Source organism: Semicossyphus pulcher, unplaced genomic scaffold (assembly GCF_022749685.1).
Source record: "Semicossyphus pulcher isolate SPU_LCO1_2020_fin unplaced genomic scaffold, fSemPul1.0.p SCAF_20, whole genome shotgun sequence".
Taxonomy (NCBI): Eukaryota; Metazoa; Chordata; class Actinopteri; order Labriformes; family Labridae; genus Semicossyphus; species Semicossyphus pulcher.
Genome location: NW_027211694.1, coordinates 12493106 through 12781463, shown reverse-complemented (window position 1 = coordinate 12781463; position 288358 = coordinate 12493106). Strand labels below are relative to the sequence as shown.

Here is a 288358-nt window from a genome sequence, read left to right as displayed (position 1 = left end):
GATCTCCGCCATCTTCTCACTGAAGGCTTGATATTCAACTGTCATAGTCTTGAAAACTTGCTGGTTGTCCAACACCATGTCTGTATGAGACTTGACTTCCTTCTCAAGTTCAATGGGAAGGTCATCAATGTCCTGTGTGACATCGAGGTACTCAGTATCATACTCGGTGTCAGACTTTTGGCTGACTTCATTGCATGAAACTCTGATGCTCGCCAGTTCTTCTTGGAGCTTCATGTTCCTCTAAGAAAACTTTGTCTTTTTCAAATGCAGTTTGCTGCAGGATGTTGATCTCCTCCGCCGTCTTTGACGGAGGTCTTACTGTTCAGACCTCAGGTTAGAGATGATTTGCTTGTACTCCAAAACCTTGTCTGCATGAGTCTGGACCCTTTCAAGTTCTCCGTTCAGGAAGTCAACTTGTTGTCTGACAGCGGGGAACTCTGTTTCATACTTCAGGGCGAGGCTATTGTATACATCTTTAGATTTCTCCAGTTCTTCTTGGCGAAGCTTGGTCTTTGTTCTCTCCTGTTGCAGCTCCTTTGTAAACTTCTCCTTGCTGTCTAAATGTGCCACAGGCAGCTTTTCACCTGATTCGTTGTTTGATTCAGACCAGTTTTTTTTTTTTTTAACAAACTAAATACAAAGGGGCGGGCACTCAGTCACAGATCAGCAATTAACATCATTTCAATTTAATGTTGTCGGGAAATGCAACGATCAAAATGTGTTATTTTAACCAAATTCTTGTGAAATAGTGTTACCCACTGTAGCCTTAACATGGGGGAAAATGGCTGGTTTGGTTGCCATTATGTAAAAAATTTTGGAAATGTCAACAACATTGGTGACGATCACACATTGGCTTGATCAATCCTGCCTGAGTCTAAATGTTAACAAGACAAAAGGTATGTTTTTTACTAAAACCACAGTACAACCTCCTCAAGCTGATATTCTCATCAAAGGTGAAAGGATTGAAATAGTCACTGATTTTAAATATCTAGGCCTAATACTGGATCATCCAAACCTGAACTTTAAGAAACATGTAAAAAAATGGTTAAAACAATAAAGTACAACTTGGAAAAGACATATTAGAAACTGTCTCTCTTTGGATGCAGCCAAGATATTTATGCATGCGACGATCCTTTCCCTTATGTCTTATTGCATTACATGTTGGGGGCAGGCTGGTGAAACAGCCATAAGACCTCTTGAGTTATTATAAACAAACTCTAAAAGCTCTGGACAAAAAGCCATTGCATTCTCATCACTGTAGGGTACTGGAGAAATACAATTTACTGAGCTTTGAGAATTGTAGATTATTTTCAAAAGATTTTAAATGGTTTGGTCCCTCCCCCTCTACGCGACTATGTGTATACTCGCTCAATAAATTCTATTAGATCCTCAATAATATCCTCTACAAATGATTGTACGATACCATTTCGCCGCACTGCTTTTGGGCAATCAGCTTTTTCTGTAAAAGCCACAAATCAGTGGAACACCCTGCCTGATGCTGTGAGGACCTGCAGCTCTATCTTCTTCTTCAAAACCAACTTAAAAAGTCTGTTAAAAGCTGCTCAGCTCTGTACTCATTGACCTTGCTTCCCATCTGATAGTCTTTATGGCTTGATTTTATTTGACAAGCATGCATTTAGGATGCGCTACTGTGTGTAGCTTTGCATTGTTGGTGTGCTCTTTCTCGTGTAACTTTATTGTATACTTTACTATGTACTTTTTGTTATAGTCCTGTTTTTCCTTTTGTGTTGACCTGCCAAGGGACTACAGATGCGAATTAGCTTAAAGCTATAATCTGGTATGATGCATCAAATGGTGACATTTATGTTTTAAACTGTACATGGTCCCTTTTAAATAAAATAAAATAAATTAAATACAGCAACATGTAAACTTAACAGTTTGAAACAGTTATAATTTAAAGGAAATGTGTAGGTTTAACAGCCCTTTTTGGCTGAAATAGTATAACCACTGTGTTATTAAACATATTCTTTCAGTGAGATATACATGCATTTGCCCTTAATTGTACACTGGATGCTTTTTCTGTATCAAATACTGAATGTTGTTTAACAGTAAAAACATCATGATATGAATGTCATGTAACAGATTTTTTCTGATGTATGACTTTACCAGGAATGTGGGAAATGTAACCCAGGGTGCAGATGAACTAAAAAAAATCCAATCTAAGACTTGATTTACTTAAAAGCATCAAACATCTACCATGTATATATTTAAAATATGCACTTTCCAAATATAAGAGTGGAGCATTTGACAAATGTATTATCTTATTGGAACTAAAAGGGAGAGGAAAAGGGGGAAAAAGTTTTGTACTATTTCAGCTTTTTTTTTCTGTTTTATTAATTGATGGGACTTCTTATTATAATGTGTCTTTTTCCTGCCTGACCGTGGCTCTCTCAATTTACTGCTTCTTCTGATCAGTGACAGGAAGCGAACAAAGCACATACAGAGCCTTGTCCTCGGCTCGTTCATAGCCTGAGCTGGCCACCAGCCCGTCAAAGGTTTCGATAGGCAAGGCAAGTTTATTTATAAAGCACATTTCAGCAACAAGACAATGCTTTACACAAGACATTAAAAAGCAAAGTGAAGATAAAATATAAACAGAGAAATGTATTAAGATATAAGTTCAGATCCGGTTAGAACACTACAACAGTATATGCAGATTTGCGTCATGTGGTGTAGCGAAAGCAACATCGAGATTCTCCTGATGTCGTTGGTAACCATGGAGATAAGCCCCGCTTCCTCTCCTCCATTCTGGAAGTGAAGGGCGAGTATTCGCCCTTTATTTAAACGCCACTTTTGATCCGGGGGTAACACGAGGCAAATATTCGCTTCGCATTCGATGTGAACGCAGGGGTTGCAAAACCCTTGGAGTTGTTACAATCACGCAATTTTTGAAAGCAAAAAACCAGTTTGTTGTGTTTCTCACTGCCCCGGAAATGTTATAGTATTACCCGGTCTCTTTAGTGTTCCCCACGCTTTATTTTTAGCCACTTCCAGGTGCTTCCATAGCACACTTGGGTGTTGTGTAACATAAGCAGCTTTGGCAACTGAACTTAGAAGGTAAGAATTCATTTTGGCTTAAGTTTTGAATGAGGCATGTCCAGATGCATAAAGGACAAAGATACTCCTCGCACACTGAAACATGTATACTCAACATGTATACTCTGTGCTCATCAAAACTCAACACTAAAAGGGGCCACATCTTTTAAGTGGATGTTCTCATATTCTGCACAGGTTTCACATTTTTGGTGTTTATTGTTCACAGTTAAAAAGAAAACTTCATAATTCCGTATTTTTCCAGAATTACATTTTTAAGAACAGCTACTGGTTCCTACGTAGAACATTGCTTTCGCTGAAATCGACCAATCGTCATTCACCATCATTCACCTCCGGCTGCCTTCTTGCACTAGCTTGTAGTCAAATCAAGTCAAGATTTCAGCTTACCATTCTGATACCTCCTGCCAATTCTGGCTCGTAGAAGGCCAACTTACTGATCCTAGAGCAGCCATGTTTTCATGTTTTCAACTTTGGAGTGACAGTGCAGTGCGGGCGCTCCCCACGAAGGATCACACACGTAGGGGAGGAGATGCTTCGAAAAATAATTGAATTAAAATATGTATTTTTAAAAGGAAACAAACTTTACCAACGTGGAAAGTGATTGCATAGCTATAATATGTCCCCTTTAATAGTATTGTTAAATAGAAACAGAAGAAAAGGTCGTTTGCTTCAGCAGGTTGCTCCGAGAGCACAGCCTCCAGCTAAATGTTGTTACTTTTGATTTAACCAACATTGAAAGTTGATGTAAAATGTGAATTAGGGATCCACCATAATCCTCATTGATTCTTTTGATAGCCCCTTAAAAGAGCCAAAATTGTCTTTTCCTGCTACATCTGTAATCGTTGACATACAGTTTGTATCAACCACTTAATTAAAACCAGGGTTACAGTCATAGACTGTATAAATAATGGACGTAGTCTCAGTGACGTCACCCATTGGTTTCTGAAGAAGCGTTTGGAAGCCCGAATTGCGCCGCCGCTGGGGGTCGCCATATTGGAAATGCCAGAGACGGCTAATCTAGAGACGGGCAAAGAGGCGGAGCGCGACCGAGCTACAGCCTATGGCTGAGCTCTATGGGCGGGCCGCATGAATCAGCAAGCTACGGCTATGAAGCTAGGCTATATGCTCCTCAGCGTAGCTAACGGTTATTATCCATAGACTGTATAAATCATGAATGAGCTGGTTTGACTTTCCCAGGAGGAGATTCTGTCTGTGACTGACTGCAGGTGTTTAGTTATCAGACTAAAGAAGTAGCGGACTCGCTGCTCGCTTGCCCGGTGAGAGAGCGGCGAGCCGACACGTAACGGGAAACGTAAAAGAACCGGTCTCTTCATCACTACGGTCCGCTGTAATCTCTCCGGGGAAACGCCAACAACTCCTGACTCCTATTTACTGACCGACGATTAAATAAATAAACACTGCACAGGCTAACAAGCAGCTAAAGGGAGCACAGTATACCTGCTACTTAGTGCTAAAAATATTTCAATACAATAACACTAGCATTTAACTCACCGAAAAGCTGGAGCTCAGACTTCTTGCACAGCCATAAAGTTCCATAAGAGACAGAGACAGATTATTTGTCCAAACTTTGAATGAAAAAATCCACAAAAGTCTCCAACAACTCAAACAGGTGAAGTTAAGCTCAGTGTCTGTGTCTGTGTTGACGTCTAGCAGACAGCCAGCAGGATCCACCTGTCAATCAAGTGATCCGACCCCTATAATTTAAGTTTAATATAATTAAAAGGGGTGTGTTATAAAAAAATTCACCCCCCGTACAGTGATCTTGAACAATAAAATTAGCTATTTATAACAAAACCGTTTTTTGTACCAGGCTGTAAACATGTATATTTCTACTGTAAAAATGGGCATTTTCCCACCTGCTGTAATGTTATTTCTTGTTTTCTGGAGCCAGCCTCAAGTGGCCACTCGAGGAACTGCAGTTTTTTGCACTTCCGCATTGGCTTCATTTTTCAACACCGGAGGTTGCCGCTTGGTTATAGTACACAACTAGCTTCTTTTTCAAGTCCCAGAGGCATCGTGACATAGTGTCTCCCACAAGCGTCATACGTCCAAGATGCAGTAATGATGTATCTAAACTTTCTCTCTTCCTTTTGTCGTCATTCTCGACAATGATTGCCTGACGTTAGCGTTATAATGCCAAGTTAGCAACTTCAAACAAGCTACTACTGCCTTGGAATCCAAATAATTTTCTAAGGGGAACTTTTTCTGTCACAGTCATTTAATCTTGGGTTTATGCAAGTTGTTTTATGCCTACATATGCCTTATTAGCATTTCTTAGAACATGTTCTACGACAGCTTGCTTCCAGTATAATGAGCGAAACAAAAGGCTTGACTTCTCCTACCTAACATTACACATCATATGACAGTGGACAGGACAGAGCCAGCGGAAAGCACTGAGTCAATTAGGCCCAAATACAAACCTTCAGCCTGCATTTAAATAAAAAGAGAAAGAAAGCATGTTAAGCGAGTCTTGACCAAAGTCATGGGCGACCCTTCCTCGAGCTCCACATCATTAGCTAGTGGTGTTTCTCCTCTGGTTCTGAGCCTCACTCGGATATACTGCATAACCCTGGTGGCACGGACGGACTAATTGCTCTTAAAATTGTCCAAAGACGACAAATTGTGCGTATGTATGTGTACGTCCATGTGTGCGCATGCATGGTCATGTCTTATATCTTCATGACTGTGCCTGAGATGTCCAGTCATTTCTAATAGGTTCAGTTGCCAGCTAGCAGCCTGTGTGTCTGTGTGTGTGTGTGTGTGTGTGTGTGTGTGTGTGTGAAGAGTTCAGAGCATAGGGAGAGGTCAAAACAGAGACAGATGTGAGAACAGGCTCTTTGACAAGAACCCCCATCACAACCCTCTGATGTCTGAGCTGCCTTTGCTGTGAAACTCAGGTCACTTCACAGTGTGGCGGTGTGTACAGGTAGCTGAAGGTGTGTGTCTGTCTGTGTGCGGTGTCACTCAGATGCTATGGATAGTTCAGGGGACATAGTTACCTGTGGCGCAGTAAACAGAGACAGGAAGAGACAATGAAACAGTGGGATAGAACACACTTGAGGTTGTTTACATGTTTGAATCCATGTGTGGGTGAGATTGCATGCCTCCAAACACGCCTGTTTGCCAGGATGTTTGAGTGGGTATGAAAGGTCAGAAACATCTGTGACATTTGCATTTGAGTCTATTGGGTTTCTGCTGAACAGGAAGTTGCTATCTCTTTACGTCTTGAAGACAAGGTCACTAACATTACATTTCTATGTATTTTAATACGTTTTTATGCATGCCTCACACATGGGTTCAATCCAAAGGACGCCAATGGGAGATTTTCCCCCTTAAGATATAAACGGTCCAGTCACTGTTACCCTCCTTGGCCCAACTGACCTCAGTAAAATGAGTGGAATCAAATCTCTCAGCAGGCTTCTTATTTTTACATTTTACATGCTGTGTTAACATGTATTAAGTGAGTTAGCTATAAACTATGGGTTGTTGACTGGTAAATTTGCATTGTAAACCAATGTCAGTACACTATGGCAAAAGTAAAGATGGAAAAACCCCTATACATCTAGAAAACTTACCTGTGGTTTACATGTTCTTGGTGTCCAAAAAGAACTAGCAGAGTGATTACCCTGTTGGTCAATAAACAATCTTTTATTAGTAGCATACACACATTATAATCTAGCTAGGTTAGCTGTACCTAGATAGCAGATAGCTTTTAAGGAGGTCACATCAAATTTGGAGTTACGTTAATAAGTACAGTTGGACATTTAGCCCTTAAGCCAGCTCCAAGAGCAGGGAGTTTTATCAGTCCGTGTAGTCATAACATTAGCTTAGCCACGGAAGGGTAGACAGCTGTTACCAGGCTTCATTTAGACAGACCTACAGCTCTAACTGTAGAAAACAGGTTGTACCGTAACTGCCGGCAACAGCCTTGTTTTTTTTTGTAAATAATTTCTATATATATGGGTTACTCTTTTATAAGAGTTTATTCATAGTCATTGTTAAAAGCCGTGTTGTAGACATTCCAGAATGGTGCTCCTGACTAAGGGGAGAAGTAAAGTGATCGCTGGCACACTGAGGAAGTAGCTTTCCGGTGCTGCCATGTTAGTCATTCAAAGCAGACCATGAAGAAAGTCAGGTGTACTGTCTGTATCACTGACTGTGACATTTTTTGCTTTTCATTCAAATTGATTATTTAACTGAACTCAACATGTTTTATTGATTTAAATGTTTGCAACATAATAAATAGCCCAATTTTTTTTAATGTAATGTTTAATATTATCACAGTAATGTAGCCATTATCTGAGTTAAAAACAGTTGGTCAGCTTTTCCTGACAGAGACAAATTGTCAAGTTGTTTTGATGTTGACAAAGTAAACAGTGATAAACATGATTGTGTAACGACTCAATTAAACCCCCAATAAAACACAGGCATGCACTTGATTACCTTAATTATGATTCAAAATTCAAAAGCAATATGTCTAATATAATTTCTCATTTCATTTCAATATTGTTTGTAGCACTAAGTGGGTATTGTGTTTTCATTGTATTGCTGATTGTCCCTCTTGAATAGAGCAGTACATGACCCCTAGAAAATGACTACTGGTCCCTTTTTACCCCCTCCCAGACAACCCTTACCTAAACGATGCTCCCATAAAAACTTTGCCTGAAGATAATTTCTTTTTGTGAAGATGTGTATCGTGACAGTGTGTTAGATGCCATCAAAATCCATTTTGCTGTTTAAACCAGCGTGATGTTCATTATTAATGAGAAGCGATGATAATGAATCTAATTTTTTTTCTTGATTGTGCTCCCGTTATTGAAGAACAAAGGCAGAATCTGTTACACAGAGCGTATCATCTTCACTCTGCGTTGGTACAGCGTGTGCATTCACCCAGTTATCACACTCATTAGAACATTTCAGTGCCTTCTTGTTTCTTATCTTGTCGCAGAGAGAATACACATATACCACGCTGTTTATATCAGTTATCTTTACATGGTAGTTTAGAACAAAGTCAATTTCAAATGAAATTGACACATTTCCTTCTACAGGGATAAAATTACACAGTCTATAGATGCAAGGAAACCCAGAGGCATTTGTTTGTATGGTACTATGAAATCCTGAGTAAGTCTACAGTGTTGCCAGCACTTTATAAAAAACACAGGCTCTGCTGTGTAAGTAGAAGCAGGATAAACATGTCCCAGTTTTGGTGAAACTCAGCTTATTTAACAAAAAAAAAATCCTGTCAGGTCAATATTACTATTTATCTGCCTGAAATGTAAGGCAATTAACAACAGAAACCTTTTTCACCTCTCAGTCCCCAAATGTAGCATGATGATTGGCCAGTGATACAGTGGCCCTGAGAGTGCAACACACAGCAACTTAAAGGATAACTTCGGAATTTTTCAACCTAGACCCTATTTTCCCATGTGTTTGTGTGTAAGTGACTAGTGGAGACAACAATTATTGAAATCGATCCAGTATTCAGTGAGGGAGCACCGGCCGGCAGCCGCGGAATGAGATACAATGTAAGTCAAGGGGGCACGGGGCATACGCCAATATACAGCCACTACAAGCGCTTGTTTTTGCTACTGACAGGCTCAGATCGTTATAATAAGTGTCTGACAACACTGTAGCAGCCATGCTACTTTACCTTATGCTCTCTATTGTTGTCTGTAACCAAGTCTCGCTCATGGAGAAGTCTCTTGCTGAAATCTCGAGCGAGACCGTAGTTGTTGCAGGAAGAAGGAGAGAGGAGTGAGAGAAGATGAAGACGAAGAGGGAGAGAGGATCTTCAGCCATGACAATCTTTTAGATAGCACTGAGCAACACTTTCTATACTCCAACAAAACAAACGGCACTTCTCCCTGAGGCATTTTTGTATTTGCAGCGTGTTTGTATTTTCAGCGTTTCTGCGTTTGCGGTGTTTTTGTATTTGCAGCGTTTTTGTATTTGCAACATTTTTGTGTTTGCTGCATTTTGTATTTGCAGCGTGTTTGTATTTGCAGCGTTTCTGCATTTGCGGCATTTTTGTATTTGAGGCATTTTTGCATTTTTGTATTTGCAGCGTTTTTGTATTGTAGTATTTTTCTGTTTGCGGCATTTTGGTATTCGCAGTGTTTTTGTATTTACGGTGGTTGTCTGTTTGCACGTGTTTCTGTTTGCAGTGTTTTTGTATTTGAGACGTTTTTCTTTTTGCAGCGTTTTTGTAGTCGCTGTGTGTTTCTAATCGCTGTGCCTGTGTAAAATTGATAATGTTTTCTTCATTAGCGATTGTTTTGAGTATTTGTGTGTGTTTTCTTAAGATGCTGTGTGTTGAGCTCTCAGGGCCACCACATGCACCACATTTCTCAAATATGAGCGGCGTTTGATGCCAATTGGTATATAATGCAACCATAACTCGTTGACCTCACCAGTCCCCTGTTGTTTATTTCAAGTGTGTGGGATCATCCATCCACCATAAAGCTGACATGTGTCATCAATAACTTCTGAGCAAATTATAACACTGGAAAAAAAACACTATTAATGAAATAAAAACGTTGGTTTTAGAATGATGTAGGCCTATTTTCCTTTCCCAAATGTCGAACTATTCAAGAGCAAAGAAAACCAAACATGGATACTTCTACTCTTGCGTGGTGTCCAATCACTATGTTTCACTCACTTTTCATAGAAGAACACAGTAGGACACATACTCAACACAACTCTTTAGAATTTCGAAGAAGATCGAGACCCATCTTTTCAATCTTGATGCATTTTACTTTGCAGGGACTGCGATTTGAGAACAGCTCAGAGAACCAATCTACACATAGAAAAGCATCAGTTTTTTCACTACACAAAAAAAGGTAAGGTGTATAAAAGAGTTCCCAAAAAAAGTAACAAACTGAAGACCAGCAACAGTAAAATCACCAAAATCAAACTAGATGTAACAGGTTACCAAGGTCGTACACAATATTATGTATTAATGGAACACTTAATTATGATTGGATATTACAAACTCGCTTTCCCAGTCACTTCAATGTTCTTAGTGACACACAGAGCAGCACGAACATGCAGACTCACATTGTCAGTGGAGTTCAATGTTACAATAATACCGCAAAGACTTGCGTCAGTCAGATTAACGAGGACAAATATCAAATCTAAACAGTCCCCGAGTGAACAAACATTGACAGAATGCATTGTTTCAAAGAGAAAAGGCACATACATAATTAATTACAGTAAATAAAGGCTGTGCCTCCAATTACATTTGTTCAAAATGATCAAAGAGAAAATTCATTTTGTCAACCTGTCAAACATTAGGGCTTAAAAGGAAATTTGGATCATAGATAGAAACATGTATTAGATACATAATGAAGCTTCATGTTTTCCTCTTTGTGTGTGTGTGTGTGTGTGTGTGTGTGTGTGTGTGTGTGTGTCTTTGTGTTTGTGTGTGCTTTGCTCTTGAGGGAGACAGATGGGACAGACCTCTACCACCCCACACTACTTTCTCTCTGCATGAGTTCTCACCACAGTCTGTGGGTTGTTTTAGTGCCAGAGCCTCTCTCTCTCACACACACACACACACACACACACACACACACACACACACACACACACACACACACACACACACTGGAGCTCATGTGACAACAACCACTGTTTCATTAATCATCTGTATGTGTAAATTAGGCATGAAAAAAGGCGTATTTGGAGCATAAAACCTTGGACATACTGTCCTCTGCTGTGTTCTGTGGTAATAAATGAGATGATGGAGTGAAGTTAAAGAGCCGCAGTCCTGCTACTTTTCTGATCAACCAACCGTAGTGAAGTTTAAATGACACCAGGAGCAAATGTGTAGGTTATGTGTTTTTTGTTTGATCTTGCCAGTCTATACTTCCATTGTGTTAATTCCAATGACTGTACATAAAGATGGATGCACTTCTCCATCTGCTTTCATTGGACAAAATTGAAGTTAAAATACCCCCAGTGACGGGTGCTGCCATCTTGTGCTGGTGGTGTCATTTGGAGCCAGAGCTGCGCAGTAGCGACCGGCTGGTGGACCAAAACATGCTCTTAACTCATCAGGAAAAAAACAGCAAAAATCCGTCACAGCAGCGTATTTAACAGCTTCTTTGTGTTGGTCTGAAGCTAACGTTCATGTTGTCATTGTTTTAGTAACTTTTCCTCTCGCCGTTCCTCCTCTGCTCTGCTAATCCAGAGCAGATCGGCTGCAGGAGCCATATTTGTCAACAGAGCTGTCAATCATCATTTTTACAGCATCAAATAACTAATTAAAAATGTATTTGTTGTGTATTTTGATTTTATAGTTTGACTCATGTCCCATCTGTTAACATGGAGGAGGTGGGCTTTATGACCTATACTGCAGCCAGTCAGCAGGGGGCGCTCAAAATGTTTTGGCTTCACTTTTAGGGAGCTGTCATGTTGTCCATCTTTTTCTACAGTCTATGGTTAATTCCTTCACAGCAGTCTTTTATGCTGTTATGTATTTCATTAACACAAGTTTTTACTCTATTTAGTAGTATGCATAGTTTTATATAATATATGTACGTATGTGTGAAAAAGCACTTCAAGTCTGAAGCACCTGAAAGCTCTGAAATACAAGGACTGGTATGTATTAAAGAGGTCCACAAATACAGGCTTATAAAATACATGATATAAACAGAATTATCATAACATTAGTTTTAAAAGCGAGGGTAAATAAATGTACACAGAGGCCATATAACAGAATGCATTATTTCACATGAGGTCCAGAGGTTAAAGACTGTTAGCTAATCTAACAGATTTGCGTCATGCTAACGGAGAATAAGTAATCCTATTTGTAGAAAATGAACACAATTTACTTCCCACAGTCATAAATAGACTTTCATTTGTCCTTACATTCTAAAGAACATATGATTTCATAAGCTTAAAAGCCTTGTAATTTGATTGTCAGAGAGAATTAGCCTGCCTCCTCATGTGCATTTGGTCTGTCAGCCATGGTTAGATAGCAAAGGTAGAGAGTTCAGATAAAGCTGGCAGTGAAGGTAAAGTCACTAATACAGATTTTTTGTTTTCACTACTATAGCTCCCCCTGAGCCGAACAAATAGACAGATAGAGGGAGAAAGAGAGAGAGAGAGAGAAGCTGAAGAGTTGACACCTGCTGGACTTCCCAAATCTGTGCCAGTAGGCCGACAGCAACTTTGAAGGAGAAAGCCTTTTCCAATTGGAGAAAAGAAACAGAGAAGATTAGAGAGCATCAGATTGGCTGCACTGAAAACAACCCCAATTATTGTGCTGCTATCTGACTCCACGGCACAAGAACAGAGGACCACCCGGAAGATGCTGGAACTTGTTTTTTTTTTTTTTTAGCTGCAAAGGAGTTTTGGGGCGCAAGGGACTCCCACTGAGAGGGGCATGAAATCCGGATGGGGTGTTATGACAGCTGATGACAGAAAGGCTGCACAGTGATGCTGAGTGGAATAACTGGCTGAAAAGGAAAAACAACTGGATGATTAAAAACATCCAAAAAGGCATTATGTAGCCTCTTTTTTTTGGCCTAACTGCTGATGGAACCACTGATAACACTGGCATAAAAAACAGTTCTTATGCAACACAGTACGTCAATGACAAGCTTGGATTTTACAGTGTCCCTGCAACAGCTGAAATGTTATTTTTGTGCACTAAAGATGTCCTTGTGCAATCTACAAGTTGACAGGCTGAATGTCTACCATTATGATGGAGCCAGCAAAATGTCTGGGAGGTTCAAGGGGGTAGATGCTGGATTAAAGAACACGTGTCCCAACTCTGAGTTTGTCAACGGCATAAATTACTCATTGGATTTAGTGTTTCAAGAATGGGCAAGAGAAGTGCTTCTGTTTGCTGATGTCGATGAGAGGTACGAGTTATAGTCACATATTTGGGAAACAGACAGGCCTTGTAAATTCGGATGTGGGGATGATGTACACCTGCTTGCCTGTTGCATCTGCCTGCTTGCAATAGGAGAGTGTTACGGAACTTCAGGACCTTGGAGAGCGGCAACACTGTCAAGGGGGAAACGCGGGCCAATGAGACTACCCTGGTATTTGCGAGGTACAAGAATAACAGCCCTGAGGTCAAAGGCCACACTGGGACAGGATGCACCATTGACGACCTTCTGGCCAAAATGAATTCATAATAATGAAGTAAAATAAAATATAGGATCAATGAAAGAATGCCATAATTAATGTGACATATATATTTTTTCCTCATCATATGAACATGGCACAGAAATCGATATGAAAAATTTAGGGCTTTGTCTATTTGTCCTTATTGTGCAGTGCAGCACAGTCCTGATCCAAGGAGCTGGGGTCCTCACTAGCCACTCCATGCAACAACAGAACAGTAATTCAAACCCAACCTGAGAATATATCTTCTTAGTTTATTTCTAATTCCAATTCTAATTACTTTTTTGTATGTGCTGTCACTTGCTCAATATGTGTCCATTTATGTTTTGTTAATCATTGTCTTCTGTCACCTTTGTTCTGTTACTGTATTTATGTGTTTTATCAGTAATTGGTGAAGAGACTGAAAAAATAGTGCTTCAGAGCATATTCCTTTGACTTATTCACTTCTTTCATAATCATACTTATTTTTCTGTCTTCTTTTTCCACATGTTCCTTTCACTTTCAATGCACGTAATTATGTATATTATACACATGTGTTGGCAGTGCTAAAAGACTTTCTTAACCCTCTGTCTTCCCCCAAAGATGAACAATTCACCAAGAGGCTTATTAGAGCAATTCATCAAATCAGCAGGCAGTGCTGATTAAATCAACGTGGTAATAAATGGAATGATCTAAAGCCTTCTGATGCCCAGAGTCCTCGCAGCCCACCTGCCCGATTAGGAGGCAATTTATCCACTAGCTTTCCACAGAATCTCACTTTAATTGGGGAAAAATGTGAATGTCATTCTGTTTGCCTGATGGCAGAAACCGCACGTTCTTGAAGAATCGCTGTGAAAAACTTTGGCTCCATGATGACAAATGTCTTCCTGTTAGTTCGTAGCATCACCAGGCCTATTTTAGCAAACTTTACCTCACTAAATATAATTAGCCTTCTCTCTTCTGAGTGATTTATAATGCAAGACCACATAGGCCCAAGATTTTTGGCACAAATGTGTTAAATGCATATAGGAGCCAACAGATACTGGGCAAATGTTTATTTTGCTAAATGGGTGAGAAATATGGGATTGCATTGACGCACCAAAACTCCGCTACATGTGGAGGATTGCAGTTATAAAAGAGAACAAAAGAAAAGTCTATAAATATTTCTTACCTATTTCTACAATGTATGTAATATTTTTCTTTTGTCTTAATATTCTAAAACTGTTTGATCAATTAAATTCGTAAATTCAACTTAACCTGACATACAAAACCAACGTGGAAACCAACCTCACCAACAACAAAGCAGCATGAAACTAGCTGTACCAACATAAAACCGACTATTTCGAAAATACACACAATTCTGCTGTGGTCAGTTTCATTTAACTTATTTATTTATTGAATTAGGACAGTGCACATTAATCAACCTATCAGCAATATGCTTCAAAGTAAATATGCTGGAATTAGCACAATAGCTAATTTTCATCCATAGTTTTAAGGCAGGTACTTAAAAAAAATCACATACAACATATTTTACAATTACAGGACACCTGACGAGACGGCCCATTGGATGGCACACAGACATGCTCACAAACAAATTTCCATATAGAATGGACACATTTGTCACATGACAAATAACATACCCACATACACTAAGTTGGTTATAATGCAAGATGATCCCAATACCCCCAGGAACGGGCAACAGAGTAGGAGACAGATGTTGGTTAGTTTTTAACCAATGTTTGTTTTTTTAAAGGTAAAGTAGTTGTCGCAGTCTCTGATAAGTGCTGGTCATTTTTTCCAGGAGTGTGTGCCTCGAACAGATACGCCTTGGTACATTACAGTCTCCTCTAGTTTGTGCTCTGCTATTTATAGTATTGTTTTGTTTTTTCTGCATAAAATCATTTAATGGTGGGGGATGTTGTATTAGTGGAAGGCAGGCATTGTGAGTGGGAAGGATGGAAAACCAGGAGTCAGTTTTCTTAGTTGCAAAAAAAAAGAATTTATTCAGGCCGGCCACACAACAGGACAAAAACCATGTTCACCACTGGACCTCAGTGACAAATACAGACCAAACAGTCTGCTGTTCCCCCTCACCTTTTATACCCTGGTATCTGCTTCTGCAATCAGGTTGAAGCTCTGTAATCAGGGCCAATTTGCTTTAGGTGGAATCAATAACCTCTCACCTGTTGTTCAATGAGACTAACAAATGTTTAAACAAAATACAAATCAATATTTGTATATGTATGTATATATTTTTGTATATTATAATATTGCAATAATGGAAATGAAAAGTTTTCCCGTCCAGAATTTTGACGACCTTCTTGAAGAGAATATTGGTATTGTTCTGATTATAGTTGTCTTTCAATAGGAAGGTTGGCGGTTTGATTCCTGGCGGCTGTAATGTAAGTCAAGGTGTCCATGAGCAAGACACTGAACTCCAAAGGCGTAACTGTGCGTGATTGGTTAGCTTCCCATGGAGTTTGGCACTTTGCATAGCAGCCTCTGCCATCAGTGTGTGAATGTTTGTGTGACAGGGTGAATGTGACATGTAGTGTAACAGTGCTTTTAGTGGTTGGAAGACCAGAAAAGTGCTATTTAAGTGCATTCCATTTAACATTTATCATAAGACAAACCACAAACCATACCATCAAAAAAACAACATAAACAGACCATCTTAAACCAACACTAAAATCAACCAAAAAAACAACAACCATGTGCCTTAAAAAGAGCTCTTAAAAGTCGACATCACTAAACTTTTTTGTCAAAGTGCTTCACAAAATATCTGAGGTCACATCAAGCACTCATGACTTAGAAATTCCTTTTCAAGTGGACAAGGAGAGACCTTAAATGCACCACTTAATGTGGAAGAAAAAGAGACATTGAATAGGACGACATGGGTGCTCTCATTCTACTGCTCAGGAGAGCAGTTAGATAGAGGGTCAGTTTGCCGCAGTCTTGTCTGCAGGCAGAGAGAACATTTGGTAGGTCGTCCAATGTTTGACAGAAAAGGTCCGAATATAACAGTTTACAGTCAAACCTAAACATTTCTTAGGCAAAGATAATGTTCCATCACTCTATCAGTTCTTATGTGCAAAAGGCAGGAACACAATCTGCACTTTCTCTGTGACGGTTTTTTCAGCTTCACTTTTGTGTCTTTGATAGAGGTCACACACCTCTACATGAGCCATGTAGCACCACTTTGTTATTGATTAATTTAGCATTGTTTACCACACAATCAAGCTGGAAACTCACTAAATTAGTAGCTACCTCGGTATGAATGTTGATGAGCTGGCCTATAGGGGAATGCTAATGCTAATGCACATGCATGCCAGTTTCTGTGTTTGTACTTGTGTTAAATCCTCACTGTGAGCCTGCTTGCTCATTCCCACCTTCGTGTAACTGTATCAGTATGCAGGGATGTAGAAGTGGAGAATGTTGGCTTTCACCAGCACTCAGCAAGCATCAGATGGCTCGTGATGAATAGTCAATTAACTATAAACTTGTTCCAGGAATGACCAGTGAACGAGGGAGGAGAGGATGGCTGTTGGGGAAAAAAGGCATCCATTATCTAGCAGCTAATTATCTAGCCACTGCCATTTCCATCCTCGAGATAGCTATGTGATTAAAGGGTTTGGTCAATCAAATAGATAACAGGGATTAGAACTGGGAGGACGGGAGAGGAAGAGAAAGAGAGAAAGAAACAAAATGAGTCAGAGGAGAGGTGCAGCCTCAGGCTCAACTTTATCTTTTCAACCTTTTTAACAAAAAATCGAATTCTCTTAAATACCCAGGCAAGTTTTGTTTTTAAATCCTCTCACATTACTGTCATTTCTTAGAACAGCGCGCCTGTACAATTGCATCATGTACCCGGCATATTTTCAAGTCATTCTTAGCAAAGTCAAATGTTGAGAGCTCTTTAGGGATAAGTGGCTGTGGATTACTTTTGATAGTGATGCAGAGTTGCTACCTGAGTTTTTCATGACCTTATTTAAGGAGAATTCATATTTGTAAAGCTTTTTGTTTTCCTTAAAAAAACACTACTGTTTTCCATCAATCCATCCATCCATCCATCCATCCGTGCATCCATGCATTATCTATACCGCTTATCCTGTTCAGGGCCGGCGCCAATCCCAGCTATTCACTGGGCGAAAGGCGGGGGAACACCCTGGACTGATCACCAGTCAATCACAGGGCTGACGCATAGAGACAGACAATTACTGAGTGTAATGTTGTATTTCAGCCTTACAGTGTAACTACTGCTCACCGTATTTAAGGGGATGACTTGGATGTCATTTGATAATTAAAGAATGCGATATTTCATGTCTTGATGAGAGAACGTTTAAATCTGAAATGACAAAAACACTGCATGTTTAAAAATAAGTTTTAAAAAGTTATCTTACTTTAAATAACTTTAGATAATGATGAAGTTCAGGCAGAACACTGCTACACTTAGCTTGGCTGACTGACATCAGCTGTTAATCAGCTGCAATATGCCTCACATTGACAGTTCTTTCTGGTTCTATCATAAGTCTATAGTAAGGTTTCCATCAACTGTAGAACAATTGGAACAAATTTCATTAAAATCTTGAAAGAACATGAGCATCAATGTAAATTTGCATGCACTACCGCTGTTTATATATTAAGAGTTTGCACAAATTTGCTGAATGAGTGCCAATAAAATGTTGCAGAAGAAGAGGGTGCAATGAGATGACTTAAAGGAGCAATTCACCCCTGGAAAAAGCTGGTGTTCTCTCTGATCAATAGAAGCAATAATATTTGAAATTGGAGCCATAGCTGTGGAGAAGGTTGTACAAACAGCTCATGGTTTCGCCCATTCTACATTCCTACAACACCCAGCGTGCATTGCGCCCCTCCATCTGAAAGGAACGTCCCAGCGAGAGAGACGCTGCAGTGAAATACTACCGTTTTCCAGTCAAGGACATTGACCGCTGCAGGCAATGGCTCAGAGCGGTACAGAATCCGACGAGAATATACCGGTGGATCGTCTAAAAAATCTTCGGGTCTGCAGTCTAAATCTGCGAACTGGCATTTTAATGGGATTATTTTTTCTTTCATGCTAGATTTTAAGAAATGTTAGTTTTACTCATTACTCCACAGAAATTAGATGCAGAGATTAGTTACATTTTTTCAAGAGCAAAACCTTTAGTGAGTTTAAAGTTACATGCTTCATGTAATCACTTAGTCTGTTCCCATTGCACCTTGTGCTTCCTGTTATGAATTCATTAACTTTTCCAACTCAGCCAATATGAAAAACTTCTGATATTTTGACCTTTTAAAAATTTCAGGCACTTTAAATCAGTTTTCTAAGCCAGATAGAAGCCGGTGAATGTAAATGCACTTGCATGCAATGATTCCAGAAATGTTAGGCAGAGGAGGAGGATAGCCCGTATATGCAAACAGGAAGATCAACAAACAGCATGTACTGCAGGGATATACCTGTGACTTTATTTCTTTTTCCTGCACATTCAAACACACAATCCCTCTCAAACAGTTTGATCACAGTCTGCATGTGTGTTTGATTGTGAGATATATTGTCTTTGATCAGTGGGCAGCTCAGGGAGGCTGATTAAATCTCTGCTCAGCAGGGGCTCGTGATTGGTTAGTCCCCAGAGGGCTTCGTCCAATGGGGACATGAAAGGTCAGGTTGGAAATCAAATGATGTGACAGCCAACTAAGACATAGCTTCCCATGACAAACACAGCTCCTTAACATGTGTGTGTATGTTTGTGTTCGTACAAAAGCTTGTGTGTACATGTATGGAACCACCCAGACAGAGAGCATGCAATATTAAAGACCGATATCACCAACAAACAATAAATGGTCTTTGCTTGAGGAGAAGTGTATCAAGGGGAGAAATGCGGTGAGAGGAATGTGAATAATCTGCAGGATGGAAACTCACTCCTTTCCCCGTAGGACATTAATACACATTCTGCTGCACTGTGGGCCTGGAGGGACAATTATGTTTGTCTCATTTACAACGATATCACAGCCAGACAAATGCAATGCTGTGACACCTGTTGGAATCAGTCACACTGGGAAAAGTCACATATCCATCATTCCAAATAGTGTTGACAAATAAGTTCAAATATTTGCACTTTTCTTTCCCTCTACTTTATTATGTTGCACACACCAAGGCATTTTTCAACTAGCCTGGTGTTCAAGAGAAGGGAAGAGAAAAAGGTCTACCAAGTGTTTTAATCCTTCAAGTTAGCATCCATTGCATAATAAAATTATGTTTTGATTTATTGCCTTTTGTAGGTTGAGTAATGGCAGTGGCTGGCACTGAAGCCTATGTATTTGAAAAGGGTGAATTTAGAGTATCTTACTTCCCACAGTTTAAAATTATTCTCTCATTGGCCAGCCTTCCTGGTGATTCTGGCTGATTGAATGTGCGTATTTGTTCAACTCAAAAAAAGTTTTTTAAAATACCAAAAGAACTACTTGTTTTATGACGTGTGTCACATCGGAAAGAGATAAGGGGCGGAAGGGATGTGTCTCTATAGTATGAAATCAATCAATCAAATCACAACAAAGGTAATATCTCATCACACTAGACCTTTGTATTATTTTTAAGAGACCATACATCCACCAGTGAGCAAGCACTTGGCAAAAGTGGTATGAAAATTGTCCTTATAGCAGAAAACTCATGCAAAACCAGACTCATGGGTGAGCTGCCCTCTGCTGCGACCAAGGAGGCCAAGAAGCCAAAACAAGAGACTGAAAGATGCTAAAATGCAGTTGAACGATGCATGAAGTCAGACTTTCTCTACAAGTTAACATAAGACATTCTCCTTTTGATCCAGCAAAAAAGGTTAAAATATGTATAACAGCAGTTAGCTTTAGTTAATGTCTAATTGCGGTAAGCATACATTTAAGAATGTTGGCGCTGGATGTAAAACAAAATTACAAAAGACATTTTCACAGCAGACATTTGCTGATTATAAGACGACCCCCCCATATCTTTTACATTAAATTGTCACATTTAAATTATATAAAATGCCTTTCAACATTTCAATATTTCATCTATTTGTAGAGCAGTCCTGAAACAGCTGGATGACAGATGTGGTAACGGGCATACTTTCATGTTTTTTTCAGTAGCATACTCAATAAGCCCTCTTGAGCGCAAGACGATGGGGCACGGAGCACCAAGGCTAGCCGCCGGGCAATGCAGCACTACGGCGGCCTGTGATCTTTGTGGGCCCACCATTTATGGAAAGTACACTCTGTGACAACAATTATCTTAAAATTGAGAGCAGTACTCCGTCTCCATTAACATGATCTACTTTTAAGTCATTTTGTTCCAGACGATCACCCAGTCTCTCCAGTTTTCACCCCCCTGGCTCTGGCTGGCCTCAGTCATGAGGGGTACACTCGCTTTACAGATAAGTAGCTGCAACTACTTTTGTGAACGTATATTGGCATGAAAAAGTCCAGACACTGAATATAAGACGATCCCACTTTTTCAGATGTATTTCAAGGGGGAAAAAAACCTGTTGCACATTTGGACCAAAATGGTATTTTGAAATGTATGTAACTATAGCTTTAAACTTTTTGTAAACAAGCTACTTTTAGCGTGTTGCAGTAGCTTAACTTGCTACATTTCTATGGGCTGAAGCTTCAGTGTAGTGAAGCTTAATTTAATATACAGTAACTGGTAGCGTAGCCCGCTACATTACATTAGTGGCTTGGTAAACACTGAGAACTACTTACGTTATATTAACTATGGCTCAGTTCCATTTAAGAGTAACTGCACACTTAAACATGTTTTACGCCTGCCAATCAGAGGTGGGTGGTACACTTAGAGCATTTTTCAAAATTGTGCAATCCAGCTTGTACAATACCAAAGGTTGGAACTGGCTCACCTAAATGGAATACAAGCCATTAAAGGTATCAATTAGAGCGGTGCTTTTCTTGCCGTGAAGGTCAAAGTACCTGCTATTACCAGCTCTATAGGGTTGGATGTTTAAGCTTGTATACCACAGGTATGAGGTCAAAGTGTCTGATATGGACTGGAAATGGAAACTGTTAAAACAACTGTTTAATACAATGATTGCAAATACAGCGACAAACCTACCTTTGTGCTTTATTTTTGTAATTGTTAACAACATATTCCATAGTGCTGTTTTAATGTCCAGGTGTTTCTTCCTATAAATTGTGTCCGCTCCTGTATATGCAAGGTTACAGTTTGCCTGTGCATTGCGTGTGCCTGCGTCAAACCTTGATGAAGTAATGCACGGTGATCAGTATGAGCTGGTCACTGGGATGTGAAGGACAACAGTTGACCACCCAGCTGCTGCTGCTTCTGTTTTTCATTACAGAGAAAGAGAGCGAGCGCGTAAGAGTAGAGAGAGAGAGAGACAGAGAGCAGCAGAATGTTTCCTCTGTGATTGCTCAGGCACACAATTTAAAACCATCACCAACAACCCAATGATGAATCTTTGTGGAAAATAAAGAAATAAAGATCTGAATCAGGAGAGTGACTCGTTTATTGGGTGTAATGGTTACTCCGTGCACCGCAGCTGCAGCTGCTCTGCAGCTCAGATCCACCATGACTTTACAGTTACAATTCACAGTGAAATGCAAATGGCAGTGCAACATTAAAGGCTGCTCCCCTTTGAGCTTCGTGTGAGGACTCGGTGCCCTGGTGTAATGCGAGTCTCTTTGTAGTGACCTGTATCGATATGTTTCTGCATCAATGTCACAAAGTCATATTGCTGCAGTTATTGTACTTGAAGATTGAGGTGATTCTTTTTTTAGCTGCAGAATGTGGCAGGCTGCCATCTTTAAAGGGACATTTATTCAGCCTTATGCTGTCTGATTCTCCTACTTTTACAAGTCTGAATGTTGTGTAGATTCAGAATTTAAATCAGTTATTTAGCCAAATTATGTTTTTGTGATAATCCCAGTGATTGTGTTTAGGTAGTACAACTAAATGAATGAAGAAAGAAGAATAAAAGAAAAGAAAAAGAAACTATATGGCTGTTTAAAATGAAAATGAAAGGAATTTTACAACCTGTAAAGATGCTCAATAATTGAGACAAACAAACAGTAAAAAGGTGCAAGTGAGACGAAAAGATGAATTCTTCTTCTCCGTCTTTTGCCCTTTACCTCACTGCTTCTTCTCTTCTATTTAAATGCACTTCCTGTTTTACTCTTACAAAGGTATTTTAGTCGTCTCCCTGTTCTAACACACTTAGAATCTATAAATCATGTATGGCAAACCTCATTGTTAAACAAGGTTATACAATAGAAGTCATTGTGAAATTCTTGCTTCTTCCATTTGTTCTTCATGTCACACACTCGTTCCACAGGGAGTTTCTTAAGTATTATACAGTGGGAAGGAAATTAGTTCATTCCAGCCGAAACTCTGTGTTTCCAACCCGAGTAGTAACAAAGCCATTCCTTGTCATTTCTGACAGCGTGATAAATGCACAAATTGATTTTCCTCTAAACACTGACTCTTGTGGATTGTGCCGAAACACTGCAGCAAGGACGCTTCTGTTTCGGAATGAAATATCGCCCCAGTGTTCTGGCATTAGAAAAATATTATTGAATAAATTATCTAATAGAACAGTTTTATAACAGAGAGCTAAAATTAGAGGATAGATGGTTTAAATAGGCTGAGATGGCAAAAGTACACATTCTTTACTTGAAGAGAAGTGCAGACACTTTTGAAAACTCTGGTAAAAGAAGAACTGATTAAACGTCTTACCAAGGTTTAAGGAAGTAAAAAGTAGGCCTTCAAAGGACATTTTCACGCACAGTTTCTGTGCTAAAGTAACTGAACCTCTGTCCAATGTACATATTAGTTGGATAGGGAATCTTACTGCTGCATTCGTATAGCTAATTTCTCCCTGTCACGGGCATTGCATTCACTTGACCCCCTCTTCTTCGGTCCTCATACCTCTTGTATGTCGTTTTGGCCCTTTTACATCTTTAGTGTATGCTATGCACTGCAGATAAACCCAGGAGTCATTGTCTCAATGTGTTTTTGTCCCATGCATTTAGGTCGAAATCGGTCTTGATGTTGGGAAAGCAGCATGCAGTGATGCAAACTAAAAATAATCAATAATTCCCCTTAAAGAAATGATGAAATAACAACTATGTTTTGAGAATGTAGGGAGTAGAAAGTTCATTTACAGCTCTGGAAAAAAAATTGTTTTCTTAAATCAGCATCTCGCTCTACACATCATGGCTGGCCCGATCCAGATCTGAATCCCATTGAAAACCTCCTGAATGTGATGGATGGATGGAAGATGGATGGTCACAAACTGATGACTGTAATATAGATGGACGATGCATCTCCATCTGCTCTTATTGTATGAAATTGATGCCAAATAGCCCCCAAGGCGGGCGCTGCCATCGTACGATGGTTACGTCATTTGGAGCCAGAGTGGCGTAGTAGTGATCGGTGGGTGAAACCGGCATAGCCGACACACACTTAAATTATCAGCAAAAAAACAGCAAAGATCCCGCATGTCGGCGTATTTAACAGCAGAACAGCTTCATTGTGTTGGTCTGAAGCGGACGTTCACAGGTATGGAAACTTCAATGACTGTAGTGATTGTTTTAGTTACGTCCCCTCTCGCCGTTCCTCCTCTACTCTGCTAATCCGGAACAGATCAGCTGCAGGAGCCGGATTTGTCAACAGAGCTGTCAATCATCCTTTTTACAGCATCAAATAACTAATTAAAAATAAACTTGTCAGAAAAACGAACACTTGGACTTAAATCAGCATGATAAGAACTAACTATAATGACAGAAACCATGTTTGAGAAAAAATTATTTGGTGTGTATTTTGATTTTATTGTTTGACTCATGTCCTATCTGTTAACATGGAGGAGGCAGGCTTTATGAGCGATACTGCAGCCAGTCTGCAGGGGGCGCTCGAAATGTTTTCTGGCTTCACTTTTAGGGAGCTGTCATGTTGTCCATCTTTTTATACAGTCCGTCACAAACCATCGAACAAGCTAAGCTTCTTGAATTTTTTCTCCAAGAGTGGCATAATGTCACCAAGAGCAATGTTAAAGAAAGTGCAGAGCATGCCGAGATGCTAAGAATCTTTGCTATATTCGAGGTCTGAAAAACATCTTTTTATCTTAAGCCGTTATTATTTTCTGCGAATAAAAGACCTAAGTTAGAGTATTGTATTTGGAAGTAGGGAGAATGTTAAAACTAAAGCTCATTTTACACAAAGCTATAAAGAGTAGAACCAGAGAAAAACATATTTTTTCAGTGGTCTCTTAATTCCTTCTTGAGCTGTATTTGTGCCAGGGTTAAAAAAAGATGATAAGAAACATAAATATTCAAGTTAAATATAAGATAAGAAGAAAAAACTGTACTTCAGTATAGTGATGAAGTATTTGTACTTTGTTACTTCAAACCTCTGTAAATATGTCGCTAAAACGAACAGGTGATGCAAGCCAAGTATTTATGTCAGACAAAGTTTTGACCAAACTTTTGCTCTTAGACGAGTCAATCAGTGTCCCCCAATACACCTCCATACTTTTATCTCCTGTCACCAACTAAATCTTTATAAATTTAATCTCACATCAACTCCTTCCTAACTCTCCCTTTCAGCCCTTCCAAATCACCGAGGCCGAGCCCAAGGACACTTTGTTTTTCTGCCCATCACTCCGTTCTGTCCTCAGCTGCCTGCTCAAAACACTCCCCTGGCCTTTGCCTTTCAGCGCTTCCCTCAGCCTCCTCTTCAATTCCAGGGCTGCTGATATCTTACAAACTGAAGCTACTTGCCTGTCGATGGACTTCACCCAACTGATTTGATTGACTCTCCTTAAGAAGCACAGATCAATGCTGCGCCCCTGGAAACTACACTCTTCATCTGCTCCCGAGCACCGTAATTCCCCCCACTGGTGTAAAAGTATCGGATAAACAGTTAGAAAAGCTATAAGTGCTGGATAAATGGTTGACACATCCAGCATCTGCCATTTTAAAGGCGATAGTATGACTGTTAACTTAACCAAACACTTTCAATTGAACTGTTTAAAATACACTTTATGTCAATGAGGTTGTGCATAAGTTATTGTTACCGGACTGTGGCGGTAGATCAGATAAAAAAGGTCAGGAGTAGCTGCTATAGAAGTAGCATTTTGCTAACTGAAAGCATCTATTTGTATGATGACATGGCATTATGGAAAAGATAAGGGAATAATGCTTAATTTGCCTCAAGCTACACTTTATTTTTTCAGCTTAACCAATCACGACTAAAAACAGATTCGATGTTTCATCTTTGCCCCCTTACAGTGTCGGCCATGTTCAGTATGTGAATTAAGCTGGTTCACTGCGGTGATGTTCAGACCATGAAGCCTTGATCCCTGCTCCTCGCCTCTGTGCAGTGACCTTGTCAGTGGCACAGTTCATGTTTGCAAAACGCCCTGTGGCTGCGTGAATGTGATAGAACTACTGATCTGGGGTCAGAAGCTGCTGACGCGGGCCTTAAATTACTGCGGTGGCGACGTGCCCCGGGACTATTTTATACAACCGCAGAATCAAGCCGCTATTGAGACATCACTTTTACATGGTCTGACTCTCAAATTGCCTTCCTTATAGCACCCTATGGCTCTGTAGCCATTCATCAGAAAGTTCGAGACAAGATTTATGTTTCCTGATGGTAGTGTTGGGGTGCAGATTTAGACTCAAACTCGCAAGTTTTCTCCGTAAACTTTGAATGTATTCCATAATTGATGGTTCAATTTGTTCATGCGGAAAGGACAGAATTCAAATCTTGATAGCTACCATGCTGAGCTGAATTTCAGGTTAAGAATGTTTGGTATGTCAAAGTAAAAAGGCTATGAATGGCCGACAAAGACTCAAATTGTTGTTATTCCTCCAAACCATGGACAGAAAAATACAAATCACTCGTTTTCTTCATCCCAGAAGCATGCCTGAGGTACTTATAAAGCACTCTTTTCAAAGTACTCTAACCTGACCATGACACCTTGGTTTTCACTGGAGTTTTGTTATAAAAAATATTTGAGTGCTATTGATTCCTTTTGTTGAAAAGGCTCTGCCCTTACAACATCTTGTCTTGTCTACATTGTAAAATAATCCCTCTTGACTTGAACACAGCACCGATCTACAATCAAGCACTTTCACAATAATGCAGCATCATCTCTTGCATGCTCTATCGTCATTCGTCCCTGTTGTTTGCACATCCGCACACACGCCTCCGGCTGTCGCCGACGTTCGTCCTGCTCTATCGCGTGATTTGATTTTTGATCTGCATTGACAGACAATTATTCTGCACTCCGAGATGAGTGCTGAACTGTTTATGAAGAAGCGTTGTGATTGGTTAATGAGTCGGAAAGGGAAAGCTTCTTGATCTCATTTCCAGTGCTTAATTAACCTTGGAGTTGGAGATTTCCCCTGGTGCTGGGGACAAGGCAGGGTTACCTCGCTCGTCTTTGTCTCCGTCTTGCCTCTGTTGCGCTCTCGGATGTATGACTCCCCTCTGCAATGACAAAAGGATGCTTAGCTCTCTCTGCGTGTGCCCTTCCAGAGGCAACAACCCCTTTATTGACTGATTTATGAGGGCAAATATGCATAAACAGTACTTCCACATGCACAGATGGCCAAACATGTGCACAAAAATCTCTGAGTGTATCTCATTTTCCAAAATAAAAGTCCTGAATAAAATGATAAAAATAGCACTACTCCTCTTCCCCCCACTCCTCTCTCTCGCTCTCTCTCCCTGGGCCAGCCCACTTCTGTGGCCCCCGGGGTATGAACCCAGTTCTGACAGAATTGATCTCTGTTTCCTACTCTCCCTCCCTTTGTCCATCTGCACCCTTGGGCCCGCAGAGACCAACCCGACACCCAGCCTCCCCTCACCAGACCAGTATGTCTTACTATGTCCTTCCTATATTCTCCTGTCTCTCCTTCCCTCCTCCCTCCCTTCCTACTTCTTTCCCTCCATCTGGCCCTCTGTACTCTATGTATTCTTTCCTCTCCATGTTGTCCACCCATTCATCTTTCAGTTTCTATTCTCTTTCTACGGAAAATTGCTTTTTCCACTTTTCTCCTCTCTGTCCATTCCAATCCTCCCCTGATATTTGAACCCTATATCTTTTCAGCTCTTCAATCCTCCTCCTTCTCACCTTTAAAGGATAACAATGTTGCTGTTCAGGCTGTTTTCTTATTTGGATAAATTCAAGTTAAAGTGATGAAGGATGAATCCTAAAAAGCTCTTATCGGATTCAGCCCACAATTAGTTGTAGATATGCTGTATATATATTAGTCCCGTCCCAAGGATGGGGTGTTGGGGAATCTCCCAGCATGCAACAGACGCATATACCTACGTCTTATTTTCAAGAGGCAACCTCCGGTGTTTAAAAATAAAGCCAATGCTGAAGTGCAAAAAACTGCAGTTCCTCAAGTGGCCACTTGAGGCTCCAGAAAGCAAGAAATAACATTACAGCAGATGGGAAAATACCAGTTTTTACAGAAGAAATAAACATGTTCACAGCCTGGTACAGAAAATGGTTTTGTTTTAAATAGCTTATTTTACTATTCATGATAACTGTACAGGGGGGTCGGAGATTTTTATATAACACACCCATTTTAATTATATTAAGCCTTAAATTATAGTGGTCACTTGAGTGACTGGTGGATATCAGCTTGACATCAACACAGACACACAGTCACTGAACATATCACAGTGTTTGTGTTGTTGGAGCCTTTTGGGGATTTTTCATGCAAAAATTCTCTGTGTGATTTAGGAAACTTTCTGGCCGTGCAAGAAGTCTCTGCTCCAGCTTTTCAGTTAATTAAATTCTAGTATTGTTGTATTGATATACCTTAAGCACTAATTTGCAGGTGCACTGTGCTTGCCATACCTGGCTTTTTAGCCTGTTTAGTGCTTAACATATATTTATTTATTCATGGGCCAGTAAATTGTTGTCAGGATTGTTGTTGGCCTGTCCCCGGAGAGATTACGGCAGACCGTAGTGATGAGAAGATTGGTTATTTTAAGTCATTCACCCAGCGCTTTATTACCGGGCGAGCAAGTGAGTCAGCTCCTTCTTTAGTCTGATAAATAAACACCTGCAGTCAGTCACCACCAGAAAAAGAATCTGCTCTGTGGGAAACACAAAGTTAAACTAGCTCATTCATGAGCTAATGGATCAGCCACAGACACAGACTGTTTAGCTTTGATAACGTGGCGTTAACCGACCCCTCACCTCCCTAGCACCACCCTCTCATCCAAATATGGCCACTTGGCTCCTGTAAACCAACATGGCGGCGGCTATATTTCAGCTACATTTACGCTGTCAAGACACCAGTGGGTGACGTCCATTATCAAGGTTTTCTACAATGACCCTACTATATATTAAGAAGCATGCTAATGGCCTATTACAGTTTACATACTTATGACACTTTTTTCAACAACATTTATTGATTAATTTTGTATATGTCCTTAAACAGAGGGAAATGCTGTGTGCATGTAGAAAACACTAAAGAAGGCCACAAGTGTTTGGATGCATAGAATGTGATCGAACATGTCAATCCCATTGATGCTAGTATCAAATTTAAAAGTCAAGTTTCACTTATAACTAAATGTAATAAAGTCCATTCAAGTTAAAAATGTTAATGTGAATTTTACTTTTCTTTGTGTCAAGGTTAAAGTGTTTTCAGCCAACACCCTCTTCCCTTCTTCTCCACATTTCAGCCAGATGTTCGTTAAGCTCTTTTTCTTTCCGTTTCCTCCACTCCCACCTCTGTGAGTGAGCTGGCATTGATCCTGCTCTCTCTCTCTCTCTCTCTCTCTCCTTCCCCTTGTTCTTTTGAAGCTCCACACTTCTGCCAGGTGAGCCAGAGCCTCTTCTGCACCTGCGACCATCGCTCCCTCCTCCACACTCCATCCTCCTCGCTGTTACCTCCAGATTAATGCCGGGTAATTTGCTCTTCGCCGCGCTCCTCGCTGTTCCTCCTCCAGGTGAGAGAGAGCCACATTTACTCTTCTCTTTACTCTTGTTCTTTTTCATTCTGCCATGTAAGCTTTCCTCATCCTCTCCATCGTTCTGTCCTCCCCCTTCATCCTTGCCCCCTCCCTCTGTTTCTCCTTCCTACCCCTCCACCTCCCTCTTTCAGAGACACAGCCATATGGCCGGGTGCGGCCCAGGCCTGCCCAGCTCTCAGCCTCGTTTAAATTCACAGCCTGCGGGTCATTCTGCCTCTGCGCTGGGATGGCAGACACCGCCATGGAGGAAGGGCAAGTTAAAGCTTTGGCGTTGAGAGGAAACAGGGAGGAGGGAGGGCACAACTGCAACAGGAGAAAATTCAGTTTGAAATGTTCTCTTTTTTTTTTTTAAAGAATGCAAACAAATTCTGCTTGTTAAAATGAAACAGAAGGTGGACTCACATGGCTGAAACAGGTGTTACTTTGAAATTGAAATAATGGAGTGGAAAGTAAAAGGGGGTGGATGGATTTGTATTAATTTGTGTGACCCAGATTCTGTCCCTTATGTATGACAGACTTTGTAATTGTCAGTGAAATGTTCTTGTTTTTTTGAACCATAACCAAACCCTGTGCTTACATGCAATATATAGTGCATATAGCCCCCCCCCCCCCCAAAAAATGTGAAAAAAAAAAAGGATTTAACCTTTTTTTCTTTTCAGCTTTTTCCCCATTTAAGTGACTGCTAGGTAAAGAGACACAGCTGTAAATATTGTATAACATTTTTATTTACATTTTAAAAACCACAAAACAAACAAACAAACTAACAAAAAAAAGAGAGTGAAAAAAAAAACAAACACACCCTATACACTGCCCGTTGGCACCATAGACTGTATAAAAAGATGGACGACGTGACAGCTCCCTAAAAATGAAACCAAAACATTTTGGGCGCCCCCTGCTGACTGGCTGCAGTATAGGTCATAAAGCCAGCTTCCTCCATGTTAACAGATGGGACATGAGTCAAACTATAAAATTAAAATACACGCCAAATAATTTTTTCTCAAACATGGTTTCTGTCATTATAGTTAGTTCTTATCATGCTAATTTACGTCCGAGTGTTTCAAGTTTATTTTAATTAGTTATTTGATGCTGCCAAAATGATGATTGACAGCTCTGTTGACAAATTCGGCTCCTGCAGCCAATCAGTTCCGGGTGAGCAGAGTGGAGGACGAACGGCGAGTGGAACCGTAATTAAAACAATCACTACAGTCATTATAGTTTCCATATCTGTGAACGTTTGCTTCAAACCAACACAAAGAAGCTGTTCTGCTGTTAAACACGCCTGCGAGCGAGATCCTTGCTGTTTTTTTGGTAAGTTAAGTGTGTGTTTGGGTTAGCTGAAGTGGCTACTGCCACTTCACTAGCCAATCTCTACTGCGCAGATTCTGGCTCCATATGACATCACCATCGCAAGATGGCAGCGCCTATCACAGGGGCTATTTTGCCATCAATTTCGTTCAATGGGAGCAGATGGAGATGTGTTGTCCATCTATATATACAGTCATTGTTTGGCACCTGTTTCCGATCGCACTTGAAGCTGTTTTTTTTTTTTTTTTGCCACTTCTCAGCTGTACGTCGCTTTGGACAAAAGCATCTGCTAAATTAAATTGTAACATTGTGTAACAAATGTAACAAGACCCTCCCCTGCTGTTGTAAAAAAAATACAAAATAAAATAGACCACAACCTTTGCCTTAATAGAAAAACGCATAACCCCTCAAGTAATTTTCATACACTCCCTAACCTTAAACACAGTTGTTGTTATGCAGTGATTACAGGATCCTGTACAGTGTTGCAATACAAATCCAGGTTATGACACTTTATGTAAAATGACTGAAAACACTGCACTTCATGAGCCTAATAAGAAAAGGAGAGCCAGAGGGATCACTAAAGATGAGGGAAAAAAAGAAAAAAGAGAGAGAAAATTGGCACAAAGGAAAGGAATAACAGTAATGAGACTCGTCGACGAGGTGAAAATGAGGCAAAAACCAGCAGGAATCAGAGAAGGAGAGCTGAAGTGAAGCTGAGCAGCAGGTTGGAGACGAGAGGAGAAGCTGAGAGGAACGTGCACAGGAGAGGAGCGGAGCGAAACAGCGGGCATTAAAAGAGAAGAGGTGTGAAATTGAAACCAATAAATCCAGAACAGATTCCTACAGTCGTGGGAGCCACAGTGGCCGTGACACGCGGCCTCACTTGTGTTCTCTTTTTAATTTGAGCTGAGCCTTTTGTTGTCTAAGTGGATTTCAACTTGTGAAACATTCTTGTTCAGTGACCCAGCACCCGGGACCCGAACAGGACTGCACAAACTACAGTTAGAAAGACATTGTTTCTTTGAAAATTAAACATTTTGAGATGTCACACTTTCAGTTTAAATAGGCATTTTAACAGGCAGCTAATCTTAATACTATAATTGTGTTATACTTTTGACAGTCATGTTCCAAAGGTACTCTGTGTGTTAATATACTAAAGAGTGGGTTCTCAACTACGTGGAGAACACCCATTAGTATATTAACATGCTAACAGTTTAAAGCTGCTATGAGGAACTTTCAGTTTGTGTTGATTTTGGCGACCCCTGTTGACAAAGCCGTGCCTCATGTCTCTTTGCTTATTTGGTCTTGTAGGCTGCATGCTTAAGTGGTGTATTTGAACAAAAAATCTTATCCTGCATTTTGTAACATTCATATGTATCACTCACTTTAAATTTTTGCCCTGGAAAATGTATAAATAGGCAGCGTGCAGTTCAATACTTCGTCTGACACCTCCGCCCCGCCAGCAGTTTCAGGCATTAAAAATATCTATAAAGAAATAATCAATTTTGTCTCTGATGGTCTGGTTTGCTTTTGTAGGTCATATAGAGTAATCAGAATTAATTTCAGTCAGGTTTCATAACCAGCGAAAAACTCCTCACAGGAGCTTCTAGCAGCATTCTCTGACTCGTATCTTTGTGGACCAATTAGGAATTAAATTCATTAAGAAGTCTGGTATAAAACTAGATATAGTTTTCAAATAATCTAATAATAATAATCATCAAATGTACACGCACAATATCAAAGCAATTTATTTACATTTTCAGTCCATAAAAAAATGTATTAAAAAAAACAACATTTATTTCTATTAAATCATCACTTATCACCACATGTGTGAAGCAGTGTCTATATCTATATAGTCTATATATATAAGAGTGTCTGTCCATATTTCCCAATTTGACGTGTATGGGAAGTCCTGGTTGTCAATTTTTGGGTAGTGCTGCGTAGCCATTAACAACCAATAATACATCTCGTAACAGCTACCAGATCAGGCCTCAATTACTGAATTGACCAGGTTACCTAACTGCCCCAGTCTCTCACCTCTCAGAGAGGCCAAAGCAGGCAGACGGGTGGATGAATTAACTCAAAATCCAGCACTGGCAGGGTTATATGGGGGCATGGGTGTGTTTATTTTTGCTTTTGCACCAAACCACTTAGATAAAAAAAACAATACCATGTAAATCCTGATTCGGCCACCTCACATCACCCAACCACTCCCTCTTGCTTATTGAGTGATGTCTTGAGTGAAACTTTGAATAGTAAAACAGCAAGCAACAAATCCAATTCTTCAAGTATGGCCCATAAAGAAGTCTTGCTCTGGGGCCTGATATTACTATCTGATGCTACTGGTTATTAAGCCTTCTGTTATTCTAGCTATCAATCACTTATAATAAAGGCTGTCACTTGCTATTTTAAATATGACTGTTAAAATGCCCAAGCACACAGTACCATGGTTTAAAAATTTAAGGGGCATCGCAAACAGCATTTAGCCACAAAACTAAATCTTTAGATTGGTGTTAATGGTCTATACGGTATAATATACTGTTTTACTCAAATAGAAATAATGAAGAACATGACAGCAAATGTATGCATAATAATACATTAATAGGATTGCTGTATATCTTGACAATGCAGGGACTTTATACAGGGGAACATTGTAAGTGGGAATGTGGTTTGAGCTGCTTGAAAATGTCATCACTTTGGCAACGTCAGATTTTCGATTTAAACCCTCTCAGATGATGTATGAATGCAGCGCAGCAACATGGCACACGCTAATTGACTGAGGCATATTGTGCAGATATTTCCACTCATCCACTCAAGATCTTGAATACAAATCTTCGACTCAACCCCCACCCTGCTGCTTATACCCCCACACATACACACACCTCTCTGTAAGGAGCCAAAAAAAGTACAGCACTAAGATTTTTAGACTTAAACTCCGCCAAATATTCCTGTTAATATTCCCCATCTGTAGATCTGTTAAAAATCTGATAAATGATAGCCGACCCCAGCGCTGACAGTGGGCTCTGGCCGGCATACATCAGAGTCCAAAGCCCCCCTCCTGCTTTATAGAAGGCTATTAGAAGGAGCTCCCAGGCAACAAACCATACATAGCAAATGTGCCTCTTTAGTAATATGATAATTTATAAAAGGCACAGAGTGAGACTGAGTGAATATTCTGCAGAATTCCCCCACATACTTTGCGATTAATAGATGGTGTGTGTTATGCCTACTCTCTTCAGGACTGCACCAAATGTGGGAGCTCCTGGGGATGATGGAGTGAAGGCCAAGTTCGTCCTGACAGCTTTTAATAACTAATGAAAATACCGGAGGGTAAATTTGCAAAGAGAGGATTAAGGAGCTTCGGGTGTATGGGAGGAAATGCCAGACAAAAGGAAGAAACCAGTTGAGAGAAGGGATAAGAAAGTAGAACTTTAGTGTTCCTATTGCACCTTGCTGAAGCAAAAATCTGCCATATGCAGGCACACCGCCATGTTCCCAGCATGCATCACTCTGGGAGCTGATTGATCAGTGCTATATGTGTCGAGTCGCATCTTGTTCCTTTCATATAAACAGCAATCTTTGTCTCCATCTCTCCTTTTCCCTCGCTCTCTCTCTCTCCTGCTCTATTAACACAGGCTCCCTGCTGAGCTTCTTATCTGGATGGAAAAGAAATGCCGTCAGGATCAAACACTCGAAAAACATTGATTAGGTTAAAATACAAAAAAAGCCTCTGTGGGAATATACCTTCTGTCATCTTTGATGCTGTGTTTCAGTCATCTGTGGCCACCGATGAAGATATACTGCCTGTGTGTTTATCCATGTAAGCTTGTGCCCATTTATTTCTCTGTAATCACAAAGCATGTAGTTGGTGTACACTTTGTGTTTGGCTCTAACATGCAGAAAACCTGGTATGTGAAGAGAGGAAACATGTTCTGCTTTGTAGAATTGATCATTAGCAGTTTAATGTATGTTTGTATTTCTATGGGGGAACCCGTTGATCTGTCAAATGCCGTGTATTACGCATGAGACACACACCTTTACTAACCTACAAACTGTGTACAGGTGTATCAACTGTTCAATGCTAAAAGGCTATAATTATAATTTAAAAAGTGGTCAATTTTAAGATCTATAACAAATGTCTTAGGTTTTTTTTTAACTAACTAGACACAGGTTTTTCTTGCCAGCACCTGTTTGTTGTTGTCTGCTGCAGGCAGATTTTAGCCGCTGCGACTAGCTAGCTAGTCTAGATAACCTGGGCTTCATTACTTGGTCGAAACATTGATTTTGGATGAATTTGTAATGTTTCCAGCTGAATAACTTTAAAATAAAAACAATTTTAAAAGTGTGTAAAATAAAAGCTTGATGGCAACATATATCTTACTGCTGAACTGCTACAACTACTGCTCCTGAGGCTAAAGCTACAGGCAAAGAGTTTGCATCTTCTCCAGTTGATGTTCCATGTAAAATGTATAAACATAGCATAACAATTACATTGAGCTAGGTTTATAGCCTGAGAACTTTTTCATTATATCATCCTCTTTAGTTGGTTAGCTTAAAATAGCTATACTTGCTTGATATTTTTTTTTGGACTTTATGTGTTTAGCATAGCAAGTGTTATGCTTGACTTTCCCTAATGGAGAAAGATCAGGGCAGAGCTTCTAACATTACCTTAAACTCTGTTAGCATCTATGCTTGGTAGTGATTGTGCTAATGTGCTAACTCTACCAACTAGTCAGCAAGTAAGTTAATGATAAGGTCCTTGGCTATGAACGTTATGTTTGGTTAATACTTAAGGTAAGGTAGTTAATCAAGCAAGGTAAATAATGCAGCGTACATTTGACAAACATACAAACTGTAACCTATTTCACATTTTTGCTCTTCTGTTTGTGTGTTTTGAAAAGTACAGAGAAGCTTGAAAAAACTGATGTGCTGCTCTGAGGGAGAAATGTAGCTGAACGTCAACAAATTGATCAAAGGTAATCCACTAAAAGGAAAATGTTCTTCCCTCTTTTGTTTTAAAAATACAAAGCTCCCATTCATTTAGTCTGACATTTGTTTCTCTGCCTCCGTCTGAATATGTGTGTTGGTCTTTTACATAAAGCATGTTTTCCCCCACATTGCAATGTCCCCTTTCTACATGAAAAGATCCCAATCCTGTGTGCCTCTATGTTGCAAAATCATCATAATAGGCTCTGAAGTCAGCAAAGTAGGTGACTAGCCTACTTTCTCTGTAGAATTGGCCTTTAAACAGCCGTAATTTTGCAGACATTACATTTTTGTCATTGTAACACAAAGCATATTTCAGCTACTGAGAAATCAACTGATTCTGCTCTATTTGCACTTACCTGCCCAACCTCTGAGTTCTTCATCCGACCTGGATCCCACAAGTATACTGACTAAAAACTGAAAAAGAGTTGCAGGAGGATATTTATTTAGTCACTTAAGAATTTCAAAGTTATACTGTCACACGCAGAAACACATACCTGAGCGATAGATGGAGAAGAATGGTAGGACTGTAAATGGTCTGCACTTACATAGAGCTTTTCTAGTCTTTATAGGCTTTTACACTACAGGCCACATTCCTCATTTCACACACACATTCTGTGGCAGAAGCTGCTATGCAAAGTGTCAATATCACATTCACACTTTCATACACAGACGCCTGAGCCTCCAGGCGAAATTTGGGGTTCAGAGTCTGCTCTGCTACAATGTTCTTCTATTTGTCATTAATATCTTCCTTGTCGCATTTCTAGCATCATAATCATGACATCATTACAGAGCACAGGCTGCAGGGTTGCACAGGTATGACGACGGATTTGCAAGTGTGTTTACTGCTTTTCATGCTTATCAAGAGGTTATGTAAACTTCCCTCACATGCTGGCGCTTGATACTCTCCGCGCTGGGCTGCGTCGCTCCTGGGGGACGAGACAGACCCAGAAAGGCATTATCACCTTTCTGCAAAGCATAGGAATTCAATGAATTATTTACGTTACACCAGGCGGGCCCCCCTAGACAGCTCTGAGACTGAACAACACAGGATTCAGTTAGGGAACCTTGGGGCCAGGGGCCAGCTGAGGAACCGGGGGGAATCAGTGGGAATCCCGAGGTAACGAGCACAGGGAAATTAAATGACAAAAAGCAGAAAGGAGGTGTAGGATCAGGGGAATTTAGCATGTGATGTGTGTATGTTCACGCAAGAATTTACCTTGCAGATCGCACGCACATACATGCACCGATAAACCCACTAGAAATACACATTTACAAGACCCTCATCACTGATTCTCATGAATTTCCTGTAAACATACCCAGCTAACACACATAAACAGATATCTAAGAATACATATAATAAGTTGCTGGATTCCGCACACACTCATGCACACGAACGCACACCCTAACTATCATCAATCTCAGGCTTCAAAGCCGCTCCCCCCCTTGAGTCCGTGGCTCTGTTTTTGGCTCTGTCTCTATGCAGGTAGGAGGTCTCCTGATACTCACCACTGGGTTAGCTCACTACGCATTAATGCAACATACTCCCCCATTAAGAACCCTATATGTGCCTCTGTTCCTCTCCTGCAGCACCACAGAGCCCATATATAAAACTGAATCCATTCTTTGCAAGTACAACTCAAAGACTGATGGTGAATCACAGTTTGAGCTGCAGGTCTATCTTCCCCCCCATTTTTTTGAATAAGAAATCAGATGTATTGTTTGTGACTGTGTTGCGTTTTCATTTAAATTCAGACTGACTCAGAAGCCAGTAGAAGCATATTTCATGTTCCAGGACCTCACTCGATATCCCTGTGGGACTTTTCAAGGGGTTTCTTTTTCTTTTTCTGTGCAGGGTTTTACACTGCTGGCCCATCTTCAAAGCTCTCACAGCCCAAACAAACATCAGGAATTGAAATACGGGGGAGTGGACTCTGGTTGCACCATTTCCTATCAAAGGAAAATAGAGAGGAACATGTGATAACCTATTTGGGTTTCAACCAAAAGCCCCCCTTTTTTTCCCTCCAAGCACCCTCAAAAACAAGGTGACCTGTGTTGTTTGCTCACGGTTGTGAATGGAACCACGACATGCAACAGCATCCTAATGTTTGTGAGAGATACACATTGAGGTCTGTATTGTGCCAAATTAATTAAGTAATTAAATGTAGCAAAAAACTATTTAGAAGTTGGCTCAGTGCCAAGTTCATCAGGCGGCTAAATGAGGGAAATTTCAGCAACCTCAGATTCATTAGACAGGATTCTGTCTGGAACATGTAGGGACAGAAACACTGATACTGCAAATGTTAATGAGGCCAGTAAATGTACCTTACAGTACATGTAGCATAGCTGTACTTTAGTACAATCTTTACAAATTGGTAGCATATTCTTTCTACTTTTTACGTCCACTTCACCATTTTACCAAGTACTGCAACATCAACATGCTGTTTATGGCTAGGGAACATAGACGGATTACCGCATGGGCAAAGTGGGTTTAGCTCAGGGCCCTGAGCCAATGGGGGGCCCTTGGTCTTAAGAATGACTATCTTTTTTTATTCTTTTTTTTAAATTAGCGTTTCAATCCCAAAGTCGTAATGATGTAGGTTGGTAGATGCTAAAGTTGCTGCTTCGGTACATCAAGTATTCTTCATTTTGTCATTTTTCAACAAAAAACAAGTGGGGGGCCAGTGCCACAGCGTTGCCTCCCGGGGACCTGGATGCAAATGCAGCGTTGCCTCCCAGGGATGCTAAAGCCTCCACTGATGGCCTAAGGTAACAGGTAACAGCACTGAGATGAGTGCTTGTGTACTAGGACTATTTGCATTAGTATAGGGCCCGTGGCGAGTTTGTGCCCAGGCCCTGTGGTCATGATGATCCGTCCATGCTAGGGACATTTGATGTATGTCAATCCCCATCCCTCTTTCCCCTGATATCCCCCTTTCCCAGTCAAAACCCAAAATAATAGAACAAATTTACATTAAAAGTTGTAACACTCGAGTGAGAAGGTGTCAGGAACGCCGGTTTTTGCACAGTCTAACAGAGGAGGCCTAACAAGGCAGTATATAAGAAAATTCAATCTACATTTGCATTGCACTTCCACTCAAAGCAGCTGCATTACTGTAAAACGCTGCTTACGTGATAATAACAATAATGCACTAAACTAATGTGTTAAATATGGAGTCCCCAAAGTCCTGAGGTGTTTCTTGTTTGCACAGCATCACATAACTTGTGTTCATTTATTTCTTTTACAAGTTAAAATACATTTTTAATGCTTTTGAAGGTAAAATTTTGTTAAAAGTTCTCTACATTTACTAGAATTATGGATACAGGACTTTTCTTAAAAATGGAGGATTTTAACATGTATTGCTCCTTTTACTTAAAGGCTCTAACTGAGTAACAAGGTATGCAGGACAGATTTATCGTTGTACTTTTACTTTTGTATTCCTGAACATAATAGGTTGGAAATTTAGTGAAATGCTAGTTTCCACAGGAAACGTATTATTAAACACTACAAACATGATAGTTACAAAATTATTCAAAATTATCTTTTTATCATAAAAACCGGAAAGTTAAATAAAGTATGTAGCTAAGTTGTCCACACCTGTTCAAACACTGGGCCAATCAGGTTACACATTATCCTACTATATATGTTGCTTTTATAATCTCAGGATGTTTAATGTTATTGTCATTTCTTAATTAACAAAGGATCTCAGAGGTTTTATCACCCTGATGGATCACGTCAGTAAAAATGTGTCCAGTGAATTGTCATACATTAATTTCCCTATCTGACTTGCCATATGGGGACATTTTCTTATATAAATCTGCTGTTCAGTAATGAGACACAAAAGGGAACTGAGTTTCTTTTGTGTTTTTGGCAACAGCAAATGTTTAAGTGCACACTAAACTAAATTAATCCCGTTGGTGTAACTTTCTTTTCGTCTGCAGGAAGGTCACAAAGGAAGTAAACACTCCAGCGATCCAGGTGTTTGCCAGCCTGAACCCCTGAACCCTACAATCTCGTCCTTTCTGCTCGGCTGTGATTTCTTTTTTCTCTTTCCTCACCTTCAGAATAAAACGGTCTGCAGGAAATGGGGCCGACGAGTAGTAAAGGGTGTAGTACAAGCTTGGCACTTTGTTCTGCACAGCTGAGGCTTCGTCCTGCTTTCAGTCGACTATTCCCAGATCAGGTCCGCCTTCCCTGCTGCACTTTACTGTCCAACTGAGGACAGATGGAAACTTTTCTTTTCCAACAACTTTTCAGTCGCTGAACTGGCATAACATATGAGCTGCAGGCCCATTAAAGTGGTTATTTTTAGGGTGAAAATAATATTTACAATTCATATACATATAATTCAGTCATATAATTAGAAATTATGATTACCAAGTAGTTCAGATGCAGATAGCCTCACACTTGCGTCCTGTACTAAATTGTTTAAAAAAATACTTTGATGTTTTTAAGTGCTTAAGGGGTATTATTTAAAGAGCAAATTTTCTGTTGGGTTTCACTCATTATTTTTGGATTAACCATTTGATCAAAGATTTGGCTTAAGCAAAAGAGCAATCAAATTCTGCTTTGAGCCACACCATGACAGAAGTTTTCTACGGTGGCCTGGAGGAGAATTTGAGCAAGGGCTTTTGATGATATCACTTCCTCTAAACAGTCAGGTAAACCAAACTGTTGTTTATTTTAGATAAATCTCCCAATTTATGATGAGAAATGTGACGCATATAACCACATTCCAAGATGAATCTAAAATAATATATGAAAGCCCTAGAAACAAATCTAGTCGGCGTACTATGAGCTAAAAGTATTTAGCTATACAGTCCTACTTACAATAAATTAACCATCATGCACCACTTAATGTCTTAATCAAGTTTGGACACATTTATGAGCAGTTTATAATGTTCCTGCAAATTATTTATAAGGTAAACGATGAAACACTGAGAACATTTGTTCAGGTTGTGACACATCAATAAATCAAATTAAAAAATCTTAACAGTTCTGATGCTTTGTAAGACAAAATTGATATAATGTTATATATCACTTCATTTACACTGACTGTAAATTATCTTTATAAATCACTAAGATTAAGTTATCATTTATAACCTCCTCATGTCATCAGAAGCAGAGCTTGTTTCAATGTGTGTACATATCCATCAAGGTGCATACTATATCTGTACAAAGGGACATCAGCTACGCAGACACTTAGAATGCTAGAGTCACATCTATGTACACATACAGTTCTTGTACTCGACCTATAGTAAACCCTTTTCTTAATAAAGTAACACTTTATTAAAGGTGGCAAGTTGCACATTGAAACTGTTGAATACATATTTAAACACCAAACATATTCTTTTATATTTGTTTTTGTACATGATAATCCCTCAGAACTCTAAAATCAATTTGTAAGTGTGGCCGGTGAAATTGGGGCTGGTAAGCAGGGAGACGGAGCGAGTAGTACAAGCTCTGCATTTTGTTCACTACAGCTGAGTCTCCGTCCTGCTTTCAGGCTATTCCCAGGCCAGGCCTGCCTACTGCGCTGCACTCCCCTGCCTGCCTATGATTTGTGGAGCCCACTGGGGAAGAAGCTAGCTCTCCCATAGGTTAAAATCTGCAAACAATGAGTCCTGTGTCCGTGACGGATGGCCTACATCCCTCCCCATTTGTCTGCGCTTTATCCCTATCTTTGAATCAATTGTTAAACCCCAAAGTTTGCTTAACATGCACTCCCTGCTATGCCGTCGAAAAGAGAAAAAAAAAGGGGGGGGAGGGTTCAGGAGATAGAGGAGAGAGTGAGAAAGGGGAAGAGAAAGAGATCAATGTTGTCCCGAAGTAGAAGAGTGGATGAGAGGGACTTTCAGTATGACTTTCAGGGTCCTAATTAGGAACAGGACAGCGAGCTACCTCTCTCTGTGACATTTAGCTGGACATACTTGATAAATGTCACACTGCTGGATACGGCCACGACAAATGGATGCATCAACAACGGCTTAATAACCTTTACTGATAGTCCTGCCAGGAATTCAAATTCTTTATCTGCTCTGCCTTGCATCCCTAAAACACTGGGCCCTAATAATCAACATTGTGTGTGGAGTATGGGGGTGGATGCGCACGTATTTGCTCGTGTGTGTTAAGCCAAATTAAGTGTACCGGGAGGCTGTCGCCATGTACCCTCGCGCTGCATCAGTGTGTACGGCTACGTGCTCCTACGCAGTTGTGCGAGAGCCAAATTATCTTGGCTGAGTATCTTGGCCAGGATAGCGGCAGCGAGAGGGAGACCTTTGTAAGCAATCAGAGAAAATGGAGAGCTGCGGACCTCCCTCGTATCTTTCTAAACTTGTATCTCGACATGGAGAGGCCGACGGAATTAATCAGCTCCCAAGACAGTTGCAATCGGAAAAGAAGAAGCAGAAGATTGAGCCATTTCTCAGTAATAAGATCATTCAGGAAATAAATGTCATGCACGTCATGTGTAAAATTCATAATAAATTAATTATAACATTGCTTAAGTGGGACAAACAATGCTACTTGGGACTAACAAAGTCTCAAAAAAGCAAATCCTCAGAGGTGTTTGTAAGACTAATCACCAACTAGCCTGTCAGAGCTTTCACTCCACTCGCTACATATTTAATGAAGAACACACTCAAACTTAGACTGTCACTTTTCACTGGGTGTGTTTTGGTCCCATTTGGAACTTGTAATTGGCCTCTGATTAGAAGTGACATCCCAGCCAGTAGCTCTGAGATTTGATAAGCGCTGAGTGTTTTTGCGAAGCTAAGGCCAGTTGTGAGTCAGCTGACGACTACGTGACATATTTAGGACAAAACACAAATAAGGTGCTGTTGGTCTCACGCTCCATTGTCTCCGAGAGCAACTCATTTGGCAGCACAAACTTTCATAATAAGAATTCTGCAGCTTTTACACTTCTTATGCCTTTTTCCTCACTTTTTCCTTTGTGATACTTTTGCTTAGACAAGTGATTATTTTAAAAAGAACAAACCCCAAATGGACAAGCTAAAGATGTCGAAGGCACAGCATTTGTTTTCTTTTGAAGTCTGTCTTTGATATGGAGAATAAGTACATAGATTTATTTATTTATATTTACATTTATTTCCTATCTCTGCATATATATGAAACATTTATCTAAATTAACTGTCTAAATATAAATGCCTTGCTTTGTTTCAGAGATTCTTTTATCTGTGAAGTGCGCTGTGTTCTCCCTGGACCTAAGCTCCTGAGTGATTATGCCCGGTGGACGCATGTGTTACAGCTTTGTAACATGTGTGAACCCCATGTGATGTTAGCATGCCTGAAGTGCATTCATATGTACAAGAGCGTATACCTATGTGTGTGTGCGTACGTGTTTAGTAGCTATGTTTCGAATCATGCAGCCTTAGCTGCTGTGCGGTGGCTAATTGCCTCTCCTGAGGAATAATTAGGTGACAAAAGCAAACGTAATGGTGCCTCCGCTCGAGAAAAAGATATATGTTGTGTCTTGTGTGTGGTTCAGCCAGCAGCGCCATTTGTTTGCCGGTGGTACGGGTAGGAGGGGAGGACGTAGCAGAGGCCGTACATTTGGAGGCCAAAACCTGGAGAAACAAAGATGGTGCAACGATTAATTACGGCTAATTAGATGTATCCGTTATATTTACTGGGCCAACAATAAATCAAACGGTCAAGCTATTTTTATCCTAAAAGACTTGTAACTAAAGCCCAGCATGCATGTACACATGTGTGTGTGAATATGCTGATGAGGGTATGTTTGTGTTTATGTGCTGCGTTTTGGTACCTGTGTGTGTTTGTGTGTATAAAATGCTATTTACTGTTCGCTTTCCAGGTGTTCAGAGCTGGGTCGCGGCAGACTCCCTCCTCTTAGATTAATAATCCATTAGTAATCCATTTCACTAATGAGCACTCAGCGGAGAGTCGGGACCAAGGGGGACACAGAGACGGTCAAGGGAAGCCAAGTGCATAATTAATGTCTCAGCCAATCAGATGTGCTATTAGAGTCACTTCCCACTGGAGAGAGATGTCACCTGTCCGATGAAAAGTCTGGTTTATAATCTGTTCTATTGGGTAAAATTATAAGATCATGAGATTTAGTATTCTAATTAGTGAAGTGGTGAAAGTTCTCACTAAAAATCTGTAAACCAGGCAGAAATAAAAAGGTTGACCTTTGAATTTCCCACTTTTTGAGTAATAAACTACAAATTAAAAATGATACTGAAGCTAGTGTGCATAATTTGCCACTTTTTTAAAGAGAAAAAAACATTTTGGTGTTAGTGAGGTTGTAATCTCTATTTACAGATTGTACATAGAAATGCAGAATCTGTAGACAGTGACGTGGATTTCCGGGGCGGCATGTGTTTTGGTTTCCGTTTGTGCTACGCTTGTAGTCCGAGTAATATTGACAAATCTTGTATCAGCAGGCTGCGGCATATGCAGGGAAAAACAGTCAACAGTGTGGAGAGCAAAAGCAGGCGGCAAACATTTTGCGTGTAATGATATCCTGGCTCCAATCAACAATGTTTTTTCTTCATATCAATCTCTATCACATCTGCATGCTAAGAGCTAACAACCCGTTCTAGATCAAAAATTCAACTTGAGATAAATTCCCTGACGCAGTGTCGTGAAAGCCGTTGAATGCATCAGAAATGATCAATCCGATCTACGTTCAACAAACGAGCACTTTAAAAGTAGTTTTCTTCTCCTCTTGAGGACAGACCTGACAAAGCTTGTATTTTTACTTTTCACAAATCTGCATCACACTGTTGAAATTTCAGCAAAGCACATTTTTACGTTAATTAAAGTAAATCACAAGAAAAACTGTTTATTATCTGTAAATGATGCAGCATGCGGAAAAGGAAGTTGTTCATCGCTAACCGCCAACTACATGCCCCCGGCATGTTCACCATTGTCCCCAGAGGCTATATATCGTCATCAGACTGTGGCTGATGGGATCCGAGATTGTTGAGGTTGTAAAACAGTTGCAAAGCTTCAGGCCTCCGGGGGTCAGTGGCAGTCTTTTACTGACAGTCAAGAGCGTCAATGGTCAAACATCCTAGCCCAGTTGCCTACAAACACTGATATTAAACAGTTTTCCCTTTGTCAACAATCTCATATTTTATTGGTAATGTTTCGTTTTAATACTCTTACAACATTATTTTTCTTAAAATATAGTTTGCATTTCACACAGAAAGTGGAAGCTAACCAGCTGGACTAGGTTTCTTTGCTAACTAACTTCACTCACTTCCACTTTGCGGAAAGTAGGCTAACTAGCTTCCAGTCAACAACAATGACAACAAGCGGCATAGCGTTTGTTCTGTATCATTAGTAGTATACCCTTAAAACATTCAACATTTCAAGTGGCAAAGGGTTATTATTTGTATTTCAGTCAGAGAGTAGAGGCTAGCCAGCTAGATTTACTTGCGCCCCCTCAGAAATGCTAACTAGCTAGAGCAGCCTAGAACTAGCCTCCAATCAACATCACAACCCTGTAGCCTATAAATGATGATAGAAGACTGTTTCCTTTCTTAAAATGTCCACTAATCATTGGTAATGTATGCACTTCTTTCAACTAGACATCACTTTTGGTTCATGTTATGCCAACTTCTGATGAGTATTACAGCGCTCACATACCACTTTGTTTGTTGGATCTAGACAAAAATAATATTTTAAAACCAAAATAATGTAGTGGGCGCTGTCACAGAAGTAAATGATTCATACTTAAATGTCTTATTTTTGGACGAACAAGTCGACAAGTCTAAACAAACACCAAGTATGTACTAAATTCTTAGAAGAAAAACTTGACTAAAACTCTTTGTGGAAGGAGAAAACTTAGAGGTGACTTTTTAATGATTCCCAGGTTCAGCTCCTCCATTCGAGCTATGCAGACTTGATAAGTATGTGGCTGTCACGCCGTGATGGGCAAAGCGCTGTTGTGTGCTTTTTAATATAGTTCCGGTGGGGTTTGTGGCAACTAAAAGCTGTTACAAGGTCTGGCACATCAAAATGAGCTGGTAAACACAGAAGATTCCTCACAGCCACCGCCAATCCAGCACGACTACACCAATCTCGATCCTGTGTTTCAAGCCTAAACAGAAGATTTCCCCAGTGCTTCACCTGGTTTCCCCACGGATCCTCTCTCTCCTGTTTAGCAGTCAGACCATGATAGAGCCTGACAAAAGAGGCTGTTAAAAATTGAACACCGTAAGTGGGAAAATGTAGTAGGCGGGCCTATTGTTACCTCCACCCACATGCATGGGTGAAATCTGACACCCTCTTCTCCTCTCACTCCCTCTGCATCTCCTCTCTCCTTTTCTCCTCGGCCTCCCTCGGGGAAGCCCTGTATCCCATTCATTCGATTGCCCCACATGATGGATGTGCAGCGTGAGGAATGGGCCGTCCCGGGGGCCATTGCGTCGTTTCTGGGTTAAACAGCATCCTATATCAAACCCATCTATACCTTCACAAGCAGGAAGCCTGTTTACTGGGGCGGGAAAGCACCGCAATCCATTTCATGTCACGGTGTCTCGCGGATGCAACAAAAACTTGGACAGCCGCAGCTTTGGGGAGTGTTGTAAGACGGAGGCGGTGATAAATATGTACTGTGGTTTCAGGAGATTCAAAGCTGAGGGGAAAATCACAAGCGGGCAATATCGCTGACAACATCATTTTAATAAGATCAGTGTGTCAAACCGTAGGTCTATGGTCTGTGTCAGACATCATTTAGTGAGTGTGAAAGATCAGATTGGACATTTAACGTGAAATTATTAGCATTTTGTACATAAAGCGCTTAATGGGCTGTTAAAGAACCATATTTGAACCACAAATTTTTGCTAATTTATTCCAAATTGTGTTTTTTTATTACAACAAATTGTGAAATTTACGCTCGTTATTACTTTTCAAGCCCTTATTACTCTTAAACTGATGCTCAACTTGCAGGTTATTGATTTCATTTACATTCATAAAAAATTTTTTTTTCCTTTGTTTGCTTGAAATCTATACACTGCTTTGCACTCTGGGTTTTAGAGGACAATTTGTATAATCACACAATTTGAATGGTCAAAAACAAACATTTTGCAAATGTGTCAATTTAGCATAATATGTTAAGTTATGTTATGTTAATATAACATAAAAAGTACCAACACATTCTAAACAGTCACCATCACTTCTATGAAACTCTGAATGATCAAAGCTGCACAAGGTTTGTTGTGGTGACAAGTAGTAGACGTCCACCTGCAGCAATATATTCTTACTTCCTGTGTAAACAGGAAGTTGAAAGACAAAACACTGCAGTGAAATGCTTGGTGGATATGGGTATAAATGTATGCTTGTATCCTTTCCATATTTTCTTACAGACAAGTGGATACCTTTGAAATGTGCTTGGATTTGTTAACTGTAAAACAAGTAAGCACATAAACTGTAACACAAAGCAATGGTAATACTTTGTAGTCACTGTGGGGGATTATACTACACATAAGCATGTGAGTAAGAGGATATGGCTTATAATAAAGTTTCCCGAAATATTAATCTCTATTTACAGATTCAACATAGACTATGCGTGTAGTCCGAGTAATACTGACAAATCACGTATCAGCATGCTGTGGCATATGCAGGAAAAACAGTACATGAGGAGAGCAAAAGCAGGCGGAACGTAAGTTGCCGTAATGACATCCCGGCTTCCATCAGCGTCACAACTTAGCTTCTAATTAATCAATTCAAACAGACATCAAGCAAGTTCAGTTAACGATCCGTTCTAGATCTAAAATTCAACTTGAGATAAATTCTCTTGACGCCGTGTCACGAAAGCCGTTCAGCATTCAGATTTCCCAACTTCCTCAAATGCATCAAAAACGATCTCCGTTGAACAAACAAGCATTTTTCAAAGTAGTTTACTTCTCCTCTTAAGGACAGACCTCACAAAGCTTAATTTTTACTTTTTATTTCGGCAAGATCCGTTCATATCATGTAAATCACAAGAAAAATAGTTTCTTTTTCTGTAAACAATGGAGCACGCCGAAAAGGAAGTCTCGACTTGAATTCATTTATCACTAACTGCCAGCTACATGCCCCGTTCACCTCCCGAGAGGCTATATCGTCGTCAGACTAAAGCCAATTGGATCCGAGATTGGCTAAATTTAAATATATATTTGGATTAACAAAACTTGCAGTGGCTACATAGTGTTAGTACTGTCGCCTCACAGCTTGAAGGTTACTGGTTTGCATCCCGGTGTGGCCATGAGTAAACTGTGTGGACGAAACAATTCAATTACCAACTAAACTACAATACCAAGTTGAGAAACTAAAGGGTCAAAAGTACAAGTACAAAATTATCTCCAATTATCTTCTCAAATTAACTCAACTTAAAAGTTTAAGGCCGCCCGGACAATAACTTTTTTTAGTTCAAACAACTAGTTTATTTTTACAGTGTACTGAAAACACAACTGCATAATTTGTATGTGCAAACAAATGTGCAACATGCTGTATGTGCAAACATATTCCTTTTTAGACTGCCTTGTCATTTTCTTAAAACAAAGGGGAAGTAATATTCTTCTTCATTTAAGCTTTTTCATTCTGCAGATCTATCTATCTAACATATCGTTGGTCCTGGCGCGCTGTAATAGATTAGCCAATTGAATTCCACCAGGTGCCATGTCATCATCTGAAAAATAAAACCAATCCTCTCCAGAGATGACTGCTGATGTTTCTCTCAATTGAAAGGCCGATAATTAAATGAAAGGTGAATACATTCCCTGTCTGCGTACCCAGTGGCTCAACGCTGTGAACTAACCTCTTTTTATTAACTCATTTTCAATAACTTACAGGAACTGAAATGGAAATCAAGTCATGCAAGTATGTATTTTTTTTTTTTTTAAGATCTTTTCAAATCTTTTGATATCCTGCAGCAGCTTGGGAAATAAACTTCGGAAGCACTTCTTTCAAAGTCCTCTCAACAATGGCAGCCCAGGGATCCTTTGATATAAAAAGGTAGCGTATAATATTATTTGAATACTTGAGATAATTCAGTACACTGTGAGTGCTGCCTGTATATATATCTGTCTCTCTTTGAATATGTCAGCTGCTGAGGGACTACGTTAGCTGTTTTCTATGTACTCGTGCATCCTGGAGAACTCACACGTGCATGTATGTAATCATGTGCGAGTCACAGTGGCATGTTTCCTAGAGATAAGACTGCAGTGCATTGCCCTCTGCAGCCTCACCCCAGGTAAACAGTGATTAGAAGAATATCTTATTCTCTGCAGGGCATCCCTCTGCAGTCACAGCCAGCAGCATGACACCCTTAATGTTCCCACCGAGCTTTAAAGGATCTGCGGGGGTGATTTTAGCTTGCTTTAAGATAAGATTTGAGCAGCTCCTTGTAGCTGCCTGAAAAGTATTATGATCATAATTTTGCCATAAAGACCCCATGTCTTTGGAGTGATAGGAAAACAGTCTGATAATCAGGAGCGCCACAGACTTACCTCATAAACAGCCTCCATCCAAGCTCTCTTTTCAATTTACCATGAGTCTGGTGCTTTTCATCCCACCAATAGAGGGGAAGACCAAAGAAGTTAAGATGATAATACACTCCATATTGTGCATTAAATCCAAGCTAATGCGGCGTGGGCTCATCTGTGCTGTGGGAATATCGGGAGTCAATTAGTGGGATTGGTGGGCAGTCTTGGCCAAGCGGTCCCAGCCTGTGGTGGACCACCACGCCGTGTGAGGCAGGTGAGGAGCAGGGGAGCCTAAATGAAATGCTAATACAGGCCACAAAAGTCAGGGCTCTCTAATTGGAACACAGCTGCTGCAGGGACCGAGGATCCCACGAAGCACTGCAGAAGCAGAGGAAGCAGTGGGTCAGCGTGATCAGGTCAGGTCCTCTCTCTGCATGCAGCTCAAAATACCTGGCCTAAAAGGGCTGGTGGAATCCGCAGGAAGGAATACACTGGACACTTTAAAGAACAAAACAAGGAACAGGAAATGTTGCTTGGTATGACATCTGACCCAGTAATCGGTCAGTGAAGGGGAATGGAAGGGTCATCAAGATACACTGTAACATAATCATGTACATGGAATTCAAACCTCAAATCATACTGATGAAGAAGACCACATTGAACTGGAATTAATCTTATGCCATACAAGGTACAAAAAATAAAGGATGTCACCACATTATGTGCTGACAACAGCTGAGGTGGTCAAAACCCTGTTAGGAAGTTGTTTCATTTTTCTCTGAGATAAGTAAGTTTAGTTACAGCCAGAGCCAGTAGACAATTAGCTTAGCATTGCAGCTAACCTGGCAATTACTAGAGATAAAAAGAAAACCTACCAGCAACTCTAAAGCATTAACATCGCAACCCTGAAACCAACAAGCTCCCAGCTAACAATGAAGTCCAGAATAAAACATCTTCATAACCACATTTTCTTGTTTTATCAGATTTTTTATATAATAACAAATGGCACACAACATGTTAACTGCAAATTAAATTATAGATTTAAGAAGCTTTTTGGCTAAATCTGATCCTTTTACATCAATGCTTATTAATATACATCCATCCATCCATTATCTATACCGTTTATCCTGTTCTGGTCACGGGGGACTGGAGCCAATCCCAGCTGTCACTGGGCGAGACGCAGGGTACACCCTGGACTGATCGCCAGTCAATCACAGGGCTAACACATAGAGACGGACAACCTTTCATGCTCACACCCACGACAATTAAGAATCACCAATGAACCTCACAACATGGTTTTGGACTGTGGGAGAAAGATAAAAAATAAAATATTGACTTTTACAAATATAACATAAATCATCACTTATGGGCCTCTATACATGTGTTGGTGAGTGTGTGTGCAGACCCTTGTGAGACCCTTCCCTCTGCATCTATTCTGTTGTTTTGCTTTGCACGGGACGATGTCAGGAGGGACACTGTTGTGGTTCCCTGAGCCAAACACAACGTATAGGTGAGTGTGGGAGTGGTTTAAATTAGCAACTGGGCCCTGTTCAGACCGGCGAACATGGCGAAAGAGCGATGCAGAGTTGGCCTTCTTTCTGTTGGACAGGTAGGTGCCTCAAACCGGGTAAGACAACCTAACTGGCGGTTAGCATGCTAGTGCAACGGTAATCGTGATGCTGTCGGTGTTAGCTCGGCAGTGTGGGCGTGTTCTCGCACGAGAGAGTGAGAGTGAGCTTCTGGTGACGAAGAGCCCAGGAGGAGGGGCCCATGTGTTGTTGACAAAATGCAAGGAAAAATCCTACTTGCACCTTTAAGCAAGAAAGTAAACTTCCTGAAATGTCCGAACTAAATGTTTGAGCTGTTAAATCCCATTTACTGCTAGATTGTTCTTCTCCTCCTTCTCTTAAGTGTCCACTCTTTCCCTTTCTGAGAATTTCACAATAAGAGTCAGGCTAGCTGCTTCTCTCTGTCGACAGCCTTTGTGCTAAGCTAGCTGCTTCCTGCTTGTAGAGTCATATTTACTGTGCAGGCATGAGTGTTATTCATTTTCTCATTAAAATCTCTGAATGAGCATAGTTCCCAAAATGTTGATTTAGCATATTAAGCTAATTTAGTCTGATGGAATATTTAAGCTCAAAAATGTGTTGGAAGAGGCCTTATTTAGTCGATGTGGATGAGACAGCTCACAGACAGATGTGCTTTTAAAAACTTTGAGCGACTTTCAAAAGATTTTTACAAAAGGAAAGGAAAAAAGCACTCCTTCCCTTTTAGGCTATGACTCTGCAGCTCGTACTCCAATATTTATTCCTCTTTGCTCTGAGGAGATATTCTTGGAAGGGAGGATGTTACTGAATCACAGGTCGAGCTCAAGCATATTGACAGCTCCTCACACCTTTTGAGAGTTTAAGCTTCGTTTTCATTACAAGAGCTGGTGTCAATGCGGCATGCCATGACACATGCCAAATGAACACATGATTAGCTGGAAAAGGAGCGTGCTGGATTGCAGCTTTTCAAACAGGATGGCACAAGTCAAGCTGAGAGGCAGAAACAAAAACATACGCAGTGGGAGTTAGAGAGAAATAAAGAAAAACACAGACTTGGATAGAAGAGGAATATTTAATAGTCAGTCATCTCTCACTGCATTTCAAGTCCAACAGACTCCATCCACAAGCTGTCTTCTTGTTTCAAGGCCTCCTCCCTTCTCTTCAAATGGAAAAGGAATTTGCGTTCGAATAATGCATGAGCTCGTCGTGGGCGATGGACAGGAGGCTCCTGCCTCAGAAGTCTGCCTACCTTATAGACGGCAAGGCGATTGACATGAACCACCCAAGATGAGACCTCAGGTGGCGAGGTGTTCGGCGAGCCTTTAACGCTGCTGCCTGTAATAATGAGGTCGTATCCCACAGATGTATAAGCTCACACGAAGACACTTAGAGCTAATTTCTTAGATTTTTTTATGAAAGCTTAAACTGTTGGTTTGCTCTGGCAAAATCAATAACGCTTTCTTATTTTTCCACATGAAACGCATACCTACTTTTCTTCACACCAGTCACATGAAGCCTGCAGTGAGACTAATGTTAAAGCACTAGTACGACTACAAGACTCACTGTAGTCTTCTGCCTTAAGCTTTTGTCCTACTGATTCAAATTCAGTCACCTGAGGGGAGGAATTGCTGATCGGCTTTAGTAACATTCACTGAAATCCTTAAACACAACAACGTCTTTGCTTTTCCTGTAAAGAGAAATGCTCAGTCAAGAAGCGATGCTCGGATAGACGTTTTGGAGAACAACTGAACTGTGTTTTACAGAGAAGCTGTCATGCTTCCCGCTTGTTCTCTCTATCTTACATTTACAGCTTGACTCGTTCTTTACAAACTGTCCCTCACTGTCATTTTCCTCTCAACTCAATAATTTCACTGTCTTCACCGCTGTCAGCGTTTATCAGCCACTTACAGCCCCGAGATGTACCCTGCCTGGACACCTCTGGTGCGGGACACAAAAACATGCGGAGGAGCTGACAGATAGAAAACTGATTCTTTACAAGTGAGGTCAGAGGACTGTATCCAAACCGTCTGGCAGAGTACACTAATATCCCCATGCTGAGCAGCGTGGTGCTATTGAGCGCGACCATGCGCATCGGTCTCACTCCGCTGCACTCAATGAGCCAAACCCATGGAATTGATGGGCAATGGGAGGGAAATAGGAGAAAGGAGGAGAGCGAATGATGTGCTGCACTCGCTAATGCACATTATTCCATCACATAAACATCAAGATTCTTTGAAATAGGGGGAGTGAGAGATTTGGCTTCATTGGCCAATTCGCAGTCCTGGATGGTGAAAAGTGTAGCTATCTAACTGAAAGAAACAGCCCTCCGCATTACTACACTCCTTTTCCTTGCCAATAACGCCTCCTACCTTTTTTTTCTCTTAAAGGTATAGTCTGCCTCCTCTTCCAGCTTTGAAAACCATGAAGCTCTGTTGTGTTGTACCATCAGCCTGCAGTGACATTTGATGGACTGCTGGATTAAAGCGGCTGCAAGTGTCTGGAGGGAGAAAATAGTGACGGCAGGAGTGGGAAGTTAGTGTACCCAGTCATGATGCAATGTTCTCTCTCCTGCCACATTATCTAGTCCGCCTGACTTACATGCAGTAAAAATGCAGCGCTGCAGCTTTCATTAGTGCACAGAGCAAAGATTATGGCTCAATGCAGGGCGATGAATTATGCATGCGCCTTGCACTGTGGTACACCGTGCACACCCACCCACCCCCCATTTTCCCCTGTTCATTCTAACATGAGAAATACACCCACAGAGTGTTGCTCCACCACACACACATTGAATGCACAAACATTCAAATGAGTGGAACACACCGGCTAACAAACACACATGAAGCGAAGGCATATAAAGGCATGTTCCTGCTTTGAAAAAACCCTCAATGATTCACTCTCACAGTCACTTCCTGTCAAAGCAATAACTGCTCAGTCACACTGAACTCTCACTCTTACTTCACCTCCTGCACCCACTGATGACGTAAAGCTTCAGTCTTCTTTGAGTCATCTCTGCCGACTTTGCTCAGGTAAAAGAATCCACAGAGGAAGCATCACCTGGAATGCACAGGTTTGGAGAGGTTAGCAGACTTTTTTATTTGAGGAATTTTGATCCACAACCATCTCGAGTAGTGTTGTGACGTCCATGTGAATCGATTCTCCTACAAAACATAAAAACTTGGATCGTGGTTACATTTTCAATCTCAGGTTGTGAAGCAGGGATTAGCCCCTCAAGTCGAAGCGTCTTCTAACAGTTTTAGCTTGAGAATCCAAGCATAAAGTGTTAAAAAAAAGCCAAATAAAGTTTGAAAAATAAGTTTTCAAGGATTATGTGGAAGAAGGATTAACACAAAAAGCATCACGGGTGATTAACATTTGCTTTCCGTTTGATTCCCGTCTCATAATCAGTTCTCTCTTGCACATTTAGTTTTTTGTTTAACCATGACTAAAGCCTTTCCCGACTTTTAGGGCTATTAAAAAAAGTTTGGCGTACGGGTGTGATCTCAAAGGTTGTCCAACTGCTGCTGAAATACAGTGCTGCGAGCAAATGGCAGGATATTTACTATGGCTCGAGGTCTGTCTGTTTAATGACATTTAGATCTCCGCAGCAGATGGTGAACATGACAGAACCAGCAATATTAGCGAAATCCAATCCCAAGACTACAGCAGCCATAGCTGTAATGAAGTTACAAATGAAAAACAGGCGAGGGGGAGGATTGTTTTGAACGGGCTCTGGATTTTAACGGCAATAAACCGTAAAGAGGTGTCGTGTTTGTCCCCTAAACCAAACAAGGTGAGGCTTTCGTGCAACAGATGAGGAAGGAGGATGATAATGATACGAGATTTACGTCTCTTATTAATGAAAGTGTGCCAGGTGTTCCATCTAAAAAGAGTGACCCCTTTCATTTAACATGCCCCCCCCCATACGATAATCCTCCACTGAGAGACTAAACCCAGTAGGAGCATAATCCTAAAAAGATGCTTAAATACCTGTATGAAGCTTTCAGGTTAATGGGGGAGAGGATTATCAGCATTCACATTCAGCATGTATAGAAACAGTGGTGACTCATACATGTCATGGTATGACTAATCCCTAACCAGGCATTGATGCATTTTAAAGCAGCTGGAGACTACATTGTAAAAGCACCAGTTACATATTTGATTTTCAGGTAAACAGAATAAATTGCAGATGAAGATTATCTGCAGTCTTTCTACAAAAAACAAACTATTACTATATACCTCAGCATGATTTAATGGCTGCACCTAAGTAGTTAATAAAATGTGGTTTTGTAGCAGATGCAAGCAGGCCCATCCACAGAAATGACTGGGCCTCTAAAAAGGTCCAGTGAACGGGCCCTCAAGTAATCCAGTTTATTAATAAGAATAAATGTACATGCTAAGTTATAGGGGCTACATAGGCAGAGGCATCATTCGCTGAAGTCGCAGTGGGTTCAAATTCAAGGCACAAGTCTCTGGGGCTAGCTACCTCCTGGTCAGTTAGATTAGCTGTAATCTGTATTGTGTAGAATCTGTAGGCAGGCAGGTGGATTTTAGGGATGGCAAGTGTTCTGGTTTTCGTTAGTACTACACTTGTAGTCCGAGTCATATTGACCAGTCGGTGCGGAGAGCAAAAGCAGGCGGAACGTAATGCGCTATAATGACACCCCGGCTCCCAACAGAGGTCATCTGACAACGATTTAGCTTCTTATTAATCTCTATAAACAGTCATCTGCATGCTAACAGCTAACAATACAATCTGGATCTAAAATTGAACTTGAGATAAATTCCATTGAAGCTGTGTCACAAAAGCTGTTCACCATTCAGATTTTCCAACTTCCTCGAATGCATCAGAAATGGTCAATCCCACCTCCGTTCAACAAACAAGTATTTTTAAAGTAGTTTTCTCCTCTTGAGGACAGACCTGACAAAGCTTAATTTTTTACTCTTTACTAATCTGCATCATGATGTTGAAATTTCAGCAAAGACAAGCTTGTTAATTAAAGTAAATCACAAGAAAAACGAGCAGAACGCGGAAAAGGAAGTCTTGAAGGAAGTCGTTTACCGCTAACCACTGGCTACACGCCCGACATATTCACTGTTGTCCGCTGATCCGAGATTGGATTAGCTGTAACCTTAGCCTCTTAGCTACAGTTTGTCTCTAAAGCCTGGCTAGAAGCAGCTTTCTGAGCTGACTGAAAAAAGTTGGTTACGTTTTGCATGTCAGCATGTGACAGCTTCCTCGCTCCTTTTTTTGGTATCCCAATTTATTCACAGGTACTGACATGGCAAGTAATGAAGAGACTGCCTTTTTTAAGAGAGGAAGTTTTTAAACATGCTACACACAACAAAAAATTAATTTTAATTATTAATTGCACATTTTTTCAAATTAACGTTGTTATCGGTACTTATATTAAGGATGAACAAGGTTATTGCTCATTATTTGTTACTGTGGGTGTACCTACAGTTTAACTACTGCCGTTTTGCCCACGTTTACAGTTGGTTTGCCAGTGATTATTTTTGGTTATTTTGTAAACTAACTGGGCTGCATGGTGGTACACTGTTGCCTCACAGCTAGAAGGTCACTGTTTCAAACCCTGGTTTGGACAAAGTTGGCCTTTCTGTGTGGAGTATGTATGTTCTCCCCGTGCATGTGTGGGTTCTCTCCGGGGTCTCCGGCTTCCTCCTACAGTCCAAAGACATGCTCATTAGGTTCATTGGTGACTCTAAATTGCCCATAGGTGTGAGTTTGAAAGTTTTTCTGTCTCTATGCGTCAGCCCTGTGATTGACTGATGACCAGTCCAGGGTACCCCGCCTTTCGCCCAATGACAGCTGGGATAGGCTCCTGCCCCCCTGAGACCCTGAACAGGATAAGCGGTATAGATAATGGATGGATGGACGTAAGCTAACTGGGTTGTCTTTTTAATTCTTTCTGTATTTTTTTCAGAAGCAGAGGGTAAATTTGTTGGATGGCTCAGCACCCATTGTGAGGTCCCTCCACCTAATGCATGCGAGTTAAGAGCACTGGGACACAAATATAGACTGCAACATTTTTGCTGTGAGGTTTGCTGTGTGCCTCCACAGTTTGCTTTAGCTCTGTTTAGTTTAGTTATGATATCACTGAGATTTTAGATTTTGTATAGGCCCTTTTAGACCATTGTGTTATTAAAAAACTAATAAATTCCACAAACTGAATATTTTCCGTTGGTCATTAGCAGAGACTAAAAACTGCATAAAGGAGAGTACATATTAAACTCGCATGGTAGACGAATACACAACTCCAAATGGTTTCACTGCTAATCCTTATTTGCTAGACACTAGACAAAATCTTGAATACTATACTGTAAATTTATTTTTAGACAGATTTGTTACTGTTGAGGCAGAGACATCTTTTCAAAAGAACAAATATATTATTGTAATTAACCAAAAAACGCAGCTAATACGATGGGACTGGAGCTGTGAGGAGAAGAAGGCTGTTAAAAGGATTTAAGAAATTACACAAAACTAATCAGTGGAATTAACTTATTTGTGGAATTAATTAGTTTTTTAATAACACAATAGTCTAAAAGGCCCAACACAAAATCAAAAATCTGATGTGATACCTTAACTAAACTAAACAGAGCTAAAGCAAACTGTGGAGGCAGACTGCACTGAGGAGAGTCCATGAGTGCTACTATTTACTCACCCCAGGTGCAACACAGCAAACCTCACAGCAAAAATGTTGCGTGTCCCAGTGCTCTTAACTCGCATGCATTAGGTGGAGGTACCTCACCATGGGTGCCAAACCTCCCAACAAATTTACCCTCTGCTTCTGAAAGAAAAACACTTAGTTTACAAAAGAACCAAAAATAATCAATGCCAAACCAACCGAACTGTAGGTAAACCCACAATAACAAAGAATGATTGGCACTATGGTTCCTGATGGTGCAACTTAACATTTCTAGATGCTGAGCCTCCCTCACCACCTCCTGTATGGGGCAACACAAGGAAGGAAACACAGGATCCATGGGTCAGGGTCAGTCAATGTGCCACGCAGTAAGCACAAAAAGAAAGGATCTCACAAATAAATAATGTTTTGAACAGTTAAAACTATGAAGCTTTAATAACTGTTCACAAACTTGGAGCGACACTAAACACTAGCAACAGCAAGCAAAGCAGCAGCTAGAGGACTTTAGAAGGCCACAGGTGCCTTATATAACCTGGCACTGATTAGGAGGTTGGTGGAGGAGGAGTCAGGCATGGGGCTGCATTCACAATCACTAGACTACACACTATATTAGGACAAATACAATACAGTCAACATAAAAGGAGCATACCCTACCACAGTACATAAGCAACAATTTGCTCTGCCCAGTCCTAATCTCCACCCTAAAGTCTGAGCACTGAACCATCACAGACTTGAATGACATCAGGCGTGCAGTGTGTGAGTCCATGAGGGCTTGAGATGGTGTAAAAATGAGGAGAGGGACACAGAAAAAGCCAACCTTTAGTATGTTGTGGTGTGTCTTACATTACAGTTACCATTACCATTTGACTAAATGATACTCTTGCTAACATCGAGTATCTCTGCACTCTATTTCTTATAAAAATGTACATAAAAATGTAGAATCTGTAGGCAGGGTCGTGGATTTCCGGGAGGGCAAGTGTTCTGGTTTCCGTTTGTACGCTGCTTGTAGTCCGAGTAATATCCAATCACGTAGCAGCAGACTGCAGTGTATGCAGGGAAAACCAGTCCTGCGGCGAGCAAAATGAGACGGAATGTAATCGCCGTAATGACATCCCAGCTCCCATCAGCAGCTTTCTGATGATTCCCTTGATGCTGTGTCACGAAAGCCATTCAGTGTTTAGGTTTTCCGACTTCCTCGAATGCATCAGAAATGGTCGATCCGACCTCCGTTCAGCAAACGAGTATTTTTAAAGTAGTTTTTCTCCTCTTGGGGACGGATCTTCGTTTTTATTTTTTACTAATCTGCATCATGATTTGGCTTTTTCTGTAAACAATGCAGCACACAGAAAAGGAAGTCTTGACTGGAAGTTGTTTATCACTAACCGCTAGCTAAACCGGACATGCCCGACATGTTCACCGTTGTCTGGATCTGAGATTGGGCCTTTATCAACCTTTTGATATTTTGTCAGTCTTCTGTTTACATCTTGTTTCTGCTGCACCCAAGCGGCCCAAAAACTTGCTACTGCGATTCATTCCTAAATTTCTTGTTACCTAATGACTGATGAAACATATTAAAGGCATAACATTCTTGAATGTGTTGTTTCACAGAATACCTCAGCTGGTCTGTTATTAATGAAATTCAGCAACACTGTGGTAACTGACCAGGTCGATAACACAAATTTAAAGTGACAGTGTTTATTACATTTGGTTGTGATAGCAGGTAAGAGTGTGGTGTTAAAAGCTCTGTTCATAATAGCATTCGTAAAGAGCGAGGACCTTTGCTATCATCACTTGAAATCCCTGTACTGTAACACTCCTGCGAGAGAGCTGTAGTTAAAATAGAGGAAATGTGTAAATCACTCTAAATTCAAGGAAAATAGCGATTTGAAAGCAAGCTGTCATTTTACAATTGCACCCTCTATTATCTCGCTCTTGACTCTTCCTGCGCAAACATTGTTTATGTAAGCAGGCATGGTTTTGAATGATAAGTGCTTCCTTTAATCAGCCTCTCCGTAAACCATCAGCGAGTTGTTTACCCCGCCTTTTAAGCCCTTGATACTAAATCAAAAGCTGGTAGTATTTTCTCCTTGTGACTCCTGCGACGTGCATGCTCTTTGTCCGTCAGTCTTTCCTTTGCTAACTAACAACCCTGCACAAGTACACCATCCTCTCTAGCTGGAACACATGTCAACAAAACACTCACACTTACAGAAGAAACAAGCTTATATAACCCAAAGGCGTAGGGCTGCCCGCAATATTGCTGCCACCCTCGCTTTTCCCTTCACATATCAACCTGATCTTCACGGAGCCATGACAGCCTCGCTCAAATTTATTACTCACTCTGTTTACATTGCAGTTTTCTCATTTTCAGCAAATTTCACTGTGTTTTATGCCCGCAGTTATGAGCTAGCGATAAAGAATAAAGTGAAGGGAAGTGGGGGAAGAGTGAAGAAACATTACTTCAAATTTGGCCCCTTATTTCCTCTGTTGTGTCTCGGTGACCCCTGTGCTTTTGGCAGGCTGGCCAGTGTTGATTTAAGGCCACAATCAATTCATTTTAATCACAATGGGCAGCTCGTGGAGCGATGGGAGCCGCGTGCTAATTGATTGGCAGGTATTTGCATATACAGTATGCAACAAAATGTCACGACCGGCCTTGGTGGTGACCTGTGTGGGCTGCTGGCAAAACAAACTGATGAGGGTAATTTATCATGCGGCTTGTGCTTTGCTGAGCTGGGGCTGCCGAACCCGCTGCTGTTAGCATCACCAGTCACCTGTCATGCCACGGTGGGCTTCGAGGAGAGGAGAGACGAGAGAAGGAATTGAGGAGAGGTAAAGGCAAAGAGGGGAGGGATGATGTGGTGCAGGGAGAGCCAGATGTGAATGATTCTGTTAGTTTAATGTCAGACACTCACTGCTGCTGCTGATAAGTACACTGGGTGCAGAGATACTCAATGTTAGCAAGAGTCGCATGTAAGCATGTTGTTGTATAACAGTTATGTGGCAGGTTAAATGAAGGATATATGGATGGATGGATTCAGAAAGACCTTGAACATACAATAAATGCCCAATCCACATGAGGCATATTGATTTCAATGTCAGTGGATTTTTTTCTCTGCTACCATTTGTGCTTTATTAAAACATGGAGAAAAAACTGGTTCCAACACAAAACCTACACAGCAGGAAATTCTACATTCTACAATTCACATCAATACTCTTATCCCACTCAGTTACTTGTTTTTTTTAGCCATTTGCCGTTCAGCAACATACTCTTGCTAGTCACTAGTCTTAGTGTTGCGACACCTGCACTTTCACACAAACATAATTCCATCCACTCAACTTTTTAATGAGAAAGTCAAATCAAATCAAATCAAATCAAATCAAATTTTATTTGTATAGCGCCAAATCATAACCAGGGTTATCTCGAGACACTTTACAGAAAGAGCAGGTCTAGACCGACTCTTTGTTAAGTTATTTAAAGAGAGGCCCAACATGAATCCACCATGAGTAGCACTTAGCAATTCGGCACATTGGCAAGGAAAAACTTCCTTTTAACAGGCAGAAACCTCGAGCAGAACCAGACTCATGTTGAACAGCCATCTGCCTCGACTGGATGGGCCGAAAATGGGATAGAAGGAGATGCAGGATAGAGACAGGCAGAGAGAGCAACAACAACATATGTTCTTCTTACAACAACAACATATGTCTTTGTTACATGAACAACAACAGACACATACTTATGGTTACAATGCCAATAATAGTGGTAGACTAGGGTGAAGATTGGCTAAATAAATAAATAAATAAATAAATTAGCGAGAGAAGCAGAGTAATGATAAAGGCTGAGGTAATCGTAATTGTAACAGTTGAAGTCAACAGGTCTACTATTAGCATTAGCAGCAACAATAATGATACTATGGGGAAGGCTGATGTTAGTAGTTGTTGCAGTCGAGCAGGTCCACAGCAGCAGGTGGTCTGCAGCAGCGATCCCCAGGAACCTTCAAGACAAGGGAGCACAAGAACTCCCGGGAAGATATGTGGTTAGTAATGTTAATGGGACCAGAAGATACAGAGTTAATGAGCTGCATTAATATGACAGAGAGAGAGAGAGAGAGAGAGAGAAAGAGAGAGAGAGTCAGAGAGTCAGAGAGAGAGAGAGAGAGAGAGAGAAGCTTGGTGTGTCAGATCCCCCCGGCAGTCTAAACCTATAGCAGCATAACTATGGGCTAGTCCAAGCCTGAGCCAGCCCTAACTATAAGCTTTATCAAAGAGGAAAGTTTTAAGTCTACTCTTAAAAGAAGAGAGGGTGTCTGCCTCCCGGACCTTGACTGGTAGATTGTTCCAGAGGAGGGGGGCCTGGTAATTGAAGGCTCTACCTCCAACACTACTCTTAGACACTTTAGGTACCACAAGCAGGCCTGCATCCTGGGAGCGCAATGTTCTAGAGGGGTAATATGGCACTATGAGCTCTTTAAGATATGATGGTGCCTGACCATTAAGAGCTTTGTAAGTAAGAAGAAGGATTTTAAATTCTATTCTAGATTTTACAGGAAGCCAGTGCAGAGTGGCTAATACAGGAGAGATGTGATCTCTCTTCCTAGTTCTTGTCAGCACACGTGCTGCAGCATTTTGTACCAGCTGCAGTCATTGTCATTGATGGAAACCAATTGGTCAAGTCAGTTTGATTGCAAGACGATCCAGCCAATCACAGCCGTTTGACCATCCCACAGGGACAGCAAAGAGCTGGAGCACAATAAAGTAACGTGCCTGCAGAAACGGATCTTATCGCTCATCGCTGGCTGTCAAAATGGTCTGAGGCCCTACAATGTCCTCATGTCCCAACACATTGTAGGAACCTTGACCATTATTGCAGTGTCAAATCTTATAATCAGGATAACCGTGTTGCAAAAATGGCATGCGATACATTAAAAAAAATATTGTGTGGCCAAAATAAACAAACACTGGTCAGTCTGTTGAACCTACCACGACTTACCTAATACCAACCATCTATTACATTACCAATAAAATGGCAACAACAGAACTGTTGCATTAGTATGAGAGCTCATTGATGCTTGAATGAGATATACTGTAACTCCAGACATTAATACTACTAACTGCAGCATGTGCTGCCAATTTAAGTCAATATGTCAAGCAACACTGACATGGTTAAGGATTTGATTCCTCTAAGTATCATCATGTCCAGCATACACTAAGTATTGTTTGCCCTACTGAACCAAAAGCCAACAGGATGAGTAAATTCTGTCACCTAGATTCTTTTTTAATACCTCTATAGGTCCAGGTTAATACGGATCAATAAAAATGTTGGATGTTCTGCTGTGAAATAAGCGAGCAGCTGAGGCCGGCCAGCTGGATCATTACTCTTACTGTTATTACAACTGTACAGAGTCTGCAGGAAGTCTCCTGTGTACAGACTGTGCTTATAAGGTAAACATTTGGTCATCATCACAATAATTATGCCCAAGTACAAGTCCCCATGCACATTCCTGAGCAGAAATATAGTTAGAGGGCTAAAGGGAGCCAATGCAACTCATTAATAGTGTGCCAGACTCACCGTGATAACATTGGATCCAATTCCTGAGAGAGGTTTTATTTTTTGACCAATTAGCTGCCTGAACAACCTATTGCCCATGAAGTGATCTCTGCAGGGACTTTATCAGACCATGCTCTATTAAATCAGCTCTCTGGCTGAGCAGTTATGTACCATCACAGTGCTTAGAATGGCTGGCTCTGATTGATGTCACTGCCAAATGCCAAGTAATAACGGCTGTTATTGTACGTCTCCATGCTGCTGTTTCCTTATGGATGCATCCATCGCTCTGTGTGAATGTATGTGCACTTTCGGCTGCGGACATAATGGGTGATTTTTTTTGTGTGCCTGCTCGTGATAGACCATTTTGAGCTATATGGCTGGTAGGGAAGATTATCATAATGCTCAAGGGTGGAGGCTGTTCTGAATCCGAAATACAGTGTTAGAGTATTCACAGTGTGTCTTCAGGTGGGTCAAAAGGCCTGGCAATAGGTGCTGTATAATTTAGGCATGTCGGAAGTATTCATAATGACGCTGTAAACTCTGCATGAATGCATTCACTGACACGTCTCAGTAACTCCAGGTTTGCAAAATTATTTTATGAAGCATAATAATTGTTTAGAATGCTATAGATTGAGGTTTTGCACTGATTTAATTTTCATTTAGCTCATCTAGCTGTTCTAGATGTGGGTCAGTTGCATCATTAGTGGGTGTTTGGGGCTGAAAACAGGACTGTGTAAGAAATAAGTGAAAGGGATGACGTTTTGTGATTATGCTGCCACAGGCAACACGGACATGATTAAATAGGTCCTGAGAAGCCAGTTTGAGTCAAACATCCAGGTATTTGAATGCTTATCAGGACGCTGAAACACTGCACTGCAATTTACAATGTAATCAGACGGGATTTTAAACCACTTTTATATCTTTATTTTGTGCTATTTACCAAAATGAAGGTCCATATGAGGGTTTTCCAGAGTCTGACACTGTGCCATATCGTTCCATTTTTATATATATCTTTAACCAAACCTTATGAATGTCTAAATGTATTGGAAATTAAGGATTGTGGTAAGGGGAAACATCTTCTCTCATAATACGTCTCTCTGTTTTAAACAAATACAGGAGTTTAAATGCTATCTTCGTTTAGTATGCTTGGTGGTGTAGTGGTTAGCACTGTCGCCTCACAGCTAGAAGGTTCCTGGTTGGAATTCTGGTTCGGACGAACCTTTCTGTGTAGAGTTTGCCTTTTCCCCCCCGTGCATGCATCGGCTACTCCGGCTACCCCAGCTTCCAACCGCAGTCCAAATGACATGCTCGTTTGCTTAATTTGTGACTCTAAAATTGCCTGTATGTGTGAGCGTGAGTGATTGTCTCTGACTGTGACTGTCTCTATTAGCCCACCAAATGTAGCGCGTCGACGCAGGTTTTTCACACGGGGAAGACCCCCTAAAAATGCTCTTTGTCTCTTTTCCCATTGCCAGTGGAGTATACTACTTTTGGTCTCTTTTCTGCTGCGTCACCGTCTGACATCACGAATGCGCCGGAAACAGGGTTAGTAAACAATAGTGCGCACAAAGAACCGACATTATACTCTTTAGTAAGCAGCATAGAGGCCAGTGAAGATGTTTCAGGTTAGGTCTTTGCTGTATCTCGTTCAGTCTATTTATCAAACTCGGCACTGACAAATTTGGAACGATGTTTGAGCACTGCTCGGACGGAGACGGGCGGAATTTGTAGCTGTGCACGTCATAGCATCGTACGGAAAAGGGGGCGGAGATTAGCGCGTCGACCCGGGTTTTGTGTATACATCATTGCCGATCAGAGCCGATGCGATAATTACCTGGGTCTACCGTTTGTAACCTTTCCCACCTTTCAAAAAAGCCAGGTGTTAGCTGGTGTTAGCAGGTTCTTTGAACACTGGGAAAGGGGTGTGTCAAGCCTGTTATTGACTGGCGATCATTTCAAGGTGCCCCCAGCCTCTTGCCCAAAGACTGCTGTGATCGGCTCCAGCCTTGCCCCAACCCTGAACAGGATAATATACAGATAATGGATGGGTTTGTAAATGGTAGCTAATGTTGCAGGTTGCGTACTTTCGTTAGCTATGATGTTGCTAAGTCAAGTCATTCAGCCCAATATCACAAATAAAAAATTAGCCTTATTCTTATGAAACTCTTTACACACTGAATATCCCTGAAAATATTACTTGATTATGGTTTTGGTACAAAACTTTCTATCAAATCTGAATGGAGCCGAGATGAATCCAAGCTCATGGCTTTGCTTTGCTGTACTTTTGTTGGCGCATGGATAGTAGACTTTGTATGCTACAATCCCTTTTCATTCTACCCTCTAGGCACTGCAGGCAAAGGAAGAAGGGATCCATGATTTGTCGTTAGCACAGTGCACTAACAGTACGCTAACAGTGTCTCAGCAGAGCAGTTTCAGGTGTTAGCGTGCTTTGAGTTGTAGCGCTGTGTTTTACAGCACAGTCAGTAGGGTCTCACAGGATAAGAGACACATAGCTCATCAAAAGGTGCACCCAACTGTTTCGGTGAAAGATACAGGGTATAGCAGATCCCTTAGCACTGTTACTACTCTTAAGTAGTACAAACTATGGTTAGAGTTCTAATGGAGAAAGCCTTTATTTATTTTTTATTCAATTGGCTTAGTAAACTAAAACTATTGCACAAATTCACAGTGTGACAAGCCTTCATAGTCATCCACCAGGAACGAGTAGTGGTTTGATCTAAGTTCAGTTGTGTTGATGCACCCGTGCTCATATTTTGGTCATTCAGTCCCTATGTTGTATTCCTGTTTTTCTCCCTCTGTCTGAATCACCTCAGCTCTTTGGTCATAATCCAAAGCCAAGACCAAAGCCAGGCCTTCTGGCTATACAGACAACAAGCCAGCCTTGATCCGTCCATATGAAACACGATGAGAGGTGGCTGGCCGCAGAGGGGTTGGACGGGGTAAATCATTTTTACCCTGGAACACAAATCACACTGAGGAGAGAGAAATACTGACTCCCTATGTTACACACCTCAAATAGAGTCTTCGTGATTACCTACGCCCTCTCTGTGGTTCGTGTCATAAGGTTGAGCTTGGCACCCATAAGGGCAGGCAGTTCTAAACTGCTATCTTTGTTGTGTTGGCAGTGTGAAGGCACACTGATCCCCGCGAGCAGGAAGATAAAAATCTGTCACAGTCCCCTGCATGGAGGAGCCCATTGTTTTGGGGATTAAGGAGGATTAAGGGCGGATGCTGGCGACTGAGGGGCTTCAGCAGTGTGACCCTTTCACTAATCATTATGAGACAGATACAGAGCACTCAAACTCTTAAAGCCGAAGATCGCATTGGATTATCAATTATTCATGGCTGACAGGAGCAGGGTATGAAAAAGAGGGAGGGAGTGTTGGAATGCAGCAACAATTTGAAAGGTCCCTGAGCAAAGTGTGATGTGTGTCCAGAAATGTCTTGCATAAAATCTATGAATAGCTCATAAATGGGGTTTTAGTTTGTGCATATTAGCAACCAGTGTGTGTCATTATTTTAAGCTTTTAATCTGATCAACACGCCAAATTATGTAACAATTGCAACAGCCCTCCCAAAGGGTCAGCATGGTTCCATGTTCAGCAGTGCCAGGGTGCGGTCAAATAGTCCCTTTGGTTATATTCAGGAAGGAAATAACTGAGTCAGCTGTTAATGTTTTGGTTCACTCCATTCTCACATAATTTAGTAAAAAATGAAGATGATAAAAAACCAACTTAAAAAAAAGCACTGCACACTTCCGATCCAACAACAAACAACACAAACACAGTTAGCGAATAGCTGGTGGAATGCTTGCTAGCTAAAGAGACATACCGTATCATCATGAGCTGGTGAAGACCGAGCCTGAGCTAAAAGGAGAATCAATATAATGGGTTTAAAGTCATTGAACAAAGTAAATACCAAAGTTAGAAAAAGAGGGATAGTAGGTGCTCACGGTAGCAGGTTAGCTAAACTCCAGGTGAATGCCAGGTGCTCCTGAAGGCTAAAAAAATAACTTTCAAAGGTTATTTTTTCATGACTCTTACTAGCCACGTCCTGAGGAAGACCCGATGAGGATCGAAACCGGTCGGCGTTTTACTCCTGTAAAATTTATGTTGTTTACGAGATATGCCTTGATTTAATAAGGGCATTTTAAACTAAATCGCTGTCTGAAGTGTGCCTGAAGAAAGAGAGGGGGAATCATGCTGTTTCACATGTTAAGACAGATATAAAATGTTACAATGTTGGATGTCCAGACTAAACGTGGGTGAAGTTTCAAATCTGTAGGTAAAAGTATGTTTGAGTAATCCCAAGGCTTCTCAGCTCAGTCTGCAGGCTGCTGTGAATGCCGATTTAAACGATTTTTCTACGCGCTGCACTTTGTGATGTCATCAGGCTTCGGAGAGCTGGCCAATCAGAAGAAAGTGGGCTTGTAGGGGAGGGGTTTCTTAAAGGGACAGAGCTGACTGAGTCTTTTCAGGCAGAGGGCCTAACTTTAATGCCTAACTTTATTTAAGAAATAAACATCCCACTGGCTTCTAAAGCTAATTTTCCCACACATGACAACTGTACAGGGGGTGGATTTTTAAATAAAGCAGGTGTGCAAATTATATTAAGTCTTAAGAAATGCATATTTAAGGGAATGGACACTTTTAGTGACAGGTGGATGTTGCTAGCTGTCTGCCAGGTTTCACCTCAGCTAATTGGAGTCTCTGAACTTGCCCCTATCCACCCTCTCGTCCAGAAATACCATACTCAAGGCTTTAAAAAGGCAGTCCACAAACCAGCAGTCGATGGTACTTCCTCACCAAAACTAAGTGAGTTAGATTACACTGAAACACATCTCTCGTGTAGTAGGAGATAAGAGAACACCTTGGAATGTCTCTTGTTAGCATTACAATACACAGCAGGGGTCTCCAACCCTGCTCCTGCACAGCTATCTTACTGCATGTTTTAGGTTTCTCCGTACTCTCACACACCTGACTCGAATGTTTTGCTCATTATCAATCCCCAGAGACGCTTCAGTTGGTTAATAACGAGCAGATCATTCAAAATAGGTGTGTTAGAGTAGGGAGAAACCTAAAACATGCAGGAAGGTAGCTCTCCAGCAGCAGGGTTGAAGACCACTGGTATATCGGAATTGAGATAATTGTTTTAACTATCAGCAATGGCGTTCAGCTCACAGTGGCTGCAGATTACAATCAGTTAAAACAATGGACTGAGATCTGACTGCATCCCATTTAAATCCACGTTCACGGTTTTGCTCTTTCTTTAATGGATGGCTGGAGGATTTTGATTTGAGTTCCACAAACTCCTCGCTTGTAAAAAAAAATAGCTTTTCCTTCCACCCTCTAGGCACTGCAGGCAAAGGAAGACGGGAGCCATGACTTGTCGTTAGCACAGCACACTAACAGTAAGCTAACAGCGTCTCAGCAGAGCGGTTTCTGATGTTAGCGTGGTTTGAGTTTCAGTGCAGTGTTTTACAGTAGAATCAGCAGGGTCTCACAGGATAGAAGACACATAGCTCATCAAAAGGTGCACCCAACTGTTTCAGGCAAAGAATCAGGCTTGTATCTACTAGGTACCATAGGTCTCTTAACACTGTTAAAGCTCACATGACATTTCTGTTTGGTCTTGTGAAGCAGAATATGCTTTGCTAAAATTTAAGTGTAACCTCCCATCAAGGTCGTCGCCTTAATTCACCCACTGTATTTCAAAAAATGCAGTGTTGCTCAGTGACACTGATTTGATTACCATTTATATTCTTTTTTTATATATATATATACATTTTATCTCAATTCAAATTTTTTCAACATGTGTGCATTTATTTGATGTGGTACTCTCACTAACCCAGCTTGTACAAAGGCCTGTATGAAGGCTCTTTCCATTTAGCAAACTAAATCACTTGGGACCAGCGTCGAAATAAAGTCCCTCAAAGGTCCATCCTATAGAGGGGTAGTACTTTCTGTAAGTATATGGACTTCCAACCTGAACATTTGTCATTGGGACTTGCAGCTTGTAAGACTCTCTCATGCGTCAGCAGACTAATGTGCCCAATCTTCACAAGTCTTAAGACCTTGGTGGAAATGGCAGTTCTCATAGGGTACACAGTTTTCACTCTGTTATCAAAGTTGATAAAGTTGTTCGTATTCCTCTCCATATGTTCTCCTCGAAACACTTTGTTACCAGTGGGAACCTATAATCATTATGTCTGTCTGTGGAGATTTGAAGTGAAAGAACAAATTGTAATTGTGTGAATTAAATTTAAAGAAACAACTTCGATGTCTTTTTCATCTTTAGCATTTTTCACAGTTAGATTCTGCAGTTTCATGGTGCTGGGTATCTGAGGGGAAAAGAAACATTTATTTTCTCTCAGTTTTGAAAGTAAAAACGTTTCTCTTTAGAAACACTTGATTCATGATTTGATTTCCACTGGGTAATTTTTCTTCCAGTTTTTTGTTTTTCCTTCCTTGATGGGTATGTCCTTTGATATTTTGTCATTGTATCTGCCTATTTTATTTTGCAAGGCACTTTTTAGCATGGGTAAAAAAATTGCTATAAAATGAAATGTATTGTATGATAAGAAATCAAACTTAAAATCAAATTTAGCATTGATAACCATCCATCTATTACCTACACCGCCTATCCTGTTCAGGGTCACGTGGAGGCTAGAGCATATTCTAAGCTGTCGAGAGGCGGGGTTCACCCTGGACTATTTGTCAATCACAGAGCTGACACACAGAGACAGACAACTATTCACGCTCACATTCACAACTACGGGCAAGTTAGAGTCGCCAACGAGCATGTCTTTGGGCTGTGGGAGGGAGCCGGAGTACCTGGAGGAAACCCACACATGCTCATGGAGAACATTCCAACTCCACACCCTCTGTCCGAATTGGGATTCAACCAGGAAGCTTCGACAGCACTAACCACTGCAGCGGATAACGACAGGAGACAGAGAGATATTATTTATTTACAATCAATAAAGGTAAATAAGCATGATAATGTATCTGTTTAAAGACATTAATCGTAGTTGTTTTCTTAAACTATAGACATACTATAAAAATAAAAGCACACATTAATTCGAGTGGAATACTTGGCTTGAATAAAAAGCTTACTACCTAGATTTATGTTGACATAAGTATTTGCCACTTGGCTCCTACTTGTCATTTGAAAAGCCATTTTCAACCTTGTGCCACAGTGATTGACATGGCACTTAAATGTGACTGATGTGAAAAATGTGAAAGATTATGATTTAACATGACACCTATGTGTTTATGTTCCACTTCACCTTATTGTGTATAGATGTTGGCATGAAAGCCCACTCCCAATATCAGAGAGAAAAAGCGACTTTGATGCAGCCATTAATCAGGATGTTGCGATTAATATAGAGCCACTGTTCAAAAAAATAAGTTCAGACTCTTAAGACGCATCTCCATCTGTGGTTTGAGAGTACCAAGTCCTTTAAAAGGTGTCTGCCACGGCTTTGCCCGCAGGCCTGCTGTGAATTGTGTTGGTCGGGGTTCGTGGCCTCCTCCCTTCCGTCTCGCAGCCTCTATGTCTCCTGTCGTCCCCCCTTAGAGAATCCCCCTCCTGCTCGTGTGAAGCTGTTAGTGCGCTAATCGCTTCAGCCCAACTCCATTATCAAGGTGCAGTGCGCCTGGAGTAAGTGCAGTCCCTCACTTCTCACTTGGTCTTTTGGGGACCGTTTAAATAACTTGATGATGGCTGCAGGAAAGTATAAGAGTTGTGAGTGTCATAACGCACGCACACCAACCTGCTGAATCATCCGTGCTCTTCATATAAATACGGCAGCAGCCTGCTGATTGAACTAGCGGTTTATGTGTCCTCCAATCTTCTCCAAACTTTGATCCTGAAAAGTTAGCTAGTGCATCTGCATGAGGTCTTTGTGATTAGTGTTTTGCAGCAAAATCCTTGTGATCATCTTTCCCTGCAGTGCAAACTGGGGTTCCGTGTAAAATAGTAATAAATTGTAACTGACATTCATGCTCCACTCAGAATTAATTGAAATAGCTTTAAATGATTTATAACGATTTTTTACATCTTAAAAATTCTCCAGTAGTTTGGTTTATAAATAAAACTATAAATGCAAAACAGTGAGAATATGTCTCTTTAGTTCTGTGCCAAGTGCTAATAAGCAAATGTTTGCATACTGGCATGCTTAACTAAAAGGGTGAACATGCTAGCTATTATACCTATCAGCATCTTAGCATGGTGACATTAGCTTTACTGCTCAAGGACTGTTCTTATATTGTTCTTATGTAGCAGAGCAGTAAAGTCTTAAGCTTGGATCATATTTTTCCAAAGATACTCATTAATGACTCCAACCAATCTCAACAATGCATTCAACGGACATGCATATCAAGAAGGTTGATTGGTTGATTGTAGAAATAATGGACTGTGACATCATCTCAACTGCCTCAAGGTTCGGGATATGGCCGCCGCCATGTTTGTTTTCTGGAGCCAGAGGTGACCACATTTGGATGAGAGGGGGGTGCTAGAGAGGAGCGAGGGACTGCCAAATGCCAAGTTATCAAAGCTAACCAGTCTGTGTCTGCAGCAGATCCATTAGCTCATGAATGAACAAGTTTAAGTTTGTGTTTCCCACAGAGGAGATTCTGTTTATGGTGGTGACTGACTGCAGGTGTTTATTTATCAGACTAAAGATGCAGCGGACTCGCTGCTCGCTCGCCTGGTGAAAGAGCGGTGAGCGAATGTGTGATAAACACCGAACAGGCTAACAAGCCAGGCCAGCGAAGTATACTTATTAGTATGAAAAATATATCAATACAATAATACAAGAACTTAACTCACTGAAAAGCTGGAGCACAGACTTCTTGCATGGCAAGATAGTTCCATAAATCACACAGAGAGACAGATTATGTTCGATTTTTGCATCAAAAAATCCCCAGAAGGTTCCAACAAAGCAAATACGGTGAAGTTAAAGTCACTCACTGTGTGGCCATGTGTCTGCCTGCAGTATGCACCTGTCACTCAAATGATCTGGCTTCTATGAATTAAAGCTTAACATAATTAAAACTGGTTTGTTATAAAAATAAAAATAAATCCCCCCTTACAGTTATCTAGAATAGTGAAATTGGCTATTTTTAACAAACCCGTTTTTGTACCAGGCTGTAAACATGTTTATTTCTGCTGTAAAAATGAGCATTTTCCCATCTGTCGTAATGTTCTTACTTGGTTTGTGGAGCCTCAAGTGGCCACTCGAAGAACTGCATTTTTTTGCACTTCCGCATTGGCTTTATTTTTTAACATTGGAGGTTGCTGCTTGCTTGATTCCTGCTCTGGTAGTAGAGTGGGGTTACTACATGTGAATATAAATCAAATCATCATTCAACCTTCGTGGGGATTTGCCCAAATACACACCGAAGAAGTACTGTATGATACTTGCATTTGGTTGACCCAGATTGCTGTAGCCACTAACTACACTAAGGTCTGATTAATTTAAATATTTTTTAACACAATGTGAACTGTAATTTTTATGCCCCTTCTCTTCCAATGACAGCATGATAGGGAGAAATTATTAATTAAATAGCCAGTATGAGTAAGACTAATAAGAACAACTAGCTTTAAATTTAACTTTAAAAAATAGTGTCCCTATCCTTTAACTTTTTTCTCTACTTACCATATTGCATGTCAGGGAAGATTAATTCAAATAGAGCGGAAAGATGCAACTTGGACTCTTATTTAAATGCTTCATATAAAAAAGCCCGACTGACTTACCCGCCCTCCCTCCCTCTGATTGCAAATATAAGAAAACCATAAATTACATTTAAATAGCGCGCAGGCGTAGCCCAACTTTGCTTTATCATTTTAAGCAAATGAAATTGCAGTCATATAACCATTACAGCAGAAAGCAATCAGAAGTCAAAGTGATTGAAAGCACTCTTTACGATAGGCCTGAAGATTGTTTTACATATAGGCCTGTGTTTTCCCATAGTACCGCCCGGTCTCCAGCAGAGAGGGATATGATGATGATGGTAATAGTGATATTGGATCTTTGTGCTCTGTTATTTTGTCAAATGAATACTTCAAATCCCCTGGTGTTCTGCTATCAAATTAGGTGGAAAAACATATAACTCACTGAATGAGCAGTTAACTAGCACTCTCAACAACACAGGGAATTAATGTCGGGATGCTTCCTGATTGGCATAAACAAGATGAGGAAACGTATATGAAGATTTTTAAGGCGCAAAGAGACCAACTGCCTGTCACTCTTGCTGAAGACAGAGAACAGCCATTAAAGTAGAGCTGTTGTTTTTTTTCCACACAAAGCATTACAAAGACAAAATGTAAAGATTCCTTTCAGTGCGGTGACACCAGACGTCTATGACGCAGTGGAAGCGACAGGATGATGTGAAGACGTGCTTTTGAAGTAATTACAGAGGTTTGACGACGCTGACATTGCTGAGTTGTCAGGCTCCTGACCTCATAATGGCTTCAAATTTCCTAACAAACTTGAATGCTTTGGAAACACTGAAGAATGACAATGACTATAAAATGCTCTGCCCTTGCTCGTGGGGACTATTGACAGTAGTTGAAGCTTGAATTTACAGACTTCTATTGAAGTAAAGCTCATGTCGTAGCTCCGGGTCTGCTTTCATTGAGCTACTCCTTCCATTATCACTTTCATGTTGCTCTCTTGAGTAAAGTAACATTCGGTCATAAAACGTGGATTGGTTTGTGTGTTTGAGATTCGTGCAGCCACTTATCCGATCCTCAGTGTGTCTGTACTTCCAAAAGTCTCAATATCTCATTTTACCTCCATGTGCGATTCCATTATACAGGCGTTAAACTCAAACGTTTTCTGAAGTGTTGCAAAGAAACAACAAAAGCTCCAAAGGTTTGGCAGGGAGACATTTAAACCTGCACATTCTATTAAAGATTGTCACCTAATGTGATCCAATTAGAACAATGCCTAATCAGGTCACCAATAAAAGAGTGACTGCATGAGGGTCTCAGTGCTGCTATACAGACATTTATGTTACCTCTCCATGGCAGGAAGGTATTTATTACCATCAATGAAATCTTTATTCAAATGTAGCAGAAAGGAAAGACACGTCACTGGCAACACTGGGAATGTGTGATCCCCAGAGGCCAAGGAGAGGCTGTGCTGATTTGTCATAGTTTTATAACACAGTCAAATTGAAGCATTTATCCAAGTATGTTTTGTAAATGTAATGAAGTCCAAATAAATGGACTGTACTTATACAGCACTTTTCTAGTCTTGTGACCCCTCAAATCTGCTTTTACACTACATTTCACATTCACCCATTCCTACACACATTTACACGATGATGGCAATGACCTAAGTGCCAATCTTTAACCAGATCTGTGCCCATTCATACCCGATGGCTATAACTTTGGGAGCAACTTGGGGTTCAGTGTCTTGCCCAAGGACACTTCGACATGTGTCTGTAGCAGTCAGGGATCAAACCCCCAAACTTCCGATTGAGAGACGACCAATTCTAGCGGCCCCAGGTTTAACTCCCGCCCTCGGCCCTTTGCTGCATGTCAGCCCACACTCTTGACCGCCAATATTTCCAAAAAAACAGCAAATGAGTGTTTTACCCTTAAACACTGGGGAACAGTGGTGCTCATGTGATCGTTCCCAAAAAACAGATTACATGAAAACAGAGCAATAAAATCAAGCAGTGCTGCTGTAATTGAAGCAAAGTTAATTATTTCACCAGAGACACCAAACCTGTAATCTACAGGTAAGTGTTAAATTCATACTGTAATTGATCATCAATGAACTGATGAATATTTAAAAGTCATTAGCATTTGTGTTGTTCATCATGCAACAGTAGAAAAAGAAAGTTAAAAAAGGAAATGTTTTGTGCCCTGCTAAGCTGCCTGCAGTTCTGCGATCAGATGGATAAAACTGTACAATATGTGATTTGGGTAGAAATATGCATCTACACCCTTGGTTAACCCAGGTTAACCTGCACCTGTCAACCGTCAACCATAGTTTTCTCAGGACACTTTACATATAGAGCAGATCCAGACCGTACGCTTATTTATTTAGAGAGACCCATAATTAATCAACTATGAGGCAACACTTGGCAAAAGTAGCAAGGAAAAACAGGCAGAAACCTCGAGCAGAACCAGACATGTAGTTCAGCGTAAGTTCAGGCAGGATGACATGGTTCAGACTCATTCATTCATTTATTATCCATTATTCATTCATGTCACGTTGTCTCTCTCCCTCCCCCTCTCTGTCATTCCTCTCTGGTGATCAGCTGATTATCTACTAATTTAAGTACTAAACCAACCACAGTTAGTGTCGACATCTGTCAACCAATCATCCTGCTATTGTCAAATTTGAAATCTGTCCTCCTCTCTCTGCTGTCAGTTTGACATTTCAGCTTGATCATTGCGAGCCTCCTCCACCCCGTTCACCTCCAATCCATCTCGTCAGTGTCCAAATCCGGCTCCTCAGCTCTTCCTGCATCCTGTCTTCACCACGACCACCAGTGTCTAGAATCCATCAGGGGGTATCCTATCCTGCTCTCAACCTCAGTACCCTTTCGAGTACATGAAGACATCAAGATAGGGTCGAATCGCCAAAGACTTTGCACATTTCTCATCTTTCCAAACTTGTAAATAAATAATTGGTCACTGATAATGAAGTCTCTACTGATTGAATTACTGGTGGACGGCCATCTGCTGCGACCGAATGGGCAAAAAAATGGGATAAAAGCTAGAGGCCGAAAGAGACAGAACTATAGAGGCAAACAAACCAATAGGTGCCAAACAGAACTGCTCTGGCGATAATTTTAGTAATATTAATTGCTTTTTATTTGTTTGGCACAAATCATTTTGACTGAGTTGCTCCAGCCTCACTATCCACAGGGATCTTTGGGCTGAGGGTGAAGCCCACAGCTTGGATGTCCTCCATCTGCAGGTGCCAGTGGCTCCGTGGCAGAGGGCGCAACGATGGCACGGCGGGACAGCAATCATTCTCTTTCCTGTTTGCCCATTTTATATAAATAAGTTAATGTGTTTGTTTTATGTTGCTGAATAAAGACATGCTGTAAACATTAAATAGTGCTTAGTACGACCATTGCTAAAAGCCTACCTGTGAGTTACTCCGCCCTTTCTGGGCTCTGGTTTCTCCTCCTTTGTCTTTTTACATTCATTGTTGAGCTCAGACTTTTTGTCTTGTTGCTTCCCCTGGGTATCAGTGGGGGTCCCGCTGCTGGTCCCAGGGTCTTCAAATGGTTCCGTGCGATCAATGTTGAGTAATGGTTTTATATAACAACGCGGCTGTCCACTTATGGTCAGTTTGGCCATGGCAGCCTTACATTGTAAGATAGGATCCTTTTGATCAACACAATCCTTAAAACAGGAGAAGGTTGGGATATTTGTTTGGACCAGAGAAACACTAAATATAATGTGGATATTAATTTTCCCAGCTGACACTAAAAAAATGTAAATTAAATGGACTAGTAACTTAAAGTTAAAGTGTTAGAGAGTGTGATCCATTTTAGCTCAGATGTAACTGAAATATAAACTATGTCAGCTCTTAAATCCTGCTATTGTTTGTTTTATCATCTGATATGATGTACCTTGAGTGCTATGGACGTCACTATTAAATAAAATGTATCGTTACTTTTATCAGTATATTGGTGTTTCACATTAAATCAACCAAATAAAATAAACTTACCATGTCCTCACATGAGTCACACTGGTTATTTCCAGCCATGTGTTTTGTCTTTTTAAAAACAGATGAATAAAAGTGTTTGAGATCTCTGTGGTGGGTACACAGAGGTCGAAGGTCTGAAATTGTGAACAAAGCTTTGTGGCCCTAGAAGACTTTATACTGCAGCCTACTATGATACAAGTTTGATTCTAGAACAAATGTCATTGTGAGAACATGGAGCACAGAGTTTCACTCAATGTAAGTTAAGACAAAGAAAAACAATCAGGGGCCGGTTTCACAAAGATGGTCTATAGTGTTAGGCCAGTCTAAATATTGCTCATAGATTAGTCTAATGCAAGTAGGTTTCACAAAAATAAAGACTGACTAATTTTAAGCCAAAAAAATTAGACACCTTACCTCCAGGGTAACTCAGCTCTAAGACCCATGTTACCATGGTAATCAGTGACACCTACTGACAAGTAGCATCAAATTCTGACTGTCTCTGATGGTCCTTTCAACGGTCAGATTAACACTGTTTACTGTTGCTGCAATTTTTGTTGTTGTTGTTTACACTCTTGGCTGAATTTTCCAAGTAAAAATGTCCTTAAAACTGTTGAATTCCTACAAGAGACTTGAGCAGTTAGATGTGGTTATGTGGCTTAATTTACCCAGAATTCACTACACCATAGTCCTGCTTAAGATAGTCAAGAACTAAACTGCTTTGTGATACAAATTAATTTAGATGTCTATCTGAAGTCTGACTATTTGTTATATCTAAGCCATAGGCTATGTTTGTGAAACCAGCCCCTGATAACAAATGAGATACTCTTTCAACCCTTTTAAAACTAGAGTGCTCATATACTTATCATAACCTAGCTTGTTTTCAGTAACATTGTTAAAAGCCAAATTGTAAAAGCTACATTCACAAGGCCAAATTGACAATTTTGATATCAATAATCTGAGAAAAATGGTTTTGGTCATCTTCTGGCCTAAAATTATTTTCCTTATGTGAGAACTTCATTGAAATGAATGTGGTGCTAATTCGGCTAGGTGTTGGATAGGCACCCAATAACTAGCAACTGATGCTAAACATGCAAGTTCATATAAAGTAAGGCCTTTTACATTTAGGGCCCTATCATCCACCCGCCGCAAAGCGCACAGCGCAAGTGTCATTGCTGTCTTCCACCCGGCGTTGTCGTCATTTTCATGCCCAGTGTCCACGTTGTGCAAATAGAAAGTCATCTTGCGCCACCGTTAGCGCCCATGGGCGTGTTGGTTTTGATGTGAGGTGTGGTCAGGCAAACGGATGGCGCGTTGCTATCTAGAGGACGCAGAAAGCGACCGCGCCTTAGACCAACAAAAACCTGGTCTACAGTCTAAAGTCTATGGCGCAATCTGTGTTTGCTATCTAGAGTGCACATTATAGAGATACAACACGAGTCTGCTTGTCACTCACACGGGGACTCACAGCAGCGCTTCTACTCATAAGGAAAAAGCGGTGTGTAAGCAGATACGGTAAAAAAAAACGTTGTTTAAGGGACGGACTGCAAGCTTTGGTTTCCCTCGTCTCCTTAAATCATGATACTGCTTTCGGTTTGTTACCGATCTGCTGAGAAGTGCAGGCAGACATGGACAAGCTCACTGCTGCCTCCACACACACCTGTTTCACCTCAGGGAGATTCCTGCTCCAGCTGTGCACGGGCCAAAAACTACTGAGACTGACAAAACTCTATATACTTTGCGCTCATTCAGACACACGCTCTCTGTAATACAGCAGAAACCGAGACACACTCACACACATGCAGGAGGTATATTAATTACCACACTAGAACATAACTACCTGTGGCATCGACAATTTTGCCCACATATATTAATACACTGTCCAGTCTCCATTACGCACAGACAGAATACAATAAGTAAATAAACATTTAAAGCCTACCTTTCTTTGATGGTCAGCACACAGGACTTTAATAAACATAAGATCCTGTCCGTCTGGAGACTTAAATCATTATTGCTGTGTCTCGTGCGTAAATGTACACAGCATGACCCTTTTCATTTCGTGGGCAGTGGGATTGCTTCACTGGCTTTAACATCAATCTGTGCTTCGACATGTATCATACAGTAACCTGTGTTTTTATATTCATTTTCAAGGGCACAGTAGAAAGAAATAGGTTGAATATGCCGCTCGGGGTCCGGTTTACATAACAAGAATGACTGAAATCCGCTGTGTAAATAGCAACACGCCTGCCTGCAGGTGCACCAGGCTCTTAAAGGGAATAAGAGCTGACACTGTTATTGGTTTGATTCATGTTATGCCGAAAAACGCGCCTATGGATAATCCAGGGACCAACCTCTTTGCGCATTGCGCCTCAGTTGGCGCTCAGATTGTGTGCCGTGTAACTAGCAAAAGTGCGTCAGACACGCCCTAAATCACTATGTGCCTTCCGCCGTCTAAATAGGGCCTGTAGATAGATAGAAGATAAATGGGAGGCTGTGATTCTTCTTATCACCCAAACCAACCACAGTTAGGTGTAGTCAGGGGCAATAACTGTGTCACAAAAGAAAGTTGAATTCATGACTAACAAAAAAACACCACAAAAACTTGCGTGTAACTAAGCACTGCATGTTCATTGTAATATAGCTTTACTGAACACCAGTGAATGTACAAATTTAAATATTAAAAGGCACTTTGATTGCTACTACACAAAGTACCTTTAAAATTATATATTTAAATTATATTATTATTTATTAAAATATTGCTTTCCAGTGCTTTTGAGAGACTGAAAGAGCAGCACTGGGCTCACTTCTGCCAAGAATGATTTAGAGCATTTTACAGAACTCATGCAGATGTGAGATAAAACAACAATTTAACACATCTCCAATTTTGGCACCAACTCTAAGTAACAGAGACCACAAACAGTCTGATATTTGTTACCAAACTGTTCCTTCTGTCATAGTAGCGTTTTGGTCCTACACCTTATTCTAACACATAGAACAGGGAGAGCAGCACTAATAAATAGCAAACAGAAGTGGCCAGCAGCTTCTATAAAGATTTAATTGTACACTAAAAGTCAGTGACCAGTGTGTTCTTTTGAATCGCGTTTGAGTTTTAACAAAATAAAAAGGAGGACCAAATTGCAGACTAAAATAAGGATTTAAGGAACACATCAAGGAAAAACTAAAAGGCAGAGCAAATGGCTTACTGTCCGAGGGTTCAAGGGGAGCAGCTAAAGAATATAGAGCCAAAAAGGTACAAGGTACAGGGGGAAACATCCACACAAAGAGCAAAGATACATGGTTTAAGGAAACAAACTGGCACGGGAAGGAACAAAGGTTCTAAATATACGTGTGGTAATCAGACACAGGTGGGCCTAATGAGACACAGGTGAAAACAAAGGTGGGGCACACAATCACAAAGGTGGGAAAACACACAAAGGCAGGAAGTGCAGGTACACAAGAGGGAAGTGTGAATGACAAAATAGTAAACAATAAAATCCATATAAAACAATAGCAAACAAGAAAAATACACGATAAAATACTTTTTCAGAAGCAATTATCAACTGTGCAACCACACAAAATAAAACATTCAGAGAGTCAAAAGAGTTTGGAAGTAAGTTTTTAAAGTTATTAGTGTGCAGGCCTCACAATATGATTGGCTTTTTATACAGTAAATTTATCAGGCAGCTCTTATTTTTCCAGCTCTCATTCTTTTTAATTTACTTTATATTGTTTTCTTTCCCTAATATTCTTTGGTATTGTTTGTTTTTATTCTATTAAAATTTAAAATGTCAGCCCAGGAACTGTTTCTTGCTGCTTCTGGCCATCACTGGATGTTCTATCTCTACAGCTGTATATGTTGAAGTGGCAATTGATTACAGCTGAAAGACCAAATGAAGAAGCCGCAGTCATCCTGAAATTTAATATTGTGTATATTGAAAAGCTGTAGGTGGCTTTACAGAGTTTACAGCGGTGATAAATCCTGTAAGGTATCATTGACAAATTCTGTCTAGGGCCTATAAAATAATCAGAATTTGATTATATCACAGACTCTGAGTTACATGGAGCACACTTAGTGCGGTTTCATCTTATTCAGTAATAAAACCAAAGTATTATGAGAAGTTTTGGACACATTTTCTTAAAAGGAGAGCCATCACACGACATTATTCAGAACACAGACACACTGCGGGGTGGCATGTTTGATGTTTTAAATAACCGGACAACGGCATAACTCTGATCAAAATAAAAAACAGACTGTTATCTCGGGTTATATTGAAGAATGGGGCTCTAGCATCCCCACTATTATGCCTGCGCTCCATGTCATCAATCCTGCCTGTAGCACTAAATCCAGGCCGGGATCTATGAACCCCTATTGGTATTGGATTTCAGGACGGCTATGAAACTCTAAGTCAAAGCTTTAAAACATCATCTTTGTCTTAATCCACTGATCGATAGGTCTGACAGGTTGAAATAACACAATAAAGTAGATTTAGTGGTCGAGCAATGTGGGGACATTTCAGTCTTCAGATTAAAGGCTGCAGCATCGGGCTGTGAGAGGAGAGGTAAAACACTATCTCTGCGGCCAGGAACATCCTCTGTCTCAGACATCCACCCTGTGAAAAACATGATACAGGATGTTTCCCCCCCAAAATTATTAATAATTAAATCATTGTTTATAACCTTATAAAACTATTTTAGAAGTGGATATAAATATGTCTGTTTCTATTGTTTATGAAGCTACAAAATATAATTTAATGTATTTTAAGTAATTGTTACTCCAACCAAGATAATATGATATGACAGTGGGAGCCCACATTTCCTTAGTATTTCTCCATTTGTCCTGAGCAGATGACTGTAATTACATTAACAGAGACGCTGCTCCATCATGTCTTGCTACATTTACAATACAAATGTGTTTTCTTGGGTCATTATTATAGAGACAGCGCTAATGAATAAATCTGTACCAGATTCTTTCATATAATTTGTAACTGCATACTTAAGCTGATTAATGTAAGTACATGTTAATTAAATTTATCTGGGATGCATTTGTTTGGGAATCTTAGAAGTAATAAACAAGTTGGGATTCTTGTGCTGCTTCATTAAAAAAGGGTTAGAGTGTTAATGTTAAAGAAGCGCCTCTATTATGCGCAAGGTTAGGGTTAGGGTCATACTGTGTGCCCTAAGGTCACACCAGAGCGGCACTGTGTTGATCAGAGAGGAAATTGGCCCGACTGTAGGGCCCGTCTGGTTTGGCTTTCAAGATAAAGCACAGAAGTGTCCATTTTGGCGCAGACATATGTGAATAGAGCCAGTTCAGTAAATGCATGTGATCATTATTGTTAAAAATAATGGTGGCTTTCGAACTGTGGAATTTTTTGATGCACTATAAACACTAGGACATAGTGTTCTGTGTGCCTTAGTGTTTTAATAGTGCATGGTGAAGTTCAATGCAAAACTTCAATGCTTTAATCCTATTTAAAAAAACAAAGCTCTTTTCCCCCCCACCAGTCTCACTGATTAAAAGTAAAATATACAGATCTTCATGGCAAAGGAAATTATTTTTAATCTGTTCTTGAGTCATAAAGCAGCTACCATCAAGCTTTGAAAATCAATGACCGATTGATTATCTCTTATGTGCCTCTCAGGGCTTCCGTACCTTTGATAAAATGACATTTGAGAGGCAGTCTTGATCCACCGTGTCTAACCAGCTTCAATGGTTGGAACAGACTGTCATTGCGTTTTTTGAGCGGTGTTTTTGCCAGCCTCTGTGGACAAAGCTGTACATCTTGTTGCTTGCATAGTTTCTGGAAGGAAAAGTGCCGTGATGGACATATATTAAATATTTTTGTATTTTATTTCAGCATCCTTTGCACTCTTCATCAGTGCACTATTGTCTCTCGTATAGTACATATTAGTTAAATGTTTAATGTAGGCTTGTACATGTTAGTTTAATATCTAATGTCTAAGGTAGGCTTGTAGTTTTTAGTTTAATATTTAAAGTGTAACTGCATCAGGTCTGACCATAACTCCACCCACTGCACATTTTTGAAAAATGCTGAAAGTGGGCAAGGGGCTGAGAGAGGGGTGGGTGTGTCCGGCAGCTCAGTGACGTCCCCTCCCCAGGCCAGAGAAAAATGGAGAGCGACACAGTGTCACAAGGCACATATGCCACAGAGGGCTCTTTTGAGGTGGAGGACTTCTCCCCTCCAGAGTCTCCTGAAGTGTAGTGTGGTGGAGGACTGTGGTGGTCTTTCAGTTCGAGCCCGTGGCTCTAGCCCCACTAATGCCTAAAGCCGGAGCTTTCGGAGCCAAGGGAATGCAAGTATGCATGCGCCAACCGCGCGTGCAGCCTGTTACAATTATTTCTGACTCTGATTCTGAAGAGAGAATGGGTGCAGTCTCTGAGTGGTAACGTAACGTTAGCTAGAAGGCTAGTGTACAGTGTGCTAGCAAAAATAAACTCTAGTGAATGATGTGTCTCGATCAGGATATATTTGCAAATGAGCGCGGTGTCACAGACTCCCTCTCAAAGACGGGGCCAGGGGGTGTACTGCCCACCTCTGATTGGCAGGCGTTAACATTCTTTTTAATATATAAATATCAAGGTGTAATTTTGTCCCAAACGGTTGTGTCTATATCACCATCGGCTGCAAGGTTCATGGCTGGTTTAGAACAGTAGATGGCATGTTGAGCCATTTACAACCCATGAAATTCCGATTTTTTATAAATTTGGTAAGAATTGTCAATATTAACACCAGTGTTGATGTGTTTCAACACAATACAGCAATATGATTTAGATTACAGCTCAAAAAACATGTTTAAGTGTGCAGTTACTCTTTAATGTTTAATGCTTGTAGAGAGAGAGAAGTTAAACCGGAGTCAAATTCCACAGCCGAGTTCTAGTAAGAAAACTATGCGATTACTTTTCTGAACTGGTATTCCCTGTTAAGCAAACATTTTTTAAAATCTGAAACATGTCCTCACTGAACATCAAAGCAGCCTGGTTTGGTTACTAGTCAGGGTCTAATCACAAATTAAACCTCAGACCTACAGTATCAGCATTTATCTGTAACAGTCCAAAACCCAAGGGCACTAGATTACCTCATGTCTGCATTTTGTAGTTTAACTTTTTACTTGTTTGATGCTGTACATGCTCCCATAGACTATTACTTGAACCTTCTTGTAGCACACGGGATAAAAGCTACATCACAAAGTCAAAGAGCTTTAAAGCACTCAATATGATGTACTGAAAAAATCCTAAACAATCCCACAAACAAATATTCTTAAGTGTCACACAAGCCTTTCTTCTGTGACAGAAAGCCAGAGAGATCATCCGATGAGGTAGTCGGTGTGGTTAGTAACAAGTCCATCATCGGTTCAACATGTACATACCAGGCGACATTACGTTGACACATAATCTAACATAGATGTAAGTGCCGCTCAAGAAGACAGATTGCGACTGGACCCTAAGACGTTTTTTAATTCATATAAATCACACCGCATGACAAGCTGCCACCACTGATAAAGGCCCATTTAAATGTATAGGTAGGCGTCATGTTAAAATCTGTCGCCGGGAGGTTGGGGAAGTGACTCTATCAGGAGGGTCCCCCCAGGGGCAGTAAGAAGCCGAACCGCTGAGCACTCACCCCATGAAGCCTATTGTTAGTCTAATGAACAGACAGGATTTGATTAAAACATTTCAAACATCATTTGGCCCACGATGCGGCGCGGAGAGGCTCCCCCACCGAGCACACTTAACACCCTGATGATCTGAGGCGGGAGTCCTCTTACTCCCGCTCAAAGGTGAGCCCACAAATCACTGTAATGCATTCAGCGGGGGTCTCTCCCGCCGCCTCCGTCTCCCCGCTCCCCTTCTCTTTGCCGCTCGCAACGTTCGTCGTTAAAAATTCATTAGACGCTGTTTGTATTGCCTCCTCAAGGATGTCACCCTTGAAGGCCGACTGTGTAAGAAAGGACTCTTCCGCAGGCCTGAGGGGATTGATGGAGCTCCTGGTGTGTGCTGAGGTGCTCTCCGCAGCTTTGATGTATGCATCAGATCACAGTGTTACAGACATGCTCTGTGTCTGGATGAGACGCGTAAGTGGCTTAGTGCATGACCACAGACTGTCACCCCTGTGAGTTTAGCTGCTGTTGGAGCTCTTTCACACAAAGTGCACTTGTAGAATGTTTAAATAGCCATTTTCGTTGAATTAGTTATTTGCTGCTTATGTGGCACACAGATGAAAAATACTCAGTGTATCAGTTCAACAGGGACAACAGGAAGTGAATCAGGACATTTCCGGGATAAGAGAAACCGTAGCTGCAACAACTAAATAATAGAATTGCTAATAATAATAGAATTTGAGCTGGCTACTTTGACAAAAAAAAAACCTTGAATAAGTTACAAGCTTTTACAAGGATTTTACTAATTTCCTGTGTCTTATCCTTATTCAGGGGCTGCATCTTTTGAAGGATGTGTTTGAAAGTCGTTTGCTGAACAGTGGCGCGTCGAGGGCTGTCTCATTCGAAGGCTTCAGATGCGGCCGACATATACGTCCTCCTTTTCCCAATATATCCCGAGATTTATCGGCCGCCAATTCAAACGAGATGAAGGACTCTTAAGTTCTTGGTTTAAACTCAATCGAATAGCTAGCGATACAAATGTGAAAAAAAACAAAAGGGGCCTTAAAACAAATTATCTTCAAAATAATAGTTACGTGGCATTAATTATAATAGCTAGTTAGCCCGCCAGCTATCTGTTGCTAGGTGTCAAGAGCCGCGTTTGGTGACGGAAGGGTAAGGGCGGTACAGCTGGTGACGCAAACAGGAAATCCACCGTAGAACAGATCGTCTCATTCCAGTTCGGCCTTAGCGATCCATACAGGCTATGAATGATCCTCTGTAGACCGCGATGCAGCTCCTGAATTGAGACGCAAGCTTGAATTAGCTTTAACACTCACCATATAAATAAAAGTTATTGAGATGATTGAAAGGGGAAAAGCTGTCTGATTAGAAACTGTAATTATTATTTGACACAAAAATATGATCATTATAGCCCTTTTAATCAAAGTTGACACAAATAATTTTTCTAAGTGATAATCTCTTGACAAGATCAGTTTCACCACAAGGTGAAGTCGTTGTATCACATGATCTTCATCACCATGTAGAATTGCCTACTTGTCTTGTTAACGGACAGCAGATAACTGCAGCATTTTTGGTTATTTTTATCCATGTTTGTTAACAAGCCGGGCAGGGATGGCTCAGAGCTAGAGCGGGTCATTCACCAATCAGAGGATCGGAGTTTCGATTCCTAGCTTTTGGCTATTGTATTGTCTACATGTCAAAGTGTCCTTAGCCTGGATACTGAAAGCCAAGTTACTCCAGCTAAAGCCTTTGGGTTGTGAGTTGGCGTGTACAACGATGATGAGCCTCGCATGGCACCCTCATTACTGGATGAATGTGTGTGAATAGGTGAAGCTCTCTGAGTGACTGAAATAGAACAGCGCAATATAAGACCATTTTCCAGTCATGAGTTGAGATTGAATCTGAGACAGAATATTAAACTGTGATATGATGGAGCAGTTACAGTGCTGACCTTTGACCTTGGATTATTTGACATTTACATTTAATTTTTCAATGATTTAAATTGAAAATAAAAAAGCAAAACAACACGAAGAAATAAGTAGATGTGAATGTTTTAACCTTACACTTTTCACAGGTAACATGTTATTGTGAGGCTTCTACACCACAGTGTATGACATGTTGATGCTGAGAGGAATATCAATGGGCATTATAACAGGAAACACTTAACTGGTGCTTAGTAAAATTAGCTGAAATTGAAGTGTAACTTTAATGCACAGTATTTTTATTTTCAGAAGATAAATCCACTTGCTTTCCTGCCCTCCCTTCCTTCTTTTTTTAATGCTAACCCCAAGCAAATAATTTATTCAAGGCTCAGCATTTAGCGGCCTAATCCTCTCTGCTGATGCTTTTAGGTGCACATACTGTACAGTAATTGTATAAAAGAGTAAAAGTGGGGTTTCAAGCACTCTGATAATCACCGTCTCATTGCCAAGCGCACACCAAAGGTAGTGTGGAAAATGGAGGGGGAGAAAAAAGAAGGCGAGAAGCCAAAAAACCTTGACACAGGAGAATCAGCTGTCTACTAGACCGGTGAGCCGGGTCAGGCTGATAGGAGCTTGGCCAGCACGGTCGGTGCTCTCAGGCTCGGTCCTGTCCTGTAGCTCTGGTGCAGGTCCCCGGCCATAATGGAATCTGACAGGATGTAAATGAGTTTTTAAAAGAGCTGGTGAAAGCTGGTCATTTTTCTCATTTAGTGGTCCAGTGTGTTGGCTCGGTCCCCAGCTGTCACCCTGCATCCCTGCCTTGCCGGGGATACGGAGGGGCACTCAGCATACAGTGGTGAACCCTGATTACTAATGTCATATAGGGTGGAGATGCATTTCACGCTCTTTATGTCTTTTTCTTCAGCCATTCATTATTCATTTTCTTGCTGTTTCTTCTTAAGAATGTATCATAGAGCGGTGCTTTCCAACCTTTTTGTAAAATTAATCTTTGAACTAAAGTAACCTTTGACCACTCAAATAAGTTATGTTATAAGTTGTTGTGAATGGATTTGAAAATGCTTTTTTTTAACACGTACATCATTGCATCAATGCATATAGTTGCAATATTTTTCATATAACCACTGTGTACTTTAAGCTTAGTACATAAACTGCATACTCTAAGATAACTATTCCAACTGTTATATAAGTGTTATACAAGTTTATATATTTGCTGGTGTATGTTTAGCAAAGCATTCAAGCTATTTCTATTCATTACTTTTAGCTAATATAAACTGTTAATCCATTTATAAAAATACTAATATGACTTAATACTGATAATCAATCAATCATTAATCAAATTGTATTTGTGTAGCGCAAAATCATAACCAAAGTTAACTCGAGACACTTTACAAAAAGAGCAGGTCTAGACCGTACTCTTTGTTGTGTTATTTAAAGAGAGACCCAACATGAATCAACATGAGTAGCACTTAGCAACTTAGCAATTGGGCACATTGGCAAGGAAAAATACAACATATGTTCTTATGTTCTTGTTACAACAACAACAACAGGTAATACATACTTATGGTTATGATGCCAATAATAGAGGTACACAAGTGTAAAGATTAGCAAGAAAAGCATAGTCCTGATGAAAAAAGAAGCACAGTAATGATAACAGGCTTATAATAATGAATTAGCAAGAACAGCATAGTAATGATAAAGGCTGTAATAATAGTAATTGTAACAGTTGAAGTCAACAGATCTACTATTAGCATTAGCAGCAACAATATGGGGAAGACTGATGTTAGTAGTTGTTGCAGTCTGAGTCGAGCAGGTCCACAGCAGCAGGTGGTCTGTAGCAACGAACCAGGAACCAGGAACCTACAAGACAAGGGAGCACAAGAACTCCCGGGAAGATATATCGTCAGTAATGTTAATGGAACAAGAAGATACAGAGTTAATAAGATGCATTAATTTAAGAGAGAGAGACAGATAGTGAGAGACAGACAGACGGAGAGAGAGACACACACAGAAAGACAGAGAGCGAAAGAAGCTTGGTGTGTCAGGCTCCAGGGGTATTTTTAGAGTACAATGTTGTATTAAAACATTGAGAACCTCAAATCCTTTATTAACCATAGTTTGCACTGGAATGCTAGCTATGTTTTGCAAGGAACCTCAAAGCATGGACGTGATAAGTGCCTCATTTTTAACCCATGATACATCTTTAAATGTCTGTATTTGTAAGTACAGCTTGATTAATGTTCCCCTTTGCTTGCATGCAGTATGTATTTGGCAATACATTGTTAAGTCAAGTGTCTTTAAAATATATTAGAAATTGAATTAGGATTTGTGTTACTTTTACAACCTACACCGTTACGTGTAATCAGTGTTCTCCAAGAAGAAAGGACATGATTATGCCAACTGATACAGACATAAGAAATAATAACATCATTATGTTTTATACATTATTAGTCATGAAAAGTCTTTGTAAAATGCGGTGTTAAGATGTGTTACAGGCTGAGCTCACGCTGTCAAAATTGAGTCTCACTTGTGCTTTAATTTTAAGACAATCAGACAGCGTTAATATTTTAAGACTTGTTTTATTTCTATAGGAAAACTGTAAATGCTTTATGATACTGTATGTTGGTCACTCCCTTGAAAAAAAACAAAAAAACATGAATAATCTTTCAATTATGGCAACTTTTCCCTACACGCTAACGACTGCAAGAGAACCCTTAAGTAAAAAGTACAGCAGGTTGGGAATGACTACAGCCTCACAACAAAGTGCTAAAGATTTGTCCCCGTCCTAGAAGGAGAGAAAATCATTAGCTCTTAAGATGATTACAGGAGCCTCATTAAAACCAAGGTTTATGTTTGCAAATAACCTCAGTATAACACGCTATTAGGATTATGTTTATGCCATTAGTTGTGTTATAATAAAACCATCAAAAGCAAATGCACAACTCCTTTATGGTTTTACTAGTAAAGCACGGGCAGTCACCTCACCCAGATGCACTCAGGGCTGCTCCGCAGCACCAGTGCAGCATTAATGAGCAGCGATAATGACTGAAGGCAGTTAGTTAGAGTTAAATGGAGCTTGAACACCCAGCTGACAATGAACCATCCACCACAGAGAGGTTGATCAGGGGGAGTAAAGGCAGGGCTCAGGCCCCGAGCTCTGGAGCTTAACCTGGGACTTCACATGTCAAACTGCACACAGGAGCGAGGTGCGCAACGAAGCGAGAGGTGAGGGCGGCACTACTGCTGGAGATATACACTAATTAAGGTTCAGATACCAAGTGTGTCAGGCTTGGATGTTAATATTCTTGTTAGTAAAGCAACTAATTATAGTTTATTCATTTCATCATAGAATAGATAATAATGAGCTTTTGCAGCATACGTGGTGTTCAAAGATGTGAAGACAAATTATCACCTTAGGATTCTAGAGTTGATTTGACCTTTATTCACAGAAATGTGTTATTACCTGACTCTTCTAGCTGAAGTGCTACAGATATTGTTCAATGTTGGGTTGTACTGAGTTGTGTTCATTGATGTCACTACAGTTTGAAAATATAAAAGGTCTTCTTTCAACATGATTCTTGAAAAGCAAGAGATGGAAAATGTCATTTAGGATGTCAGTTTAGTTGCTTGAAGACAAAACGTTTTAACTGCAACATTCTGAAGATATTTTCAGGATGCTATTAAGGCCTGGGATGTCAGAAGGCCTTTTATTAAACATTTGCTCGATGTTACATAAAAACAAAGGTAGAACATGCTCACTGCAACATTCTGAGGATCTTTTCAGGATGTTAGTACGGCCTGAACTATCAGAACATGATTTATGAAACGCTCCTGAAACGTGATTTGAACATTCTCACTGCAACTTTCTGAAAATGTTTTCACAGACAGTCTCCTACTATTAAAAACATTACATGTAACATTCTCTGAACATTCTTAGAACAAAACAGAGTGAAAGAGAATTTTACTGCAGGTCAACTTATATTGAAATTACTAGTTCACAAAAAATACATTCATTACTTCAGTTTCAGGTAGTTGTGTGATTAAATGTTTGCATGTGCAAACTCCCATATACAAATTAAGTGTAAATTGTATATTGATACTTTAAACCAATATATAATACCAGTAAATAATAAAAAAAACAGTATATAATGATGGAAGACACGTCTCCATCTACTCTCACTGTACAAAAGTGAAGCCAAAATACCCCTGAGACGGGCGCTGCCATTTGCGCTGGAGACGTTTTTTTGGAGCCAGAGTCTGCGCAGTGGAGTAGATGTTCCGCCACTTCCGCTAACTAAAACACACATTTCACTTAACAAAAAAATGGTGAAGATCCCTCATGTCTGCGCATTTCACAGCCAGAGCAGTAATTGTTTTAGGTATGTTTCCTCTCGTCAATCCTCCTCTACTCTGCTAATCCGGATCAGATCGGCTGCTTGAGCCGTATTTGTCTACAGAGCTGTCAATCACGGCGATAGACCCTTTTTATAGCATCAAAAAATCTGCATGATAAAAACTAGCTAAAACAACAGAAACCATGTTTGAGAAAAATGTATTTGGCGTGTATGTTGATTTTATAGTTTGACTCATGTCCCATCTGTTAACATGGAGGAGGCCTTATGACCTAAACTGCAGCCAGTCAACAGGGGGCGCTCGAAACGTTTTGGCTTCACTCTTAGGGAGCTATCATGTCGTCCTTCTTTTTACAGTCTGTTTTACACTAGCACTAAATTACTTTTTGGCCACGAGGGGTGGAGCTGTGAAGATAATTCTGATTATACAGTATTATTACATTTCAGATCATAAGCTTTTAAGTGGATATTTGGTGGACTAGTTTTCAGCCAATTGTCTTTTACACATCCAGCTAATGCAACGTTAGCATTGATTTGGGGTCATGTTTCTGGCCTCCTGGTACATGTAATGTCCTATATTCATTCTCAATTTAGCTTTAGTTTTGGTCTTCACTTATTCCTGAAGGAATATCTGGCTCTTCTATTTATTTTGCTGTGTTCATTAGCAAGCAGCTTGCTGTTTGCTGCCAATGAATGAACAAGCTGGAAATGAAACTGATATAAGCAACGACAGTGATCCATAACATAGAAGCCAAATCAAAGAAGTTATCACTTGTAGTTAATTGGACTGTTAATAAAAATATTTTAATGGAAGCTGTAAAACTTAAATGTTAATTAGCTTTAATTCTTAATCACAAATAAAAGAGACAATGTAAGAACACAGGTGAAACCTCCATTACGTGCCATTAAAGGACAAGAACATGATGGATAAAGCCTGTCTTGAAACCACATGACCCTGGTTTAGTAATTTGTTCTTATGTAGCCAGCATGTCACCCACTGAGGTAATGTTTCGTCTCTCGTTGCCCTAACCTTGACAGATTATTGGCCGCGCTAAGAAAACCCCAGACCGTTTTATAGGTTGAAAATATTGGCAGGAGAAGGCATCTTTGTGAGGTAAGCAGCTGTGCTGGCCATATTGTGTATCGATCCACCTTGTGCCGTGATTGCTGCACTTAATTAGATTTATATTGTAAACAAAGACTCACAGTATGAAATTTGAATTAGCAGGTAAATGTTATCCATCAAACCAAATAATAATATTTTTTGCAGTCTGATGCAGTATTGGTATTTTGTGAGATTTACGTGGGCCGTAAAATGAAGGCGAATCTTTCACCCTGAGGTGTTTTCTGCAGGCTGCAGAGCCTCGTGAATTCTGCGTTCTCTCTGCAGAAAGTGACAGACACATCGACTCAGTAACATGCAGGAAATTAAACACACACACGTACGCTCTCTCATCTTTCTCTAGAAAGGAGAAATAAGCCGATACATGAGGCTTTGATGTTAAAAAAAGGGGGGAGTAAAACCCCACCTTAGGCACCCGTCGACTCACTCCATAAGAGCTGCCCTAATCTGACTCTCTTAATTGTGATGTCATACTCTGCAGGGCCCCTTTTTCACTGTACCTGCTTCTAGTCATGGCTCAAGGAAACCCCACATTGTCCTGTTCTAATCAGATTAAAATGTGTAGAGGCACGACTCTAAATGCTGTAAGAAAAAACCTCAAGGATACAGCTCAGATTATTGGAATTCAATCTGATGTAATTAAACACCCCTCCCCCCCTCCCCCGCTGCAATCATTCCCTCACAGAGAGAGAGAGAGAGAAAAAAGTCCTTCGTTTACTCTGAGGTCTCATTTCCGGCTCCAGATATTCCTCTGTGCACAGAGTCATAGAAGGTGACGCGCCCGATGATCCAGCCAGATTGCTGTGTTAGCTCCCAGAGTATGAGTCAAGTAATGGTTCAAAATGGGATTTAGCGCGGGAAGCTGGGGTTAAGACCTCTGCTTCTCCGTGTTTATCTTGGAATCAGAAGACTTTGTTTCCTGCATGAAGTCTGAGGGGATTGTGAAAAGATTTTCTGCTTCGTGTTTGAGGAGGTTTACACATATTCCCATAGGTGTGATGTAGGATATAACAAATACTTGTAGCAAATACTTCTACCTGCAAGTGCCTATAGTCTTGTTTTTCCCCAGCGCGCAATGTGTATACTTACTTCTGAAGAGCAACTGATGTGTGTATACGCTCCAACATTGCTTCATAACAGAGACATTGTGCACAAAATAACTTACTCTGCAGTGTCGGTGCCAGGTCAGGGAGAGGGAACAGGGAACTTCAAAGGAGCCCGACAAATAGCAGCTTTATACACTGTGCATCTGGTTTTCCCATTTTATTCACCATCCAAACTTCCTGGCCCAATAGTAGGCAATGTCTACTCGTACTCACTTAACCGCATTCAGGCACTATGCCCTGTAAAACAGACATCACATATCGGCCAATCATGTCAGATTTTAGCATTTAAAGTTATCAATTAACAGAGAAACTAAAAGTGCAGCATGTATAAGAGGAGGAGTAAGAAATGTTACCTTTGAAATATACATTAAAAACCATCCTGACTTCTGTTTCTTGAAATTGATATTATAATTAATGCATTACTGTTTGATTTAAAGTTAATTTTAATGCTGTTTAAAGTGGAGGAAACAGTCCTTTTTAACTGAAGGTCTAACGTAGATTACTTTAGGTTTTAAGGAGCATAAATACGAGTTCAATGACAAAAATGCAAACACATTCATAAATTATTTGGTAAAAGGACTGCACTTATGTAGCGCCTTTTTAGCCCTTTGACCACTTAAGGTGCCTTTACATTCATCCTTTCACAATCAATTGTACAGCCATGCAAGACCACTAATCAGCTAAGCATTCACACGCCGATGGCTATGCCTCTTAAAGACATTTGTTGTTAAGTATCTTGCCCAATACTTCGATATGTCGAGAAACTGGGCTTCAAATCGTTGACCTTCTGATTGGAGGACAACCAACTCTACCTGAGCCACAGCCACCCCTATATTCCTGTTAACATACTTATTATGCTAAAATGGTTTCTAATTATGCTATCCATAATTTCAAAAGGGGATTATTGAAATTCTTTTAAATAATTATTTTGAAAAATATATATTTAAAGATATAACAAATTGGTTTTAAAAAAACAACTTTTACAAAACGTAAAATAACAACGTGCTGTATATACTGTATATGCATTGGAGGCTTCCAGTATCATTCTTGTGTGGTTTTTGCTTACTGGACCATAACTGGCTTCAAAGCTATTGTGATGTCACAAAATCCTGCACACACGTATGCCTCCTAAACACAGATTTAAGGAAACCACAGAGAAACTGTCCACCGTCTGCAGATGAATGTGGAAACAGGCTCCAGCGGTCAAACTCTGCACATTCGTCATTCTGCACAGCGAAGTTTGATAAATGTAAATGTGCCTTATTTCATTGTTTGTTTGCTTATATAGAGGAGTGATTAGACAGACAATTCATTTTGTCATGATAACCAGTGAAAAGTACTTAAATCAAGATTAAAATTTTTCTTTAAAGCTCCTGTGAGGAACTTTCGGTTGTGTTGATTTTGGCGTCCCCCAAAGCCGTACGTCTTATCTCTGCTGATTTTGTCCTGTACATGCTAAAGTGGTGGTTTTTAACAAAACAATATCCTGGTTTCTTTTAACAGTCATATGTATCATTCATTTACCATTTTTGCCCTGGAAAATGTAAACAAAGGCTTTGTCTGCCAGCTACAGTAATCAGAATTAATTTCAATGTGTTTCATAACCAGTGAAAAAGTCCTCACAGGAGCTTTAAAGGAACTACATCCAAAATGCAATTTTGACTAAGCTGTTTTTCTAAGCTTCTTTTGGGATACAGCAATGACATTATAAGCTAACTTAGTTTATAACCGACTAATTAGTTACTTATTTACTGAAACACATGCAAACACTGCATGTGCAGTCTGTTCAGTCTATGAGAAATGTAGCAGTATCCCAGAAAGTGCATTTAAACATTAAATTATATCACATGCAGCTAAATTGCTGTTTTTAAGCAGCAGTGTAAACAAAGTGATAATGAGCTGTTAGGAGTCTCCACTGTGGTGATACACTCATTATTGTCGCAAGTGTCATCAACTGAAGTCAACTCAATAGCCCTTGAAAACTGTGCTGGAGAACCTCATGACAGCGTTCATCATTGTACAAAACAGTTCTGTGGAATGCGTAATTGCACACTTAAATGGATTCATGCATTCAGCTGACATTTTTTCTTCCCTCTCTTTTCTTTTCATTCTCCTCTCTGCCTTTGTTAGTCACTATAACAGCTCTTTTCATTGTTAAATCACATAAACTGTAAAAATCTCATTTTATTTCTCACCAGTGTTTCAAATGTCACAAAGCAGTCAAGAGAGGATCTCTCTTGAAATCGCATCATCTGGGGGATTTTACTTTTTTTGTATTCTCTCGGTTCAGAAACCAGTGTTCTTTGTTAAATTTTGATATATATATAAATAAACTCACCTTACCTTAGTAGTGTGCATTTATACTCTTCTTGTCCGGCTGTCTGTCTCTTAGCGCGTGCTGGATTTTGCTCAAATTATGCAACACACGATACAATACTTTCTCTTTCAGGTACATTAACCTTTGAGTATGTGATACCTTTTAAAAAAATAATGTTCCAAGAAGGTCATTCCATCAAACCACTGTTGAACTTTTTAAGGCTTAAAACCACAACAACACCTTTTTAGATTGTTGTCTTTCAGGCTTTTCTACTTTAGTTATACATGGTTTACAAACCAGAATTATGTATAAGAATATCCTTCAAAAGAAGCCTGAAATAATTGAAATTTGCTCTCGAATTGGTTGAGATGTCCATGAAAGCTTAATATAACCTTGAATAATACTTGTTTTCAGTGTCTTTATTACAATACTGAAAAAAATTGTATTTTAATATATCATTATTTCTCAATATTTATTTGACAATATGGTAACTACTTAGGTGCAGAAGTCATGCGACCTCCTTGAAAACCACCTTGAAGTGAACAGAAAAGACATTTACTTGTGTATACAGGCCAGCAAGTTTTGTATATATAGGATGCACCGCCTCCATAATATGATGATATGATAATATGAAGTCTGAGCTGGATTAATATAGAATTCATTCTTTTTTTTTTGGCAACATATATTTGGAAAAAAAGGTTTCATGTGTAACATTTATTATTATTAATTGAGACAAATGTCTGCAGGTTGTTAAAGTGCACCTTCGCTGTAAATGGACATCTCAACCTTCTCTTTGGGGATTAAAAACAATATGGTTATTGGAAAAATAAGTGTCCAAAAGAATTAAGAAATGCTTAAAAATGTGGTAGTGGTGACATAAATGTTTTGCTGCTTAAATTTCAGATCCAGGGGGCGCTGGTTTAGCTCAGTTGGTTAAGGAGGTGCCCCATATACAGAGGCTATAGTCCTCAATGCACTGATCACAGGCTCGACTCCTGGTGTGTGATCATTTGGTGCATGTCTTCCCCAACTCTCTCCTCCCCACGTTTCCTGTCTTTCTTCAGCTATCATATCTAATAAAGGTAAAAAGCAGCCAGTCTGACTGTCAAATGTTGTCAAATGGTGTTCGGAATCTGTCGAACACAAGCATTGGTCGGTATAGGAGTGGTATAGACTTAAGAGGCCTTCAAGTCAACAGGCCCAGTGCATTCTGGGTCTTGTAGGTTTTCTACTTTTTGAGGACAATAGAATACAATGGCCATGGACCCCTTTCTCATTTTTCATGTAGCACCAATTAAAAAAAAAAGTCTTGTATATGCAGCCCAGTTTTATGAAAAAAAAAACCATCAGCTTAAGACTGCAGCATTGCCACAGAAGCTTAATGAACTTGTGATGATTTTACTGGCTGGAAGTTGCCATGAAAGGGGCAAGTGTTGGAAGAAGTACAAGCATGTATCACAGGTGACAATGTCTCGATGCTGTGGGAATAATAAACATCTCACTGAGTGGGGGTTTAATAGAGATGATGTCCTGGTTTTGTTGGAGCTTGGCATGAAATGACCCAGAGGTGTAACAGCCCAAAGCATGGGCATGACAGTGCTGAGTGCCGCTGCCCTAACAGGTGTTTAATCCCAGTCTAAGCACAATTCCTAATGTCAGCGCCTCCTGGTGGGAACACTGAAATGACATCACCACTGGATGATCAAGAAATAAGAAATGCTCAAATGTTTGGTAACTGTCAAATAGTGCTCAGAATCTGTTTATCAGGGAATGGTGTGGACTCAGGATGCTTTAAGTCAACAGGCCCAGTGCATTCTGGTAATTGCAGGTTTTCTTCCTTTTGAGCAAAATTGAATACCACGGCCATGCGCTCTTCATCTGTTTCCTTTCTGCACCAAATTCAAAGACATTTGTGTATTGATCGGACATGCTGCCCAGTTTTATGAAAAATCATCGTACCAGACTTGAAACACCTTTTTCAAAGGTATCAGAAATGTATGGGCATATTATTCTTTTGAAACCTTGCATCTGCCCACACTGGTTCAGCTAAAGAAAAGGGACCTAGATTTGATGCATCGCAAACTTTAAAGTCAGAAATGTTCTGGTCATAAACCCAACTGATCACCTGGGAAAGAAAAGGACACTTTCAATTTATGTCTTGCTGACAGAACACATGCAGTCATTGAAAGGTACGACCAGAATAAGATCATTTTGAACTTTTACTTTGATGACCTTGTACACCAAGACCATCTAAATTTGCAGGGGACATTTCTTTTCATGTATTTAATTTATTCTTAAAATATTTCATGATAAAAAAATGTATGTAAATGACTCTAGTACTTCTGCAATGCTTCCTCGGCTTTCTCTCTCTCTCTGTCTTTCTTTCTCTCTCTCTCCTCTTGGATTCCGCGCCATCGGAGAGAGGCCAGATTTGTGCGAACAAACACAAGCACAAAAATAAATTAAGAGATCAAAACCCATAGAGAGGAAATGAGTCAGTATTCCACACCATGTACAATACAATATCATAGCAAATTAGCAGGTTTCAATGGCTTCCACTGACTACCATAGATTTACAATGTTCAGTTGGCTGCAGATCAGTCCTCAATAAATTGTGTCACTTTCCTTTTTTTCATTAATGCTTCTGAGAGACAGTGACTTGTAGATGACCATGAAAAGAAAGCGGCTACTGAGGTGTGAACAGAAAACCTGGGACTACGAGCCAGCAGTAATGAGAACAACAGCGTTTGTTCACATCCTACTAAACTGCCATTGTGACCACATTTTAAGTCCAATAAGCTTCTCTACAAAGGTACAACATATAAAACTGTTAAATATATAACTTTTTAGGGCCTTTTAAAATACATTTAATGACATTTCTTTACTCCTTCTTTACAGACTCAACTGCATTTATACTCTCTGATATTAATCATTTCTTTGACAAGATTTGCATCCCATATCTGACTCCACAATGCGTCCTCAAAGCTGTCCCAACCGTAGCTACTTAAAAATGCAAATCAGATTTTTTTGATACACAGTTATACGTATGTAGTACCTATATCTCCAGTTCCAAAATACAGTGGTGGGCTTAGTCTGAGAAAAAAAATGTCTGCAAAGTTTTAAAAGTACTCCTTTGATTGTGTACAGTACATGTGCCACCAGGCGCAAGGTTCAGTTTGCATCAGTCCCCTTCTTGTGCACCGTGTCCCTGTGGGGGCAGCTGCTGATCGGTGGCGACACAAACAACAAGTTCACAAAGTCCCCGTGTGTCTTTGCCAGATGGTCCACTCTGTCATAATGATCGTATTTGTTGTTTTGCTCTTTGGTCTATAAAAATATGGGAGGTTTACTCCAGCAGAAGGCCTATTCACAGCAGAGCGCTCAGTTCGTTTTTTCACGGCCTCACACGGTGGTCCGAGAAGCAACAGGGTCTGGTCTGTAATGATCCTGTATCAGCTCTGGAGCTCCTGCTCTAGAGGCTTGGATGTGATGTGGAAACCCCCTTTTTCAAAGCAGTTCTAAACAGCGGACTTCCGATGAGGCAAAAAAACCCTTCATGGGATTTTAAGATGTCTGGTTCCTCCGTGGCACGAGCAGGTGCTGCTAACTTTACAGAGCAGGCAGATAGAGTGGAGAGGAGATGGACGCAACATTTTGACCCAACGACAGATAGCAGGAGGGAGCAGTCACAAACCCGGAGGAGCCGGTCACAGGAGATAGAAGGAGTTTTACAGCCAGTGATTTGTCCAGTGTCCGGGGGAGGGCTCGCTCCCTAAAACAGTCCTTCCCTGGTTTCCCCGTCTCTGGCTGTGTTATGAGACCTGTGAATCAACAAGAACAAGGCAAACATGAGATGATTGTTTTAGCATACAGTCATTGTTACTAGCTTCTAAGCCCCTGTAGTAAGTAAGGCCTCTTGTAGTGGTGTAGTGATGCAGAAAAGCATGCCATTATTTCTAATAAATGGCATTTTCTTTTGTATTTCCTGCACGTTATATGACATATGCTACCTCTTCCCCATAAGAATGGCTTTTTTATTGCAGAATGAAAATCCCTCTTTTCTTTGTATAAGTAAGTCAGTAATTTTGGTCAGATGAGGTGTTCAATTACAGTCCTTACTGTTGTTGAATATAAAGGTAAAATCAGGGGGTGCTTAGCTTTGTTTAGCTTAGCATAAAGGTAGGAAAATTAGCTAGCCTTGCTCTGTCCAATAATATCAAATACTGCTCACCTACAGCTTTATGCCCATTTTTTAAAATCTGTACAAAAACATTAGTGTAAAACTGACACTTTTACTTCCATTTTTGAGGGGTTGATGCTATTATTACCATTATTTTTTTTAAAAGGGACCAATACAATAAACAAAAATGTTACCATTCGATGTAATGTACGAGTTAGCTGAAAGCTAATTTGCATCCGCAGTCCCTAGGCAGGTCACAATTAAAACATGTAGCCTATCATGTGTTATTTTGTGCTCTAAAGATATGCTAGTAGGCACATTTTGTTATTACTGAACAGAGTCTAGCTAGCAGTTCCCTCCCAATTTCCAGTCTTTATGATAAGCTAGGATAACTGGCTGCTAGCCGTAGCCTTATATTCAAAGTGACCTACAGACATGAGAGTTGTATCAATCTTCACATCTAAGTGGTGGCTTGGGACCATTCGAAAGAAAACTTTCACTTTTCGGTAACAAATTTGACATGTCTGTATGCTATACGCTCTAGCTAGTAGACTTAGCTCACTGAAGATGCTACTATATAGCAGATATTATCTTATTTGTTTTGTCACAACAATGCCCTGGGTTTCCAGTCTTTAGGCTATGTTGGCTGTGGCTTCATATTTAACAGACAGCATTTATATCATCTCACCCTGTTTTTAAAAGAGAAAGGTTTTTTTTAATTTGTTTTAATACATTGTGTGTCGCTATAAGCACTGTGGCTTATACCCATTTCTCCCTACCAAATGGAGGTTCTAATTACAGCAGTCTGATAGCATCATAAGAGGGAAAATAAAAACTCAACAGCTTACTCTCTCTTTGTTTTGCCTGTCAAATATTTACAATTCTTCTGCGGGTGTAACCCAAATAACAAGTCTCACAGTGCAGCGACTGCGAAACAATTTATCTACCACAGAAAGACAAATCTGGAAGCCGTCTCGCCATCTGGCCCCCGACAGTCACACAGCCAACTTGCTCGAGACGCGGATGCCTTACAAGACTGCTGCATTGCCGCTTAAGCTTAATTCATAATTATAAACTTGCGATTATTTCACAGGGTGCAAATTACCATGAAAGGGGCAGGTGTTGGAAGGAGTACAAGCATGTATCACAGATGACAATGTCTGGATGCTGTGGGAATAATAAACATCTCACTGAGTGGGGGTTTAATAGAGATGATGTCCTGGTTTTGTTGGAGCTTGGCATGAAATGACCCAGAGGTGTAACAGCCCAAAGCATGGGCATGACGGTGCTGACAGCCCGAGTGTGGCCGCTGCCCTAACAGGTGTTTGAGCACAGTTCCTTATGTCAGCGCCTCCTGGTGGGAACACTGAGATGACATTGCCACTGAATGGTCAAAAAGGCAGAGATAAAATGGAAAAAGGGCACAGAAACATTGCAGAAGTCTCAAGAGGACTGGAACGCAGGTGAATTTAAATAGACGCCAAACATAGAGACGGTGTTGTTTATGTAAGCTACCACAGTCTGTGTCTACTATGGTAATTTTCTTATATTCTCTCTATGTTCCTCTTCTTTTTTCTCACACCCACACTGAGGCAAATGGTTACCCATAAATCTCACACACAAATCTCATCTCAGGGAAATGCAAGCCTTCTATTAAAAAAAAAAGAGGAAGGAATGTCAGATGAATACGGGATGAATTTGCCCTATGAATAAAATTCACAGGCCCTAGGTGATTATTACCTTGGGTTTATCAGGAAACGACCGTATTACTCTATTTTATATCTTATAACAGCGAGAGAATATTCCACATTCTTGTGCCAGAGGAATGCAGAGTTTGGGGGAAATGTGATGCAGAGCCCATCTGACTGTTGAACACATGGGCAAACTTTGAGTACAGTGGGGTCTGGCTGAGTGAGAGTGATAACTGCTGCAGGTGTCAAAGTAACAGAAGGGAAAGTCATGGAGAGAATCCATCTGTGTAAATGTCTAATTTGCGCAGACTTCTGTTGTTATGGAGCGAGCAGGCAATCCACTCAATACATATTGATATGTACCCAGCAGCGTTCAATAGAGGACGAGGAAAAAACATTTTATTTTAGGGACGTTACAAAGAGTTTTCTGTCTGTGGGCAAAGCTGAAACGCTTTGATGTATAAATGAGAATGTGTGTGCATTTGTGGTGGCTTTCATATGCATTTTACATGTGCACTGAAATGAAAGTGCATGCAGCCACATCTGCTGGCGCTAAAGAATAGGATACACATTACATATGGAGCCACTCTCCAGCTGGGAGTTAGAAGCTGTAGCACAAATGCGCCTCAACAAAACACATGGCCCCAGCGTGACATTTCCTCTCTGTGTGAACTCTTGTTGGCTCCCTTCAAAATGTCACAGCGCAGTGACACACGGTTAACGTGTGAATAGGCACGCATGAAAGAAAATTGATCTACTTTGTCACTCTAAACTCTTTATCTGGACCCTGATAGATGTGAATAATGCAGAATCTCAGGAGTACACAGTTGATTAATTGATTGAATCATTTGTACATTCACTGAAGACGGCAAGGTAGCGCAGAAACATCAGCTAATGGAATTAAGTCCCTTCTGTTCATCTGTCTTTGCAAAGTGCTGCTGCTTTTTGCATCAACACACGACGCTTGTTTCTAATGCTTGTTCCTGCCCTTGCTGTTTAATGTTAAGCCTTGTGCAGTCATGCACGCTTTCTTCTGGATCGGCTGCACAATAGCCGTCTTGATGAATATTCATAAATGAACTTGTAGGTTAGGAATGATCCACAGGTTAATCAGGGAAGGGAAATTGCTCATTACATGCTGTGAAGTTGGATAATGCCTGAAGCAGATACCGAGATCAAAACACATGAACATGTATGCACGGGCCTCCAGACACTAGGCCCCATTCCACATTAAGACAGAGTTCAAAGCTATCTAGGGTGTTATGTCATTATCAACCCTTTCATACTGCATTTCTTCAGAACATCAAAGCAAACACAGTTCACTATCTGCATGCTTACGATATGATTGGAACTTTAAGGCTCAAGAGGGAACATAAGAACACATTTAGCCTTGCACTCCTACAACGTGGCTCACGAAAGGAATAGCACTATGTCATTGATTTGTTTTATAACCCTCAATAATGTAATGTAAAGATTCTATCTCTTTATACAGTGTGTTCATGTAAGCCACTGTGTTGCATTACACTGTTTGAGATCAGATGATTGCAGGCAAAATGGAATTGTCCTCCTTTATGCTGTGTATCACATGATCACATGTTAAATCCAATCTTGGATAGTCTCCTTTAGTAAATAGGCAATAAACTTATGTGCGGCACTGTGAGAGGATCTGAGTTCACAGCATGAACGCCCCCCCCTCCGTGTCTATTTATAGTATAAAATCTACTGAAGACTTGCTGTCTGGACTGGAGAGCAGCCGGATACGATGTTTTTTTCTTGAAGGCAAATCATAACATTGGCCATAAACAATAACAGTATTGACTGACAGAAGAGCCTGGTTTCCAGAATCACTATGAGACTGGGCATTTTTATGACTTAATCCACATCCCTTTGACTGCAAAGCAAGTTAAATTTACTGCATAGCTACTCTGTATTTCCAGATCAACTGCATTAATATCACAGTCTGTCTGGCGCCTCGTTTTATTGGAGCGCACAGACGCCATCTGACACAGTACTTTAAAGACAATATCCAACGCATGCCAATAAAGCAGAGAAAAACAAGCTGAAAATAAGCCGATGGGTTTTACTGGTATTGCTGCACACATGGATTTTCTGTGTTTAAACACACACTAGGGAGCTGCAGAGCTTATGGAAAAACGAGACAGGCAAATAGAGATATCAAACAAGCAGACGGCTGTTTAAATTGTGTCTTGATTTGTGTGCTTCCTTTTGCTTGCACCTTCTGCTAAAGCTAAAAGATGATGTGTTTGTGGTCTAATAAAACAATAATATTAGTTGTAAAGATTTTCATCAGATTCTGAAGGGGGAAAAAAAGACTAGAAGGAGAAAACTCAATCACCTACGCATGAGGAAAATTGATTTTGGAAGAATTGTTCATGTGCAGTAACCTCTGGCTCATTGTGAATGATAAGACCACTGGGACTTTTGGGCATTTTCAGTAAATTCAAGTAAAAAATAATTTAATAACACATACTTTTGGCTATAAAAAAGAAAAAACAAACAGAAAAGGATTTCTTAGGGGAAGGTAATCTCAGGGTTTTCTGTTTTACCTTGCTGCCTCCATGAGGCCCCTGGTGCTCTGCAGCTTGTGTTGCTTCCTGCCTTTGCGGGACTGGGGTTCGGGTGGAGGTGCTGTGATGTTGGTGGTGGTGGTAGGGTGGTGTTGGAGGTGTTGGTAGATGGTTTTTGGCTGTCTGTCAAGGGGTCATCAATGCTCTCCATAGTGCAAGAGTGTCGAGGGGGACTCTTGTCGCGTCATAGAGCCTGAGGGAAGAAAGGGAGGGAAGACAGGTAGGAGGTTTGGTTATCAAGCTCATCATGAAGATGCAGTGTTTCATTTCTAGGTTCTGTTTTTCTACATTCAGACACAGTCACAACACCATCACCACCGTCATCAATTTGTCTCACTGAGGTGACAAGAAAATGTGTTTGCTTTTCTTTGTGCAAACTTGATGTGCTGTTCTGTGCTTGTAGTCACAATGTGAATGTGTATACAGTGTTAAATACCGAAGAGTGGAAGCAAAACAAGGTCTTATCCTGCAAATCAGTAGCCCACATTTCAAACGAAATACCTTGTACCAAGAGGCCTTGGTTATCTTAATGTATTATTCTCAAAGTTTTGTGTTTTCTAACAGGCTAATAAGATTATAAACATGGTAAACACTGAACCTGCAGAATATCAGAATATTAGTATGTCAGTGTGAGCACCATGACACAGAAGTACAGCCTCTCAATGCTGCTAACATGACTTTAGGCTTTGTTATAGAGTCATTGTACAGTAAAAAACACATATGTCCTTTTTTATTTTACAGAAGAAATAAGTCTAACATTGCGGAGTGACAGACGTACACTCAAGCTGAATTACCTGAAATAAAAAAGTCAACTCTGAAAATAGTACAGTTTTTCTTAGCTCCTTGAAAGCTGAAATTTCGGGATATACTGCAATAACTCTTGGGTTGAATTAATGTGTCCTTGTAGTAGATGAAACATTGCCACAGATTAAACATTTCACTCCCACAATGGCCACATCAAAAAGGTATAACAAAATGTAATTGATATATTTGTAAGCCTCAATACACCATAATGTGGAGATTATATCGGTTCATGCAGCCTTTTCATGGAAGTTACTGCATTGCATGGCACTAGAAGTGAGCAGATGATGGCAGGCAATATGGCATGATATTGTCTTTCTTTAGGCGGTACAACACCAAATAGCATTTTTCGGCCTTATGAACATTTGGCAGTGTTCACCCATTCACCCATCCACTATCATCTGACAACGATTTGGCCTCTGGCAGTGACAGCAAACTTTTCGGGCATTCGGGTGTAGCCAGCGGTTAGTGATAAATACTTTCACCTAGAATTCTTTTCCTGTGCTCTGCATTGTTTACAGTCAAATTAGCAACTTGAGAAGCGACTGTGTGTTCACATCAAAAGCGAAGCAAAAAGATAGATGTGTCTGCAAAATAAACGCACTCATTTCTTGGTTCGTTACTTCCCCCCCGAGGAGCGCCCGTTCATCTGTTTCTGGTGAGTCCACTGTAAATACTACGTTACACAGAGGCTGCACTCTGGCTTACTGCAGCGGTTTGAAACCAAAGAAAGAAAGATTTTTTTAAATGGGTGAGAATTTTGCCAAAATTACAACATCATGAAACATATTTGTAAGAAGTACAAACACAAGGTTTGAAGAAAACTACTTGTTAAATGTTTGTTGAATGGAGGTCGGAGCGATCATTTCTGATGCATTCCAGGAAGTCAAGGAAATCTAAACGCTGATTTGCTTTCCCTTCCAGAGCAGCTTGTTAGCTGAACTTGCATGCAGACATAAAAAAAATGCTTTTGCTCTCCTCAGGAAATGTTATTCCTGCATACACCAAAGTCTGCTGATATGTGATTGGTCGATAAAACTTGGGACTACAAGCAGAAACTAGAACAAGTCTCCTCTGTAAATAGAGATTAAACAATGTTCAACATTTGGAATGAAATACATTCAGGGGTGCTTTCATTGGCTAGCAGAGGGTTTCATTTAAGCATCACTGCTCACATAGCAGATCAGCCTCACTAGCTCTTGGGCTTTTGATAAGAAACTACAAAGACAGACATTCTCATTCTTGCTAAAAGTCCTGATATCTTGCCCGGCCTTCCAAAATGGAGGTCTTGGTATTTTGCGAGGCCCAGATGATTTGCTGACTTGGCTGCCTTTACAAGGACGCTGGCAGTCAGAGCTAAGGGTAAGCACCAACAGGCTCTTTTTCGCCCTTTCTCTTTCGCCTGTCTTCGGTGGCCAAGCAGCTGTCCTCTTAGTGGTGATTCTGTTCAACCCACTGTTAGACCCAGAGGGATCAATTACCAAGGCCGGTACCAACCCACCACCACAAGGGGGGGCGGCGTGGTGATGGTGAGGCTTCGGGGGGATCCCATCAGGCCTTGCTTAAGCCGGATCCACAGAGGGAGGAGGAGACAGAAAGGAAGTGATTGGAGGAGGGAGGGAGGTCCTCCGCACTGGCTTACAAACCCAGATCGAAAGAGCTTTTTCATACTCTGCCGAACACATGCTGTCACTGGCAGATGTATAAATGCATAAATACTCTAGGAGCTTACACGGAGACACAGACAGGCCCGAGGATTGCCATGTGCAAACTGCAACCTTTGTAGAGAAGGCTGTTTGTTTGAGAAACCAAACAGCCTTTATATCCATACAGTGTGTCTGCAGGTAGACTCTTACTCTCTCCCACACACAGACTGCCTCAATATATAAGTATAAAATATGAATATGGGTCCACATGAGTGTTATGAAACATTACACTCCTCATCTTTTTCTTTCTTTCATCCTTTCTCTGTCCGCTAATCTCTCCTCACTCGAAGTCTTGATTACTGTAATCACAGTCTTTCTCTCAATAGGTGCCACTTCTGCTCATAGCACTCTGTTCTCAGGCTAAATACCCCCAATCAGGGCCGACCTAATGGATCGTATGATTAAGGCTTAGTTAAACATTTAAAGATTTTTCGGTCGTTTCGTTAGCATTTTCTACATTCTGAGTCACTGTTTTCTGGCAATGTCTGAAAACCTTGGTGTGTTGTATAATTACATGCGAAAGTACAGCACTCAGCAGGAAAAGTAGGTGTATTTGACTGAATTTCAGGATAAAAATGTCCTACTTCAGTGGGTTGCTGTGTAAAAATAATTTGAAAACACTGGCATTTTATTGGATGCTATGTAAACAGCATGGCAGCTGCCAAAAAATGCCCTGACAGTGTTTTTTACAGGACAATTTTCTGCAATTATAACTTAGTGAGAATAAACTTTTGAAAGCACTGTCCTTTCCTAACAACTGAACGGGCACTTAAAGGCTTAACAAGAGCCACTGCTTGCAGCTGAAAATGACTTAAATAATGTTTCATGACTCTGTAACTGTGTCCGGCTCAAATCTTTCTCGGTCTTTCACTCACACTGTTCTTTTCTTCGCTCACGCAGCTTTTCTGTCTCGGGTTTTAAATTTTGTTCTTATCAGGTTGTCACAAAAGCCGTCAGATAACCTGAGGTGATTTCGCTTTTCTCCTCTAATGGTGCACTCACTCTCCCTCTCTCGCTGAGCTCCCCGCGTCGGCGCATGCAGAGAGAGAAAGCTCCTTGCGCCGTTTCATCTGCCAGTCTAAAATGGTGGAGGGCACAATGCAGAGCACCGGGCTCTCTGGAGAGCGACAGCAGCAAGCCTTTCACTGAGAAAGGGAGCTATAGGAGATGACTGCTGAGACTACATATCGCTTTTCCAAAGGAGAGCGCTTTGGGAAGCAGCACAGGCAGCGTTTGATTATGGTAACTGTGTGATAAAATGTATATTCAAATCATTTAGCATCATGGAGCGCGGAAAGAGGGATGGAAAGGGGAAATTAACCCCCTGGTTGCTGCATAAAGTATTTCTTTACCTGGTAATTTTAGCAGTTGGAGTTCCAGAGACCATTGCATTATCCTTGTGCCAGGACATGTAGTGGGCTACTTTATCCAATAGACATTGTTTTTGATGTGCAGGTTGGAAAATAGCACAGTAACTTACTTTTTTCCCTCAACTAATTTGCTGCTTGTGTTTTTTACATGCAATTAGGTACCTTCAGTCTAAATCAGCTTACTTTCCATTCTAGCATCACATATACAGTTAACATTGATACAGATTTGCTATTGGAAAAAATACCTTGGTGTCATTTTTGGAACAATGGGTTTTTGATTTCACACAGAAGTAAATGCAAACGGAGGTTAATTTTGACTGTAATGTGAAGTGTAGGTAGCAGATTTAATCAACTGTAGCTGAGTGTTAGCGTAGGACAGATAGCTTCCTGTTACTATTGTTCATCTGAACAATTTTTTTGACTGAAAAAGGTTTCTACTATCATCTATAATAGTCATATAATATACTAAGATACTAATACAATCATTATAGAATACCGAAGATACTACGAAACTAAGTTAGTTAACCTGCCATGCTATTGTTTGCTGTGTTTTTTTTAGAGCAGATGAACAAACTAATGTCACGATAAGGATGAGAAGCTGTTAACATATGCTGTGTTCTCAGTTATAAGTCGGAAAAATGTAGGGTATCTAACAATTCGTTTTCATCTCACCGCCTTACGATTGCTGTTCAACTGAAGAGATAGAGGATAGTGAAAATCAGAAGGGAAATCTTATATGTTTACTAGAAATGTACTTCTTTCTAGTACTTCTAATAGAAGCTAGGACGTGTTGGACATAAGCCGATGTTTCAATAAAGATAATGGGTTATTACATTTGTGAAATTGTCACCACCAATTGTCAGATTCCCCTCAGTATTAGGTAGTGACGTTGCTCCAAAAAGCGGCGTTAGTAGAACATTTCTCTGTAGCTTGGTGGTTGCATCACTTTTTTTCTGATCCAGCTTTTCTCTTTTATTTTTAAGTAGTTTGTTGAAGTTACATTCTCCTACAACAAAGTTGCAGCTCTCTGTTGCAGTCCAAAGTACAAATGTTGAGGATCATTAAACTAATTCACTGCATACGCAGCTGTGTATGTGTAGCGGACAGCGGTCCTTCCGTATGACAGTGACATCACTGTCTAATCCTTTAGCAGATACGTGGGACATCTCTTCCAAAATGGTAGCTATGGGGCAAAGTGAGCTAAATTCTGTGGTGTAAATTAAGCAGGTTGTTTAACTCAAAGTATCATAAGGCAATAAAATTAAGTTTCTTTGGTAAAAAAGTATTTGCTTGTATGTAACTATAGCTATAGGTAATTATAGTACAGAGTGGCCCAAATAAAAATACTATTGTATTGTAGAATTTCAAATGAAAATAGCTTTAAAGTAGCTAGCTTTTGCTGTGTTGCTGTAGCTTAGCTTGCTACATTTCTCTGAGGGGTGGCTTCAGTACAGTGAAGCTAACTTTAATGTAGAGTAGCTGGTAGCTTAGCTCATTACATTAATTCATAAGTAGCTTGGCCAACACTGACAAATATATGACGTACAACCTGTAGCACAGTAGTACAATATTACAGCAGCTTTGAGCTTCGCACTTTGAGCATGACGTCAGAAAAAAATGGCTGCTGTGTGAATATGGTGAATTCCTTTATTTTTGCTCTGAAGTTTTTGGTTCTATGAGACACTTTAAGGCTTTTATTTTGTCCATTTTCAAAGTTTGGTTTTCCTTTTAATATAGATGAGCCTGTAGCGGATAGCATATCCTAAAGTTAACAAGAAAGGGTAAAGTTGACCGAGGTTCTGCAAAATAACAAGCCTGCTCAACTGTTATCAGAGCACAGAGTGAAAGATGCCAGAACTCTTGAACATTTAGTAACATTATGTTTTGCTGCACTTCTGGCCAGTATATTTCCGTAAGTGAATATTTATTCTCTCTATGTTCATAAAGGTCGCAATAAGACATGCATTTTGGCAGAAATGCAGTTTTATGTACTGAGATAAAAGTGAAATAAAATAAAGTGGTTACTGATGGACATGGAGTGCATTTTATTGTTGCATTAATACAGTTAAGTGAACCGAAGGAGGTCATTTATAGTCTTAGAGCTTGATATGGCCCATCTAAGGAGTTCCATTTTTTGATAGGTCAGTCCTTTAGAGGAGAAACTTGTCACTGTAAAAGCGTGATACTGAAATAAATGATGTGCTTCACAAGTGCACCTCTGTTTGATACGTGTCCTTTTCAGCTGCGGTAGTTGCGAGCTGCTAATAAAAGTAACCTCACTCAAAACGTCACTGTCAACAATAAGCCAAGCATATATCAATCTTCATATGTTTGTTCTGGAGCTGGCTGTGGAAAAATCCATACTGTGTTTTTATTGACAGAAACAACATGTACACTTCAAGCGCGGTCCGACTTAGATAAATGTATGGAGAGAGGAGGAGAGAGAGTGAGAGACAGGGAGGAAGGGAGGGAGAAAATGTGAACAAAAAGACAAAGGAAGAAGGTAAGCAGAGGTTAAGCAAATGAAACAACAAAGTGATTTTGAAGAGGAGAGCACACAGCATTCTTTTAATCTGCCTCGTAGCTCGTACTGAGCTGTGCTGGCAACTAAAGGTAGATGAGGTCACAGTGTTGTGCTGAACAACTATCTCCCTCTTGTTCGACAGAGAAAACACAAACTCTCAAACATTTGACCAACACACGCAAACCGCCTCCTGACATTTGTCCAAAGTAGCCCTTTATGGGACTATGGGGCTGAGTCAGATTGTCTTGGCTTAGTCAAATGCCCCCAGGGACGTGTTTGTTTGTCTGCATTGATGTTTTCGCACAAACACCTGACAGACAGGTCGGACATGGTCACTGGACTGTGCACAGCCAACAGTCGTCCTACGGCAATATTGGGTCAGCTGCAGTTTGGGGTTTAACCTTGAAAAGCCTCAGGGAAGGGGCCATTTATTCAAAGTGAACCAGAGGGAGGCTGAGGAGTAAATTGTTTGTTTTGTTTTTGCGCAGGATTCTCCCTTGGGCCTGCAGATAACAAGAGCTTCATGCAATTTTTGATTCGGAGAACTGGCCTCAAACTTTAATGCGTTTTGGGCAATTTCCGGTAACATGCACGGTTGTGCAGCAATGTCCTAAATCTCCCCGATTCTCCTTAACTTTCAAGGGAGCAGTCGCATTCGGCCATTTCATCCATCACATAAATGAGTATTTTAAGAAGAGTTTTAAACAATGACCCAAGTCAGCTTGTTGCTTGTTATTAGAATCCCTGACAGTAAAAGCTTCTTAAACACGCACACACGCGCACACAGACCGGCACAGATGAGTGCACAGAGCTGTCCAGCCATTTGACTAGCTGTCACCAGGCTTAAAGTAGCCAATGAAGCAAGCAAGAAATACCTGTCACGTCCCGCATATTGTCAGGGTAAAGCCGATGTGAGGTACATTGACTGACATCCTAAGCGGAATATGAAATGTACAAGTAGGCCAGAGCGTAAAGGGCCACATATGCATAACTATGAATATGCAAGCTTTTAAACACACACACACACACACACACACACACACACACACACACACACACAGACTTACATCAAAAGTGCATGTTAACACAAGCGTAAGACTTGACATGCATTGCCTTTGAACACACAGTGACCACCTAATTTGCATACTCAAATCCCCTCCAACACACACACAAACACAGGCTCTTATATCTGTCAAATATAATAAATGGATCCAGCTTTATGTTACCTGTGAGTGTGTGTGTGTGTGTGTGTGTGTGTGTGTGTGTGTGTGTGTGTGTGGGCTATCTGCCTGCCCAGATAACAAATTACATTATAGATGGAACATGCAACGACTGTCACCTCGGTAGGTATATTCAAGTTGCTGTCAGGCCGATGCAAGACGCACACGAATCACAACACGTTAGGAGCAGAGGGGCCTCATCTGACTGATATAAAAAACCACATCATCTCGGTTCAGCATTCTGTGTGTGTGTTTGTATATGTGTGTTTGTCTTACAGCAGAAAGGCATAAACAAGTTACTCAGCTGATGACTAAATCATGACAGATGCATTAATGATGCCCCACTGGTCCTCGGTGTTCACCCATTGACATTCACAGATAGGGCAGCTGTGTTGTGCATGTGTGTTGTGTAACACGTTTCTCAACTGAGACCTCTTTAATTGCCACACTATAGACTGCGCATACAGGCGGAAGAGCAACAGTGTTTACGTGTCTTGTAAAGCAGGCGGGGGGTTGAAAGCAGTGGGAGGACATAAGAGGATAGGAAGGTGTGTGTTTGTTGGAGGTGAAGTGGAGAGGAGGAGGCTTGGAGAGCTGGAGATAGTGTATGAAGGACGGGCGGGTAAATGAATGGGCGGAATCTTAGCAAATACAAGCAGTGGCTCCCCATCTGCTGCCATCATTAACATTAAGAGCGTCCCTAATTCAAGCTAATTGCTGGAGACGAGGAAGTAAACAAGCGGCGTACAGTTTGTGGCGATGAGCTGAAGATGAGGAGGGCGGGAGAGAAACATATTCAAGGGATTGTGAAGTGAATGCTTAACTGGTTTTCTGCTCTTCCCAATGTACTTGTGGCTGACAATATGCAGGCTGGCCAATAGCACAGCAAAATGGGAACAGTTGGAGATGGTGCGATCTAGCTGAAATGGTAAATAGCACTTTAAGTATAGTTTATTTAACCAAGAAGAAAAGACGGTTAATTCAGTTTCTTGTATTATCCAAGATTCTCCTGAGTGGGCTGTTTAAAGCTTCACTTGCCAATATTAACAATGGGTCAAATGATCCGATGCATAATGTGAAAGGTTGGCGCTCTCAGTGATGTAACCTAGCGTCTTTGTTTCGGGTGTACGGCCCACAAGTTTTTTGATTGTGCACTTATCAGCGTTGTTTCCAGCAGCAGCATGCAGCTTCACTATCTTGTAAATTAAGTAATGTATTCAGGGGTGACCCTCAAATGATCAGATATGGCCAGTGGAAAATGGTATCAGATTTGTGTCAATATTATCAAACAAAACTTTCTGAATCTCAAACGGAAAAAGAAATTTGAGAGAAAAAAACCCCCACACAGCTGTCAGTGACAGCAGATGTCTGATAATTGAGAAGGAAGCAGAGGGAACTGTAACCAAAAGTGAAAAAGACTAATAGTTTACACAATAGCCGTGTCTCAAATCAGGGGCTGCATCCTTCGAAGGACACGGGCTACAAAGGATGAGTCGTTCATAGCTTGTGTGTACCGCTAAGGCCGAACCGAAATGAGACGGTCTGGTCTATGGAGGTCTTCCAGTTTGCATCACCAGCGGTTCCCACCCTTACCCTTGCATCACCAAACGCAGCTCTTGTCGCCTAGCAACCTGTAGCTAGCTGGCTAACTAGCTATCATAACTAACGTCACGTAACCTAACTTATTACTTTAAAGGTAATTTGTTACAATGCCCCTTTCGTTTTAACATTTTTAAAAGTTAAATGTTTTTGAGTTAAACCCAAAAACGTTTAAATTCTAAGTGTATTCCTCTGTAAGTTAAGAGTCCACCATCTTGTTTGAATTGAGCCTTGGGGTATGTTGGGCCACAAAGGATACATCCGATGCATCCTTTGTGGCCAGGGGCAAGGAGGATGCATCTGTCGGCTGCATCTGAAGAAGCCTTCGAAAAAGGCCAGCCTTTGATGCACTGCTGTAACGCAATCCGCCTTCAAATACGTTCTTCGAAGGATGCAGCCCCTGGATTGGGACACAACTCATAACACAAATAATTTGATTGCAAAGTATAAGTTTTACTTTTGAGATTATTTTTTTTTTTGGTTGGGTGAGTTTTTCTCTAAAATTCGAGTTTTTTTCTATAATATTGACCCAAATCTGATTCCCTATTGGCCCAAAGTTGTGTTGACTTGTTATTCCTTGCTTGCTAGCAAATTAGTTTACAATTAAGCTGTCTTTTAAATAAAAATGATCTAAAAAAAACAGAGTGACTCTTCCTTGACTTTACCCGCTTGACAGGTTTTGGACCACAGACTGTATAAAAAGATGGAAGACGTGACAGCTCCCTAAAAGTGAAGCAAAAACATTTCGAGCACCCCCTGCTGACTGGCTGCAGTATAGCTAATAAAGCCCACCTCCTCCATGTTAACAGATGGGATATGAGTCAAACTACAAAATTAAAATACACGACAAATACATTTTTCTCAAACATGGTTTCTGTCATTACAGTTAGTTCTTATCCTGCTGATTTACATCCAAGTGTTCATTTTTCTGACAAGTTTATTTTTAATTAGTTATTTGATGCTGTAAAAAGGATGATTGACAGCTTTGTTGAGAAATATGGCTCCTGCAGCCGATCTGTTCCGGATTAGCAGAGTAGAGGAGGATCAGTGAGAGAGAAAAGTAACTAAAACAATCACAACAGTCATTGAAGTTCCCGTATCTGTGAACAGATCATTTCAGACCAACACAAAGAAGCTGTTCTGCTGCCGGCGTGTGGGATCCTTGCTGTTTTTTCGGTAAGTTAAGTGTGTGTTTTGGTTCGTGGAAGTGGCTACGGCGGCTCCATCCGCCGGTCTCTACTGTGCAGCTCTGGCTCCAAATGACGTCACCAGCGCAAAATGGTAGCGCCGATCACGGGGGCTATTTTGGCATCAATTTCGTACAATGAGAGCAGATGGAGGTGCGTCATCCATCTATATATACAGTCATTGGTTTGGACTTAGAATCAGAATAGCTGATAGTTTGCAAACGCACACTATCTGCAATAATCATTAAACGTTCAACTTAAGTATGCCACCACGAACTACAGGTCGGGCTGCCAGTGGTGCAGTGGTTAGCACTGTCGCCTCACAGCTTGAAGGTTCCTGGTTCGAATCCAGGTTCGTGGGCCTTTATGTGTAGCATTTGCATGTTCTACCAGTGCATGCGTGGGTTCCCTTTCGTGTACTCTTGGCTTCCACACACAATCTAAAGACATGCTCATTAGGTTCATTGGTGACTCGAAATTGCCCGTAGGTGTGAGTGTGAAAGATTGTCTGTCTCTGTGTGTCTCTAAGTGTCTCTATGAGTCACCCTGGACCCCGCCTCTCGCCCAATGACAGCTGGGACCCTGAACAGGATAAGTGGTGTAGATAAAGGGTGGATGGATGGAAAAGTGCGGCTTCAGCAGCATTGAATTTCTTGCATCCCTCAAAGCATACATCAATCAATTGTTATTCATATGCTGCCAAATCAAAACAAAAGTTACAAAATGTTGCTGGTTTAAAGAAGGTATGTGAAGGCACAAAATCAGCAGCCAAAAGCAGTGCTCCAAGTAGGCTTTCATACTGTATATATTACTGTGGGTCAGAGTGTTTTATGAGAGCCAATATTCAGAGTGTTTTTATAATCCGGCACAAAGATTCATCTTGTTAAAACAGCATCTAAACAGATATGTCTAGCGAGAAAAACAGTTTAATCATAATTGTTTCATTAACAAAGATTACATTACATTTTTTAATTCACACCACTATTGATTTTCCATGCAAAGGCTTCATTTTCAGCTCTTAGAGTCATGCTGTTCTCAGTGCCACTGGTGCAGTAAGTGCTCAGATTTTGCGAACACCTACTGGTCTGTGAGTGGATTGTGTAACCTGGGGGAGCCTGAACTCACCGTGGTGGTTTTGACTCGGCCTCCAGGCTGTGTACAAGTCCAGCCAGATTTATTGACTAACAGGTCACAGCCTTCGTCCTCCAAGCATGGCACCATCTCACACCACTGCTTTTTCCGAACAATACCAGCTGCAGAGAAAAACAAAAATGGGAGAAAGAACTGTCACAGAGGTGAGAAAAAAAGATGTGAGGAATAAACAGATGAAGAGAAAAGATTGAGAGAGGTGGATGCAGAGATGTACAGATTAAAATAGAGAGAGTGGGTTGGGGGGGGAGGGGGGTGACAGATGGAGTATGACAGATACCAGCAAAGATTTAACACGATGGAAAATGATGGAAAGGAGCAGATTTGCAAAAAATGTTTGAAATACATATAAATGGAGTAAAAAGATGTAGAGATGTAGAGATGTAGAGGGATGGATTGGGAGAGAGATTGGTGGATGGAGAGCAATGAAGTAAAGAGACAATTGAGAGATATGAGAGCAGCGGATGACAGTGAGAGATGAGGGAAAGATGGAGGGAATCAGACAGATGGAGAGAGATGGAGAGAGCAGTCAGGTAAATAAAATCATACACCACATATTATATCGAGTGAGCTTATAGCACTTGCATGCTGCAACATTTCAACAAGGGTGACACTTTCTTAGACCTGTAAATCCACTTTTAGATCAAGTTTTTAAAAAGTATTGACATTAAATGTTCATCAAAAATCTGAAAAAATACTGCAATGTTCTTCTTTGCTTGTACAACACTTATACGTCTTTTATTAAATTATCTTATCCATTGAAAGTATTTATGGAGACCTTGCAAATGTGAACACTACAGAAGCTTTTTAAAACCCAGAACTTCTAATCTTTAAACAGTTTCCGTGCCATTCGCCTCTAAATCTGTGATCGTAGTAACCATTAGGAAAGGAAAAAACAATAATTAAAGGATATATTATTCATATATTTATGTTTAGGCGTAGATATAACTAATAAAAACACACAAATGTAAAGCTTGGATTAGATTGGATTGGATTAAAGGGGACATATTTTGGCTATGCAATCAATGTGTTTTTGAATTACGTTGGTAAAGTTTGTTTCATTTTAAAAATTGTTTACATATTCTAATTTAATTATTTTTCAGAGCCTCAGCCGTTTTGCCATTCAAAGGTTAGACCTTAGCCACGATTGGCTGACAGTATTTGGAGAGACCGTGTAATCCCTCCCCCATGTGGGATCGCAAACGTGTGGCCGCACTGTGCTGTCACTCCAATGTTGTAGAAAACATGGCTGCTCTAGGATCGGTTATTCGTACGAGCCAGAATCTGACCCTGACTGGAAGGACGATACACTAGAGCAAGTGCAGCCACTCAGGAGTTCCAAGGAGGTAGTGAAATGGTAAGTTGGCAGCCTGAGGTGAATGACGGTGAATGACGATTGGTCGATTTCAGCGAAAGCAAGGTTCTACATAGACGGCCATTTCAGAGGCTACCTCTTTTAAAAATTTAATTCTGGTAAAACACTGAATTATGCAGTTTGTTTGTGAACAATGAACACCCCAAAATGTGAAACCCATGAAAAATATAAGTATCCATTCAAAAGATATGGCCCCTTTAACGCTGAAACATCAAGCTTCAGGGATTCCAGTTGGTGTTCAAGAGAAAACAAGAAACCAAACCTAAACGTTCTCTACGTGTTGCATGACAAAGTGTGATAACTATACTGATCTCATTATGTGGCAACACAATTTAACAGCAAGCCAAACGTCCAATAAATGCAGAAGAAAGGAATAATCTTGGTGAATCAAGAGTGAAACTGTAGAAAACTCTAAAAAACTGTAGAAATTAGAAACAGTTCAGCAGTGGAATGAAAATCGAAATTTCGACTATAAATTTGTATTCAACTATAATAATGAACTTCCACATTACATAAAACCTAGTTCTCACAGCAGACTACCATATATTCTGTTTTAGCCAGTGTAGCTCCAAACACACGTTACATCTCAGCAATAACATGTCCAACAAAGTTCACAAAAGCATTCTCCTCACAAATATCACCAGATATGATTAGAATATGTGGGTTACATAACACAGAAACTTACAGATGATGCTTTCGAAAGCTTAAATGAAAGGATGGCAACAGATGAGATACGTGTCTGCTCTTCGGTCTGCATGAGGAGAAAATGGCTGCCTTCAGGTAAAACTACTTCCTGTGTAGACACCCAACTTCCTGCTCCAACAAAACCACCAATTGGAGGTGCTAAAACACTTGTAAAAAGACTGAAAAGCTTGAGGCAGTACAATGTCCCTTTATACAGTTAATAGTGGTAAATATCATTACATAAATTACTTATTACAAATAAACTACTTCTGGGAGAGCTGGTTTTAGTGATCTGAGAGGACAATTAGGGTATGTCCGAAGACAAAAACACATGGCTTTGGATCATTCCTTCAATCTAATGGTCAGATGTCAATAATATCAATAAATGTATTGTGCTCAAACAGCATTGAACTAAGCCAACATTGTGTAAGCAACATTATATAAGCAGTTATCTGTTTCCATGAAAAGCAACAAGGATGAATCATAAATGAGCGTTTGAAAGAAAATGTCAAAGGATCACAGATTTGCATTAAACCTGTGGCTTATGAAAAAGTGCCTCTATAATAAAATATCAGCTCTTGACTACATAAAAACATCCAGAATGAGGCCATAACTCAAAATACAAAAACAATCTTCTACCCACTTCCAAGACATTAAAGGTACCCTGTGGAGATTTCATTGTTGCCATACCTTTTTAAACAAAGGTTATTTTCACCTGCACTCATGAAAATTCTGGCTGATGGAGGAAAAATAATTTCAGAATGATTATAATTATTATGTACATGGTGTAATGAGGTGCTTTTTTTGTTTAATGAGAAAGATAAGGTGTCTGATCACAGCCCTTAAGCAGCACAGGTCTACCTGAATATGTAAATCAGAACCACAAAAATGGAAAAAAGATGAACTGAGATAAAGAGGATGAAGACAAAGCAAAGGATAAGCATATCTAGATAACATTCATGACCATTACAAAATATGGGTTAGATAAAGGCAGACAGGTACATTCATTTATGCTGATATTCATATGCATTTATGGATGGAAAATAGCATTTTCTAATGGGAAGCTATGAATCCCAGAATGAATTATAGGCCATGCATACATCATATTATTTTGCTATGGCATTCGTGGCATGCTAGCTCTATTATAAAACATAAGGGAATTGTGCTCAGTTCCATATCTATAAATTTGCTCTAAGGGCACCTTCAGTAGCTGTCATAACCATGCATATAGATCATCAGAGCGCACTGTACCCAATGCTAATATCTCTCACCATAAACAATATCTATATTTCAATCAATTCATGAAATATGTATACCTTCTTAAGCACTACATGGCTAAATAATGAAAGTACAATGAACACACTGTCAGCACAGTAAACAGTGAGAGTGAATTTGACACAAATGTTAAGCATTTTATTAGTGAGTGCACTTTGTTGACATGCTACTTGAGGAGGAATTACATAGCAATACTACATTTTGCCTCAAGGCTAACAACACAAAAGCATTCATGTCATGTGTGTCTTGAGTGTTTTCACTCTGGGGTAAAGTGAGGGATTACAAGTGGGCACTTTTAAACTGCTCAAAAATATTCAGTGTCGTAGGCAATTAACTTTTCTTCAAGATTAGCTACACAAGTTAGAAATAGCACTCTGCTGAACATACATAGGCCCATTCAACCCCAAGTCATTGTTATGGATCCTTTACAGTTAACCAATAAAGCTAATTGTTAGCTTTCTATTTCTTGGTTATCAGAAATGCTTAGCAATAGTCTTGGAATGTCTGAATGTTAGACCCTATGGGTTTTTTTCATTGGGTTTGCAGGGAGTTGTGACAAATTTTGTGAATTGCCCAAACCAACAATCTAAAAAAGCCTGCCCATATAATACAGCTATTGGCAAGGCAGGTAGGGGCTATGATTTGATTCTCACCTCCCTCTTGTTAATGTCTGGCTTTTCAGCCCAACTTCTATAAGGGCAATTCAAAACATCTATCAAAAATGTTTGCCATCAGATGTGGTAAGATCACGTCTGGCTTCTAACTACAGGAACTTCTCAGGGAAGCCTTCTAGGGCAACTGCTTTTCCCCATAAATACATAAAAGACAAATAAAGAGGTGCATTTTAGCTACAGTGATGAAACTTAATTATGAATGCAGACAATTTCATCATTGTTGCGATTAAGCACAAACAAAACCACCAACTGTTAAGACATTATCAACCCTTTTAGACCCGAAATGTAACAAGGTGCTGTGACAAAATAAAGTTTGAGTTTCCCTCAGTGTAACTGATAATTGACGCATGTTCTTATCTCATCATTTTATGGTATAGAAACCTTACACTCAAGCAAAAATATTGTGAACTTTCAGAGGCTGCAACTTTCAAAAAAGTTTTTATTGGCGCTACCTAACTTCTCTGTAGGCATATCGGATGTTGCCTTTAAGCCACGCACTTAATATCCTTAAGAAATCTTTCATTTCAACAAGTGTCCCTTTAAGAACTACCCACAACACACATGCACAATGTGACTCTGCTAGCCCTTGTCTTTTACTTTTAAAGAACCTTTTTGGGCCTTTTAACATTTTATCATATATTTATTTATTATTTGTACGATGTCATTTGCATAGTTGGTACTGATGTATTCTGTGAAATCTGCCAGTAACAAAGACGAATTTCCATTTTCAGCTCTGAATCTGTATCAAAAACCAGCACTAGCTCAGTGGCATTGAGTGTTGTATAGGAGAGAGGGTGTAAAGCAGGTACTAATTGAACTTTACTAAGGTAAATGGAAGAAATGAGATGTGATATCCTGTGCTCTGCAAGTGTTGTTAGATTTTTTACCCTTTCTTACTTATTCATCCACAACTGTAAATGTATCTAATAAATGTTGTCAGCAAGGTCACTTACACAATTCACAAACAGGTGAATGGTTGGTTTCGCCCCTGAATTACCATCCAGCGGAGTGACCCTCAGCTGATGAAGACGTATAGCGCTGTCAGGTAAATAAAATTAATAAGGTAATTAATGCTGTTATACAAGTTCTTCTCTATGCATATGCATAACACAGCACTGCTTAAGCTGCTGTTGATAACTAAGTTATCACAGCTGTATCAGATGAATGATGTAACATTCAAGAATGGAACCGCACAGAATCTCATGTTGACAAAACAGATTTCCATCTGCCTGGAGAAATGAATCACAGAGATCTGTGCTGCTAACATCCTTAATTCATCACAGTTATTACACCACAACTTAAAGCTGCTCTTATCAATCTTTTTTTTTATCTCATTAATGGATCAGATGACTAATGTGAAAGATTTTGTTAGCTGTGACAAACCCTCAAACACTTATCATCCAACTTTATAGCTCCCTTTAGCTTTGAACAGAATGTTAGTATCTTTCAGATTTTGTTTTTAGTTAACACATTTTGTCTCACCAGTTAAAACTAATGCTTCCAGACACACCAGACAGCAGGTTTGGACACAAAACTTTGATACACAGCTCATGTAAAACCTCCCTGTCTGTCAGTCTGTTCTGTAGCAATCTCTGAACCCATTGGCTAAAGTCTGACAACGTAAAACCTCCATGTCTCTCAGTCTGTTCTGTCAGCTATAGCGCCCCCTTCTGCTGAAATGCTGCTGCTGTCCGTCATTTCAACTGCCACTGTGATGTTCCAGCGCTTTGCATTGTGGGATACAGTAGGCGGGGTAGACTGGTCCAATGCATACTGGAGATTTTCTCAGAATCAGTACGACATCCGGGTATTTTTGGCATACTGCACATTTTGCTTTTGTTTGCATACTACATACTACATTTCAGCCACATCAGTACGTACTGCAAGCATGTATGGCATTTTGAACACAGCATTCCTTTTCCGTGCGCTGCATTGTTTACAGTCCAATTAGCAACTTGAGAAGCAACAGAGTGTGTTTAGATCAAAAGATATGTCAGCAAAATGAGCACAGTCATTTCTTGTTTCATTCACCCAAGCTGGCTCCATTTGTCACGGTTGTAACGCGTGATTTTCCTTACTGACGGTCGCATTCCTTTTTAGACAGTTTGCCTTCATCTGACCGCCAAATTTGTTTATTTTTCTTTGGATTTTCATTTATTTTTGAAGTTGTATCTGTAGTCATCAAGCTTTCTTTCTTTGTTCAGCCAAGGTAGATTACTGTTTACTCGCAACATTTACAGAGACCTTAAATGCATCCACTTAGCTCCGCCTACCCTCTCTGGCAGACCAACCACTGCTGGATGATGGAAAACGCGTCACTAACTGGGCACCAATTGTGATTTTTTTTCCACGAATGTCGCCACAGACGCCCAGTCCATCATTGTACTATATACTGCAAATGCAAAAGCTTTCATCAATGGGCCATAGGCTCAATCACCATTGTGTTACCTCATACGGTGATAGATAGTGAGTTAACAGACATTTATTTACATGAAAATCTTCAAGATTATCACTTTGAGTTTGCTGGAATAACATCATGATGCAAATTTGTAAAAGGAAAAATGCAAGTTTTGTTAGGTCTGACCTCGAGAGGAGAAGATCATTCATGTGCATTCAATGAAGTCGGGAAATCTGAATACTTCACAGCTTTTGTGACAACGTCAAGCCAATTTGTCTCAAGTTGGATTTTTGATCTAGAACGGATAGTTAGCTGAACTAACATGCAGATGTCTGTTTATAGAGATTAATAAGAAGCGGAATCGTTGTCAGATGACCCCTGATGGGAGCCGGGACGTCATTGCGGCGGATTACATTCTGCTTGCTGTTGCTGTCACTGTTTTGCCTGCATACACTGCAGACTGGTGATACATGATTACTCTGACTACAAAGTCACCACAAACGGAAACTAGAACACTTCCCATTCTAAAATGCGCTTGTTTGACCTTTGCCCTTTAGGCCATCATTGTTGTTTAGGTTGTCAGCTAACAAGTATGTGGTTGTGCTACTGGCTTACAAAAGTGATACTGTTTTCTGTTGTATTATCTCCATCCCTGTACCACTTCCACCACATTTCTCTTAACTTTTGATTGTGTGGGCAAGATACATGTTTGCCCAAAGCCCAAAGCAACCACCGGCCCAGTTGTGGATGATGCCAGCTGCTAGGTTAGATTTGGATTTCAAGTGACCCAGTTTCACAGTGAAGTAAAAGTATCAACACCAGAAGAAACTTCTCAAACTACTTCTTTATCATCATGCACTTCTTTGTTATCAATCTGTCTGCTCATCTTTTCCCTAACAGTCATATTTTAAACACATTATGGCTGAATTATTTTCCTACATAAGGCTAAAAGAGCTAAAAGCTTAACTGACAAGTAAAATGAGTGTAATCCTATTTAACATTGTTTTTGCATTTAGCTATACAACTTTGTAACTTACACACCAGCTGAAGATTTGGGACACACAACACAACAGTAAACACAACTTAGTAGCTTTAACAGATAGCAAAGTTATTACTTGTTGTTTGCTTTTGACTTTAGAGCCAGATAGTGTGACAGTGGGAAATAATGTGCAAGCCTGTATGTTGACTCCCCAATTTTCAGGAACCTTACGGATTTCAAAGAATGTCTAGCTTTTCTGCTCGATGACTGTAACTTATCATATGAGCAATCGGAGAGCGTAAAGACAAGTTAAGACACAGTCCTTATCTTTCACACTAAGATACACGTCACTGACTAAACTCATCTTCTGGCAGCATCTCGGGCGATAGAGACGCTATCTGTTACCATTCGACCATATCAAGGCTGTGCTGGTGTGAGGGCAGTGGCTTATGTTGAAACTTATAAGATTCAAGGGATGATATGAAATAAAAACATCCCTTAAAAACGTCCACAAACCCACACAGGCAGGCACAAACACACACACACACACACACACACACACACAGTTTTGATTCTATGTGTAAGGGAAGGTATCAGCCGTACTTTCATCAGCAGGAGATAAGGAGAAGAGGGGGAGAGAACATTATTACATCCTCCATGGGACACTTATCTTCCCACCAAATGGTAGATCACACTCGTGTCAACAGCCAGCATCTTGGCCTAATAAATTCTGTCTAATGCCACGCCAAGCCTGAGATGGCAGGAGAAAGATGGGCTTATGCGTGTGTGAGAGAGAGAAAGAGCGAGAGGGAGAAAGACGGGAAGAAGATAGTAAGAAAGTAGACCCAAAGACAGATCAGATCTGGCGTAATAAATGCAGTGCAGCACCCTTCAACAGATGGTGCTATGATAAAACGATGCGCTAAGATAATTACAGACTGTACAGATCAGATATGGCCGGGGCAGGTAGCAGAATCAGCAGAGTGTCAAGGGCTGCTGATGCTGGACACCAGATATGGCTGGACTGCACATTTATTTAGAAAATGCACCATTTTTAACATTTGAATTATTTTTTTTGTGTGTGTGTGCACAAATACTGTGAAAAAAGTACTCACCACATGCAGAAAACTTAAGTTTTAAGGTGTAATCAGTGAAGATGTTATACATTTGCTTATTTCAGCAGCATATTTACAGGTTTGCGTTTTGTAACACACTTACATTAGTTAGTATAGTGGTACAGAACACTCTGTATGCTGGTGGGCTGTCTAACAGGCAAATCAGCATAATTCCTGATTCACTACAATAAGCTGGTTGCTAAATGGAGCTCTTTCCCCTCTCACACACACACACACACACACGCGCGCGCGCGCGAAAACCTCATCCACATACGCATTCATATGCAGTTTCTTCCTGCTCTTTGCCAATTCACTGCCACTTCTACCCACCTTTGCCTCTTTAATGCATCAGCATGCAGCACGGGCCTCCTCAGGCTCAGTAATGGCGAGTCCAATAGCCTTTTAAGCAAATTCACTGTGTCTTCATTTCACAAAGGAGTACTATGAAGCTGTCAGAGTGCTCTCCCTGCGTAGTTCTTCTTACTGTAAGTGTGCAAATTCCCCTGCAGCATATAAAAGCGTGTGCACATATGCATGCAAAAAAAACCTCTCCGTTATTGGCTGCTTTAATTGTTACTGATCTGACGATTTAAAATCTTTCTGCAGTGCACTTAATTCATAAGTATAAGTATGACAGCTAAGAGCCGCAGCATGCACACTAACGCACAACCAGCGTTTGCTTTGTATATTTGAAAGCACACCCTCAGAGACATGCACACATACCCACGCAGAATAATCTCTTTGCTGACATGTCAGGCAACAAAGTCAAACAAAAGACGGCTTGAAAAAGCCCAACTGAGTGCCATTTAGACTCCGAGATTTGCTTTCATCATGGAAATCCCCTCCCATGTCTCCTTTTACAGTGGATCTACTATCTGGATAATTAACTGTACTATCTGACCTGCCGTGGTAGACAGACGCTCCCTAAACCTGAATCGAGCCTTGCAGGAATTAGAAGGAGGCTCAGCGGAATGTGAGAGAAAAACCCAATGCAAAGAAATAAATCCCTGCGCTTTGTAATTAGCCACCAGCTCTCTATCCCTGTCCCTCCGCTCACAGCTCATCTCCTCTCAGCTAATTTCCCCTTGTCTTCTTCTCCCCCTTTCCTCACAACCACTATTTTCTCTTCCTGCACTTTAATGTCCGTCCTCGCTTTCTACTCTCCTCTCATCTCCCCTTTTCTGCTTTTCTCCCTTTACCTCTTTTTCCTTACCCATGCTTGTTCCCTTCCAGTCTATTGCATTGCCTGATTTTCATAAGATTATTCCACCCGCTTGGCGGCCTTGATGACTATCTGCACACTAAAAGCTGTCAAGCCCCTTTTTAAAAAGCCTGAGTTTTTTTTTTGGTGAAGTGAATTTGTGTCCCAAATAGCTCCTCTGCACTCATGAAACTTCAAGAGGCAGAAATAATGAGATAGCATGCTGACTGACATTTCCAGACCTCAGCCCTGTGTCTGTGTGCATGCATCTATGCTTGTGTGGGTGTGTGCGCACAAGAGGGAGTCAACTAATAATCCTTTGCTACTATGAATACATCTATGGTGATGGGTATATGAGAATACATGTTATTTATGTAAGATATTTCAGTACATTCACAATTCAAACAGAAGAGACACTTTCATTTCGGAAATAATAAAGAAAAAGCGGCTAAAGATTCAATTTGATGTCTGTTGCTCAAATTTTCCAAAACAGAGATAACTGCTTCCTCTCGTTCGTTTGAAGTGCAAAATGGACTTCTTTAACGGGAAGAGGCAGTAATGTTTAACAACTGGGATGGTCTCTTTAACTTACTTTCTTCTTTTCTTCATCCTAGCTTAAAATTGCCTTCTAATAAATAAAAAATGCTAAATTTGGCACAGCAATTTGCTTCATTCCAACTGGATAAATGTTTCAGTGTAGGGCCATTACTCCTGACGGTGCATCAAAAATTCCTTGAAGTAATAGTTCACTTTCCTGCAGAGAAGCTACTCTGATGTTTGTCCCCTTAATATAGGACTAGAGACAGGAGACAATTAGCCTAGCTTAGCACATAATCTGCCTCATTGTCATTTAGGGGGTGGTAAAAGACTATTTCAAGGCTAGCCCCTACCTTCGTACAGAGCCAGTGTTTAGCCTTTGTGCAAAGCTGCATCATATAAAACCAACTACCAGGAATTGCGAGCTATTCTTTCTATTTTGATTGTTTTACATTATTTAGCTGACAATAGGGATGCACGACATTGGATTTTTTGCTGATATCCGATATGCAGATATTTTCTAACTCTTTTTTCTGATTGGTGATTTCGATACCGATATATTAGGCACGTTTTTTTCCATCTAATTGCAGAAAACATCAAGTCTCCCCTGTAGTGGAATTGATATCATGCCTATTCTTATTGTAGTGGTCCACTGGCAGATTCTTGAGATGGCCGAATTTGTAGTGTTGAATGAATGAGATTTGGCCCCTCCTCGCATGACCGATGCTGACAGTGTGTGCGCAGTGGCGCAAAAAGGGGGTATGCAAAATATGCAGCGCATATGGCCGCCAAACAATGGTGAAAATGTACATGCAACAAGATATGGAAATTTGTCTTTGTTGTTAGTTATCTTTGTTATGTAATTTAAAATATGTCAATTCTGACAATTTTAAGTGTAGACTCTTCAAACACGTAGCCAATACGTGACGATTGCGGCCCAACAATGACTAGGTTATGTTGTCATAACAACAGTAAGCAACAGCAGGCTCGGCTTTGGGTGCCCCTCCCCCTTCCCCTCCGAACAGGTTCAGTGTCAACTCGTCAGGAGTCAGGACGAGTGGTTGCGATGGAGAAACAGAAAAAGTTATCAGGGGCGCAAAAATAGAAAAAGAAAGAGAGAAAGGGAGGAAGCTTGTGATGGAATGCATGAGAACCTGACGATGTGCTGCTTAGTGTCAGACAGTGTGAACTATCCGTCTTATTTTGCCTAAAAAATATCGGCAGAAAAATTACATATCTCCCGATTTTGATATGTCATTTTGCAAGCCATAATCTGCAGATACAGATAGTGTGCCGATAATAATCAACAATGTGGATACAAGTCAAATATTGCAAAAAACATGCAAGAACATCAGCACCACCAAATATGCTGAGCTGCATCAAAATCAAAATTTAGAAAGAGAGCAAAAACCAAAACAAAATAAAATTTAAATTTGTTTACATAATTACCAAATCTGTGACACACTTTTACTGTGCATATTATAGTCGACTGTCTGAATAAATATTAGTATACTTTCATTTTCTTTTTCCCCCCATTTTTACACATGACTCTGAGAGAGCACTATCCTCCTTTTTTCTCTGCACATCTTACGTCTTACTGTTACACCGCCTTCTACGTGTATTGATTATGAATTCCAGCATGAGAAAGCTGTGACTCATGCGGTAATAGGTCTTCCTTTGTTCCCTCATGTCCAAACCTCTAAAGCCCTTATAAAGTCCAGATGCCACATTGCTGCTTCCAGCTACACCCTCCCTCTCTGCATACTATTCATGCTAGGTGCCATTGTGGTACATAACTGGCAGGTTTTGTGGCATGCCATTGCTCCGGGCTTGTTCTTCTCTAGTGTGTGTGTGTGTGTGTGTGTGTGTGTGTTGTGTGTCTACAGGCCACCAGGTACCGCTGATATCGTTCATCCGCAGATGTGCTCTGACATTTCCTCACAGCTGAACGCCAACCGCAACCCCTGATTTGTGGACGTGCACACACACATGCAACTTTGTCCACCATACACACACGCACACAAAGAAAGCCCAAAGGTAATGTGAGCCAGAGGAGGAAATGTCAGTGTGAACAGGAGTCTGTGGGAAAGAAATCATCTTACACCGGTGTCTACAGAGATGCTGGTACATTAGTGTGAACAGTAAACCTCTGACTTATACACCTGGAAGCAGCTGCTGAACATGCATATACCATTAAAAACTCCTACAATGAGAAAAATATGAGCATTTGATCGATTTCATTAACTATGTGACTGTGATGACTCTGATTTGATTAACAGATTAAATAAAATATTACAAATCAAATCAGGCACATTTAGAGTTAGAAGGAAAATGTCACAATCTGTGGCTGGATATGGTTTAAAAAATCCGGCCAAGCTGTTCATGCATCAAGAAAAAAAGAAAAAAAAAACATGAATTCAAAAGCAGAAAATTGCAGTTTCTGATTTACCTAATGCCCTCATGTGCAGCAAAGTAATATACAGTTCATCACAGAAATGCAAACCAAACAGGTACTTAGAACTTACCATTTTTTTCCACTCAGCCAGGCATGTATAAACCACCAACAGACATGCAGAATCAAAAATAATGTCCTTGGCAAGTGTACTTTCGAGTTTAAAGAGTGATTTAACTCTAAATCAAATTTTTTGGCTAAAAATGATGTGCAGCCACATAACAAATTTCCCTTTTCTTGATAAATCCAGCAAGTATGTCCCACCAAAATGTCCAAAATGATGCACTGCATCGCTCTCCATAGCCTCGAATGCATCTGCTAAAGCAATGCTAAGCTAACAGTAATAATAGGCTGAAACCATCATTCAGTTCCTCGCTTGTGCATATGTATAGCGTTGGATGTGCACGTGCAGTGCCAAATGAGCATTACATGGCTATTGACTTTAGTGTCATTCGACTTTTACAGATTTTGTTCAGCATCTTGTCACGTAAATTGACAGGAAGTGATGTCAGAAGACAAACTCAGCCAAAAGATGGCTTGATTGGAGAGTCTTTCCCAGTCGCTCACAGTGGATGTGTCATGTGTTACACAAAAAAGCCTCGAAACATCGCAACAATCATGGGAAAAGCCAGCGAAATCCTGGATGGACTGATCATTGATGGAGATGTTGGAACTGACGTCACTATTACTGCATTCAGTTATAGCAGGTAAAAAAGTGTTTAGGATTGAAAAGGGGACATTACCAGCGCAAAGATAAAGAACACTTTAAACAGATGTTACTGTGGGTCTATGAAATAAATCATTGTTCCATTGTTCATAGTAGGGCTGCACGATATTGCAAAAAAGTGACATTGAGATAACTTTTTGTTTTGTTTATTGCTAAACAAAATATAGCCAACAGGAAATTAAATTATTATTTGTGACTTTTAATTGTATGTTCCTCAAAACACATCTACTTTTATCACTCTTGGTTCAGAGACTCTGACACCCGCATGAAAAGTAGGGTTCAGGTAGAGCGACAAGTTTCTTTATAAAATAAATACATATAACTGGTGGGCTACAGTTGTGTTACAATACGTAATGTCATAATATTTCTAACAATGTTCAAATTTATGTTTAGTCAGCATGACAAGCGCAGTGACAGTGAAAGGAAAGCTCACCGTATCCTACTTCCTGTCGGCACATCACGCCGTGTGTGCACCGCAAATGAAGCTGCTATAAAATAAACACCCTGCGTCACGTTCGCTCCGTGAATGGTCCGTTTATGTGGTCACAGGGTTCTCCGACATTATCTGTGACAGCAGCAGCGTTGCGTGCATGTTTACAGGCAGGTGATAGAGACTCTGCAGTTCAGCGGTCAGTTCACTCTGTGCTCTCATTAAGCACTAATGTGATAGCAGAAGGACTTCTGTTGTAGACTAGTAAGCAACAACAAAGTAGTGGCTTTATATGTTGCAGTTAATTTGCCTCACAATCGCACATCCTGCGATGTGACTACTGCACATGCGCACATCGTAATTGCGATGGTCAAACGATTAATCGTGCAGCCCAATAGATAGCCATCATGGACGATGGTGGCTCACTGCGTAATATCTGACTTTGTGGAGGGATGAGGTTTAAAGTCTGGGTTTATGTATCATATTTTCCCCAGAAATTTGTTTTCGAGCTGTGTTGGATAGCACAAAAAGTTGTTTCTTTTAAACGCGGTCCACAAAACATAAAATGAAATGCAAAGTTTAAGTGAACACTTCAGACCACCACTGCATCATTACTATTGTCAATCTTTTCTCCATCTCAAACTCACTGCCTTGCATGATGTGTCAAGAATAAACTGTTTGTTGACAGAAGCAACTTATAATATAAGACATAAAAAAAAACCTTGTTTGCTTACACTGTCATTATCAGCCGCCGAGTGAGCAGGTCGTAAACAAAGCACAGAGCGAGGAAATGTGACAAATGGACATGCATGGCCGCAGGATGGGATAGTGCTGTAATGATGGGCTATGATGACAGTTGAGATCATGATGTGGCCGCCGGTAATGAAGGTGACTACATTGAAGTTGATGATAAATGACATAGTGACATAGACTTAAGTAGAACAATGCCTTCAGGCTGCAAACAGAAATAAACACTGTGGTATAATTAGTTTGCACGCGTATAGTATGCCTTCTGCAAACTGCTCATGCGAGTGCTGATGTTGGAGCAAGGTGTGTGTGTTAAAGCATGCTCCTGGACGTACGTTAGCTCGCCGTAGTGTCTGTTAATAAAGAGTTGGTACAGCTGGTGGAGACCCCAAAGACATCCCTTCTCCTTCCTGGATGTTGATGATTCTTGTCTATTTAGCCTTATTGACCTCTACATCCAAACTAATCCGCCTTAAATTATGCATAACCTTTTACTTGGCAGAGCTCCCCATAAATCTGTTTATTCCCTGTTTGCTCCCTTACAAAGCCCGCTAAACAAATTCCAATTAAGCAAAACAGCAATACAGCATGAATGATAATTCAACTCAGTACAGTCCCCAAAGCAGATAAGGGCGTAATCATTGCTGCTATGTGGTAAGGCAGCTTATAAAAGACATTCGGTTTGCCTCCAATCTGGTTAGCGCTCATTATTTTCAGGTCATTTGGTCTTGATGTGAACTTGGCAGTGAGTGAGTGTGCATGTGCTGCTGCTTATGCATTCATGTGTATGTATGATTTGGGTTTGTAGTATGAATATGCATGATGTGGAATAACCGACAGAGGATTTATTGTGCAGATACTGACACTGATATTAAAGTTTAAAAAATTATAATCTTTTTTTTTTTTTTAAGCAATTGCATATCCAAGAAATAAATCTGGCAGGACATCCCATTTAACAGCTGAAAGGTTTCTACTCTCCAGTGGAAAAACTGTAAAGAGATGGCACTGTCTGAGGTCTTGTAATTTATTGGCTGACATGCTGATCAATATGAACTACAAAAACCTCAAATCAGGCTTTTATGTATGGACAGTCATAAAAATGATGTTTGTGTCTGGCCAAAAAAACTGTGCTTTAGTAGATTGTTAGAAGTTTGAGTTAGAGGACGAACGTTTGTGGTTCAAACTACAAAATAAAAGCCTATCTTTGTTTCCCCAGGGAATGTTTGATTTTGCATTAGCAGTAAGTTAAAACAGATAAGGCATTAGAAGAGTTCACAGTGCGATTTATATAATAGAATAACATTTGTTTTCACTACTTACAAGGAAACCACTACTGTAAACTAGGGTTAGGGTTAAACTATAAATAGGCCTTTTTTAATGTGAATACATTATTAATTGTAGGAAAACTGCCAGAATTTCTTCAAACAATAATAGGAACAACCAAAAATACCTGATGACCCGGGACAAGCTCTGCCATAGCTGTCATTACCACCACTAAATGAACTGCCTGATCTGAGTGACGTTTGCTCTGCGATTGCTCTTAGTTCGACCATGGAGACGCGTGAGGTACAGGTACGGCAACATCACTTAAACAAACAACATGTAGAACTACACAAACCTAGTTTAATGTCTCTCAGATTTGTAGAAAAGAACAGAAAATTCATCAGCTGACTTCAAAAGTAGCGAGTAACGAGAACATTCATAGAAATGTAGTGGAGTCAAAAGTACGATATTTGTCCATCAAATGTAGTGGAGTAAAATTAATACGTTTCCCCAAAAAATAATACTCAAGTAAAGTAGAGATACTCCAAAATGTACTTAAGTACAGTACTCAAGTAAATTTACTTTGTTCCTGTCTATCCCTGGCTGTCTCGGTTCGATCCCTACAGTCACATGTTGAAGTGTCTTTGGGCAAGGCACAGGACCCCAAATAGCTCCCAAAGGCATAGCCATCGGCTATGAATGCACATAGATACTGAATGGAGATTGGCACCTAGGCCTTTGCCATCAGTGTGTGAAGTGTGAGTCCATTTTCTAAATCATTGTTCCTCTCAGCTTAACTGAAACCCAGCATCGTATAAAACCGTAAGTTTGGCAGTCGCCCTGCTTTCGTTTGCAACGATATGATCCTTTATATAATTTAATCACGCAAGAGAAGGCTTGTATATCATTTTGATGACATATTAATAAATAATAAATGGACTGCACTTAAATGGCGCTTTTCTAGTCTTGCGACCGCTCAAGGCGATTTTAGACTACATGTCACATTCACACATTCACACACCGGTGGCAGAGGCAGCTACCTAAAGTGCCCAACTGTCAATCAGTACTAATCCCATTCACACACCATAGGCTATGCCACCGGGAGCAATTTAGGGTTCAGTGTCTTGCCCAAGGACACTTCGACATGTGACTGTAGCAGTCAGGTATCGACCCACCAATTGATGCTGTGTAGCAAAGTTTCAGGAGCAGGAGCACACCTCAACCGTGCCTCTTCCGGAATTTCCATAAATTCAAACCTACCTCTCCTCTTTCACTTGTGCATTCTGCAACCCCTCCCTTCCACCCCTGCTCTTTTTCTGTTTCTTTCTGTCCTCCTAACCTCCTATGAGGGGGTTCATCGTGCCTGATAGTTACGGTGAAGCTTCCCCTAAATGCTGACCGCAAGAACTTTGACCTTTCAACATCCAAGCATCATTATCATCAAACGTCTTTCTCAGCTTGCCCAAAAAAGTCAGGATACCCTCCTTTAAAACATAAAAAGACGTATCCCAGTTAATGATGATTTCCCCTCCTATGATATTTTTTATACAGTTTTATAGCTGTAAGGATCTGAAGTCTGATCGCTTCTAAATCTGCAGAATGTCTTTGACCAAAACTCTTACTGCAACTTCTTCTCATTAAAAGTGTCAGCTTAATGCCATAAATGGAACATCAAATATTTATAGCACATGGTATTTATTATAGAGACAGATTTTAAAGCTTCACACTCTGCCTGAAGCTCGCAGTGTCACTTTCACCGTGGCTGCAGGCTGGGCTGTGGGAGCAGGGACGAGCTGCAGAGTGGCTTTTTCTGTTGTGTTGCCATCAGCTAAAAGTCATCGACTATTCAGCTGCTACAGTGTATGATAATTTAATAATTAGAGCAAGAAAACAAAGTTAAATAATAATGGAATATTATATTGTAATATTTAGAGCCAAAAACTTTCCAACGCTTCAGATAATTACATCGGTAGGAAGCTCACAACGAACCAGGCTCGTAATAATGATAGGGTTTGTTATAGAGAAATACCTGGAGGAGCAATGAATGTAAATGTTATAAAAGTTAGTGAGAACGGAGAAACGGAAAAATAATACAATGAGTAATAAAAAAAGTTTGAGAACAGATATTGTGCTGCTATACTATTATTAGTTGGCTCATCTTTTGACCTTTTGTAGTAAATTTAGGTAATAAAGTAATTTTTTAACAACATAAGCTACAGTTTGGGTATTGGCTTTTTTAATACAGACTTCTGCTGTAATATTGCATAATATTAAATAATATAGGTGCTTTAGAATGCCTGTACTGCTACTTAAAGACTACCGTTTTGTATTTTTCGAAGGACCTTTCATTTTTTCTCACTCACCTTTCAAGAAAAGTACTTTTTCTCAGCACTCTAGTAATTGTAATTTAATTTACCAAACCGCCTCTGAGTGTTTTCGCACGTTGCCTTTCTTATAATTCATTTCATTTTTACGGCACTTTTCTTCCTGTTATAACAAAGACTCCTAGGTGTTGGCAAAATTGCACCTTTCCTCTCCCCTATCTCTCACAGGAAGTCTTCCCTCGATGTTGTGTTATTATTTCCTTTGACAGGTGCTAGCATGGGGCAAAAAAAGAGAGCACTTTTACTGGAGGAAAATATGCAAATTGTAGGGAAAAAAATGACAGAGAAAGCAGTTAAGTGTGATTAAACTGCCTCTTCACATGTTTACTACATATTCAACTGCAATTTTAGATGTTAATTTTGCACAACAAAGTAATTCAAATGGAGGGAATTGATTCTAGCGCGTCCCCTCTGCACCAGGTGTCCTTCACTCGGCCGCGTGTGTGCACTTCAACACATAAACGGCCCAAATATATCTGTCCTGGTCCTCTGAATTTCCAGGACCTCTCTCCATTAAGTGTGAGCGATAACAGGGCCCCAGCTGTGCTTTCTGCCACCGTCGCTGCTCCAAAGACAGAGAGAGAGAGAGAAAGCGGGCGAGAGAGAGAGGTTGAACTGATCTCCCCCCACCTTCCTCTCCACCCCCACCCCAGCGGTCTTGACCCAGTTAAGATGGTTCTGTGACTGATAACCGATGCAGAGGCCGTCAGACAGGCTTTATTGAGACAATAAATGAGCCGGGACTCTAGTTGCACCGCAAGGAACATTAGTTATGTATTTAGAGTACTGCTTGGCTGGGCCCTGTATCCATCCTCCACCTCCTCCCTCCTCTTGTCCCTTTGCCTCCCCTCTATCCTTTGCTCTTTTCTCTCTCTCTTCCCTCCGTTACCTATTCTCCCGCCCTGTCCTCTTATCTTCCCTCCTCCCCGCTGATGTCTGATGTCATTTCCTCCCAACCTGGCATAGCAGCAGCATCAGGAAGCAATCTAGTTCTTCCTCCTCCACAATTCCTCCATCCCTGCACCCTCACCCGCGCTCCCTTTCAGAAAAGTGCTGAGTTACAGATCAAAATCTGGCCAATCTGCCTCTTGTCTTGATTCTATCTTTTTTCTTCTCTTTTTTTGTATATCAAACTGCCAAGTTTAGATTAACAGTAGAACTTTCCCCCGCTCACAATTTTGATGCATTTTTACCTCATGCTGCCCCTGTCATTGTCTTTGTGCTGCAGGTAGCCCAAACACAGAGGTAAGGTAACAGGAATGGTATTGTGTCTTATTGATCTGTAGCAAAAAAAAAGGCAGGATGTTGAAGGGGTGGGAAGTAACTATACACATGCTTAATTAACCCATAAGGTACTTGTTGTGTATTTAAACAGTTTGTGGTTATGTGTTAGTAGTTGTTTCCTAGAGCTAGGCTTTAACTTATGTCCGCAGTGCAACCACTTTTATTTTAATAATGCATACATCAAAACTTGGTTATCATTCATGTTATAACTTAGTTTGAAATGACACATAGTTTGTGCAAAAGGTTGGAGATCCATCCAGGGTACTACATTCCTCATGAGATGCAGGTTCTTTGATGGACCAAACCCAAGGATGGACCAGGCCCTAATGGCTGACAGGAGCAGGTGCAGCTCTGGCACTGTTGCTTCTCGCATGATGCTGTTGCAACTTCTCCTCCTGGCTCAGTTTGTGCTGTTTTTGTTGTAAACAGTGAATGTCCACGTTTTTCTACTGATTCAATGGGTTGGTGAGTTAAAGGAGATGCTTTACCAAAACCAACATACTATGAAGATAAACTAATAAACCCTGATTTATTATTATAAAGCAAGGCATTACACAGAATTATTAGTTCTGCTATTCTAAAAAAAATTACATTGATATCCCTATATACATTTTGTGAGCCCTGTAAACCAAGGTGAGCTGCACTTCTGCTTAACTTCCACTGAAGCTTCTGTTCATCTGAAGGGAAGAATATCGCTCCACACACAGATCCAAAAACATCTGATCCTTGTGGAGCGATGAGGGGTCTGTAACATTAAATTAAACTTAAAGAATTAAAAGGATATAAAAGTGTGTTCTAAATATGGGTGTCATGTTACACCGCTACATATGAGAAACCCATGTAGAAGTGAGGCAGCGTTGTATGTGTGTGTGCATGGAGGAATACAAAACAAGACTATTTCTCACAGTCTTGTGTAAAACGGCCAATAAAGTAATCTCCTCTGCAAAAGCCCATTGATGGTAATGAACAGTGTTATGAAGGCACGGAAGAATAGAGTGATGATTACCAGGCTTATGCATTATTTCACATCTGCAGACATCATGCAGTAGCCCAATAACTATCATAATTAGACGTACTTGGCACACAATAATGTTGTCTTATAATTACATTTCATGATGAAATTAGGTTTAAAAATCCCTCCCTTGATCCCTCTAAGTGTGTGTGTGTTTGTCTTTGATGTTTGCGTGTGCACTCTGTATTTCGTTAAGAGTGGCTCAGGCTCTTGGAGTTTTTAACTTGACATTTCTGAGGATCAGAGGGGATCAATAGCAAAGGTCAGGGAAACAATAACCTCCGGCTTGTTGTGACGCTCCTCACAGGAAGTCTGCCCGTGCCGTGGCTGATTGCTGACGACTATACAGTAAATTCTCCATATATTGATCGACGTATGTATGGCGGCAACAAGACAGACTGGATGTTTTGATCCGGACATGTTCCTTGTAATCATTAAAATAAAACATCCGCAGGGTCAGGCTTGGTCTTTGTAGTTTCTGGGAATGGAGAAAGAAGAAGAAGAGGGGCTATTACCTGCAGGTCGTGACAAGTGTTTGTGCCACTTCCTCTCTTCTGTCTTTTTCCGAGAAATAGTAGACTTCCTATCAGACACAACTTTGTTTGTCATTCTACATGGAACCGGCAAGAGCGTCTGAGTGCTTGACATAATAACAGGGTTGCACATGCAGTACTGTAGTGGGCGTTCTGTGGCCTGAAGAGCTGTCAGTTAGAGGCGAGCGGCGATGGTAAAACCTCGGAGACCCGGTCATTATGAGGTCCATCATGCGCGCTGAGGGGGCATCGTGCACCCCGGATTGTAAACAACAAATCGATAGGCTCATTTGTCATTTGGTTTGGAAGGAAACAAGTTTTTTGGGGGGAGAGATCCACTTTTCCAATCCAAATGAACCGATCAATCTTGGCTCTCTCCTGGGGCCTCCCCGCCAGTGAGCAGGGTGGGGAAGAAGCAGGGGAAAAAAAGACGTTCGGTCTCCCTTTTTCTCACTCATTTCTTCCCGCATGTCTTATCTCCTTTTCCTGCTCATCTATTTTCCGTTCTCACTAATACTCGCTCTGCCTCCGAAGCATCTTTCCGTCTGTCTGTCTCTTCCTCCCATCTTTCTGCAACACCACCCACGTTGCTTTCCCGTGGTGCATTTGTAATCCAGAGAAAAGAGGAGATGGAGAAGGAGCGCAGAGGAGAATGGCTTCTACTGTTCCGCACTGATGGTATTTTGTGTTTAAGTGGGGGGCAGAATGTTCCTGCCAGAGTGCTGCTGATGCTGAACGGGACTGGCAGGTGGATTATACCTTGTACCGCTTTGTCCCTGGACAAATTTAAAGGCAGCCCAACAACCAGGCACCATGGGAGAATGCAGGTACGAGAGAGGCTTGATCTGTCTTCCTCCTCTTTTCCTAAGGCCTGAAACTTTTCCACAACTTCTGGGGTGGACTACTTTTCTCTTGCATCCTCTTTTTTACTTGCACCCACACAGCCGTACAAATAGAGTTAAACAGCCAGTGCATTCTAGGGAAAAAAACAAAACATTAACTTCAGCTTAGTTTATGAAAAAATGACTCACTCTGTACTCCGCTCTGAGCATCTGCTTGGCTATCTACATAAGAGCTTGAGGGGGCTGAGATCAAGTATCAACGTATGAACATGATAGTGCAGAGCAACAATAAGCTGAAACACTTTTAGGGCTCTTCAGACACAACAAGTACCACTTGTCGAGTGTTAAACATCCAAAGATACTCAAACATTCAGGCCGTTATAGTGAAGTGATCATTTTTCTGGATGTAAACGCTTTTTTAGTGATTCCTCAATATATTAGCAACCATGTGAAACTTTATACAAATATATGTTTTTCTGTTAAAGTTGTAATCATGAATGTTTTCATGGAACCAATTTTTATTCTGTTCATGGACATTCAACAGTAATTTATTATACACATTCTGTAGTTTCCATATACACTATATACGTTGTTTCATCGTGTTGAGGTCAGCCAATCCAACGTGTGATTTAAACTCTAAATAACTGCCTCCCTGTTAACTGTTGCATTTATTGATTATGTTTACATTTTAAAAATAGCATTTTTCATATAAATATATCAAACTGTATTAAAAAATACAGGTAATTATACCAGATAAACAAAGTCTATTTGCTTCTAACAAAACACAACTCTTCCCCTAGTTTTACCACATTTGGTCAGAGACTCTGACAAGTTGCGTTAATTTTACGGTATGTCATCTATCATTTCTAACAATGTTCAAATGTCTGTTTAATCAGCGTGATCAGCCCTGTGACAGTAATTGCTTGAAATGAAAGCTCACCGTCTCCTACTTCCTGTTGACACACAGAACCTCACGCCGTGTGTGCTGCAGGTGAGGGTGCTTAAAGTGAACATCCGCACAGAGATCTAACTCATAGGCCACCTCGTTTAACGGAGCGTCTGCCTCAAATATCCCACCGACATTGTCTGTGACGACAGCAGCAGCGTGCTTACTTACAGTTTACAAGCAGGTAACACACAGACTGCATGCAGTGGACTGACAGTGGTCAGTTCGCTCTGATGAAAAGCTGCACTAATGTGATAACAGACAGACTTTTCCTGTATAAGTCATAGAAAACCAGAAACTGGACTAATGCACATGTGCACATCGCAATTGCAATTGTTAAACGATATATTGTGCAGCCCTAACACATACACTAAAGTCCTTCGTTGTAACTTTAACAAAGTAGCTGCTTCAGATTGTTTGCTGTTGTATTAACCATGCTTGTTGCTATCATGGTAACCATGGTTATCGCCAGATCAACCAGAACTGAATCTTGAGGATACAGCTTAATTATGCACAAACTGTAAATGCTGGATAAGGGAGGTAGATGCCAATAAGTTGCAACTAAGATGTTAAAATGTCTAAATTAGAGAAGAAAAAAAAAGCTTAATGCAGCTCTTATATTTGGACATTGGAGGAATGCATGCAACACTTTTTGATGATCATTTTATTTATATTTTTAGTGTTGCGTTAAAGTATCTGAGATATCTTTTAAAATCTTTTAATCAAACATTTAATAAAAATTCATCAAGAAAAAACAGGAATCCATGTAATGACTGTGGGATAACTTGACCAGTGTTTTTTTTTTTTAAATATCTAAATTCCCATTTCACAAAACTAACTGTGAGAGGCAAGCAAAGTTTATTTCAGCATTGTAGATGAATCACAGAGAGGCAGAGATAATGGGCCACTCAGAGTGAATCGCCTAAACAAGAGGCTTTTAAGTACCAAAGTGCAGAGTGATTATAGCGCAGAAGAACTGCCTAAAAATAAGAACACACCTGTTCAATACACTGACACACACACACTGTGCCACAACACAGGAGTTTGGGCAAGAAAGAGGGATGGACATGCAAATTATCCTCAACCAAATCAGAAGACATATTTAAAATGTGACCTATGACTGGTTGAAATGTAAGCACATTCATATAAAATATACTTAAGCTATAACATTTAAACATAATGGCAGATTCATGGTTAACTGCATATTTTAGTGTGTGTTTAACATTTTCATGTTACTTAAACTCAAGTAAAATGCATTAACATTTAGAAAGGAATATGGTGCTCTTAAAGGACAGCAAATGAATGCATAAGTAAAATCAAATAGCATAAAATATACACTCCAACTCTGAACAAAACAGGCTACAGTGCTGTCCTCCTTCTTCTCCTGAATGTGCTGCAAAGAGGCTGCTTTAAGTGCATGGAACTCATGAGATGAATGAATAAATGAAATCCCTACCACATTTCAATAACGCTTTTACTTTCAATAATTCTCTATTAATGTGAAGCTGCTAATGCTGCCTTCTAAGTGCTACTTGGGAATCTGCAAATACTCTGAATCACATTTAATTGAAAGGAGAACCTTAATTGAAAGGAGAACATGCATTACAAGTAACAGACATTTTTCTTGTTAATATTCTTGTTTAACCATTTATAAATATATTCCTTTTATAAATTATGGCTATTTAAAAGTTATATATTACACTAATTATTTTCAGCACATTCCCTGCTGCAAGTCCAGCCTTTCAATATACATACAGCAGATACACATATACTGTCACTTCCCAACAGCTCCAAATGCTCGATAAGAGACATGACAATTAAATTCCCTTTACCTGTGTATTTGCTGGTTTCTGTGCAAACCAGCAGCTGTGTGAACTGGATATATGGTAAACACAACTATTTTGCACCGCTCCCTCTCCGTCACACACACGCACACACGCACACACACACGCACGTAATGTACAATCTCCTCTCTCTCCCTCTCTATCTTTATCCCTTGGTATGAGTCCGGCCCCGGGTGGCCTGCTCCCATGGGCTCTGTCTAACTCTCCATATTGACTTTGTCCTGTCTCAAGAGATGATCTCGTCTCCCAAAGGAGCCCCACATTTTATGCACGTACACATGCATCCCTGCACATATAGCAAAAAACACACGTCACACTCTCACACACACTAAAGGAACTGTAAATCCTGGATACCGCACCGCATTACAGTATGGCAGTATCATGGTGTCTCTACACTTCTGTCCACTCCCTCTGGTGTTTTGTAACAAGCTTGCCAATGCGTTAGCAAACTTTTCGCTAACGCTCTTCATACTGGGAAACACTTTTCACTCAAAAAACATATTTGTACCACTGTTTCCTTTCTCATAACTGTGTGCTGACAGTGTTTACTCCAACATAAAAATGTGAATGAAAATTTAGGGTGCAACAAAGCTTTTGAGATATAATAGTTTCCTCCGTTTGTGACCCTCCGGCTCTCCACCCCCTCACATGATCACAAAGTCGAGACAGCTATCCGTCAATGGCGAGTCAAAGCTCGTTTACATTGAACTCGACACAGATCATTCAAGCGTATTTTAATTTTGCCTCCTTAAGTGTAATCTTTTGATCGCTCCAGCTCCACAGAAATTCATTGATTATACGGCAATATTTTGTGATTTTGCATCCTTTAGGCTGGATAGAGCTACTTTTTAAATGGCATAAGATCAGCCTGCAGATCTATTTTTATTATTATTCCACAAGAGCATGAAAATAAAGAATAATAAAGAAAGAAATAAGATGTATATTGTGAACAATCACTGCGTTCAAATAAACACATACCTGCATGCTAAAAGTTTCTTCTTCCTCTCCACCACGACAAACATGAACACGTAGCTCATAAATTGCATACATTCTGTCACTATGTAAATGAGATCGTTAATATTAATGAGTGTAATTAGTGCCAATGATGAGGGGGGTAGGGCCACTGACTGACTCATTAGCCTCATCTTACACAGCTGGACTCCATGTAATAATGTAAGACCTGTTTACTGATGTACCTTTGTTTGCACGAGAGAGTATGCCTATACCTATATTCTAGAGACGGCTGTGACTCATGGATAGAGTGGGTCGTCTCCTTATCGGAAGGTTGGTGGTGGATCCAATTCCTGTATACATGTCAAAGTGTCCTTGGGCAAGACGAGCACTGCTGTGGCTTGTTTGTCGAGGGTTTATTTACAGGTATGAGATTAAAATTTAGTTCCCATTAGATTTACTAAGAAGGTGAGTTATTAACTTGAATGACAATTTGTTAGCTGTAAAGGTGGAGGTCTTTTAAGTGTTACTATGTTACTATGGTAGTTCCATAAAAAGCTACAAAGTATCTAATTCAAGCTTGGTGTTTTACTTCAAGGTCTATAATGTTTAGATTTTTTTTCATGGACATAGGTCTCAAAAAGGGCATGATGGAAAAATTTAGCACAAAAAAATATTGCCAACCGACCGACTGACCAAGCGACCAACCAACCGATTGCAAAAACAAGTCCAAAAATCTATATGCGCGAGCGTGCTTCAGCATTCTCTTTGGGTAATGTTACTTACATGAATGGAATGTGAGGCCACATGGGATTGGACATGCTGAGATGGAAGAGTCATTGATCAATATTCTTATTGCATGGGGCTCGGTGAATTTGTGCTCTCATGGAGCTTTTGAGGTTGAGAAGTGATTTGCAGAGTGTGATTCAGTTCCCCAACATTTACAGACTGAAGACCCATCGAGACGGTGCTCCTTTTTAAGAGCCTATTGAAATGCTGGCGACGCTTTGCCTTCATTTGAATATAAAAAATACAGAAAGCAGAGGACACTTTCCAACAACTAGAAAGTGAATTGTCACCTTGGCGTATTTGCTCAACTAATCGCCGGAACAAAACACTTTTGGCTTTATTCACAACACGACTGGTGGTTTCTCTTTTTGGAATGGATTATTCTGCTAACCATTACTTTTAGTGGTTGACATCAATAAATCTTTTACATATTTCTTTTTTAAAAACTGGTATAATTACAAAAACCATTGATGACGAAATTGGCAGCCTCTCTGCACACGCTTGTATCTATCCACTGTGGTGGCCCTGGCTTGAATTTCAAGGAGAATCTGTTCACTTTATTACAATTATGGCTTTCAATCCCGGCCTTCAGGACACAATGCACTGCTGATTTTCTAGCCTATGATAGTTAATTGCATTCACCTGATATCCCTGGTGTAATGCAGTCCCTGATAGGGCAGCTAGAATTAAACCAGCAGGACTTGAGTGACCTGAGGCTTGCAATTTAGAATGACTGCTCTTCTGCAGATTGTTTTTCCACAAATTGGAAAGAGTGTGGTTTTCTTGTAGCATAAAAAGGCTTCAAAAGTGTTCAGAACGGCTGCAGAGAAAGCTGTATGAAAGTTAAATTTCATTATGTTTGTTCTTTTCAGTAAAGTCGTATAAAAGAGAAAATACATGAATGCAGTGATTGAAATAGCGCAATGGACATCCTGTTAAACAAGGCAGTTATCTTTGCAGTTGTACTGAAGAATAATATATTCATAGTATATTGAATATTGATGTGTAAAAATTGAATGAAAGCACAGTTTTATATTACTTCTATCTGTTTCTGCTCATTACAGGAACGCCAGTGTTTCGTGTTTTCGCCCAAAAAAAAATTCAGCAGCGCGGGGATGTGAGAAGCACATCACATGTAGACTAAAGTTTTAATTCACAATGTAATCTGATCACTTTGCTTTGCTTCCACCAACACACCTGCACCTCTGCTCTCTTTCTGTCTGTCTCTGTCTGCTGTGTTGACTGTCTTCATCAGCAGTCTGTTTAATTAAGTTATGAAGGTAAAATATTTTCTCTCGCAAGTCAGTTCTCACAGCACATGAGCTGCGTGTACACGAGGGACGTTATTAATGACGATCGTTACCAAATTACTTCTGCACCTTTTTATAAGCGTTATAAACAGCTACAATCAATGTATTTACAATAGAGACATACAGAGATACATAATAGGATTGTGTGTGACTGCATATGATTGTGTGTGGACAGAGAGCGTCCGATGTCGAACCCTCTTTTGCCGTTAGAACACTGTGTGAGGAGTAAACTGGTCCCGCAGTTGTTTATATGGTTGCCACGACTTCACGTGTGATTGATGTCCTGTGACTCCTGTCACTGTTTCGGTGCTCTTCCTCAACAAGGAGAGCGGGCAAACGACCGTTCATTTGGAGCGGACATCTCCACGGAATAGTTAAATTGCAACTTCGGGACACGTTATAGAAATCTAAAGCAGCGGCAGCAATAATTTTGAATGTATGTAGCGGAAACACTGACCTCCAAAGTCCAACTTGACATCTTTAAAATTTTCACTGCACTGGTCTGTTACAAAACCAGAGGATATAAAACCAGTATTGGCAAAAAACCATTTTGGTACAACACTTTTCCACAGCCCAGGCCTTTAAAGTGCTATATCCACGGTAAGTGCTCATACAAAGTGTTGTACCCCTTGGGACCAAACCTCTGGCCTGCAGTTCAGACTCAGAGAGATTTGAGGGGAGCAAGGTTTGCTTGCCTGCGGGTGTGCATGCAACACACAATCACCCGATGTGAGGCTTTACCTTTTCCTCTTCCATCTATCAATCGGGACGTGCCCTGTGCACCCTCAAATCAGTGTAGCCTGGTCCCATTACACCACAGTTTATCCATTTTTCAAGGAGGGAAAGGTGGCATTTGCAGTGTTTTTAGATGTGTTCAAGACATGTTTCAAATCTCTGGCTCAGCATTTGAAACCTTGTGATGTTTGGAATATTTTCAAAATGTTATAGTGCACATGTACACGTTAAACAGTGGGGTAACAAGCTGATATGTCCATATGTGTTAATTGTGGATCAAAGGTAGGGCTAGGCCTGAAAATGGTCAGATTTGAGCTCCTCATATATTGAAAGCTAAGAAACACTTATAGGCATAGAACCATTAATCTAGTGCTACAGATTTGATGTGATTAAGTGGTAAAATAAAACAAACCAATAGTCCTTATACCATTGCATTTGATAAACATACATATCCTGAGACCATGCTTTGTTCACAAGGTTCCAACTCCATACCCTCAGCCTAATTATTAGCCTACATCTGTAAGTGGACACAAATAGGCAATGAGTATTATTACTCAATTTGGCGCCACTTAAGGCCCACTATGTGTAAGTCATTTCAAATCATAACCTTGTGGCAATGAATCACAATTGAATCATCCATTCATAAAACATCACATCTGACTTCCAGATAGCATCTCCTCGACCACTCAGTGGACAAAATGTCCAACCCCCCTCTCGTAGCCTCACAGCTGTTATCTCTCCACTTGTCATGTGTTGGCTAAGTGCCATGTTTCTATGTTCAGTGTTGTCAAGAGGTTTTTAATCCATGCTATCATCGAGATGGACATCTGTGTGGAGTTTATGGAATTGATGGAATTCATCAAAAACATGCAGATGGACATGGGTAATCATGTGGATTACGTGGATTACTGTACTAGTGCCAAAAGAGAACCATCAGGTTTGCTAGCATTTTCCACCATCTAAATCTGTGGTGAAATGCTATGTCATAAATACTGATCTTTAAATGGAAAGAACACTACAGAAACACATAAAGAAAAAGTGTTCAGATAGAATAGTAGAATAGTCTTCATTGAATGCCTGTTTAGGAGTAAAAATCTCCAGGTAGGCTCGGCTACGCCCATCTGCCTTACGACAGTCTTCACAGGAGACTACTAGATTGATATTACTTAACATTATGTTATATAGGCTATTTCTGTTTTATTAAGTTAGCTAAACCAAACCAAATCACCTGAATTCTACTTGAACCAAAAGCTAAGATGGGAGGTAGCCTAGAATATTTGCCATTCTGCTAAGCTAGTAATCTTTAGCAAGAGTTGTCTTTATGGTTTATCACCATTGGATTTAGCTCATGTCTTATTTAGTTATTTAATCAGATCTACAAGTTGAACTGAATTGTTGTTGTTACGACCAGTTGATATTACCCCTAAAACCTCAAACATACACACTGTGAGAGTCATAACACAGCTTGCAATACATGGTTAGGTTAAGATGGAAGCTCTGTTAAAATGGAAACTGCTGATTTAATTATTTTGAAAAGCACCGCATTACTCACACTTTCCTACTGGTACAAATAGTACAGCAGCAGGAGAGCACTTCAGCAGACACTGGTGATTTGAGAGGCTCATTTGTGTGTGCATGTTCTTTAGTTAACAGTGGACCACATAAGTAACATTCACAAATAAAAAATAACAGGAAGGAAAAACACGCTTATAGCATTACACGTAGGCATCCCACTTACATAAGTGAAATTGCAAGGTCTGCTGCATTACTCTCGTGACATTTCTGACACCTACATCAAGTAAATACCTCACCTCTCCGAGCAGATTAATAATACAGAAGGACACTTTGTAGCTAACTTAATCAGAGGAAGTGAGTCAGGGAATGAAAAGCAGTGGGAAAAAGGGAGAGAGAGAAGGAGTGTCTGCGTGTGACGTGAAAAAGCGACAAAGAGAGAGCAGGAGAAAGAACACACCACATTAGTCCACATATGATTTATTCCCCCCTCTAGGTGAAGGAGACACCATTTGTATTCATTTGCCTTTATTTTTATCCTAGATTCATCTTGCCTTCACATGCCTGTCACCACCCTACTAATATTATTTTGGCCATGTGATGTCCCATAACTGGCTCTTATAAAAATTGGCACCGTGCGACAGCAGAGGATGGTGCACTGGGAGTGGGGGGGAGGGGTTCTATTTTCCTTCATTCATCTGATTTTGTTCTATTTTTTTACGTGGAGATTAAAAGGCACCACTGGACAGGAGGGTGTGAAGGGTGGGGATAATGATGTCTGTCCTCCGACTAAGGGATACACTAACACCCATGTATGTGCACACACACATTTTTATGTGCATGCACACTTAGCAGAAGGCCTGGCTTTTTTTATTACTGGCAAGGTGAGCCAGTGGTACTCCAACCCAAGGACAAAGACAACTGTGACCACAACCCTCCTCACGGGGCTTTGCAGAACAATTAGATGAGAGTAGAGGGTGACTGCAGTTGTGTTTCAGGACATTATACACACATGCATACAAACACACAGCACAGATAAGGACAAAGGGAATGTGTAAACTGTAGCAGACACACGAGGCACACAAAAACTTATAAAACAGCTCTCTGACATTTTGGAAAATGTGCTTATTCAGATTGAAACCACAGCTGGAGATAGCAGCCGGGTAGCTTAGCATAAAGACTGAAAACAGCGGGAAACTGCTAGTCCTGCTCTGTCTAAAGGTAAACGAAATCTGAGCATGAAAGCCGATGAATAAAAACCTCAACTTGCAGTTTTGTTGTGTCAGATGTGTGACCAGCAACACAACCGGCAATCCGACATTCCAGGTGGTTACTGACGTTTACGAAAGAACCGATTCTTTTAGACAGCTCTTGAACGTGTGAACGACGGGAACCGAGTCGTAGGTGAGAGATGTTCTTTTTATAGTTGTGCCCAGATTTCACTGCCTGCCCCAGATCCACTCCCCTTTATGCCGGATTACGACAGGCTGCTTTTTTCAACTGCAACTCCGCTATACTAGGTCAGGTGCTGGGGAATCATGTCACCACAACATAGTGCCAGCTGCAAGCAACATTAAAACCCTCAAGTTTGTGTTTTTTTTGTCGACATCTCTGTAGTCATACAGAGTTAAATCGTACATGATTGGCAAATCACTGACGTTGATTAATTGTTCCTACATTATTCTGCTGTTTCCTTTTCAATTATAAAACTGCGGAATTTTAAATATGCGTGTGTTGATGCGGGATATAGTGTAGGCACGTTCGCAAGTCTGATGAAGAACGATGAGCCATTCTTTTGAATGGCTCGTACTAGTGCTTCTAGAAGCTTTTGCTTCCGGCTAAGCTAACAAGCTAGCAACTCAAGCTAAATATGTACCCTAACTGACATGGCACATATACAAAGAAATGGACAGCTATACTGTGATAGAAAGCTATCGAACTATCTAGCTACATGGCAGGGACAGATTAGAACCCACACACTGTGACTTCACCGCCTAAAACAACCACTGACCTCTTCAACAGTCAAAAAATAAGAGCGCATGTCAGTCTGTCTTTCCTATTTTCAGCCTGTTCCTCTAGAAGCCTATATGCAGCTATAAAACCCATTATGAGATAGCCAAAGCCAGCTAGCAACTTGGAGTCAGAACAGTCCTGTTTACAGCTCCAGGTTCACTCCCATGTGAAAGAATTAGAACGTAAAGTAGGACTGGGCAATATGACAATATATATCGTTAAATCAATAGCTTATGTTTTTGTCTATATTGTCTCTATCGTGACGTCACAAAACCAGCGGCTGAACTGCTTTACGGCAATTTTTACGTCATTTTGACAATGCTCTAATACTTGCACGTGGGAGGGAACCTGGAGCGAACCATCGAGGGAGGAGCTGTTCATTTACATGGACATGAACGCCAAAAAAAACACTCAGGCTCAGCCCAAGCAAAAACGGAAACTCAGTACTTTTTATTTGTCAAGTATTTAATTCTCACAGGATTTTCCAAAAATAAATATATAATAAATAAAATGTGTTTATTTTATATAGACTAATCATTTGTTAAATCACCAGAAAACATGATATATCGTGATATATATCGTTATCGAGACATGAAAAATCCCATATCATGACACAGGATTTCGGGCCTTATTGCCCAACGTAAAGCATTGTCATAATGCCGTAAAGCAGTTCAGCCGTTGGTTTTGTGACAACACAATAGAGACTATATATATTATTATATACATTATATACATACGATAGATTTTCACATTGTTTTAACTATATATATATTGTCATATTGCCTATATGTATAAAAATGCATTTCACAATTGAGAGTCTTGTTAAGCATCCGCACAGATCTGATGAAAATAAAATAACCTCCATTACTACTAGGAAACTTAATATCATGAAAGTTAACAGAAACCTAAATTACAATATTTCACAAATGGAATGAATGAATGAATTAAAACTGCTAATAATAAAACTCACAAATTACATGGTTACATTTTAATTTCAAGTGGCTCTTTTTTTATTTTTTAAGAACAAAATTACCTTTTATGAAAGTGATAATTATTGTATTTCTACCTTATGACATTTCAGACACTGTAAAAACAAAAACAAGGATCCAATTATTTTGATATACCACCTGGCTCTATTTTAATTCCCTCATCTCAAAGAAATGCAAACAGAAACATTCCCTCTTTTAACTTGTATTCTCTATTTCATCTTTATCCTCCTGTCTTCCACACCAGCGTCCTCGCACTCAGCTGGTGCATCCATCCAGCACCCAGCTGCATGGTAATTACAGGTGCGGTTTGAAAACAGTACACAACAACAAGACGCATACATTATTAAATGAACCCGTGTTCAGATGAAATTGCTAAGCCAGCCAATAAAGGTAAATTACCAAAGACAAAATGCGGCGGAACGAAAGAGAGAGGGCCCTGCCTGAAATTGCGTTGCATTAATGAATAACATCATTTCTGAAAATGGAGAGGAAACACGGAGATGCACCTATCAGCTGAAGACAGAGCGAGGGGAAAAGAGAGAGAGATGGAACACAACATTGACTACCTAATTATGCATTTTATCATTTCAGTCACAATAGAGTGCCTCCCTTCTTTAGTTGCCCAGTGTACTGGTGCAGCTGTTCCTCCGCTGCTTTAATGAGTGAGATAAAGAATAATCACAACCATGTTATATATACATCCAGCGACCACCAAATTACTTCCAACTGCAGCACACACACACACCACCCACCAATCATGTGAAGGCCACATAGTCAAAGTCCCTTCATTTTTAAAGCACCAGCGTGGAAAGATGTGTAACAATAATGCAGCTTAGCTTGTTTCTGTGTGCATTAAAGCGCATGTTCAAGTGCACTGAAAATTAGCCAACATGAGCTTAATAGCATTATACAAAGCAACGGGTAATTGCTTTTACTGTGTTGTTACTCGAGTCGTGATACTGTAGAACTAAAGACCAGTGCAGTCAAAGCAACTTAGACATTTCAGAGCTGCTGGTCCACCATCTTGTGTGTCCTGCATCCCCCCATCCATACATACATCCATACGTCCTACTTCTAAAAACAAAGGCCCCAAAACCCTCATTTTCCCGGGGTTCTCATAAAAAAAAGCTAGAGATAAGTAACAGTAATCACCAGGAAGAGATGAAAGGAAGATAAGTGGGTGCAGGAGAGTGGAGGGGATGTACTCTGCAGGGTTCTGACACCCATCATATGGAATCAGCACCTCGTGAGTAATGGGGGTTAAAAAGGGAAAGCACTCTCTTCCACAGTGCCAGATGGGCTCGTGGTCGTTGGATCAGAGCCGTAAGTGAGTGAGTGAGCGAGTGAACAAGTGAACGCTCAGAGCCCTCCTTGGCAGCTCCTCCGTTGACAGCAGAAATCAAATGGCAGAGATATTCCAGAGATGATTGGCGCACCTCATCTGAGCTTCCATCAAGGACTGGCAAAGAAAACACCACCACTTTACAATCCAGTGAGAACATGTTTCATACAGATGAGTCAAGCTGACGTTAAGACAAATCGGTGGAATTACAAGTCTTTTTACATATTGCATCTCAATGTTTGCCAGAAGGGGAAATATTTACATGTAGATTTCCATTAGTCCCTGATGATGTCTGGAATGCTTCTATATGACAAAGTTATTAAATTGTTTCCAGAGGTGATTCTTAGGAAATAATGGAAAAATACAAGAAGGGCTTGAAGAAATGTGCATGCTTCATAGCGACATCATTATGTTTTTAGCATCATAAGGTTTTTTTTTTCTTCCTATAAATATTCTTTGGAAGTTTGTGGGTATATTAGCGTCCAGATTTTTGACGTTATTAAGACACTGAACCCCATATTGCTCCTGGTGGCATAGCCATCGATGTGTGAAAGTGATCCAGTCCATTTGCTGTGTACTTTTTTCATCCAACACAAAAGCAAAAAGATGCAAAATGTTCATTAGCATCCTTTGAAAGGCTGACTCTCTCTAAAACAGATGCTCATTGAATTTGGCTTATTATACACTGGTCAAAGTATTCATTATAATCAGGATTTAAGTGGTGATTAATGAACGGAAGGAGAGCCGGGTAGCACAAACTTCATAGAAAATGTACGGTCACTTAAAGGTGTAAACAGGCATGACTGTTGCATGCTGATTTATGGTCATAATTTTATTATACAGATGCATATAATTTGTCATCACTTGAGGGATCAGACTTTAGGGAACAGACAGCGGAGGGTTAAATTTGTCTCAAAATTGACAAAGTAACAAGTATTTATTTATTTTTTTTCAAATATTATATGTAACTTTTTTGTGATTTATTGAGTTTTAAGTTGAAATGATGATAGAAACATTTTTTTTTGCTTTACTTTTGGACTTTTTAGTGATTAAAAATTTCATTAATTTATATTTGAAATATCTCTCATACTTTTTGTACATATATTTAATGTCAGGACTTTAAACAATGTCTTATTTTTTCATCTAATTTGATCTGTTTTACAGGTCAAGGTTTGCTTTACTGTTCATTCATTAATCCTTTTGTGTATAAAGAAGTATGTGTCTAATTCCCTGCAACAGCTTCAACCAGCTGTCGGAAAGATAAGACATATTTGGTCATTAGCATAATTAACAGCAGCCACCATGACATGAGAGAAGAGTAACACCTTAACAAACTCAAAGTCGATTAATAGGAAAGCCAAGGAAACATCTGCTGGATCAACAAGCTGTGCAAATGTGCCAAAGCAGCAAATGGATGATTTAACCATTACACAATCCCAGTGTTTCATCAATAGTTAAAGCTACAGGCTAATCTGACGCCCTCCTCCTGCTGTAAATTGTAGCCTCGGCCCTAGGGGCTCCATAGAAACAGTAATTATTAATTAATTGTTCATAGCCCGTAGCCTCTCGAACAGACACAGCCCCCTGGACATGCAGGCGTTCATGGCGGAGATACTTTTCTCTTTCAATTAGACCAGCGAGGTGGAGAGGGCGACAGCACGGACCATCAACCAACACAGAGCCGGTGCGTGGACTTGTGGGAAACAGGGAGGCCAGGCGGCAGGCGCACAGCGGTATGCAGAGCCAGAAGGCTGCGTCTGCCTCCTTGCCTCCCTCGGCTGCTGACTAAAGAGGGTGTCAGTGATCCAGATGGAAAGAAATAAGAGAAAAAGAAAATAGGAGCAGAAAGGAAATGTTCTGTATCCAGTAATCACGTGTTGCGATTTATTTTATCTGTGTGTTTCATCCGAGTAAGTGCATATATGTTATGTCTCAATTTGTGCAAGGCTATTTCCTAAGAGGATGTAAAATACAAGGCGGGAGTGAGTGACAGTTGAGCGGCGACATATTCGGTCCTGAAGATTTATAAGGCTGAGATGTTAGGATGACTCTGATGGGCTTACCAAGTGATTGGTGTGCTGGCCTTGCTAAGAATCCCGCTCTATGAAGAGCACCGTAATACTTCACCACAAGAGCCCGATGGCTCATTTGAAAGCCGGAGGCTGCACACGAACCCAATCTAGCGAGCCAACATCCCTCTTCATAAACACTTAGTGCAGAGTTGATGTTCAGCTGAATGATTTGGCTGTGAATCAGCAAAGAACTTAGCAAGAATTTAACACGATGATTGTTTTTTTCCCTGCAGGACAAACTCAGCATCACAGGTGACAGTTGCTCAGGAAACACCAACTTTCTGTGTCAAAATAAAACAGACCCAAAGTGATTGAAAGCTTCAGGTAGCATTTCTAATGTGATTGCTTTTCATTATATTCACATACGCTTATCAAGCACTTTTCAAGAGAACTTTACTGGCCTCTTTTTATTCGACCTGGATTAATTATAATAAAACGCAGAGAGAAAGATGCACAACAATGTGGCATCAATAACCTCTGACGTTAGCATCAACTCAGAACCTCAGAACACCTGGGTCCACTTCATCACCTTGTGCCTGCAGATTTATGAATGCAGAGTGCAATGGGCTGCAGGCAGAAGGGATATGTGGATAATGTAGCTTCATTAAGAGAGAGCATAACGGCTCGCCTGGATGCATTATGGCATCTGTATGAGCTATATCATCCAGGCTATTAAATATTTACAGTCAATTTATGCATATGGAATTACTCCCAAACACATAAAGTGGACTACTTATTCATCTTGGCTTGATTTAACATCCATCATTTCTAGGAAAAATAATGGCAGGAATCTGTTTTTGCAATAGTCATTGAAGGCATCACAGTAAGACACAATTCAGCTCAGTCATCACCCAAGCTGTGCTGATAGTGGATGACATCATATTAATTTTCCTGAGAGGGAAATTTCAAAATAAATGTAACCTCAGTATTTTTGATTAACGTATTTGTTTAAAAAAGATTGTGTCTCTATTAAAATAAGCAGTTTTTGTGTATTTCCCAATTAATCCTTTAATGAGGAATTAAAAAAAACAGGTCATTTTTATAAAGAAGCGTGAAAATTGATTTTCCTTATTGAGGAATTCAGCAGGGAGCAGGCTACAAAGCAACATAATGCAAGGTTAATGGATGGGAAAGTTCCTGCAACACAGAATAAAAGCCAGAGTACGACACTTTGCATTATTTTTATGCTAATGTGCACCGCTCGTCAGCTTCTTCGCCCTACGGGGAAAACACAAACACAATCTTTGTATTATTCCTCAGCTTGTCATACTGCAAAACACAAGCCAGCTCAGTATTTCAGTGCATGTAAACCAACAATGAACCTTTTTTTTTTTATACGACTTACTCTGGAGGGAGAGCAAAATGTTACCAAAAATTGTGAGAGTGTCCAAAAAAAGACAAAAAAAGAGAAAAGAATAAAGAAAAACACACACAGACGCTCATTTGGGACTTTTGGATTTCATTCTTTCACAGCGTGTGAAAGCTATAGATCGACACTTGGAGCAAGTTGCGCAAAAGGGTTCTGAAGAAAAAAGTTGCTCTTTAAAACTCTCACTCAGGACATTTTGTCCGAGCACCTGTCACTTTAAAACAAATAACAGAAGCACTGGTGTAAGGGACTAATTATAAAGTAAGTAGAATTTTAAAAAACGACAAAACAAACAAAGAAATAATTAGCGCTTCTACACTATACTTTAAAGCTTTCTGTTTCTACAAGAACTGGTACGCCCTGAATTATTATGATACCTAAATAAATTGTTAAAATGGAATACCCAAGGCAGGAAATGGGCAAAAACCTCTACATATAAAGCATCCAATTATTATAAAAGTTCAAAAAATTTTGGCTTTCAAATTATACAACACAACTTCACAACTTGGGGTTCTTAAAGTTCTTAAATTAAAAACCTGACAGAATAAATGAAATCTTTAAATACCACTACCTGGAAGCACCGCCAACCCCGTCTCCATCTCACTCACACACTTTATTCACTGACCTAATTCACAAAGGGAATATAAAATAGATTTCTTCCTCCCAGAAGTTGTGTTTTATTTTTTTACATGATACCATCAGGTTTAGTGTCACAGTGTGCCATCAGCACAGTGAACTGAGCCGCCGCAGAAATTGCCTACAGTATGACTCTTAAATCTGTCAGTTGCAGCTATGTGAAAAGCTTTTCTTTGTTGTATGGTCTATGGTGTACAAACGTCCCATAAAACAGCACAAATACTGACTCATTTGATATTTGACCAGTGCAAAATTAAAAATATACTACTCTATTTGGACACAGCTTTATTTATAACAAAGGGATTTCTAATATGGGAAGAAAAACTGAACTCCAAATTGTATAGTTTGAAAATAGTGAAATATCAATTTGGGATTTCTGGAATGAAAAATGTTCCTTGTTGTCAGTGCTGTGTGCCTAGGAAAAGGCAGGATGTGAAGACACACAGGGAGAGTTGCACATCCTGGGTGTGATTGGTATATAAAAAGCACTCTGTTTTTTATGTCCCGCTCCAGTTTAGAGGCTATAGCCTCCAAACCAGCACACCCAAGGAGAAGCAACCCACCTCAGGCTGCGGTTCCCATCTGCCTGCCCTCTCCCCCTCCTGTCCCTCTGACAAGGCCACAGCCTCTGGTCATCAGTCTTCCGTCTGCATGTGTGTGTGTGAAACATAAAGAGAGAAAGGGGCCAAGAGAAAGACTAAATAGGGAGAAGGCATGACATTACAGATTCACCACTGAACCATCTTTTCCAGCACCGGTCCCTCTGGACAGCGCTGCAGTTGCGGCTAGCTTGCTAACTGGCTGCCGGAGCTGACATGACATGTTTCCCCAACAGACCGTGGCCCCCTCCCCTCCTTTCCCTGGATCAAATAAAACCAGCGGGCTGATGCAGTATGATTGGAGCGCTGGTACTGTCTAATAGCCCAGAGACTGAGTCTGACGCACACTGTTGTCTCTATCGCTTCCTGATTCACTGAAACTATTCCTCATATGCAAGCTACCCAGGGATGCGCATCTAGCAGGATGAGAGTCATTTTTATAGCTTGCAATGCTTTTAAGCTGTGACAATGCAAGTTATGCCTCAGCAGTGATGGAGGGAGTGCTCACATCCCGAGTAGACATAGCAACATCACACTTAAAAAAATACTTCAAATAAATCCTGCGTTTAAAAGCTTACAAAAGCATTGTCAGTAAAATGTACTTATAGTAATCAGAAAAAAAGAACTAATTATCCTCATTATCAATAATGCAATATTTCAAATAACGCATAAATATCATACATTATAGAATTATCATAATGGATGCATTCATGTGTAAGAAGCCTTTTTCTGTTGTAGTTGGTCTAGGTGGAGCAAATTATTTATTGCTCACATCATTCATTCAGAGTTATTTTTGAATATGATTACCCCTTAAAAACCTTTTTCTTCAAACAACTGGAAATGACATATTCATTATTCAACCAGTTTATACTTTAACAAATAATTAGTTTAAAAACGTGTAGTCTGTTGGTAGAAACAAGGAAGAATGAGGCAGCTGCACGTGAATTATAAAAAATTAAACTAAAGCCTGAAGCCAACAGTATTTTTGTTTTTGTCAACACCAGTGCAACAAAAAAAGAAATAGAACACACTTTTTTTGAATCTGCAGAGCTAAGCCTCTCAAAACCGGTCACCTCTGAGGCTTTCATCAATGTCAGCATCCCAGCAAAGGGGGACCAAACACAAACACATTCACCTCAGGCAGTGACTCCCCTGCTGAGCTATCATCGACACAACCAGTGACCCTCAACAAGCTCCTCTAAGTCTCTGGAGTCGGCCCCTCTGTGGCTCTGTCACTTCTTCCCAGCAGCCGGCTCGAGTACGTTACTCTGGGTTTCTCTCTAATAGTCTCTCTCGGTCTCTCGCCCTCCTAATAAGAATCAATATCAGCTCTCTTAAAAGTCATCAAGCACAGAGGTAAAAGGGCTCAAGAGCATGAAATTGCAGATGGGAGAGGGTGTACTTATGCAACACTAGGCTGCAATATAGGCCTCAAATGGGGAGAGCAATCGAAGACATACAGTAGAGCGATAGAGAAAAGGTTATAGGAGTGAAAGTGTACGTGCGAGAGAGGAAGGGGGGGAAGAAGAGAGCAGAAGCAGAGTGGAAAAAATAAGAAAAGGAGAGAGAGCAGGGGTCAGAGATAGCATTTCATGCAGCAGAGATGTGATTCTTGAAGGTTTTGCTTTGTTTTTGCTTCTTATGGACTTGCGTATCAAACAGAGTAGCTACGGAAACCTTATCATGTCGACGGCTTATCTCCCATTTCCACCTCCTCAAAGCAATAAACACACAGAGCGACTGGAAGATGGGGAATGCACAACAACAAAGAGTTGACTCTTCAGGATCAACGGCACTACAGCACTCTCTCTCTGTTTTCATTACCACACACTGTCCTGGAAGCCATGTGAGACCGCTGATGGAGCTATGGATTATCCTGCATGGATGGGACGCAGGAGTCTGAAGCATGAAGGACACAGATCGTGTCAGCCAAGGCACGGGCATATTACAACAGAGAGCAGACCTCAAGGACTCCAGTAGATTAAAACTGATTGAAATCCCATTTGTGGTGTTTGAGGTCTTTTATGTCAGCCTTCTCTCTCTCTCTATGTCTCTCTCTGTCTCTCTCTCTCTCTCTCTCTCTCTCGCTCTCGCTGTCTTTCAATGTCCCCAAAGTGTGCAGAGCCTGCATCTGAATAAACAAATAAGATTGCATTAGTGGAGACCAACATCTCAGATTTACATGGCAATAATATGAAGCTTTTGGATATAATATAAACAGCAATAAATGCAAAAGAAGATGGGTGCCCGTTTTCTGCTGGGAAGCAATGTGACCTTATGGAAAGAGATGATAAACTACAAACAGCAGTGCCTCTGTGTACATGCATGTGTACTTGTTAACCTCTGAAGCTTTTCTTTATAATCTTATAAATATTATAATATAATATATATAATATATAATATATATATAATATATATTCATATGAATAACGTTACAATTTTGGATGTTAATACAAAACATGGCCAAAATTTTAAATAATAAAATGAATACAAGTAAAAGAAACCCCTCAAGCATAAAAAAACTATTAAAACTAGGTTTCGAACAGTTTTTCTTCTTTTCCAACCAGCTGAGGCCAGCTAGTGCTCGAGGCACAGTGCAGCCATCCACCCGCTCAGTCTGTCTAGCAAGTTTTCCGACCACTCTGCTCAGGACCACTGTTCAAGTTTGAAGCGCTGCTGCTGCTGCTGTTGGCCTTTGGCTGTTCACCCGAATGCTAGCCAATGAGAGGAAAGTGGGCTTTTAAGGAAGTTGGCCTTAAAGAGACAGGAGCTTAAACGGCTTGTTTAAGACAGAGAGCGAACGTAGTTGCTACACAGAGGGTCAGTATGGGATAAACAAATAAAAAAAAGCCTCTGTACACAGGGTGGGAAGATAAATAAGTAAAGATCATCATAGGACCTCTCTAAATTCTTGAAAAATCCAAAGTGTTCCTTATGTAAAGTAGTTATTTTCCATAACCTCAGAAACCAAAACACAGAGGCAGATCATACTCATACTTTACTTTTCATATCCAATAGTGTCAGAAACTGCACAATTTAATATATGATGAGTTGTAAAATAAAACTGTATATGAAGACACACATTTCTATATTTCACTGATTTTCCAACTTCCAACACCCTTTTACCCTGCAGACTACACCAAGTCTCCTTCTCCTTTAAGACTAAAAACTCATACTTCAAAACAAAACATTTATTGGGAGTATTTATATGTATAAGCAATTTGCAATTGCCGCACTTGTACCCGCCCTAGAGCTGATGTTTGAACTACAGATTGTACTTCTGCATTTTTTTTATGCCTGACTCAACGGACAGTCATATCAAGAGAGGCGCAGGTGGAAACATTTTAACATCTTGCCAAAATATGGAGCAGAAAAAAAACATTACTGTAACGTTGAAATCAACCTTTGGTGGTTACTTCTCTGAGCAAGAACACAGAGTGCATGAAATACATTGTATGTATTAGAAAGAGGTTGCAACAGCAGAGTCAAACACCGCCAGGCAGTGAGGAAAGGAGTGGTGTGGATAGCAGCCGGTGAGGGAAATGCCAGTTAGCATAGTGGAGGCTCTGCCGGTGAGGTTTGCGGCGCAGAGCTGCCTCATGCAAGAGACTAACTATTGGTGCTGCTGCTGTATATGTGCATAAGTGGATACAACAGTGGAGCTGCACGGCAGCGGAGAATGGAGGCCAAAGGGAGACTGCAAAAAAGGCCAGCAGGGCATAGATTGAGTGCAATCGAGAAAGTTTTTAGTTACTTAAACACAATTTGTCACTGAATGGGTTTGCTCTTGGAAGGCAACAATGCCAGGTTATTGTAGGTTTGATGCATTCAAGCAAAAGGGAATGCCACAGTCCTTTATGTCTTTCTGCTGCATAGAAGGCCCCATGTTATTAAAAATAATCTTATCAGCCATTGAAAACCGCTTTAATTTAAGATTAAAAGCTTTTTCAGTGTTTAATTTCTTACATTTTGTTGTCATGTTTTTAATATTTTCAATTAACTGCTGCATCTCCTCTGAGTTTTAAATATTGTAAAGCATTATGTTTTGCACTTATAACTGCTTTCCCTATGAAAGGTACACATACCATACATTCGCGTTGCCTTGCCCTAAGTTCATAACAGCACAATAAGCACATATATATTTTATATATATTATAATCCTCTCTCTCTCGTTTTCTCTCTCTATCTATCCGTCTATCCATATATACATACACTTAACCTCTTTATGAGAATAATATTCAGGTTTTAGTTGTACTGCGAACCTCGACAACTGCCATCCACCTGCGCAGGTCTCCAAAAAGTCACCAGATAAGCCTAAGCTCTCTTCAAAAAAAGAGTATCTAGCCCACACAAAATGCCACAGTGCTCCACAGAGCCCACATTGTGACAAACACCTCCTGATATCATCTGGATACTGTGGATTTGTGCAACATCCATACAGCTTATTCAGCGTCGGAAAAGGCGTGTGAAAAGACAGCAAAGAGACTCCATGGCCACTTTCTTTGCAGGACTGGGACGAAGCGCACAAATCTCAGTGTGGAGCAGTTTGGCAGAAAAGAAGAAGGAAGGGAGAAATTGATTTTGGAGAGAGGTCAAATCTCCAATGTCATGTTGCCTGCCACACAAATAGAAAAAAGCCTCTGTACACAGGGTGGGAAGCCTCCTCCTCGTATGATCAGCAGGTATAAAACCAGTCAAACAGTTCGCTGAGGAAAGGCCGCTCCCTACAATCAGAGACACGACTGTGAATTCACAGTTGCATCACAAGCAAAACAAGACAACCAAAGGTACAGTTCACTGCAGGTCCTGACTAACAGAGCTGTTTTATCTGCCTTTACCTTTGCACACAACCTCCCATCTCACCCCAGGCTAGAGGCCACACCATGCGAGAGGGAGACTCAGAGACAGGCACCCTAAGAGGCAGTGGGATCGCTATGAAGATGTCATAAAGAGATGTAAGAAAACTCACAGTCACACCATCATTCAGCCCCATCTGTGGACTTTCTTCAAATTCATTGAGCTGTTACAGAAGCAGAGTAGTTACTAGAGGAATGGCTGAAGCTTCTTCCCTAATAGGGGTATGAGAGATTTTTTCTCTCCACTGTCTACAAGGTACATTATCATTTTGTTATTTTTAAATGCTAACTTCTGCCTCATTGCTATCCTGTGAGAATTACGTCGCTTTATTTTTTTTAATTTAACATTTAAATGTTCCTTTAATGGTTATAAAAAATATTTGTATCATTTTATTTTTACTGCTTAAAGGGATAGTTTGGATTTTTGGACACCAAGTTGTATGAAATACTTGCTAGTAGCCTGCCGCAGGCATAGTGATACTGGATTTGTCAAGAGAGAAAATAGTGCAAAAAAAAAAGACGCAGTATATTAAATAATAGGACGATGATTTTGTGTTGAAAATGGATCACCATTGCCTACGTGTTGTTTCTGTAGGGTAAAACTTGGTTTCATGACCCTGGCATCTCGCTGGAACTACTTATTCTACTTTCAGAACCGGCCAGAACTCCGACCACGGGACTCAGTGAGTAAGCTAATAGCTTACTATCCCTTGAAGCTACACAAACCATTAAAAAGTACTGCTTACTTCTCTTAAAACTGAGAAGCTGTCTTCTTACTTTGAGACAGAATGCTCTCGCTGTAACTAATGCTGTCACTATTTCTATTTCTACTTCTACCTGATTGTATTTGGTGATTCGCTCATACCCTTCACTTTTGATATTACTGGCCATCTTGTGGTTGTAATGTTTTTGTTTGTCTATGTGTGTTGTTTTCTGAGGTCTGTCTGTGTTCTGACAACAATTGCCTTGTGTATTTTTTTGTATGTATTTTTAAAAATTATTTGTTTATTTCATATTTTTAGATTTGTCATTGTTCTTTTGTTGTTAATTTCGATGTTATGTTGTGAACAGATTTTTGTCGGGACCCCCTTGAAAACGAGATGATACATCTCATGGGGTTTATCCTAGTAGATAAAATTAAATTTAAACTCCTCAAGATGAAACAGGGAATGTTTTTTCTAAAATCATAAAAGCCTTTTGCAAATACATGGCTGTCAAAGAACAGTGACTGTATTTACATCTTATACAGACAATTTTGATTTTTGCAAACTTGTAAGTTATTAAAAAAATCTCTAAATCCCCGAAATTTAATTCATAGCTCCCACTTGATAAAAAATACATTAAGTTATTAAAATGTACTTTATATTAGCTTAACAAACGACTTGATTTTGTCCCCTAAAGATAAATTAAATGACCAGTTAGGGGGATTAGGTGGCATCTGGTGGTGAGGTTGCAGGCTTCAACCAATTGATTAATGCTCCCCTCAACCTCCCCTCCAAACTTAGTTGGAGAACCTATAGTGACCGCAACAGTCATGAAACATGTAAAAGGCCCTTTTAAAGCCACTGTTTAGTTTGTCCATTCTGGGCTCCTGTAAAAAATACAGCTGGTGCAACATGACCGGCTCCACAACTCAATTTGTAGATACAATGAACTAATTCTAAGATATTTCTTATTTTTAGGTGATTATAAAGTAATGAAATCGTACCTATAATTATTATATTTAGTAACATAGTGAAAAATAATCATGACAGTTTCTTCAGGCCAACTTCACATTGCTTGTTCTGCCCATCTAGTCCAAACCCTGAAATGTACTACCATAGATGGCTCAGAAAACCAGCAAATATTTGCATGTGGACAGGATGAAAGCAGTAAGTATGATTTCTGCTTAACAACATCATTCTATCATCAAAATAGTAGAAATGAATTTCCTGTCAATCAACTTCCGGATTAATTGACGAATTGTTTCAGTTCAAATTATTATAAAAAGAATCACACAAAAGGACTCCAACTGTGCTGTAAAAGCAATTATTCCGCAAATAGTGTCACTACTCCATGACATAAGCCCATCTGTTGGTGGGGGATTTAGAAACCCCCCTGCAGCCACTTTTAAAATGATTCAACTATAAATTGATTTGTTGCAGGCTCTACTTACATCTCAACGACAGCATGTGATCCACTTTGCTCCACATTGTAGGGTTATCCACCTTAAGCCCCTACTTAAAAACCACCAAACCCTCGCTGCTCTGTGACGGATGACATGATTCAACACTTTGATATGGCAGAATTTTACACTTAATTTCCTTCATGTGCTGCAACGCCAACATAAGTCAATGAAAACATCAGACCTGCCTCAGGAAAAAATGTGCTAATGTTACAGTGTTACACTGAAGTGGCTCCTTAAAGAAAGCAAGCAAAGCGGGGATCTCCCTGCCCCTCCTCTTACCGTCCACACAGGCAGGTCTGGCTCTTGTAGTTCCAGCGATCTGGCCCTTCTTACAGGCGCAGCGGGCCGTCTGCCTGGCGATGGTCCGCCGTGGTTGGCTGCTGTCCCTGTCCAGCGTCACAATCTCACATGTCCCCGCTGCCAGTTGGCCTGGAAATGACATTGCACCACAGAACGCGATGTCAGGGAGATGAAATCATAAGCAGGGCAAAATAAACAAGTCTGTCACTTCTGTTAAATTTCTGTCACATGAACGGTGGTGTAGCTCTGTTATTTTTCACAATCCTTTGTAGTTCAATTGGCAGGGCACCGCACAAACATTACCAAACATTTTAATCAAGGCAGTGGAACCACAGACACAGGTGCAGTGTTTTTTGGGCATGTATTTATTTATATATTTAGCTGGAGCTGCTGTGTGGTTACAAGTGGCATGTACCGGATTATTACACTTAATTTACCTCAAATTTTCCAGGTTTCTTATGAGTCAGTTGACTTAAATTTCAAGATAAAACCATTGAAATGCTTATCTGTGAGTTGTTAAAATGAAGCATACAGTAGCACCACAAAGATCACAAACTGACTATATATTGTCAGTTAAAGCTAGCGACAAGTTTGCTTCCATAAGCCCCCTGTAACTGTTTTCATATTTTGCGTTAAGGATGGTTTTGAGCTTCACCCTTTGGGCCATGGTGTGTAGCCCTAGGCCGATAGCAGCTCACAGGTCAGGACATGAGACTGAGTTTGCAGGTTGCATTGCTGTGTCCTTTTTTTTGTTGCTTCTTCAGAGAGGCCACATCGAACAGGGTGAGGCCTGGCATTGGCCGAATTCACCCAAAATCTGCCAAGGCAGGGTTGCACAGACTTCTGAATGTAACCACCTTGGAACAACCCGAAAGTAATGTTTTATTTATCTGATTTACTGCTTCCTTCTTGCTTACAACATTCCCTCTCTTCATTCTCTCTCTGCCTCACTCGATCACTGCTGTTCTCCCTCTTAATGAGTCTGAGAGGGGGGGCCAACAATCAACAAATCCTGCTCATTTTGACTTCAAGGTTTGACGGACCCGAGGTCATGAACGCTGAGCAGTTCCAGAGAAAATGCTCAAAAGCCAGCAGCACTTCGGTGGTACTGTGCAGCTCACAGATGTAGCTGCATGTGTGAGCAGACTTTAAAGACAAAGGTCAAGGAATTACTTTTCAAATTCATCTACCTAAAGACTACCCACAAGCTGCTTCCCATTAAGGTCCACATCCTTTCAGCACACCTCTTTGAAGGTAATGTACCCATTAGCCACAAATGAAATGCATGAATACTGATGAACTTTGTAATTGCTGCCAAGCCCCCCAACCCCCGTCTTACACACACACACACACACACACACACACACACACACACACACACATCCTCCATGTATTCAATCAGGTGACCTTTGGCCTTGTAGCCAGGCCCTTGCTGCTCGCAAATTAACCTTTGTCTGTGTGTGGAGGCCCCCGGGTGCCATCCTGGAGAGGCTTATCAGGATCTAATTGTGATTGGCAAGAGGATGGAAGTTGTGATTAAATCTGGACTTGAGTTCCAAACACTTGGGTGGCTGGCTTAATGAACTGAGCTGCGAGGGGTCACACCCGGGGTAATGGGGATCTATCAAGATTCATCCACACACTGGTTACCTGTGGTGGCCATGGCTACAGACGAGGAAGATGTCTACGTGTATTTACAATGTAGCTATTTAAAAGGAATGTCAAGCCCCTCTTTACCATGTGGTAACAACAGGCTGCTTAGTAAAATAAGCTATCGTTGGCCTAATGTCGAACTACAGCTATTCATACCCAAGAGATTTAAAAGGTAATCCAATCTTTCTTCCAATGAATCTTTCAATTCAGAAAATAAAACGTCCAGCAAATAAAGACTGTTTTCTTTTTCTACTTTGGACCTTTGCACTTTAATATTACTATCTTGGTGTTTTCTCTCTTGTGTAATACTACTGGCATTGAGATGAATTAAACTTATTCAAAAGTATATGAATCATTTTAATAACAAGTAAACTTGAACTTGAACTTACAACCAAACTATAGTGTCTCTCTTATTCATGCCTCTAATCCACTCCACTTTTCTTACTTTTTGCTACTATAAGAAGATGCATATTAGAACTCCTCATTCTCCCCAAACCCAACCATTCATATCAGTGGCAATTGAAAACTACATTTACAAAACATCAGCTCTTCAAGAGCCTAAGTAAGGCAGGTCCCTGGCAATGAATATCCTGGTAATCCACTGGGTTTTGACTGCTACAGTCACATGTCAAAGTGTCCTTGGGCAAGACACTGAACCTGGAATTGCTCCTGAAGGCATAGCCATCGGTTATGAATGGGCATAGATCTGATCGGAGTTTGGCACTTAGGCCTTTGCCATCAGTGTGTAAATGTGAGTGTGAAAGGTTGAATGTGACATGTAGTGTAAAAGCACTTTGAGCAGTCGGAAGACTAAAAAAGCGCTATATAAGTAGAATCCATTAACCATTTACCATATCTAGCTCTACCTTATGTGACTACTTTAAAGCCAGTAGCCCTTTATTAGTGCTATATGTGTGTATCTATAAATACAACTCCTTAAGAAGACAGGAGAAGTGAGATGCAAAAGATGTCTTGACACTTGATGCCTTTGCTCGAAAATGCATGCCAACAAAATCCACTCTGTTATATCTTTCGCACTCTAGAGATCAAGACTAACCCCCCACACACACATCTTCACCACCCTTCCACTGCCTTCCTCCTCTTCCTCTGTCCTCCTTTCCTCATTTACATTTCTTGCTCTTTTCTCCTTCATGCCTTTTCACTTAGCTCCCTTCTCTCTCTCGTAACTCTTCTGTCTTCTCTGGATGATGCCAAATAATGACTTGTCATGTAAGCTCCTGTGTGTGTATATGCATTCTGTTCATGTGCGTATGTGTGTGCATTTACTTCCTGCATCCTACCCCACCCACAATCTCTACAGATCATCTCATTGCTGTCTTCTTCCTGCTTTCTCTCTTTGTCAGTCCCTTCTCTTTTGGAACTCTTCCATTGCAAGATGGCGAAAAGACTGTTTAGATGTCTTATGTAATCGCTGTGGCACTGAGGTACCATGTGTGAAGTCAACGAGCTCAAACACTTCGGCTGATTTGACGTCGCAATTCTCTGTTGTTCCTTCCTGAGTCGATGGAGCTCATTAATTGCCTACATTTCATCAAACAGGGGCCTTGGTTTTGCTGTCACAGCTGTAGCTGCCAGGGAACTGAATTAATTTCATTTTCATGTTGTTGTCTTGCTTTGTCTTGTATATTGTCTTCTATACAGCTGTATAGAAGACAGTATGAGAATAAAATAATTGTTCTCTGCCTCATTAAATATTTCAGCTGCAACATATGCGCTGGCAGTATACTGTAAGTCCATGCAGAGGGCTGGATTCTGCAAGTGTATGAATTCCAGACCAACTATGAGTACTATGAGTACAACTACTTCTGTTGTTAACATTAATATCAGAACAAAGCACAGAACCTGGGGCAATAGAGCTTTCTCCCCCTCTGGAACTCTCTACCACATCCAAGACTGCACCGACCTGACCTCATTCAAATCGCTGATCAAGACCCACCTTTTTAGAACTGCTTTTAATCTCTGATGTCGACTTTTTTCATTGTTTTAACTGTTTGGTTTCCTGTTGTTTGTTTTAACTGAAGCTTAAAAATGTTGGAACTCCAGTGTTAAAAACAAAATTGTTGTTGTTGTTTAATATATTGTTAATGGCAAAAATGTTGAATAAAATGATGAAGATAAAGCTGAAAGTGAGTGCAGCATGGTCAATTTGTTCTTGAGCTAGCATGATTTGTGCTAAAATGAGCTATCGTTTTGGTTAAATGATCATTTAATTAAAAGTCTACAGCTATGATAGCAGCTCTACAAGAAGGAACTTAGGCACAGGGTTGCTTGACCTGAATGCTAACCTGTCACAATGACAATGCTAATATTCTGATGTTAAGTATCTGTCATTTGCAACTTTACATTTGATATTTAGCACAAAAGAAAGTACAGCTGATGCTGTTGGGAATTTGAATTTTGCAGGTAAATGATGATAAACTAAAGCGATGGACAGTTAAAAAGTTGAACAGATGATACTGCAAGATGAAAAATTAATCAGCATTTCAACTTATACAACAATACATCCGTAGATATACTTGTCTGAGTGTCTGCACCAAAATTATGAGTTTGAATTCAAGTCTCATCATGAGACACACCTGGGTGGTGGCTGAAGAAAAGCCAGGGTTGTTAGGAGTCATGAATATCTGATGCCATACCACCCACTTGATGTAGAGCTACTTCAACGAATAAACCAAAAAGTGCTAGAGGACATTTCATTGCTTGAGTAAGGATGTTAGTAGGAGTAGGACCTGATCGTTGTTTGTATTTCTTGGCAACGCATGCAATAATTGTTGAGGAAATTTATTCAGGACCAACGTGGTGGACTGACTGACAAATCATTCAGCCAACCAACAGATTTTCAATCCCTGATGCTAGCTGGCTTTAAAAAGTGTATCACTGTTCTACCCCATGAAAAAAGTGTATTTAGTTTGACTCTAAATTCATGTTTCCCAAACAAGGTGAACACATTTTTGTGAATTTCAAAATTCATCTTCAAGATCTTAAACATCAGCCTGTAGAGAATTGCTTAAGAATATAAGAGTTTTGAATGTTAGTTTCAGCTGCAAGGTCTTTTGCAGTCTTACCAAATATTCTGCAAGAGAACTTCAGGACAAGTTGGTCTCAGTCCCCCAGTAGAGCTGAAGTCGACTCCATTACTTCTTTTCTAAAACAAATTGCTCAAAGCATCCCCGTGGCTGAGCCTCCAGAGCGAGATACCAGGGATACCACGTACATTGCCACTCTTGAACAACGCAACACTAAACAAACAAAGCAACAACAAACAAACTGAACTAAACCTCCCCAACACAAGGAAGTATTCCTCTTTGTTGGCCTGGAGGGACTTGCAGAAAAGGTTAGTAAATATTACAGCATTCACAGCTCCAACAAGGCACTATCCACCAAGAAGAAGTAGACTAAACATTTGCTCCAAAAAATAACTTCTGTATTTTGGCTTGGAATTAAAATTGCATGAAATCTTCATGTACAGTTTTTTTATACGCAAATATGCAAGATGTAGTCCAATCTCCATGCAGTCATCCTGTGAATAAATTGGACTGTGAAGAGAGGAAACAGTAATCCTGTTTCCTGGAATAGCCTCATGAATAGTGGGAAAAATCTAAAACTGGCAAGTGTCCGCAGAAACAAACCCAAAGCTTGTACCAGTAGTGTTATGATTTATCATCACCCTTATCAGCTTCTGTTGTCGAGCAGTTGTCAGCTTGGCCAGCCAAATGGCTGATTAAAATGTATGTGTGGCCACCCTAGAGTGAAATGAAAGCTCTGACTGTGGCAGAAGATGGATTCATGTGGCAAAGCGACAGGCTTAATACAACCTAATGTTATTGACATGCTCCTATGCTTTATTATTTCTCCTCTCGCTCCTCAGCATTACAATTGCTCTGCCATACGTAGCTATTTGACAAATGTCCAGTACAGCTGCAAAGCAGGGAGACATGGTCTTTCTCTCCTCTATTCCTTTTATATTTTGCCAAGATGTCTGAGAGCATGGGTTTCCAAGAATTTCTTTTTCATTAATGTTTTAGAATTATTCTTGTTTTTGGTGCTCAAGAGATCTCAATTCAACCAAAAGCTGCTTCTTAGTCGCAATGTGCTGAATCAAATACTTAGATCCATATGAAATGTGTGGTTTTAGGCTCAGTAGGAGGGGTAAGTACTCTTTTTTTTGTTCTTTATTTTTTGTCTTTTGAAAATCTGCTGTGTGCTGGAGTCATGCTGGGATTGCATACTGTGCTGCACAGGAAACAGCTATTTCAAAAGTTTTTTGGAGTGTCCTTCACAGTTCGAGTCAAAAAAGCATCCAGCCATGAAATTCACTGAAAATACAAACATTCAGTCCAACAGGATGAGCTCTGAATTAGCCCTCATGTTTACAGTAATACTCTTGGCATTATGTATAAGGCAGATGAGGTCTTGATCAAAGATAGCAATGAAATATCAGCTGATGGTAATGCACGCCATGTAGATGGTTTACAACTGACATCTTGTAGTCATTCCCACTGGTAGCCTATAAACAGGAAGTTGTATTGCAGATTCAACTGGTAAGCCATAGACATCAACGAACTATCTGCCATTGTGACATGTAAAATCAGTTTTTCAGTGGAAATGTGTGTGCCAACTTAAACCCTCTGCACATACAACAACATAAAGCCTGGTTTAAGACACAATCCAGGCAGCTTTGTCCAGCCAAGGAGGAGACCTACACAAGTGGGGAACGAATCAGAGATCAGAGTAGCCAAGAGTAGTCTTAAGAATCTTTATAGCCGACTTCCCAAGGAAGAAACCATCCCTCAACAGTGTGGAGAATCACCAACTGGCTGACAACATAAAAGGGAATTACTGTAAGGTTGATAAGCCCACATTCACACCCCTTACCCACTACAACACCATCACCCTGCTTCCTGAAAGTCCATGCTTACTCGGTGTAACCCATCTTCAAAATTACTTTCAAAAGATCTCCTGAGCTGTTGGAAGTTCCCTTCTTTTTCTAATTCTCTACAGTCATCCCCATTCCCTTTGAAATACTTTTGCTGACCCACTTGATGGACAACAAAGGACCCCTGGTAGATGACCTCCAGACTGCCTGATAAGCAAACAGATCAGTGGGTCACCATGGGTCTACACTACATCCTGCAACAACTCAACTCCCCATGGACCTACACGAGAATCCTGTTTGGGGAACTCAGCTCAATGTTTAACACCATCATCCTAAACACCAAACTCAACCAGCCCACAGTGCCAGCTGTCCTACCTGTGGGAGGATCACAAACAGAAGGCAGCAGGTGAGCCTTAGGGACATCAAATCCAACACAACGACAATCAGCAGTGGCATCCCCCAGGGACGTGTGCCCTCCCCTCTGCTTTTCTCTCTCTACACCAACGATTGCATCTCAGGAGACTCATCTGTTAAACTCCTGAAGTTTGCAGACAACACAATGCGAAGTGGCTTCATCTGACAAGTGACAAGTCTGTATTTGGGATCCAAAATCTCCAAGGATTTAAAGTTGGTGTCCGACAAAGACTTCCTCATCAAGACGGTCCAGTAGAGGATGTAAATCCTGTGCCAGTTCAGGGAGTTTAACATGCCTCAGGAGCTGCTGATCCAGTTCTACTCTGCATTAATCCAGTGTGTTCTGTGCACATCCATCACTGTCTGGTTTGGATTGGCTACCAAACAGGACATGAGCAGACTACAGTGAATAGTAATGACTGCAGAAAAAGTTGCTGGTGCTGTGCTGCCCTTCAACCCACAATCACACATGTACAGAGTCAGGAAAGGGACAGGATACATCACTTGAGACCCATCACAGCCTGGGCATGACATGTTTGAACTCCCGCCTCTGATAAGACTTCTGAGCTCTGTTGAGGAAAGTTGATGAAAACATTACAAACATTGCTTTTATCAAATCTTAATTACTGTAAGATTTGAGAGTGGACTGAGGGCAGGCAATTTTGTAAGATAAGAGTTTAAAGACCATGCTAACCACTAGCTGTGGCCATTCTGGTTCTTAAATTCAGTCAGACTAATGTAGTTTGAGCCAACCAAGTGCCTGAGAGCAATGTGATCTCACTAGCAGGGCTAAAAAATATGCAGTGCACGGAGAGGGAACGTTAAATGCTGAAATATAACATATTGATTTGTGTATTAAGCAAACGATGTTGTCATCGTGCCTCGAAGGAAGAGAATAGCTTGTGTATGTGTGTTTGTTTGGCTGTGATGCAAAATAAAATAAAAACGCCAACGCATGGACATGCTTGTTTCTAAGCACAAAAACGATGCATGTAATGGCTAAAGCTTCGCTAACAAAAAAAAAAAAATGTTCAGCACATATTCTACATTTAACCCAGAAACATTAAATGGCAGCTTAATGTAAAAAGAAACTAGCATCACATCTGCACTGCTGCAGGAGATGAGTGTATGTGTGTCTGTGTGTACATGGCAGACATTGCCAGACTAAAATGCTATATCACTCCAGCACAGTACAGCTGTTCCGAATGAGGGAGGAGAGTCCGGTGCCAAGACTGCGAGTCTCAAATCCCATTTTGGATCCCAACGCTGCATTAGTAGAACCTTGATGTGATCCCTCTACCCTGAGGCTTGACGGGCTAGTTTTTAAATGAATCCTTTTAACAAGCCTAATCAGAAGCTGGAAGTGCCAACTGAACAGCGGTGGTGTAACGAAAAGGACAGCAAGGCAAAAGGAATTACAGCTTTAGGTAAAGGAGCGGTCGGATGATGTAGTGTCTGAATGAAAGCTCCAAAAAAACCTGCACTTGAGCAGGAGGAGAAAAAGGTCCATGAACATTGAATCCAGCCTTTTACTCAAAATTTAGTTCATCTAGAGTCTGGACCTTGGCGATCAGTGACAGAACTTGAAGAGAATATAGTATGTCCTTGATTTTTTACAGCTTCTAAAACGCTGTTCCAGTTCAGCGCAATGTTGAAATATGAAAGAAATGATTTGAATAAATTCTGATCAGGATGAAATTGATGAATCAGGGAGCACAGTGGTGGAATGATTTATACAGAGTGCCAGGAGGGCCACATTTTTCCTGCAACATCCATATCTAGTTTGGAAGGGTATGTTTGGCATTTTGGGAAATGTGCTTATTCTCATTATTGCTGAGTTAGATATGAAGATTGCCCCTGTGGTATCTGTCAATTTGAAGCTGGAGCCAGCCACAGAAGATTGTAGTTGCATAGAGACTGGAAACTAGGAAACTAAGCACGCCTGGCTCCTAGGGGGGGAAAAAACATCAGACAAATGACATATATTGTTTTAATTAGTGGGATTTGGAGGTGGTGGGAAGCAGACTTTGTTACTTTTGAAAGAAGCCATGCTAGCTTAGTCAACCAGTTTCCAGTCTTTAAGCTAAGCTAACCAGTTGCTATTGATTTTGATCCTCTAAATTAACCATTCTCTAAATGTCAAACTATCAAAACACAAAACTACACAAAACTACTTTTGGGCTGCAGACGTCTCAAACTTTACTCTTTGACAAACTCTGCTGCCATAACGATGCTGGACTGAATAAATGAAAGGAAAAAGGCTACAGATAAAGTTCCACCCTATTGTATTGTGCAGTCGAATGCTGTTAGAAGAATTCAAAGTCCCGTCAAACTGCCTCGGCCTACAGTAGATGTTCATTTTCCCCTCCAACATTGATAAAGTGACCAAAAACTCATCATAAAGCTAGCCTTGAAATTATTAATACCCTGTCTATGCTGCCATGAGTCACAGAAAATTCTGGAGACAATCCTCATTGAGAGCACTCTCTCATCTTGCCGAGGAAGAGCGAGAAAGAAAAAGAGAGAGCTGCGGTCTGGCCGATCTATTTTGGGTGAAGAAAGCTTGTCTGTGCATTTCGCTTGCTTTGTGGAGCCACTCAAAAAAGTGAGTTTTTTTCAAGCGGCAGTCACACGCATTCACTAACACATTTACACACTATAACATAAACATGCAAACAAATGCACAATATAATGTCAAATACTACTATAAGATACACTTTGGTCTCCCCCTGTGTCATATTTAAGAACACACACACACACATGGAGTGAATGTTGCCATGCAACCAGAGCTACAACTAAACTTCTTCTGCCTCCTACACGTTTAATGAAAATAATTCTCTGCTCCCGTCAAGCAAAGAGGATAAAACAGAGCTCCTGTTTTAATGTGGTCAATACTTTGGTTAATGTCCAACTACCAACCAGAGTTTTTCATCATGATGCCGATTAGTAAATGTAAAAATTTAGCTATGTCAGGTCTGTCCTCAAGAGGAGATGAAAACTACTTTTGTTTGTTTGTTGAACGGAGGTTGGATCGATCATTTCTGATGCATTTGAGAAAAGTCGTGAAATTTGAACGCTGAACAGCTTTAGTGACACCGCATCAAGGGCATTTATCTCAAGTTGAATTTTAGATCTACAATGGATTGTTAGCGGTTAGCATGCAAATGTCTGTTTATAGAGATGAATAAGAAGGTAAGTCGTTGTCAGATGGCCGCTGATGGAATCCGCCTGCTTTTGCTCTCCTAACAGACTGTTTTTCCTGCATACCCAGCAGCATGCTGATTCGTGAATAGTGCCCGGACTACAAGCGTACTACAAATAGAAACCAGAACGCTTGCTGTCACTAAAAGCCATGTCCCTGCCCACAGATTCTACATTACTATGTGGAATTGGTAAACAGAGATTACCGATCTGGTAATAAATGGCACTTTCCATGGTGTTGAAAGGTGCACTGATGAAAAATCCAGTTGTACGATGAGCTCATACAGGTGGGTTTGCGGTAAAAACAAAGTGTCCCTGTTTGGAGGTTTGAAAGTATGGTCACCCTATGCTAACATGCATTAGCATTGTCAAACCAAGCAATGTTAGCATGCTCAAACTAGCATTTAGCTCGAAGCAGGAGCAGCATTTTTATCTTTCTGCATTACATAGCATTAGATGGAGGTATAGAGGCGCAATGAATAGACCAAAAATGTTTTGTGTTGTTCACACTAGCCTATCAATTATCAAGAAATTAAACGTTTGGTGGTTTAAAATGCAAGTTTTTTTCCTGTTTCCTGTTCAAGTTTCCTTTTTTTTTCTTTTACAATATTTTAAATCTTTGGGATTTTCTATTGCTATTTGAAAATTTCAATGGACCTCTTTTACTGCTCTACTCTAAACAATTCACTGATAAATAGGAAACAATGGATTAATCTAATGATTCATCAACAGCAGCCCAGATGGGATAACAACACCCCTTGTTCTGAGGTCACTGATGACATTCAGCTGCATTTAGAATACAAAGGCTCTCAGACAAATTCTTATCAACCTAATGCATGTTTTTTTTTTGTGGCATTGACTTAGCCTATGATTAAAATAAATTCAACTGAGTCCCCGTGTAGCTTAATAGGGTTTTCATAATGAAGCAAGGGCCCCCTTTTTCCTACTGTGACCTTGTGTAAAGTACATAAAGAATGGTGCTTTCCCGAGAGACGCCCTCTTTTCCCCAGCGTTAGTGTTTTAGAATAATGAACTCTGCTTAATAACGGGGTGTTGGCGTGAAACAATGAATGATCATCAATTAAAACGGCGGAAGAAAAAAGAGAACAAATGACCCCGGTAACCCTTGGTAACACTGGAAAGCGTATGTACATACACACATGAATACTGGTGCCACTTCACTACTGCAATTAAGCATCTTTTTCCATCCCAGGAGAGCACATCACAACAGGGCAATGATGATAAGGTGAAGTCCCTTAAATGTTGCTTTGATTTCATAGACTAAAGACCCTTGGGTGAATGTGTGAAAGTCCAATAATTCCTCTGCACCCTTGGGGGACAGAAGGAAGGTATGTCAGAGCGTGTTAGGCTCTCCTGATCAGGGCTGGCTGAGCTACAATCTGTGAAAATCTATAATAAAGCATCTGCAAGTGTGTGTGTGTGTGTGTGTGTGTGTGTGTGTGTGAAGATGTGTGTACATTTCTTTGTGCAGTTGTGTGCAGGGATTCTTTCATGCATGTGTAGGCGACAGCTAGCTTAACTGCAGTTGGCATTTTACTTTTAAGACTTGCTTTCTTTGTGTTTTTGCACCATTTTCTCTAAAAATGTTCTTTCCTGCTCTCTCTTCACCTTTCACTTATCCTCTGACTGACACACACGCATACATACACACAAACACACTCACAAAGAGGAGCTCAGCAGGGGGCTGGGCATTCGCAATTTACAACCTTTTCCAGCTCCTATCCAGCAAATATCAGTTGAACAAAGCATTTTTTATTTAGGAAGGAAACTCTTTATCCCCTGCTCAAAATGGTTCACCCTTTGTTGAAAGGATGGTTTGGATTCTGTTCAGAAGACTGACATATTTTCAAACATGACGTGAAGAAGAGCGCAGAGCTAGTGATGGCTAGAAGGAAACAGCTAACCTCATAAGTCACAGTCCAGCACAGAGGAGTAATGGACTCATGTTTCTGTATCGGGGTGTCACAGAGGCTCTGCAGCTCCGCTGGAGGGGTGACCAGAGCTGAGGTGCAACTGTTTAAAAATGTAACCGCAGCTTGGGGCTATAAGGTCTACAGACATGGAGACCAAGATAACTGCGATTGGTCAGGCTGGGCTGCTCGCATCTTCTCTGGCAGAGATTGTGGGTTGTGAAAATAAAATTGAACAACTTCAAGAAAGGATTAGGTATTTTCTCATTTAGATGATAAAGCGAGATAAATGTATGCTTTTGAATCTGCAATCTATTTTTAATGCAAACATTCTTCCCTTTTAAAAATGACTAAATAAAATGCATATGCAATGATTCCATTTGTGTTTTTCGAATACCGGTTTGGACAAAGTGTGGTGTTTGTTTGTTCTTCCTGCTCATGCGTGGGTTCCCTCTGGGTAGTCCAGCTTCCTCTCATGGTCAAAGACATGCTCGTTAGGTTAATTGGCGACTCCGATTTGCCCGTAGGTGTGAGTGTGAAAGGTTGTCTGTCTCTGTGTGTCAGCCCTGTGATTGACTGGCGATCAGTCCAGGGTGTACCCCGCCCCTCTTGCACAATGACGGCTTGGATTGGCTCCAGCCACCCTGAACAGGATCAGCGGTCTAGATTATGGATGGATGGAGGTACAAATACATGTTGGGTAACTTAACTTTTACAATGCATTTTTTCCACATATATGTAATATTTATGTACAATAAAGGACTCTAAATAAAATGACTTGCCACAAAAGTACAAAACAAAAATTGCTATTAACGCAGTAATTTAACTGCATTAACTGTTAATCGTTTCCATTTCATGCTTAAATGTCAGTTTGCACTTAAAGATTTAATGAGCAAATCTGAGTGTAAACACTGTAGATACAAACCATGCAGATTCATCAACAAACAACCCAGATCAGAACAGTAGGGCTGGTTTCCGAGAAGCAGGTGAAGCATGGAGCGCAGAAGATCGCCCTGACGTTGCAGTTTAATGTCAATAAGCCATGCTCCAGTTCCTCCAAAATAACATGTCAGAGTGGCTGTATGTACTCGGATCAGTATAAGAGAGATGGTCAGACTACCCATCTTGAAATAAAACTGAACATACATGTAAAAGGCTGTTTTTTAAAATGATCATTTATGGCAATAAATCTTTAGCAAAGAATTTCCTGAGAAGCAATCTGTTGAATTGAAGGGAAACCTTCAACCTTCTTTGACAGCAGACATCAACGTTTAGTAGTGCTACAACAATCAACAAGTTGCAATGATACATTGAGTTATAAATAAATATTTTACGCCCGAAGCATTCACCGAAGGACAACTGGAAATCCTGATAGACCACCATACATTCAACATAAGTTGGTACTTTTGCAATTGAATCAATATATGTTTCAAATTAGCATTGAAATGCTATGATTACTATACACAATGTTAAAGATGAATATTCACTGCTATAAAGGTTATGTTAAGATGCTGCTATTAATCTGAGATCTGATATCATTACAGCACAAGCATGAAGCCTGTGCACTTGTGTATGGGAGTGGCAGGGTGCAAGGCTCCTTTCACTGCAGCTTGATCAGCATGCAGGCTGAGGTGTGGGCGAGAGCGGTGATTGAATACAGAGGCTGCGGGCCCCGGCACTGCCTTTAATCTCCCCTCCCCATTTAACTTGGCCTCTGTGCTGCTGCTCTGCCAAGGCTCAGCTGGGGCATAAAGACACACATACATACACATCACTCCGTCTGCCAGCCTCTCCTGCTCCTATCTGTCTTCTGATCTGTCGTTCTGTCGGAGTGTGTGTCCCCCGTCTCTCTGTCTGTTACCAACTGCCTCTGTCTCCTCTGCATCTGCTTTTTGGTGTTTTATGTTTCCATTTGTACTTACAAAATAAAATTAGACCTAACTGACCACACCTTAAATGGAAAAACAGTCATAAAACTGCCATTTAGCCTTGCAATGATACGGTTTTCCTTTAAGACATTATGCAGCTGAAGCACATGTCAATGCCAATTTTGGAGTGTTATTCATTTTATTTTATCAGCCGAAGGGGAACATTGCAGACTGCAAATAATAAAAACAGTGGTATGGTGTCAGTTGTCTTGTAGTTACAGTTATCTTTAGCAATAAAGCGCCTCTTTATAGGATTTTTGATCGTCTTATTGCCATATCCACGCTCCTTAAATTTAATCATTTTCTACGCCTTTTAAAATTACTCTTGGAGTCACCCTGCTGGCAGGTTCTGCTTTATAAGTTTAGGTTAGTGTGAGGAAGGTAAGAGAAATGTGTTACAATCATACTAATCAGTGTTCTTTTTTTAAATATTGCTGTCAGGGTATTTATGTCTCTCATAACGAGGATCCTAAAAGTGGGGAAAAAACTGCTGTAAAAAGCCTTTTTTGCATTTTTATCGCTTCTGTCCGTGTATTTTAGAGTGAGTAGAGAAGATAAGACATCTTTTTTTTTATCTGCAGCTTCCCTCTCCTCTATTTTATTTCTGCTGACATACAGGTAGCTCTTTATTTTTGCTGGCTTGTATGCAGAAGTTGGCAAATCCCATTAGCTGTTGAACCTGATTCATTGTGGTGCGAGGGCTCTATCTGAATGTTTTTACTTGAAATGACAGCTGACAAAGTGAATTTCCAAAATGGAATAACAGGTTCAGGTTTCATGAAAAATAAGTCAGTGCACGGTACGCATGGTGAACAGGGAGTGCGGGCACTTGTCAAGGTATGGACAAACTGGTGCAACAAGTCTTGGAAAAAGTGCTCCGAAAATACACATCAGTGGCATCAACAACAATTTCCCTCCCACTGCCTTGTCAGTGTGCATAAGGCTGTATGTGAAAATTCGATGAAGATGTTGACCCAAGCAAGCACAGGGAGAGGATAACAGTTCTTTAACGTTTAATTATTTAAAGGCACATAGTCAATATATAAAGAGGCAACCCCGTACTTCTTGCCCACAAGGAAGAAAACAGCTCCTGCAGCCAATGTGGATGCAAGCACCTCTTTAATTTATCACTGCACTATAACTGCAGTTTAAGAGGTCTACAGTATAATGCATTCACCATGTGGTAGAGTGATTCCCCCATTTTTTTAACAAAAAACAGACAATATCTGCGTAGTCGGAGTTCAATGTTGCAGGTTTAAACTGGACTATTTGATGGCTCATCCAACTGAAAAAAACTAAAACAAAACAGAAGGAGCAACTGGAAAAGCTGCCAGAATCACGTCCAAACCAGTCCCTGTGATGGACACAGTGTGCCGTTAGTTGCAGAAAGTTGGCAGCAACAGCAGGTTGAAAGTTAATATTTCTGTGTCCCAGAGGGAAAAAGAGGCTGTAAGCACAACTCAGGATACAGGAGATGAAAAGAGAGAGACGCGACCCATCAGAACCTCCACTCTCACTGATGGGTCTCGGCTTTTGGCTGCTTTCCGGGCGAAGCGTTCCAGCAGCGGGACTGCATTGATAAGCAATGAATCTGAGGCTGAATCGGATTGCAGCATAAAATTTTAAGAGGGACAACTATTTTGAAACGCTTTGAATACAGCGTGTAACAAAGCGCAAAGCAGTTGAGTTTTACTCTGCATGTGGATGTTTTTTTCTTTCCCTATTCACAACCAAAAACAGGGCAAAAGGGTGAAAGTGCAAGTAATGAGTTTCAAAGTGCTTTTATCTCCTTTAACACAAGCTGCAACATGCGTAGCATACTGCTAGTAAGCTTGCATTTCTTCCACAGCCAAGGGGCACATCACTGAATACCAAAATAAGCTTGTGGGGTCACAGGTCACAGTAAAAAAAACAGCTTCATTCATATAAACCATGTTCAATGTGAAGTTTGAAAACTGCCCTGGATACCGAGTTAAAGATAAATGAGCAACTCTGCACGGCTTTGTACTGGATTTTAGGGGATTTGCAAAATACGTACTATAGGTTAATCTGAATCCTTAAAGGAGAAGTTCAGTATTTTTAAACCTGGGCCCTATTTTTTACAAATTTGGGTGTCGAAATGACTCACAGGAATTAAAACTTTTGGAATCGGTCCAGTAGATGGCCTCCACCAAAGCTGCGATATGGCTGCAACATAATCCCCTGGGGCAATTGTGCCCGATTAAAGTACGTCCACTAAAAGTGCTTGTTTTTGCCACTGACAGGCTCAGATTGTCACCCCAGGTGTCCGCCAACATTACAGAAATCCCTACATAGATCATCCTTTTTTTAAAGAGTAAAATCCTTTTTGTGTAACCAGAAACAGAAGTCTGACTCAAGGAGAAGTCTCGCCCTGTAATCCCGCATGAGTTTTAGTTGGAGAGAGGATTTGCTTACGTAGAGGACTGCCAGCAAGAATATATTTCAAAAGCCATGGCTGAATATTTACCTGATTTCGACGATGAAGATGAGGCATTTGAAGTCAATGGCCGTCACTATTTATTTGAGTATACGGACGAAGAGCTCATAGAAATGGAAGAGAGACAATTCAAAAGTTTTTGTTCCACCAGAATTGGTAATAATAGAGCCCAGGTTTAAAAATACAGAACTTCTCCTTTAAGGTGAATGTTAAAACATACTACTTTTACATGAAGAAATATGCAAGCTTGGGAACCAAATATTGTTGTTCTTTATTTTTATACATTATATACACACTTTCTGTCTCTACACTTCAATATGCTGCTCTTTATTTCTATATACATGGATCTCCTGGGGGAAATGTTTTGCCCGGTGAATGGAGCTGTAGCCGAGTCTTTCACTCTTGTGCATATTTAAGAACCCTTTTGCAAATTCATGTTTAAAAAAACTCCCACTCCAGCCTGCTTTTTGGTTAAGAAATTTTCCAAACAGAAAGTGGGGGTGTAAAGTTGGACATCATCCATTCCAATGGCTACCATAATGCCGTTCTTGTATGCAAGCTCTCTAAAATAAATTAGGTATTTTTACAGCACAGAGGTGGACTTCTTTCTATATTCGGCTCCTGGCACCGCAGGACTGACCATTGCCCTGGCCTTCGTAGGTCGGTGCTGACTAATGCCCGACCTCACTCTCAATCCTCTTCTGCTTCACTCCACTCCTGAACCTGCCACAACTATGTTTTCCCCAGAGTCAGAGTCCTGGTTGGAGCCACTGTAAATCACTTTGGAACTGTATACCCAGTAATCAAACTGCAGAAACAGCCTTAGTTGGTCCTGGTCCGGCATTGTTCACTGGAAGGTGCCTGATTGAATTCTAGTTGTCTACTTTACGGGTGTTGATTCTGGTGCTCATTCTGCAGTCGCTCCCTGCCTGCATTCCTCACTTAGAGGGTAACGTATGACTTGCAGCTTTTACCATAGTCATACGTCCTCAATGCAATTCAGCTGCAGCTTAATTTCTTTAACTTTGAGCCTATTTTAAGTTATTCCCTTAAAAAATATTTGGCGAACAGTGTCGCTTGGATACATTATCAGAAAATGACTCTGAAATATCACAAAAATGCCATGTGCATTGGAATGGAACTCGAAGCTGGAAAAAAAGACCAAAGCGATGTTTCATAGAGCTAATGTTAGCGGAATTAGCTAGCTAGCTCTGATTAAGAAAGCAACAGTAGTCATTTGTATTTATGTAGTCATTTCAGCTACTCAAATATCACTTCCTGGAATTTAGAAGCCTTCTTATGTCTACCTCCTCCTGACATTAAGGACACATAGTTGAGAAAGTTACAGAGAATTGTAAGTGTTAAATATTCAACTGTTATGATAAATTGCATGTCACACAAGAATGGAAAGCTTGACAGGCGTAGAAACACTTTCACTTGAGGGCGGGGTCAGATTCCTCGTGTTTCATGCTGGAAAATCGTCGCAGGACAAAAAGCTTTATGCTGTGCCTGATCAGCAGCGCTACCAGTTACCAATGAGAAACGTTAAATCTGCATTAAATGCCAGGCAGCTAGCGAGACAGCATGGAGCTGTCACTTCATGGAGACTTCAAAGTTTGCAATTTGTGTTTCAGCGTGTGTATGTCACTGCGTCTGAGAGGAAGAGCATTAGAAAATGATGGACAGAGAGAGCAGGCAAGTTAGAGGGGAAAATGCAGCAGAAGGAAATGAGGGAGATATCGAGAAACGCCAGAGGAGATAGAGAAAGTGAGAGAGAAAGACAAAAGACAGTCAGAAAAGCAGCAAAAAAATAACTATGCTCTGTGACATGACCTCACTTATTCAGCGAGATTTCTCAGTCCTTACGTCTCTCTCCAAATGAGCTGAATAGAGATGATTCTCTCCTCTGAACAAAAGGCCTTTTCCTAATCATCGCAATAATGCTGCTGACAGCTGACTGACTAACAATGAGACGACTATGCAGAGCATGAAGCACACAGCTCATCTCATGTCGGACCATTGTTAAGGGCGGCTTTCATTCATGTACACACAGACTCACATGCTACGCTTCCTCGGAGATGTGTGTCAGTGACTGCGACAGAATTTGGCTTGTTGGGAAGTGTGTTACTCATACACAGGAATGCCATCTGATCAAAAGATGTAAAAGAGAGAGAGAAAGACTTGTTCACCTGCTTTTTCCTTCATTAGTGCAAGTAGAGGAACGTCACACAACATTCATGTGTTCATTATAAAGAGGAGCTGCATTTCTGCTGTTGCAACAACACAATTACACCATGTGCCCTAGTGGTGAAAGTGTGTGTCGAGGGATTTTTCAAAGGAAGGTCACATTACATCCTGGCAACAGCTACTGCACATTTACTGATCTCCAAGCTGTGCAATGATTGCTCTCTGGAGATTTACTCACTCTCAGCTACAATAAAACAAAACATCAAAGCAAACAAGACCATCAAGATTGGTAACGTTTAAAGAAGACAAAATACTGTCATGTATTTGGTTAATACATTTTTTCACAAACAATAATATAAAAGATGTCAGAGTTTGGAGCTGCATGCTTTTCTATTAAAAATGCAAAATAAGATTTCCTTCAAAATAACTTAAAAATAAATTAGCCAAAACTCTAAAAAGTTCTATTACTCTCTCTCTTTCTCTCTCTCTTGTAATAGAGAAATCTACGAATATGGTTTCCAACCCAGATGTGATGTCACAAAATGACCTGCCTGTATGCACCATAGACTGTATATGAAGATGAAAGTCATGACAACTCCCTGAAAGTGAAGGCTGCAGTATAGGTCATAAAGCCCGCCTCCTTCATTTTAACAAATAGGACATAGGTCAAACTATAAAGTCAAGCAGTAGTTCACAGTCATGTAGGCAAAGAGCACTTATGAACAATCTGTTCACCTGGTGTTTATTCTTAATAAACTAGGTTATTTCAAGACAGTGTGATCATTGACAAACATAAAGGGACCACCCAACTAGCCGGGAACGTTCCCATTACATTGGCTAATATTCAAAGAACGTTTTAAGGATGTTTATCATTTCAAATAATGTTCATCAAATCATTGTTCATCTATAGTCATTGGCGTGTACATACAAATTCACATACACATGTGCGAAAGCAGATTTAAAAACATGCCAAACAACAATGTGAGTAACAATGAGCAAAACACATTTTTAAGTGGAGGAGACTTAAAGCTCAGGATATGACTCCATCTCCTGGGAGGTGGCTATGACTTGATTGTTAAAATGATCGAAATGGAATCAGGATCTTGTTGGATCACACGATACCACTGCTGCAGTAAGATACCTCCTGTGGCATCATTAGCCTGCAATCATATACAAAGACTGCACTGAGGATGGTGAAATAGAAACTGCCTGTGATGCAGATTTCAATGCAGAAATCATCCGTTTGAATCTTCATCCACTTGTGTTAAGGCTTCATTTGTGACTTTATGCTGTTGCAATGTTTTTCTTAGAATGTGTTACATTGACGTAATTACACTCAATGAATCATAACATGACTTAGTAATACATATTACATATTATATTATTTAACGGGCGGAAAATAAACGCAACAGCAAGAAATAGAAAACTCACGGTGAATTAAGCATCACTGAGGAAGAGGCCATTAATAGTGGAATTCCCTCAAGGCCTTTTTTGCACAGCATATATAATTGGGTTACTTAGCAGTTAGCCCAATCTTATAAGCCCAGCCATTTTGTTCAGCTAAGCTTGAATCATCAGGTTTGCTAAAAGGTGCTCATTTATCAATATCTAGAGTATAACTGTCCTCTGCTGTAACAAAGAGGAAAAGCTGAAGTAGGAGATGTTAAATAAAGGAGAGGATGATTATTAGTGTAGTTTTTGGTATCTGAGGGAATAAAACACTCCAAGGCCAATCTGAAACAATATGAGTCAGCTCCCTTGGCTACACGGGGAGTGCTGACAAGCTTAATACCTTGTACTGATCATTACTCCTAATGACAAGTACATGAAGATAAAAGTTAGAGAGGGAGGTATTGCTTTAAGCGAGGTATACATGTCTGTGCGGGTATTATAACTGACTTTGTGGTTTATTTCCACAACAATACTGTAGCAAACACTTGTAAGTGATGAAAAAATGACAGGATTCTGACAACCTCTTCCTGTGTATGACAACCTGGCTTTCCTCATCCTCCGTTCCCCACGTCCACCATCAATCTGCGATCAAGTTTTTCATGCGGAGAATAACTGCGGTGAGTAAATGACAGAAAAACACTTTATCCTGTTTTTATATGCACACTTTCTCCTTTGTCTAATTTCTACATTCTACACAAAAATCAGAGAAGAGGGTCTCAGACAGGGTCGAGACCACAGACTGTATAAAAAGATGGACGACACGACAGCTCCCTAAAAGTGAAGCCTAAACACTTTGAGCGCCCCCTGCTGACTGGCTGCAGTATAGGTCATAAAGCCCACCTCCTCCATGTTAACAGATGGGACATGAGTCAAACTATAAAATCAAAATACACGGCAGATACATTTTATCTCAAACATGGTTCCCATCATTATAGTTAGTTCTTATCATGCTGATTTACATCCAAGTTTATTTTTAATTAGTTATTTGAAGCTGTAAAAAGGATGATTGACAGCTCTGTTGACCAATATGGCTCCTGCAGCCAGTCTGTTCTGGATTAGCTGAGTAGAGGAGGATCCGCAAGAGGAAACGTAACTAAAACAATCACCACTCATTGAAGTTTCCATACATGTGAATGTTAACCTCAGGCCTACACAAAGAAGCTGTTCTGCAGTTAAACACGCCAGCGTGTGGGATCCTTGCTTTTTTTCCCGTAAGTTAAGTGTGTTGTGGTTAGCGGAAGTGGCTACGGCTGCTTCACCCACGATGTCCACTGTCCAGTCTTAGACTCCAAATGACGTAACTGTCGCAGGGGCTATTTTGACATCACTTTCATACAATGGGAGCAGATGGAGACGCGTCGTCCATCTATATACAGTCATTGGTCGACACTCACGATACTTTCGATTGTACAGTTTTTGATGTGAAAGTGAGCCGTTTGCAGCTGGACTGCCCATAAATAGAGAGTGCTGTATCAAGGCATAAAAAGAGGTTAGATCTCCAAGGAAGATTTGACTCACGGAAAGAAAAAATGTTCAATAAAAACTGAGAAAGGTATCAGAGGGGCACTCGATTTCATCTGATAAAATACATTCAGTTAACTGCACTGTTCCAGTTGTAAAAAAGAGGTAGCGATGCATCCCTAATTTGCATGGTAATATGTCATTTATTGTTGTAACCGTGATATATGTGCACCATCTCTGCAAAATAAACCTTTCAAAAGTTGTTACTCTGCTCATTTTTCACCTTCAACAACCAGCCCCTGGACACTTTTGAAGAAAAAAAAAGGAAAAAATCAAGCAGGAACTACCTCGGCGAAGTCGTCTGCATAGTTGGAGGGAAAGTTCTGCGCCCATAATTCTCCTGGAGACATGCAAATACATCATCTCCTCCGAAGCTCCCCACCCATTGCCACAAACAGCAGCGAAAACAAGCACATAAAAAGGCAAACTGTGTCTTATATTTCACTATTCTGCCGGGGAAAGCTGTTTGGCCAGACATTTGCTCATGAATATTTAGGTAGCAGCAGTATGAATATGCATTAGGATGCTGGAGAGGCGCTATCACAACACAGATTTATGAGCTAGCTTAGAAAATAATGATAAAGGAGGAGATAACCTGGCTACTGGTATGAAGAACAGGATGTGCACGGCTAAACAGGAACAAACGTGTTCCTTCATTTGGTCTTAAACTGTATAAAATACAGTCAGTTTTAACAAGACAAAAACAAACAGAGCTTAACCTCCACTGGGAATAATATAAAATGGAATATCTGTCATTTTCAGGGTGTGACTGCATGTGCATGTTTGTCTCTCCTCTGCCCCTGAGGTACACTGAGAAGGAGAGTGTCACAATCTTTTTTATCTGTGCAATGCAGTACCTGTATGTGTGTGTCATTTGTGCATGTGTGTTGCCTCTTAAATTGTGTCAACAGTGATAACACACCTTTCTGCCCACCCCGTGGTTGCAGAGATATCACAATATTGTGCCTCAGGTGCAGGAAAAGCCAGGGAGGAGAAGAAGAAGAAGACACAGAGAAAAAATATTGAAATAGTTTGGAATATTCCCTGCAGGAAAGAGCTGAAGATTGGCATGGGCACCTCGCTGGAACCTCCGGGATACAATTTCATTTTGAAGAGTAGTTTTTGTTGTGTACAGTTCTAATTTCCTAGGTAGTGAAAGTGCTGCTGTTACTGCAGCATATTCAACGCCTTACAACAGTACAGGGTGGTCACGTCGAATAAAGAGAATGCTAAATTAAGCATGAGAATTTTGCGGAAATATTAAATGCACTGACAGAAAGGCTGTTACCTTAATATTCACTTCTACAATACTAAATATTAAGGTTATGTATTTGGATATACTCCATAGGGCCCCAATAAAAATCGCTTCAAAATATGTGACAGAACTAATTAAACTCTGAGCTTCACTGGGTAAAAAAGAAACGCTAAACTTAATTTCTCATGCATGTGAGTCACTGTGAAATTATTTTACTTGGCTTATGCAACCTTGTTAGCAGCAGCGGATGTGACCCCACCAAAAATGTCAGAGAAATTAAAAATTGACTTTCAAAAAGGCCCAATCTTTTTAAAGACTGCTGATCAGACATGGCAGCTATGCAGAATAACTTCTGCTAGAAGAAGTGCAAGAAACGGCTGTTGCACGATTGAGTCTGGGCCTTGTTTTTGGGGGCCCTTTTTACAATTATCACAGACTTGTCTAGTCTCTGTGTTGTTTTGACCCAGACTTGTCTCGAGAAAGTCCCGTTCCATAATGAAGGAAGGGCATAATTTGAGCTGGAGATGGGGTCTCACTCGAGTCTCACTAACCACTGTTTCTTCTGTCCAGTGAAACAGTCGTGCTCAAAGCATGAGCCTAACAAGCAAGAGCAAGTGATGCAGCAAATATTGCTGGACTTCTTTGCCCTCACTTTCGCCTCTCAGGCGACATACAGGGCACCACATTTAATTGGTACCTGCAGAAAAAGCTCAGGACTGAACAAAGTTATTATTTGGTAATACTTACATCTACAGTTAATAAGTCCTAAAGAGGCGCTATAATTAAACATTGTCCTTTATGGTTAAGATGCACATACAACACGATCTATTAGATCGTATCTAGGGATGCACAATATTGGATTTTTGGCCGATTGCCGATTTCGATACCGATATAAAGCACATCTTTTTTCACACCTAATTGTAGAGAACATCAATTTTCCCCTGTAGTGGAATTGGTATCATGCCTACTCTTATTGTAGTGGCCAAAAACTGCTCTAGTGCAGACATCTGCACCCTTCTTCATGCTTTCTGCCAAAGCTGATATGTAATTTTCAAGCCACAATCTGCAGATACCGAGAACGTGCCAATAATATAGTGCACCCCTAATTGTATCAGAAACAAAATTATTTTAAGCAGAGTTAGTTTTATAACTTTTGTTGTTATGTTGCATAAAAAAAGTGTCCAAATTTAATTCAAGTCTAGTTTTAACAGGTTTTGAATCTGCTCCGACTTCGACCTGTATTGGACTTAAGAGGTCTTAACTGAACTTTGACTAGAAGCCAAAAAAGACCTTCAGTTTAAGAGATAAGTTTGTTTGTTTTTTCAGTACATGTATCCTGAAACAAAGTACTTGTGAAAGAATCCTGACTGGTTTAAGTTTGTGCTATAATATTTTACAAGCAATTGTAACTGTATGCACCGTAAGTAGAAAGGTAGCATTATACTATTGCTATAAAAATTCTGAGCACAGACTGATGGAAAAATCATTTAGCTGAACAGAACAAACTGCTCAACTTAATCCCACAAGTCGACCTGAAGCCCTGCGTAAACCTGCTTACTGCAGAAAAATACATAATTTCATTCGACAAAATACTGCGTGCTGAACACACAGTCAATTACATGAGGGAGGACAATAACTTCCAATGCAGCAGAGGACTATGTGCCGCAAACACGCAGCAACAATAGCCAGATGGGCAGCAGTTGATGGCTCTGCAGACTTGCTGCTTTATAAAACTAACAAAGTCTTTGTGCTGGCCACAAAGGTAGTGCCTGGCGACTGACTCCTGTAATAAAGGGAAAAAAAAACAAATACTGCTGCTGCCATTGAGCGAAGGAAGAGGAAGAAGAAAGAGAGATAGAGAAAGGCATTGTACATCACGGCAAGTACTGCTCAGGGAGTTAAAGAGTTCAGCGCCTCCTTCATTGTAGCTCTTCTCAGAGGACTTTAGCACATCCACGTCTATTTTTTTTTTCATCCCAACCTGTATTCTTAACAACACAACACACTCGGCTCCAACAGGGGAAAAAATCACTGCTGAGGACAGTGACAGCATTTTGCTTGACAAAAGAGAAGGAAATGAGGAAGCAGAAGAAAGACTGAAAGCAGAGTTACCAGTGTTTCAAGTATGTAGAGGAAGCTCCCCATTTATGATTATGTTTGGTATATGTATGTCCACATGTGTGTGCATTAGTAATAAAACCAGGGGCTGGAGCTGGAGCACAGACAGTCAGTGTGCTTTAAAGGAGACTATGCGCTCACTGCGGCGCGGCATAAATGATAAATTATTCATCTGCTTCAACACCAGAGCTATCATCAGGCCTCCGCTATTATTACCAACCGATGGTCAGCCGTCATTTTAAGATGCCACGAGGGAAGAGCCGGTCAGTCGAGGAAGGCTAGCCGGCACCTTGTTTTGCTGACTTGCTCACTTAAGAGAATGACAGGGTGTTGATAGAGTTAAGTGGCAGTTGTTTACTGCTCCCAAAACTCTCACATACTCCCTGTTTTCCTCCTTTTATCCGTCTCCTCTCTCCCATTCTCAAAAGACACCCTGTTCTGTTAGCACTCGGTACACTCCCATTTGTCGTCATTTCATAGAGAATCCACTCTGTCCCCCCTCCGTCCTTGCATTCATCTCCCCCTCTGTCCCTCTGCTCCCCACGGCCGCTCTGTCTTGCTCCCACAACCCCTATTTCTGTCTCTATCTCCAGTGGAGGAGGTGCCAGGGCAGTGTAATTGGTATTCAGGCTCTGTCAGAGCCAATGCAGCGTCCTGTTAGCAGAATAAGAGAGGAAACATCCTTATCTGGATTTTCACGGTAACCAGAGGGTAGGTGGGTGGGGGACTCAGCTACATTCGCGTTCTTATGATTTTTTATTTTTCTTTCATTTTTTTTGTCTTGTTTTCCCTCTTGTTTTCTCTCATCGTCCTTCCCCTGCTGTCTGTGCTAATTATTGACTGCCTGTGTTGCAGCCTCTGAAGCTTTCTCCCTCCCTCACACACACACACACAAACACACAAAAGGATTGCACACATTGACTGGGGTCTCACAACTGCATATAGGCACACACATACACAGCCAAGCATGGAAGAACACCTGCCTGCAAACTCGCACAGACATTACACAACCATATCCAGGCCCCTGCGGAGGCTTTCACTGGCGCAGCTTCCCCACATCTGCATCTACCAGAGTTATTACACACACACACACACACACACACACACACACACACACACACACACACACACCCTCTCCGCTCACTCGCTGTGTCCTCTCCTCTATCTCCTCTCAGTTCCAGAGGGCTACACTACAAGACACATGTACTTGCGCAGCACCATTATGGAGCTATTTTCAGGATGTTGAGTAAACGGACCAGCTCGACTCAAGCGGCTGGATCCTTACACACTGTAAACAGCAGCTTAAATGAGAATTAATTAAAGCAACTATTTAAATATTTTATTACACAAAAAAAACTGTAAAACAGCTAGAGATTAATGACCAAACAAATCAAAAATACAACTTGAAAACACACATTTTCTCGTTAGGTTTTCATATAATGAGGCAGAGACTGATTGAAATGCGGACCGGCAGCTGGAGCGATGCATCATTAATGTATTTCACCTTTGACACCAGTGGAAAAAGACATTTTTCTAGTCATTGCAGGAGCACAGGACGTTCAACAGTCCAGATAACAATGGATTTAGGAACAAATGATATAATGTTTGACTGGGATTTGTTACTCAACACAGATCAATGCAAGACTCCATTGAAGAATGATAAAGTCAATCTGTGTCCAAAAAGGAAAATATATTGTTTTATTTTGAAATTTTGTATGAATAAAACTATGTTGAGAATCGACCATTGACAGTTATTGTTAAAGGAATTAAAGCTACACATTTATCATAATCTAACTTCTCTCTGCATAAAAACATATTTATATTGAGATTATGGAATGCAAGTCTGAGCATCTACTCATCTAAAAAGCTGGGTTATCATACTTACATATTTCCACTTCATGCTAATCTATACTTTTACACTTCAGAGGAAAATCTGAAACATTTATTTGCTGGCTTCTTACTATTACTAATAGGGGTGGGACAAAATATCGCAATATATCATCGTCCCGACTGGTGTGGTACAATTATCGTATAAACAATCAGCGCTCTTAACAGATCTCCCTGCCAATTTGACTCACCGCATCGTTTCTCTCAATATGTGTCAAAATATGTGAAACTGACACCCAATTACAGTGAATAATACATTAATTCTGCATTTCCGGAGCATTTAGGGGCAGTTTGTATCCTTCAGCTTATCAGATTTTGTGATGTATCATAATATGATTGTTTGCAATGTATTAATTATCGCAGAATCGCTGTATTGTGATATTATCGTTATTGTCGGCCAAGTATTGCGTATCGCATCATGACTTACCCTGCGATTCCCACCCCTAACTGACAGTTGTCATAGGAATGAAAGCCACACTTTTATCATAATGTAACTTATATACTGTATATTGAGATTGTTGTATACTGTATATTGAAATTGTTGAAATGCATGTAAATTTTACGTTTTACTATTGCTAGTGACTTTACAGCTTCATAGATGAAATAAGCTCTGCCTTAATAAACTACAACATTGAAATGCCAGGGGTACATTTATTTATAATCTGTAATAATCCAATAATATAATATAGCATAATGAATCATTCATGGGGGACATTATTATGATTTTTTTAGTTTTACTTTAGGTAGATCTTACTAATATGCTAAATGGACTGCAGTTACATTACTCTTTCTTTAGTCTTCAGACCACTTAAAGCGCTTTTACACTACATGTCACATTCACCCTTTCACACACACACACATTCACACACTGATGGCAGAGGCTATATGCAAAGTGCCAATCTGCCCACCAGGATGTGTAACCAACCACATTCACACACAGTCATCCACTGATGGCGACGCCTTCGGGAGCAATTTAGGGTTCGGTGTCTTGACCAAGGAGAGGTCACAGCATGTGAACTGCAGCCGGGGATCGTACCACCAACCTTCTGAATCAGAGACGACCCACTCTACCACTGCGCCGTAATGCTAGTGCACTTGCATACTATGCAATGCATACTAATATATTACAGTATTGCATTTTTTTTTTTTAATGTTCGCCTTCATTATATAGGACAGCTGAAGAGAGAGTGGGGGTTGTCATGCACCAAATGATTAGCAGAGTCAAACCTGTGATCAGTGCATCGAGGACTGTAGCCTCTGTAAATAGGACTCCTGCTCTACCAGCTGAGCTAAACTAGCGCCCCCAGTATTGCATCTTTGACTTAAGTACAGGATATAGGATGAATACTTCTGCAGTTTAGTGGTAAAGCAGAAAGAATGTTACATATTTATAGCATACAGCCTCAGCTTAGTTTGCCACAGTCAAACTTCTCTGTCAGACTCTCCTGGGTGTCAGAGTTTGACTCTTGGTTGGCAGTAGTTGTGACACTGAGCACATTACCATCTAAAATAGACAAAACTCATGACCTCCGCCACGCCACTCTCAAAATACTGACAGCGATTAGCATCTTAAGTAGCGATTAACTCTTCACACATCCAGAATATTAGCTTCTATTTCAGAGAGGAAGTGACAGAAATGTGACTAATAGTCTCAGTTCTCATCCTCGTGATGAAGTGCAGCCCTGGATAATCCTTTACAGTGCAGTTCAACCAAATTATCCAAACTGTACGCAGAAATTTGGATGATTTCCTCTCTCTCTCTTTTAGAGCTGGTGTAGGTTACTAGCACAACCAATCTCTGTCTGCCATTACCTGAGTTGCCATGGTAACCCTCCCCCAAAAAGAATTTATTTCAGGAATCAACCCATCGGCAACAACCTGTGACTCTCTCTCTCCCTCTCTCCGTCTCTCTCTATCTGTCTGTCTCATGCTCTCCCTCCTCTCTCCCTCCGTCATGATTCTACTCTTTCATGCACTTTTAACCTCTTCTCCTCTTCTCCTCTTCTCCCGGCATATATAAACATTGTCTTTTCCTTCTTTTCTTCGTCTTAATCCATCTCTCCATCACTGGGCTCTTTCATTTGTAGAAGGAAATGGTGCATCAGGCTCCTTTACCAGGCTGTTATCTGCACTCATGGTTGGAGGTGTGTGCGTTTGTGTATAAGTGCACACAACAGAGTGCAAACCCATGAAAGGTCTGCGTCTGTGTATTAATTAAAAAACTACAATTGTCCGTGTGTGTGTGTGTGTGTGTGTATGCACAAGAGCACGCATGTGTAACCGTTTGTGCCAATTATTTCATTACCGGCTGACAGATTTCTCTTTCGACTATTACTGGTCTCCTAGCCACAGGCACCGGCACAAACCCCCTGCAGTCACAAACACACACATGCACACACTGAAGCTAGAACACAGCAACCAGTTCAAGTCCATCAATTAAGGAGGCAATTTGCTCAAGTGGTTCCACCTGGGCCAAAAGGCAGGTGGGTGGCTATGCTCTGTTTACCTATCAGACACTATTAGGGGTGAGATGTCACTGGTTCTGCGTCTGCCCGGCCTCCATGATGTCAGTTCTGCCTGCATGTCAGATGGCCTGTGTATTGGCTGTGTGTTTGTGTGTGAGTGAGAGATTATGTCAAGTCTTCAGACGATTACTGGAATGTTCTGTTTCTGCCAATGTGTGGCAACCGAATGACAGATAATGCTTACATTTTGTGGATATGGCGTGTGTCTATGTGTGTGTGTTTGCATGTTATATGTCAGGTTATCAAGCTGCTGCTGACATGTAGAAGAAGTAGCAAATGCTCTTTTCCGTTTACTCACATGTCCATCTTTGACAAGACTGCTACAGCGATCCCTCGATGTCTGTGTTGATGTTTAGCGTGTGTGTGCGCTTAACTGTGGACTGTGCTTGTGTGGCCTCTGCAGCAATATTTCATCCTCTCCAGAGTCCCGTAAGAACCTGCCGCACTCTGTGCGTGTGTGTTTGTGTGTGCGTGTGTGTGGGCAAATGACCCTTTGTGGCTGCGTATGCATATGTATACGCGGCTGCCTCTGTGCCTGTGTGTGCACATCTACGCTTGCATGCAGCATTTATTCACTATCTTGAATAAGAGTGTGTGTTCCGAATGTATGATGAAACTTCACACACACACACACTATGCCACACACTCACACAGTCTGTTTGATAAATTAGACTTGGAGCTGCAGGAATTTGCTTTGCAATGTAGTAAAGCAAATACAAGATAGCGCATCCAGTCTGTCAAGCTCTGTTGTATATTTACAGAAATGTGTGCGCGCGTGTGTCTACATATGTCTGCATTTGTATTTGTCACCTCTTCATGTTTACTTGACGTGCACAGATGTTTGCGGCCACAACATTTTTTCTGCAGGAAGAGCCACGCTTTGTGATTACATGCCAACCTCGTCGCACAAACGGGCTCCGAGGAGCGCAGGAAAACACATGCGGGAGGTAAATCGCATCAACAGGACCTACATGTCAAATGTTTCCTCTCCCCGTCGTTTGATTTAAGCAAGGGCACTCTGTTTCCTGCATCCCACAAGCCCTATTTCTTTTCAACTCATCGGATGTGGTATTATCTTTGGGCTTATGTGGCGGAGCACAAGGTATAATTTATTGTCTGTTCAGCAAGGCAAATGTGCAAGCCTGGCATATTTCATTTGCTGAATACTTATCATTATTAAAATATGATTTTTTCCACCTTTTTTGTGTTTCACACTGTATGGTGAAATGCTATCTAGGGTACGTCTGATTCATGCCCTCACTGTGGAACTCTTGGTGATAATAACCCTTTGAAATATGGAATATTTGGTGCACTCTGCATGAGTAGGGAAGAGGCTGGCTAAGTCAATGTTATGAAAGGGAAAGGATGTGTTCGAGTCAGGTCACGTCATTGCACATCAATGCATACCAAATAGAAAAATGTGCATTACATCTCAGATGATGAAATACTAGGTGAGAAAAAGCAGTGATCCACCTGCCCCTTCATACGTTCTTCTATTTGAGCTCAAACTGACAGCTAGCACACCCAGCAGCCACAGCAGTGAATCCAGCATAACTTGTAAATTATTGTGTGCACATTGTGTACACTATATGTATTACTTTTAAGTTAAGAATGAGGCCTTAAAAAAATCCCTAGCAGCGGCACTGTAAAGCTACAACACACCACAGAAGAAAGCTTTCTGTATTCATGAGTTTGGTTTTAACAGTCCCTGCAGGTACAATAATGAAGTTCCTCTCCCCCATGTGGAATGGACCGTAATGATTATGATGAAGCAGAATCGCCGGCTGTTTTTCTTTCCTTTTTTTTCCCGCTCCTCTACCTGCTGTTGTATCGACAAAGCTGTAAACATAAGCATAAAACTATATGTAGCAGCGATGTAACTATGAAAGAAGGGCTATTAACTGTTGCAGAGAGGCAGAGTGAATCTACAAGACAGGGAATCATGCTCAAAATCGAGCAAGCTATGCCATTGGATTCTGAAGTGAAAAAGTAAAGCTTAAAATCTGAACTTTCATTTCTTCTCAACACAGCAACCAAAGTGTTTGCTTTTTAATTTGCTTTGATTAATGGATGCTGTTGCACGCAGACTGAGACTAACCCAATTCGGCAGTGATAGCAGGTTCCACTTTTCTGTTTTTGAATTTCATGGATCACAGATTCTGCATTCAAAACACTTCACAACTTCATAAGACAAAGAGTAAACAAGATAAAACATGTAATCATTTGAATAATGCTATTCAAGCAACCTGCTGAATTCTAATTTAACACTGTAATGCTTGCCAAGGCTTGCCAGGCACATCAATTATGTCAATGATGATAACCATAAGTGCGGCAAACGCGCCGAGTTATCTCGCTTTGTTGCATGACTAACATCCATGTCAGCACCTTTCCCTTACGCACGCCATAATGGCATTAGAAGATAAATGAGTGGCACCGCTTGTTATGACCCATAATGTTATGGCTTGTCCTTTACAGTGTGCTAAACCCATTTCCTCTTGCCGCGTTAGATCGAGATTAGGAATTGGAACCCCGCAAGCAATCTATTCAAGGGTGCAACAAGCTAAGAGGATGTGACGTGCCAATGTTTTTTAGAGATTTTCATTATGTGTCATTCTATTCTAATTCATTTTCAATTGGACCATAAGAGCTGCCGCCGTGAGCAGTACAAAAGGCAGGAACGAACGAAGGAGGATCTTGTTTAGCTGCAAGACATCCCGAGAAAGAAAATAATGATCTTTATGAAATTGCTTTAGACACAATCTGACAGCCGAGACAAAGCAAGTGGCTGGCCTTGTTCAAATCGATAAAGCCTCCATTAGTTTTCTAAAGAGTAACATGCAATTTGTTTCGGTGGAGCAGCATAGAATCGGTAATATTCTGCCCCTTTGACACAAACCGCTAATGCACTATAGCCAACCTAATGTGGGATTAAACCTACATTTCTGTCAGATGGAAATGGAACAAAATGCGTCGAACGCGCTGGATCCATAAAGCATGACCGAGCCTGTTATCACACACAGCATATTTGTGTCACAATGGCCTCCAGGGCCGAGCTTCTGTGAGGACAGAAAAACCTTGTGTCTAAATCCATTCAAATGACTGATCTCACACACAAAGGAGATCAAACTTCTTAAGTACCTATTGATCAACTAGATGAACAGAGACACACAGATTGATCGAAGAGAGGGATGACCTCATCTCTACCTCTGACACAGCAGGAAAGCACAAATTGAAACCGCAGAAGGGTAAGCACACTTTCTCACCCATCATTTCCCCAAGAACGTGTGTATGTATCACACTCTGGCACCCTGGTGGTCACGGAATCGATAGTCTGGAGAGTCAGCTTATGAAAAAATGGACAGAAGGACCGGCTCAGTTCTCTGAAATCAGCACTCTTGTAACTTGTTTATCTTGATGAATACACTATAAGGGTTAGATCATCCAAGGGGAGGGACCATCTCCTCTTTGAGAGATGGTCATGATGGACATATTGCCAGTGTTGCAAGATTGGGCCCAGAGGAGTCCGCCCTTCCTTGGAGGAAAACGCTGATCTGAGGGAATCTTTCTCCCACCAGCTGACAAGCCGATAGAAAAATGGCCTCGCTCGTCTCTTACCTCTCTAACTACTGGCCCTCCTTCTTCTTGTCCTACCCCTCAGTGTCTGTGTGCCAAACACTCCTCCTCCTTCGCTCAATCTTGTATATGTATGTGTACACTCAGATGACTAATTTATACATCCGAGCTCTATCGCCCTGACCAGAACACATTCCCTGACAACTGCATGAGCTTTTAATTAAAGATTCAGCTGCAGTTATTAAAAACCACTCAATCCTTTTATGCATTTTCGAACATCTTACATCCAAGAAGAGCACAATCTAGCCATCAGCTCTCGCTTGCTGATCTGTGCCACAATTTACTGCATTTTATCGCAAGCATCTGTATTACGTTGATGCGCCCGAGGCTGTCGCATCCCATGTCCTTGCTGCTTCAAGGTTTTACATAGTAGCCCAATTCTCGGTCTTCAAGCTTGGATTGGTGGGGCCTCTGGGAGTTTTAGGTGGCACTTCGTGGGTTGAAGGGCAGGAATGAAGTGTGTTAGGCCAATGTCTTTCTTGACATCACTATTTCCAAAGGCCAATGTGTCCCAACAGTAAAACTGGAACCCAGAGAGGATCCTCGCAGCCAGCTTTTCATTAGAGTCTGACTCCAACCACTTCCTCTTTTTATTGTCCCACAGCACTGCCAAAACGCAATCAATAAGACTTTAGGAAAACTGGGTGCAATAGTGCACACTTTTTACTGTCCCACAATCAATAGGACCAGTGAAAAACAGTACCATGAGTAAATATTGGCGAAATCTCACACACACAGATGAAAAGTGCCCGCGGACCCAGGACACAGGGGGGTCGTTTGCAGCAGGCTTAGATTACCTTGAAAACCAGCACAGGTCTCTGCTGCTGCAACTGTGATTGATTTATCAAAGTGATTTAATTAACAAACCCTTTAAGTAATGAATCAATTAAGCAATTGATTATTGTGCACTACCCATATGGATTGCAGCTGATACTGACCATTAAAGATACATTTTGCTCAATTTAATCGGTTTGAGGAACGCTCTGCTTACCTACAACTGCTGAGACTTGACCCAGTGAGGATTTGCCAAGTAAAACATGTTCCTGTTTTTGTGCGCTAAAGGAGTAATGCTGCTGCATTAAATACATACATATTATCTTTAAGTCACTTAAGCCTAAAGGTGTGCCTCAGGGCTAAATTCCCCAAAATCCCTCCTTTCTGCAGTTTAAAAATGGATGCTTAAAGAGAGGAAAATGCTTAACGACTCATATTAAAGTCGCAGCTCTTACTGCAGCTCAATCTGGCTTTGTAATTAAACAATCTACATCTTTTACATGCAGGTGACGCTTGGCAAAGATTTACGCCTTTTAACAACCGCGCCTGTTGTGCATTCAGCATTCTGCTTGTGTAGCACAAACAAAATTAATATTCTGATGGGAAAATGAAACGGAATTCACAGATGGCAGAGTGAAATTGAAGAGCTGGACTGAAAGCTCTGCAATAAGAAAGAGAAGGAAAACAAAATATTAAAGCATCAAGACGAATGCACGGACAACTGTCACTAGAAACAACAGTTTGTGCGGCAGTCCTTCAGAAGCTTACGGAACCGTCGACTGTTTGACAACCCTGGTGAATAAAGCCAATCATGCTGTGAGATTGCAGTTTTAGAACTAGTCCCATTCCAGTGAAAGAAAGCTTGCTCAAGCTCACAGTCATTGACTAGCAATGGGTTACATCATCAAGGCTGCGATTGAGAGACATTCCAGAGTGGATTAGCCTTTTTCTTGCACTTATGGACTTTGTAAAACTGACCTTCTAAGGCATTGTTCAAGAATTTCCTTTCGATGAAATCCAGGATCTATCTGTTTTTAAGGGTAAGGACCTGAGGCTATAAAAGAGCTGGTGAAAGACAGAGTTCCCTTCCTTTTTAAACTCACGTCTTGACTTGACAGGGCTCCCCTTTCTTCACAGGCCATGTACGTTCATGACACAAAGCGTTTGCCACTGCTTGACCCAAATCTTCCCGAGGCTTCTCGGGAGCGGAGCTGCCACATCACAGAACACCGTTCTAATCCATACCACTTTTTTTTACGGAGGATGTCCAAGACCGTGCTTCTGTCTGCGGTAAAAGCAAACAGATTTTGGGTGCCTGATGTCAAGCTGAGAGTATGAACACACATCTCTGTCACTGTGGCCTATTGTGGCTCGCCCTGTGGTTTTACCTGAGGATCAATAACTGCAGCCGTCAAGCAGAGTGGTGGCCTGTTTGGGGAGGAAGAAGAGGACGTTGAGAGGCCACTTGGGGTGTGTAGACACAAGGATTTATGAATGAGTAAAAAGAAAATATGCGACAGTACTCCAATTCAACTTGTCAGTGCCACAGAGACGTTTTAGGCAATGCGACTCTCTTTGAAGTATGAAGCAGCGAGGGTGTCTACCAGCGAAATGGGTTCAGTTAAGAAGGAGTTTAGTGGAGGGATTTAACAGTGATTCTTTTCATGACACCGCATGTCTTAAAGGGCTGCCTTATTTACAATCCATTATGAATCTAATTTTATCTTTATTCTTCTTTCTTTTTACTCAGCTTCTTTACTTTTCAAATAAATAAATGTTCTTCACTGGGAGGAAAATGATCAATAAATCCCTGAATCTGGCCTGCTGCTTATTTTAACTAACTACAAGCCATTGAAGGTTAGAAATAAACTGCTATTTGTTACTTTAATCATAACCGTTGGGTTTTAATTTCATGCTAGAAAATATTTTATTGCACTAAGTAGCATCTGGTTATCTTCATTTTTTTCCCTTATCCCAAGCAAAAAAAGATTCTCCTGGATTCACCAGTGAACCCACAAACCAGGAACTGTTCCATGAACCTGTCAGACTCTCTATTGCCATGTGACAAATATCTCGGCCAATGAACAGCAAAATGGGATTTGCTCCATTGCCTGAATTATTGAAGTGGACAGTGTGAGAAATTTATGGTGCAAAATTCATCCACATTCCCTATGCATAATGTTTAAATAAGTTTCCATTCCCAATCCATCCTCTCTGCATCCTCATCCCTCATTGCACAAGATCCCATGTCAGATTATGCAAGATGACTGACACAATAAATGTACAAGTTGCAAAAATATGCCCTCTGGCGTGTTGGGCTCTCTTACCGGTTAGCAGAGGGGTGACATTTTGTTCGTTTGGTTGCATTCCCATACCCAGAAATACCATCCTGGATGTCTAACTAGCTAGCGCTCTCACCTTTACTAGTATAATAATAAATCAGCATAAACACTGCAAAAAGGATGCCTTCCACTAACATACCACCCATATACACATCAGCAAAAACACACATACACACACACCAACATACATGTAAACAGATCAGACGATCAATCCCTGGCATCCTACAGAGGAGACTAAAAATAAATGTTTCTGCTTCCTTTTGTTCTCTGTGTGCAACTCACATAGGAGAGGCTTGTGTTGCACAGCCCTGATGTTCCTATGAAGGAAAATGTGAGACAAGATTAAAAGGGGTCTGTTCTTTTTTAAAGCCCCTTGTGCCTGCCTTTCATTATCCTCATCCCCAAAAGACTTTCACTAATGCAGTCCTTTGAATTCACATTATCAGTTAGTATTATTAGCCCTTACAGCTGGCTTTGACCTTGGCTATTCTTGTCGCTTAAAGTGAGCATATTCTCAACCTTCCTTTGTGCACGTCTCCTGCTCCAACCCTCTCCAGTAGATTTCAGCGGGGAACTTATAAACCATAATGAACATAAATTTATTCTTCTTGCTATGGAGCGACCAGCAGCTTTCCCCCCCAAAGTTAAAAGCTATTCGGTGTCAAGTTTGAAAGCAGAGAAAATGCAGGCTTAGGGGAAAACACCTCGGTGTAAAAGCACAACATGATACTGACAAACACGTTGGCGGAGAAGGTCAAAAATATTGCCTTGCAAGTCAACAAGCTCGACAATGCTGATGGCCTGAATCTAATGAGAGTCCCTCGCATTAACACAGCTATGAGCAGCACTTTTTTCACATTGTTAGGTGGCTACACAATCCTCTTTTTGACCTCTGTGGAAAAGGCGAACATGCCACAGTCAATTAAAACTCAAAAGCAAGGCTTTGGGACGCATGCCAGAACAAAATCCTGAACTCCCCTCGTCTCCCGTTTTGGCTGACTGACAAGTTTTTTTCTCTCTCTCCCCTTTTCAGTATGGCTGGGCATTCTCCTGCCCGGCAGTAGTCATGGACTCACCCCGTTGAGGAGAGTGTTTGCCACTGCTTGACCTGAATATATGCCCAGGGCCGGAGGCAGGGCGGGGGTGGCAGGCCAATCCAAGCCATGCTTCTCGGAAACCAGCACAAAGGAAACCCATGACAGTTTTTAAGTGCCAAACAGACTCTGCTCGCCCCGGGGTATACAGGTATAGAGGGAATATTAAGTGGTGTTTTTGTGCCAGGTTCAAACATTACAGTAATTCCCTTGGTTACACTATTTGACTTTCATAAGGAGTTTGAGCAGTAAATGTATTCGACCTCTGCGTGGGGACCTCCCCATAGACACATTTGTATTTTTTATGCTACACTCAAGTTAGAAATACAGATATTTTACAAGGCATCATGTGGCAAACTGAAACATTGGTTTACTTCCAATGGATTTGGTTGATATACAGACTCATCAAGTCCAACGCCATTCGTTCAGCTTAATGAAAGCACATGAAACTCAATTGATAACCTCCAAAAAGCTGCATTTCTACCTCCAATGCAGCCATGTCCACTTGCTGTGCCATCCACACAGCATGGCAACCATGAGAGACACACTGTGGAGAATGAATTGAAGCACTGAGCCTCGCTGTGAGGTGTGTGGAGGATGGTGGGGATTGAATTTATCATATATGGTAGAAGAAAACACAATAAAAGGTAAATGGAGTCACATTAGAGACGCTTGACCCCAATGTTACCCTAAAGCTAGACTCTAGTGCCATCTATTGAAAACGTTTTCAACGAATCCGTACTCAAAACAAACAGTCCATTTTTTTCTGCACAGCTTGAACTTGCTTCTTCGATCGTTAAAATGTGATCAATCGATTATCTTCTGTCAATGACTTGTTGATAAAAAAATATGGCTGAGGAAAATCACAGCTCAGCAGTGCCACATGAACATGATGCACACTGTCCTGCTTTAGTTTTATTATGATTGGATTTTTATTTTACAGCAAGCATAGTAAAATGTCGATGTTTGATTGCGATTGCACCGGTGACTCCGGGATTATTGACGCTGAAAACTTCACATGAACTAAATGGACGGCTATTGCGCGCCCAAACAGCGTAAAAGTATCGTGTCATTTGGTGGAGTTGCGTATCATTACCTTCTTTCAGCAGGCGGGAGTGAATAAGGAGAAGAAGAAAGCAGCAGATCGCCGCTCCGGTCAGTGCCCACGCAACTCTGAGCAGCTGCATCCTGGCGTAGGAAGGTTGGTGGCGGACCGAGACAGTCGTGCAAGCGGGAGACACACTCCACCTCAGCTCACAGACACGCGCTGACTCATATTCTGCTGGCCGTGTAGTTCAGCATGCATCCCCTTCGTGCTAAATCCTCACTTGATAGTCCGGTTGGATGTGATACAGGGGGTTGGGACTCCTTATAACAACACAAATATGCGCTCTTGCTTCGCCGCCGGTGCGTCAGAGTGGCTCCAAACAATAGGGCGATTAACCCCCAATCACCGTCTGAAGGGCTGACATCTTTCCTCACACTCCTTCGTCTCTCTCTTCTGTCTTTCTTCACGAGTCTGTCGTCGGCTTTGCCGGCGTCTCGCACGCGACTGGTTCGGCAGAGCAGGCTGCGCCCCTCAGTGTGTCACCGTCTTCAAGTGCGCACGGCGGTCCACGGCGATGCGGCGCGCAGATGATGATCACCGCTCTCCGCTGCATGTTACGCACATCTCTCCCACTGCTCGAGAGTCAGAGGCAAGTACTGCCAACCAAGTCGCCGTGCAGCCCCCCACCCCCTCTGACTCTCTCTCTCTCTCTGTCTCTCTCTCTCTCGTTTCTCTTTCAGTCCCGCTCCGTCTCTCTTTCTCTCTTCTTCACTATGTTGCTCCTTCGCTCCGTCACATTCCACTTCTCCTCAAACCTCTTTGCCCCTTTTAAGCACTCCAATGCAACTATTGTCATTTACGCACGTGGAATGCCAGTTTCATGAACTATGCATCCGCTGTATAAACCGTGTTCTTCTACACCCTGCCTCTTGTAAACATTTCTGTTCAATCAAGCATGGAAGGCATATCACCCCTTACTTTTATTTAAAGGCAAATAAAACTGAGCAAACACTTCACTGCGCAAGATAAGATATGTTCAAATTAATACACTTGCCGGCGTGAATGTCAGCACATGTCTCTCTCTCTCTCTCTCTTTCTTTCTCTCTCTCTCTCTCTCCCTGTGTGTGTGTTCCACAAACGAGATCGACTGTTTTCTCCCTCTGCTTAGCTCCAGGTTACGTCACAACTCCCCCAAATAATCTCCTCGAGCTAAAAAGCATGAGACAGAACTGCTATGACAGGATGTTTCCACTGAAGAATAAGAGTGAATACACACCTTGGCTGCAGGTGATCGTCATATGCCAAAAAAAAGGGCTGCAAAATAAGTCAAATCTAAGATATTCGCGTTTGACCCCCTTTGGGTCATCAAGATTTATTTCCACTCAGCTTCTATTTCAGATTTTTATAAAGTGCTGGATTTAGGTGGATTTTCTGCACCCCATCTAATGATGTTTAAAAAGAAAAGGACAAATTGAGCTGAGGTAATTTGCACCTCCATATCAGCCAAACCTCCCGGTTATTGAAACAAGCAATTGGCTTTGGGTAGCCTAGCCTGAGGCTCATTTTCCAAGAATATTCAACACCCCCTGAAACCTATTACACATGTAGCCTAAAATTTCATCATATTATAAACATAAAGAATTGATGCCGTTGCAAATTCATAAAAAGCCTTTTTTACTCTGCTCTTCGTTTGATGTTAAAAAGGATGTCAGGAATCGTGCGAGCGCGAGCAGTCGCACTGGAGAGAGGAGACCAATATTGGATAGCAAAACAATAGCTCGTGTAATCCTCCCCCCTGCACTAACGGAGCCATTGTTTCTGTTTTATGTTTATCTGTATTCCGTTTCAGTCTCACGTGACGTGGGATGCGGCAAGAGATGAAAATTGAAATATTCATTCATTCATGTATTCGAGCAGTCAGTCTTTTGGAAAAGACTGGTCAGTTTGCACACAATAACCCAAATGGTTGCTCAAGTGATCGCCGCATTTCCTCCTCTGGGTACTTGTGAGTTTTATCCCTGTGTGTGTGTGTGTTCATAATTGAATCGCAATGACATGTTTCTGAAGACTGACGGTGCCAGTCAAACCAGAAAACTGTCATTGCAGTGTCAATAAGCTTGGCCCCTGCAGCTACTAGCACTAATTAGCTGATAACAGTCTCTGTTGGTAAGCATGAGTGCCAGACTGTGTGTGTTTGCGTGCATGCCGTGAATGTCTACGCCTTTGTTTGCATGGCACTATGTGTGCGTGTTGATATCATGTTTGCATGTGTGTGTGTGAGTGAGTGGAGTGTGTGTGTGTGTGTGTGTGTGTGTGTGTGTGCGCATGTGTTAGAGGGGGCCGTTTTTTTTCCCCCTTCCCTGACACCTCCCAGCCTCCTCTCGATCGCTGTGATCCATCCATCTACTGCCTGGAAAGCAATTAACAGAGACTTGACCTCTACAAGGATTTGGGCTGGGTATATGTAGAAGGGACTGTTTGTGTTCTTGAGACAATGTGGGTGTGTGTGCATGTCTAACATTATTATCTGTTGAGCCTTAACTCTCTTTTACTCACCAGAAGAGCAACAAACTACTTTAAGTCTGTGCATGTGTATAAAACAGTTGGAAGCACTGAGAGTGGAATAATACAGTTTGATATGCCAGCGGAAGCAATTACAAATATTCACAATGTTGCCACCTCTACTCAATTGGTCCCAACATCTCGCCTGACGCACTTGAACGTGTTAGATCATACCTAAGCCCCAAAATGAAATGTTTGGAACGTTGTTATTTAACACCAATTTAAGGTGATAGCCGTTTGTGTGAGGAAATATGTGGAACAAAAATGCAGCTTCCCTCCTACCAATAGTTAGGCTGTTCTGTTATTATAGTTATTTATAAAGTAGGAATGTGTGAATAAACACTTGCTGCACTCTTAAGTTTGCTGTAGCTTTAACAGCCGTGAAAAACACCCACAATAGATGCCAGCTGGTGAGTATAAACTGGTTGTGCTCATTTTACATGTCTATTTTTACCTATAGGTCAAAATCACCATGACCTTTCAGCAAATGTATTTTTCTATTATCATTGTGAATGAAGCAGATTGTAAGAAGTCATGACGGTCAGCATTTTTAATTAGTTATTTAAACTGGCCAACAAGCCGCTAACCGTTGTGTTGTTTTCAGCACAGGCTGACATATCCTAAGTCCCTCGAATGGGGCACGCTCCAAATGCTTGATTTTTCGTAATCATGATGACATCATCAGGGTGTGTGGCAGAGGACATTATACAACTATTTAGAAAGTGTTAAAGATATAATCTCGAAGATTTTCATTTTGATAAATGTCTGTTAAGTCACTATCTATTGCCAAATGAGCTAACACAATGGTGATTGAGCCTATGGCCCACTAATGAAAGCCTTTGCATTTGCAGAATTACACACTGGGTGTCTGTGGCGATTTTCACAGAAAAAATCATAAGCGGCGCCCAGATAGTGACGCGTTTTCCATCACCCAGCAGTGGTTGGTCTGCCAGAGAGGGTAGGCGGACCTAAGCGGCTGCGTTTCCGATCTACCATGGCTGAACAAACAAAGAAAAGATTGATGACTACACAAACTTCAAAAATAAGTGCAAATCCGCTCAGATGAAGGCAAACAGTCTAAAAAGGAAAGCGACCGTCAGCGAGGAAAATCAAGAGTTACAAGCAGATCCAGCCGTGGACGTCACACATGCAACACTGTCTGGATATCTGGGAAGCGTGCTGCTTGTTTTAATAAAACAACATACAGAAACTTTTCAATTGGAATTATAGTTTTTATGGTTAGCTTGCATATTAAGTATGTTGTCCTGCATAATGACTCCATGTAATTTTGGGTTAAGTTTGACCATTAAAAAAAATCATGTTCATGAGTGATTCTCCTGCAGTAAGGAACTGAAACAAATCGAAGTACGCTTTTGAGGTGCCATGGTTCACCATGGTGTAAAAAAAATTAATTCTTATCCCAACTTCCTCTCTGAACTTTAGCTTTAGCACCGAGCACACACACACGCTCATTTTTGTGCTGCAACCCTGGGGACCAACTATTCTGTCTAGACACTATTAAAAATCCCTTGAAGATGTTTGCTTGCATTTTTTGTAAACCCCTTTTTTATATCACGAAGGGGAAAAAATGTTTTGAGATAAATTTTGGAGCACTGTAGAAATCTTTTCCTTTTTCTCTCCGTAAATTATTAAACCATTTCCTTCCCCTCCATCCTCACACCACCTACACTGCTGCCACATCTCCTCTTCTGCTTTCTCCTCCTCCTTAATGCCACCCCCTTACTGCTGCTTTTCCTTGCCAGGAGCCAGGAGAGGCGTTACTTGCTTTGTCCTCTGTGCAGGTCACTGGCAGAGTGCCAGACAGAGCCCATGCCAATAAAAGCCATGAGTAATGGCCTAAAACTTCTACATTCGCTGTGTTTCCCATTATTTCCCATGGCCAATAAATTTGAAGGAGAGCTTAATCAGAGGGAAAAGCTGGAACATACGGCTCCTGTCCAGCAGGGTGTCCAACGCAAACATTCTTACATTTTGATCAGACATAAAAGTTGAGGTGGCAGCCACCAATATGGCTCCCCTTGTGACCCACTTTGTCTTCTGACAGGTGGAGCATTATTGTTTGGGCCGATAAACACTCCAGCTGTCTGTCATGAAATAATGGCTCCTCTGGGCCTCTGGGATGAGGTCAACTCTAAATAAAGTCCTCTCAGAATTGAATAGACAGATAATTAAATAAGCGTTTCATAATCTATGAATTAGAGACAAATCCAAGTTTCACAGCAGCACTGGATAGTCCAACATATCCATCCTGGCGTTTTGTGTGGGTTGGTATCTGTGGCTAGTGACCATCATGCATCTGCATTGTAGCGAATATTTGACTTCTTTGATATTATAATGCACAGAGTTAAATAACGTCATAGCTTATGAAAAATTGAGACTTTCTCTCATTGCCTCTGGCTCAGTTGTTCATGCCAAAATCAATTACAAACAGTATGACATGTTAACATATAATGTACACAAAAACAAAATATTCATCTGTATTTATGTTAATATGTAAGTGCATAGATACATTTACATGTATACATACTTACACACAGCTATATATAAATATATTTGCATATATAGACAAAAGAGCGCGTTCATTGAACATGCTCATATTTTTGGCGAACAGTGAACTGAACGAATCAATTTGCAGCTCATAAACGAGAGCATGAGCATAGTTCACTCTGGAGACAGTGACAACCGCTCATGTTCGGAGAGGAACAAAGAGTTGTCGAGCAGGTGTGTTTTTTACGGCAACTGAAGTCTGATTTCGCCACCCAGGCTTGATCAGCTTTGCCTGTTCAGAACATCATCCCAGTAGAGGGATTCAAACGCGACTTGTAGAGCTTCAGTGTCGATGTTCTGGTCCAGGATCTCCAAGATGATTTCCATCATGTTGGACTCCTTCCAGGGAGCCGCTGAACATGCTGGAGAACGTGAGCGTAGTTCACTCTGGAGACAGCGAACGACCCCTCACGTTCTGAGAGGTACAAAGAGTTGCCAAGAGTGCTAGCAGAACCAGAGGGATATTTGACAACACTAAATCTACTCCACAGAAAATGCTGACTTAAAATCAAGAGTCTTGTACTCCCAAGTTAAACCTGCAATAACCTTTTTTGGCCACAGGGGGCAGTGGCAACAAACTTTGAACATAAAATTGACAAATTTCTACCTCTCAAGTTGATATTGCAAACTTTTACACACACATTATCGCTGACTATACGGTTGAATTTTATTGCTTTTTTCACTCAAAACAGCTGCTGATGCTTTAAATCTGTGGTTCTCAACTGGTGGGTCGGGACCCAAAAGTGGGTCGCGGAGCTGTTTTCAGGGGTTCTCGGATGTGTGCTTGAAAAAAAGTTTATGCTGCGCTTTTATTTTGAAGGACATGGGTTTCCCAGCTACCGTTACATTTACATTCTTGAAACTTGATGAACCCTACAGTCGTTGCATTTATTATGCACTTAGAGTTTATTCTGTTGAAAAGAAGTTGTTTATTGGTCTTTTTTTTTTTACTATTATACTCTTGTGTTTTGTGATGTTGACATACTGTGATGGTTTTATTCCGTCTCAGGTCCAAACTGCACCATTTTTCATTAATTGAACTTAATTGGTAGAAAATGTTATCGATCAGTCATTAAGGAGGCGGTGGTTGGTCCTGAGGCTAGACCGGTTGAGAACCACTGCTTTAAATGACGCTATGAGAGCGGTGAGAATAAACCAAAACAATTAAGCTGCTGGTTGGAAACCTGAAACAATGAAACCAAAACCTTAAACGCTCTATAGAGCTGTGGGAAACTGCAGGTGGGTTCATCAATACGTTACACTTTTTCATTTGATCAATTCTTAATAAAAACATCTAGATTTGAGCAGCTTTGAGCATCAGTGCTCTTGAAAGTTTTTATAATAGAAACATCAAGTCACTGCTGCAGCACAAAGTAAGCCTGACGATCCCGACAACAATTTAAGTCTCTGTTCTCTTTTATATCACGCCAGGCAGACTCACATCTACTATTGGATACCTGCAGAAACCATTGATCAGTCTTCTTTCAGCCGAACACAAAGCACCAATTTGGCTTTGAAAAAACTTTCTGTTTAATCAGTAATTACTTGTGCTTAATGTGCCATGCATTGTGTTTCTTTTTGCTTACTGTCAATCATCTGACACCCACAGGAAGGAAAAACAAAGTGTGTGCCAGGAAATAATTCATCAACAACATGTCACCTCAGACATCTGTCACACTCATGTCTTTGTATTAAGGAATATTTGTTAGCGGGGACGACAGGTTATCTTCCACATCATAAAGTTTTGTGTTTTTTTAGTGAATATTTCACACATTATTTAATGCTAAATATAAAGATAGACAGCTCTGAAGACCTAGACATTTATTATTAGCCTAAAAGAAAAGATGAATTACTTTTATTAACATTAACCCCTTTCTGGAACATGAGATCTTTCTAATCTACAAAGGTTTCGAAAGCCGATAGAGAATGTACATCATCTACATGTCTATAAAGCTGCCTCTCTAAAATTTGTCCTTGTCACAATTTTAAAAGACTCCATGTCTAAAGATCTAAATATCAAGAATTTTCAGAAAAATGTTGCAAAAATGATGCAGTTTGATATGATTTTAAGCAGAGACTTGTAGAAGTGAAGCCAAAACATTCCAAGCACCCCCTGCTGACTGGCTGCAGTATAGGTCATAAAGCCCGCCTCCTCCATGTTAACAGATGGGACATGAGTCAAACTATAAAATGCAACTACACGTCACATAGTTAGTTCTTATCATGCTGATTTACGTCCAAGAGTTTTCAAAAGGATGACTGACAGCTCTGTTGACAAATACGGCTCCTGCAGCCAATCTGTTCCGGATTAGCAGAGTAGAGGAGGAACAGCGAGGGGAGACGTAACTAGAACAATCACAACAGTGTGAACGTTTGCTTCAGACCAACACAAGAAGGTGTTCTGCTGTTAAATACGCCGACGTGCGGGATCTTTGCGGTTTTTTTCCTGCTAAGTAAAGTGTGTGTTTTGATGAGCGGAAGTGGCTACGGCAGCTCCACTGCCGACCTCTACTGCTCGGCTCTGGCTTCAAACAACGTCACCAGCGCAAGATGGCTGCGCCCGTTATGGGGGGTATTTTGGCTTAAATTTTGTACTATGAGAGTAGATGGAAACATCTTTATATACAGTCATTGAGTCCAAGTTTTTATAATCATCAGATAATCGGTATAAACATAAATAAAGAAATGCTTAAACATCCTGCTCTCCTTATACAGAAGCAGTGTCACTCACGCTGACTTCAGCTACAAAATTATATTATTCATTATTAACTGTACACATACAACGCACAGTTAATTAGGTGTCATTATAGGAAATGGGATATATTATGCTGACATACATTAGTGAAAGACTCATTCCCTCGGGTTTCTCACTAAGCTTCTTATGTTTCTTGTAGTCGGAGAAAAACAAGCAAGCACCCAAATGCACCCATCCAGGAGCGTCCTCTCCATTTAAGCTCCATTTGCCAGATCTCCATACATCCATCATCCCTCTCACCTGGCCTGGTTCCATTTACCAGCTAAGTGCTATGCTACCACAATGAATCATTGGTATTATGGGCTGTATTAAGTATACTCGATCAATTATTCATTTCCATTACATCAGTTTTTATCATCATTAAGTATGGAAACAACTGCATTGTCAACAATGTGAATCCATTACATTGGTCGCTAACACAGTAGAGTGACTCTAAGAGGATACAGGAGTTTTAAAATTCTATCTGATATGAAAATCGGGTTCCATCAGGCACGAAAGGTAACACTTAATAGATATTCACATACATCCTCTGTTGTCCTCTGTCATCCTCTTATCACAAACATACACACACAAGATATGAAAATTATCACTCACTACAGGATATAGTTATTGTGAGTGCAAGAGAGACCATGTGTGTGATCTGGGTGATCTCATGGGGAAGCTGATGACAAAACCCCTGTCAGTGAGGCCAAACTAAAGCAGAAGACCTATCTCTCAACAGTTGCGTGCTAGCTAAAGTGAGCTTAAGGCTAGTAAGTTTACCATTACTTGGAAACATTGTCAGGGGCCAGCAAAATGAGCTCGCTGACGTGGGTTTTTCAGACCCAGGAAGACCCGTTAATAAATGCAGATTGTCTCTTTTCCCATTGCCAGTGGAGTATACTCCTGTTGGTGTCTTTTCTGCTGCGTCACCGTGTGACGTCACAAACATGCCGCAAACAGGGCGAGTAAACAGTGAAGATGTTACAGTGGTTAGGTCTTTCTTGTATCTATTACTCATTCAGTGTGTTTATCAAACTCGGCGACAACAAATTTAGAATGATGTTCGAGCACTGCTTGGACGGAGACGAGCAGAATTTGTAGCTGAGATGACAAGGAGTCACAGAAGTTACCGGCGGAGCATAGCATCGCGCTGGAAAGGGGGCGGCGATTAACTTGTCGACCAGGGTTTTGAGTCTACTGCAGAGTAATTTGACCTGGGTCTGAATGCCGATTGTAACCTTTCCCACAAAGCAAAACAGCCGGGTGTTAGCGGGTGTCATTCGTTTTTTTGACCAGTGGAAAAGCGGCTTTACCCTCCTTCTCACTCTCAATCACTGTTGTGGTCTGGCTCGGAAAGTACTGATGTAATCAACCAGATTTTAAATCCTAAATCATGTTGGATAGTATCAGTAAGGGGAGCCAAGATGATCTGCTAGCCAATCTGGAGGTGAAAGATTGCATCTCTAAATCCTTAACATTACCAGATAATCTGGGCTGAACATCGGTCCTGCTCAAGGGCCCAAACCGGATTCCTGCTCCAAGTGTCAGGAGGGGCAAATCAGGTATAAATCGGCCTGCAAGTTCTGTAGTCTGAGCCTGGTCTAAGTGACCAAACAATAAAAGCAAGCTCACTCACTGTTAAAACCTTCTATTCGAAGTTCAAGTAGTTGTAGTTGTAGTAGTAGTGCTGGCAAACCAAGCAAACCACTTGTATCTGTAGCTATGATTTAATACAGAGTGACAAAGTTCTGCTAAATGCTATGCCACTTTGGGAGTACAGCTCTTTTTGTCAAATTGGCACAATTCAAAGTAAGCAGAGTTTGTTATTAGTCTTTGCAGTGTACCCATGGATGTACAGACTGAATAACTCTGATTCTGAGGTTGAGTGCAAGTTCTGGAGATATAATGAGCGTCCATTTTCTGGGATTTTTAAACAAAGTTATGGTTGTTAATTTGCGATGTACATCAGAGATAATCAAAGGCCCGGAAAGTGTAACTTTCAGAGAGTCTAAAAATATGTCTATTATGTCTGTGTGTTCACACTTGACTGAGAGATGATTGTGAGAGGAGCAGGAGTACAATTTTTGGGGCACAAATTGCAGCAGTAAGGCAATTAGGGTTTGAAAGTACCTTAACTGCCTCATTGAGCTGTGTGTCACAGCCCCTGCTGCCGTTCCAACTGCTGACTGTGTTGGCAAGTGAGCCAAATCAGTGAGCCAAACTGCATTAACTAACATAACACTGCAATTGTCCTTTGGGATTAATAAAGTAAAGATCAAGAGCGTATACTAAGAGATCAGGCTCTATTCACCACTGGAGCTCTGAGGTCTGAAGGCTGTCATGTTGAAACGTCAGTGTGTTACATACATCAGTCTATTTTTCTCCTCACTATGATTTTTTCTTTATTTTCAATTCTAAGAGGGACTAATTCAAAGGCAAAACCTAAGAAATTAAGTGATTCAAAGTGTGTTGCCTTCACTCTTTTCAATCTAACATTGTCTTGAGAAAACGCGTCTCACTGAGCCTATTGTACATTGTTTACATGCTTTTCAAAACAATACAATGTTTAAACAAATAAAACAAAGCCCCAAAAGGATAGCTAACAGGAATCATTTCTTATTGTGCAGAAGTCTCCTGCTGCTTGTTTTTCTGCCATCTCTAAAGACAGAAGACAAATAAAAGCAACAGCACTGACAATTACATATTTAAAACAAAGTCTCAGCACCACCAAGCACACGCTGATGTACCAAGTGTTTTTATTTTCTGCAGGGAGATGTGGGTAATGATACCCCAAGGACTAAATATTTGCCTACTGTAAATTTGCTAGAATTAATATAAATTAAATTTGAATTAATCAAAATTAAATGAATAAAATCGGGCACAATCACAACGACACAAGGAAGCCACAAGAAAAAATAAATAAAAGTGGAATGTTAAAGCTCCTGTGAGGAGTTTTTCACTGGTTATGAAACAGACTGAAATTAATTCTGATTACTCTATATGACCTACAAAAGCAAACCAGACCATCAGAGACAAGATTGAATATTTCTATAGTTATTTTTAATGCCTGAAACTGCTGACGGGGGGTAGGTGTCAGACGAAGCGATTAACTGCACGCTGCCTTTGTTTACATTTTCCATGGCAAAAATTTTAAGTGACTGATACATATGCCAAAAACATATTACATATTAAATAAAGCAGGATAAGGAGAAGCGATACTTTATTTACCAATGTTTTCATTCTGCTACACATACATAGGCCCGGAATACACACATGCACATACACGATTCCATGGACATGCACTACTAGAGAAATGGTAGGGTGAGGGGGCTGCACATGGACATGCGCCCCGAGCGGTGGGGGATTCAGTGCCTTGCTCAAGGACACCTCTGCAGCTACCAATTCCATGCTTGGTCCACCGGGACTTGAGCTGGCCATCCTCCGGTTCTCAAGCCAAGTCCCTACAGACTGAGCTACTGTCCACCACCCATAAGATTTTTTTGTTAAAAACCACCACTTCAGCATGTACAGGACAAAATCAGCAAAGAGATAAGAGGTACGGCTTTGTCCACAGGGGTCGCCAAAATCAACACAAACCGAAAGTTCCTCACAGGAGCTTTAAAAGCCATGGCCATTAGCTCCGGCCTTTAAACTTTGGTTTGCATCAGATATCCTTAAGACATCAATACAAACCTTAAAGATATAATCTGGAAGATTTTCATTTTAATAAATGTCTGTTTAATCACTATCTATTGCCAAATGAGGTAACACAATGGTGATTGAACCTATGGCCCACTGATGAAAGCCTTTGAATTTGCAGTATAGCATTATTATGGACTGGGTGTCTGTAAAATCACAAAAAAAAAATCACAAGTGGCGCCCAGTTAGTGACGCGTTTTCCATCACCCGGCAGTGGCCTTTAAATCCCTAATTTTCTGTATGGACTTTGGAATGCAATTTTCCCTGCTGAAAACTTAATAAGACACAAGGTGCTCTACTTACTATGAATCCACTAACAACATGGCATGAATAACTATAGTTTTGCGTAATTATGCGTTTATATAGAAGTGAAATTACAGTGTTCTCCAATTACTGTCAAGCCAAATTGCAAGCACTGTTTTGCTTTTGCTGATATTTTATAGCCAAAAAAAGTTGAATGGATTGCCTTGATTATGGAGTCCATGTACGCATCTTGCATCAGTGTCAACATCAGCTCTCATTCAATACAAGCACTTCAGAAAGAAAGCTGACTTCATCGTTTAAATATTAATTAACTGTTGTAATGAGGATGTCATATTCAATCTGTTAAGAACTAATTAAAAATCAATATCCTTTCAAATTTAAATGAACCTGTCTCTGTTTTATTCTGAATCGACTGAAAGAGCGTTAATTGACCTGAGTCTCAATTTTCATATCTTCTATGTATGCAACATCGTCACTGCTGCTGAAATCTCCTCTCTGCACATTTCGAAGGAAATCACAGAGCCTCACAGACAACCAGGAAGGGTGGGGGGAGATTCTGAAAAACCTCCCAGCATACTGAAGAGCACCTCTAACAGGTGAACCCAACAAGAGTGTGTGCATACAAGGCAGGCAAAACACTTGTGTGGAAATGAGAAGCGAGGGATGCTGTGGGGAAAATGGGAAAAATGGGAGAGGTGAGACGTTGATCCAGGATATCTCCTGGATCAATGTCTCACCTCTCCCATTTTGCTATCGCATGTCTCTTTGTCCCACTGAAAGCAATAAAAATTGGTCATGACAGTCATGAAAAATTCAACTCGATGTTTGCAACTCAATGTTTGCCTTGTGCAAACACACAAGAGTCCTGTGTCAGGTGCTTCAAAGGATCCCTGAAAATAGTCACAAACACTTTTTTCACAACCTCCAACATTTACTGTAGGACTGTTGAATTTTAGCTTCGTTCAGGTAGTGTTACATAAAACAGAAGCTTAAAATATAATCAAAGAAATAGTAACATTTTAAATCATGCTGATTTAGACCGGAACAAACACTCACGTATGTTGTTAAAAACGAAGCTACTACTAGCAGTCGGTTGGCTTAGCTAAGCATAAACCCTAGAAACAGGGGGAAGCATGTTAACATGGCTCTGTCCAAAGGTAACACAACACTCCCGCCCAGCATCTCTAATGTTCACAAGTGTGAAAAAGGCAAGTTGTTGTTTTACAGGAGAATGTTTTACCAGACTACTTCCTGGCAGGGTGCAGTGACTTCCTGGAGTCTCTACTGGTTGCCTCAGAAGTGCTCTGGCAGGGTTAGCATGTTAAATATTGAGCTTTAGAGGTACTGGCAGGTACATTTTGTTACTTTGACAGTTCCAGGTTTGAGTTTCTTCTTATAAGCTAAGCTAATCACATGTTGCATGTAGCTTTGCATTGACTGTACAGATGTAAGAGGGGTATCAAGCTCATCTAACTCCTGTTAATAAAGCAAAGAAGCTTATTTTCTCAAAATGTTGGCCCTTGCATGACTTTGCTTTTCTGTTTTGTTTCTTTTCAAAGTTACTTTCAGGCCCATAAATGATGCACACTGGACTCTGTTTATACCTGCTATGAGATGAAAAGTAATACAACGGAAATTGAAAAACAGCAATAGCTTTCAAGAAGGGGAGGCTGGCCTCTCTGACCAAAACAAAATTCAATTGTGAAAATAGGGAAGATGATGATAATATTTGGTTGCAGCATTGTCTGGTGCAGTGTTATAAAAAAAAAAAAAAGGGAAAAGAAAAAGTCTCCTTTCTAGATTGCCGTACCTTTGATTCACCCTGGCTTGTGTGCATTCATCTGGGTAGAAAAAATAGGAATTGCTATGGGAAAAAAATGTGATTATTAGATGAAAGCATGTAGAGAGAGAGAAAAAGAGGAGTGGAGTAAGAGAGCTGTAGAGGAGGGAGGGGGTCAGACGTAGAGAAACTAATTTAGGGGCATGAGGAAGACAGGGACTGTGCGGAGTGACATGAAGGGTGAGATGATTCACAATTTTGTAGCAACGCTTCAGCAGAGAGTCAGACACTAACACAGTCTGTCTGTCACCACAGGCTGCTGATGGACACACATTATTGGATCCATATACCGCCTCTTTGCTCAGTTGTACTTCTTCACTGTAGACACACGGGCTTGAGTTAAGCAGTCAGAGGGATTGTTGGGGATAAAGCACACACACAGTGAGCTCAATAAAAATGGTGACAGGAGAACTAATACGCCCGTGTATGCTCAATGCTTACTCTTCAGCACAGGGTTGTTTGTTTTCTGTGCTGATGGTCTACAAAAAAACCAATCGTATGTAAAAAGAGGTCCTGCAAAACTACATTTACCTCAGTGGACATTGATGTCTGCAGTTCAACTTACTGTTTATAAAATGAAATCTAGGTAAATGCAGAGTTTATACATTTTTTGTTGTGATGATAACCAATATATTCAATTTACAGTATTAAATGAAGCTCTAGCGCACCCGCACTCATCAGCTGTTATCATTGTACAACAGTAATGCAGCACACTCTCATTCTCAACCTATCTTCGTTTTGCTACCTTTAAATGGGGCTTTTCTCTGCCTCCAGTTCATTCATGCCATCCTTATTTACGACCATCCGCCTCCCCATCACCGCCCAGCTTCATCATCTAATCAGCCTTAGATGACATCATCAGCCAACACCTCCGCCACCAGTGTCCAGACTCCATCTTGCAGCTGTTCAGAGCTGACACCTTTCGATGACAATATCTCCTGTCAGAGTCCAAGCGCCAAAGAATTCTGACCATGATTCATTACCGCATCATCATTGTAAAGTAAATGTTCTTCCTTACTTCATTTACTGGTGTCTCCTGATTGAAATGTATGTTTATGCCAATTCATCTCAAAACATGTAGACTCAGACCGACATTAATGTATATTTTTGTCCACTTTTATTAAATAACAAACACTTGCCAATACATGAAATACACAACAGTTTTATTCATTCAAAATTGTGTTTCTGGCCATTTTCCATATGTATGTCCAATATTACCTCTGCTTTTAGCTCTGTTTTTGGTCTCCACAAGCCCCGCTGGGAAACACCACGGTCTTTGGCTGCTAAATGCTACACAGTGTCCAACAGCTAGTCACAAACTTTGTACATCCTTCATTTGGTGCTTCTCAGGTCGTGCACATGAGCGCTATTTCACTGAAATCAGATGGCTAAAGTATTCCTGGAAACTACGTTTATTAAAGTATTGGGATTAAATGAAAAACAGCAAAGTTGTAACCTGTAAAAATGAAATAATGAAATGAGAGGTTGAAGTCTGTGGGTTTGTCACCACAAATGACCTCTTTCACATTATGCAAAACTATTGGTAATATAAGAATAACAAAAAGGAGCTTTTTTTCAAGAGACTATGTCCTTTTTCAAGGTTTAACCGTTTTACTACAAATCACATATGGAGACTAATTAGGGATGTACGATGTTGGATTTTTTTGCAGAAATCCGATATGCCGATATATTCCAACCCTTTTTACCGATGGCTGTTTTCAATACTGATATATTAGGCACATTTTTTCGCACCTAATTGCAAAGAACATTAAGTCTCCCCTGTAGTGGAATTGATATCATGCCTACTCTTACTGTAATGGCCCACTTGCAGGTGCAAAAACAACAGAATACAGTGATTTTTTCAAATGTACACATTCACTGAGCAATATTAGAAAAGTACTTAGTAACTTATGTTATGTACAAAATGCCATATTTAGTTGTAACATTTTCTATCACATAAAACTGTAATATTCATACAACTTAGACTTGGATGATGCTCTCCCTGAGACTCTATTACACAGAACAAATCCATAAAATAAAATCAACCTTCATGTCCGTTTCGGAAACTTTGAAATACTGCCATACTGCAGACATCTTGCACCCTTCTTCACGCTTGATGGAAGATGGTAAATGGTAAATGGACTGTACTTACATAGCGCTTTTCTAGTCTTTGCAACCACTCAAAGCTGCTTTTACACTACATGTCACATTCACCCAATCACACACACATTCATACACTGATGGCAGAGGCTAAGAGTTAATGTCGTAGCATTACATCAAGCTTTTTTTTGGGAATCTTCAAGCATTTAGGCATAATTAAATCGCTTTATCTGCGGAAAATATGGGCAGAAAAATGACATATCTGCTGATGCCGATAATATTGTGCATCCCTAGGCATAATCCACACCGCATTTAACTATTTTGTTAACATCATTTATTTTTAGCATTCGTTTTCATTTAAAACCACTCAGTATGGAAGTCCAGCTGACTCTCTGAAATGAATTTAATGTAATCCAAAACTTCCCTGAAAGAAATTTTTTTTATGCTTCCCAGCCATGTCAACAAGTCCTTTTTGAAACTTGCTTTGGTTACGTATTCTCTCACAGTGAGGATAAAAATCAATTAATTTTGTTAAAAACTAAAAATACATTAAAACCTTGAACTGTAAAGCAAGCATGAGAAAAAGAAAAAAAAACTAACACTGCATGTAAATAATACATTACTTTTAGTGAGTGTAATGGAGGAGAACTTGAAAACACACTGGTATGGTTCTTTAAATGGAGGCCCCTTTCGGCTAAACTAATATTTAGGCAATTTGTGACAAGTCAACCTTAAAAGATTGTCTAACAGGGAGAAAAAGACTGTGACAGCATATAGTGGGAAGATGAGACATAGAAAATAAGGCAGAAAAGAAGCGTGCCAACAAGAAAGAAAGCTATGTGAGAGAGGAGGGAGATGAAGAGAGACAAGGACAGAGAGAGAGAAACTAAGCAAAAACTGAGAAAGCAAGAAGATGTATGAATTAAGACAAACATTGTAAGGAGAGAACACCATCCTCTGGCCTCTTCAGGGTGCAAACTCTCTTACAACGCTAGAAAGACATGGGATCAACTGTGATTCCAACCAGGCTTTGTCTCTTTACACCGTGAAAATATGGCCTGGAATCCCATTATCCCTGGCTGTATGGATGTAAGGGCTCCATCTTCATCTCTTATTCCACAGCACAGAGAATATGGCACCACCTGCACAGTATATTGAAGCTTGGAAAAAAAAAAAGCCGTAACCAGTTCTCATAGACTTAAGAGGCTCTTTAGCTGAAGGGCAAATAGAGCTGGAGGGGAGAATGGATGACACTCATTTCAAGCAGCAGCCGTATTCACAATCTTTTGTAACTTCGGCATAGCAATATAAACATTAACATTGGATATTCCAAGCAGTAATGTGCAAGTGTTGCAAGTGGAGCACACATATATACATGTTCATTCCCACATGCACTTTATGTTGCTTTCAGCCGCGTACACACACAGATCACTCGGAGAATTGAGTTGGTGACAAGAGCTAGATTTGATTTTATCCCCTCTCTGCCTTCTCGCCGCTCCTTAGGTCCGTCACACAAACAATCTCCCAGCAGCAAAAGTAGATATGAGATTAGTTTTGCAGGGTGTTGGCAAGTGCCACATGTTTGCACGCCAGCCTACCTCCCCTGCAACCTGTATCTCTCTTTTATGTATGTATGTGTGTGTGCGTATGTGCGAGAGAGGAAAAGTGCAGAAATATCACACACGAGAATTTATAGATCGGTGCTTCCGCCCAGATGTACAGGCGCAGCGGCACACAAGGTTGCTTGCTGCATGAGTCAAAGGCTTTAACATATTCATCATCACATCTCTCCTACACACACACACGCACACAAATACTGTATTTATGGATGCATACATAAAGGCATAACTTCAATCCCTGATAATCATCAGCCTTTGTAGCCGCCAAGGGCACAAATGTCTAGTCTTGCTTTCGCTGCAGGGGGTGATCCATGAGGGAGTCAAAGTGAAGTCAAAACGGAGTCAAATGTTTTCTCTTTGATATGGACACACACACGCACACACACAAAGGTGCAGGTTTGCATGAACCACAGGAGTGATGACAACAACACAATGTTATGTGACTAGAATCTGCAGGATGAAAAAGTTTTGTTAATTAATTTGTAGAGAAAAAGAGACTGATAGAGCGAGAGGAAGAGTGAAGTAAAGAGAGAGAGTGAGAGGGGTTTATTAACTGAGAGTGTGAGAGTGAGAGGGGCAAACTGATTAAAAGGAAGGAAAGAGGGCGAAAAAGAAAGGTTCATGTCATGAAAGCTTCCTCGAGACTAACGCTATCAAGCGAGGCTCTGACTCTGATCACTCATGTGTTTGCATGTAAAGTAGGCCCAAAATGCTTGGAGGGCAATGGCGATGTTTCACAGTGGCACTGAAAATTTACATATTTATCCACCAACAATTTTCTGCCTGCAAATGCACATTCTCTTTTTTTCTATTTCTTCCCCCCCACGTTTGCTTTATTTATTGATTGATTTGAGTGCAGTAAGCGTAAAAAATGCATAAAAATGAGCTGAGGCCTGAGTTTTCTCTTTAGGAAGGGCATTTGCATTCTAACCAACCCGTCTTCCTACTGTACTGTACAAATAACCCCTCCCCGTATCTCAGCAAATCCTGCACACACACACATTAAAAACACTGCGTGATGCTCGGAGCTAAAAATCCAATATTCACACACAGAAACTCGTAAACACACATTAGCCTACACACCTTAACAATCCCAGTGCATACATCTTTCACACACACAGACACACACACACACACACACATACACACACACACACACAAACACACAGTCTGTGGAATACTTTGTTGGTGCTGGCTAGTGTTGGGCTCCATCTGTGCAGGAAAGTTGGGTGCCTGGCAGTCTCCACGGGCCTCTCGGCCATCCATCCGCCCCATCCATTCCTCCCCGCCTCCACCCGACCAACCCCCCACCTCTGATCCCCCATTTTCTCCCTCTCTCCCCTGAATCACAACCGTCTCCATCCTGCCTCCTTTCATGTGAGGAGCGGAAGTGTGGCTGGCATCCACTGCTGTTGTTTGATACAGTGGCAGCATGATGCCTGACTGCCTGCTTGGCTGCCACACACGCATGCACATAGACACACTGGCGCACACACGTGGGCAGTTTGTACTGGCTTCATGTGCTACCACCTATTGAGCGGAAAGCTCTTCTGTGTTGAGGAAACACTGGCTTCTTTAAGGGATTCATGTCACAGAGCGACTGTTCATGAGAAGGGCTGGAAAATGTGGGATCAAGAGATTTATCCATGCTGAATATAACCACGCATTATGTGCAGTATACCATTCTACAAACGATGTCTCATTACATTAAATTTATACATTAAATCTGCATTAGCATGTGCATTTTGTCAGTGCCATCTGGATATCGTTTTTAAACCAACCGAACAAGGAAAAATGAAACTGTTGTCAAGCAATTTATTCACACTGAAAGTACCTTCAGCCATTAACAATTTTATGTCATTTTTTTCACTTCTTGTCCTCTTCTTTTTTTTTTATTATAGTTATTTAATCAGCCCAGTTCAATCAGTTAGCTTTAGGACTAGAGCCCGACCGATATTGGAGTTTTGGGGCCGATGCCGATTCCGATTTTTATTTTATTAAATTAAAAATTAAAAATAAATATTAAATTCCGAAAAAAAAATCCGATATCAATATATCGGCCGATATATTTACATTTGTTCAAAATGTATCTGAAATTAAAATGTTAAAATTCCAAATCTGAAAAGTTATTGTCACATTTGCATGACATACAAAATTTAAATAAAATAGTGTTTCTGTAGCAGGTTAAATAGAACTAAAATAAAATATCAAATTAAAAAGTGAGTATAACACAAAAACACACAAAAGTAGGAACAAAAATGATTTTCTTGTTTTTCCCACCTTCACACAGTGCTGCTAAAAATAAAAGTCACTAAACACAGACCAGCTCATTTGACAGACTTTTACTGTTAATAATAGTAATGAAAAACTTAATGAGCAGGATTTTCCATATTAAATATTAAATAACATTTGCGGAAAAAATCACAAGCGGCGCCCAGTTACTGACGCGTTTTCCATCACCCAGCTGTGGTTGGTCTGCCAGAGAGGATAGGCGGAGCTAAGTGACTGCTTTTCCGGTTTCTGTAAGCATTGTGAGGAAACGGTAATCTACCATGGCTGAACAAACAAAGACAAGATTGATGACTACAGATGCAACTTCAAAAATAAGTGAAAATCCAAAGAAAAAGAAAAAATTCGACACTCAGATGAAGGCAAACGTTCTAAAAAGGAAAGCGAGGAAAATGAAGAGAACCACGACAAAGGGAGCCAGCCGTAGACGTCTGGTGAAAGTGGGAAGTGTGCTCCCATAATTACCCATTATTGCCATTGGGTGGCGCTCAAGAGCACCAAACTGAAATGTTCAAGATTGTATTTTTAAGTTTCCCAATTTTCTCTCCAAAATTGGGACATTTTGGTGAAAATTAGGGGCATGTTCTTCCCAAAGACATGCTCGATAAGTTCATTGGTGACTCTGTGAGTGTGAGCGTGAAAGGTTGTCTGTCTCTATGTGTCAGCACTGTAATTGACTGGCGATTGACAGGCTGGGATTGGCTCCAGCCCCTCCTCTACCCTTAACATGATAGCAGTATAGGTAATGGACCGATGGTGAAAAATTTGTTAAACTGAGTGAAGTTTTTTGGTGTGAGATTCACCTTTTAATGGTTATATTATTGATCTCTAAATACTCATTTAATTATTTATGTAGGTTTTTTATTTTATATATTCACCTAATATTGGACACTGGGTTTCCATACATTTAATAACATCTCTAAGTATAACAATATCACACTTACTGGCTTACTTTCCTTTGATGGCTATCGGAGAACAGTAACCAACTGACTGCTGTATTAATAATTCATGCCACAAGCTTGCCTTTAAGCCTGTCAGGTTATTTCTCTCGGGGAGTGACGAAGGTCCATAATCAAAGTAACTAACCTGTGATTTACTGAGCCCAGGGGTAAACATCTGCTGCCTGTCATCTGCTCTGCTTACAAGACACGACTATTTACACGCGTTTAACGGTGGAGGGTCTTAAAAAAAAGAAAAACAGGTGCAAGGATTTGTGAGTCCTCAGCAGTTCTTGCTACTACCCTGCCAACCTCATCACCACACCCTTCTGTGCCTGGAGGAAAAGTTAGAGGAAGAGAGAGGGGGAAGAGATGTTGAGATGTGGGTCTCTGATTCATCCTTGAGTTTATAACACCTCCCCATCCTCCACCCCCGCCTGCTTCCTGTTCTCTGCTTCATGCCTCTCAATCAACTGACAAGGCAAGAGGATATAGAGAGTTGAGACAGGTTGTTGAGCGCCAGGAGAGGAAAAGTAAGAAGGGAAAGGCAGTACAGAGGTTGAGCAGAAAATAAAGCAAAAAGGAAAAAAGAAATCAGATTTCTCAAAAAGTATATGGCTAAAAATGGCAAAAATCAAACATTACCCTCCTGAAGCGGCCATGTTTACAACCAGGGGCTGTAGGAAAAATGTAAATCACAGTTAACTACCACTAATAGGACTCATGTTGAGTTTTTTGAAGGTCCACAAGAAGCTGTTTTTGCAACTGAATTTCTTCTAATGGAAATTTTGTATAGTTTTTATTGTTGTTGCTGACAGAATAGGAAAAAACCTTAAATAATAATGGAATTAGTTGAATATGTCATAAAGATTCAGAATACTCAGCCTTGAACGTTACACACTTGCTCCACAGATCAGAGACTGTGGCTGTTAAGAGTTGTTAAACCTTACAAAAATAATTTGTTTTGCTTCAAGAGAATCTGTAGGCTGGGTATGGATTTTTAGTACGGGAAGTGTTCTGATTTCCGTTTGTAGTACGGTTGAAGTCCGAGTAAAATTGACCAATCACGTATCAGCAGGCTGCGGCCTAAACGTGTGGAGAGAAAAATGCAAGCGGAATGTAATCTGCCGTAATGACATCCAGGCTCCCATTAGCGATCATCTGACCACGATTGAACTTTTTATTAATCTCTATGAACAGACATCTGCATGCTCACAGCTAACAATCTGTTCTCGATCAAAAAATCAACTTCAGACAAAATCCCTTGATTCTGTGTCACGAAAGCCATTGAGCGTTTAGATTTCCCGACTTCCTCGAATGCATCAGAAATTATTAATTACGTTTCTGCCCCCCTTATACTGTAAGGCCAATAACTTTATGACAGTCCCCAATACGATCTTCTGATCGTGTCTCCTTTCTTATTTCACCTGTATGCCTGGTTTCTTCTCCTCTGCAGATACCTCACACATCACCATCCATACCCCACATTCCTGTCATACTCCCCACGTGCCCTCACTCACACAGCTAGTATGAAGGTGACAGATAGTATGAAGGAAGGCTGCCATGAGCTAATCGATAATAGGCAACTCAATTACCATCGCTACTGCCAAGTCCCTAGCTGATGGAGCGCACCACAGTCAACAAGAGGTGGTGGTGGGGGGGGGATTTGAGAAGAGCAATTTTGATGAAGTCCCTTCAAAGCTGGGCTCTGAGACTTTTGATAGACTCTTTCTCTTCATTGATTATCTCTTGATTTCTGGCCTCTCCCTCTCTTTCCCTTTATCCTTCTCTTTAGCTCTTTTGCACTTTTCCATTGTATTTCTCACAAAGCTCTGTCTTTATTTATATCCTGTCGTCCCCTCTCTCTTAATCTTTTCAACTCACTCGCAGTGTAATCAATCTCACTGTCTGCCGCTGATGTGTATAACAAACACCTATCAGTTTGCGGGCCGATGAGTAATGCAACACGTTTGGAGGAAGCGTGTAGCAATAGGCCCCGGCAGCGTGACATAATCCACACCGCCATGAGCAAAGTGACTCCCACAATTAGATAGATTAAAGCTAATCAATTAGTACACACAAGCTTCAAAATATAAATTAAATTAATCTCAATAAAACGAGCTAAATCATTAGCTTTTCTCCCCTCCAGGCAAACTCAAATAATTATAATTATTCATTTGGAAATTTAGAGGGCGAGAAGTATCTAAATCATGTAGGAAAACACTTGACGGAGAGGGCTAGTTAATTAAACTATTTCAACAACTTATTTACCCATTTTAGCTGAGAGGAGAGTTTGTGTGTTGTGCCTGGATGTGAGCTTTTACAAGCTTCCAGTTGCATGTGGGTGGACCTCCGTAGGCAAGTATTAAATTAGAATCATTTACTACAAAATATTTGTTTTCCCTCATACATTTAAATGCTTTTGCTTTCTGATTCATGTTGTCTGTCAACTTTCAATCTAGAAAGTGTTGTTAAACTCCACAGAGGTTATGGGGTGGTGGGGATGGTTAGGGTTTTATGTTGGGTTGTACAATGTGCTGATTTGGCCAAAAATAAATTCTCCATCTTGATTCCTGTGTGAATTCAGGGGCGGATCCAGAGGGGTGGCCTGGGACCCCCTTGAAATCTGTTTGGCCACCCCAGGTGCCACCCCAAAATCCTAAACTATGATTGGCTATTGGCTATATATTTTGCATCTCTGTTTAGTCAATTTTTTACATAACATGACTAGGTCAAAACCTAGTATGTGGCTGAACGCATCAGGTCAGTGTGCGCTTTCTTGGGCAATGTGTTACAAGGACTGTCCTTATGAGGCCAATGACAACGTGTTTGAAAGCAGGTGCGCACTATGGACTTAGGTGAGGACAGCGGACAAGCAACGGAGGAGCAGCCCCGCCTACTCCCTGGACAAAGTATCCAGAGCTGTATAGACAGAGAGTCGCGTCAGTGGAAGTCCAATTTGCTCCATGAGCCGCCATTGCGGTGTCACAACTCTCTCTTTATGGCTGTGAAAATACCGTCACTCACTCAGTCAGTCAGTCAGACACATACAGACCCATGTATATTGCTGACCCTGGTGGTCAGCCCAAAAAATATACACAGAAATATAACATATTTTAAATACTTTAATGTTAGTATTCACAATAGATATGATCAGTGGAGATAGAAAGGGTAAATAAATGTTCTTCATGCCACCCCTGCATAAAGCAGTGCCCCAGTTGGGCCACCCCAAAAAGTCTGGATCCGCCCCTGGTGTGTTAGGCAAAGTCCATTAAGGCTACAAATATGTTTTGACTTACATAATGGGCATTGTTAAACCTGCAATAAAATATGTATATATATATATATATATATATATATTTCTTATATATAAGAAAAAAGCTATGAACACAACGCAGTATTATCACCTTGAACGTTGTTGTTATCAAGTTGCCTATTTACACAGCCAACAGATACAGAGAAACATTATCCTTCATTTGGAGTCATTTTTCTCGCTGCCTAGAGTTTTTTAAGTGTAAAAATGCTTAATGCTCTGTACTTATTTAGCATTTTCGAGTTTTCATATCTCTCAAAGCGCTTTTATACTGCGTGTAAAATTCACCCTTTGCACACACTTTCATATACTGATGGCAGCGGCTGTAACGCAAAGTGCCGATGTCCAATCAGTGTCTAACCATTCACCTACAATCATACACAATGCCTCTGGGACTAATTTGGGGTTCGGTGTCAATTCGACATGTAGACTGTGGATGCGGGGATTTAACTGCCTTTCCATAAGATGACCAACTCTACCACTGAGCCAAAAGCTCCAAAAGCCTCCAAATAGTAGGTAGGACTTTGATGCCAATTTGACATAGTCGCCAAACAGTGTAATTACACCTTCCAGACCACGTGATGCACACTGACCCAAATCTTCTCAGTGTTAATAAATAAAACTCTTTGCCTTGAAACCATTTTAAGGAAAAAATGTATGTTTTTTAAGTACCTTTACAAAATGCAATAATAAAATGGTAGAAAATGCAGACATTTCTATAAGGTCATGATCGTTACAAAAATAATGATAAAATAGTGCCAAAAATATACAAGGAATCAAAAATATAAAGGCAGCTTTCAATCTATTGTAGCTCTTATCCTCTTCTGTCAGTCATCTCATCCTTTTTTTTCCTGGCCCAACTCTGAATGCTTGCTGGGAGCCGCGACCTGCTCCTTTATCAACACAGAGCCTGGGAGCTTCCTGCGTGCTCTTTATCGGCTCTGAATACCGAGATGTTAGCCAGGTCTGTGTGTTGCTGCTTGTGCTTGCTACTGGATATAGAGGCAGAGGTATAGATCATATTTTTGGGTGCCTGATTGAGCGAGAGCAGACTTTGTGTTTGTGGGTGAATGTGAGTATGCGAGTATGTGTGTGTTTGTATCCTGGCAAGTGTGTGTGAGCAGAGGGATCAGATCCCAAGCTTCTCCCAGGGGGACTGAGAGAGCCTGTCACTTCAAAGGGCTGCAGGGCCTGCTATGCCAGCCTGCCCGCCAAGGGGGAAATCCTGTTTATGTGGCGGGGCCTCGCTTGGCAGGACCAGTGGCTAACACCACGGCCTGGCGCTTGCACAGCCTGCCACCACCCGGGCAGGTTTAAATCCTGACCACATTATGATTCCACAATCCAGCCTCTCCCCTCTTCAGAGGCAAATATGTCTGAATTAGAGAGGATAATATTTCAAGAGGGATTCAGTGCTTAGAATTAAGACCTGAACCTTCTAAACAAAGAAAACAAATGATATACGTTTTCTGTTTGAATCTTTGATAATGGAAATATCAAATACAGCATCAACTTCTTGTGTCTGATACAAAGACTGTTGCGTGTAATATTTTGCACGGTGGCCTCTTCTCTTCCCTCTTCACGCTGTGCTCGGAAAAATGAGAAGCCCACTCTTACACCCTAAGCCTAGTCAACAAAAGAGAAGAAAGAGCGGAAAAAAGCCCTCAGCCTTCAAAGAGGCTGACTGGGGAGACAGAGGGGGAAACAGCTTTGCCTTTTAAACGTTTTGAAACACTTTCATCTCATCAAGCTCAGCTGATCACAAAGACAATTGATCTGTACCAGGGAATTGGTTTTTCAATGCACTTTGTACTCCTCAGTGGTTTGCGTGACAGGTTCCTGCTGAGGGATTTAGTTTGAAGAAGCGTTTGATGAGGACAGGGAATGATGTTGATGTGACGTAAGTGTGTCAGACTGTTTTGACTGTTTTTAATGAGGATTGAATGACTTTTGAGTATTTTAGCGTCAGGATCCTCTGAAGTTAAATACTGCTCTCATTACATACCAAGTATCATTCCTAACTTTAGACGTTTTTAAGCACAGATCACCGTAATTGTAAATTACTGCAAACAAGAAAGGAAGCATACAGGCATATATGTGTACAGAATATTATATATTCGGCTTATGGGCTCCCACCCGCTCCCACCTTCATTGTGGAAGAATAAGGGACAGCCCCCAGCAGCCCCATGGGAACGAAAACAAGTTAGGGGTCTTGTGGTCCTTGAATGTCAGACAATTTTTATGCAAAGATATGTGCATTTTATCCATCAGTGTCAAGGTCCACTGCTACTTTTAACATGAAAGTAATCAGAAAAGATGAGAGTAAATCAGTGTACAGCTACATAAATTAGGGGCTTTCACATTAGGGACCCATGCCCGGATCTGAGTACACTTGACCCCAAAGTCCGGTTCGTTAGATTAGTGTGAACACTGTGTACCATACTCGAGCGCGGCTTATTGATCTGTGCCCAGGTCCACTTGAAAAGGTGGTTTCGAGTACGGTTCATGTGGTTCGCATCAGGTGTGAAAAGCTACTGTACCAAACTGCTCCTCCAAAAGCACGGCTGATACCGTCGGAATGTAGGTGAGAGGGTCGTTCTTGAGATTTTGTCCAAAATATGAATAATAGTAGGCAGTGCAAAGGTCGGCTCCGTTATATAGGTTTGGGATCATGTGATTCACATGCTTTTCGACACTGTAACGACAACATAATGTTAGGAAGTTGATGATACTCCCTTTCTTCTCCTTGTTTTTTAGGTACATTACTGCCACCTTCTGCTTTGGGGTCCTACCGCGAGTGTACTCCTGTTTAGGAATGATAGAGTAGTGAGTTACTGGTTAAGTAGTTCTGTCTCAAATTGATTGTGTGTGTCTTTTGGTCCCATCCTGTCATCAATTTGTGTATCTGGGACGGTGTTACCTGTTAGCTAACTGAATAAACTGTCAATTACAGTAGAATATTGTCAATCAAATATTTATCTCAGAGATTGTGAATCATGGCAGCCATGAGGGGAATGGATGCGAGATCAAATATTAGCCTGATAAGTCCTGTAATATGCAAAATTAAATGCAAACTGACAGATACACACCCACACACACACACAGTCACTCACTCTCGCTCAGGACCAGACGCGTGTTCCCCCCCAGGCGTACTAAAAAAACATTTAGCAGAGTGTGCACAAGCAGTCAAACATAGGCCCACTCAGTTAGGCAACTGCATGTCTTTGACACCAAAAATGTATTTTGATCATTGATAAACAAAGCATCTGTCAGTTAAAAGTATGATTCTTTCAATTACATTGCTGTTTAAAGAGTCAAGCATACGATGATGTAAGGAAGCCCCCTATTGTGTATATTAATAGTGTGACCCAATAATGTCACATAAGGGCTTAGAGTTTTCCCTGCTTGTTGTTAAGCTACAGAGCAGTTTTGCTACAGCGTTATGTTTTCTACTTTTTCCTTTATGATTCAAACTACAACCCATTGAAGGAGCTTTTGTATTACACCATTGTGAGGATCATTTGTGACAATTCTGGGTTGCAATTATTTGCTTTGAACTTCTGCTACTTAAAACATTAACACATCCCAAAGAGTGACTTAGTGGACTAGTGACCAAATATGCCCTGAATTAAAATAAAATATTGTGCGTGTTGGTACAGATGACTTGTAGAGATGTTACAAAACACCACCTCCTCAATGTCAGCAAGTTGACAACCAGTTTATCAACCAGTCTTTGAATTCCTGAACATTCCAACCTCTTCTTTATCCAAACAAATAAAATGGAAGTGATGGTTAATACTGGCAATACATTCATTATCCACTCACTGCTATGCCTTTAATTACACCAAGCACATTCTGTAACACCAACCATACAAGGAAGAGAACAAGCTAATCTGCCTGACATCAGCGCAGACAGGAGATAAGATGCCTGACACAGATGGTCTTTGCTAAACTTCTACAAACCAAATTATTCCTCTTATTTTTCCTATTGGGCAAAAACCATTTGTCGTGTAAAGTGGCCCAACAACACCCATCTGAAATTGACAATTACCCTCCTCACCAGCAGGTGCATAGTAAAATCTACAGTGTCTGAAAAAACTTGCTATAAAGCTTTTGCTTTATTCTCTGGTTTCTCCGTTCAGGTCTACAGTAAAAAATAATGGCGGTGTAACGCCACGGTGTAATGTCTGACTTTGATCACAATTCCAGCTCCCTCTGATGATACATTCAAAGCTACTAAAAAAACAACAATTACTATTTTCTGGGGATTTTACAATAATGAATACATTCTTATAAGAATATATGCCAATTATGCCAATAACTTTTATTTCCAGCAGGCGCTGAAAATTGCAATTACACCCTTAAAAAGATTAACCTTGACAACTCACCAATGACGAACTTACGGTCTATATCAAACCTTTCATTTTGAAGTAATATCACTGTAAGGGCCTGTAATTTAACATCTGACAATGCACAAATTAGATGGAGTGCCCCAAGGCTCCATTCTCGGGCCTCCTTCGTTCACTAAACTTTACAAAGAGAAGCAGTATTCAGTTTTTATGCATCGCAAATTTGGAACAAGCAGCACAAACCTGCTCTGACTCTCATTTCTTTCAAACAAGAGCTTATTTACCTATTGCTACTTGATTATTAGGTTAACTTTGGGATTATTTATTCATATCTTGCACTGCACTGCACAGTTTTTTATTGCATCTTATGTTTATCTTTCACTGTCTAAAATCCTATTTATGCATCTATTATAAATTGAACTTTGAATTGCCTTGTTGTTATAAGGTGCCTAACAAATAAACCTGTTTCCAGTTTCTTCATTTAGTGGGTCTGATAGTCAGCCACTGAGAATGGAAACATTGAACTCAATAAGTTAATATACCTTTGAATATCAAATTGCTTCTGGATTATTACATTTTTACAGCCAGAGGGGTCAGTTGGGAATCATTCTATAGTCTGTCCCTGATTTTCTACGAGTCCCCTAACTGTCATAAATATGCAGAGCAAGGGGACACTCTCAAAGCACAAACTAAGGCATTACTATTTTTTGTCATGTCTTGTCCTGTCCTGCCCTGTCCTCTCCGACACTATACTTCAAGCCCTGCATGATCACCGGAACACTGAACTTCAGCCATCCTGGTCTTTGTTTTTGGCAGCTTTTTTTTGTTGAAACGCACTTGGAGGCTACTAGGACATTAGGCAATGTCCAAGATCTTGTGCCTCTGCCAGCGCACCGCAAAATATTAATGTAGGACGGTACTTTTTTTTGACCGAGGTGATGATGAATTCAACTTCTGTTCCCTCCATTGTACTATTGTTCTTATGTGTCAGACAGATAAAGGAGAGAAGGTCAGTGGCCAGGATGGCAATATTAAAGGAATGCCCAAAACTTGGATCAGTGTTTCGACAATTTTGAATGTTACCTTTGCTTCACTTTCGGCTTAAAACAGAGGTATAAGAACCTTGGGGTTCAGCATTCAAACATTCACAGAGTTTTTACCAGATGTATCAGGAAGTTCAAGATGACGCGTGACGTTGTGCGTGATATTGCTCAGGGGTTAGTTTGACCTCATGATCCATTACTGAAGCCTGGAACCTTGTATGTCCAAACACTGTTGTGGATGGGAAACTGAGGAGCCGAAGTTAGGGATAGTCTCAAAAGTGTGTGCAAAGGGTCAAGGGAACTTTTAAGATCATAAAAGCAATTTAATTTTTTTAAATTGGCATTTAAAAGTAATTTATTTTTCCTACACCATGTTTAATTTTTTTATAGGCAAAATTGCAAAAGAGCCCCGCGAGGTATAATAGCCTATTTTTACATTTTTCCTTTTGTGACATTATTACACTGAATTCAGATAAACTTTAAATTAATCTTGCTGTACTTCCATTGGATTCAAATCTTCAGTCTCTAAAGAAAACTTGTGCAATAGGACTCAACTTTGGGTATTAATCACACCCACATCTCGTATTTTTCAAATGTGTATACATATATATATATATATATATATGAATACATATTCTTCTATTCATCTTACAGGGATGCATGAAATTGGCCCAGATTTTGGGCCCAACCTGACACTGGTCAGCTTGTATATTTGCAGTATATGGAAATGACCAATAAAGTGTTTTTTTGTGCGATGTATTGTCCTGTGATAAAACCACAACATCTCTATTCTCTCCTTTAGTAGTTTTTTTTTATTTCATACACTTTCCGTTCCTTCTGTTGCTTTCCTTTCCGTTTCCAAATGTGCCTCCACCTTCTTTTATGATCTTATCCCTCACCCGTCTTACTAACTTGAAAGGCTAAATAGAGAAAGAGAAGACAAGAGGAGTAGGGCTGAGGTTCTTAAGTAAGAAGAAATACAGCGTTAATTGGGCTTTGAACAAATTTCCTCTCAATTTAAATCACATGCAAATTGCTGCCTGTGACAGTATCTGATGTTTGGGACAACAATTGTGACACCGATTTTAACTGCACGACTGGGCAAAATTGTCCTAGAGTTGTATGAGGCCAAGAAGCCTTACAGTAAAATAAGGCATTTTATAGCCCTGCTTCTGTTGGTGGTGCTGGTGGTGCACTGTTAAGCAGCAGGAGAAAAATAGACCCAGACAAAGTAAAAGTAAGTGGAAAGGGTTGGGGTTACTCAGGGTTTACAATGTGTTTTTGGAATATGAAATAAGCAAAATAGACATGAAGGATAGAATGTTAGGTTCGGCTGGAGAAAAGCCAGAATATCAGAAAAAATAACTGACAGCATCAAAATCTCTACCAAGCCCTGTGGGCAGCGCCTCTACAAACTACAGCTTTCAATACAAAAAGTCTGGCTATTCAGTCCCTTGTCAACAAACTATCTTGGGTGCTATTAGAGAGTTTCTTTTTCATTGTAACCCTTTTTCAAACCCCACTCCCACCGAGTTCAGGCAAAGCCTATTATGAGCTTGTTGGTTAAGAGAATAGCGACTTAGAGTGCCTTTGGCTAAGGATTTGCCTGTATATGTTTCACCTACACTCCTGAGGGAACCACTTGTGTTTGTATTTAACTAGAAGGTGGTCAGAGCGTTTGGCAGTATGATACACGAGCCCATTCACATTAAAATGATGCCTGATCCCACCGAGGCGTTGTTTGCAAGAAAGCGGTCAAAATGTGGACAAAACAACCTTGAAGATGCTTTTGACTTTTGCATTTCTTGGTATTTCTTGGAGCCGGAAGTGCCAGTATTTAAATGAGAGGGTGCAGCGGGAGCAAGCAAGAGGTTAGCCAGGTTATACACTTATGCTCAGGGCTCATTTATTAACTGGCTAATTTGATAGTAAACAAAATAAGCTAACAAATCAGGTATGGTGAACGCTGGCACAGGTATCTATCTATTATTGCTAACATATTAGCAATTTTCCAAAAGTAAACATCACAACAAACATGGCTGAAGCCAAGCAGGAAGCTAGCTGCACCCACCTGTCTACAGCAATGAAGTCCTTAATTTTGCATAACTTTAAATCTTGATTTAAGAAAGTAAAATAAAAACTGAAGTCAAACCCATTACCGGCTCTTAAAATTACCTTTCACACATGTTCTGCAATCCCTAACTTACCCGGACATTGCGCGGAGGATGTGCTACATGTGACAGGGAAACTGCAGACTTGATCCAAGTTCATATAAGAAAATGGCTATAAAGACAGAGATAGAGATTCCCTCCATTATAATAACATACAATGAAGTGTGTTGCATGTGTGTGTGTTTCTTGAAGGGAATAAAGAGTGTATCTTTGCAGTATTACATGAAGCTCATATCTTGACTGTGTGTCTGTCTTTCTGCAGATGCTTCCATTTTTTCCCTCAGCATAAATCCAGGCCCACACATTCACACAAGTCTCCCAGCCTGACTGTAAGGCTGCATTCCAAGTCATTGTCACTCAAGGTAACCTGATACACTCATGTATGTGTTTGTGTGTGTCTGTTTATGTGTGAGCAGTTAACAGCCAGCTCGGCACTCACAAGGAGCTGCCTGGCATGAGCACAGCCAGCAAACACAAGGTCTCCCGCTAGCTCAAAGGGCTCCTTACAGCCAGGGTGTCTGCCTCAGATCAGCCAACATTTTTGCTATTTTTTTATGATGCAACCATTAAAAGGTTTTGGCTCATATTTTAGTTATCACATAGACCACAGCTTTCTGAAGCACTTAGCAGTTCCATTAAGGTGTTTTCTCCTTAACCCCACTTTTAAACCAACCCTGATTGCCAAAGAGCGAGCACTAACATCAATTTTGCACAGTTAAAGCAATAAAAAAGGAATGGTAACACTTCACTTCCGGCACATTGAGTCGGACTTACCCAAAAAATCATCCCTTGTGATCCGCTAGAAGATAACTAGTGTCGGTGTCTGCAGAGAGCCTGCTCTCGCTCTTATTTCACCTTGTTTGGGAAGTTTCTTGTTGTCAACCTTTGGGCAGTGGTGTGCAGCAAGTTACAGCCAATAACAGCATGCAGATTTAGATTTTTAAAAACATCCATAGTTGAGCAGGTTACATCGCTGCCTCTTGCCTCTAAAAGAAGAAACAGCTGGCAGGATGAAGCGTCGCTGCGGTTGGATTCACACAAAATCTGGCACCGGCAGCGTTGTGCAGAGGAGTGGGTGTGTTCATTTGTGCTGAGAACATAACGGCGATGAAACAATCACATAATTAAGTTTTATTTCTTTGGTTCACTGATGTGTTCACACCCGCTATAGCTCGCTCAAGCACCACCGCTCACACTCTCGCAGGTTGAGATGAGGGGAAGGGGCCAACTTTAAACGGTGCGTTAACAAACAGCAACATACATGTCCTACTTTCTCTGCACAAACACAATGGCGTGTAACTGTACACACAATTCACCGATCGGTTTATACATCTGTTTTGGGGTTTGCTGATTGTTCTTTTCTGTGTTTACTTCCAGCACATAAATTACAGGATGCACACTAAGCTATCACTGTTACATGCAAAAACGTAAAGGCACAGGGTGAAGAAAACTCTTACCATTCCCCGTCTGCTCACACACAATGGCTCTATGCTGTACATATAATATAAGCATGCACATATAATACATACAGGCCATCACTTACAGTACGTGCACACTTTCAGACGCTGATACTTTGACTGCTTCACCCTGGAGCCACTGTTGCTTTTTTGGCAGCACTGGTGGTCCCTTCCCACTTTTCCTCTTTACAACATCTTGGGCTATTCAATAAAGAAGCTTCAGGGAGCGCAGAGAAGCAGGGCGGGGAAAAAAAGGAGTGAGCATTCAATTCTGCCTGAATTATCCCAGGCTTGGTGTGCTTACCCTGATAAAGGAACATAAAAAAATCTATGGCTTATTTAAAGGCTGCTGCATCCTGCTCAAATCCGTCTTTCCCAAACAGCACCTAAATTTTGCATGACGGCAAGGGAGCATCTTCTCTGCTTTGCACAGTTGCATGGTACATTGTTAAGTGTGACCTTGGTTGTTGGGATGTCTAGTTGAAGTGTGAGGCCTACACGCTTGAACAAGAGAAGAGACAGGCGTCAGAAGTGAAGCAGGGGTTTGCAGAGTGCATGTCCTCATGGAAAGGTCACAGCTTTCCAGTGCGGTACTCATTACTCCCATTTAGTCAATGAAGTGTCAGCTTTAGCCAGTCTGAGAAAAAAATGTTCACAATGTCACACAACAGATTGCTGGAGGTTTTATGGACTCCAAGCACAATGTTCTCTGGTGGTGAGGAAGAGATTGCAAACGCTGTGCGAATGAGCCACAGAGGAAACCATTCAGCCCCGTTTTTTGTAAAAATCCGGCAAGCTGGAGAAAATTTGAAGCATAATTTGGGCACATCGGCTTCTGGAGATGACACAGCAGAGAATAAGAATAAAGAGGAGGAGGAGGAGGGGTAAAACACTGCAGATCAGCTCTTTACTATTAAAAGAGAAGCAAAGAGGAAAACAGCCCCCTTCCTCGCAGTTTACATTAAGTGGTCTACGCGCAAGAAAACCAGTGATGTATAACAGTGGACCTTGCATTTAATTAAGCAGGTCCCCTCAGCCTCTTTCTCTTTTTTTTATCTCCTAGCCCACATAATCATTTCATATACGCTGTGATATCATCTGCTTAATGTGCTATTTTGCCATACAGTTAAACCTAGGTGATAAATCTGGCTGTGGTCTCCATTAATAGATGCAGAGCCTGGCTGAATAATGTGTGCATTAGATTAGCAGCACTACAGAAGTGAACCACCGTGGAGAGAGAAATACTTCACGTTAATCTCTCTTGGTGGTTCCCAAAGGATGAGAACTTAGTGCCCCTTGCTGTTGCTTTAGGTTGCGGGTAAAAGAAAAGTGTGTATGTGTGTGTTTGTGCGTGTACTGGACAGATATAGTGATTAAAAAATAGAGAAGAAAACCTGTGCCTGTTTTAAAGGTGCATTCACTCAGATAATTCACTTCAGTCACACAATTCATCCACATGCCACACGTGCACACCATCACACCTTCATAAAACCGATTTCACACACTTCAGCCGGACATTCAAATGAGAAGCAGAATCTGTGATTATTCTGAGCAAGGAGGTTAAAATGCAGCGGCGTCAATACATTTTCCACTAAATGTATACTTAAGATTGGCCCTTCAGAAATCCTGACATTACATCCCCCCCTCTTTACTCTTTTTTCCTTTCTTAACATACTCCTGTTCCCTGATTTCCAGTGGGTGAGGAGCGATTTGAGGTGACCTCGTTACGGCGGATGACAATACAACAAAAGAACGGGGTTATGAAATCGAGAAATTCTATTTCCACCCTCCTGGCCATTCATCTCCCTGCAATAGTAGGAAGAGGATTCATTATTTGGTACCCTCTCACCACTATCTTATGAATTTGCATACTCTGCGTATATGGATGAGTGAGTGTGTGGGGGTATGTGTGTGTGTGTATCCTCATAGTTGCTTTTAGCTGTACTTCAGAGGACAAAGATTAAAGCAGCAGCTGAGGTTAAAAGACGGGTTAGGTTCAAGTGAAGATAAACTTCAAGTATATTCATGTAATTTAAAACAATGTCCTCACAAGAATAGAAAGGCTAATATGAGAGTACACATTCATGTGGAGGAAAATGTATGTGAAAATGAGAGACAGCAAAAGAGCAAGTGGGTGTCAGCGAATGTGTGTTGACGCACACATACATTGGTGTGTGTACACCATGTGGGTGTTCAAGAGAAAGACTGACTGCCCCATGAGCCGTCGCCCTCTGCTCTAACCTAACATCCTCTTTATGTTCCACTGAGCTGACGCCATGACAAGGGCAGCCCCACTTCCTGGTGTGGGTGAGTGGACATTCAGCTCTCTGATCAGACTTTCAAAGCGGAGCCAACTAAAGTGTGAGCTTAAAAGCGAGTGTTAACCCCGAGGCCCAAAGGGCTCAGCAAGTAAAGTCATTAGCACAGGAAAAGTGAGAGAAAACATTTTAGGAGACAAAGTATGTGCATTTTTATATATCAAAAAGGCTGTTAAAAAATCATGAACAATAAATATGATACAGCACATTGAAGGCACTGCAGTACACAAGGGTGTTGAATGATATACTGTACTGAATGTGCTGTATGAAACATGTGTACACCCACATTTGCAACATGATTTCAGATAAAGCAGTGAAAAATAGAAAAAATGCATCATATGCGTTTCTTCATTATCAGCTGTTGGTTAATGATAATTAAATATGTCAAGAGACACAATTGACATATTTAAAGTTTAGAAAAACAAATAAACTAAAAGGAAACATAAAATAACCATTAAAATAGTAATGGCAGGAAGACAAATAGATATTCCTGCACACAAGTGCTGCATTTTCAGGAAGTTTGGAGGGGAAAAAGGGATGCAGCAAGGGCCATTCTGCATATGTTAAGTATAGGTCAAGCTTCAAAAACACTGCACCCTAGTAGTAGCACAATGCAATTCTTGCTTTCGTATCGTGAGATTTCAGAGCGAGACTTCTGTTTCTGGTTACATAAAATATCTTACTTTTTAAAGGTATAATAAGTAGGATTTTTCCTTGCATTTTGTTAACAACACATTTAAACTGGGCTCCTCCTCCTGGGCTTTTCGTCACCAAAAGCTCACTCTCAGAGTCTCATGCGGGAGCACGCCCACCCCTCCGAGCTAACACCAACCGTGTGTAATTTGAACCACTCCCACACTCACCTACGCGGTGATTGGCTCAGGGAATCACAACAGCGACCCTCCTAAAAAACTTCCAGAGCAAAGCAAAACAACAGAAAAGATGCAGAGGGAAGGGTCTCACAATGGTCTGCACACAAACTCACCAACACACATGTATAGAGGCCCCGTGATTTCTATTATATTTTATTTGTAAAAGTCTATATTTTATTTTTCTGGGAAAATCCTACTTATTATAACTTTAAAAAAAAGGACAATCTTTGTAGGGATAATTTCTGTAATATTGTCGGACACCTGGAGTAACAGTTTCAGCCTGTCAGTGGCAAAAACAAGCAATTTTAGTGGATGTGCTTTAATTAGGTGCAATTGCCCCAGGGGATTATGCTACAGCCATTGCGGCAGTATCGCGGCTACGGCGGAGGCCATCTACTGTTTTTTTGTCCTATGAGTCATTTTGACCCCTGAATTTGTAAAAATTGAACCCAGGTTTAAAAATACCAAAGTTCTCCTTTAAGCTGTTCAGCTACCTCGTTATTAATTACACATTTTCGGTCACTTTGACTGCTGTTATAGCGACCACACCATGCATTAGTTTCAAGGAAAAAACTAAAACCCACTGAACTATCTCCACTAAAAGGCAGCCAGACAAAGTTAGCAAACTAGCCAGCCAGCTTCACTAGCTTAAAACAAGATATTTTCCTGAGCAGTAGTTAAAGACCAAAAACAAAGCTAGCACATGCCACTTGGCAGATACAAAACTCTAATTTAATGATAATGTGTCTCTTAAACTGTTAAACTGGATGTCTTAATTTGACAGCTAGCTAGTTAGCAAGATCATAATTTTACCTCAAAAGGTAATGATGTGTCAATGTTGGGTTTACAACGTCTTTCTGTTTCCCCAAAACCTGTTCCTGCATGTTTAAAGCTCTGTGCCTCAGTTTTAACACAGACTTTCTATTAAATATTTTATAGTCCCAAGCCTCAAACCAAGTTAAACATCATGACATTGTGAGGGGGGATTTTCACAGCCTTGTAATGAGTTAATAGAAGTTAATGTGAAACATCGATGGAGTGCCCCTTAAAGTATGATTGTAAACAATAAATTGCAGTAAACAACAATGCTTAATCTGCAATTTAGTCCAATTATAATGTAGCACTCCTGCTGAGAAAATGGATTTAGTATTATGACATACTCCTGCAAAGATGTTGAAATATTTAGTAGTTACTTTTATCTAGTCTGTTTGAGCAATAATATGATGAATTGTGTCATGGCACATAAAGTAGCAACAGTTGACGGCTGGCGATGACAAAGTGTGTCAACAGGAAATGGAAAAGACACCTCTCCGCCTTGTGTCTCTCACTTTGGTTTCAGTCACTCAAAATCATGTATCACTCCAAAAGCAGGGGATTAGGGGGTGGTGGTTTGCAGCAGAGGAGGAAAGTAAATTTTACTGCTTGCACAGACTCATGGGTACACTACTTATATGTGTATGCTTGTGTATTGGAATGCTGACTGTGTATGATCTCACTAAAACACCCCCCCATTCCCTCATGCAACCTCAGAATGCAAAGACGTACTTCAACATCGCCCAAGGATTTGTTAATTAGCTTGCCAACATCTGTCCTCTCAATGCAAGATGGGATTAGAATACAAAAAAAATAACGCCCCTCGACTGATTACCACCTATCCGCGACAGCACCCATAACAACAGATGTCAACCACCCTCCACCCCCATCTCCGTAGCTCCGAGGTAAAAAAAAAAAAAAAGACACATTTTTATGTGATTCTTCTTTAATTGATGTTAGCATGTTGCTGAATAATGCATGCGCTACTTCAGAAGGAGGACTGTAGAGCTATAATTTGTGTGAGTATGTGTGTGGATGGGAAAAGTATCTACTTTGAAACTCATATCCTGCTTGTAATGTCCTCCACAGGCCAAAGAGAATTGATGAAATGATAACTTCTGCTCTTACAGAATGATTATAGCTGTGATTAAGTTGTACGGGACAGACCCAACGGGAGATGAAGAGGAGGGCAAAATGGCAAGGATTTCTCTCTATTCATTTCTCTGCTGGAAGCTTTGGGTACATGGAGCTCGATGTGGTTTCCCCAGACATTGACAAATGGAGTAATTACATTTATGTGAGTGTGTAGGATTGATTCATCAACCAACGCCTGCTTCCAAGAGCTTCTGATTTAATTGGGTAGCTGGTGACACATGCATCTTCCTGTGATAACAGATCACTTTTTATCAAGATGAAATTACCCCCCAATATTTTTTTCAGACTCTAATGCCACCCTGTGTTGATGATGTACAATGTGTTGAATGTTTAGCTCAATGTATTCGAATTCTAGTTTAACAGAAAAAGAAATGTGTTGTTGTTTGTAAAATAATGCATTAGACTAATAGGTCGGGAAAAAAAAGGACGACATGAAAGAAAAAAACAATTTCAAGCGCCCCCTGCTGACTGACTGCAGTATAGGTCATAAAGCTGTACATGTTAACAGATGGGACATGAGTCAAACTATAAAATCAAAATAGACTTTTCTCAAACATGGTTTTTGTAATTATAGTTAGTTCTTATCACACTGATTTATGTCCAAGTGCTCATTTTAGCTATTTAATCCTGTAAAAAGGATGATTGACAGCTTTGTTGACCAATACGGCTCATGCAGCAGATCTGTTCCAGAGTAGAGGAGGAACGACGAGAGGAAACGTAACTAAAACAATCGCAACAGTCATTGAAGTTCCTGTATATGTGAACACTAATTTCAGACCAACACAAAGAAGCTGTTCTGCTGCCGGCGTGTGGGATCCTTGCTGTTTTTTTCGGTAAGTTAAGTGTGTGTTTTGGTTAGGGGAAGTGGCTACGGCAGCTCCACCCGCCGATCTCTACTGCGCAACTCCAACTCCAAATGACGTCACCAGCACAAAATGGCAGCGCCTATCATGGGGGCTATTTTGGCATCAATTTCGTACAATGAGAGCAGATGGAGACACGTCGTCCATCTATATATACAGTCATTGGTTTGGACTCAGAATCAGGATAGCTGATAGTTTGCAATGCGTGCTATCTGCAATAATGATTAATCGGTCAACCTAAAAATGCCACGCAAGAATAGGTGGTGCAGTGGTTAGCGCTGTCACCTCACAGCTGGAAGGTTCCATATCTGTGACCTTTAGCTTCAACACAAAGAAGCAGTTCTGCTGTTAAATACGCAGGCGTGTGGAATCCTTGATGTTTTTTCCCCCAGAAATTTAAGTTGGTGTTAGCGGAAGTCGCAAGATGGCAGCGCCCTCTAAGGGGCTGTTTCCATCTGCTCTCATATATCATTGGTTAGACCCCATTGATATTTCAGTTGTTGATATAAAATGTGTCATTAAATTATTAAGAAAACAGTCTCTAAGTCCTACCCAGTTTCTTATTATACTACTCATTTGAAGCTGCAAATGCATTTTGAAGGACCTTTTGTACCTTTTGTTTAACCAATATGTAAAATAATTATTTTTGATAATTATTTTCATCATTTAATTAATAAATATTTTACGTTTCTCTAAAAACCTTTTGAGAAAACAAACGTGTGATTTAAGGTTTTCAAGTTTTTTTAAGCCACGCCAGTTGTGAAGTGACCATTTTCCGCTGTCATTCAAAAGTCTTATGACATATCTTTTCTCAGATGGAACTAAATGTTTGCAGATTGACTCTTCTTCACAAAAAAATGACAACATAATCATAATATTCTGGGTTTTATGCCTGCGTGAGATAGACTTTTCTTCATAGACATAGACATATATCGTCCAAAATCAGATCAAATTCAGAGTCAAATGTGTTATTTTCACAAATGGCACCAAGCGGCAACAATCAGCCACTTACATCACTTAGGTATATTTCAAGATGACATCATCCATAGAAGGAAATGAGCAGAAAAATGGGGAAAAAGGCACAAAAAAAGGCTTATTGTTAGAATATAGTACTCCTAACATTGGTCTTGTGTAAAAGTAGTAATGTTGCCAGTAGTAATGTGAGTGGTACCTAACACAAATGGTAATATCCAGAAGTATAATTCACAAAAGAGCATTTGCATGCATTTCACTGATTGTGTCACATGCACATCACTTATATTGTTGCCTATAGGGTCCCTGCTGAGAAGTCGTAATGAGCTCTTCAACCCTGAAGAGGCAGGCATAACTCGCATGTTCTGCTGTCACTGTGACAATGGAGGAGTTTATCACTGCCAAAGGCTTGGGGGGAGTGAGTGTGAGCGGGATGAGCTGGGGAGATTGGGGAGGGAGGAGGAACTGTATACAAAGACAGATTGAGATAGCGAGAGAGCATGAGAGGAATAAAAATCTCCTCCAGCATACCAGGCATGCATAACTGAGGCATGTTTCAGCATGTAGAGGAGTATCAGCTGGAATTACACTGCTGCAGCTCGCTGAGCACTTTCAGGCAACGTTTCCTACCAAGTCCCTTGCAGCACTCCTATCCCTCTGTCTTACCCCTCTTCCACACTCCTTCTCTGGCTGTCTCTCTGACTCTATTCTTGCAAGTTGTACCTCTCCTCCCCAGACTGTGTCAGACTGGGAAACAGAACAAGAGCAGACAGGGATCATCTTCACCCGCTTTTACATGACAGGCTCCCAGAGGTGACGATTAACAAAAGGCTTGAACATGTACAAATCACAAACACAGCTCACAGCAATCATTCAGTGCAAGAGAGTTTGAGTGTTATGTCGCCATGCTTTTACCAAACGCCCCAAGTTGTCAGAGTTTTGCAGGAGAAGATATAGCGCACCATTTTGGCTGAAGAAAGTGCATGGCATGCTAAAAGGATGTCCTGGTACAGAGTGGAGTAAAGCATTATGGGGTTAACCATCCTTCCAAATCTACTAAGTTTTACACAATCTTATTAACTTATCTTACTATATTTAGTATGTAAATGGACAGGTAAATGGAATGAACTTGTATAGCACTTTTCTAGTCTTCGGACCACTCAAAGTCCTTTTATACTATATGTCACATTCACCCATTCAAACTTCCATTCACACACTGACGGCAATGACCTAAGTGACAATCTCCAATCAGGATCTATGCCCATTCATTCACTGTTGGCTATGCCACCGGGAGCAATTTGGGGTTTAGTGTCTTGACCAAGGAGACTTCGACATGTGACTGTAGCAGTCCAGTGAGCCACAGCCGCCCCCAAATGTGACTTTTGACATTATGGAGTCACTACTATATTTACTATGATATGTTCATTTTACTTGTGAATAATTTTACAACAAAAAAAAACAGTAGGCACAGTAGTACATTGAGCCTAATGCCAATGTCACAATACAAACATGCTCACAATTATGGTGGTAACATGCTTTATTTAGCCTGAATAATGTTTGCCATTTTTAAAACTTGGTCATATGAACTTAATCTCAGTTTAGCTTGTTAGCGTGCTAACATTTGCCATTTAGCACTAAATATAAAATACTGCTGAGGCTGATGGGGTTGTCATTAATTTCCCTGGGTAGTCATTTAGAAAATTGAAGTATTGTTCATTTAAAAAATGTCTATCTGATGGTGATGCTGGATTAAAAGTCAGAGGAGTTATTAAAGTAAGTATGACTCATTCTCTGGGGACCATGAACATCTGTTCAAAAATTTAATTCAATCCATCCAATAGTTCACATAAATGTCAACCTGGAACAAAACAGTGGACTGGCTGACTGGCTGATGTCCCTGAGGTCCCGTCTTTCCAGGTAAGAGCGATGTCATGTTCAAATGTTTAAAAGCAAAGGAAAATGGATGTTTGAAATGCAGATAAACTGTTGAATCACTCAGTCAATGGAAAAATATCAATGTCCAAAGTAAAGAATATTGTCTTGCCTGCAAATTTGAGATGGGAGGTCTTATGGTGAATAACATTTGTAAGCTGTACGTTGGGCAGTTTTAACAAATCAACCAAGGGAAACATAAATTCAGTATTTGACCTAAAAAAATCATGCAGGTCTCCTTAATTTTGCATATTAATAGGACACTGAGGTGGGAACGTAGGATCCTGGGAACATAGATAAACTCCTGTCTGACCGACCTTCCTGTCACTAGCCACGCCACTACTGTGGTTAAGAAAATACGTTTTATCACTATAGAATCAAAATATATGCACTACTAAACTTTAGCAGTTAGTCTCATCAAACCCGTAGGCTGCCTGGAACAAGCTAAAAAGCATACAGTGATACAGTGCATGATCCAATCTGGCAAGCCCCAAATCCCTGAAGTGATATCTTCCCTATTCTTTGTCATTCTCTGGCAAACTAGCAACAGTTTGGAGTGTACGTGAAATGTCAAGGGCAGCGGGTTCAGGAGTGGAGTCAGGTCAAGATAAGTTTATGGGTTCCTAGCAAAATATAAAAGTGGCAGGAGAAGGCAACAGATTTTCTTAGTGCTAAACCTGAGGCAGATCATGGTACAAAGTTATTTAACCACATTTAATCAAAGTCAACACTACAATAAGTGGTTGCTCATGACTACTGTGACTATAGGCGTTAAGTGTCTACTAACACAAAAGGATAACTATGTAACAACAACTCTTTAACTCTATGTGCAGTAAGTTTGGAACATTTACCCCATCACTGCAGTTTAAAGTAAGAAAAGTAATCACACACCATTTATCAAATTACAACAGAATCTTGAAGTATGAGAAAGGCTAAAACTGCTACAGCTCTGCCACTTATTGCATCTGACTGCCCCTTTACAGGCGGCGGCGGCAGCATCCTCCTCTAGTTATTTCTGGCAAACCTGTTTGTTTTTCTGCCGCTGTAGTGTGAGATCAGGCTTACTCAGTTCAAGGATATTTTATCTGAAATTTCACAAGGGATTTAACTGAGTTTTTCAGCTTTTGCTAATGATGGCCAAACTCCATAGCTATTTTCTCATAAATTTCTCAATTTTTGTTACATCACCATCTGTTGGATTAGAGGGCGGCATTCTGAATGTAAATGACAAAAATCAGGCACACAAAAAGAATTTGTCATTTGATGTCGCAAAAACAAATAAATAACTGACTGGTGGCTTCTACTGGTATAAGACTATTTCATATAATAAGTGTATGACTGTTTTGTTTTTTTCTTATCACATACTTTAACAGTGCAATTTCTGAGACTTTCTCTGAATATTACCCCTCTCCCATGACTCCGTAATTATTTTTTACCCACGAATACCTTAATACTTAATCAGAATAAATGGCTTAAATTGTTTGTTTTCTTTTTGGATTGATTAGTAATGAATGTATCCAGGAGGCATTCCACTTCAGTCATTCAAAGTGCTAGTAGTACACACTTGGTTGAATGGACCCTTTCAGTTTAATATCAGATGAAATCAACACAACTATGGATGGGCATTTTAAGCAAAAAAAATCGATTCAATATTCACTGGGAACTATTCCACTATTATTCGACTAATTTTCGTAAAATTTTTCGAACTCTTTGATGGTTGCAGAAGTCTCAGATTTTTCTCCGGTTCCAAATCTCACAGCGCCACACCCGTTTTACCACCGTAGCCACCGTCTGGTGGCACAGGTAAAAACAAGATGAGATTGCAATAATCCGATTTTTAAATTTTTATGGTTAAGACTATTTGAATATTCGAAACTCCTGACCCATCCCAAACCACATGTCGATGAAGGGGTACTATTCATCTCATCTGGCATGGTGTGATTTTTTTTATACATAAATATTTCGAGCCAGCGATTTCTGTAATATTTTAAAGTGGATATCTCGAAGATATTAGTTGTGTGCTCTATGGCGTCACCTATGGCAATAAATGGTAATTGCAGGAGCACGCTTCCCAGATATCCAAACAGTGTTGCATGTGTGACGTCCACGGTTGGCTCTGGTTGTAACTCTTGATTTTCCTCGCTGACAGTTGCTTTCCTTTTTAGACTGCCTTCAACTAAGTGTCAAATTTGTTTCTTTTTCTTTAGATTTTCACTTATTTTTGAAGTTGTATCTGTAGTCATCAATCTCTTCCTTCTTTGTTTAGCCACAGTAGATTACTGTAGAACACTTGCAGAGACCAGAATGGCAGTCGCTTAGCTCTGCCTACCCTCTCTGGCAGACCAACCACTGCTGAGTGATGTAAAACGCGTCACTAACTGTCGCTTGTGATTTTTCCCACGAAAGTCACCACAGACACCCGGGCAACCATGTGTTGCCAGCTGCTGATTTATGTAAAATATTAAACCAGGAAAATTAATGAATAGATTAAACATGTGCTGTGACCCACTAAAGAGGGACCATAAAATGTAAAATTTCAGTCACAGGTTTATATCCAAGTTCCCAGGGTCCTATTGAGGTTTTATAGTCACATAAGCAAACATATCAATTATTTAACTGCATTATATTATTAATTATGCATCCAGTTATACATCTGACTCATCCAATTAGTGACATTTGTTGCTTATGGGAGTTCATATGTGCCTATAGGAACATTGAGGTTGCTGTTCACAGGCAAAGAAGTTGTTTTTGTCATTACAACAGGAAACCTTCCTTATCCTCTGGGCTATGCAGGGTCTCAAATCAAATCTTTACAGTATATATCGTTTGCTCTCTACAACAGCAGCCACAAATCAGTTCATTTCTGCATCCCAAAATGGTTGTTGGAGCAGCAACAAGCAATAGCAGAAGATAAATGAGGGCAAGCACATTGTAATTTCCATATCAATCATGGATAGTGTCAGGAGCTTTGGGAGAAAGAGAGAGAATGGAAAGGCAGAAGGAAAAAGCTAGACTACCAAAAAGTATATGCTTTTGTTATTATGATCTAGTCCAGCTATTATCTAATGAAGTGCATTTCAAACAGTGGGCCAGGTAATGCACCTTGTGGCACAGAGCCAGATGTAAACTGACTGAATGACCAGGTGACTGACTGACTGGCCGTCTCTAACAGTCCTTGCACTGATTCCAGAAGTTCAACCATCTACCATCTGAGTGCAAACAGAGTGCAGCTGTCATTTAGGCAATAAATGTCCAGCAGATTTATCGTCCCTAAACATTAACATTGAATCGCGGCTGTCAGCATGTATGTCATTGAGCCTTGATGCGGAGGTGGTGCGGCTGACAAGCTAGCAGGAAGGGAGAGAAGAAAGGATGAAAGGATTGAGAGAGGGTATGAGGGAGGCCCTCAAGGCCCCATAACAAGTTCTTGAGAGTTGAGCTGGTGAAACTTTGTGCCGGCGTTATCTTGTTAAGTGCAGGAGTCATTGAAGGACACCAGACAATTGATTGAACAGAGTTGACTTCAGCACAATTTCCTGCTCGTGGCGACATGAATCAACCAGACCATGGATCCCTATATTCTGCAGCTTAACTACCTCTCAGGTCTCCCACTGTGACAAATGGCTTCTGTCTCTTCTAATGTAATATTTGTTTCTACTTCTGAGAGCCTCTCGGCTACTCCGTGGCGAGTCTGTCTGCCGACTGCTTCATTGTGTTAGCTGACTTTATTCCCCATCCGACTGTCAATTGGTGGACCGTCTGAGTGTTCTCGTCTGTCTGTCTTTTGTCTCATTGCCTGCGTGGTTCTTTTTTTCTCCCTCAAGCTCTTTCTACTGCTCCCTCGTCAACCCCTTTCTCCATCTCGCACTCACCATTCCTCTGCCTCCCTTGTGCTATCTCTCTGCCTCTCCTTCCCGTCCTACTCCCTCTTTCTCTCTCTCTCGCTCTCCACCTCCCTCCTCCCTTCCTGCTCTCTCTCCACTTTACCACCACGTCTTTGCTCCAGATGCTAGCTGTCTCAGCTCTGTGGGCCGAGTCTCAGTGATGGGCCCCTCCAGGAATTCAAAGCACCATTCTGGCATTTTCTTCCAAGCAATTGCTTTTTGCAGTAATAAAGGGGAAGTAGCTTTAGCATCTCCCTCTGAATGGGCTTACTGGCCCTAGGCAAAACAAGTACAAGTGCACATCTATGAATCCTCTTGAGGCAAGAGCACACCGCAGACTCTGTCCGGATTCCGACCCAATTAGGCCATCTCACAGAATTTTCAGCATTGCTTTCAAAAAGTTAACATTAATCACTTTTTCAAAGGCCCAAACTGCACCTTCATAATCTTATATTCTGTTTTTGTGCTTTGAAATTAGAAAAAGAAACCTGAGCTGGACAAGTGAAAACAGAAATGTGCCTGCAAACATGACAACAAAGCAGTCAGAAACAAACAATGCCTCTCTTTGACTGTAACCTGTTGAGACTCCCAGTCAGAACACCGCGTGCAAAATGATGTGTAAATATTATAAATGCAGTTTTAATGGTAATTAAAGTCACATTGACAACAAATTAATGCACGATGGGAAACGCAACATTTAAGGTGCAATTAGCCATGGAGGCAGCTACGGTGATACTGTGCCTTACTGCAAACTCCAAACACTTCACAATTTGTTTTCACATTAAGTAAATGTCACGGCATATTAGCATGCTATTATGGCATCCATGTTCTTTTAAACAGCCGAGGCTGGTTACAAAGGTGGAAGTACAACTTAAAAGCCAGGAACAGAGAGGGAAAGAAAAACGGCGGAGAAGTGGGTGATGAAGATGAGGAATCAGTGAGACAGAGAAACAGCAACTTTTACTGCATCTTAGTGAAAACAAGTGCACCAACTGTTGTAGCTGTTAACTGTTCTGAGGCTATGGAGCAGCTGTTTCACTATATAGAAGACAATATGACAGCAAAACACAGGCATGATGCTGACTTTACATAAAGAAAAATAGCCTGTATAACCGAAGAATCACTGTGTCTGAACGCCTGGCCACTACGTATGTGCTCTTTGTCACAAGAGGGGCATTACATCGTTCTTTTATTAAGCAATTTTTCCTTGTTTGTCCACCTAAATCAATAGTTTTAACAAGAGGCCGGCACACACACGCACACACACACACAGCGGTAACACTGAAACAAGAAGCACAGGGGCTGTAATTGATTGCATACCTGCATATAAAAGCGTTAGGTGTATTAGGCTTGTCAAGTAAAAGGCCAGGCTTCATCGATTCACTAAAAGGCCGCAGAGAACAATTGCAAATGTAATTTCTAAATAATTCTCTTTGACTTCTATGTTTTGACGTAAATCTAGAGCGTTACTTTGCAGTTTTTAAGGGAACGCGCAGCAGCTTTTTATCTCTAGTCTAGCTGCAGTCGATATTTGAGTTTGACTAAGAGCTTACAGCCATGCTAGCGGCTCTGCAAGGCTGTATTTAGGCACAATACTGATTTGAGTTGAAGGCAATCATTAGCATGCTACTCTGCCTTGTCAGTGGGTATTTGGGTTACCATGTTCATCAACTTAGTTTATTCTGCTATCATCAGGTTTTTGGTACATTAACAACACATGTTGAAATAGAATGTATTCTATTAATGATAATGATTAATGATAATCTCGAAGATCTATGTTTCATTCTCCTTGGCCACACCTATGGCAACAAACCGTAATTGCTGGAGCACACTTGCCAGATATCCAGACAGTGCTGCGTGTGTGACGTCAGCGGTTGGCTCCGGTTGAAACTCTTGATTTTCCTCGCTGGCGGTTGCTTTCCTCACAGTCATCTGAGAGTTGAATTTCTTTTTCTTGGGATTTTCATTTTTTAAGTTGTATCTGTAGTCATGTATCTTTTCTTTGTTTGTTCAGCCATAGTAGATTACTGTTTACCTCCAACACTTGGAAAAACAGCCGCTTTATGTCGCATTAGCTCCGCCTACCCTCTCCGGCAGACCAACCACTGCTGGGTGATGGAAAACGCGTCACTAAGAGATTATTACTTTAAAAGAACAAATCTCTAACTATTAGCAGCTGGTGCCTGCTTACACTACACAGTTAGCTTAGCAGCAACACACAGTATGTTATTTCCTCCTTAATTGCTGGTTAAAAGACAATGAAAGCCACAGAAACAATTGTCTGACAACTCTGTTGTAAACAACAGCCTGCTGAGCTACTGACCCAATACTGTATATAGCGCTTGTTCAGGCTGTTATGTACCCAAATTTCAGCTCAAAATGTAAACAGCATTCACTTGCTGATGTACACACTGAAGTGTATGTGAATGGTGATTAAACCACTTAGAAAACATATAATTTTACAAAAATCTCACCATCTAAAAAGTGAGTGTTATAAAAAAAGACCTGCTGGTGGTAATAGAGGAAAAAGCAGTTGATAACTAACGTAAGTTGGACGTGTCCTCTGGGTACAATTAATGTCTGTTCAATATTCCATGACAACCCATCTGTAATGGTAGATATTTCAGTTAGCAAACTCTTTATGCAGTTTAACAGATGTTCATTGTAAAAAAAAAAATTTAATGTTTTTCAGAATAGAAGCAATTTACTTGCCATCCTAAGAATTATGTCACTATAAAATAAAATGACACAAAGAAAAATGAGCCATGGTTTTTGTATTTGCCTTTCAACAGTTCAGAATGAGCGAACATAAATACATTTGTTAAAATTACTGGAAGATAGATGCCCTTTGCCTCACAGAGAGGGCCTGGGGCAGTTACCTTATGCCTGAAAATCCCGATCAAAACACATTACTTTAATTCTTAAATGTTCTCTTCACTCAACACCAGACAACAGACAGCAGCAACAAGTTGACTGGAGTGCAGGCTGCACAGAAAGCAAACCGCCTGTGGCTACACTCCCATCTCCCATTTAATGTCAATAGGTCCCAGCACACTGGAAAAGATCCCATCACTGCTTAATAATTAATATCTCACAAAATTCTTAATATTCCTTCCTTGTCCTACCAAACTCCACATAGTCAATTTGTGGCACGCTCATTAGGTGATAATAGCTAAGCCCCCTCCGATCCCCCCGCCCAGATGACATTCATCATAATCTTAAATTTTGCAAAGCTGTCTTCTAAAATGCTGTTAAAATATGTATGCACACTCAGGCCCCATTTCCGGGGGTCCGTAATGCGCCTCTTTGCTTTCCTTGTGGAAAACTCAACAAGTTGACTCCCTTTATGAATTTACGTCCTGGGGCCATCGGCAGCCCTTTCTGACAGTGGCGTTCCTCTCTGTCTTCCTCCCTGCTGAGGAAGAGGCTCGAGGCTATGCTGAAAATAAGATAAGATATTCAAATATGTCCACGCGCTCACCCACAAGTTCTTGCGTTTTTTGAGGTCAGCTGAGTCCCATTTCGTCGGCCGGTGAGTCAGACATCTCCAAAAGTGTGTCTTCCTGTATGTGTGTGTGTGTTTACATGAACTGATAAGACCCTCATCGTATCACCACCTACGTGTGAGCGTGTGTTTTGAGCTCCTCGGGTGACAAGGTGACATGCCTGGGCACGTCGCACCATCTTTTCTCCGCGGATACCCGCAAGCCGCTGTTCTCAGCACAGTCAACAATCCATCGATTCAGCCGCGGAACAACGACGAGTCATAAACAAACAGGCAGAATGAAACACAGGAGGTCGCGCTGCGAGAGAGGGTGATCTGATGGGAACGGCTTTGAGCAGCAACAGAGAGCTTTTGCCCTGACAGCAGCGGAATGTGTGTTCATGCATGTGAATGCCTGACCTTTCTGCATTCTTAAAATCTGTATCCTTGCAGGGTGATGTTCACGTATGTGCAAGTAGCTCATTGGTGTTTGCATTTTTCTGCATCAACCTGAATAACTGCTTTTACCGCACATGCGTGTGCATCAGTGTGACCTATGTGTCTGCTTTGATGTTATTTTCATTAATATCTCTAATGTATGTGTTTGCCCTTGAGTGCTTAGATCTGTCTGTGCATGTAGGAGAACACAGGATTACATTGAGGGCTCAAATGAATCAGTAATCACAACATTTTAAACACAGAGGATGCTTTAAGAAAGTAGCGTTTATCCTTTCTATCTCTTCATCACTTTCTCCACCTCTTTCTCCCCTTTTCCCTGACTGCTCGCTACTCTATCTTCCTTCATCTCCTCCGCCTTCCCTCCGCTTGCAGATCGGACAAGGACCACAGCAGTGGCTACATTCCTTAGCTCTCCCAAGCTCAGATTAGCATACTGATTAGCTAGCCTTGTGGCTCTCTCCTCCCTCAAGCTCACATGCGGGGCTACAGCCTTGTGAATACATAAAAGCACCATCTGCAAACATGGCTGAGAGCTTCCAGAGGAGGGAGCTGCTGCACACATTAGAATGCTTTTCTTTTTCCTTTTTAATGTGATGAGAGGGTACTGAAGCATTCTCATGTGATTAGATTTCAACACGGTATGAGCAGTTCAGTGTTGAGCTGTTGCCATTTTATTTTTGCGCGTTCCTCTCTCTGTACATTTCCTTCTTCTGATTCTTTGCAGTTTCTTTACCGCTCCCTCTCCACGATGCCTCCTTTTTCACCCTCTGCAGGGCTTCTCTTTCCTTTACTTATCTCATCTCTCTTTCTATCTTCCCCTCTGTATTATCTTCTCCTCTCCTTTTTCTCAGCTCCTCCCTTCCACCTCTCCTTTCTTCTCCCTTTCTTTCTCCCACGCCTCTATTGAGGCATTAGTGGGGGATATCAAACCATCTCCTGCTCTCACCTCTTGTAATGCCTCTACCGCCATCACATTACTCTCTCTCTCTCTCCTCTTCGATCTCTCCCTCTCAGAAGGGCCCGAGTGAGGACGGCAGATTGTGTGGAGTTGGATGTTGATTCTAGGTGACAGGCACCATATTAGTCATAGCCATAATCACAGAGCAGCCACCACTCACACACACACACACACACACACACACACTGCTCCAAAACACAGTAGCACTGCAAAGAAGAACTGCTCTTTTTTCATACAGTAGCTTTATGTTTCACACAATGCGTATATAAATGGACTGTACTTGTATAGCGCTTTTCTAGTCTTTCCATGAGTCCATTCAAAGCTGCTATTACACATGTCACATTCACCCATTCACAAACACATTCATACACTGATGGCAAAGGCTGCTACGTAAAGTGCCCAACTGCCAATCAGTCTATGCAGTGCAATTTGGGGACACTTCGACATGTAGCCTGAGGGAGCTGGAAATCGAACCTCCGACCTTCTGATTGAAAGATGACCGACTCTACCACTGAGCCACAGCCGTGTAGATTTCTGCATTAAAAATGAGGCCTTTCTAGTCTTACCACTGTTACCAAACTCTTTTACACTACATGTCAACATTCATGCAACTACACACATTCACACACTTATGATGATGCTCAATCTTCTGTAAATAAATTCACACACATTTACACACCTTCTTTACACAGGCCTTTTGGAGCAGTTGTCTTGCCCGAGCATGTGACCTGGATGAGTGAGGGATTGAACCATCTTTCTATTTGTGGACATCCCACTCTGCCTCAGGAAAAAGTCACCCCAAATATGTACCGCATTATGTGCTTATAGCTCCAGTACACTAAAACAAATTCTGCATAAATACTGCAAACATGATTGATTGCCAACTCAATGGTCACTTTAGTGATAAAATAATATGATAAAATCATTTAAAAAATGATCATATAATGGAATGAAAAGCTGTGTGAAGATGAAACATAAAGGAAACATTTACTGCCCTGGACCATATGAAATTATATATATATGGGTTTGTTGGGCTAGTAAATATTTCACTGGCATTCACAGGCACTTTCCACCATTTTAAACATTTCCGGCATTATATCTTGACGCTTACGCTTGTGTTGTAAAATAAAAAAGAACCAGAGCAAGTCTAAAGGAGAAGAGAAAAGCAGACGTTCAGCAGCAGAACAGGAGCGAGAACAAGAGATGCAAAGAGAGGGGCGGGAAACTTGAGAGCATAGACCTCAGAATAACATGCAGTAACATGAAGTGGAAGCAGACCTTTCTAAGAAAATAGACCCTTGCATGATAGGATGTGAAAGAAATGGAAAAGAATGGAAGAGATTAAAAAGCAAGTGCCGCAGGGAGAAAGAAGAGACTAAAATGTGAGGAAACAGAAGGATAAAATGCAGATAAAGATGAAAAAAAACATTAGAAAAACACGAGAATTTGAGTAAAATGAACTGGAACTAGATCACACAGCACACTGGGGCATTGAAGGACACGAGAACAAAGTAGAGGTGAGTATGAGATAAATATAAAAAAGGACAAAATAGAAAGACAACACAAACGAGGAAGGTCAAACAGAATGGAAAAAGATGAGAAGAAAGACAAAGCTAAACGAGAAAGCAGAGAAATCTTTTGAGCTGCAAGTTGAAATGATTTATCATCCAAAAAGACCACACACTAAGACAAAAGAAAAAGCTAAAACAGAGAAAATAGAGGGGGAGAGGAGCCAAGAAGAAAAAGCAATACGGCTCTGGGGCTTCAGTTTAATATATAAATATCTGTTGTTCTGGACTGTTCGTTCATTTTTTTCTGCAATGTGATATTACTCTCCAAGAAAAAGAGTGATTCCAGCCGCAGTGTTGCACGGAAAGCATGTCAAGCTAAAGAGACTAAACCAGTCTTGGCAGTACTGGGTGAAGAGAAAGAAAACACAAGAAATCAAAGAATCACAATTGCTCAGATTATTAAGTTCCAGACGGGGTTAGGTGTTCCCGGGTAGAAGGTCGAGGTCCTTTGGGGGGGCTCAAAGACTGCTTACTGAAACAAGCATCCAAGCACCATTGATTGGACACAAGCAGGAGATCAATCGACATGGCCGAAGGCGCCATAAAAGAAGAAAAAGACCACCCTATCCAGAAGCTTTCCGGATAGGGTATAAACCAAGCCCCCCAACCCAAGCATTGATTAACCTGAGGCCTGTGTGATTACAAAGCAAACTCAATCTGCTATCACTGTAAAAAACAAAAGAAAGAGAAGAGAATGGGCCTCTGAGAGGGCTTTGAGCAAAACTCTGAATCTGGAAATGTCTCCAAAACACCAGCATAACTCATATTCTGGAAGACAGGATGATAATATTAATCATTAGCTCGGCGGCAAATGAAAGAGCTCCGGGTTTTTTTAATGGGCTTATCATGGCTGTTGCACATAGCCTCCGTTTTTTCACACACAGCAGACTGGAGCACAGTGTGCCAGCTGAATTTCTCCTCGTAAGTGAGTCAGATGCAGTTTAAGACAGAAAAAGCAAGCGAGAGAAAAAAGAAGGCGTGAGGGTGCCAAGGAAGAAGAGATGAAAAGACATCCTCGGCCAGAGAAGTGGCCTCAGAGAGAGAGAGAGTGGGCTGTTAGACCGGGTGTGTGTATGCTTGCATACATTTGCCCAGTAAGGTTACCCTCAGGCAGTAGCCTGAAGTCTTACTGTTTGTCCAACTAAACCGAGCTTATTGATAATTAAATAGCCTGTTTTTGCACTGCATGTCTCATGTAAATTCTTCTATGCTCCCTCTCCTCAGACGAGAGTTGAGTCCAGAGACAAAAGGATGGATGCATGACCGTTTGACCTCAAGAAGTCAGCCTGACAGTAAGACAGACTGAGGACAGAGATGTGTGTGTGCATGAGGGAGAGAAAGGCAGAGAGGATTTAAAGCAGTCACAGGAGACTTAACAAGGCCTCTGGGACACTTGAGTTTAACCTCCGGTTCGAAGAAAGTGTTTCCACCAGACACATTTTCCTCTTCTCTAAGCCCTCTCTCTGGGTATGTGTCTGCTCGTGCCTGTCTGTGTTTGCATGAGTGAGAGCAGGAAGAAAAAGATTAAGTGACAACGTGGGTTTTAGTGTTGGTGTGTGCACGTAGTTGTGAGTGCCATGCGCGCTTTTCAATAACTGTTAAGAATATGGAAACAAATTACGCGTTGGCAACTCGTGAGATCGATACGCTGAGAGCGTTTGTCAATACTAGTGCCATAATATTGTTGTCAAAGCATCCCCACATAACATGGTCACCCGCTGCGCACGAGCGTTTTTCTCAAACACATCCAACCACTTATGTGTGCGGTCAGAAATGTGCGCCGGGACTTACCGCAGTAGAGAACCAGCAGCGCCGTCAGAAGCACCACAGCCCAGAAAGTTGACGACATTCTCGGCCAGCCACTGGCATCTTTGCGTCTTGACAACCTTGACACTGAAGCCATTGAACAAACAGGGCACTTCCTCTCTGAAGAGAAAAAAGAAAAGGCAAAGATAGTCGGCTAATCTCACAATCCCGCTCGGCTTCTCTCAATGCTCATATCTCCGCGTGTAATCCCACAAAAAGACATGTCAAGATCGAGCAACTGATTGAAAAAGCAGTGATATGCGCCTTAGGTAGTCGGATTTCTGGTGCGCAAAAGAAAAGGTCACATCTTCCTCAAGAATCCCAGTTGGGAAATAACACAGTTTTCTTATATTCGTTAATACAAGTTGGTAAATGTCCCTTTAGTTGTCTCAAAGTGTGTTAACCTCAATTTCCGTCCTATATTTCAGAGAAAGGAAGCGCCGCGCGCTGGTGCCATAAGATTACGTTGAGTTAATGCTCAAAGTGTTCAATCATCTATACCGCAGCGTCGTAAAGCCTCCTTTCACCTGTGGTATGTTTCCTCGATTTTCTCCAGTCTTACCCCAATAGCATAGCCCAAAGACTGGCATGAAAAATACACCGGTCCGATAAAATCCTCGGAGTGAACGCCTGGATGGATGAAGGAGGGTCGGTCGTAAAAGAAAAAAAGTCCTTTAAGCTCTCGGTTTGGGCACGAGGTAGATGGAGATCACAGCATGCTTGCAGGAGGAAACGGAGGATGGAGAATGGATGGGTAGAGACGGAGAGACTGAGGGAGAAATGAGGGAAAGGGAAAGGAAAAGTGCGCACTGTGCGACTCCAAGTGATTTTGTGGAAAGTGAAACATTCAGATAATCGATATTACGTCGGCAATATGCCACTTGAGGTCGCGGTTTACAGTAATTTCGCAGCAGCTTCATGTTGTACACATAATAAATCGTTTTGCATCAATATATCAGCCTGAAACACTGCTTAAAATGTATGACCTGATATTGCATATATATTTATCGGTTTTATCAATATATATTTGCCCAAGAGCAAGTATTTCTTCAGAAATCCACATAATTAGTGTGCAGGGTGATTTGCAGGCTCGTTTCAGCCATTGTAGTGTAGGATTTATTAGATCTTTGCCTTTTAAGTCGCATAAATAACAATAAAGGTATAAAATATACCTATAGAATAACAGCTGAAAACACTTAATTCAGTGGATTTTATTTCTATCTTCAATTCACATATTATTGTTTAAACTTCCATAGAAAATATTGCTCTTTCTATTCCTGGAAGATAAGAAATACTTCGTTTAAAGTGCTGTTTATTGAAATACAATATTTCAATTATACTGTTATAGTATAGATAGATACTTTCATTTTCATATATCTTCTTCACTACATTTCAGAAGGGAATTTATATTTCTTGTATGACTTTAAGTCATTACTCTCTCAACATACCTTTTTCATACTTTTGCATAGAGCAGTCAATGTTGTCATAATAACAATGTCAAAACAAGTGTATAAGGGAATGCTCCCATTACCCCATTTTGCATCTGTTTCCAGGGAAAACGCCCTAAAAACCCACGCTGCACTTTCAGCACAGCCAATAACTGCAGCCAGACACAACAAGCAAAGATAATGAATATAGTAGAGCACTCAGCTGCGAAAAAAGCATAAATATCCCCAAAAAGTTGGTGGAGACAGAGAGTAGAGCTAAAAGAGATTGGGCATTTGGGCTACATTCACAGGTTTGCCAGAAACAACACTGCAAATAATGCCCGTTGTGTAATTAAGTAAATGTTTGCATAACATTTTCTAAATTAACTTAAAAAATGATATGGCCAGTGTTGAGCTCTGCTACCCCCAAGTGGGCAAAAAACAAAAGATTGCAGGTTTAAATAAGTTTTACTTTACTTGTACTTATAATTATTCTTACTTGTATGGAGCACATTGACATTGCACCAATGATAATCCCTAAAGTATCAGAATCCTTCTATCTGCACTGCTTTAGGAACAGAAATAGAGCCCTGTATGTGTCTGTTTTACTGACAGCACAATAGGAAGTTGGTACCACGGACAGCGGCAGTGACTAAGAGCCTAATAGACAGTGCAGTGAGCGATATATTTTCAGCACCATGGACAACGCCAGTCACAGCCCATATGGGGAGTACAAAAGAGATTTGGTACCACAGACAGCACCAGTGCCTGATCCCCAGCACCATGGACAGCGCCACTTTGAGCTCTACACTCTGGCTGCTCCTGTCAAGCTGGAGCTGGCTCTGTATGCTGGCAGTGAGACTCTGGAGGCCTCTGTGCATTCACCTCAACACACCCTGCCATGCATACTAAACCCAAAGCCTTTGCCCACACTATTTTGTGGTCCTTGGGGAACAAATAAGCATGAATAGCTCGATATTCAAGCCAGAAATTTTGCTCTTCTACTTTGGAGTTAACATCGATGGTCTGTCAGCTGGGCTATCTATTCCAACAAGTTCCTTTATAGAGATTCCAAGTCATCCCTGCTTAGCCTTGCTGTGCAATGTGCACTAGACTGGAGCTCTTGTAAATGACACTATAAACCACAGTTGGTGTAATAAAATAGTTAATTGCTGTATTTGTCCCAGTCAGTCCTTGAAACACTCTCAATCTGTATGTATTTGCTCTTTTCAGAACTTATGTTAGTAACACTGTAAAGAGTGGATTTTTTTTTCACAAAATCATCTATACCTCCTGTTGTCCTCTCTCTCCTTCTCATTTCACGTCTGCTCGCCATTTACAGCTTTAAGCTTAAAGGCAATGGACTCAATGTAGACAGTCAATTACAGCCGTGGTTGGAAAGAATTGGCATGTTGCATCGTAACTTTGCAGGGTGTTGTGTCACAGACTGTGGAACTAACTGTGCAGCAAAGCTAAGCTTTCTTTGCACACACACAGAAACACACACACACAAACCTACACATCAGACACATTCTCACAATGCAAATTATGCAATTAAGCCCATATACATGGTTTTTCTCAGTCTTTCTCTGGCACACATTCACACTAACAAAAGCAACCATTTGCTTTCAGTTGGGATATAATAGAGGAGCGTTGGCCTACATATGTTACCCCCTCCTTCACTTTTACATAACATTTCTAAAACTCCAAACAGAATAAAGCACACAAGGCATGGAAACACTGACTCGGATATTGCTATTTTGGAGTATCGTACCCCTTCAAAGTCTTCAAAGTTGAACAAAAAGATACAGGCTGCCGCACTTTTTTTTGGCTATGAACCATGATAAAATATTATCTTATTCCCTCTCAACTTGAATCAACATTGTTGCCTTGGCTCTATTGACTCTCTGTGCTCACTGGTGCTTAGCGCTGGGGTCTGGCTTCTGTTTGAGTTCTAATGGATATGTCAGATAACTGTGGAGTTTAAATAGTGTTTTAGAATGTCAATGAAGTTTTAAGTGAAACATCAACAAGCTGCTGCTACATGCAGCAGCTCTGAAAATTCAGGTAAACATATTCCTATGGTAGAAATATGATCCTTAATCTAAGCAGCGAGCTCAGGAACGCAGCTGAGTCTAAAAAAAACGGAAGCTGTAAAGGAAGCAGTGAATGATACGTGTGACTAATGCAGGACAGACTGATAAGCAAGAAATAAAGGGAGCTCTGTTGTTGTTGTTTGAAAAGATAAGGCTTCCAAAGGCAAACTTCAAGCTTGAATAAAGTAACAGTGCTTTTAAAGCCATGCAACAGCACAACAAATTAAGTCAACAGATGGTATTTCATAAAAAATAATGGGAGGAAAAAAATCTGAACAACCATAGAAATTTGAAATGATTCTAGTCTGATAAGGAATGTTCCAGAAAGAGCATAACATTGATGAAGAAGATAAAAACAGAACAAAACAGGATGTACAGTTTGTAAGATTCCTTTAAGGCGAAATCCCAAGTGAGTCAAAGATTTGTATATACAGCACACCCTGTGAATCTATACAGTGTAAGTAGTTTGGAATTAGCAAAGGAAATAAAAGTGAACAGGAACAGGTAACTTAAACAATAACTATTTATACATATTTATATATACATATATATTTGTTGAAAACCAATCTTTGGCCACATTCTTGCTCAGAGTAACACACGTTCACTTTGAATGTAAACCAGTTCCTTGTAACGTGGAGTCCTAAAGTGTAAATTTAAACTATAAATACCAGTAGTTTTTTGAGTTCTCTACTTGTTGTCTGGCATCCAGCTCCAGCCAAGAAGTAAAAAAAGACAACTTGTTTTTCCTCTTCAGATATTCAGTGTGTTAATGAGTGAGCCTCAGAAGTCCTGATGGGACTATTTGTTTTGACTCTTTCCTTTCTTTATGAAAGGCTAAGCTAACCAGCCGTGGTCTGTACCAATACCCACTGTGTATATATAATTACAGACCTTATTTCCTGCTGTTCTTTTCATTCCTGTCTTTATTAGGCTCTCCAAGGTTAGCATATTTTGAGTCACCCTGTGTTTATATCTTTTTCTGTGGCCTTAATTGGTCACAGTGGACACAGCACAACTCAGCCACCATGTGGGTATGATGTCAGCTGGACTGTCCTAAAGTATGGCAACGGTCGAGAAATGTTAATCCTTTTGGATTATTTGGGTGAACTGCTGACTATTCCTCTTCCCACCATCAGGACAAACATTAAATTTGGTAAGGCTAAATGTTCAGTTTAATGTTTTCTCCCTCCAACACTCTCATACTGTGCTTGTAATGAACCTTGCACCAGCCTCTCAGGGACACAAGTCCCTGAAAATATTACATATCCGACTTCTTCTTCATCTTGAACTCAAACTCCCATTCACATGTCTTTCTCTCCCATCGAGAGCCTCCTGCTGAAGCTCTGTAATTGATATTTAGCAGTAGTCACCTCCATCATGTTGTTGATTTTGCAAGGATTTAACAAGTCAGTGGAACTAAAGGCAAAGGGTAGGTGTTGCAGCAAGAACTTTACAAATTTGCTGCAGAACCATAGAGTGAAACTGATCCCCTGGGTATATATAAAGTTTTAATTTAAAAATAATTTCATTCGTATTTGCTAAAACATATATGCACACAATAGCTAAGCCACTGCATTTATTTGATCAATTATTTGATATGGGTGATGCACTTGTAACACTGGATGTTTGATGACCATTTTTACATTAGACAGGTTTCTATGAAATAGTGTGTGTAAACCTATCGTCAAGGTGTTGTCAGTGTTTAAAATGCCGTACTATATACTACGTACTATATACTACGTACTATATACTGCATTCTGCGTTCGGTGGTATTATGTAGCATAGAGGAGCTTTTCAAATTCATTTTGCAGTATGCTACGCCAGGCGGAAGTAAACAATAACCCCGCTTCTTTAGCTAAAGCGCCCCCTTCTGCTAGAATGCTGCTGCTGTCCGTCATTTCAACTGCTGCTGTGACGTTCCAGCGCTTGCATTGTGGGATACAGTAGGCGAGGTAGACTGGTCCGATGCATACAGGAGATTTTTCCGAATCAGTACGACATCCGGGCATTTTTGGCATACTGCACATTTTGCTTGTGTTTGCATACTACATACTACATTTTGGCCAAATCAGCACGTACTGCTGGTATGGCATTTCGAACACAGCACCTGTCTGTAGTGCTGCAACTGCTGGTTAGTGGGCCATAGGCTCAATCACCACTGTGTTATCTCATTCGACGATAGATGTAGATAGTGGCTAAACAGATATTTATTTAAATGAAAATCTTCAAGATTATTACTTTAAAATACGGAACATTGTTAAATGTTGGTCTAATAATAATATATATTTGGGGGTCTGTAGCTGTTGTTTTATTTTACAAAATGCTAAACCTGTATCTGACCTCTTGCCTGGCTCATCATCTTTACTTAGCTTGACTTACTAATCCTGTCATCACAGATGCTTCTTCAGAAAGCATATTTGCTCATTTACCTCCAAATGAAAAATGCATGACAATGAGCAGCAGGGTTACTGTGGTCAGTGGGTCGTGTTTCTACAAGGTGTTCAAACAAGGAAGAATTCATGAGCTCTGGTGGGACAGAAGGCATTTATCTACTGAGGCACAATTTTGTTTGTACGTTGGTGACACGAGCATCCGAAAGAATAATGTCATTTCAAATATCAGAAGGCAATTTGTTGCCAAAACTCTCCGTTGGTAAGCACTGGATTTTCTCTTTCTTTTGCACAAAGATGAATTAGGGCTGACATGTTAAATAACATATCACCTAGCATTAGCCCAGCAGCAGCCATTGCATCAGTAATAGAAAAGCTGATGGGGAGCTTCTTCTGCTCTCTGCATTGCACTGAGCTTCTCAGTGTGGGAGCATCTGAGGCCTGACCTTTCTCTGTGCTTCTTCCCTTTGATCCGTCCAGACACAAGCTACTTCTTCTTTATTGGGCCACCGAGGAAAGCTTTGAACTTGAACTTGCCGCTCAGTGATTTAAGAGAACAAAGTCTTCTCATTGGTGCCACAGCAGGCTCTCTCTTACAGTCATGGATTAAGAGAGAGAGGAAGCGGAGAAGCCGGCTTTCTGTATATCTGGGAGACAGTGCTTCACCACAGAGAGGAAGGGAGAAAGAGATCTCAGACTTCATACTGCAGCTGAACACCAAGTTAATTGCTGTGCTGATAACACGTCAGCATAAAAGTAATATTTCCAATTGTGGCCCACGGCAACGTTATCTTCTAATTTTGGCTTTCAAGGAAAATATTATCAGGGTCACATAACAGCTTCAGATAAATATGTCATTGGCTTTTTTTGCCAACAAGCTGAGCTGTTTGTTCAAATGGAACAAGTGAAATTACACATCAAGTATCACAACTTCAGTTTTGCTCTCCATTCACTATGATGCAAATTTCTTCCTTTAACAAGAGCCTACAGCTACAACTGCAGCTCACTGAGGCTGTAGAGCAGTTCTTGAGTTAAATTATTCTTGTCAGCATGCTATCTTGCGCACATAGAATACTTACATTCCAGTGTGGTTATATACTTCATGCTTTTAAACTGCAGTGTACCAAGGACAGGCTGAACAACACGTTTTAAGATTGGCAGGTTTGAGACGTCACAAACCTAAGGAGCCAATCCTGTTCATGGACAGGGGCTGAATTGAGAGCTCACTATTGCCCTAGATATGAAAGTCTATACCAAATTTCAGATGGTTGTGGACAAGTTTCAATCTCACGGTTTAGCATTGCAAGAACATTTATTTATTAATTGATTTATTCATTAATTTGTCTAATAAAAGAAGTAAGACAACAGAAATTCAAAAGCACCACATTTGGCTGTTCATGGTTTTCACTGGACAGAATGATATTTTAAATAATGTATCAAGAAACTACTTGTCAAGTGTGGAGTATATACAAGAAGGGAGCGAACCCAGATGCAGACAGTTATATTTTATTTATAACAAGAAATACAAAACAATGCAAAAATAAAAGGCTTACTTTTTAGAGTTCAGGGAATCCAAAAAATCCAACATGGGGTTCAACCAAAAATCCAAGGAGCCATGAGGAGAATCTGCAACTGTTCAGGTTAAAACTAAGTAAGTCCACAGGAGAAAACATGGCTAACTAGACGACGGGTTTCACCAAGAAAGCCAATGACAAACTGGCACAGAGACATGGGAAGACAAAGACTAAATACACTGGGGAGCTGAGGAAACAGACACAGGTGAGATAATAAAGGGGCAGGTGAAAACCATACGGGCGGGGCACATAATCAAACACAAAGGCAGGAAGTAGAACATCACAAGGGTGGGGAACAACAAAGTAAAACAGGAAATGCTTTCTAAACAATGAAATTAAATCAATACTAAACTAAACAACAACTCATTTTAAACTCTAAAGTTACAGTTTCTGGGCCACATAATTGTTTTACTTAAATGCCAGTAAAGGTGCAGTGAAGTAGCTGATAAATGCTCCAGATGTCCAACCCATCATTTATTTCTGGTGTCTCTGAGGCCATGTTGGATGTCAATATTCTACTTATTTCTGAGAAAAATATGTTTTTATGGTCTAATCTATCTCAGTGTTGACATATCAGATGGGAAAATATATTAAATCATCGATGAACTCTCCCATTACAATCAAAACTTCAGCCTCCTCTTCTGATATACGACTCATACTGTATGTGTGAAAAATAAGCTGGTGTCATATTTATGTTCGATTTATTACCGCATTGCCGTGTGATGCATGCAGATGACTCATGAGGCCAATGCCATAATTTAATTTTCCTAGTCGTTGCTCAATATCCCGCATCAATCTGTGAAAAATAAAGCATTTATTATTTTTGTCATATAATGCATCATTATGTTTATGAAGCATAATTTTGTCTACTCTTCAATCTAGTGTTAACATTTTCTGTCAGCTGGCCGTAACCCAAACAGCGCTGACAGAACATCCAGTAGTTAGATGATATGATGATAGGGTGTAATTATCCGCTCTGCTAATGGAGATGTGTGACTACAATCAAAGTATGTTCCATTCCAGGACCTTACGCTGACATCTCTGATTAACTGAGATCCCACAGGGAATGGGCACATAAAATAAATGCGTGTGCACGTGTGATGGTGTTCATATATCTCTCCCCACATGTGGAAAATTACCCATTTTTAATATTACAGATGATGATGCTGACAGTGATGATTACACGCGTGATATATCTTGACCCTTCATTGATTCATGATCTTCCATCCCCTGGGTTTAAGTTGACCAGGGTGCAGTAGCTGTTGAACTCTTTGCCACCTGGGTTCTCTTCTTGCAGCAAATTAACATTTCCACACAGCTATTTGACTAATGGAAGCAGAGCTAAGGGGTATATGCCGTCTAGCAGCAGGGGTGAATGCCGATCCCAGGTAAACAACATGGTGGGAACACAGTAACCCACCTGTTCCCCAGACCGATACCTCTGCTGTCATTTACAAATGGATAACAGGTGGATTTGCATGAGTTGCCTCCTGGCTTGGCACTTTGCCCAAATCCAAAGAAAAATTAAATAGAGAAGAAAACACCAACTCATTTGTAATTGAAATGAAGGGTATATTAGTTGAAAACACGACTCCATCCAAAGGTGAAAACAAATCTGCATACACGTTGGATTTCGTATAAATTTGAAAAAAAAAAAAAGTGACTGAGCTTTAGCGGTGCTGCTAGATGGATTTTGTTTCCTTAGGGCAGAGCCAGGCAAGCTGTTTCTCCCTGTTTTCAGTGTTTTGCTATGCAAAGCTAAATGCTTGCCATCATAGGCTTTAGGGCCTGAGCACCCATCGGCGGCAAAATCTACGGAGCCTAAGTAGTAGTAGTAGTAGTCATAGTATATTTGGCCATTTCCGCCCACCGCGATCGATTAACTAGTGGCACTAGGCAAACTCCCGGCACTCTTGCCCCTCCCCACATGTTTGTTCTGATAATGCTAGGAGGTTTCAGCCTACTGAAAGTCACACATGCTTTGCAAACTTGAAACAGAGAGAGATGCTCTTGCGTGTCTTACGTTGAAGACCCTTAGAAGAAGCTTCAATCGTTACAGTTACTATGAAGTGTAAAGTACTTCTCTCCACATGCTGTGAATGACACAAGCAGGAGCTGTTACCTGCAATCGGTTCGTCATAGTTTATATTAATAACATCTGTGTTCTCCCCGCGCCTATGCTTACCATTGAAGCTTCATATAATGGACGGAAGAGATCTTCTCATCTAATTATATTTTTGAAAATAACAATGTACTTTGTATATTGTACTTTTTCAATGAATTTTTTTCAATCCATACACCCAGGCCGAAAACAAAAATTACAGTTTGATAGTTCTGAATTTAATTTCTAAGTAATTTGAGTCTGTTCGCTGTAGTCCACATGTCAAAGTATCCTTGACTTGAATTGCTTCCAAAGGCCTACATTGCTGTGTGAGTGAATTAAATAAGAACAGGATTTGCAGGTTGGCACCACCAAAATGCAACTGGACTTTGTTGAAATTCTTAAATACGTTTCACCTCTCATCCGAAAGTCGTCTTCACGTCTAAACTGACTGGTGGACAGCACTATGAAATATAAGCCTCAGTAGGTTCAGTTGTTGTATGTCGGATGAGAGGTGAAACATCTTGTAGTTGGATTAAGCTTCAAATGACCATGACCTGGGTGACTGAGAACCTTCGCAGACTTGTATAGCAGCCCTGCCATCAGTGTGTGAATGTTTGTGTGAATGTATGGGGCATGTAAGCACTTTGAGTGGTTGGAAGTCAAAGGTGCAATATGAGTGCAATCCATTAACCATCTACTATCATTGAAGTCTTTATGCAAAGCTAAGGCTAACTGTAGCTTCACATTTAACAGAGAGACATTCTAATGGTATCAATCCACGTGTCTCACCATCGGCATGAAAGCAATGGCAGATGCAGAGTAATATTAGCCTGGTGTTACAGGGAAAGGTCTAACATCTAACCAACATTTCCTTGCCTTCTAGCTAACGTCCTCTCCCTGCAGTTCAGTGCTTGGTAGGTAACATACAGTCAGTTTGTAAAAGGTTGAATATTGTTGCTTGAAACAGGGTTGGTAGGAGAAAATAGACCCAACCATGTGTTTTATGACCAGAATTATAACGTGGGAGTTCAAGATTTTAATGATAATTGTCTGTCACTACAGGATGAGAAAATTGATTTTAATATTAACAATAACATTCTTGATAATTGTGCCCTAAACCAGTGGTTCCCAACCTTTTTTCCTTGGAGCCCCACCCCCCGCTTGTATCTGAGAAAGGCTGAGCCCCCCCTTGCCCGCACACACGTACACCAAAACAATAAAGTGATTCATTCCAAATCTTTATTGGCAAAAGAGCAACACCAACACCAATCAGCCTATAGTTCGCAGAGGTGTGGCCTACAAAGCAGCTACTATATTTGAATGAGGACCAAAAAGTTTTAATAGTTGAACAGACTTTTTATTATCATGTGAGTGCTTTTTTTAATGATTTTACACATGTGAAAATCTAATTTTGACAATCTCAGTGCAGACAAAGCCTTGCGCACCCCCAGCGATCTTTGGCACCCCAAGTTGGGAACCACTGCCCTAAACAATACAGTCTATTTGCAGCCAGTGGTAAAACAAAATAATCAGCTCATATACAGTTTAATAGTCAAGATTTACAGGTCTAAATATACCCAACATGCATCCAATGACTCCATCTATATTTGCTCTAGACTGTTAGTCTGTCACCTGCCTCTGACCCCTATCATGCCGGATTATAGATTATCACCACAGTGACAGGTTGCCCCAGATTTACACATGAAGCCCCCCTTTTTCGGTTTCTTCTGCCTTCTTCTGAAGATGACAAAAATACGTATTTCACGACATGGAAATGAACTGTATTTCCTTTTTTTCGTTGATCTTCACTTCTATGTACTGTATGGTATTTTAATCCTTCAGTTTGAATCACTTTGCTCCAACATTTCATATGTCTCTTTATAACTCCACCTCAAAAGGGTCCTCCTCAATCCCCGCTAAGTAGGATTTCACATTGCATCCATCGCAGCTGGGCGCTGCAGGTAGCCTATTTACACAGATTGTTCAAGAAATGTAATTGAATGGGTTGCTCTCAGAAATCATGTCGGGAATCATTTTGTGTTGCTTTGTTGTAAGTATCGCTCTATTCATGGCAGATGAAAAAGGTTTTATTATCCCATTATGGGGCCTATGTTGCAGTGACGTGATGGTTCCTCTCAATGCCATGTTTTATGGGAGGGGGGCTTTTAATAGGATCCCGACAATGACAATTATCTGCAGGCAATTCTCTTTCTTGTGAACGAGGTCCCATTAATTGCATTTACAGACTCTGAAATGAAGTATGGCGAATGCTTTAAGTCAACGACTCCCAAACTAATTTGCATGGTAATGAATATATATTTCTCTGGGAATCTGAAATTATCCCATATGAGCCTTTTGGAAGCTATGTGGTACTTGGAAGCAGAAGTCTGGGAATCGGGGGTGAGCATGAAGGAAGACTCTAATCAAAGCCATTGTGTGTACATTTCCTGTGGTTTAAATCTGCCAGGCACAGTCTCAAGCCTGTAAAAGGGCCATTTATAGAAGGGAAACTGAGGCTCCTGCAGAAGCTTAACTGACAGCCATTGTTATACTGTAATAAGACTGTGTCTCAGTGAAAACAAATCCCCTTTTGAAAACATGATTGATTTCTAAATGGGTTAAGAACTTCTGAATTAGATCATAAACATACGAGACTCGAGGCTGTACATGTGGAGGAGAGGAAGTGCTTTTTCCTAACATACAGTACGTTGGGCTGTTTGGCAAACTGCTAGCTCATCAGCCATAAACGATCAGGTTCAGCCACTTTGTTGTGTATTCGATCAATCGTGGAGCAACAGCTTTAACTCTCATCCAGTCGTAACTGTCCCCGTCCTCATCTCAATTTTGAACAAACTTTTTCACTCCTGACCACTGTTCTTATTCCTCCACACCCTTTGCCATAGTGTTTTTCCAACTCTGGTGCTCCCCTTCATTCTCAACTCTTTCCTCCCTACACTCCCTTCAGACTTTTTCCATTCTGCTGCTCCCTGCTTTCCCCTCCAGCATTTTAATATCCTCAGTCTCTAGTTGCTCCCCTGGTCCCTGGCCTACAATTCGACCCCTTTCAGTTCCTTTGTCAAATCCAAGGACCTCTCTTTTGGCCAAATGCTATCCCAGCCTCTCTTTCAAAAGACCACAGATCCCTTTACATCCCATACGCTCCACTCTCCTTGACTTGGCTCAGTCTTTTGCAAATTCTACTTTCTCCATATGTCTTTTTTTTAATCTATTTTTCCTCAACTGTATGACTGAGGAATAGAGGAGAAACATGAAGGGCAGGAATCAGTATTCTTGGGAAAAAACACAAATTGACAGGCCCCAATCCTCAGGGTGGCTTTATGGATTCTCGGCGCAGCACTGAGCAAGAGGCTCGTGCAGCCATGCGAGACCAGCCACTAGAAGGCTAAATACAAAATAACCCTGAAAGAGATCCAGGGATATGGGATATGTGTCTAAGCTATCTAACAATCTCAGGCGGCTAGAATACAAATATACAGTAAAGTCAAGGGATGAGAAAAGCAGGAGGAAATCGTGTGGTGGGTATTTTCTTCTGATTTCCTATTGGAGTGCATCAAACCTAGCCTTGCCCAGTCCTAACCTGTTCTTTTATGGTACCAAAATTGGCTGACAGCCAAACAAATGTAAATGCATGGCGAAACAGTCAAGCCGTACGGTTGAGTGCAGCGAGAATTGGCCAGCTCCCAGCTGACTGAATAAAAATCCGGTTTGATCCAGAGGACAAGCAATGCCACCGAGCCCGTGAGTATTAGCTCTGTAATGTGAAGACGCTGAGGAGAGCACAAGGGAATCGCTTCATAATCTACTCCTCCATTCACAGTACCTTTCTTGTCAGTCCATAACACCGCCAAATGGGTTTCTGCTGCCCCGGCTAAAAGCAAGCCAGTAAGCTAGTCCCATTCCAGTAAAAAAAAATGCCCAACTCGAAACAATGCAGCAGAGATGCACCAAACACACACAGGTAAACAACAAAGTGCCCGTGTCTGGCTGGAAGGTAATTAGGGAATGTTGAGTTAGTATGAGTGGCGCTGTTTGCATATCAGTCTCCAGAACAGAGGTGCTGTTTTCGCTCAAATTACCTGCCAATGGCTTCTCTCTATCTCAAACACAGACACAAGGCACTGGCAAGTTAAAGAGAAAGGAGGATGGAGGGAATAAGTGAGTGATGACGAAAGAGCAGGAAGGTGTGGGGATCATGGTCGAGGCAAGAAAGAAGCAAGAAGAAGAGAGGAAAAGAAAAACCTGTGCATGTGATTTTCAAAGGATGACAGGAGATTAAGTGAATGGCAGAAAGAAAAACAGAGTAAAGGAGCAGCACAGCCCCTCTGTTTATTTTCTGTCTGGTAATTACTGGAATGATTAATGACCGCTATCAGAGGTTTTCATACCACGAGAGATGATCTTAGGGGAGCTGTGAAGTTTGTTGGAGCTGCTGTTTTGTCATGCCTGGATTATTGACATTCATGTTGTGTCCATCCACAACTCACAGTCCTGTCATAACTCCAAGGACCTTATGACTGGCGATGGGAGGATATAGTGTGCATAATAGCTTTATGTTTTAGGCATCCACATTGAGAGGTAGGTTGTTAAATAGGCTAGTTTTCATGTGGCAACAGTCTGGTGTTTTCGTTTATTGGCAGTGCAGTCTGTTTGTCTTCTGCAAAATGGTTTAATGGAGTGTTCTGGCGAGTCACCAGGCTGAACTGTACTGAATGTGCTCCTAAAGTTTTGCATTAAAATTTTGCACCCGGCCACTTTGTCATTGATCCCTCTGCTGAAAAAAATAATCGGACATATAACCCAGAGGAAAGGGGTAATATTTGGAAAAATTCACAGAATTTTCTCGATTAAAGGTAACCAATAACCAAGAAAATAAACTGATGTTCTCTGAGAATAGTGTGGTAAATACATGAAAATTACAATTTACAATAATATAACTTTAAAGATATAATCTCAAAGGTTTTCATGTAAATAAATGTCTGTTAAGTCACTGTCTGTCGCAGAATGAGGTAACACAGTGGTGATTGAGCCTATGGCCCACTGATGAAAGCCTTTGAGTAGGGTCCAGGCACTCAGGCCTAATGGCTCAAATTCCAGAACTTGTCTAGGACAGTGGTTCTCAAAGTGGGGTCCGCAAACCATAGCCCTGGGCTCCGCGAAATAATTATAATAAATTTATAATAAATTATAATATTGTGCTGAATCATTAAAAACTGCATGTCTACAGATGACAACCATTTAGACCACAGTATTAATGCTGTCAAGTTAAATCCACAAGAATTTTGAATAAAATTACCCTGTTTCTACCCCTCTGTTTTTAGGCTCTGTGGTATTAACATGATTCAAACTGAAATGTTTTTCTGTTTATTGTTGCTTTGCATAACGTGCCTCTCAAAAAGTTACAGTGAGGAGAGGAGAGATGCATTCAGGTCCAGTTAGGAAAACTCCATCCTTTAATAGAGGGGAGGGTAAGAAGTAGGCCTCTGCAGTACCTTTTCAAAAATTGTTGATTTATGTCGCAACATGCCGCAACATTTTCGCAAATTTGACCAACCCTTAAGTAACTTACGTCACCAAACTCATTTTCTTTGATATTCAAAATATTGATCCCCTGAGGTCTGCAATGTTGATTAAACTGAGGGCATCCTTTACTGTATATCTACTTGTTACTATTGTTTATGTCAGCGCTGTAGTGTAATAATTCATTGTCTCTGTCTCTTATCACTTGTTTCATACTGCCTCAGCAGCTGAAATATGTGTAGGAGAGATTAAATGTAATAAAGAATATGTAGATTCCATATAAATGCTGCCTGCTCTTTGACCACCACAGGGGGCAAAATTTAGTTCTTGATCATCTGTTTTTTTATGTTGTGTCATCATGGGCTTGGTGATGATCAGTTTACAATAGGTTATATTTGTTGCCAGGACTGACAGTTGCAGTGAACCACATTTGAAGTAAGTTTGAAATATTTATTGTATTTTTTTCTATAACAAAGAAATTGATTGACTGAGGTCGATTTGACCTTGACAGTGTCACCTCCTTATAGTCCTCTTTTTCCACCAAGACAAGTATTTCCTTGAAGTTGTTCAGATTCTCTTCTTGTGCTTCGTCACTCCAGTCCTCAGTTAGTGTAATGGGCTATAAGAGAACACAGCATCATATAAAAGAAGGGATTAATAAGTTATTTGAGAAATTCACATGCATCAGTAGTTTTAAACTCATTGAAGGCAAAGCACCAGGACAAAGCTGCATGCTTCACAACATGGACTTCCTTCTCCAGACTCACACAGGCTACATTTACTATGAGGCTGATTGCATTCACCTGACTTGGATATGCCCACCAATAAATCCGTATAATGTTACTTTACAATACACACTAAAATATACACAAGAGTTACTGTAGTCTGATTTGCAATGTTGCAATGAAATGCAATGCAATTAATTTTTATTTCCACCTATGAGTTTTTCTGCGTCATTCAATCTGTTAAGCTTAAACATGTTACCATATTACCATGAGAGTATTTAGCCTCTAAATATGTGACATTTTCAATGCCACATTCTTTTAATTAATGTCACTTTAAAATATGCTGCCTGAGCTGAGAGTATATCATGTGCGACCTAAATACAATTTCTTGGATTAATTAGGTTTGAAAAAAAACATTCGTTCCTTAGAGTTAGCATCTCTGTTTGTAATAATGCTAATGCTTGCTAGAACGTTAGCTTAAGAAAGCAGTAGGCTACTCGCCTGTCAGCAATCCTAACTTGATTTAAATACACAAAACAAAGTAATTAACACTACTTACACAATACTATTGAATTAACTAATTGATAAATATGTACGTATGTAAGTATGTTTATCAAACATTCTTTGCCGAAGTTTAACACTAACCATTGCTCCGTGCTCCATCCTTTATTTTGTTGACACTGGCAGAGCGGACGTGACGTCTTTTCTAACACTGAACCAGCCCAAGAACCATATTTGGCAGTTCAACTTCCTTCACGTTTGTACTGTGGCTGCAGCTGGATATAATCGGCCTGTGGCGACATTCGCGGAAAAAATCGCAAGCGGCCCCCAGTTAGTGACGCGTTTTCCATCACCCAGCAGTGCTTGGTCTGCCAGAGAGGGTAGGCAGAGTTAAGTGGCTACTTTTCCGGTCTCTGTGAATGTTGCAAGTAAACAGACTGAACAAACAAAGAAAAGAAACAGTCTAAAAAGGAATGCGACAGTCAGCTGGAAAATCAGAAGTTACAACCGTTTCAAAGGGATCCAGCTGTTAATGTCTGGCTATCTGGGAAGTGTACACCTGTAATTGCTTTTTATCGCCATAAGGTGCCACCATACAGAACGAAACTGCGATCTTTGAGATTATAACTTTAATATTTTCTGAAATTATAAAGTTTGCTGTCAAGTTAAGAAAAAGCATGCTAACTAGCTAATTCCTGGTGTGATTAACATTTGCCCATCAAATTCAGGGGCGGGGCTTCACAACTCTCCTCCACCCTGAACCTGCTGCGTCTTCAATGTTACCGGTCCAAGCTGTCAATTTTTTGCACTATGCACTGTTGTCTAACTGTGTTTGCTCGGAGCTGCTGCTCTCTTCAGCGTCTTTTATTTTTATGTCTCTTATATTTTGTCATAGATACCACTATTTATTTATTTGTTTTTAACTGGACAGTGATTTTTTTTAAACTGGGCAATGAAAGAGAGGTAGAGGGGCGCACATTACAACAGCATGAATAAACTGGAAGCACGTTAAAGTAACATTTACACACACACGAGCAATATGAAAACAACAATGACAATGAGGGTGAGCTGTATTGCTTTTAGTTGGATGTGACCAGCAGATAAGCTGTTGACAGCTGAAAAAAAATGAATGAGCATGCATTAGAGGAGTAAATGCAAAAGGGTATGGCAAAAAAAAAAAACAGGCTGAGCAAGCAAAATGTAGATTTTTCCGAATTGACTTCATGTGAAGCTAACTAGGATGCTGCCTGAGCAAGAGGGAGCCCTTAATGAGACATTAGCTCCCCAGAATACCTCATATGGGAGAGCCAGGGGGGAGTCTTAAATCTCATACTTTTTGGTGCACCTGCACTACTAAGTGTTTATAGGTTCTGGAAGGGTGGCAAAATGGTGCAGTGGTGAACACAGTTACCTCACAGCAAGAAGGTCCCCGGTTCGCACCCTTTCTGTTTATAGTTTGGAAGTTCTCCCTGTGCATGTGTCGGCTTTCTCCCACAGTCCAACGACATGCTCATTAGGTTAATTGGTGACTCTTAATTGCCTGTAGTTGTGAGTGTCTACATGAAAGGTTGTCTAACTGTACGTTTTACCAGAGAATGTTTTTCCAGAGTGTACCGCTTCACCCAATGTCAGCTGAGATAGCTGTCCAGTATCCTTGCGACCCTGAACAGGATAAGCGTAAACATGATGGATGAATGGATGGATAGATGGATGGAAGGTTCCTGACACAAATAATAACATAACAATTTCCATGAAATAAACTAGAATTATTTGAACACAATACTGTTTATTCCTACTGTGGCCACACATATATGGGCATGCATGTGTATAATACAGACTAAAAGAAACCAACTCGGCTAATTTGTTTTTTAAGTAACTGGACCTCCTTTAAAATCTCAAAGAGAAAATAGTGCAGTAATGATGTTGACGTGAAAGGCAGCACCAGGCTATCTTTAGCCTTTCAAAAAAAGTATAGCTCATGCACAACAGTAAACACTGACAAACGCACAACATCTCCAACACATAGTCATTCTTGCTCAATGCTGCAGCTGTGGACATAGTAAACAATCCTAAAGAATACAGCTTCCTCTTGTTATTTTTCTTCAAGGCCTAGGTAACCACTGGGCAAGGCTTCGGGGGTTATCTGCTTTCTGTTTATCACTTTAGAAGATACACAGTTCTCGCCGCACTCTCTGTTTTCCTCTGAAGTCTACACTTGTCTTAAATATCTTCAATATTTTGCTTTTTCACTTATATACCTCTTTCTTTTAATTCGACATTCAATCCCTTGACAATTATGCTTGCAGAATAAAAGTTATAGTTTGTTTAATTTCTTTATCCTGACTGAAATGATGATCAAAGTGCGATAATACACAAAACTACAACCTGTGTACGAGGTAATTACATTCATCATATCGTGTGGTTACACAATTTGGCTCAGTTGTGGAGCACATTGTTATTGATTAGTCATGGTGATACTTCATTTTCATATCCCCAAATCACCAGCGTGGGCTTAATCAAACACACTCCAAACAACTAATTTCCATGCTTCCTGCGTATTTATTGTTTTCATTCAGCGATACGTATAAAGCATTTGATACCAAAGAGATAATATCAGATTCAGTTCAGACATTTTATTCAGCAGCTATTTTGCCTGTGCATCGGTTTGTGCAGTGTTTGTATGGCGGCGAATGAATAATTCAGTCTGGCAGGTTGTGCCAACTTTAACCAAAAGGCAATGTGATTGCTCATTCAGCAGGTTCTCCGTTCGTTTAATGAATCTGCTATTTCAATCATGAAGCAGGGAGTCAGCGCTGCAACCGGCTAGACCTGAATTTTACAAAGATAAATGGTTTCACACCCATCAGACACCCAAAGTATTTTTCTCTAATCTCTTTCTCCAGTTGTTGATGCAATGAAATACAGATTTCTTAAGGCGGGGTTTTGTCTTGGCGAACTGTAACGCAGCACTGCCACTTACTTCACCTCACATATTTGTTTATATTCTGACTCAGGGGACTTGGGGTGAAAACTGTCATCCAAATTTCACCATCAGATGAAAGCTTCAGCGGGTTAGCACAGTTGAAGTGACAAGCCTGTGTGTGTGTGCGTGTGTGTCGCCCCAGCCTTTCTCAATCTGTAGGTGGTCGGCTGATAGGATTCTTCTTCCACATCGCATGGCTTTATGAGTGTTTGCATGTTGTTTTATGTGTGCGCACCATCGGTGATGTGCACATATACCTGACAGCATACCTGTGTAGTTTTTTGTGACTGTGTATGTCTGTCTGTGTGTGAGTTGGCTTTGAGCATGCTTGTCAGTGTGGATAGCTCCTGGGTGTGAAGAGGGACAGTCTTGAGGCTGACAGCTCACGAAGCGAGCTGTTTGGGGGGGCAAATATTGTCGAGGTGTAAAGCTTCACGCTGGCAAAGTGGAAACGAAGGGCTGGAGCTGTCAGGTGTTTCTCTTTTTGCCTATCTGTTTTTTTTTTCTCTCTAATTTTGTCTCCACAACTCCGTCTTTTCCTGCATGTCACCTTGCTCATCTCGAATCAGCAGTGAGCGCCGCCTCTCCGATACTGTCGCTTCTCTCAGAAGTAATTGCACATGAAGAATTCCTGACAAGTAAAAAACGGAGACCTGATAACTCATTGTCGTACTAATCTGTTGAATTTCTTTTAAGCATAGTGTAATAAGGCCTGACATGAAAATCAGGTCTGTAGCTCTGCTTTTCAACCAGGATGTTAGAACTTTCTGTGGAATTAAAGCTGGCAGTCAGCAGGGACGCTGTCATTTCACATCCAAAATAATAAGAAAGTGTGTCACTGTCCAAATACTTGAGGAGCTTACTCTGCAAAGCTTCCCTGAGCTAGGAACCCACAGTGGGAAGAGAAAGAAAGACTATTTTTTAATGCAGTAACTCTCCTGGGCAGAGCTTATGCGTAGAAAAAGCTCCCTAATCATTACTCCGCAGTTCTCACTCTAGTCACCAATCACAGTCACAGCCTTTATATGCACGAACCACTGGTTTTTCAAAACCTCCCATCACCCTCGCTTAGACACTCACCCTCTGTTTCCTACCATTTTTACCACTAAGTACCATCACTCCATTGGAAAAACAAGGAAAAAGAATTTCAGCTCCCCATCCATTTTCCTTCTCTGTGTAGTAGGAAGAAAGTTTTCTTTCTTTACAGTCATACTGGATTCATTTTACGATAACTTTTTTTTCTGTAAGAAAACATATCCTTTGATCACACCGTGGCATAAATATATATTTTTATCACATTACATCAATCAACAAATGGGGGGACCTTCTGCAAAGTTTGCATCTGTTCTACAAGTGGGGGCTAACTAGGGAAGTTTGCTTAGCTTGCTAATGGTAATTGTAAATGGACTGTACTTGTACTGTACAGGGGCGGCTGTGGCTCAGTGGTAGAGTCTGTCGTCTTTCAATCGGAAGGTCGGAGGTTCGATCCCCAGCTCCCTCAGGCTACATGTCGTCCTTGGGCAAGACACTGAACCCCAATTTGCTCCCGGTGGCATAGCCAACTGGTATGAATGTGATATCTGATTGACAAGTTGGGCAGCCTCTGCCATTAGTGTGTGAATGGGTTAATGTGATATGTAGTGTAAAAGCAGCTTTGAGTGGTCGCAAAGACTAGAAAAGTACAGTCCATTTACTATTTACCATTTACTTGTATAGCTCTTTTCTGGTCTTCCGACCACTGAAAGCGCTTTTACACTACATGTCACGTTCACCCTTTCACACACACATATAAATGGCAGATGGCAGGGGCTGCTATATAAAGTGCCCAACTGTCAATCAGTCATTACATTCACACAAAGATGGCGACGCCTTCAGAAGGATTTCAGTGTCTTGCCCAAGGACACTTCCACATGTAGACTGAGGGAGCTGGAGATCGAACCACCAACCTAACTATTGAAGTCGACCGACCCAACCACTGAGCCACAGCCACCCCTTAATGTTATAACCGATTCATATGACTTTTATTCATGGCATTCTAACCTCTGCTGAGTCAACTGCAACACGCACAGGGTTGATTTTTATTCTGTATTTTAAAAAGGAGGGGTTCTAGCTGGTGTTAGCTGTCTCCTTTCCCATTTGTGATGACAACTGAACAGACTCACAGTAATGAGTATTACTATAACCTCAGCACTACAACAACGGCATATACTGCTAAAGAAGCAAAAAGAAGTAAGACAATGGAGGACAAAAAAGCTACAAAGAGAGCCCTAAATAAAAAGAGGGATCAGACGAGTGGGAGTGTAAGGGGCTGAAGAGCGATGCAGGGGTTGCCTTGTTCCTTCTTGACAGGTAACGGTAGCTCTTAAGGTAACAGCTACCGGTAGCACTAAGCTCCAACACCTAGAGGTAAAAAGGTGGTCCACACCAAAAATCATAACTGCAATGGTAACTTTAGTTGTATCTGAACATTTTGCCAGTAATAAAGTGTACTTTTTTGAATAAACAGCATCTCTCCTCTCTCTCTCCTTGCCTCGGTGCTATTGAGAGACGCACTGCACAATGGCTTCGCAGCACACACCAGTTGCAAAATGCGCATGCATGTTTGGTATGGCGGAGTTATACAGAGAGGTGGAATGCTTTTCACATTGGAATGTTCATGTTGCTTACTGACACTATAATACATTTTCTTTCCGCTAAAACGTGGGCTGCATCCTATATACCAGTGTGACCAATATACCAGAATAAAATGAAGAGAGCGGTATGTTATTGTGTTAAGGTAGACGATGGCGCTATCTGGTTGTTGGCGACTCCACATCTCCGCATTAAACTGTTTCCGGGTCAAAGCCTCTACAACGTCTCCTAGTTACAATATGCCGCAGTGCTGGTTTCCTCGCTGTTTTAAGCTAGGAAAAGTTAATTAATTGTTGCTAACGCTTTGTCACGGACATGCACTGTCATGATGGCCATTGTGATCAACGTTACCGTAGGCTGCCAGCTACTGCTAGCTACAGCACAGGTAGCTAGCAGGATTGCAAACTTGACATGATGAAAACAGATGGTAGGCTATAATTTGTGTGTTTTGAATGTGTTTTAAATGAAAATAAATTGAAATAGTGTTGAAATAACTTGTATACAAGTTTTCTTATTAATAAATAGTTATAGAAAACCTTTTTCCCTCTGGGATACCTCTGAAAAAAGACTGTGTCTTATACTCCGGTGCAACTTAAATTCCGGATTTTACGGTAACTCTTTTATTCTCATCGTGACACAGAGAAAAAAGGACAAAGTGCTCAAATTCCACTTTATTATCTTATCTGCTGATCAGCGAAATGAGATAAAGAAAGCATTGATATAGTGACTTTGATCTTAAAAGAACTGAATACAACCTTACTTTAGCAGTCACAGTGTTGTTCTGTTGATAACCCCAGCTATGACTAGTTGTAGTTGGTCTAGTTCCTTCTGCAATTCAATGATGTATCCAAGTCTAAATTTGCATTTGACATGGATGGTATTAGAATGATCATTTTCTGTTTCTCTCTGCCTCGGGGCATCACAGCACAGCTGAGTCAGCAACCTCAGCTCAGATACATGATTTGGGCAAAATTACAGCAGGTAGGCTGTATTTCAGTCATGCTGTATTTTTAACTCATTTATAAATACAACGAATTGAAATTTTGCAGGATTGGTGGGAGGTAATGTAAAGACATTAACACCATGGTACTTGGCTGTCCACATTACAACTACAAATCATGCTGCATTAAACAAACACCATCAGTAAGAAGTCATATTTCCACCCACAGCAGCAGGTTTGGTGGTTTAAACATTTTAACTTCCTAACAAGCCTTCTTCATGCAGAATCGTCAGTCTTTGCTGGGTTAAGGATCCAACAGCAGGTTTACATCGAGGTTGAAGGCGGCGCCCCTGGTGATTCACTAACCACCTTCACACAGGCTGACAGCACAGCAGCAGACAGCTCTTAACAGCAACAGCATCGTGCCGCAGGTAGGAAGGAAAGGCAGTGGTAGGAATCCAAACACAGCTGGATGTTTGCATCAGCGTCAGGAGCTTGAGGCGTCGTTCTACAGGTGCAGCTAATTGGATTGATAAAGTGGATGATGATAAGTGATAGGTTCCTGTGGGAGTTAGTGAGTGGAGAAGTAGCTTTGGGCTCACTTGATTAGATGTGAATCATTGAAGGAGTTGCCTTTTAGATTTAAGCTGATAAGATAATATTGGGTCACAGGAAAATATTTGAAAGGAGATGAGGCAGGAGGCTAAGAGTGTAATGAATAAGAGGAAAATGAGAGTGAATGAAGTGGTAATCATCGATTATCTAAAATTTATAACATTTTGTTAGAGTTAAAGTATGCCTGCATGAGCCTAATATGAAGCTAATGCTGAAGGATTGCAACAAAGACACCGCAGGGCCGCAAAGGCAGCAGCTGACCTGAAGTGGTAGTTCTTATGACTACCACTATGCACATGGTGACTGCATGAGGTGGAAATGACCAGTGATGTGTTTGTTAGACCCAAACAAACTTTGATACGTCTATAAAAGCTTTCCAGTAAGGGCTAAAATTAATCTTGTGATACGTGGGAATCTTTGAATTTCTTGCTCATGGACAGACTTGGTACAAGGGGCTGTGTAGGCTGACGGGCATCCTGAGTGTGGGCTGTTATCATGAAAAATCAAAGTAAGAGAGTGGATGTGTGTGTCTTCAAAATCAATTCTGTAACGTAAAACCTCCCTCAAACCCAAACTAAAAAAAAAACACCACAAAAACCACAGAGCAGAAGAATCATCTATGTTTGTAAATGTCCATTCACGCAATAACACATTTCTTACCGTGCTAAAGATGCTAATTTTGGCTGTCCATCATTTATCTAGCCATAAGAACGAGCTTGATATAAAAGAATGTCCCCTTTCAGTTCAAAAGTAATTTCAGTTATCTGTTGATACAAAGTCTGGGGGGGGGAATTCACTAAAGGATTGCACGGCCTGCCCCCACAAAACCTGTGCAAATGACACAAAAAGACTCCGACTCATTCTCCAAGCACATGCAGAGGGTTGAATGCACCCTAAAGTGCGCTGCAGAGCAAACAGCGTCTCTGTGCTCCGGTGCTGTTCGCGCATATTTAAATGAGTCATTATGCAAACATTTGGGGCAAATTTAGCCCCTTTCAGCATGAGCCTCGTGGCAAAAAGCACCTAATTCACAGAACACCAGCGCTAACAGCACTGCGCAGTTAGAGTGAAAATATTACCGTCTGCAGAGAGTGGGTGGTAACTGTGCTGCAGTATTATAAGAGTCACGCTCTGAGTTTTCAGTGATCATGTCAACAATTCCACCTTTTGTGAGATCAAAAAAAAGTATTTGTCTGTAAAAACAATCTGTCAATAATATATCGTCATTATTATTTTGATTGGGAGACCATTCGGGGCCTTGCGAAGCTCAACCCGGCACACAAGCACACTTTGGAGCCAGTACACATGACGATGATTATTATATGGACGAGCTGCTGTTGCGCGCTCGTTTAAAAAGTAATGCTCCGTTCGAATAGTTGAACTAGTAAACACCTGTCGAGTCTGGACTTTACAATAGAGCTGCCCCCCCTCTCCATCCTAATAATCGATCTGTGCATGGAGTTGAGATCTGTCAGTGTGCGCTTAACTGATGCCTGAGAGCGCAGCACCGCGCAGCAGAGACCGGTGCTGACAGCTTTTCTCTTTACAATCAGAAGCAAAACAAGAGCAAATAGAACGGATCTGTGAAACTTAATGGGTGTGTTTGCGCTTGAATATCATTAGTGCAATTTGCTTTGTGAATCGGACCTTAAGATGGAGCAGATAACATTATGCGCAATTTATGGTGCTATCAGTGGCCGCAATTCATTCTTAGTGAATTCCCCCCTAAATGTGTAAAACGACTCACTACAAGATGCATTTTACCAGTAATTTATCAGTTGCCTATTTTGCTGCTTACATCAAGACATTTACATAATATAGACGACAAATACCTTTAGTCACTTTTACCCAAAACAATACTACAGCTCTGTTACAATATTAGTATCATAGTGCATTCGTCTGAATGAGTTACTCTAAACACTACTAACAATGACCACATTTGAACACATTCACTTTAACCTTCACTAATGCAATAAGCTACAATAATGTATTAATGTCTAGGAGCTACAGCAGCAATAAAGGAAAGTGCCGACCGTAAGGCCGTTTCTCAACCAAACAAACCAACTGATTCTGACATAAAACTTTGTCAACACAACATTAGAAAGCTTTTTAAAGCCCATAAAAATGCTTTGTGGTATAATTACAAACGATACTAACCTGTTTAAATACAGGAAAAGAAGACACATGAAACTTGAAAGTTGAATTCATTCAGCTGACTAGAGGAAGCCCCACCACAAGCGCTCACTTTAGGGGAAACTCTTTCTGGTGGCGTAAGTAAGCATCTCAGGATTTAACATTTCAAAATGAAAACAAAAATGCACTAATTTTGGTGTTTGGTGTTTTTCCACGTAAATAATAACTTACTCAACAATTGTAGGTGTCACACACAAACATATCCACATATGTATGTTTATGCATATACAGAAACTTAAAAAATACACTAAACAACAAACATATATTAAATAAACTGACCTTTTTTTGGTAAACAGGAATATCTCTCTCTTTTGTAGCTGTTTAATTTGTAATGAACGAATTAACACTTTTGCCATATAGCCTATCAATTTATAACAATAAAAATATTGTGTGTACAGCTTGTTGTGTAGCCCCCAAGTGGCCAAAAAATTTAATGAAAATAATAATGAATGCAGCTAAATTGAAAGCTAACCATGAACCCAAATCCAGGTTCTAATCTTAAACTCACCATTTTTATGCTTATGAGGATGTTTGGACCTCGTTCCTCCTGGAATACAAAATGTCGATACAAACAGACACAAATACTCTACAATCTACTCTTTAAACTGTGTTAGACCACAGGAAACCAGCGGGGAAGTCACCAAGTAATGGGACAATCCATCACCAGCGGCGGCATGCTGCTGCTGTATGGTCTTAGTCTAAAAAAGCCGTCCATGGAGACACAGAGGCAGCAGACTGGAAGGTGGCAACCTGAAGGTTCTGAGAGACCAGAGGTGATAACTGCTTACTGGGAGGAGGTGGTGGAAGGGAAAATCTGCCAGAATTGCTCAGGCAGATCATTGCAGGGGTGTGTGTGTGTGTGTGTGTGTGTGTGTGTGTTTGTCCCATATCATTGAGTATTTTACAAGCGGCAACCTCTGGTGTTGAAAAATGAAGCCAGTGCGGAAGTGCAAAAAGCTGCAGTTCCTCGAGTGTCCACTTGAGGCTGGCTCCAGAAAAAAAAGAATTAACATAACGGCAGATGGGCAAAAAGGCAATTTTTCTGCAGAAATAAACATGTTTGCAGCCTGGTACAAATGTTATTAATAGATTATTTTATTTTATTTAGTGAATTTTTATATAACACACCCGTTTTAATTATATTAAGCCTTAAATCATGGGGGCGGGGTCACTTGAGTGACAGGTGGATACTGCTGGCTGTCTGCTAGACATCAACACAGACACACAATCACTGAACTTAACTTTGGCTGTCTATGTAGTTTGAGCCTTTAGGGGTCATTTTAAGTTTCCCGTTATGTGTTGTTCACCCAGCGCTATCTCACCGGGCGAGCCTTAATAAACACCTGCAGTCAGTAGCCACCACAAACAGAATCTCCTATGTCGGAAACACAAAGTTAAAGTAGCTCATTCAGAAGCTAATGGATCAGACACAGACTGTTAAGCTTTGATAACTTTTTTCAACCACTCGCTTTTCTGCAGCACTACGCTCTCAACCAAATTTGGTCACTACTACAGGCTCCAGTAAACCAACATGACGCCAGCCATATCTCAGCGTCATTTTCACAGTCGAGAAACCAGTGGCTGACATCACGGTGGCTATATTCATTATTTATGCAGTCTGTGGTATTTTATTGTTTCATCAGCTATACAGTCTGTGGTGCATGCAAATATCCACTATGAACTCATAAGACTTTGATTAAAAGATACAAAAAAAGTTTTCTATTTAATGCATTTTTCCCTCTTTATTGTTGATGGCAGCCGAAATGAGGCCTTGTCTCAACATCACTGATTGCTGAATACATGTTTTAATAATTGAATGAAAGCCAGTCTCAGGAGCCTCAGTTACAAAGACTGATATTAAATAAACCCTTCATTGAACAACAAATAAGTAGAAATGCCATAATAAGTACTAATATTTTATTCTGCTTTACAGCCAAGATGGGACTGTTGTCTTTTTTCTCCCTTCTTGGATTTCAAACTGCGCTCGAACAGCTCCTTTGATTTTCGACTGATTTCATCTAGAAGCTGAAATTTTAATGGAGCCACAGAGTGTGACCTGTTTTCCCAGAACACCTGAACAGCATGAAACCTTAATAAAGTCACTCTGAGATGAGCAGCACAGCTGGAAGACACTAAGAAGTGCCTCGTAGAACAGGGGAAAACAATTATGGATTTATTAATGTTGGGTCAGCTAATGCGATTAGTTATATGCTTACACTGTTCTGCAAGCTGTCATCATTCTTCCTATTTTTCTATAGTACGCAAAGTTCTGTCTATGTTGATTCTGGTTGTATCTGTTTTTGCAGCTGGTCAGAAAAAGGGCAATCTGTCCAAAAACACAAATATTGCTTCTGGGTTGACATACATACAAAAGACACTTAGAAAAATCAAATCAGAAACACGTATCTGCTGCCATTGAAAAGAAGCTGATCTCTTCAGAAGGTGATATGCCTTGATCCAATTCAATCTAGAGCTCATTGAGACCTGTGCGCTGGAGACATGTGGCCAAATCACCAAGGAAAATTGAATTAGACTAGATTTAATAGAGCTGTATCGGGCAATGAAGAACCCTATCGCAGAATCAACCCTCCATCCATTGCCCAGATGGAGACAGGTGATCAGCGAAGACATGGCCCACAGACACAATTAACGAGAATCAAAAGGGAAGACTGCAAACTGTGCACACACACACACACACACACACACGACAAACCAAAAGTGTAGAACACATTTTGCTTTAAAAGAAAGGTAGAAGGAGAATTAAATATGTTGAAATCAATAAGCCACACACGCATCAACACCAGATAGTTTAAAGGTCACATGACCACACTGTGTTGGCACATGTGTGCAGACACCAAAGAATTACACAAACTTACTCATACCAGAACGGCGCACACACACTGATCCCAGCTCTTTACACATTCATGCCACGAACAGACAGATCGATGCCTAACCCGGGTATTCAATAGTAACCACATTAATCCACCACTGGGCACAGTCGGCATGTCTAGCAGACAAGCACTCAGTCAGCCACTCTGCTGCGTGGGATCAGCATTGGTTTACAGAGGGAGTCGTAAGGAGAGCAGGGGGAGAGTGGGGATGAATGAATGACTGAAGGCTCTCTGAAAGATTCAATGTTCCTCTGCTTGCCCTTTGCAAAGATCCCTATTTGTGTGAACCAAATCATACTACTGCAAAGGGCAAAGTTCAGGCAAACGGAACACTGTGTGTTTGGTATGTGCATATACTAGAGACGTTTCCTCTGAATAAAAAAGACAGCATCAGTATTTTCAGCAAACGTCAGAATATTAAAAATGTTTAGTGACAAAGACATTCATAAAAACTCTCAGAGCTAACCAGCTCTATTGTTCGTTTTCTCTTTCAGATTTTCACCCACCTACAGTATATCACTGAAGTGAATTGCTGAGCCAGACTTCCTTTTCATCCATTACCCAACTTTAATTCACTCATCCAGCTAATTCTTAGCTGGCCTGTTGTGTTCCTGTTTCCACAGACCCGTTTCTATCTTCTCAAACTTACAAAGTGTGCTCACCTCTCCTCTAAATGAAAAGCAACTCTCTGGAATTCACTGAAAGAAGGACAATTTGAGCAGCCATGCCAGCACTCAGGCTGCTGGCAAACTCCTTAATGAACCCATTACAGCCAACACTCATTTCCTTGACTGAATTCAAAGAAAGCCCACTTTCCTGGAGAGCCCAGTCCTCCCTCTCTCTCAGCACTCATTTAGATCAAGTAAATTTTCTCCTCTTGGCTCAGTGTTAGTCCAATCCTCTATAAACAAGAAAGGTGTGGGGCTGATGCCTGAACCTGACATGACCTGAAAAGACCCAGTGGCTTTAAATCAGGCTGTAGTTTTCACTGAAACTGCTTTGGCGAGCATTTAGGCTTCAAATATACACTTAAACACTGATATTGCTAAGTCAACATTAGAAAATAATGAGTGTTATTTATTGTTACTGGCGCTGAAAGCTTTACATTTTGTAGTAAGAGGCTCACTACAAGAAAAATATTGGAATATTTGAAACATGATGAACCAAATGGGTGAAAAGTTGGTGTCTTTAACTCCACTAAAGTTTCATTGAATCAGATAAAAGAGAAATGTCTTCAATCATTTCCTTTGATAGATATGCTTGAGTGCTAATTTGTAAGTAAAGTTGCATCCATTCCCCTTTTTTCCCCTGTTTGTAATAGTCCCATTGCTCTCATCCGTCTCCTCTGCTCAGTCTCTGCCCGTCTGAAATAGCCTTAGAAGATTTTGCTTGCTTTTTTGTTATTGATTTGAATTAAGGAGCTTCTAAACACGGTTAATGGATTTTGATCCCAGCATAAAGTCAAGAGAAACACTTGCTTTGAAATGGGTTTGAAGACACATAATGCTGCTGCTCAGGATGGATTACACATTAAGATCATCAGCTTTACTGATAAGCTTGAGTGGACTTTCAATAAGTATGTATGTGTGTTTATGTGTGTGTATGGCTAAGCTTATGCGTGCCTCTAGTGTCCTCCTTATACAATGAAGCTGCTGCATCTGTGCGGCTTTTCAGGAAAACTAACCTACATGGTGCATGCATAAGCACACACACACACACACACACACACACACACACACACACACACACGCACCTCTGTCAATGATCCCTGCTTGTGTTCAATAGCTTTTCCTCCCACTATCAACCTTTTGTCTTTCCTTGGGGATCCTCACATTCTTAATTCATGCTGCATGAAACATTTAGCAGCACAACTGCATCCTTAATTGATGCCAGAAGTAAACCAAACAAAGCACGATTCATGAATCACTTCCTCCACCAATTGGACCTATCATATCCGGAGACAAAGTCTCGGTCACGACAACATTACTAATATGGAATAATGTGTACAATCCCTTGAAGCTTAGTTGGAGCTTTGCAGGTGTTTATTGAGATTAGAAATCAGCTTTCATTTTTCTGATGCCTTCCAACTACTTTGAAATTGGATTGAGTAATAAGACGGCTGCATTTCATGATTGGGATACTTTTTTTAATTGTAAATTTAATAAACAGAGGCTGCACATTTTATGAGGTGTAATATCTTGTTTTTTGACTTTGTAAAAAATGAAAAAAAGAGCTGAAACGCTTTGACTAATAATAGTTCAGAATGAAATATCTGTAGGACAGATTTCCATAAAATGTTTACACACTTGTGTCCCAGACGATGAATCCCACTGGCTTTGATGATTACCTGACTTCTCCTCTAGCATTACCAGCAGCTCAAAGTTATTAATGTTTATATTATCATTATAGTTATGTTGTTAAAAATCTTAATAACAGTCAAGGTCCCCGGTGATGAATCAACATGATAATGATGATCACTTGAGTGAGCATTTGTTGCCTGAAGACTTTGGGCCCTATTGTACACCTGCCTCAAAGCACCGCAGCGTGCAGCACAAGTGTCATTGCTATTTACCACGCAGTTGTCATTTTTGCGCCCACGTTATGTAAATAGCAAGACATTTGCCTGCAGGCGCCCCTGCCTCTTAAAGGGAATGAGAGCTGACTATCTGATTGGTTCGATTCATGTTGCGCCCAAAACACACTGATGAATAATCACGGGACCAACCTCTTTGCACCTTGCGCCTCACTTTGTGCCCAGATTGTGTGCTTAAAGCTACTGTGAGGAATTTTGCTGATTTTGTCCTGTTCATGCTTAAGTGGTGGTTTTTAACAAAAAATCTCATCTCATCATTAATCTCACTTAAAATTTTTGCCCTGGAAAATGTAAACAAAGGCAGCATGCAGTTAATCGCTTCATCTGACAGCTACCCCCCGCCAGCAGTTTCAGGCATTACAACAATATAGACATAATCAATCTTCCTGTTGCTCAGGTTTGCTTTTGTAGGTCATATAGAGTAATCAGAATACATTTCAGTTTGTTTCATAACCAGCAAAAAACTCCCCACAGGAGCTTTAACTAGCCACAGTGGGTCGGAAATGCCCTAAATAACATGCATTTTAGCCCATGCGGCGTGTAAATAGGGTCCTTTCAGTTTGAAAATGAAAATAAATGGCGATGTGCAGTGGAAAGAAGTGAGCTTACCAGACCTCTGTAGCATACCTCTCATTACTGTTTCTGTTTAAGGCTAGCGGCCCAAGACTACACAAGCAGAAAACACACCTGAATCTTTCACTAAACATGAGTTAAATTGTAGGTAATGTTGGTGCCAGGTTTTGACAAGGAAGGAGAATGTGAGGAACCAGAGAGGCAGCATCTCAATTTCAACATCAATTTTAGTCCTTTTTTTTTTTTTTACAACAGAACCATTGTTAGTCCAACAGTGTTCAAGGAAAGCAAAGCTAAACTGTACTCTTAAAATGACAGTGAATTGATCCTGACAGATACCTTTTTTATTTTTAGGTTTCAGATTTGCTAGCTTATCCAAAAGAGTAGTCTGTGTCATTATGGTGCAACTAGCTTCCTAGTCCTAGCTTTATATTTATAGGTATGTTATGTAGGTAGGTCATCTAATCATTTTATGTGGGCCAAATTAGATAATTGGAAAGACTTATCAAAGGCTTGTGACAGCCAAAGATGGCATTACTTTCTAAAGGGAATATTAACAAATAAAACAACAAATTGCTTGTAAAATAATTTGTCTTCCATAGATTTAACATCAGTCGCAGGAGTACTTTGTGTTCAGTGCTTCTTATCAGAGGTTGGCGTGCTAACATGTTTAAGTAACATGGTGATCATCAACTTTGTGAGCATGCTACCATTAGGACAGTAGCATTTGGCACAAGTGCACCACTGTGGGTGAGGACAGCCTCGACAGCTAAGAGCCTGGCTGTAGACTCACAGTGTTGTTTTGCATTGTGTGGCAAAAAAGACAGCAGCAACTAAAAATCACTGTGAGGATTTTAAATAAATTTCATGTTTCGTTGGCAATAACACTTTGAGATGTCACCTTCTCATACCTATAAATGTCAGACTCTGATGAAACTTCACAATAAAATGCCAGTTTTCAACAAACAAAAACTCTTGTTCTTGATTTGTTCTGAGTTATTATCATGATCTGTATTTCTGGGGAAGACAGCAGTTATAAGCCAATACATCATGCTTTATTATCAATTTTAAAAATATAAAAAGCATTGTCTGAATGAAGTAGTCAGCTGAGAATGTATTGGTGATTATTCCAATACAAAGAGTATGCAGGTGATGTTCTACAGTTTGACAATTTGATGACCACAGTTATTTCAAATGCTCATATTTGGCTGACTGATGTGCATGTAAAGTAGCATCACATTTAAGATGGAAAAGTGAAGGAATTTAGTTGATGCTGTCCCCCAGGATTCCTATCATATCAGGGTGGTGTGATTGGTTCCAGCCGAGTGCTGCCTGGGCCCATTCAGATAATAAAATGGCCTGCAGTCTCTGGACTCGCATATACAGATGCAAATGTAGTGTATGCACACATGCACACACAAATAGATACATGCAGATAGGAAAAAGGGCAATATTTTTCCCAGGCTCATATGCATGGACACTGTCACACAGCCCAACAGGCACAACCCTGCCTCATCTGAACTCTGAGGGTGGATGTGAATAGATTGCAATGGGGTAAGTAAGGCACTGGTAGATGCATCTATCTAGTTTAAAACTGCTATGCATGGTGAATACACTTGACTATGAGGCCAAGCAATCAGGCCACTACTTAACCTCCATAATAGTTGGGTCATTGAAAAGTCTAAAAATATATATTTCTTCCTCCCCTCTGCTAAGGAAGTCAGGAAGCATTCCCTGTAGGTGGGTGAAAGGCATCACTGCAGCCTCATGAATCATTTTTAATCTTGTTAGAAGCTGTATAGGATGACCTTTCTTGGTGCGTCTGTGTTTACCTGCCAGCCGCTGGGCCTATTGTGTGGTTTATAGGGCATGCAGCTCCTACACACTGTTAGTCGAGACTAAGGTCAGACTGTATCATTTTCTGAACCACTGGGTGTGTGACTGGCCTCATGTGTGCGCACACACTGTACAGGAGCATGAAGTCGTACTGAGCTACACCTAGCTGGTAAATTTGCAGGGGATGGTTCGGGTTTCTGCACCAGCGACTGTACAAAGCCCCTCTGACTTACTGCCTGGAAAATTGCAAACCCTGCCCAATGACCAAATTGTTACAAATAGAAAAAAAGTCAAGGAAAGTATTTAACTAGGGGGTTGTTTTTCTTCTTTGGTGGTGGTTAATCTGGATCCAACTATCTGATGAAATGAGATATTTCAGAAGAAACTAACCTCCTGGTCAGGATAGAGGAAAAATCAGTAAGACCTATCCTCAGGTTCTTGGCAGAATTTAATCACAACAACTGCTGGATGGTCTGCCATGAAAGTTCTGCCTCTCAGGAATTGTAAATTTGGCAGTTCCAGCTAATATTATTCTTTCACTACTTTGGTTAATGTCCAAATACCTTGAAAACCAAAGCCCACTTTGTTATCATGCTGACATTCTGATGGTGAACACGGCACACATTATTCCTGCTAAACATCAGCATGTCAGCACTTTCAATGTGAGCTTGCTTTCAATTACAGCTTCACAGAGGGGCCAGCTTGGCTGAAGACTCTTAAACTGTGTTACGACTGAAAATGAGGCAAATTTTAGATGTAGCACCATTGCATACAAAATTTATGAAAAGTCTCAAGTGGGGCAATTAGACACAGTCAATCTGTTTGGTGTGAACTTAGGCAAAGACATATCTACTTGAGTTGATAATGTTTCATCTCAAGCAAAAAATTAAGCTAAGGCCAGGGCTTTATGAATCATTCCTACTAATGTATAGAGCTGAGAGAATAAGAGCAGGTACGAAGGGTGCTGGAAGAAAGGACTGGAGTTCCTAGTGAGTTCTGAGATCAGTTACAGACAAAAATAAAAACAGCACAATCCCATAAACATTCAATGTATTTGGTTCTAGTTAGTACGAAAGCCCTGAGCAGACATGAATCTCAAGATTTCTACTTATTTATCAGGTTATATAACTGAGTGAGT

At 40.7% G+C, this 288358-nt stretch overlaps 1 protein-coding gene across 2 annotated transcripts; it reads right to left on the bottom strand.

Annotated features, from left to right (window-relative positions):
* Positions 1–97138: 97138 nt before the first annotated feature.
* On the bottom strand, positions 97139–253707 carry LOC138599714 (chemokine-like protein TAFA-5). 2 transcript variants are annotated; one of them, XM_069671469.1, is made up of 5 exons: positions 253596–253707; positions 161236–161385; positions 114891–115018; positions 103338–103551; positions 97139–98720 (listed from the first exon to the last, which is right to left on the bottom strand). In XM_069671469.1, exons 1-4 carry the CDS (start codon positions 253705–253707, stop codon positions 103543–103545), a joined length of 399 nt encoding a protein of 132 aa, XP_069527570.1. In that variant the 3' UTR covers positions 97139–98720; positions 103338–103542. The 2 variants fall into 2 exon arrangements, with proteins under 2 accessions (XP_069527570.1, XP_069527571.1); XM_069671470.1 differs by lacking the exon at positions 253596–253707 and adding an exon at positions 199623–200870.
* Positions 253708–288358: the final 34651 nt, after the last annotated feature.

What these genes read in the sequence shown, in the direction of transcription:
- LOC138599714 (XM_069671469.1), bottom strand. Translation starts at nt 253,707, where the DNA reads ATGGCTTCAGTGTCAAGGTTGTCAAGACGCAAAGATGCCAGTGGCTGG. An exon ending in GCTGCTGGTTCTCTACTGCG is followed by an intron (nt 161,386 to 253,595) that starts GTAAGTCCCGGC and finishes TGTCATTTCCAG; the next exon opens with GCCAACTGGCAGCGGGGACA. An exon ending in CAGACCTGCCTGTGTGGACG is followed by an intron (nt 115,019 to 161,235) that starts GTAAGAGGAGGG and finishes TTTTCTCTGCAG; the next exon opens with CTGGTATTGTTCGGAAAAAG.